Source organism: Lepisma saccharinum, chromosome 26, assembly GCF_977018435.1.
Source record: "Lepisma saccharinum chromosome 26, izLepSacc3.1, whole genome shotgun sequence".
NCBI lineage: Eukaryota > Metazoa > Arthropoda > Insecta > Zygentoma > Lepismatidae > Lepisma > Lepisma saccharinum.
The window spans coordinates 7,180,681-7,431,100 of record NC_139254.1 but is presented as its reverse complement, the minus strand read 5'-3'; the positions used below and the strand labels follow the sequence as shown (position 1 = coordinate 7,431,100).

Sequence of the window (250,420 nt, the reverse complement as noted above, 5' to 3'; positions counted from 1 at the left end):
ACTCTTGGAATAATTTAATCATTTCTCTAAACCTAGTATATTATGTTTAAAAGTTATAAATGTAATATGTGACACAATATTTGCAAACAGAATTGTTATATACACTATATTTTTATTTTTATTTTTATTCCCTTGTACAAAAGAGTACAAAACTAGCTATCTATTTTCATTAGATTGTTCTTTCTGTAGAAGCTTTTTTGTTAACAATTTGTTTCGAAAGTTACGAAGATCTTTCTTACATACTTTACAATAATTTGCGATGTGAAAAGTAATTAATAGTTGACAAAATTGGTTTCTTAAATATAGTTGTGCTTTTTTGAGTTTATAAATTTGATACAAATTTTAATTTGAACAACTTATGTCCTTAAAATTACGTTGAATATGTTCAAATAAAATAAATATCTAGTAGAATTCTTGAAATTTCTTGGATAATCGATTTTTTTTAATATTATATTCATTGATACCACATATTTAGCTACATATCCTTTTGAAAATACATATGATACATATTTTATCAATTGTTGTTACATATTTATGTACATATTTTGTACTTTGATATTACATAATTATCCGGGTCTAGTAATAAGATGTGTTTTACAGCGTATATTGATACACGTGTAGGTTTAATTGTATATTCTGCAAATATGCTGTATAAAGAAACAAACTGCTGGAGTACTAAGTGAGATTTGAGTACTATCCACTCTATTTAGAATATTAGCTGCAACCCCGTACCCAAGGGGTCATGCCCCTCTAACATTGAAATATTTATATGCGATCCTAGAAATACATTCGAAAATAACATTGACAATTTTTCAGGTTTTTCTCTTGCGCAAATGAATGCGTTGTTTGTGGAGATAGGCAAGTTTCAGAAGTCTGAAGTCTTCAATATTTGGTAGTTTAAACTACCAGACGTCCCGATACACGATGTAAATTCATTACAAGAGTCATTGCCAATACGTAGGCCTAAATCATTTAATTTACGAATATATTATTTTCTAAATATAGAATTATCATGGCTGTTCAGTGATTAGTACTAAAGGTAATTTGAAAACATGGTAATTTGCGGAATACAGCACTATTCGAATACTTCCGAGAATTGAGTGTAAACAAAAAGCATCCAGCTGTGCTCTGTGTGACAACCTTGACCTGTAAGCGATTGTGTGGCTGATTGTATGTCTGGTAGGGAAAGGTGGGGGAGTTTATCGGTGAATTGAATTTTTCGAACTCTGGAATGGTATGTCCAGCTGCAATTCTACCATAGCGTCGCTGTCGTATCTAATACTCCAGCATTTCGAATCTGCCCCCACTAAAATAATAAAAATAATTATGGGTATAGGCCTAGTTAGGTTGCAAAAATTCACACACCAACGCACTTGTTTCGAAAAAAAACTCGAACTTTTGAGTGAACCAAGCTGATTGGTTCGCGTATAACGTATAATACGTATATCTGTGGTTCGATGTTTGTGGGGTCCTCCTTGCCTGATGTCGTGTGAATTGGGGACAGCGTTGCCAACCTCCTGATAAGAAGAATTGCTGATTCAACTCTTACATTATGCTAAATGCAACTTATTGTGTAGATTTAAGTTCAAGCTATTTTGGAGCTGTGGAACTTGGGTTATTCATTATTTACTACAGTTAAGCAACATTGAGAATTTCCGCGATCAAATCAATTGCAATGGTTCAACCAATAAAGTGGGTTCAGTATTGTGTTCTTGAGGAAATGTGTTATTTCCTAATCGGGGAGGATAAAGAAAAGATTAAAAACAAGAGGATGGACCGGGATGTGATTGTAAAAGCTTGTCCTTTAGTCGGCATACTTCCTTTTGTTTGAAACGAGTCCGCTAGAGAAGTACAAATAAGAGTTTGTGTTTGAAGTCCACTTTATGCACAGTAAGGCTAATCGGGACTGGGCCTACAGTTTAAAGTGGGATTCGATTTGATTGATTGATTTGGTGTTTTAAGTCCACTTTATGCACAGGATGGCTAATCGGGACTGGACCTACAGTTTAAAGTGGGATCCGAACCACTATGAGCCTCCACCGGGTATCGAACCCGGGACCCCTTGATTATAAGGCGACGACGCTACCACTGCGCCATCGGGGAGGCCCCAAAAAAGTGGGATTCGAACCACTATGTGCCTCCACCGGGAATCGAACCCAGGACCCATTAATTACAAGGCGGTGACGTTACCACTGCGCTATCCGGGAGACCCAGAAGTACAAAAGTAGGTGGAATGGTACGTTCTGGCTGGGTCTTTTGACCTACTTTCTCACCTTAATGGATTTCTCTCGTAAGGCATGAGCAGTGTTGCCAACTCCTCACTCGAAAAATCACCAAGGTTTTTGTTTTTTGGTATAACCTAACCTACAATGAGATAAAAATGGACAGAAAAAGCTCTGGCATCACTTTTTTAAGCTATTTTTTATGCTAAACTCGTTTTTTGACCTACATTTGAAATGACTTACGACATTTTACTATAAGGCTGTCTCCCCTTATGATGTTTTCCTGTAAGGCGTATGTTCTAGCAACGCCCATTGACCTACTTTTTATTTTACGATGTTTTATGCACTAAACTAACCTACAATGAGAGAAAAATGGAGAGAAGAAGCTCTGGCATCACTTTTTAAGCTATTTTTTTATGCTAACTTGTTTTTTGACCTACATTTGAAATGACTTACGACATTTTCCTATAAGGCTGCCTTTTTTTATTGTAAGCCCCCCCCCCGCTCAGTGTAATCTACTACAACCTGCTAATAGACTTCTGCTCTCAGCGTAATCTGTTTTACGGGCTAAACTAACCTACAATAAGAGAAAATTAGACAGAAGAAAAGCTCTGGCATCAGTTTTTAAACTATTTTTTACCTTCTCCAAATCTTGCTCTTATGCTACCTCGCTTTTTGACCTACATTTGAAATGACTTACAACATTTTCCTATAAGGCTGACTCTTTTTATTGTAAGGCCCTCCTCAGTGTAATCTACTACAACCTGCTAATAGGCTTCTACTCTCAGCGTAATCCGTTTTACACACTAAACTAACCTACAATAAGAGAAAATTAGGCAGAAGAAAAGCTCTGGCATTAGTTTTTAAGCTATTTTTTTTTTATCTTCTGCAAATTTTGCCTACCTCGCTTTTTGACCTACATTTGAAATGACTTACGACATTTTCCTATAAGGCTGCTGTCTTCTTTTACTGTAAGGCCCCCTCAGTATAATCTACCACGACCTTACTCTCAGCATAATCTACCACGATGTTTTTTTGTTTTTAAAACTCTCAGGTGTGATCTTCTACAATGTGTGTGTGTGTGTGATAATCAAAAATTTATTTTTGTTAAGGAAATCCCTGGCCCCCAAAAAAGAAAATATCCCGCCAGGGGTGCGTGGTGCCCAACACACTTCTAATGGCCACGGCTAACAAAGCCATGCCTCTGTAGAGTTTCATGGGTTCTTTTTTTTAAACTCCCCCATGACTCCCTACAGAGAACCTCCGTGTGTAATGTGTGTGTTTTATGATTGAAAAGAAGAAAAATTTTGGTTAAGAATGGAATGTGTAAGAAGTAAAAAAGTTTCCGTAGGGTGCAGCATCTGAAAGAAAAAAAAATATCCTCAAAATAGTGTACATAATATGATAGAAAAAATATATAAAAAAAGTGTGAATGCAAAAATTAGTGTGAATGATTGTTTTTTTTTTAAAAAAAAATAATAGAAAAATATAAAAAAAGTGTGAATGCAAAAATTAGTGTGAATGATTGTTTTTTTTTAAAAAAAAAAAGTGGTGCAAGAAATAATACGTACTTTTTTGATGCAGAAGTCTAATGGTGTGAGCAGATTTCTTCCTCGTCATGGCATCCCCATTCTCGGGTGTGGATGTTGCAGTCTAGCAGCCTCAATTTGGTGTCGTGGGGATCAAGCGCCACTTTGTTTATCGTGGATGTATGCAACTGATCGATGGTGCTCGTGATCCGATGTTCGGTCACGCGTTTGATTTTTTTGTCGAACAAGCACGACTTGTAATCTTCTACAGTTAGTTTGTTTGTGCTCGAACGCCCCACCCCCTTTGCCTTTTTTATTTCGGTCTCATCCTGAATTTTGATGGCGTACATTTTCGCTCGAAGGCCAGCAAACTCTGTGATGATGCGGCCGTTGACTTCATCCTTCATCTTCCCGATCGTCATTTTCTGGCTGTCGTCGAAGAGAGGGTGATCTTTCGGATAATTGGAGAAATCGAAATGCTGGCTCATGCTTTTGAGATCTTCGTATAGATCATCGGTGCGGATGTTGTACACGAAGCTGTCCGTGTCGGTGTATGCCACCTCGATCGCCTCTCCATAGCGTGGTTTCATGACGTCGTAGTGAAACTTGTACATGGCCAGCTTCGACAACTCGAGGATTGCGACTCCTACGGCGATTGGTTTGTCGAATGTTATGTTCCTGAGAACACGTTCGATCAATACCAACGTGTCGCTCAGTATCGTGAAGTTCTTGTACGTGGGCTGAGCGACGAGCTTGTTTATTTTCTTGGGGTCGGAGACCAAGTTGATATTTCTTTTTTTCCTGACATCTTCCATGCTCTTGCCGTAGATGCTGTTGTTCATCAATTTGTATAAGTCTTTGTCTGCGGAAGAAGAAGCTGATGCTCGACGTTGAGTGTTGCCGTCGATATAGGGTGCTAGCCACCTGGTCTGTTTAAACTTCAATCCCGAGTGCACGTGCTTCAAAACCAATCCATGCTGGAGGTAGAATTGTAGGAGACGATAATGCACCACGTAATTCTTTTTGCTCTTGAAGGTGAGCATCAGCTTCTTCTCCGGAGCCGATTCCATCACAGGTGCCATCGCAAATCCATGGTGTTCTCGATGAAGCGATGCAGGATATTCCAAATCTACTTTCAGGAAACATCCATTTTCATGATCTTCGCTCCATTTCAAACATACTTGAAGTTCCTGCTCACTCATCCATTTGTATTCTCCGATGGGCAGAGACTCGGACATGGCATAACCATACAGGTTGTTCATGTCCCAGTATGCCAAGAAGTTTGTCGGTTTCCCTGCATCGAAATCGGCAACATATGGATTGTTGGCCTTGACGTATCGAAGGGGGCACTGGACGATTCCACCACGTTTTGCCTCTTCGACAAACAAAAGTTGATTGACGTCCTTGATGAGTTCTATCTTCACCTTCGTGGATTTTAACATCGCCTGCCAAGAATAACCCGGTGTGGTGTAGCTGAAAGCGGGGTCCAAACCATATGCTGCCATTCCTCTCGAGCGATGGAGATGAAAACGATCGCTCAATAGCGTAACATCCAGTTTCAAATACAGATCGTGATAGTCGGCCATGGTTTGACAAGAGAATGTAGACCAGACAAGCTGAGCATGATGGTAGTCTTCTTCGGTGCAACAGGTGTCGCTAAGACGACTGTAGAATGCTTCTCTCGGCGGTAACGACGTTTCTGAGAATTTGGAAGCATCCGTCATGTATTCGTAGGGGTAAACCCCCTTGCGTCTCAACAGTGCTAAATGTTGGTTGCCAAAACATTTCCTGGTGGCGACCAAATCATCGTCGGTGAGTTGAGACACAAGTGTCGCCAAACTCGAAGACAGAAAGTTGTAGGAGTCCAAGAAGCGAATTTCTACGTGATTGCCATTTCCAATGTCCACCATCTTGCTGAATGAAATGAATTTCTCGTTGGTGCGAGCTATGACGCTAATGGGTTGAGCGTCGCATCCCATCTCCTTTATGAAGATTTTGGCGTCGTAGCCCTCCAAATTGTGAATGAATACAGGAATAAAATTCGGTTTTTTGATTTGTATATTACAGTTGTTACACAGGGGGGCCACATATTTCCCCGTGTGATGATTGTGGTGGCGAACTTTGACATTTTCGAGGGTGAAGTTACATTCGCACGCATCACACTGAGAGGCAAGGTCGTATGCTTCCTTCTCTTCCTGGGTAAGAGGCTCCATTGGTTTGTCTTTTCTTAGTAGAGGAGCGAATTGTATGGCCATCTGTTTCAAGGTTTGAACGAATTTTTGTGGAACATCATTACCACGATATAAAAAAACATTGCCTGTGTTGTTGACCATCAATCCAAAAGCACAGGCTTCGTGATGTAGAATTTCGGTGGTACTCGATACGCTGGGATTCGGTTCGCAGATGGCGAGTGGAAGTTGGAAACTTTCAAAGTCGGCGCATATCACCACGGGATGCCAAAGTAGCGCCTTGTAGTTGGAAAATTTCATGTCATGAGAAGGCATTTCGATAGCTGCAGCCGGATGTTTACTACACATTTCATGATGATCTTGGAGTTCTTCATCAGCATTCTTTTTTCCTCGACCGTAGAATATACTCAGACATCTGTTGCATACTTGAATTTTATGGTGATGTGTGGTAATTTGACTTCTTGTTAATTTTGAAAGATCCTGAATTAGACAATAATGATAATTATCATCATCTTCGATCAGGAGTAATCTGATGACACGATTACTTTTAATGTTGCTATGTCTGAGAACGTAGATGGTGTTGTTTTTGTCTAATCCGAAGATGTGTACTGCTATACTTTCGTTTTTATCTGTCTTGTACTGTGCCTCAAATTTACTAATATCTCTCAGATTTACAGGGTAATTAATGCCAGCCATAGGTTTTTCAAATTCTGAGAGATATTCTGCCTTGTTGTAGTGGTATAAACAATGTTTGTCATTATTGGCTGGGTGATGATCGGCAATGATGCACCACAAAAAGCATCTGTTATCCTCATTTTGAATGTTGATGATGGCTTTCTTACTGGCTATTTCCGTGGGCAATTTGATGTAGCTGGATGCTCCCATCGGGTTGTATCGTGCCACCTTTAAAGTTAAAGTGTGACGCGAACCGCAAAGTGTCCAACCCGATCCACGTTGTTCGAAAGTCTCGTGCTTGTTCAACAAAGCGTCAAACATCTGGTTGCAAATGGCATCCAGCTCATCGACGTCGGCGGCGTGGAGGCTTTTTACACCAGTGTAATGATGGAAAGTTTCTCGCTCTTTTTTTACGTTTTCGTAAATGACGGAAACGATGAGGTGGATTTTCAACGAGCATTGCAACAAAGCTTCGGTGATAGACGAAATTAACTTGCTTTTGACCGAATGAAAAAAGTTGTTTAGATCAGATGTTTCTTCAGATTGGAAAGTCTCCTTGGTTAAAATATTTCTAATATTTTCGCCGGCACTCTTCTGCTTTTTTCGTGGCGCTTGATCGTCATCATCGAGCCCTCTCTTACTTGATCCTTCCCCATGCTCATTTTTCCGATGTCTACTCAAGTTTGAAATGGATATATATTTCCCACACTCGTCACATGCACGTTTCGCTTCCTTCTTCTCCATTTTTTTTTTTGCTAAGAAAAAAAAAGATGAAGTTACTAAATTGCACACATTTTTTTGTGGTGTTATTTATATTAGACCCCCAAGCATAAATGATCTACCATAGATGAAGTTACTATTTGTGGTGTTATTTATATTAGACCCCCAAGCATAAATAATCTACCATGGATGAAGTTACTATTTGTGGTGTTATTTATATTAGACCCCAAAACCATAAACGATCTACCATAGATGAAGTTGCTATTTGTGGTGTTGTTTATATTAGATACCTTCTCAATTTTTTCTTAAATAACCGGCATGAATCTTTTTGGTTTCCGAAAGCAAACAAACATGGAGACTGTACACCGCACGACGACAGATCTACCTTCCATGTTAACTAAACTCAATGGTCTACTAATCGTTCACCTCAATAGTATCTGGACGAAACTGAATGACGATGTGGGAAAGATGTTTTACATCTTCAACAACAATTTACATTTTTACGAAATTCCGATCGGTGGGAAACTTCAAATCACCGTGAATCCGGAAAACGTAGGCGAAATCAAAATATCTACCGGCAAAAATATTTTTCGAATCAAGCACGACAAGATGCTTTCTAACATTACGTACGATGTTTCCGCAGGAGATTATCTTTACGTTCAACTCCTGGGAGATTACGACAAACTCGTTCCTCTCTTCGTAGAATTACGAATCGTCTATCCTATTATAAATAACCGTTAACCAAAATGCCTAATGATATTTTCGGCAACACCAAGCGTGTAGACCACGCAGAAGAGATTCTCATGTTGGACGTCCGAATTAAAAAGTTGAGGAGCGATTTGATCGCTTTGCAGGAGACCTTAAACAAAAGTTTAGAGTCCGAGATCGCTACGCTCCAAACGCAATGTCTCGACCCTATTCTGAAAATCGATTCCGAACTGAAAACGCTCATAAAAAATTATGTCGACGTACCTTCTTACACAGCGTTCAAAATATACAGTTGAGCGTGGATTCGCTTCAAAATGATTTGGCCAAATTACAGCAATTTCAATCGAAAAATGAAGATTTGGAAAAATTGAAACACGAAATCGAAGAACGAACTTCCGCAATCGAAAAAAATTTCTCTGAACTTCAAACTGTCGTGAAGGATATTGATGTAGAACGCTTGCACGTCGTTGTTTCCAAATTACAAGAAGAATTCACCGGCACGTTGGAAGAAATTAAATCCAAATTACAGACTTTGGAAGATACAATGACGAACCTACCATCGTCAGACGAACTGCAGGTCATCGGCAAAAGTGTTGCGAACATAAAAATTCAATTGGAGGCTTATCAAGATTTCGAACACATTCAAACCACCATCGCTACGCTTCAGGCGTCTCTGGAGTTGATCAACGAAGAAATTAAAAATATTCACGCTGAAGCGAACGCGTTAACGAGCATTCAAGACACGTTAAGCACGGTTCAGCAGAAGATCGAATATTTAGAAAATTTGAGCGTCGAATCCAATCTTGCTCATTTTCATCACGTGCTGGACAACATACAGGGTGACTTGGAATCGTTACAGACGAGCGTACCTTCGAGCGAAGATTTGGAAAAATTGAAAACGGCGGTGACGGCACTATCCGAATCGAGCGACATCAAAAGTTCGTTAAGCGATCTCGAGAGTAGGGTGGCCAATCTCCCCACCTCCAAAGAATTACACGTTTTGAAAAGGAGCATATCACGTATGCTGAAACGACTAGAAACGGAAACGGCGAACGTGGAACAGATTCGAGACGAACTTGCTTCGCTGGTGTCGACGCTGCCCACTTCGCAGAGCGTCGCCGACCTTCACACGCAGTTTACAGAGATGCGAAGCATCGTGAACGATCTTACCGAGAAAAGTTCCAAATTGAATCAAGTCGAGAACCTTCAGAGTATCGTCGTCAACATCAGAGATCAAGTTGGAGTGCTGGAATCCACGCAGGAATCGACGCTGGCCTCTTTCGGTGCCAAGTTACAAGAACTTAACGAAAACTACAAGCAGTTGAACGTGGAAGTGAAAATCAAACCTTCATTTTCTACAGTAACGGATACTATAGTCGAGCATTTGTTGCCCGTACAAAATACACTGGGACAGCTTCACAGCAACCTCGTTAGCGTCGATACTAAATTCGCTAAACTGCATTCTCTGCAAGCCATCGAAATCAACAGCGTACCCAATCAACAGAGAATCTCCACGTTCGTCGAAGGTAGCAAACTGTACATGTTGCATCCTTATCATCCGTACTACAAGTTTCTCCTCGATGGTACAATTCAGATAAACGAATTTTCGTACTGGTCTCACGGCAGAAAAGCTAGCGTTCCCACCATGACCTTAATATCGAATCGTGGTGTCCAGAAAGCAGGAAATATTCCTCTGGCACGTTGGAACGAAACGCGCAACGTATATGAAATACACGAAGACGAAGATCTTACCGTTTTTGACGTGAGTGCCGGCGATAAGTTGATCGTTCAAAACACAGGTGAGGTGCCACCCTCTTTGAATCCCATCACGCTGGTGCTTCTCTTCAAACGTAATCTCTAAAAAATGTCTAGGCAAGCCATCGTCCAAGAATTGCATAAACCTGCACGCCGCAACTACGAACGTTTGGCGGTGGTGACTAAGGGAATCGACGACCTCTGGCAAAGTGACCTCGTGGAGATGAGCAGCGGCAATCTAAAAAACGTACATAAATTGAACAAGGGCAACAAGTACCTCCTCACAGTCATAGACACGTTTTCGAAATTCGCATGGGCTCTACCTTTGAAGGCGAAAACGGGGATGTGCGTCACGGAAGCATTCAAGACAATTTTTCGCGAAAGCGGCGGCAGACGACCGCGGTTTTTGCAAACAGACAACGGTAAAGAATTTTACAATGCGGTATTCCAAAAGTTTATTCAAAAACATGACATTCGACATTATTCGACTTTCAGTCACATCAAAGCCAGCATCGTGGAAAGATTTAATCGAACCTTGAAAACACACATGTGGAAACGATTCACGCTTCGGGGAAATTACAAATGGGTCGACATACTGCCGGAACTCGTCGACACCTATAATGATACGGTACACAGAACGATAGGCATGAAGCCAGCTGACGTTACGAAATCTGACGAGCAGCGTTTAATTTCTACAGTTTACTGTCCAAAGTACACTCCCACGACTAGCAAGAAATCAAAATTCAAAATTGGAGACCAGGTGAGGATCAGCAAATTGAAGCGAACGTTCGACAGGGGATTCACACGAAACTGGAGCACGGAACTTTTTACGGTGGCTCGAGTTCTACCAGGCAACCGTCACACGTATATAATAAAAGATAGTAGCGGCGAGATTTTGAAAGGAAGATTTTACGAAGAGGAACTCTCTAAAACTAAATATCCCGACACGTACCTCATCGAGAAAGTTTTGCGTAGGAAAGGTGACAAACTTTTGGTGAAATGGCTGGGAATTCCGGAAAAGAGTTGGATCGACGCGAACGAAGTGATCTTGTGAGTACGTGGAACGTGGTGAAGCGTCTACCGGATTCGGAAAATCAAACGAAGAAAAGGAACGGTGAGTTGCTTCCCGACAGCATCCGCTGTCTAATCGTAGGTCCTTCTGAGTGTGGGAAAACGACACTACTCGTGGACAATTTTCTCCTCGCACCGAATTGGTTAGATTGGAAGAACAGGCACCTGTACGTGTTCTCGAAAAGTTTGGAGCAATCCAAATACCAGCAACTGATGAAACTGTACGATGGTTTGGACATTGCAACGTTCGCATCTGAAATAAAACCGCTCGACGATTGCCGTGAAAATTCAGTCGTTGTGTTCGACGACGTCATCCTGGAAAATCAAAATGAAATTCGCAACTTTTTCACGCAAGGTCGTCACAAAGGAATAGATTGCTTCTTCCTAGCTCAAACATTTTCCAAAATTCCAAAACAGTTAGTACGCGACAACGCTAATTTCATATGTTTGTTTCGTCAAGATCACACCAACCTCAAGCACGCGTACGATGACTACGTAGGCGGAGACATGAACTACAATCAATTCTCGGAATGCTGCTCCCACTGTTGGAACAGTGACGATTTCGGATTTGCGACGATCGACATGACGAGGAAACCCAACGATGGAAAATACAGAAACAAAATCAACGACTTTCTAAACGTTGCAACGTTGTGAGAAACGACGTGTATAAATAACGCTATGACGAAACGAAAAATCGAAGACGAAAATCTCAAGCTTCGCGATTACCTCGCGAAACGCTTCAAAGGTTGGAAATCCGAGAATCGCGGATTCTACGAAGAGAAGAAACGTCAAGATCAACCTGTGATTGATGCCATCAGCGATCTAGGTAAAGAAATTAAAGGCGTCACGGAACAAAATAAAAATTTGATCAACGAACTCGTACCACTTGCAGCTAAAAGTTACACCGTACCCACGCCCATTTCGAGCATTCCTTCGACGCCGTTCGAACTAAGAGACGTACCGCCAGGACGTCGAGCCATAAGCAGCACGTCGTCGTCTTTGGATAAGATCGAGTTGGGGCCTTTGGCACGAGACTACCTAAGTACGGGGAAATTCGACAAGGATGAAGTGTTCGGATTGTATCCAAGTATGGAAACCAATGAAGGCGGCGGTGTGGTATGGAAGATTGGGAAATCGAAAGTCACCTTCGAAGGCAACGACATTAAAGTCAATTTAGGCGATAAGAATAGCTGGAACAGGTATCCGGGTACGGTGGGACTGTGGGAACTCGTTGCCAAAAAGCAGCCGAAAGATTACACTGACGAAGATTACCAGAGTTACAAGGAAATTCTGATCATGACGGATGCCTTGTACCAGAACAACGACGCTACGCAGAATAGGGTGAAATCGAGCAGCGGCGAAAAATACAGAAATCTCATCAAGCCGATATGGAACCAGGTCAAAACAGGCAGCGGCGTCAAACTCTACAACACCCTGCCCAAAGAGTTTGTGTGGGTGGACGACGTGCGCAAGCTCATAGACAGGTTGTTGGTTATTGCAGGAGAGGAGAATGCAGGCAATCGTAATTTCTACAACGAGAAGGTTGGCATCGTGGACATGATCAGCACAAAACTTTCCAACTTCATCGTGAACGACGACAAGGGCATAGGTTACCTCATTAAAATTATCAACACGCTGCCTCCGAGATTCTGGAACGTTGCCGAAGGAAAAGGACTCGTGAACGACATCATCAACAAGTTACCTTTCGAGATGCATTTACCCGGCTACCAGTACTGCGGACCGGGTACCAAACTCGAGAAAAGATTGGAGAGAGGAGACAAGGGTGTAAATCCGTTGGACGCCGCATGCAAAGATCACGACATCGCCTACAACACCACTCGCACCGATCTGGATGCACGTCACGAAGCAGACAGAAAGTTAGAGCACGCAGCTTTCGAAAGATTCGTTAGCAGAGACGCTTCGCTGGGAGAAAGAGTTGCAGCACTGGGCACCACCATAGCCATGAACACAAAACAAAAACTTGGGTGGGGTATATAAATAACATACAGTAAAAAAAAAACATCATGTCTGGTATAACCAACTTGCCACACGAACTGCTGTGTAAAATATTCAAACATGCAGTAAACGGAGATTGTGAGGATATAAGAAAACTTTTGATCATAGCGAGATCAACGCCGGAATTTCGCATCCCTTGTGAAATGGCTGTCAAGGATTATCTTCGGGAAATTAGCGGCATGAGATGCGACGATCTCGACACTCTTTTTTCAGCCGCAGGGGAAAAATTAAACAATAGGTTAGATGAACTGCATGAGGCGAGGCAGGGGAGAAGACGATTCACAGATGATTGGCATAAGTCGAAACAAGAGACGGAAGATATCATCACGCACATCATCGCATTTTCCGAAGCACAAACTTTCTTCCTCTAACACACACAAAAAAATCTTCGATACAAAAATCTCGTGAAAAAAAAATATATATAAAATAACACACATCGTGAAAAAAAAATAATCTTCAGTGTATATATAAATAACACACATTGTGAAAAAAATTAAATTTCTCTAACACACACACTGAAAATTTCTCTTCAATATGACGACTGAAAAAATGAGTGACCTCCAAGCATTAAAACAAATGCTAAATTTGTCAGTAGAGTATGTAAAAATTCGGGAATTGGAAGTGGACAAACCTTACACGATAACTTCCGGCTCAATTGTTTCTACCCAGTATGGTCCCAAGGCGCGTCTGTTGCTCAACGCACAATACAGTCTATTTTTACCAGATCGATACGCTGACATGTTATCCGACGAGAAGCTAGCTATTTTAATCGAGAACAAAACTCAAATCGTGTACAAGGGTACAAAGGAACTTCTTGGTAAGAAAACAAAGCACGTAATAGAATTTGTGTAACAACTCTGCGCGAAGTATATCCTTGAAAAAAATTACACGGACCAAAAAAATCTCAGAATATTTATATATAAATAACATACCGAAAAAATTACACAAAACAAAAAAATCTCAGAACATATATATAAATAACATACCGTGAAGATAACATATAGAGCATCAACATGAAGCCCAAGGGTGTCGTGTACCAGATACCTTACTCCAATCTGAAAAATCTAGGTGCCCTCGATGGGTTACTCACCAAGAAACAACGCGAGAAGAAACGTTCTTGCTTGACGAAAGGACACGGAATGAAATTACTTCTCAGCACACCTCAATTGAGACGCTTGCAGCGTTCGCGGAAACAGCAAAAAATCGGAGGTTTCATATTCAGCATCCCAGCCATCCTGGCGGCATTGGGGGCCGTTGGAAGTTTGGCCGGCGGAAGCGCCGCCATCGCGAAAACCGTCATCGACTCGAAGAAGAACAAGGCGGAACTGGAAGAACAAAAACGTCACAACCTGGCTATGGAGAAGAAGGGGAAAGGTATAACCAAAAAGCAAAAAAGCAACCTCGATGCTTTGAAGAAATATAAAAAAAAGAAGAAGCCCTGTCCAACTTCGATATTGAATCTCTGATCGAACTGTTGGGAATAAGAAACTTCAGGGGTGTTTTCATGTCCGATTCTCTACCCTCTGCTGTGAAGAAAAAGGAGTATGGCGTGGTCAACCTTGACAGTTACAAAAATCCTGGTACACATTGGGTATGCTACCTCAAAATTGACGATAACAATGCATTTGTTTTCGATTCGTTCGGTGGCACACCACCTGCCAGGTTGGTGAAGTATCTCAGTGTTGCCAACCTCTACTACAATGACAAACGCATCCAGGGTTTCACCGATGTTAACTGCGGCCACCTATGCCTTTCTGTTCTCGCATACATGTCTAAAATAAATAACCCGTCGGTGGAACATTTTCAGAAAGCATTGTGGAATCTTAAACACGATGGGCGTGTTCCATCTCACGAGCGAATCTTCGATCCTGAAACTCACGCTGCACGACGACATCGTCTATCCTAAATCCGTAGCTCTGCGTGCATTCTACAGCATGTACCTCATACCTAACGTCACGCAGCACAACAACAAAATTAGCGTCGGAAGCGAACACATCGTCGTCACGCCAGGTCAATACAATCTTTCCACTTTGCAAGCTCAATTACCCAAAGGCACGTACCTTTCTCAAAATTCAGTCACGCACAGAGTGGAAATCCTATCCGCGACGGAGACCGTGGACCTGGGCACCATGGGAGAACTTTTAGGTTTCGAGAACGACACCAAACTCGAAGCTGGCATCAAGCACACGGCAACCAACATTCCTAAATTTCTGGCCATAGAGACTCTGAACGTTCACTGTAACGTAGCGGAAGGAATGATCACTAAATCTTCGGACGGGGGGTTGCTGGGAAGTCACAAGCAGACGGGGATCATAGCCACGTTCAAACCCAATTCCGAATTCATGGAACCGATCATCTACACGCCCTCTTCGCCGATCTATTTTCCAGTATGCCGCAACCGCATAGACGACATAGAGTTGGTAGTGACGAACGAGAAAGACGAGGTGGTGGATTTCGCAGGTGCCACTACGACGGCCATCGTGGAGATCAACGTATAGTAAATAACACGCATAGTGAAAATGGAACAAATCGAAAGTTACGAATTGCAATCTTTCCCTCCGAACCGTCGCACGTTCGCCAATCTCAACGAAGCAAACAGGGAGATCGAATACGACGTGGACGTAGGCGACGGGTTCGTTCATCCTCACAGAGCAGACCTCTATCTTCAATTCGACGTGGTGAAGAAAGAAAGCGGAGACGCATTTCCACCTAATGCAAATTTGAAACTCGTGGACAACTTCGTGCCTCACCTGTTCTCGCAGGTGGAGGTGCGGAAACACAACACCGTCATCGACAGAATAGATTATCCAGGCATCACGTCGACGGCAGTGGGAACATTGAAATTATCCAAAACAGACGCGGCATACTATCAAGCGGGAGGATTCGAAGCGGGAACAAAAATATCGACGAGAAGTCACACGGTGCTCTTTCCCATGCGTCTGCTGCCGGGATTCTTCTCCGACTACAAAGAGATCATGTGGAAGGGAGGATTGCGCGTCACGTTTCGAAGAGCGGCCAACGACAACGACGCACTGATGCGATACACCAACTTGAACGCCGACGGCACGCCGATAGCCAACACATTACCCGAAGCAGCTAAGTGCGTCATACGGAGCATGGAATTGAGAATGCCGATCGTGGAATACGAGACGAACTACGCCCTCAAGTACAAAGCGGAGATCTTGAAGAGTCCGCAGGTGCCGATTCACTTTCACGGTTACCAGTGCGTACAGAAGTTGGCGTCGGGAAGTCACATGGAATTCGACGTGACGACTCAGTTCAACAACATACAGTTCGACATGCCAGATTTCGTCGTAGTGCTCTTTCAAACCGGTCGCGATAACAACCAGGAAAAAGATTCCAGTAAGTTCGACGACTGCAAGATCAAGAACGTTTATCTCAAGAATGGTAGGAACGAAGTGTTCCCGCGCGAGAATTACAACCTCGACATGACCAAAGACGATTACCTCAAACTTTACGAAGCTTACACGGCTTACAAGCGCGTGACCGAGGGAAACGTGGACATGTACTACACGCCCAGCGAATTCAAAATCCGCAGGCCGATGTTCGTCATCAACACGACGAAGAGGAGGCAGGTGGTGGTCAACGATCGCACCAACATCAAGATCGTCTGCGAGTTCCACGAAGCCTTGCCCGATGACACCGTGTGCAGCGTCATCCTGATTGCAGAGAAGTCTTTCGCCTACGACGTGAAGAACGAGAGGGTCACAGAGCAGTTTTAACAGGTTTAACATCTTTTTCTTGCACAATCAGTTACAATAAAAATTTTGTGCTAGCACAATAATAATACGAATTTCTCTAGTTCAGATCAGTTACAATGTCAATTTCACTAATTACACAGGGCCGCATGGGTTCTGTTGTTTTTATAATTTTGGGTGTTTTACATGCATTTGAACTTGCTGATGCTGAAACTGGCATTAGTTTTCTCACATCACGCAAGAATTTTTTACAATTCACGATTTTTATATGTGGGTTGTGGTATGCACGTTTCAGTGCAATTGAAGTGATTGTCGCTAGATGTCACTGGTACGTTTCAAAATTATTCAACAAGTAATAAAGACGAACAAGCTTTAAATACAGAGAAGTTTTGTTTTATTTAAATTAATTAATATGTTTCTTGCCTAAATTCTGAAATAATACTATGTAAAACATTGATATATCATTTGAAATTAATTTTATATGTAACTCTCAAAAGTCCTCATTTGCATGGTGTGGCCATGGCATCTCGTGGTTGTCTGAATAGCCCAGATATGTTTTGCTACATCTGCGGTGAATTTGTTCCCCAGGTACAGAGACAGGAAATTATAGATTTTGTGAGAAGAGCATATTACTCATACTTTAAAATGAAACTAGGAGATCAAGATAAATCGTGAGCCCCACACAAGGTATGTAGATCATGTGTGGAATCTTTGCGAAATTGTAGCAAGGAAAAGCGGCCATCTATGCCGTTTGCAATACCCAGGGTGTAGAGGCAGCCTCAGGATCACAGCAATGATCGTTACTTCTGTTCCTGTGAAATTATAGGTCGAAATATTAGAAACAAGAAGAGGATAGTGTATCCCAATATTACCTCTGCAATGAGACCTGTGTTGCACGGTCCAGACTTGCCTGTACCGACACCTCCATCAAGTTTTGAGTGTGTAAGTGATCCTGGTTCACTAAGTGATTCAGTGGAAGGAAGTGAAATGGAAGATGACATTTATGACCCCCCTCACGGATCTCGTGACCCTATACCGTTCACTCAAAGCGAACTCAATGATTTAGTTAGAGACCTAAATTTATCTAAAGAATCAGCTGAGCTTCTTGGTTCCAGACTTAACGAAAATAACTTGCTGGCTCGTGGAACAACATTTTCCTGGTACAGACACCGAGAAAAAGTTTGTGCCTTATTTCTCGAAAAAAATATTCTCTCGTGTTTTGTTGTGATGTGTCTGGTTTGCTGACTAAATTTTCCTTGTCTTTGAACTGATTGGAGGCTATTTAATGACCCGAATAAAGCAAGTTTAAAATTTTGTTCTGTTACATAATGGAATATGTAAGATTGCTCATTCTGTGTCACTAAAAGAAACCTACAGCAATATGCAACTTGTTCTTAATACAATTAAATATGAGGACCATAGTTGGTTGGTGTGTGGTGACCTTAAAGTTTTGAGCATTTTACTTGGACTACAATGTGGATATACGAAAATGCCATGTTACATCTGTGAGTGGGATAGTAGGGCACGATATTACCACTGGGAAAGAAAAGAATGGCCAATACGGAAAACGTTGAACCCGGGTTCAAAGAACATCGTACAACAACATTTAGTCAGTCCTGAGAAAGTTGTACTTCCTCCTCTTCATATCAAATTAAAGCTGATTAAACAATTTGTGAAGGCACTTAACAAGGAAGGACAATGTTTCCAGTTCATATGCAACAAATTTCCATCCCTGTCGTACGGCAAAGTGAAAGAAGGTGTTTTTGTTGGACCAGACATTAGGAAATTAATGAATGATAAAGACTTCGAGGAAACAATGACTGTAGACGAAAGAGATGCTTGGATAGCATTTAAAAGTGTAGTGTTGAACTTCTTGGGGAACCACTCAAGTCCTGATTACAGAGAAGTTGTTGAGAATATGTTACTTAAATTTCAAGAGCTGGGTTGCACCATGGATCTCAAATTACATTTTTTGCATTCACACCTTGATAACTTTCCACAAAATCTCGGTGAATTAAGTGAGGATCAAGGCGAACGGTTCCATCAGGACATGAGGGATATGGAGAAAAGGTATCAAGGACATTGGAGTGTTAGCATGATGGCTGACTACTGTTGGGCATTGTACAGAGAAACGCCAGAAGAAAATCACAAGAAAGTTAGGAAAGCTTACAGAAGAAAGCGTGCTAAACACAACTGAAAAATAAGTATTGTGTAATGATTTTCTTGTGTGTATATTATATACTGCTATATGTCGTTTTCTATATTATATGGGTCTTTTGTGTCTGTCTATATTCATTTTAAAATAAACATGTTGATGCATTTAGTGTGATAAGCTACTTATTCTGATTGAAGAAAAGAAAAATTATAATAAAACAGTATGCAATATTGGGCAAAGCCCAAATTTTGAAATTTGATTTGTAAGAAAACCTTGCGTGATAGAGAAAAACTAATTTCATATTCGTGATCAGCATGGCACAAGTAATAAAGTTGACCTATTAAACAAAAAACAACATTAAATTGAATTTAATTTGCGGCCCTGTGTTATCAGTTACAATATCTTTTTTTCATCAGTTTTTTGCACTATAGCACGAGACAATCAGAATTTGCACAAAATTTTGTTGTTTTTACATGAGAAAATTAACAATAAAAATTTTTTTTTTTTATCGTTTCAGATGCTGTCGAACATCAAGCACAAACACACACTAGAAAAAAAAAGCATGCAACTTTAGTTTTTATAACACACATTCTCCATCTTCATCAAGAAAATATTATAATAAACATATCTCACAATAAAACTCTATATCCAAAAATATTACAACATCAAATAACACTAGAGTCGTTAGTACACGTTGCATGCATTACGGAGGTCCTCTGTAGAGTTTCATGGAAGTTTGAGAGAAAAAAAAACACATGAAAACTTTACAGAGGTGTGGTTATCCATAACCACAGCCGTTAGAACCTTTTTGGGTTGAGCACCACGCACCCTGGCGAGGTTAGAGGCTAGGAATTCTAAAAAAATAAAAAAAATTATTTGTTTGTTTGCTTGAGTCACAATACAGAAATAAAAAAGAGGCGCCAGCACGCGCGTGCGTGTGGCACATCGTTCCCGAGAGAGGTTTACAAAGGTATACAAACATTAGTGTCCCCCGGGACTTGGAAGATTACGATAAAGTGCATTCGTACTTCAGAAATGAGAAAAAGCATTATTTACTCATCACGCTGTGTCAGCGCAACAAATAAATACGCGAAACGTAATCTGCCGATAGGCGCGCGCGCGTGTGTGTGGCACATCGTTCCCGAGAGAGGTTTACAAAAGTCACGATATACATTGGTGTCCCCGGGACTTGGAAATAAAATATCATATGGTAGAATATTCTTGGGGTGAGTTGGCAACACTGAACCGCAATTGATGGCAGAGAACCGGGTTGATTACACTAGTCAGTGTTGCCAACTTCCATTTGTAGGTTAGCTTCGTCTGTAAAATATCACATGGTGGAATATTCTTGGGGTGAGTTGGCAACACTGATCGCCAATTGATGGCGCTCAACTGAGCTGATTACACTAATCAGTGTTGCTAACTCTTATTCGTAGGTTAGCTTCGCCTGTCAAATATCACATGGTGAAATATTCTTGAGGTGAGTTGGCAACACTAAACCGCAATTGACGTTGCTAGTGTTGCTAACTCCCATTCGTAGGTTAGCTTCGCTTGTAAAATATCACATGGTGAAATATTCTTGGGGTGAGTTGGCAACACTGATCGTCAATTGATGTTGGTGAACCCGGCTACCTCCACTAGTCAGTGTTGCCAACTCCCATTCGTAGGTTAGCTTCGCCTGTCAAATATCACATGGTGAAATATTCTTGAGGTGATTTGGCAGCACTGATCGCCAATTGATGTTGCCAGTATTGCCAACTCCCATTCGTAGGTTAGCTTCGCCTGTAAAATATCACATGGTGAAATATTCTTGAGGTGAGTTGGCAACACTGAACCGCAATTGATGTTGCCAGTGTTGCCAACTCCCATTTGTAGGTTAGCTTCGCTTGTAAAATATCACATGGTGAAATATTCTTGGGGTGAGTTGGCAACACTGCGAGAAAGCCTCAAGCGTTGCCAGCTCTTTGCTTGAGGTTAGGTTATACCCAAAAACAAAAACCTTGGTGATTTTTTCGAGTGAGGAGCTGGCAACACTGCGAAAATAAAAAGTAGGTCAAAGTACCCTTCCAGAACGCAGCATTCCACCTACTACTAAAGTTAGCTTCGCCTGTAAAATATCACATGGTGAAATATTCTTGAGGTGATTTGGTAACACTGATCGCCAATTGATGTTGCCAGTGTTGCCAACTCCCATTTGTAGGTTAGCTTCGCCTGTAAAATATCACATGGTGAAATATTCTTGGGGTGAGCTGGCAACACTGCGAGAAAATGAGGCTCATGCCTTACGAGAGAAATCCATTAAGGCGAGCCTCACCGAGCCTCATTTTCGGTTTCAGAACCCGGGACACTGCACTACTTACAAATAAGATAGAAAATATATTTCCTCAAAGTAATTTCTGCCGGCCCCCGTGGCGGAGTGGGTAGCACATCGCGTTACGACGCCAGGGGTCCCGGGTTCGAATCCTGGTCTGGGCGTGAATGTTTGTGTGTGGCCATTCATCAATTTCTTCATATCATCACTCATCCCCATCTTCGGAAATTAACCAAAATTGGCATAAAAAGTGAATTAAATGAAGCAAATCAATCAATCAAAGTATCTTCCTATGAATTAAGGACGCGCGTTTCGAACACTTTGCCAAACACAGGATGATAGATGCAAGCGAAGTTTAAATTATGTTACGTTTAGAACCATAATGCTAGGGTTGTTATCACTGAATGAGGAAACTCTCTATGCTTCCTGGGTGGTCATTTAACCAAGGAACCCCCTCCCTTCTACTACCCCTTGCCCATCCGCTGTAGGTGGAAGGAAGAGCTTTGGCTGGCAACTGGAGCAAGCGAGTGATAGCGAAGAGTAGCGAAACCTAAAGTCCGCTCGGCGAAAGAGTGGACTTGAGGAGACCCAGACTTTCCGCCTCCAGTAACAGCAGCGTTGCTACCGCTCGCTACACGTATATTTTTGTCCAGTCGTACACGACATCTCTTCCTGTCATCACGCCCTCTTCGCTCGCATTTCAGGGAATCGGAGACCCATTCGCTTGCTACTCTCGGGAGCCATTAGGCTTCGATTTTTTTTTTGGGGGGGGGGTTACCACCTGTTTCGAAAACGACTCTAAACCAAATATTTGGCAACGCAGAATACCACGACAATTTCACCTCACCACGGCAACTGGACAAAGCCGATTGGTCCAGCAGTTCACGTGACCCTCCCTGGCTTTCGACAGATATCACATATATACAGATGCTTCAAAATCAACGTCTGGAAAAACAGGAGCAGCATTTTACTGCGATAATTCTGCAGAATTCAATTTTTTTTCCTTTTCCATCGTATCTGTCCATTTACACTGCAGAAGTCGCGATACGACAGGCATTGCTTTATGTACAAGAGAAGAATTTGAATTCAGTTCTAATTGCAACCGATTCAGCCTCTGTGTAAAATTCTTTACACTTTGCATCATCATGTCATACGGTATGGTACATTGTTAACATAAGAATACTCACACTGAAATTAACGAGATTTGGATATGATATCAACATTATTTGGACACTTGGACATTCTTTAATAGAAGGGAACAATATAGCAGATACTTTGGCAAAATATGCAGCGAATCAAATAATCCAACGGCCGCTTTCAATAAAGATTCCGTCCGTAGTTTTGGAATCACACACTAGAAAAATACTATTTACTGACTGGCAAAACTTGTGGACAAATACGGGCACTCAATGCGGTAAGGCCTACTATTCTATACAAGAAAGAATTCCAAAGGAATGTTGGTTTAAACAGATTCAACTCTCCCGGAGTTCCCTCACAACTATAATGCGCTGCAGGTTAAATCACACTATCCGCAGCTCACCTTTACAAGAAGGATTTAGTGACTTCACCAGTTTGCAATGAATATACTGCAACTCCGAACCACACTATATTTCAATGCAAACTTTATGAAACTTACAGAGAACCATTTTTGCAGGAATTGTACAGGAGTGGACATCAAGCACCACTGACACTGCCTTGTTTACTGACTTCACCTTCATCCTCGGTAATCTATATTCTTACAAAATATCTTAATAAGTCGAATATAATTCTGTAAAAGTGTAATGAAATTTGGTAACTGTTTATTATGAAAGGAATAGTTGTGAGTAAATATTATGTTCATACATGTATATAATACCAATCTATAAATTGTTAACTGGTGCATGGATTTTGTCCACAACCAATAAATATTTTATATATATATATATATAAAGTCCATTCTTTGGCCGGAACCACTTTAGTCAAATGTACGCACATCGCGCTCATAATTTTATAACGCGCATCAAACTCATAAAATAGTAGAAAACTGTAAGAAGTTCCTCACTTCCTACATGAAGGAATCGCTCCTGCCACCACGAATTTTAATATTTTTCCACTCCTCTTCATAGTCACGATTAAGTTACGAGTGAACTCGGTCGTCGAGCTTTTCATTTCGCCATCAAAGTTTGCGGATTCGAATCTCGGCCTGGGCATGGGTATGCCTTAAAAGGTCCCTTCGTCAATTTAATTTAATCATCACTCATCCTCATCGTCGTAATTGGCCAAAGGTGGCAGAAAAGCGACGGCAAATAACAAATACTTACGACTTACCATTAAGGCAAGAAGTAGAAAGCAACGTAAACAGACTAGAAAGTAGAATTTGTATAACGTCGTTACAATAGCCCCTTTCGAATCCTCCTTTGGTCACCCCTGCACACACAAACACACACTTACGCATATACATGTAGCTGTAAACACTTACCTCGTAAAGATGTCGCCACTACTTCAAATCAGCACGTCGAATGTTTCTTCCACAGCGTGAAGTTCAAAACACAATCTTTCGGTCAAAACACACTGGACTTATTTCACTTTTCAAACCTTCTTATAGATCACGAATGTGTTCACATAGTTTATCGAGAAAAATGTCTAAATTACACTTGTACTTACCTGTGTTATAACCACATTTCTCAACACTAAATAACACAGCACATAGAAGAAACAACTTGCAGACACGACACCCTTGCGAACGCTATCAAACAGTGAGTGCTTCGTATTATTTAGTAGAGGGCAGGGTCGTCGCATTCAGACGTTACTGGCCGGGTCTCCCTTATCGCACAACGCGATACCAACCCTTCGTTCTGACGTCATGTAAGGAATACCTACATTGTTAGGTTACGTTTCTTACGTTTGATTCCAGAGTAAACAGAAGATATCCATGCGTTAGCTGGGCTCTACTTATCGGACACCCAAGGACGTATATAGAAGGGGTCCAGTCAGAACCCCCCCCCCCCTTTCCAAGAGTTACCAAGTACTAAAATTTAAAATTGGAAATATACTTCTGTAGTATTTCTTGTATACATCTATCCGTCGAACTTATTGGAAGCCAAGGATTAGTGGTGGCGATTAGGGGAAACGAGGGGGGCGGTTGCCCCCACTTTTCGACACTTTTACCTCAGCACTATGTTAAACATTATCTATCAACAAAGGGAAATATACTGTATTTGCCACCCCCCGGTATTGGCACCTTCCCCCCCCCCCCACGGTTTTGGAACCCAATCGCTGTCACTGCCAAGGACTATATATTGGGATAACATAACAATGAAGGACATATTTTATATATATCTATTCTTATACCGTATTTTTACCTATTCATGTAATGATAACAGTAAAATATTAATTAATTTACATATTTTAATTATGTTATTATAATTTATCATAATATAATTATTATAATTTAAACATGAGACTAGTTTCGGACACCCTCCCCCGAAATACATTTCTAGATACGTGACTGCGAACACCGTATTGAATACCGTCAGCTACTGACGTCACTATAAAAAATATATTTTTGATCAAGCAACGATAAACAGCGGTACATTATGCTAAGAGAACTAGTAGGCCTAACAAGCAAGGCAGTCCGCGCTGACGTCAGTAGACGACGGTGTTCAATGCGATGTACGATAGGTGAGACTTCCATTAGCTGAGCCTGAACTTTATATGAGAGAAAAGGCGAGCGTAATCAGAATGCACATACAGTGGGATCCTTGAGTGTTACCGTGCAAATTGACCATGCCTATTTTCATTATTTTTTCTCTTACATCCTATGTGTTTTTAAGCGATGGATATTTATGTATGCTGGTGCAGAAGTTGTCAACAGTTTGTTTAGAGCTTTCTTTTAATTCTTGAAGCTCTTATTGGGTCAAATAAAGTAGACGAACATGGTGATGGATAATTTGCACGGTAATACTTATAGACCGCACTGTACAATTCACTTGCGAGAAATTACTGAATGACACTTAGTGGTTTCTTACTGAAATATGGGAAGATGTGGTTGCACCGTATCTGTTAAGTGTGGATAATGTTTGAATTGTATTATACCATAATTGATTCAACATTCAATTGTTTGAAAAGTTCTTTATATGTGAAATGTAATGTCAGACAACTTGAAATAGGAGTGTAAGTTTGCTACGGTGAATTCTCGTTGTTCATAGAAAAACCTATGTACGCACCTGTCTACATACATGATAGTAGAGTTAGATTATTTCCGTAACATCTTTGGCTGTTATGCATTTGAAGCTTCGGAACGAGTCGCAACTCTCGAAGCAGCCAATTAAGCAAGCGAGCCGCTGACGACATCTCAACCCAGAACCTATCGCTAAGCCCCATGCTCAGGCTCTACACGCCCACTAGGCTCGCTAGACAGACTTGCGCAGTCCGCTGGAGATGTTGCGAAAGTAATTCGACTTTACCTAGTGACATTTTTGATATTTTGATTTTCTGTTGTATGCCAGCTGCACTTTTCAATATTTTATATTTTTTCTTTAGGTTATTTTACGTCATATTTCTGCCTCTCTGGTAAATCGCGGGGATGAGGATGAATGAAGTTTGTGTTTGGCTATCCTACGTCGCTCTTCTGTCAGTTTGGTTAATCGCGACAGTGACGGTGAATGGTGATTTCAACTGCGGAACAGGAAAATATGAACCTCCCTCGGATTACAATATTTTATATTTTTACGTTATTATTTTATACTTAAATAATTAAATATGTATTTACATATACATTTTTATTACATATAAATCCGACCCCTGATTATAACAAACAAATTGCTCAACATACAAAGAAATGAGAGCTGGAACAAATTTCGAAATGCAACGAAATGAAAGAAGACAATACTATAAGCAAGTTTCACAGTCAAAAACGCATTTAGAGGGTTGGTCCAGACTCCTTCCCCCGAAAGATTTACCAAGTCGAAAATTTCAGAAGCGAAATACTTATTTACTGTTGTATAATATGAAGCTTATCTCTTTCCGCAGATTTGTATGTGACTAAGGATTCGATTCTGATTACACTGCCTTGCGTTGACAGCACCTTGAATATTTATGCGAAGAATGGGTTCCATGAGTATTATACAAATTGTCCATTACCATGTAGGTGCACTTTATTTGACCCAATAAGAGCTTCAAGAATTAAAAGAAAACTCAAAACAAGCTGTTGACAACTTCTGCACCAGTATACATAAAAATCCATCGCTTAAAAACACTTAGGAAGTGAGAGAAAAATTAATTAAAATAGTCATGGACAATTTGCCGAGCAATACACATGGATTCCACTGCTGCTATTAATACGCATAAAAATAATGATCAGGAACTCAACTTTCATCAACCTTTTGGCATTCAATAAATACTCCAGCTAATAAAAACACTTTAATATCTTTGGTAGGTGAGATATTTTTATATAAATTCTAGTGATCATAACTGGGCATAAGCTATATAAAGATTGCGTGTTGTTTTATTTCTATAACCTTTTTATCTGTTCATATAATAATAACAATAATTATTATTATTTGACATTTTAGTCCTATTAACCTATTAATCACAAATGTTATTGTTATTATTACACGAGACACACTTTGTTAGGACCCCTCCCGAAATATATTTACAGATATGTGCCTGTCCACAGTGCTCTTCTGTAATTTCGAAGGTACTGATTGATAGATTGGGTTTATTTATTTCGATTTCTGCCACTTTTGGCTAATCCCGAAGATAAATAAAAATATAGGTAGGCAGTAACATCTCCCATTTACGTATCAAAGACAATGTCAGGCATATGTCCACCCTTACTGAGTCTGCATGCATTTATACGCTCCAGAAAATTATTGATAACCCTCTCGCAGATGTCTGTCCCGATGCCTCCAATCACCCGTATGATTTCCGCCTTCAGTTCCCAAGAGGGTTCGTGGTTTGTTGGCGTACACCTGTGATTTCACAAACCCCCTTAAGAAGAAATCACAGGGTGTAAGATCACACTCCACCTGCCAAAACCCACACCACACAGTCGTTCTCAGAGGATGGATGGATTTCACGCTCCTGGATTATTCGAGGATTTTCGGAAGGAAACCACAACAAAGGAGTCAAAACAATTGAGGCTACATTAATCGGCATGGCAACAGATGCCAACATTGGTAAAGACAGGTCTACCAACCTCGAAACAAAACAATAGCACTCGATTCAGATTTGGCGTCCTATACAGAACACCCTTAGGCACAAACTCGTCGAAAACAATCGAAAATTGCAAACGTGATATAAGAAATTAACTGTAATAAAAATTAGATACAAACTTGTGTGGATTACAACATACAGGCAATTTCTGAAACTGCGCATGGAAAACTACCAGCACTCTTGCACCTAATTATAATTAGCACTCACAACACACACCAATCAATCATTATTATTTTGGGTGTTCAACTTTGAATAAGATTTGCCCATGAAGTAAAAGAACCAAATATTATACAATTATTATTGATTTACCTTGCCCATGTTCACAAACTGCTAATTTCTGGTAGTAGAGTGTTAATTTATAAATATTACCTTCAAAACGTAATGCAAAGTTAACTACAGGGTGGATCAAAAAGTCACTTAACACCCTCGGTACAAGGCCACTGCAGCGCGCAACATGGAAATGGTGATGAACAATCCTTATCAGGCCAAGGGGGAACCACATTGACGCAACCCGCGTGGTCGGCGGCCATCTTGATGTCCGCCATCTTGAATTCAACTTCAGAATTTTAAATGGGAAGGGGATGATATGATCTATCAAATCAGGTTAAATTTCACGAGAAATGCAATGGTGAAGGTGTTTTCGACGTATCTTTAATCAGTAAAAAGTTATAACTGAATTTTTGTACCAATTTGTTCCTTTTCGAGGTGTTAGAAAAATGCCTTAGAATTTGTTTAGCGCATCGGTAATGCATCGAGATCAAAGTGATGTCTAGGGAGAGAAGTTCGCATGCCATTGGACACGATTTTAATCGGATACATCCACGAAGAGCTGCGCATTATGAATGGTTGTCGCGAACAATTTACAGTGTGATGCTTCCATTGAATTAAAAATCCTTCACAGTGACAAGGCTAATGTTTATGTTCATTAGGAAGTTCATAAACAGAATATGCGACCCTTGTCATCTGATAACTAACTTTGGACAGAAACTGCTTCACAACGTTCCCATAGTGTTCTGGTGTTCCTCCCTATTGAAAAAAACTCTGTAAAAGTACCTTCTTCCATAAACAAGGATTAAAAAGCCTGTTTATTTAACAAATCCAAGTAGCCCTAAGCATTTAAGGTTCCGTTGATGGAAAATTGACTAACCAATCGTGTTCCACACAGCACACTACACCATTAACGTACCAGCACTAACCATTGAGCTTTGTTCTGTCGAAAATGGGTTATCAGATAAAAAGCATCGAATATTCTATTTATGAACTTACTTATGAACATAAACATTAGCCTTGTCACTGTGAAGGGCTTTTCATTTAATGGAAGCGTCACACTGTAATTGTTCGCGACAACCATTCATAATGCACAGCTCTTCATGGCTGTATCCGATTAAAATATTGTGCAATGGCATGCGAGCTTCTCGCCCTAGACGTCACTTTGATCTCGATGCATTACCGATGCGCTAAACAAATTCTAAGGCATTTTTCTAACACCTCGAAAAGGAGCAAATTGGTACAACAATTCAGTCATAACCTTTTACTGGTTAAAGATACATCGAAAAAACCTTCACCATTGCATTTCTCGTGAAATTGTAGTCTGATTTGATATATCATATCAGCCCCTTCCCATTTAAAATTCTGAAGTTGAATTCAAGATGGCGGACATCAAGATGGCCGCCGACCATGCGGGTGGCGTCAATGTGGTTCCCCCTTGGCCTGGCAACAATTGTTCATCACCATTTCCATGTTGCGCGCTGCAGCGGCCTTGTACCGAGGGTGTTAAGTGACTTTTTGAGCCACCCTGTATGTACCAAGTAAATTCTCCACTATCTACAGATTCATATTTTCAAGCAGTGGGTTGGTCTACTATCGATCTTGAAACAAAAGTTCCTGGGTTCGAATTCCGGACTGGCCATTCTTTGGGAATGCCCTTTCATCAATTTCATCTAATCATCCTCATCGTCGCGATTTCCAAAATGTGGCATAATAGCGACTACAAGGAACAAAAGTATAAAATACATATTTTCAATCATCAGCAGAAAAAAGGTATATGCAAGGTGGGACCATTTAACATCTTTCAGCGTCTTGGAAATGAATGACGTAAGTTGGTGTAGTTCTTTGCAAAATTTCACAAAACGACAGTTGCTGAGTGCATTTAAGGCTTTTCAAGGAAAATTCACCGTCTTGTAAAGCATATATGTGTGTGTAGAAATAATAATAAAATTACAGTACTATTCTTCTTCAGAAAATAAATATCCAAGACGTGACGTCACAAACCGTAATCGTTGCATATTCTTAACGGGCCCATCTGTATGAATCTCAACTTTCAAGATGAAGATCTGGTATCTGACCGAATCAAAGATGTTACATCCTGCAATACATGTCTCTTTCTAATTTAGGTCTTAAATTTGATGCTCTTTTGTTTAGGCTTGTAATGATTAGATGACGTCATAATTCTTTCGTTTCAGATTTATGAAACAGGTTCATTAGACTTCTTTATAGTTCAAACAAGAATTTGCTCAACGTGCCACAATAACTTGACAAAGATTTTTTTGCTTTAAATATTTATAATTATTTCCATAACTTTACAGTGACCAAAATATAACACAATACATTTTTAAACTTTCGCTCGTTGAATCATTTGTATCGTATTTACATTACAATATAACCAATAATATAATCCACCACATGCACATCAATTCTCTCACACAATTTACAAAGAGGCACATTTCTTCTTCGTGACAGTCGACGTAAACCTTTACGGAAAAGCACATAGCAAATGTCAGCAATTTCATATCAATTCTTGTTTCCACGCAGATAATAGAGTCGATATGAAATTGCATACCACAAAATGTTTTTATACATCGCAGTGAATGTGGTTGCTCTTACAGCAATCTCATTCCTTGCTATCGTAAAGTCTTGAAACAAAGAGGTTTTTGTAGTCCTCTATGTTGTTTTTCCAGTAAAGGTTATAAAAAATGCATATTGGTAGGAAAGAGAGACACAAATTAAGAAGAATGTAGTGATGAAGATGTTTATATTTAGGTGTGCTTTCTTCTGTTCACGATCACACCATCTTCTTCTTCAGAGTGTGAAAAGGAATCATCTGTTGGCACAATTTGATTGTCTAGTTGAAGCTGTGCGCCAGCTTGGCTTAAATTAGAGTAATGTTTCTCGTGGCCGCCACTGGCGGCGCTGTAGTCTCTCTTGTCATGGTTCTGGCAGCCAGAGTCTGGCATTTCAACACACTCTTTACTCGCAGAGTCAAACATTGTAAATTCGACGCACATGAACTTGAAATCTAGTATTTGGTCCTTATGGAAGCCTGGGGAGCAGTAATGGAAGATTCTGCAGTCTGTGATGTCCTCGTGGAACGTGTACAATTCTTTTCCGGTGCATACGAAGTGCCCCTTTCGCTGGTCTGCTGGAGTGAGTGTCACTGCGGGGAAGTACCGTGGAGATGAAGTTGTGGATACGGTTGGCTCTGTTTCGGATGGGGAGTAGTCTGTGGTTGTCGATAGAGTTGTGACTTCTGAGGTTGCTGCTTGTGTTGTGGTGCTGTGGGTCGTTGTGGGAGTTGTCCTAGGTTCAAGGGTACTTGTCAGGAACCTATACTTCAAGGAGGACCGAGTTGTAGATCTGGTTCTATACGTAGGAGGAAGAAGAGGCCTAGAGGTGGGTCTCAACCGACGAGTAGGAGCTGTTGTGGTCGATAACTTCCTCTTCGGAGGAAGTCTTGGCTTAGGAGTCTTTATCCTGTGCCTGTACGGCTTCTCTGTCGTGCTCGTGTACTCAAGGACCGGAGTCGTTTCTTCAGTGGTGAATGTGGAAGTTTCAGGTTTCAGGTCTTCCGGTGCTGCTGACGTAACTTCCGTCGTCGGTTCTGGAGTATTCTCAACAGTGGAAGTCGTGACTACTGTAGAACCTGTTTCGCTCAAGCCAACCGAGTAAGGAGTACTGATCTCTTTATCTTCGAGCCTATCACTAGATGTCGTCGTGGTCGATGTAACTTTCCTGGGACGAACGACCTCACCGGGAATGTTACTATCCTCCTCATAGTCATCGTAGTAATAGAACTGACCATCTGCCAAAGGTGGCGACGTTGTAGATTCCACAGCTTCAGTAGTGGACACTTCGTCGATTCTTCGTTGCGGTAAAACGCTTGTCGTTTCTGCAAATACAGCATTAGCCTGATCGTTTTGAAGCTCTTGATAGTCATACTCTTCGTCGCCTTTCTTTGTCGTGGACGGAACTTCTGTTGTTACTGCCTGCTGCGCTTTCTTGGTGCTAACTTCCTGCTCATCATCATAGTACTCATAGTAATCATCATAGTACTCGACCTCGGACTGCACTGGAGAGAACTTCTTCTCTTGGGCTTGCTGCTGCCTATAGAAGTTACTCAGGAACATCTCTAGAATCTGTCTGTTTAGCAGGGATGAGTTTGGTACTGTTGGGGTTACTGGTTCACGTCTAGGAACTGTGGGTTTGTTGACGACATACTCGTCATCGTAGTAATAATCCTCGTTCGACGGTCTGGTCTTTCTAAGCTGGTCTGTGGCCGTCTTGAATCCTTGTGGGAACGCCACTTGGGGATTCTGGCCTCTTCTGAAGTCCCGATACTGGAGATCTGTCCTGCTCCTGTCGTCCCTCTTCCTCCTCCTGAGCTCGCTAGATGATCCCTTAGGGAAGACCTTCCCCCAGGCGAAACCCCACCTTCGGAGCGCGCTAAAAGGCTGAGTGACGTTTAGGAAGCGTCTCTTCTGAAAGCCGCTCTGGTTATGAGTCTCCGTGTCAATCCCTGCTAGTTTATACTTCTTGGCCTTCTTCGTCCAGTATGCGAGTCTAGCCAACGCTCGCCTCTCGGCTCTAGGGTCTGGAGCGATGTCCTGGGGCAGGCTGGGTAGCGGTACAACGCTCAAGTTGGCTGGGGCTATGATCTGGGTGATGTTGGCTTGCACCACGCACCCAAGACCCCTCACGCACCTGCCTTGCTTGGGGTCCATTACCTTTCCTTTGCCGCACTGAAGATCGAAGCGGATGATATCTCCGTCGGCATTGTAAACGCACATGTGATACCGTCTGCAGTTCGATGCCGCGTCAGGGATCGGCACGACGAGCGGTTGGCCTTCGCAGGCTGGTTCGGTCCTCCCACTGGCCCTCCTCTTGTTCCTGTTCTTGGTGCGGGACGTTTTGAGGAACGAGAACTCCTCCTCCGTGAAGATGGAGCAGTCGACCTTTTCCCAGGAATCGCACACGCCAAGATTCTGATTGAATATCGACCCTTTCTCGCAGACAAAGGTCGATTCCTCAACAACCCCGTACTCGTTCGTCTGACACTGATGAAACGCTTGACACTCCGTCTCCACGTCAGCGTACAGCCCGTCTTTCCTTCCGTCACACGTAAAAGTCGTCTCAGGAAGATCCTCTAAAGCATAATCCGGGGGAGACCTGTCAGCAGCTCTCTTCCTCCTCCCCTTCTTAGTCTTCCCGAACGCGAACTCATCCTCTGACAACAACTGACAATCGACCTTCTTCCAATCATCACAGCTACCATAGTGCTGATTGAACACGGTCCCGTGAGGACAAACGAAAGCAGAATCTTCAAAATTACCATGACTCGTCTTTTTGCACAGATGAAACACCTGACACTCAGCTTCAACATCAGCGTACAGACCATCCTGAGGTTTGCCGTCGCACGTGAAAGAGGTTTCCGGAAGATCAGCGAGGGTATAATTGGGGGGAGAATCTGTAACGTCACGCTTCTTCCTACCAGACTTCCTCGTCTTCTGGAACGTGTGCTCGGGCATCGAGAACAGCTCGCAATCCACCTTCTCCCACGAGTCGCAGACTCCGTGATGCTGGTTGAAGACCGACCCGTATGGACAGACGAAGGTGTCGTCCTCGAGCACCCCATGCTCGTTCCACTGGCACAGATGGAACGCCTGACAGTCTGTCTCCACATCCGCATAGAGGCCGCTCTCTACATTGTCCTCGCAGTTGAACGCCGTGTCAGGCAGGTTATCCAATGAGTAGTTGGGAGCCGAGCTACCTTGGCGCCTCTGTCTTTGCAATATGGATCCACCTCCAAAGTATACGGAGAGGTCATCAGCAGCTGGTTGAAGATCATCACGGTTGATACCTGAGGAAAAGCAAGGAAGCGTCAGAATTCTGCACACTAACAACACGTTTCATACCTGAACTGTCTTAAACAATACAATTCCAAACAAAAATTCTGAAGTTTCTATCATAGTCATACTTAGGTTAAGGAAAAAAAGATGAATGGACAACAAATCAAGAAATTCCTGGATTAAAGATATGAAGATCAAAGGACCTAAACCAATACATATCATATTATTCTGGATATTTCAAAAATATACTTAAATTAAAAAAAAAAAAATAACACAAGAATTGATTGACTGACTGATTCATTTGTGTTATTTTTCTGCCACTTTTGGCTAATCGCGAAGATGAGGATTATACTGGCTGTCTAGACGCCAGAATCTTGTTAGTCTGCAAAATGCAGTCCAGAGTTTTCTATGTGGATAGAAGATGATTACAAGAAGCACTATATACTCGTATACTAAATTTATGTGAAAAACTAAAACTATCATCTATAATGCACACAAACATATCTGTATAACCAATCAAAACAGATTTTACAGCAGTAGGCGACAACATTCATTGTCCTAAACCATTGTTAAGATATGTTGAAATCCGTCATCTACCGACAAATAGATATAAACGGTAATCTTCCAAAAAAAACAACGTTAAATTCGTTTGCTTCTTCAATAATAAAAAAATACATTAAATTTGTGGGTCGATGGGAAATACAGTAACTACCCCTTAGCAACTGTAGGGGCATGTATTTAAATTTTTCGGTCCCGTGGCATAGTGGTTAGAGCACATCGCGCTACGACGCCAGGGGTCCCTGGTTCGAATCCCGGCCTGGGCATGGATGTATAGGTCCATTCATCAATTTCATCATGTCATCACTCATCCCCATCTTCGCAAATTAACCAAAAGTGGCAGAAAAGGAAGTAAAACAAATAAATCAATCAATGTGTTTAAATTTGTGTGAACTTCTCTACACTTCGACAAGAAAATTTAAAATTTGTTTAAAATAGGCAAGATATAAATTGTGTTGACCATTTTCTACTATTGTTGCATGCAACATGACGTCGTACAATCGATTCATTGTTAACACTTTGCACTTTTTTGAGAGTGTTAAATATGTTATACCTGGACAATACATTCAAAAGAGAAATGTGACATGGAAGTTTTGATAATGAAGAAATGGTAAGATATTGTCGTTATCTGTATAAAAGACCTAATGTATCACAATATAAAAAATAACGTAACGTAACGTATGAGGATTGTAGTTAAGGGCAAGTTATCATAGGTGGAGCTAGTTTACGAAAAAACTCGTTACACAAATTTAACTTATGTGTGATAATTTTGAGTTTAGTAAATTCAGAAAGGAGGTAAATTTATTTTATTTCGCTCAAGACTTGGGAAGTAATATAATGTAATTAACATGTTATTTGGTAATGCGTTAAATTTCAGGAACTTGCGTTAGTTAAGAGTTACTTCACATTTATTTAAGTTCGGTGTTAACAAATTTTCGTCAGTTATTGTAACATAGTTGAATGTGTTGTGAAACAAAAATTGAGAACTGTGTGGTGTCTTAAACTCTTGCATGTAAAGTTACTTTGGGAAAACATGGAACTACACATAGAACAATGGGATACTTATAAAAACTGTTAAATGTCGTTATTACAAGACAAAGTAAATGCAACGGTAACATGTTATTTTTTTAGTAACGTACCTAATCTGACAACAACGGAATTGACTTCTTCATTACTAGGCAATAGCCAATCAGGAAGGCCTATTAATCAATTTTACATAACTACTACCTACTTACATTTGCATATTGTACTAAGAATATACTTCAAAAAGAAAATAACAGAGTCCACAAGGAATCTCTACTCCGAAACTAAACCTTAAAAGAAAGATATTTACAAGTCAATACTACTTGCATACTCAATCCTACCGACGCAGTGAAGCAGTTCGTTGATGCAATTCTTGCTCTACTAAGACCATGCCTTTTGCCATGCGCATTACTGGTAAAAAGCATATTGCATTGTTTATGTACAACAGTGTGTTCTAGAATTACAGCAATACGGAGAAAAAAAATCGCCACGACTGAAAGGAAACCATCAATTTGAACACGTCACAGAAACACTACGGAATACAATAATAAAAATGAAGCGATGTCGGAATGCTTGCTGAAAGAGAAAGTAATGCAGCTGTACAGGGTGGCTCAACAGTTCCGCATCAATGGATAAGTCTCGGCGGGTGTGACAATGTCTGGGTGACAACTTTCGGCAGCACTGGATAGGTCGCAGCGAATTGGTGAAATGGACTCCTCGGTTACCGGACTTAAATCCACTGAATTCTTCGGTATGTGGCTATCTCAAATCTACAGTGTACACTTTGATTTGGTTGATTTGGTGTTTTAAGTCCACTTTATGCACAGTAAGGGTAATCGGGACTGGACCTACAGTTTAAAGTGGGACCCGAACCACTTGTGCCTCTACCGGGTATCGAACCCGGGACCCCTTGATTACAAGGCGACGACACTACTACTGCGCCATCGAGAGGCCAAGTGTACACTTTGAAGATAGGGAACAAACATCATTTGCGTGTTCATACCCACAGTCGTTTTGACATTGGTGGAGATTACACTTAAAATATATTACAATCCTAATAATAAAAAAGTAAAGTGCTTCCCTGTGCTTTGCACCACGCCATGAAGGCTTATAGGGGGTGTAGGGTTAGGGCCCCACACTTTCTTGATCTCGGTCGAGCTGGGGGTGATGTGATCGGCAGCACGCCCCTGGCCGCCTTTAACCCCAAGAGTTTTCTCCGGGTACATACTTTATACGACGCTCGGTGGGCGCCGGAGCCGCTTGAACAGGTTGAAAAAGTCCCATTTCTCCCCCGCCGGGCATCAAAGACGCCCTGACGACTGAGCTACCGCGGCTGGTACAATAATAATAGTATTGTAATTTACCCAATGGTGCAGAACTTTTGAGTCACCCTGTGAAATCAAATGAAAGAATACATAGTATCAAAGTCCAATGCAGAGCTACTAGTAAGAAAATATAATTCTATAGACTTTGCATTCTTCTAAGGTAACTTTCATATTAAAAAAATACATGAAAGTTGTGCAATATTTTAATTTTTCCAATACTGAGTTAATGATTTGAGTATTATTATATTTCGTTTTAACTCGCATTAAGGAAACACTTTTAGTTTAGTATTTCACAAGTCTTAGAATTATAAGTCTATACAGCTTCATGCTGCATTTTACTGTATCGACAGAAATATGGATAATAAACCTTTTCGAGCAAGGCCTCATCTCCAGGAAGCTATCAACTCGCGGCAAGCCACGGCACCTAGCGACCTGTTGAGTGAGATGAGTCAAGGCAAAATGGATAATAAATATTCTCCTGCTCCCATAAAAATAGGCAATAATTAGGCTGGAGAGTTCAATGAACTAACCGATAACTTGATATGATCCACATTTTTATGTGACGTCACCAGTAGAAGATATGTCACTAATGTATTTATTTTTGTAAAATAAAGCGTAATTTCTTTGTTATTATATGTAATAATGCACCTTGTTTGTAATGTATATCTTTTGTTTAATGTTTATTGTATTTTATGCTCTGTTATGAGTAGTTTAATGTTATCTTCATGTTTGCGAGAGTGCACTATACGAATTTGTATTTCTAAAGATGTATAGATGTCACTTTTGTTGATAGTATCCTTTTGTAGATAGTGAGTGATTCATCTGTACTTTAATCTGTGTTCTCGAAATAATATAAAAGCGAGGATAAAGCGTAAGAAATATCACACTTTTTCGCCACGAATCGACGAAGCTTTTAAAATTTAAAAAAAAAACTCCTCGGTGTTGTGCATACATCCTGGTATGGTAGTTCGGGGCGCAAGCTAGGCCTATGTGAACATAGGTACGCCGATAGCCATGCATTGATGATATGCACAATACTGCAACCATTCTACGTTAAATAATAAAGTTAGCCTAAGGATTAATTTGGAAATAAAAGGCTAAAGAGCAAATATTGGCTCAGTTATCATTGAATATCTCTTGGTGTGGTAGTTCGGGGCGCAAGCTAGGTCTATGCGATCATAGTCTTGCCGATAGCCACGCATTGAGTTTATGCGTTTTAGTTGAGTCAATTCATCGACAAAGCGAAATCCTCGCCTTCGTCTCAAGTATATTTGCATTATAATTGCAATAAATAAATAATAAAACCTTTCAGTTTATACATACTGCAGTAATGTGGTTTTATTTCTCTGTGCTGTGAATATTGTCTGTGCCTAACACTATCCCTGTACCTGAGAGGAGTCTGTGTACTTCACCGAGTCTCATCGTTCACCGCTGAGTATTATTAAGTTAATATTAATAGTATAATAATACGACACGTCCGATTACAAGAACGAATCAAACTGATATTGAGTTTAGACAGAAATATGGAAGTGAGGAAAACACAAAATAAAATTCATCAACAATAAGAAAATAAGTGCGTTCCTTAATCTTAAAATGAAGGCATCGAAAATGTGTATCTATTCTCCTACAAATCTAAGTAAAGGAAAAGGTTTTTAATAGTCACCACAAAAAAGTCAAGAATAGAACAGTAGTCTGTGCTTTTGAAATAGTCCAAAGCAAAAGCATAAGTGCTGACATCTATGTACAATTTTGTGCAAGAGAAGTTCAGAACGAGCTAAGATACAAGATATGACTACTTGTCTGCCTATTGCTTTGTCACTTACGCTTCCTTTAAATAATTCTTGCATCCTGATCAAAACATCCTCTCCGACACACCGTCTTCACTGTAACTTGAAATCTGAAAGAGGTATTTCGTGTCCAAAGTTAGTCCACAAAAATATGTCGTCAGTTGGTCATATGTCTACTTTGTTTCAGTTATAAAATACTTATATTATTAGAACTATCGACATACATCAGGATAACTGTATACATGAGAAATTACACTATTGAATGCAACAGAGAAATAATTTACTGTTAGCTCCATTTGCGGCGGTTAGGGGAGGAAAGGGCAGTTACCCCCACTTTTCTTCACTGCACTATGGCATCTTAATGCCAAGGCTTGTCTACCTTGTCTAGTAATGTTTCCCTCACCCCTACACTATGTAATTTCCACATTTATAATTTCAACCCCCCCCCCCCCACACGGAAAGAGAATCCTGTGTTTGCTAGTTGCTACCAAAACATTGAATATTAATATTGAACTCAATGGTAAAACCAGAGTATAGCAGCATCGAATGACAATGCGAGTATATTCAATCCACATTCTAATATATTCAGTTAAGAGTTAAAGAAGTTGTGAAAGAACAAATGTTTTTTTCTTAAACTGTTCCCTTAAACATCACTCCTTTCATATTAATATGCAATTTTATGTAGGGAAACAATTTTAGATTGTACTTTAGTTTTACACAAGCTAATTTTGTCTACCTTAGTTATTCTGCTTCATTTTATGCCAAATGTATGTTCTTAACGTTAATCTCACCCAAACATTATCCTAATATTACGTGGGAATCTAAATTAATTCTTATTTGGTTATAGCTGGTCTTAAACTAGCAACAACAAGATAGAATACTGGTAGAGCGGCTTAAATCTGAAATTAATAGTCTTTCGTTGAGCTTAAAAAAATTAAGTAGTCTTCCTAACTATATCATTATAGTAAACGCAGAAACAGCACCACCTACCGACTTTTGGAGACAACTAAGGAGGAAACGCTTCAGTTGTTTGAACAGGCAACTCTGGTTCGTTCCATGTCTCCCACCACGAAATAATTAGGCAAGACTTGACATTCAAATGGTTTGCACCGCTTCCTCAACTCTAGAGTATTCTATCTCACTAACATGATAACATTTGCGTACATAAAGTAGAATCTTGAGACTTTCACATTGTTTTGGCGATATTATGTTGAAATAGCTAGAGGTATTATTTAGCTAAAATTACGTATTAGAGTGGACCTAAGTTAGTTTCACACCACAGTAGCACCCACAAGAAGATCTTTGTGTGTGTGTGAACAAGTCTTACCTTCAACAGCTTTCCTCTTTGTCCTGTGTAGCCTCTGAGATTCGAATCCGGTATCGTAATAAGGCTCAGCTGAAATTTAAAATAGATAAGGTCATTGCCACAATGTTTCTGAGTAGAAATCGTACTGTAATCAAGTTCAAACAAATAAAATAGGAAAAGTAAATAAGTACTTGGTACATTACTCAGAATTAGGGTCGTTAAAGTTCCAGAGTTCCAAGAACACATAAATTCTAATGGGTTCTATTGGGTTCCACAACAGGACCTGAACAATTTTCCTCGCATAATTTAAATTCGGTCCAAGTTGCGTATTGTTTAATTGTTAAAGACGATTTTATTATTATTATTATTATTATTATTATTATACCAGAAAAAAGGGTTCTTGGACCGAATTGAAATACGTTAAAGATAAAAAGGTTCATTACGGTCCAGAGCCCATTTACGCTTGATGATTTTCTCTCCTGGATCTGAATTGAATTTCTTTAAAATTCCTGGACCTTTAAAAACCCTACTCAGAATGCTTTATTATTCGTCTACCTTCTGAGATTATGTACACAATGGTTAGTTCTTACTTTCAACCTTGCCCCTGACGTTCAAGGGTTCGAATCCCGGCCTGGGCATGGGGTGTTCTTTCCGAGTGTCCCTTCATCAATTTCATATAATCATCACTCATTTTCATCGTCGCGATTAGCCAAAATTGCAGAAAAGCGACGCCGAATAGCAAGAAATACAGAACTAGTTAAACATTTGCAATTAGCCATTATGTTAATTGTCCTCCTCCGTGGCCGTGGGGAGAGTGAGTACCGTAACCAGGTCGCGGATATCTCCTATGAAGGCTGGGGGATCGAGGTGCTCACCACACGTCACCCCAGGTAGGATTGTGGAAGGGAGACTGGCAGTCGGGAGATAGGTCTATGCCCTTCAAGGGCTGTCGAGGCACGGGTTATTATTATTATTATATTATTTTAATTATATTCATTACACTGAAATTCGAAGGAAGAGAATAGGCTATATATTATGTATATAGATACATTGTTCAAGTGAGCAAAACATCTAAGTACAAAATACAATTTCCTGCTACATCATAGTTTGAACTTAGAAACTCTTAATAGGCAGCGAAACTCATGCACAGTAACACGTATTTTCACCATTAACATTACGATCCAAAGCTCAAATGCAAGAATTCTAGACAGTAGCGGCGATTAGGCGGGGGGAGGGGGGCTGTTGCCCCCCTCTCCCCACCAGTTTTTGCCACTTTTACTCAGCACTATCTATCAAGGTTCTTGCCCTCAGAGTTTTGGAACCCAATCGCCGCAACTTATTCCAGAAATACAAAATGAATTTTGTTTACATAATACATTTGTGCTTTTGACTGTACCTGTAACAAGTGTAATAATAAAAAATCGAGTAGGGGCGTTCCTCAATTTTTAAAATAACATGTAATACTGTAACTTTATCCTATCTTGTGAGTGAATAATGCAAAATTGTCTTTTGTATAAAAATTCAAGTATTACACATAATTAATTTAGAAATAGAAGGTATTTACATATTATTAGATCATTATAACTTTTTGATTTACTTGTGTTTTCTATTGTGTCCCATCCGTGGCACCGAAAAAATTTGAATTTATCCTATAAATGTTAAACCCCGCAATTCTACTTGAATATTCAAATATCAATTACTTAAACCTTCTCTCTTTGTCTAAAGTAATTTATTTTTCATAATTTGATAATTAATACAAATTAAAATAAACTTAATAAATGAAGAGGCAGTGTTTCGCCTGTCCCATCCATAATACAAAATTGTTCACTAATAGCTACAAATCTGAGAGTGTTTTAAGGGTAGTTATTATTACGTACCCAATGGGACAAACTCATGTAAAAGGTTTGCTGAGGTGGAATATAGATGGCAGCATAAGGTGTGTGAGATTAAAGATTAAGACGAGATACGCGAATGGCAGTGTAAATAAGCGCAAAGTAATTTGGAAACATGAACAACAATAGATTCCATTATAAGAGGATAAAGAAATATATAAAAGCAATAAATTAATGTAAATACTTAATAAATTAAATTGGTGCTCATATGTAAATCTACTGGAAAACTAAAGAAGTGAAAATACTGATACAAATCTATTTATCTTTTCAAATTACTTTACCCTTTCGTATACTGCTATTCGCGTATCTCGTCTTAACCTTCAATCTCGCACACCTTCTGCTGCCATCTATATTTCACTTCGGCAAACCGTTTACATGAGTTGGTCCCATTGGGTACGTAACATTATGTTTCACTTTTCATTGCACAGAAACTGTACATATAACGTTGCTTAACTATCAGTAGGAGAGTTACTTTAATATAAAAAAATTAGTCCGCGTGTCACACCCACGACAATGGAATGCTCGATTAGTATTGTTAGTGGTTATCAAGAATAGGAAACCCTAACTGCCCGATCTAACCCTCTTTTGGAATACTTCACATGGGGATTCAATGACCTAATGGAGTTAGGAAATGATATCAGGGCACAGCACACCTCATCAGTCTACAATGGAGTATGTTTTGACATGGGTGAAGAACATATGGAGTTACAAGACATTGAACTTACATAGGGTTATATTAGATGCATTTACATTCATGATGGACATGAGTGTCAAATTACACAAGATATTACTTTTTATTTACAAATACGGCCATACTTCATTGAAATAGACGATGACTTTTGGAGCATCCTGTATAAGTAGAGTGGGGGGGCGGAGGGGCAAGTGCCAAAACTGCGGGGAAGGGCATAGACAGTATATTACCCTTTGTAGATAAGGTTTAGCATAGTGCGGGGGCAATCGCCTAATCGCCGCCTCTGGTTTCATGTTAATACAAATATGTAAGCCTAAAGTTAATACAAAGTTTTCACAATCGACTGCGAAACAAAATTCCACTTAACATGAAATTAAACACTTATTACAGTAAGTTATAATAATTGCTACAGGGAACATGAAAGTATATGAATACTTTGTATATAAGCTGAAATTACAAAACGTGCAAATACATTACTCTGATGAGTTAATGAATTACCAAATTACGAATGCACTTGTTGCAGTAATTACAAATCCGTTTAGATTCCTAATTACTAAATTATTTATACACAAATTACTCCCCTCTCTCCGTAAAATAATAATATAATGTTTACCTGGTGGAGGTGTGAATGTGTTCAGGTGATAGTAAGATGGCGCCCTCGAGCAGTCAACTAAATCGGCAGCTTGACATGTCCTACTCTTCTGGTTAAATTTCGTCTGATTTCCACAGAGGAATTTGTTGTCTATTATTCTGAAATGTAAGCGGGTATTATATTATTATAAGAAGCATACGGAATACAGTAAAGTTGGATACCTACATTGAAAACTTACAGTAAAAATTATTAGATACGTACTATATTAAAACCTTCGAAAAACTTAATTATTTTACAGTGAGTTATTGTTCTTTCCAACAAACACAATTTTTATTCACAATTTATTAATACTTTTCTTTTCCTTTGAAATATTAACCAATTTCTTATTACATTATTTTCTTATTTTTTCTGTGCTAATGCTGGCAAAATTTGGAAAATTATATATTTTTAGTGAAAGGTAATTGAGGCCTGAAGTGGTTTTAACGTTTTTTAACCCTGCTCTGCTTGTAGGAAAAAGCAAGTCTGATACCTTAAAATATGGTCAAATATAGCACTGACTTCTATAAACATTGACAACTCCGTCAGATATCTTAAAACATAGTAAAATATAGCACTGACTTCCATAAACATTGGTAACCCCATCCAATACCTTAAAATATGCTAAATTTTAACATTGACTTCTACAAACAATGTTCACCCCCTTCCTTTCCGTAATCAGACATCCTGATTATAATTTTTACTTAAAATCTTATCAAAGCAGTTTCCTGTTTAGAACATAGTCAAAGGACACCCCTTTTCTAAACTTTATTGACTGAACGCGCCATAGAAAAATGTGCTTACTTGTAGATGAGCAATTTTGGAATAGAGAGAACAAGCTTGTTTGGAAGAACCAAAAAATAAGTTTCTGGTAACATTTGTTTAACGTTAAAATCAGCACCTTCTAAAATCAATTAAAGTGTGCAGAACATACATTCAATTAAAATTGAAAGTTAGTTCAGAGTTTACACAGGGTAAAAGAAGGGATGTTCGCCATGCTGAGAATTTCGCCGTACTTGTGGTTTTTGTAATCGTAGATATAAACTATAGGTTGGAAACACTAACTGATGCCTATAAAAAACAAGTAACATGTGTCTTGTTTCCACTGCCATCTGCATTGTGGTGAGCGAACTAGCAAGCAAGCAGAACAGTATGGAATGCGCAGTTTCGTCTACACAGAAGACAAAGAAAGGTGCCGAATTTCAATACTACGTTGGAAATTGTCATTTCGTGGCAGGAAAGAATTATATTGGCATGTATAGTTTTTACACCCCTATCACGTGAATAACTCCACCTTTGGGCCTTGCGTTAGTTAAATTAAGAATTTCTCTTGTCTGTTTGGAGATGGTGTAAGTGTTGTGTGTATTGGTTGTACAGTCACGGACACTTCTGGCTTGTAACAACCCTATTGACTTTCAATGGGATCTCTACAACCCAGAAGCGTCCGAGACTGTACAACAAGTGTAACTACACGTGTTCTCTTTCTAAAATGGCGTCGTCATACCGTTAAAACAACTGCAAACTTATGTGGCTGTTAAAGGGCCTGAATTAATAAGATCTCACATTATCGAACATAATGCTTGAGATGATGCTTATGTACAGTCACAGGCAATAAGAATGGGGGTACCTAGAGCCTGAAATACTGCGTTACCTGCAGTGCATTATAGTTTTGTCTAGCTCCACAGCTATTAGTAACTAATCAATAGCAAGTTCTGCTATGCAATATACATAACGCATTGAAAGGATTTTAGGATGTAGGTGTTCCATTGAGAGCAACGGTATTGTTACAAGCCAGAATTGTTCGTGACTGTACGAGAAATATACAAAAAGTTTGATGCCAATTAGTTGAAAGATAATGTGGTTAGGCTTCTGGACATCTCCCTCGGCACGTCTGTACTGGACCGTGTCTCGCTTTAGACTGAGTGATGTGCTTGTGCTGCCATCTGCCACAGTTCAGTGTTGCCACTCCTTGGAGCAGGGTTGCCATACATCATTATTTGTAACTAAAGTGACAAGATGTTGTGCAACATTTGCTGGTGTAAACGGAAGTATTGTACCTACATTCTGGCACCTGATCTGTTTTTACTGCTACCGGGTCGCGAGTACCTGAAAGAGTTAAGGGTTAGTTGTTGAAGTAAGAGCAAATACCTTCCGTGTCTTCCTTGCGAACATATGTGGAACAGCTTGCAGTCTGTCTCCGTGTCGGCGTACAACCCACCAGCAACCCTCCCTTCGCAAGAGAAGTTGGTTTCCGGTAGAGGCGGCAACGTCGCAGGCGGTTCTGATGGCACTTCAACTGAGCTCCTCTGCGCTTCGGTGGTCGTAACCACGCTCTGTTGCACCCTCTGCCTGCCACGCGATCTTCCTCTACCCAGCTGCCTCTTCAGTCGCGGCAAAAACGGCTTCCCATTGGTCACCGTCACCCTAGGCTCGTTGGGTTGGCCGTAGGGGATTCTGGGTACGTCGTGGAAGAAGGGATCGATCGGATAGTCACCTGAGAAGTTGTCAAGGTACTCGTCATCCGGGTAGATCGGCGTTTGGGTAGTGGTAGTGCTGGAGCTACTCGTGGTAGACGAGCTGGTGGTGCTTGACAGTGGTCTACTGAACGATGTACGAGGTTGGTGGTTAAAGTAAGGGTGCTGGGAGAGACCCAGCTTGCCGACTAAACCGTGGAACCTTGTGACGGGATGGTTGTTGCCATACAGCTGATGGTTCTGGTAGTTTCCAAGGTTGCTATGGATACGGAGGTTGCCATGGTGAGTGACAGTGCTGCCAGGTTGTGTTCCGTACTTCTGCTGCTGTTGCTGCTGGTGGTTATTGTACGCGTTGTGGATGGACAGGAGCGTAACCGTTGGGGGGCTGGAGGGGTAGCGGATCTGGGGGCGGGGGGAGTAGGTAGGTTTTGGTGGGGGCGGGGGCGGAGGGGGTGGAGGGGGCGTTGTTGTCGTTGTGGTAGTGGTTGTTGTGGTGGTTGTTGTCGTTGGTGGATATTCCTCTACCTCCTCTTGTAAACTGAAACAAGAAACACATAAAACCTTTAGTTGAGGCCATTATGCACAAGGAACGAATCATGTTTTGACACTTCACTGAGTTTCAATTACAGTTAAGTAGTGAAAAGAGTATGTTTATTGTACATTACTACAAAAAGAAACTTAGAATTACCCTCCCACACTCTATGAAAGAACGGCAATAACTCAAAATAAACGCCAGTGTATGGTCCACTTTAGGATTCTTTCTTTGCTTAGCTACTCATGAAAGGGTACATCGGAGCAACCCAACTGGTGAAGGCTCGACTGTACCTTTCATCGACGTTCTTATTGTTTCAAGATCTTTCCGCGGCGCCCAAATTAGTGTGGTTGGATTGCATACCTTATGTGTCTTAAGTTAAGCAATAAACACATATTGCAAATTCAGAAATATTTTGAAAGTAAAATAGTACTGGTACCAGTTTCATAGATCGAAGACACATTAAAATCGCATATTTTGTGTTTCGCATGGTTCGTACTTACCAATTGTGTATTGCGGAACATAGTTCGAGGTGCCATTATGCTTTTTACACGAAAACAAACGCAATTTTTCACATTCTGAGTGCCTTTTTTTAAATTCCGTTCTTCGCTTCCGGAACACACAATATAGCGGGCACATCGTGACTCACGTAGTGGGTATGCAGTGTTTCAACCTTCTTCACCGAAAAATACCTACTATCGTGTTCGTCACCGGTGGAAATTATACATTATGCACGGGTAGCTGACGTATAGCCCGGGTAGCTGACGGATAGCCCCACGAACCATACACACGGATAGCCTCACAAACCATTCACGGATAGCCCCAGAAACCATTTCCGATAAGGTTACGTTAGGCAAGCATTGTAAAAAAAGGGGGGTTGAAACACTGACAGGAGCTTACGTCATCAAACGTACGCAGCATCCGGTTGTCGTAGGGCAAGCAAATGAAAGCAATGGGAATTGTGCGTCGGTCAGATATTTCTCTTGAAAAATACATGATTTCCAGGTCAAATATACTCCACGATGAAAGAAAATACATCGACGAACGTTGTAAACCTTGGAGAAACTAATTTCCGTAAGTAGTTTCTTGTGTAAAATTGAAGAAATGTGTCTCCGATGTATGAAACTGTTACCAAAAGTACTAAATAGCACATATTTGGAACAATCATGTCATTGATTGAATTTGATGCGATGGTTTCATTCTAAAAGCTTGTGCAGACTGACAAGTGACTGTCATTTCAGTGAAAATATTGGAACATTTCGCGCATCCCTCAGCCACCTACCTTTCTCATATTATTCTTAGTTTAGCCCAGTAAGCAGTTAACGCCATCTGTTGTCTACTTTTGTTTCTCCCGAAGTGAAAGTGCTCCATCTACCATGGTAAGCTAGGCAATTTAAATTCGGTCCAAGTTGCGTATTGTTTCATTGAGAAAATGTTCCTGGACCTTATTTAAATTGATTCGGAAAGAATGGTTCATGGACCGAATTTAAATTGATCTGCTAGAAAGGTTCCTGGACTGTATTTAAATAATTTATAGATAAAAAGGTTCCTTACGGTCCAGAACCCATTTACGCTTACTGATTTCCTCTCCTGGACTGGAACTGAATTTATTTAAAATTCCTGGACCTTTAACAACCCTGTCCAAGACCGCTTGATTGCCATGGCAACAGTCGTTGTCACTGTACTATCTGGAAGTCGTAAACTCCCTGTCTTTATGGTTCGATGTAATAAAAAGAAACAACTATATTTTATTTTTAAATTTGGGAATTATGTAGTCAACTGTGCTTGGTGCAACCCAAATCTTTGATGTCACTTTTACGAGCCTTCTCCATACTTGTGAATTAATTCACCTTGTAATCAAGATGTGTCGGGGTTCCTGTCATGCCAGGGACACAAAGTAGAGCATATTCCAGTTTAAGCAGTGGCTCCAATCACTATTAGCCTATGTGTAGATAAAGTTGACTTCGTAACTTTAACATGTTTCAGAATAATAATGCACTATCTTTCCACCTAAGTCAACTACAACGTACGAGTATCATTGGCTGAAATACAACAATAGGTGTAAAATTATTGAATTTAGTGATTTTTAGAATCAAGCAGACTGCAACACTGACGTAGCCTACCTTTAACCCTGAGAATCAATGATTTAAAAGTTTAAAAGGAACAAGAGGTATAAAATTAACATGATATTAGTGATTTTTCGAATCAAGCAGATTGCAACACTGACGTAGCCTGCCTGTAATCCTGAGTAGCACGGATTGAAAACCAACAATAGATGTAAAATTATTGATTTTAGTGATTTTCCGAATCAAGCAGATTGCAACACTGACGTAGCCTGCCCGTAATCCTGAGTAGCACGGATTGAAAACCAACAATAGGTGTAAAACTATTGAATTTAGTGATTTTTCGAATCAAGCAGATTGCAACACTGACGTAGCCTACCTTTAACCCTGAGAATAAATGATTTAAAAGTTTAAAAGGAACAAGAGGTATAAAATTAACATGATATTAGTGATTTTTCGAATCAAGCAGATTGCAACACTGACATAGCCTGCCTGTAATCCTGAGTAGCACTGATTGGAAAGCAAGAAGAAGTGTAAAATTATTGATTTTATAGTGATTTTTCGAATCAAGCAGATTGCAACACTGACATAGCCTGCCTGTAATCCTGAGTAGCACGGATTGAAAACCAACAATAGGTGTAAAATTATTGATTTTAGTGATTTTCCGAATCAAGCAGATTGCAACACTGACGTAGCCTATAACCCTTCAAATAATATAATATTCAACATTTATATATTTTTCCAAAATATTTGTAAAAATTATACACCTTAAGTGCACCATATTTAATCCATTAGATGAAGAAAAGAAAGTGTTCAAGGGTATTATTGAATGGGTGGGGGGAGATAAATATCCAACTCTTACATATTAGGCCTTATTTGACATGTGGGTTCTGGGGGGGGGGGGTCTCAATTAAACGTTGGGGGGGATAGTATCCAATTATAGGTCTTAGATTATGGAGGGTATTTTAGTTAGAGGGGATTGAGTATTATATTGAGGGGGGTATCAATTCTTGTGTATTACTATTGGCTTGGCAATATCCACCTTCAATATCAACAGTAAGTCTAAAATTGGCATGGACATTTTTGTGGTAGGATTGAGTATTACATTTAAAGGGGGAGATAGGAAGCTCTTGATAAAGTGTTAAATCTTAGATTGTCAAGGGATTTCTGTAGTGAAGAGAGAGTTTGAACATTAAATTTTGGAGACTGTATTTCGTATTTAGCGATATGGTATTCACACGTTTTCGACCCCGAACGTGCCAAAACAGAAGCTGGAAAAGACTAAATATCTCGAGATCCTAAGAAAGTATTGACACCTCCTTAAATTAATATTCTTGAAAGCCTGCAAAGAAATGGATGCAAAAATGCTCTTGCTCGCTTCGCTGTTGCGTGTCTGGCGCTTTGCCGAAGTGAATGTGAAGTTTTATACTATAGCTGCATTACAAGACATAAGCGATATTCTCGATGTTAATTAATAACATCACTTCTTAAGACATAATGCTTTGGTTAGTATACTGCTTAATTTAAAGCAGGTGCATCATTTGGAACAAAAATATATAGAGTCCGCATTTCTAACTTCGTGTCTCAGGAAAATTTTACTTTAACAAGTTACATTTGAACTGAAGATGAAATCCACTTAATTATTGTTATGAGTTACTAAAATATATTTACCCCAAGAAAACGTGGGCGGGGAAGAGGGGATGAGTTCCTTGAAAGTGAAACCGTATTATGTTATTGCCCTGAGCTTAAGAATTTCGCTAGGGTTCTGTAATGTCTCGCGATAGAGAATCGGTCATACGGCTGGAGCATGTTATTTGATTTGCCAAGGTTGAATTTTAAGTTGAGGAGTTAAATACTCAAATTGTGAGTTTTATAAATCCACTCACATACACTATTAATATGCATATTTACATAATCTAATTTACTACATTTAACCAATCAATGTGCTAGCTTTAAGTTGTTTTTTTTTCGAACGATTTTAGGGGCGGTCTTGAGTGATGGGCACCCCTGTTTAGGGAGGAGGGGCAGATCAAGTGTGTTCAGTAAAGCTGAGAGAAAAGTTACTTTCGGTAGACACTCTGCCGTAATTAAATACTCTGTGGAGATTACGATGTGGTTTGAGAGCACGAATGATATGATTTTTGGGTGGGGGTAGACACATGATATGATTTGGGGGGATTGCGCCATTGACCTTGGGGGGATGGGCACCCCTGAGCAACAATAGGTGTACAATTATTGATTTCGGTGATTTTTCGAATCAAGCGGATTGCAACACTTACGTAGCCTACCTGTATTAACATGATATTAGTGATTTTTCGAACTAAGCAGATTGCAACACTACCTACCTGTAACCCTGAGCACCGTAGAGTTCCAGATTCAGGTCGTAAAACCTCTCCGTCTTGCTACAGTCCACCTCGTCAACCCTTTCGCAGACCCTCGTCTCCTGGTCGAACACTGTCCCGTTCAGGCAGAGGAACTTGATGTCTGTTATTTCACCTGTAAAAATTGGAAAGATAAGTGTTTCCAACTCCGGACACAAAAATCAAATTTCGGATAAATTTGAAACTACAATTGCTCATGCATAAACTTTTAAAATACACACACACACACACACACAATTTATATATAAGTATAGGATGGTTAGAAAATTAGATTTGTAATGGAGGTTTAGCAAATTCTGCAAGTACGAACTAAATACAAACTAAAACGGAACAGTTTTTGTATTTGTGTTGTATTTTATTTATTATTTTTACGTCGCCTTTCTGGATAATAGCGACGATGATTAATTAGGATTCAATGAAAAGGACGAAAGGGAAAAATCAGAAAAGATTTTGTGCACATGCCGGGACTGGCGTACGAAGGGGGGGGAAGCTGTTGTGGGCTACAGCCCCTATCAAAAATGTTGAGAAAATGAAAATTTTGAAATGAAAGTAGTAAAAGAACTCGGGAAAACCAAACCCCTTAAAATGACCACGACATTTGTCTTTGAACAACTTTTAAAACGAAATATTTTATATTATATCCCCCCCCCCCCTTGAACACAGTCTTGTTGAGACGATATAAATGTCTGTCCTGGGCTTGGAAACCTCGACTCATCGTATATTTAAACTTCCAACATTTCAAACAGTTCAGTTTATCGCCGCTAGATGGCAGAGGTTGAGTCTTCACAGCAGTGACGCCACGCGGAAAGTTTGGGAAGCTCGTTCTCCCTACATGTAACTAAGTCATTTGTAGAAGGTAAAGTGCAAAAGGAAAAGTTGGCGCATTTTGCAATTTTTGTGATCATAACATCATAATTGTTATATTTTACTTACGTCCCGTAAGTAATTTCTTTAAGACAACAATACATTCAAAGATGGCTGCTAGAATCTGAGAATTTTCCTCTTTCAAAGCATTTTCTAATACTTTCAAGTCGACTTTTATTCACAGTAAGGCTAATCGGGACTGGACCTACAGTTTAAAGTGGGATCCGAACTACTATGTGCCTCAACCGGGTATCGAACCCGGAACCACTTGATTATAGGGCAACAACGTTACCGCTTCGCCATTGGGAAGGCCATTTTCCATGAAGATAGTTAATACACAATATTATGCACTAATAGTTACTATTTGTTTTTCAAAAATGGCTACCAAAAGAGAGGAACAGATTTTGGGAGGTCCTTACACCCCTACTAACCCCTTTAGCGATGATTAACTTTTATAGTTTAATCAATATTATTAAAAGGTAACATCATCTAACTTCTTATTTAAAATATTTAACAAATCTAATATATTAAACATTAAAATTAATTGCGTAACTATTGATGTCAGTTATAAGAATAAAGTCATGCAAACAAACACACCTGGTCACTGGTTCGATACCCGGTGCAGGCACATAATAGTTCCGCTCCCACTTTAAGCTGTAGGTCCAGTCCCGATTAGCTTTTCTGTGCATAAAAGTGGATTTCAACAAGCAAACTCGCAGATATGACAAATGAGAAAGGACCTACTTGTCAACAGTCACGTGGATTTGTTTACATTAAGTTCGTTCTTGCAGTGGATGGAGCGAATAGCTTTGTCTCTATCTTCTCTCTGCGACTCTGTTGATTTATGCTCTTGCCGTCACTACTCTCTCTTTCTCTCTCTCTCTCTCTCTCTCTCTCTCTCTCTCTCTCTCTCTCATACTTTCTTTCTCTCTCTATCTTTCTCACTCTCTCATTCTCTCTCCCCCTTTGTCACTCTCTCTCTACCATTCTCTCTCTCTCTTTTACATTCTCTCTTTCACTCTCTATACTTCCCAATCTCTCATTCTCTCTCCCACTTTCTCTCCCACTTTTTAATTCTCTATTTTTAATTCTCTCTTTCTTTCTCTATCCTTCACATTCTCTCATTCTCTCTTTCTCTCTCTATCTTTCACATTCTCTCTCGCTCATTCTCTCTCTATATATCATTCACATTCTCTCATTCTCTCTCGCTCATTCTCTCTTTCTCTCTCTATCCTTCACATTCTCTCTTTCTCTCTCTATCCTTCACATTCTCTCTTTCTCTCTCTATCATTCACATTCTCTCTTTCTCTATCCTTCACATTCTCTCATTCTCTCTCGCTCATTCGCTCTTTCTCTCTCTCTCTCTATCCTTTCCATTCTCTCATTCTCCCCCCTTTCTCTTCTGGTTTTGCCCTGCTTTTCTGTCACCTTTGGCTAAATCTCACAACCAGGACGAGATGATTAAAACAATAAAGGAATACTCACAAAGCAATACTCGTGAGACAGGACTCGAACCCAGAACGTGAATAGACCGTTCAATGCTGTCGGTCGAAGCGAGCACACACACACACCATAGGCGCCGATTCCTTCAGATATTTGGGGAGGCCCAAATCTAAGCAAAGCGTGAAGACCGATTTCTTTCCGTTTTCTGCGGGGAGGGGGGTTGAGGGGGTGAGAAAGTATTAAAAAGAAAGAATGCGAACTAAAGACCTAACTAATCTACACACTTGAGTTAACCTTTCATTCTTTGTAATTACAATTACTAGCTCTTTAACAATAATATACTTATCAAGGTACAGGTTGTTTCAATAAAAAGATAACTGAATGTATCAAAAACACACATTTTTCAGTTACCATTTTATTGAAACACCTTCTACATCGAACTTTATGAGCTGGACAAAGAACATCTCTACATTGTGATTACATAATTATGAAACATAATATTTTATCTGCAACTTTTGATTGAGGATTTTATTTTTATATAGTGTTTATATACTGTACTTTCCCCCACAATCCTTTATGGGAGTTTAATATCTTCGCACACGCTCACACATATACACCCAAAAATATTTTTTAGCGTTGGTTATGCATTGTATGAGTGACACTAGCCATCTTACTGCAGTATGAAGTAGCACACATATGTTTACAGGCATAACGTATCAGTAATAAATTTACTAATCCTGATTAAACGAAACAGTAGCATTTTCCAAAATATTTTCAACTTGTACTCGACTTTTTCGAAAGGAAACAACATTCAATGAAATATTTCATTGTCCCCTTAGTATTAATATTATCCAGTTTCTCATGTACTGGACACAGTGACACAAAGTTAAGACGCTCTTGGATCATCGGACTTTGTAAAAAGTGCAAAGAACAAACTACTTTCAGCCTCACAAGAAAAATATAGCGTAAAAACAAGCACACTAGTATTTCTGCTTTTCTTAAATAATACTAGCAGTGAGTATTTGGTACAGTAGAATAGGCAAGACAAGAAACTCCTCGCTGCCTCACGCCCAAGCCATACGTAGGGGAGGGACGTACGGAAACAGGGTTGGCAGTGCATACGGGCCAAACTGTCTACGCAGAACGAGAACACAAGAAAAGTAAACAACAAATTGAAGTTCATCAAAAAAATAGGTTTTTTACAGTAAGAAAAATACACAAAAAGTGAGCTGCTAAGATAGTGAATTAAGGTAGAGCATACTTGCACTCAGTGGCGGCGATTGGATCCCAAAACCGGGGGGGGGGGGGGCAAGGTGCTAAAACTAGGGGGACAAAGACAGTATTTTTCCCTTTGTAGATAAGATTTAGCATAGTGCGGGGCCAAAAGTGGCGAAAACTGGGGGGTACAGCCTGTGGGGTTCAAGTCCAGGGGGCAGTACAAAACTGAAAGGCTGAATAGGTAGAAGCGACAAGAACTATCGATTATTGAAATTCCTTAAATTTGTAATAATAGCAAAATAAATCAACATGTCAAGTCCTCTTACTTGCTTTTCCATGCAAAAAGGTAGAATGAACGCTTTCTGGCGTTTAAATAACTTCCTTTTTCAGTACTGCATTTTAACCCATACAAGTCTAAACTCAAGTCAAATTTTTACTCAGATAAAAGTTAGAGATTGGTTAGTTCAATTGAACTTTCCAGCCTAACTATTGCCTATTTTTTGGGGAGCAGGAAAAGGTTTATAGTATCCTTGCCTTGACTCATCTCACTCAACAGGTCGGTAGGTGCAGGAGCCTGCCCCGAGTTGATACCTTCCTGGAGATGAGGGCTGCTCAAAAGGTTTATTGTATATTTTTACTCAGGTGTGTCTATATACAGAGCATTCCCTGACATTCGCTACAAGACTCCGCGGCAAGCGGCCCGGCATCAGCGCTTTCCTTTCCCGGCGAACGGGGTCCGCGACAGTCGGTAGAGTCGGCTATTAAAATTACAGTTTTCATATTGTGTATTAACCTTGACTACAGAAGGTGTTGAAAATAATGTCCCTCTGCTGCAACACATTCCTGGCATCTCCGAAGGAAATTGGCATTTACATGTGCAAGTTCGTCTACTGTAATTCAACCGTTTGCCGCCGAGTCTCGTAGCGAATGTCAGAGTATGCTCTGTATTAAAGTTTAAAACTGTTATTAATACAGAGCATGTAATTAATGGAAGTAACTATGATGATAATGTCGACAGGGCCAAAAACAAAAACCTAGGGGCGTAAAATTTTATGAATCCCCTCCTGAATAGTTGCCCTAACTGTGCCCCATTGGTACTGATCGGAACATGGAATATCTATAGCATATGGCTTACAGACTTTTTCGGAACTAAATGAGGATAATATCATAATAAATTAAAAACATGTTATCTTTCGTTATTCATTTTAGCGTCCTAGTTCCATAATAGTTCAATTTATAAATGTTCCACCAAATTGTTATCTTTTTGGTATTTTCACTTTAGTTCTCTGATAGGGACAGAATTCTGCCACTTGAATGCCGTTTGTAGGCGCGAAACCTGCTCCTTGTAGTTCTATATCCCCATCACAGGCACGTACTGTATACAGGACTATATTTCGGGATGGATCCGAGCCAAGTGTTTTATATGTGATAATAATGACAAAATTAAAGTTCACAATTAATAGGTTGATGAGATATAATAAACCAATTAAGTTTTATGTAAGTGTTTGTAAACTACTTACATTTTTTGATTTCTTCTTGAAATAGTCAAAGAGTATTGAGTGTTACATATTTTCTTTCTCCGTTCTCCTCTCTCAACTCTGAGCTCAGCAACATCCACCCACCTCCACCACAATTCACTGCCATATACTGAACAAAGGCGATCAATTCATTTTCTCATTCCTTTCTTTTGTGTCTTTCGAAAGCAAGCGATAGCCAAAACCTTCCAAATTTTGGCGCCTCAGAAGTTCATAAGTGAAGTAATCGATACATCGACAGACGCCGTCAATGGAAGTTAAAAAATTAGCTTAGAATTTTCGCCACCCATGCGCCACCACGAGTATAAAGCCAGCGCAGCGAGGCCGGGAGCTCAGTTGGCTCCCTGATGTCAACTGCCGAACATCCAGGGTAAACCGGCCTCCCAGCCAGAAGCCTAGCAGCCATCCCACAAGAAAGAAGAGTCTTTTGTCTCTTTCGAATGCAACTGATAGCCAAAACATATCAAGTTTTGGCGCCTCACAAGTTCATAAGGTGAGGTAACCGATACAATAACAGACGCCGACAAATAGAAGTCAAAAGTAGCTTACATTCGTGTGGAAAACAGAGGCCCCTACTATTTTTCGATGGACTGACTCTTTCAAGAACACGAGGACTACACCATGCTTCTTCCTCTATTCTCGCATAATCATAATCTACCATGCGTTTTCCTTCATTAACTGCGTATTTGGAAAAATAAATACTGAGAAAGAGAAAAACGCCCATTTCAGAACAGAATCCTGAGTAATTTCCACAGAGCCCTCAAGTAATTAATTTATGAAAATTCCATCACGTAAATAATATTTTGTTACAAAATGAAATCGTGTTGAAAGTTATACATTGGGCTCCTTATAGGGGTGCTCAACGGAGAACTGGGGGGGGGGGGGGCTGGCCCACCTGTTGCGGCGCCCTTGACACACACACACTATATATCTTGTCACAGTGGCATCCATATTACAAGGAATACGAACCTCAGCTAATAAACATCAGGATGAAATGATCACATCGGAAAATCTTTTCACAAAAGAGACCTCACAAACTTATATGATACGCGGTATAATTTTCTTTTAATTCCGCGGCGCCCTTTCGCCATGTTGTTTACATAGATTACATCATCTACGTGTATAAAATAGTCTACATGTAGAATGTAGACTATCGTTGTTTACGCGTAGACGCACATCACTGCCCTGTACCCCTCCCGCTAAATCCGCCAGTGCTAATGATCGACCATTTGAAACTCTGGCATGAGGGCAGTGGCGCTAGTGTCCATATTTTCCGAGATTTCAGAAAGCTTGGCGCTACTCTATATCAATATTATGAAGTGAAAGAAATGCCTTACCTTTCTGGCCGATGGTGCAGACGTGGAACATTTGGCATCCCGTTTCCACGTCTGCGTAGTACCCTCCTATCACCTTCCCATCGCACGAGAAATTCGTGTCTGGCAAATTGTCAAAGTCCAGATACTGCAAGAGAAAGTTCAACACGTTATTCATCTATTTGTTTCATTTACTTATTTAACAAATAATTGCAAATAAGTTCTGTCAGTTTACACTGGAATGCACTTAAAATCAGGGAAAATAACAAAGTTATATGAAGAAAAGGAACTTGCAACAACCTTCTAGAAGTTAGAAGTCCAGCGCAGATAATTCTGCCGTGCAATGCGCGACAGAACTAAAGAAGCAGTGTTGCTAATGGAGCAGATAGAAAAATCGCTGCGGTCCGCCGATGCACAGCTGTTACGTACAACAATAAAATTAGAGAATTCAGGTCTATCTAACGTTGAGTTTTAAACGTCATGCATTATACCAGGACTAGGATTAATATGTACTAACAAGTGGCTTTGTATGTAGCTACATACATATGGACTAAAAATTCGCAAAATATGAACTAACACATAAGTACAATTACCAAAAATTCTGCAAAGAAGACTTCTTCATACGATTCCTTATTTGAGTGATTTCAAACAAAATAAAAAAAATATATACGTATATATTATTTTTCATTGCATTAATGCACTGGTGGCGTTCTAACTTTTCACTCCCAAAACCCGTATACACTGGTATGGAACTGCAACGGCAGATAATAACATGCCAACGTGTTAAACCGCTACAATTGCACCATAACACTCCTCCTCAAACAGTATTATTATTTCCTCTCTGAGATCTGCGACAGTCGGTTGCCTTTGTTGTACATTTACAAAGGATGCCGGCTTCGACAACAATAACAAGTACATATACTGCCACTAGATGATAAGCTGCGCGGCTTTTTCTTTTGTTATGAACCAGGGCCGGCGCTAGTCATTTTGCCTCCCTGGGAGGTGGCAGTAGATGCCGCTCTATTTCGACCCCCCCCCTCCCCCGGTCATTACGCAGCAACGGAAAATTGAAAATCAATATATTCCTAACTAAAACATCAAATATAAAATAAATAATGAGACTTCTTATGCTATTTCAATACTATTCAGCGCAAAAGAATATCTCGCTCGATCACAGTTTTCAATAGGCTTATTTTTTCTTCTCTTCAAATTTTGCCGCTCGGTTCGCCATCCCCTTCCGCCGGCCCTGCTATGAACTTGGTCACCCATCAAAGCATGGCAATTTTAACACAGAAAACAATATGTATCGCATTAAGCAGCAAAAATGACAGCCTCCTCTATGCAATTTCTACAAGAACACCTGCCGGAGCCAGAGTTGAATTGCTTAGAATTTCCCGAGCTTGGCTATGCAAGGTTTTTGATTTCAACTTCGACAGAACTGGAGGCATTATGGAATTTAACGTTCATTAGCAAGCACACACTTTTACATACACACACACAATACACGCACACAACGTCAAACCGGTCAAATACTTAGTATAAAATAAAAATATGGTGCTTCCAATCCAACAAAACTCACCGCCACTTTACCTGCTTTCCCCTTCCGTGACAGAAATAGTGCTTCATTATTACAGTTGGCAACACTAGTTACTAGCTAGCCAATGAACATGCACTGCATAAAAGAAGCAACGACTACGCCGTGCTATATTGCCACATTGCCGTCCCTGCTGACCGGTGGGAACCGCGAGCTGGAGCGCTGTTCAATTGTTTTCAATGAAGTTTGCGCGAGTGTGTCCAGGAATGGAATGACAATATGGCAACAATAGCGAAGGTTTTCGAGCAGGGTAGAACACGTGATGCTAAGAGAGAGGGAGACGAAACGAAAATTCGTTTCTACGCAACGGCAAATTTACGTGTGTGGCACTCTACACTTAATTTTAAAAAATGTGTAAGTGGATTTAGTTTAACAAACTGTCACAAGATGGCAGCTCAAACAGAAATTCTTTTAAATTACTTGAAATTGATTGAAGTATGAGTAAAATTACACTAGAGCTACATTTCAATATTGTATCGTAATACAATAAAATAGGAAGAGGCTAATTAATACATCTAAGTGATTCAGACACTACGTTATGTTTGCGTATATTGTATGACCCATATATTTTTGTGTATTTTCATATAACATTCTCTTCATGTCCCAAGAGGAATGTACGAAGTATAGTAATAAAAATGAATTCTGTATTGGCTCGAATATACACGAATATAAGCCGAGAAAAGAAAATACCGGTAACCATCTACCGGCAGATTCAGGGAAATATAATTAGGTAGGTACATCTTTTATTTTATCATAAATACAGTACATACAAAATACAGTATCATTATTGAAAAATTAAGGTTACAATTGTGTGCTATACCTACTTCAAAGGTAGCTTTCTGTTAACTACCGGCACAGTACTTATTAGGCAACCAAATTTGCCTAATCACCGCCATCACTATTGTCACTACTGACATCACTTCCGGTACTCATTCCATCACTTCCGGTATTTATTCCATCACTCTCACTGCTTTCCTCCCACAATACGTCGTGATTTGACGAAATGTCATAATTTCTTTAAGGTCGCGAATATAAGGCGCATCCTAATTTTTCACAATTGAAATTTGAATAAAATGTGCGGCTTATATTCGGGCCAATACGGTAATTCGAATGGTCTAAACATTGTGAAAAACATAATTGAGGAGTTGCAAAAGCAAAGATGGCCGATATTGTAAGGATCTGCACCAGCAATGATCCCAGTTATGCACTTTAAATACCTAAAATGTGCATGAAAATATGCACTAAAACGGTGCACAATATGCAAATAATTATGAACTTAAGGAACACACCTTGCCTTCTTTCAAATTCTTTCCTTCAGTTACTCTAAAAGCACTACATATAAACATATATTTGTTCTCATACTAATCCAATGCTCCGTAGACATAATGTAGATGAATGGCCAAGAAATTAGTGTTGGTCGTTTTAAATCTTAATTCGAATTGTCTTAATCGTTCCAAATTCCAACAGTGAACTATAAGAAGTCAGCGAACTTTTAGAAAGCAAGCAATTACACGAGAATGATTATTAAAAGTTACGATAAATGAACACACAATCTTATTTCTGGTGAAATTCTAACCCATTTTGATGTCACATGGCCACATTTCCATTTTAGAAAATAACGTAGACTCCAAGATGGCCGCCGTCTTGATATCATGGTGTAGACGGTTTTCCCCCTCTCCTGCATCATGTTTAGGAGCATTTTATTAGTTTTTGTCGGCCTGGCTTTTCTTAGGGGTGGTTCCACACTTTTGGTACACCCTGTATATTCATAATGGTGGGGGGGAAACACCAAACGTGTGGTAAAAAAACTAAATAATTTCTAGTTAAAAAACATGTATAAAGTATAGCAGCAATTCCAGTTGCTCTGAAAGTAGCATCTGTCTCTGTGTTCTTAATAAGATTTCTTATTAGAAGAAATAAATATTTTCTATCCTAAATATTGGGAGCATCTGCTTCTATTGTAGAAATAAATGATCTTAGAATTTTGTTTTCTGACGACTACTTCTTAACTTGTATAAATCTAATTAAAGCGAGTAATTATTTTTGGTTGTTCTTACAGTTCCCATTCCTTTTTCTATTACATTTTTTTATCTTTTTTCACATTTCCATCAGCATCTGCCAATTTTCTGTTCGAAATTTATTCTAATTTTCTTCGATTTGTCCCTTCAACAACATGTAGAAATTTTACTTCATGGTATTTTTTTCCACTACGAAGTGGATGTAAACAAAAGCACGTGTTCTAGAGAAAGCCAGTGCAGCCCTATTGGTGGATTCTGGCAGTAGTCCCTCCGCAGACCTTTTGCACCCTGATAGATAGTCCATTCAATGCCGTCTTGAAACTAGAGTAATAGAGCATTGTATGCTGTTCAAAGCATTTACTAGCCTTATCCTTGCTTATGAATTCATAATCATTCTTTACTAAAGCACCTACGGTGACATTCACTCATTCAAATTAACGAAATTCCCGCTACTTGTCCGTCACTCTGTGTTGTGCAGTGTTGCAAATTCGCAATATTAAATCAAGTCTATAATCTTGAAGCACCGGACTAGACAGAATCAGCAAACATGATTACTTTCAACTTCATGCGTTTTATCTAGAATGGTAAAACCAACACACTGCAAAAGATTGTAGCGAAACCTTTGAGAAAGCCAAAGTGCTTGGTGCAAATACAACCAGTGATGCTTAAAATCGTACGGAATGTTACTTTAGCATTTATTAAATGATCCACCTACGCTTCCTTTCCTTTACTTCCCACATAAAACATGCTCAGATTTCAGGAACCTGAATTCCCCCAGCTTGTCAAAGAAAAATGCCAGATGCATACACTGGCAACTGCTTCCAAGAAGGAATTTGTAGAGGCGGGGACACAAGCTTTTGGCGTTACAGATGGGCAAACTGTGCCATTCAGTGTTGCTACCCGACCTTTATAGAAACATCGTTACAATTCGGTAATATTCCAAAGATGTTATCGTATCTAATTGCTATATAGCCAACTTCGCAACTACAAAGTTTTATTAATGTTCCAACACGGGTGTACGTAATAAGCACTTCACATTTCTTGTATCTAATTCATAAGGGAAAAAATAACATAGTTGGAGACACTACTTCTCGTGGTCAAGAATCTTCCGAAACCCTGTTACCCTCAAGCACACGGCTATTTATAGCTTTCCTCCCCTCGACCCTGCAAAACCTGCCCTCCTCTCCGTTGCCGTGTGGTGGTTCTCGAGATTTTGCGTAGTGTTTATAGGTTGTAAATATCATTGAATGTTGATGTGGCTTCAACTGCAAGTGTTACAAAACATCTACATATGAAACTTTGAACAAGTGGCGATACCAAAATTGCGGTGGATCCTGAGTATTGTGTTGAATCGTTAACTTCTGAACAGGTGTCCTAAAAACAAGCATTTATGCGGCCCGCAAGGAAATTCAGCCGAACAAAAACGCGGATGGCACATTTTAGCCGATTTTGGACTTGCTGCCGTTAGCAGGAAAGTGGATGTTCTTTTTCTTCATGGATATGAGTTTGTCTACGCCGGTTAAATTATTGCATGTTTCATTTGGTTTATTTTACTTCGCATTTCTTTCACACTTGGTTAATCGCGAGGATGAGTGATGATATGGTGACATTGATGAAATGACACTCACAAAGAACATCAATGCCCAGGCCAAGATTCAAACTCGGGACTCCTGGCGTCGTAGCGCACAGTGATAACCACTCCGCTACAACGGCCAGCTGTGTGGATTCTTCTTACATGGTATATTACCATTGACGAGAACTGACATCGTTGGTAAGTGTTTACCTCTATTTTATTATATTTTCTTCATCTCTCGTATTTACAACAGTGTTCATTTTAAAAACTAATATTTGCACATTTTTAAAAGTCACTCTAGTTTCGAAACGTTGTGGAAAATACTGACACTGAAGCTAACACGTGCGCTGGGAGGGAGGGGCAAGTGCTGGCGAATAGAAAGTGGGCACCGCGCGCATTAATACAAATTTCGGTAACTTATTGGCCACACCTACTTCGTTTTAAAGCTGGAAACAGAATAGTCAAGAGCTCGAAACACGGTACCCGACGTCTGGAGTCAGTGTCAGGAGTCAGTGCCAGGAGTCAGTCGGAGATCCATACTCCGGGTGTTGCATTCGAACAAGTGGCACCCCTACAAAAACCAAATGCAGCAGGACCCACTGAGTGGCCAGCCAGTTCCCCAGACCTTACGAATTTTATCTTTGGGGCCATCTTAAAGCCATGGTTTATCAAGACAACATCCGACATCTTCCAGCAAGAGTGTGACTCTGTGTATCCTGTAGTCTTGTTACATATTCACGAGGACTGGAGGAAAAGTCTTGCATTTTGTGTGGCATAGAATGAGCAACGCATAGAGCACATCTTATTGGACGCCAAATGTGAACTTCAACTGTCGAGATATCCTCACCAAATAAAGTTAAGGGAAAAATAACTGCATATTCTTGTTTCTAAGAACACGCACGTCTGAAATGATGTGCCACATGACCCCCTTCCTATTTGAAAATCTGGAGGTAATTCCAAAATGGCGGCTTTCAAGATGGCCGCCATGGTGCATTCTGGCCTCATCTGGTGTGCCCCACCCCAGTTACCCATACGAAGTTTCATCGTCCTCCGTGAAGCCGTTTTCAAATTAGAAACTAATTACTGAAGATGCTTTTTTTAAGTTACGAATCGCCATGAGATTAAAAGAAAAACATGGCTCTGAGACAATATTATTTTATTTCTAGATTTTGATGTAACTCTTAGAAATATATAGAGTTTACTCTCTGGTATTTGTACAATTTTGTATCTAAAGTCGCTTTTCTGCCACTTTTGGTTAATCGCGACGCTGAGGATGGGTGATGCTTTGACGAAAGGACACCCAGGCCGGTATTCGAACCCGGGTATATGTTGGTGTAAGAACCCTTTGTCTTGTTTTTATTTATGTAACGTCGCGTCTTAATCCCCACAAAGAAATGAATATCGCGTTCGACACTGTAAACCATGATATTCTCTTGCAAAAATTAGCATTTTGTAACTTCTCCTCTTCCCTCGTAGATTTAATGTGCTCGTATCTCAAAAACAGAAAACAATACGTAAATTATCAAGGTTGCTGCTCCCATGAATTTGTAGCTGGCTCAGGCGTACCTCAAGGTTCTAATCTTGGTCCCTTGTTGTATTTAATATTAATTAATGACCTACCAAAACAGCTTAGAAATTCCGAGAAACTCTTATTCGCTGACGATTTAAAATTCTATAGGAGCATCCACAATGAAGACGATTCCATTAAATTACAAGAGGATATCGAAAATCTCAACGCATGGTGTAAAGCAAATAAAGTTAATCTAAACCATAAGAAATGCAGGACCGTAACATTTACCCGATTGAAATCCCCAATACACTATAACTACGAAATAGCACACACACAAATAGACAGGGCAAACTCAATAACAGATCTTGGTGTAGTGTTCGATGATAAATTATCGTTTCAGTCACATATCACAAAGACTGTTAATGACGCGCATAGAAAACTGGGGTTCATTATGAGAACTGCAAAAGAATTCAATGAAAAAAAAGCGTTGTTATCATTATTTAACCTATATGTTAGGCCCAAATTAGAATACGCATCTATAGTGTGGAGTCCACAAACCAGTAAACAAATAGATCTTATTGAAAAAGTTCAAAATAAGTTCACTCGCTATATAGTTTTTAGGATAGATGGTGCATATCCAAAGATGACACCTTATAACGAATTGCTAATTAAATTACACATTACCTCCCTTGCAAACAGAAGAACCATACATCAGCTCCTTTTTCTTTTCAAACTTCTTAACGACAAATTGGATTCTTCCTCTCTGCTTTCAAAAATAGCTTTCTATGTCCCCCATCCAAAGTTGCGATCAAGAAAGCAACTCTTTGCAATTTCCCGCACCCGTACAAAATCCGCAGAAATGGCTCCCCTGCGAAGAATGTGTAGCTTGTATAATGAATGGTTAGAGAAGGGCATACACTTGGACATATATGCTAAATTTTCTGAGTATAAACGCTATTTAATGGACAACATTCTTGCTTAATTTTTTAATTTTTATTATTTTTTTTATTATTATTATTATTATTTTTACCTTCTTTATGTGTATATATAAACCCATACATATATGAATGTAATTGTGTAAGGTTTGATTCATTTTTTATCCACGGTAATGTTTAAGGACGATATATATAACCCCTATATGTATTTTTTCTTTTTTTTATATCTGAAATGTGTATAAATATTATTTTGATGTGTATAAATCCTATGTAAGACATTTACTGTGCACTGTAAAAGGGCAGATGCCTGTTGTGCGCAGGATAATAATAAATAAATAAATAAATAAATAAAAATAAATAAATCGATTATTCTCAGCATTTCCAACCGACTGAGCGAGTCCAGTTAGCGAGCCTAGCAACACTGTAGAGCGTCAGCAAGACGGTTACCGATAGGTGGCTGGGTTGAGATGACGTCAGCGGCTCATTTGTTGATTGGTAGCTTGGAGAGTTATGACTCGTTCTCAAGTTGCAATGCAGAACAGCCAGCCAAAGATGCTGCGAAAATGCTCTCATTTAAGGGAAGAAGATACAGTTACGCACCAATTGTGCATTTATTTCAATATCGCCCGAATGGGCACTGCTACTAAAGAAAACCCCTGGGTGTATCCAAGAGTATGAATTTCTCCCCATATTGCAAGTGGAAGCGTTTTTTATATTGATCATTCAGCTTGACACGATGTTTGAAAAGTATGATGAATAAGAATTTTCGGAATTCCATGTATGCCTTCTGGGGACTAAACATCAACATCAAGTTACGGCTAATCAAATTAAAGTTTCGACTTTTCTGCTGGTGAAATGCATCTTCAAACTGCCCTCTTCCCGTTGACATATTTTTGTATTCCATCCGAAGTTTTATATTCCCAAGAGAACGAATCAAATCATACTCCCATATGATCAATGCTTTTCTCCTTGCCTCTTGGCAGTGTTGCCAAACCTGATGCGCGTAAAATAACTAAATTTCACCTAAAATGGAGTTAAAACTGACTTTCAAGGAGCTAGATTTACGTAGGCTGGATAAAGTGCCTTCTAGGGTAATGTTAGTTGTGAAAAGGGGCACTGCTATTATCGTTAACTCTAAATTGATGACAATTTCTTCTTAGTCTTCAACATCTAGATCCGGCGGCATCGCCCATCTCAATAATCCACCGATGGTCGTATAAAATAGAAAATAAAGAATTCCCTGTTAACAATAATATGTCAATTTCACGTTAAACATTGCATTATGAAGAAGTAGCTGGGGAGATAAGAGGAAGTGAGGCGACGCAGCCAATATAACAAGTGCAAAATGTATAATTATGACAAACGTTGGTGTATGTGGACCGGAACCAGTGATGGCATCATAGTGGGGCACGGGGGTGGACGTCCCAGTTCACAGCTGAACGAGTGCACGAAAGAGCCAGATCTGGCTTCAAGAGAGCTAAGTTGGCAACACTGCCACGGACGGAAGAGCTTGGGAAGAGTCCCCTGGAGACTGTATAGCATGCTCTTAAAACACAATACTGCGATCAATTACGTATTTAGGAGATCCTTGGAGTCAGGGCCACCAACTTTTGTCATAATTATACCAATTACCAAAATTAAATAATGAAAATATACTTGTTTAGCATTTGTTGTGCAATCGTGAAGGTTATTCTTGCCGAACTTACTGGAAGGCAAGGATTCTATTGGGATCATACAGCTTTCAACACTGGCGTACGCATGGGGGGACCTGATGGGGCTACAACCCCTTCCGAAATTTTGAGAAAATCAAAATTTTCAAATGAAACCAGTAAATATCTCGGGAAAACCATAGTGGTATATGAAAACTTTCTTAAGATGACCCCCATTTAGCATTTTTGTTTTTGATTAATTATTAAAACTAAGACTAAAAATGGTAATTACAATTGTGTGTCCCGTCCCCTCCTAAAACAGCTATTTAATATCCACCTTTTGAATTCCAGCCTTCCTCCGAATAGAAATCCTGTACGCCAGTAGCTTTCAATGACACTACAACAAAGATACACCCTACTTAACTAAAAGAATATGCATAAAATTTTGAGCAAGAACTTCACGTTTCGTCAACTGGATCTAGCACCCTTTTTGTTATTCAGTAAATATTCTATTCCTTATCTTTTGATATTGATTTCTTTTTTTTTATACAAATGTTTTCGACCCTAACTACATGTACGCAACACGAGCTGTTATATCTCTATTCTTCTACAGTCCTTTACCTATCATGTAATTATAACAGTACAATAGTAATTAATTTGTACATTATGAATAGCCCTATAAAATAAAGGGTAAATTTCTCGTATCGGACAAACGGCCGAAATTTACTAGTTCATTTAATTTGAATATTCGTACTTACGTATTCTGCATTGAGAAACATTGCTGAAGGTGGCATTTCGCTTATTTCACGGAAATAAGCTTTATTTCCGACATATCGAGTAAGTTTTCTTCGTTTCTTTTTGCCTTCGGTAACACGCGATATGGCGGTCATAGTTTCACTACCGTACTCGGCAGGCAGTGTTTCCATTCCACTGCACACAAAAATACCTATGTAGCCCCACAAACCATTGACGCATAGCCCCACGAACCATTCATACATAACCGCACGAACCATTTCCGGTAAGGTTAGGTTAGGTAGGGTCACGTATAGGTTACAATAGTTAAAAATTGGTTTCTAAAAGAAATATGCGTAGCCCCCACACACCATTCTCGCATAGCCCCATGAACCATTGACACATAGCCCCACGAACCATTGACACATAGCCCAACAAACCATTTGCGAAAACGTACCTTCTTCAGTTACAGAAACACGTGTTTGGCAACACTGACCGGGATTACATCATCACACACAGGCTACATCTACCTGGAAGTAAATGGATGCAAGAGCTTTCGTGCCACATTTATATCGAAAAATAGATGATTTACCGGCAAAATTCAATGAACGATGCGAGAAAACACTTCCCCGAACTTCCACAAGTATAAAGAAACTGCATTCGGTAAGTAATTTCTCCTGTAAATTTCAAGAAATCTGTTTGTCCGATACGAGAAATTTAATTAATTTGTACATTATGAATAGCCCTATAAAATAAAGTATTAATTGAAACATTTTATATTAATTTCTGAGACACTTCGTTCGGCCCGCCCCCACCAGAAATATATTCTTTGATACGTGCCTGGCTGTGATGAATAGTTGCGTATATTTAATGTTCTTGTGTGTTCTGATTCCTTGGCTTCTTACTCTGTTTTTCTTCATCATCAATTAATCAGGGAAGGTATATAAAGGTAGGATTTTTAGTTAACTCATGCCAAAATTACAGTGGGTACTGAAAGCGGCATGTATACAAACATACATTTGCACACACATATGTGTAGATATGTGTGTTTTTACACGCAGCCGCTTTAGTAACCACTCCAGCCACCGAGATTCAGCCCTCTCCCCCTCATAACCAACTTTACTATTTATTGTCAATTTGCATTCCATATAACGAAGCAAGCAATCCCACCCAATATAGTAGTGTTAGAGTCTGTCAACAGATGTCAGTCTGAATAGCTGGAATCGCAAATTGTGTAAATTCTATTTTTAGGAAGGCTTGGAAGGAAATACAACTACTCGATTTTTTTTTTTAAAAGCTGTGACAAAAATTCTTCTTGAGGAACATCGTACAGATTTATATTTTGCAAAAAAGGTTTCCTAATTTTAATTCACAAAGGTGATTTATTTCGATTACAGTATTTCAAGCATATCCAACATGGAATAATATTCCGAACACATATTGCGAGATCTTGGCCTGTTTCCTCTTCGGGAGAAGTTTTGTAACCATTATCAACAGCCACCAGTCGTCTTCACGCCCTATTCTGGCCGGCGTTCCGCAAGGTGCAGTGCTTTCCCTTCTTCTGTTTGCACTCTATGCAGCTGACATCCCAACACCTGAAACAGGCATACTGGCCACGTATGCCGATGATACGGCAGTATTTGTCTGGGACAAACGTCTCGAAAACTGCGAAGACAAACTGAAGAAGTGCACCACCCGTTTTGAGAAATGGGCCACAAAATGGAAGATCAGGATAAATCCGGAGAAGAGCTTTGTTACGGTCTTCGGGTTGGGCCCAGTACCAGAAGGAGCTCGAGTCACCCTCTTCAGACGCCGAGTGCCTCATCGTGACCAAGTTAAATATCTGGGCGTCCTCCTGGACCGACGACTGAAGTTTGGACCTCACACAGCGCGCACGCATGCGTCTTGGCTACCTATCTCCACCGCTACGTGCGCAAACCCTTCCTTTTGCCACACGCCTCCATGTGTTCACATCGATAGTTCACCCTATTCTACTCTATGCCAGTCCGGTATGGAGCCAAATGGCACAAACCCATCACAAAAAGATCCAGATTGTGCAGAATAGAGCGCCACGCATGATTGGGTCCTTCTCCATGGACACCCGTATCTCCCAGATTCACGATGATCTCCAATACCCAATGATTGAGGAGACGTTCCAAATCACCAAACAACGCATATGGGCAAAGGTTCAAGCCCACCCAAACCAACTGATAAACACCATCGGGAAGTGTCGTATGTGTGAGCGCTTATTATGTAAATAGTCTGTATGGTTTATAAGACCTTTGAAATTGTGGATATGTGGATAAAAACAGATTATGTTTTGTCTTTTATAAATGGAGTTCATTATAGTTTGTTGAATGGAATTTTGTGATCAATTAAATAATGTTGAATTATGCGTGCATATCATTTATAATCTATTCGACACCTTGAGTGCGATCTGCGTGTGTTCCAAATACACAAAAGGAAGCTCCGTCCCCGACGACGTAAGGCACCTCTACCACGACCATGACAAAGTGAATCACACTTAGATCCTAGGGAAACTAAGTAATCTACTCATATGGTTTTAACAAATGTATTATATGTGCACCTGCGCTTATATTCAAATTTCATGAAACTATCATGACAATCCTTGTATATCTTCTATGTATTGTTTGTAGTTAGTTGTAGGTATATGTTGTACCGTTGGGTACATACCCATGACAGTAGCAGGGAACAAACTATACTAATGTAATTGTAATTATCAATGTTCCTGTACACATTTACTATGTAAACAACCCACATCCCAGTTCAATAAACAATATGCTGGACATGAAAAGTCCTGACTTCGAAAAAAAAAGGAATATTCATATTTAATTGGGTTCGACATCTTTCTCATTTGGATTGATTTAGTTTATTTTACTTTGCTTTTTATGCCACTTTTGGCTAATTTGCGAAGATGGGGATGAGTGATGATATGATGAAATTGACGAATAGACACTCACAAACATCCATGTCCAGGCCAGGATTCGAACCCTGAACCCCTGGCGTTGTAGCGCGATGTGCTAACCACTCCGCCGGCCAGGTTCGACGTTCTTGTTTGCCTTTAAATTGATTTACAGAAGGTGGAAGAAACGACCCCTTGACAATGCATCTATAACATTATTAAAGTAAGTTTTCAACCAGAAACATAATATCTTTTCAGTTCGTCTTGACCTAACTGGTGTTAACACAACAACACCAAGAGTCTTAGAAAATATTTGGACTTAAAAAGGATGAGGAGACAGGTGAGTGTAGAAGGTTACATAATTTAGAACTACATAATTTGTATTCATGTCCAGATATTATTAGAATGATTTAATCAAAAAGACTTATACGAGCAGGCCATGTGACACGAATGGGAGAGGACGCAAGGATTCTTGTGGGGAAACCTGGTGGTAAGAGACCTGTAGGAAGGCCAAGACGAAGATGGAGGGATAACGTTGAGATGGACCTAATGGAATTCGGTAAGGATGGAAAAGATTGGATTGATCTTGCCCAGGATAGGGACAGATGGAAGACTTGTGTTTCTGCAACCATAAACTTTCGGGTTTAAGAATGCTAGAGAGTTAGTTATTCTAATCAAATGTTCTATAGACTCAACGTACGTCCAGACACATCTCTGTGGACACCCCTGGTTGAATTTAAGTCAACTATCTAGCACAACAAGTTAGACATTATTGCAAGTTGTGCTAAATGTTCAACGGATTTTGAAACATTCAAGCTCTTTTACAACTCAATTTGGTTCATTGTATACTGAGATTGGAAACACGCTTTAGTATATTCTGGCAAATATCGCATAAAAGTGTGCAATGCATGGTCTACGTGTATTGAAGTATAAACAAGCACAAACGTGTTAAATATCCGAGAACGTAAAGCGAGTTCCAGGAAAGTTGTTGCAAGTGAACACAAAAAAGAAGTACATAAAATCGTGTCAGTGCAATTAAACAACTCAACTTCGCTCGTCCTGTGGTAGATGAATCAGAAAGAAAGAGCCGTTATATAACTTAATCTCCAGTCCACAACTTTCTTCGCTCTCCGTGAAGCAAGGACAAGGCACGACTGCAGAGCCACCTGGTGGAAGGTTCGAATGTAGCTCAGTTTGCAACATATTGTGTTAGTCTTTGAACACTTTTTTTCCCCAGCCAATTGAATGAATGGAAACTTTCGATTTACAACTTTCACAACTGCAAAAGGATTCGAATGTAACATAGAGATGGAGCACTTAAAAATCACAGTAGTTTAAGTTAATCTACAAAGTGTATGGACATTGTCAACTGTAGCAAGAAAGTTTTTGTGCAACAAAATCACACAATCACGTTTCAATTAATACAAAATAGCGAAATAATACTATTCTGATATAATACTACGTTTCTTTTAAGTATTTCACAACAATTTTGGATTTGAAAAGCGAGAAATGCCACGTAAATTTAATACTTCCGGTTCTTAATTTATTGTCAAGAAATTTGTAAACTTGCATGTAGTGTTATATATAGGGTGTTCCAAAAAATGTATACACACTTTCAAGATGGGAAGTAAGAGAGATGAAGGAAAGAATAAGATAAATTAAGAATGGCGATTAAGGAAGAAAATTAGAATCAAGAAGAATTTAGTGAACGAAACAAGAAAAACAAAGTGGTGAGGAATGACTTAATGAAGAGAAGAATAAATAGGACATTTTTTCTTATTCTAGAAAGGAGGAGCAGCGGACCAGCTCTTGTCCACAAGTGACCATAGCAGGTGTCTATGACCTTCAACAAGAAACCGAACAGGTTGCTGTAAAATTAAGCTTGAAACTTTTGAACTTGCTAATAAATTGACAACAAAAAGATGTTTCCAAACGTGCCACTCTAGTGAATACAAGTGCGGCTTCTTATTAAATATTGAGAAAGCATTTTTTTCTTATTTAAGCCTGTCTTATATAAAAAAGCTTAATTGTGCGGGCTTCGACGAAAGTTTGCTCAACGTTTACATGGATATTGCTAACAATAGTGGTTCTGTAGTTTTTAGACTAATTTAACTACATTATTTTTACCTTTTTAGTATTCAGTTCTCATTTTGTCATCTTTTCCTGCCTCTGACGTTCTTTCATTTAGCAATTATGGGCCAAAGTGGGGTTATGAACCCCACCAACGCCCCCTTGGTCACGCCACTTGATATTATGGAGCTCAATAACAACAAACATGTTTCGTGGTGACTGTCGGAGAAGTAAACAAAAGACTGTCCACTTAAGTTAGCCGTAAAATATGGTATGCCTTTTATTTTAGAATTATCTGAATTTCGGGGCGGAAGAAAAAGCGTTAACTTGACACGACACAACGGAATGGAAACACACTCGACTAATGAACAATTTATTCGATTACAATGCCAACGATTTTTCTTATTAAGTTTCGTAGAGGGAAATTTGTGTGCTTCAGAGTCAGTCTCCCCCAAAACTCAAAACTTATACAAATTTACCGATGGTTAAAACAAAGTTTCCGTGATGACTACGGTACGAAACCAACTGCTGTTGGGGGTGAGGAGGGTTTTTCGGCAACAGTACTCGAAAATATGCTTTTGTAGAGCATCAGCCAAGAATGCAAACCATCTTGTTTTTCGCGTTAGCCATAATGTAGAAATTAAGTATATATACAGGGTGTTTCCGTGACATTGATTGAAATTTGTAGGGTGGATGGAGACTGACCCAATTACCATGGGCGTCGCCATAAATTTTTGCAGGGGGGTCGGGGGGTTGAATTGTAGAAAAATAATAAGTATTATTACCACGGTTATAAATGTTGTTATACAATAATAAAGATTAGAATATAACAAAAATAAATTTTATTCAAAATAATAATAATTATTATTATTTATATGGGGAGACTCGATCCAGCCACAACTATTTTCCATTATTTCTTTTGCATTTTATAGCAGTTAGTATCTGTGATATTAACTTTTGCATGTCTCGTTCAAGAAATGGCTTTAAATGTTAGTTGTTTTTTTTTCATAAAGTTTGTTGTGTGACCTCTCACCTACAACTGTAATTCTTAGAATTTTGAAAACTGTGAAACCATTTGTTCTTTGGATGAAATGGTACAATATAACCTTGTTCTTATATTTTCACTCAATGTTTTTGATCCAATACATTTTTACTTTGATTATTCTGTTCGAATACTAACTAAATTAACTCTATTTCTGTTTTTAGCAATAAGAGTAACAAACGTTCGGCTTTCTTGTATCTTTAAGTGAACGATGTCAATTTCCAGCGGGGGGCCACCGACCCGTTCGACCCCCCCTTCCCGACGCCCATGGCAAGTACCAATATGTGATAACGAACCCCGGTCCACCATTAAAAAAGTTATGAGCCAAAACAATTTGGGGCTTTATATGACAGTGGAGAAATGCAACTATTCAAAATGGCGGCCTTCGCGTCGCAAGAAGCTTCGTCGTATCCGCTCTGGAGTCTGGATTCTTGGCAACAGGTCCTCCTCACTCAAACGGTTGACGATCGGGTGCTGAGCCGAGGGACTGGTAAGAATCCTTGCTGCCTGTGATATCTTCTGAATGACTCCGGGGATGTTAGAGCAGTTGCGACGCTATGGTGCCTGCATCGACGCTGGAGGCCGCCATTTTGAACAAATACTGTAACGTTTTCGTCGTATAGTGCTATCATACTCTGTAGAAATGCCCGTATTAAATCCAGAAGCCGAGATTCCTTATCACATATTGGTACTTGGGTCAGTCTTCATCCACCCTACAAGTTTGAACCAAGTTCACGGAAACACCCTGTACATGAAAATATAAAAATTGTAAATACCTCTTCCAACTACAATTTCCACAACTCTCTTAGTTAAAAACAAAAAAACCCAGATATTTCTAATGGATTCATTCATAAGAACAAAACAAGTTACGTAATGAGACAATTCATAAAAGAAACACGTAAAATAAAGTATAAGAATTGAAGAAACTTACCCCCGGTACAGCCGCAACAGATGGATTCCACCAAACATGGTGTAGATTTAATAGGATAATCACGGCTAGAAAGAAAATAAAAGATAGACGGTTACATGACGAACTTGAAATATGCTGAGGCAAGGTGAAATATAAAGGTGGGTCCATCAGGGCTATTCAACAATCACGGCTAAATGACATCACGTGGCTGTCATTGACTTTCTAAAGAATTAATTTTTATGCAATCAATTATGTATATACGTGATCTTGCGTTGAATTACACTTTAGAATTGTCGTTTTGTGAAAATTTGTGATAGACTTCAACAACCTACGTCACACGTAAATTGCAAAACGTAGAAAGTTATTGATGGACTCAGCTGAATCTATTTCATCTTGACACATCCTACTCGTAAGCACACAATACAATGTAATTATAAACTGTAAAATATCACCATATGCGATCATCTATACATATCTAAGTTAAAACTCATTTTTGTCAAGTGACGAATTGGTTTGAAGATGATGGAAGGTACTAACTGTTTAAATAACAATTGAAAAACAAACTGAACGGGTAAAATCACTTATGAAAGTTTATGGAAATGGACGCTCACTAGGTATGCATGCAGAACAAGCTCCCACGTGAAAGAAGCAATTCAGTTGCTATTGCACTACAGGGATCATTTGCAGAGTTAAAAAAATGCAGCAAATATGATGTAGTAATTCAGTAGAAATGTTGGTGACACCTATCGACCTTATGTTGAACTAAGTAGGAAAATATTGCTTTTTATAATTTACAATTGTAATGATCTAAAGATACAATTGCTTGTAAAAAAAATAGATGTGGCCATGCGATGACGTATCGCCACTTAATTAAAATATGCATTTTGAAATATCTAAATTGTGGTTGTGGTAGTTCAAAGGGTGATACTTAGCACATTACTTTGATATTCTCTGTTTATGAACTGAAAATCGAGATTTTATACAAAGCATTACGAAGGAATAATGAGCTTTGCCAATAAACTTTGTTGCATTATTAAAAACAACAGATTCATTATAATTAAAATAAATTACAGTAAAACCTCGTTAATCCGGACTAATGGGGGGGAGATAAGTTGACCAGTTAAAGAACAGTAGAAAGTGCATTAAAACCTCGTTTATAGCAACAAAATATGTTTATTATGGTGTATTTAAACGGTATAGGCCTAAGTAGACTATACAGTATAGTAAAATATAAGGCAGTACAACAATGCAGTGCTTCTAGCCACATTTAAAACCTTGCACTCTGCTGCTTTTTTTTTTTTTTTTTTTTTTTTTTTTTTTTTTTTTTTTTGGGCCTTCTGCCTGTTCGGATTAACGAGGTTTTACTGTATGTACATGATGAAAGCATATATACATTATCTATAAACGTTTATGAAGTCTAAGCGCTCAATTCTAGAAGTAAAGTGTACATGTTTAGGTATTGAAATTGTATGCTGAGCATAAACAGCTCAATGTACAGTTGTAGAAGTCCAACAAATACGTATATAATGAGCGATAATGACTCAACTCAAAGACGTGACTAATAATTTTCTACTTAACGCAAACTCTTCTCTATATCAGTGTCTTTTCGACTTTCTCAACACACCAGGCAATAATATATAAACAAACAAACAAAAATTGTTTCTTCAAGATGACAAATATCTTAATAGTGCTTGTTTTTAATGGGTCGTGATATCTACGTGCCTGGTGCCGTAAAGGGTGTGGATATTCTTAATGTACGTCATGGAGAAGCAGATGTGGTCAACATCATGCTCCACCCTACGGGAGAGGATAAGTGAGCCGCAGAGCCGGTTGTGTAGGGACATTAAGGGAGAAGTTCCTCTTTGAGATTGAATCCGGGTCTCCCCAGTGGCGGTCAGACGTCATACTGACTGAACTATCACCTATAAAACTATAAAGTCCCTACAACATTAGCAATATGTATTTGAATGCATGGTCACTTGGTTTGAACTTATTAATATGAGCATGTGTGCAGAGAAGGTACCAGGACATATCTGATGATGTAATGCTGATATCGTCTAGGTTCAGGACCGGAACCTTTTTTCTCCCACAATATAAATTCGGTCCAAGTTGCGTATTGTTTCATTGAAAAAGGTTCCAGGACCGAATTTAAATTCATCCTGGGAAAAAAAGGTTCCTGGACCGAATTTAAATTCATCCTGGGAAAAAAGGTTCCTGGACCGAATTTAAATTCATCCTGGGAAAAAAAGGTTCCTGGACCGAATTTAAATTCATCCTGGGAAAAAAGGTTCCTGGACCGAATTTAAATTCATTCTGGGAAAAAAGGTTCCTGGACCGAATTTAAATTCATCCGTAAAAAGTTCCTGGACCGAATTTAAATTCATCCTGGGAAAAAAAGGTTCCTGGACCGAATTTAAATTCATCCTGGGAAAAAAGGTTCCTGGACCGAATTTAAATTCATCCTGGGAAAAAAAGGTTCCTGGACCGAATTTAAATTCATCCTGGGAAAAAAAGGTTCCTGGACCGAATTTAAATTCATCCTGGGAAAAAAAGGTTCCTGGACCGAATTTAAATTCATCCGTAAAAAGTTCCTGGACCGAATTTAAATTCATCCTGGGAAAAAATGTTCCTGGACCGAATTTAAATTCATCCGTAAAAAGTTCCTGGACCGAATTTAAATTCATCCTGGGAAAAAAAGGTTCCTGGACCGTATTTAAATTCATCCGGGGAAAAAAAGGTTCCTGGACCGAATTTAAATTCATCCGGGGGAAAAAGGTTCCTGGACCGAATTTAAATTCATCCGGGGAAAAAGGTTCCTGGACCGAATTTAAATTCATCCGGGGAAAAAAAGGTTCCTGGACCGTATTTAAATTCATCCGGGAAAAAAAGGTTCCTGGACCGTATTTAAATTCATCCGGGGAAAAAAGGTTCCTGGACCGTATTTAAATTCATCCGGGGAAAAAAGGTTCCTGGACCGTATTTAAATTCATCCGGGGAAAAAAGGTTCCTGGACCGTATTTAAATTCATCCGGGGAAAAAAGTTCCTGGACCGTATTTAAATTCATCCGGGGAAAAAAGGTTCCTGGACCGTATTTAAATTCATCCGGGGAAAAAAGGTTCCTGGACCGTATTTAAATTCATCCGGGGAAAAAAGGTTCCTGGACCGAATTTAAATTCATCCGGGGAAAAAAGGTTCCTGGACCGTATTTAAATTCATCCGGGGAAAAAGTTCCTGGACCGTATTTAAATTCATCCGGGGAAAAAAGGTTCCTGGACCGTATTTAAATTCATCCGGGGAAAAAAGGTTCCTGGACCGTATTTAAATTCATCCGGGGAAAAAAAGGTTCCTGGACCGTATTTAAATTCATCCGGGGAAAAAAGGTTCCTGGACCGTATTTAAATTCATCCGGGGAAAAAAGGTTCCTGGACCGTATTTAAATTCATCCGGGGAAAAAAGGTTCCTGGACCGTATTTAAATTGATCCGGAAAAAGGTTCCTGGACCGTATTTAAATTCATCCGGGAATAAAAGGTTCCTGGACCGTATTTAAATTGATCCGGAAAAAGGTTCCTGGACCGTATTTAAATTCATCCGGGGAAAAAAGGTTCCTGGACCGTATTTAAATTGATCCGGAAAAAGGTTCCTGGACCGTATTTAAATTCATCCGGGGAAAAAAGGTTCCTGGACCGTATTTAAATTGATCCGGAAAAAGGTTCCTGGACCGTATTTAAATTCATCCGGGAATAAAAGGTTCCTGGACCGTATTTAAATTGATCCGGAAAAAGGTTCCTGGACCGTATTTAAATTCATCCGGGGAAAAAAGGTTCCTGGACCGTATTTAAATTGATCCGGAAAAAGGTTCCTGGACCGTATTTAAATTCATCCGGGGAAAAAAGGTTCCTGGACCGTATTTAAATTGATCTGGTAAAAAGGTTCCTGAACCGAATTTAAATTCATCCGGGGAAAAAAAGGTTCCTGGACCGTATTTAAATTCATCCGGGAAAAAAAAGGTTCCTGGACCGTATTTAAATTCATCCGGGGAAAAAAGGTTCCTGGACCGTATTTAAATTCATCCGGGGAAAAAAGGTTCCTGGACCGAATTTAAATTCATCCGGGGAAAAAAAAAGGTTCCTGAACCGAATTGAAGTACTTTACGGTCCAGAACCCTTTTACGCTTGCTGATTTTCTCTCCTGGACCGGAATCAAATTTATTTAAAATTCCTTGACTTTTAACAACCCTGGATATCGTGTTGTGATCTGTGACCTACTGTTGATGACGTCACGCGCAGGCATTGCACCCCAAGTACTGGATTACGACCAAACGTCCTGTCGACTGGACCACCTTACAGTTAGCAAAATATATAACTCGATTAGTGACGTATGGAGAAACGATGTTAAAAGTAGAGGGGCGGGGAGCTCTAGCCCACCTTTCTACCCACTCGATTGCAGTTGAGTACGAAACAGACGGATGAATACAGGGAGAGAAAGAGTGGACGCAGAAGGCGATAGATGATAGAGAAAGAAATAAAGATCAAAAGGAAGAATGAAAGAGAGACAGAAGCAAAAATGAAGATAGAGAGAAGGAAAATAAATATAGAGAAATAGAGGGAAAAGGAAATAAGGAACTAGAGAATGGAAGAAAGAAGAAGAGGAAACAGGAAGATGAAGAGAAAGTTAAGAAAAAAGGAAGGGGTGAGTAGAACATGAGAGAAGAAAGATAGAAAGAAAGACAATATTAGTAGGGATAGAGACAAACAAAGGAAGAAGAAGATAGAGGAAGGTAAAGAAATAAAGGGAAGAGATTAGAACAAGAAAAGATAAAAAAGAACGATAGAGCAACAGAGGGAGAAAGGAAGAATAGGAAAGAAAAAAGCGACAAAGAGAAACAGAACAGAGAGAGAACAAATAGAATCTTAATAGAGCAAAGACAAGTAGGAAGAAGAAGGATCAGGAAGATGATAGAGAAATAAATGAACAAGGAGTGAATAGAAGAATGAGAAAGACAATCGTAGTAGAGAAAGAGAGAACGATAAACAAATAGAGGAGGGAAGAAGATAGAGCAGTAAAGGGAGAAAAATATATATAGAAGAAAAATAGAAAAGGATTGATTGATTAATTTGGTGTTGTAAGTCCACTAAATGCACAGAAAAGCTAATCAGGACTGGACCTACAGTTTATAGTGGAATCCGAACCATTACGTGCCACAAATAGAAAAGAAAGATAGAATCTTAATTTGTATAGTTACAACTAGGGAAACAAAAGAAGAAAAATACAAAGAAATAATTCAGAGAAAAGGAAAGAGAAGGAAAAAAGAACATAAACTTTTAATAAAGTAGAGAGAATGATAGATAAATAGAAAGAATAAAGAGTAAGAAAAGTTGTAGAGAAATATAGGAAGGAGGAGAGAATAGAAGGATGTATAGAGATGTGAAAGAAAAGAAAGAGATTCGTAGTAGACATACATTGATAAACAGAGAGATAAAAGAGATGATAGAGAAATGAATGGAGAAAGAGACAGGAATGGAAGATATAATGTTAGATGAGATAGAACGATATAGAAGAAACAGTAGAAAAAGCAGTGTCTTAGGAGGTAGAGTCGACGTGAACACAGAACTTTGGCGACAAGCCTCGTATAAAAGAACAAACGTTGGATGGATGCTAACAACAACATACCGTCCATTCTATCCTGTGATCTTCAGAACAGCTCTGCACCTCCTTTAGCCTGTAAGATGGCGCTTGCTAACATCTGGACTCTTTCCAGAGACTTGCAGATCGGCGACACCCGTTTATACGACCGCGGTGAAAGTGGACACTCCTGGAGACCTTCCAGCACTCCAACACGCACTATTGACCAGTCGACACTGCGTAAGATATCTTCAGAGCTCGGTACACGCACGAAACACACACATGCCCATTGGACAAGGTATCTGGGTTCGTCTTGGAAATCCATGAATCACCTTGGCTCGCGATTGGCTGTTTGAGAATTGAATTTTTTATTCGATGTGGAAATTACGTAAAAAGAAATAGGAGCATATGCGTAATGCCTTTGCGAAAGGCCATGCTGACATTGTTCTGCGAATTCTCCGATTCGACTGGTCATTGTGCCATTGGGCAAAGCTTTCTGTCATCAAGTCGGAGACAGGGCCTCATCCAGTGGCGTAGCGTGGACCATATTTGTGACGTCACATTGAGTCAGAAGCAGGCCCGTCACGTGGTTTCTCTCTATGTGATAGCCAGTGATGTGCCGTAGACTATAAGTTTATGTCTACACGTAATCCACGCGTAGATTACATTGGGTTGTAGTTTACATAGACTACGTAGACAATCTATAGTGCATTAGAATTAATTTTCAAGGGTTTCATGAAAGGAAAGTGACATTTTCAACTATATTGGTTCCTAACGAAATAAAAAGAATCCTATTTACAACAAATTTCTCTTCTCTTCTATTATCAACTATGGAAGAAGATAAATAGTATGCAAAAAACAACAACAGATGGCAGTCGTGAGGCAAGAGTGGTCATTTTCCCATAAAACGCTAGAATATTTATTATATTAGGTCTCTTCCTAGGTGAGAAATTGTTCGAATTTGGAAGAAAGAGTATGAAAATTTCTTCTCACACATCAGCAACTGATACGCAGTATAATTTTATTTTAATTCCACGGCTTCCTTTGCTAAGTTATCACCTTTCGCCATGTTGTTTACATAGATTACGTCATCTAAGTGTATAAGATAGTCTACGCGTAGACGCACATCACTGGTGATAGCATTGGATTTTCCATAGTAACTGGTACCTATTAAAATTGTATCTTTCAGGAAATATGTAGTTTTTCAATTGTTCTTATCAACGGTCCATCAGATGAAGACATCGCGAGATTGAATACAAATCTAAAAGCTCAGAGCTTAATCATTCTTTCAGTTCCTTATACGGCAGTTTACAGTCACACACAATGGTATGCATCTGTACAGAAAAGAACAATTGCAGCTATTGTATCTGGCCAGAGTGACAAGTGCGTGGCTTACATGTGCCACACCACCCCATCTGTTGGCGATATAATGAAATTGATGAAGGGGGGGACTCTCAAAGAATACCTTTGCCCAAGCCGGGATTCGAACCCGGGACCTCTGGCGCCGTGGTGTGCTGTGTCAACAACTCTACCACGAAGGTTGACTGGGAAGATGGGTAGAGGCTGCGGGACTGAGACATTCATCACATCAGTTCTAGTATGTTCATGGTACGACGTTATGCACAGGGGATAGTTTTACCCTTATCTTTTTTAATTTTCTTTCAATCTCCTTCAAGCAGAGACAAATAGAGACTGGGCCAGTAGTGTGAGTGGGATATGATCCACAAGATTTGCCGCCAAGCAACCCCTAGCCCCAGGATTGTTGCGGTTTGCCCCCTCCCCCCATGAGGAAACAAAGAAAATCTCATTAAAATGTAATATAGCTTATATTCAGTGATGTGCGTCTACGCGTAAACAACGATAGTCTACATTCTACACATAGACAATTTTATACACGTAGATGACGAAATCTATGTAAACAACATGGCGAAAGTATGATTACTTAGCAAAGGGCGCTGTGGAAGTAAAAGAAAATTATACTGAGTATCAGTCGCTGATGTGTGAAGCGAACTTTTCATACTCTTTCTTTCAAATTTGAACAATTTCTCACCTAGGGAAAAACCTAACATAGGAAATATTCTTGTGTTTTATGAGAAAAAGACTAATTTTACCTCACGACTGCCATCTGTTGTTTCTTTTGCATACTATGTATATCTTCTTTCATAGGTGATGAAAGAAGAGAAGAGAAATTTGTCGTAAATAGCATTCTTTTCAGTTCGTTAGGAACCAATATAGTTGAATATGTCACTTTCTTCTCATGAATCCCTTGAAATTTTAATGCGCTTTAGATTGTCTACGTAGTCTATGTAAACTACAACCCAATGTAATCTACGCGTATATTACGTGTAAACAACGCATGTAGACGTAAACTTATAGTCTACGGCACATCACTGTTTATATTTAAAGATTCTTAGTTTGCATTATTGATTTTTAAAAAGTTTAGCATATTTAAGAATATTTGTCGTCAGCGTGTCTGGAGCATCTTTAAAGAAACATATCATTACAATCACTTTGGCAAGCAGAAAATTCCAGCAGTGTGCTACCAGAATACACCTCTGCCAAGTGTGAATTTCTTCAATGCACATTCTGACTTTGTTGTCTTTTAAAAAAAACTTTGAATAACGTCCTCTTTGCACGGCACTCATGGCTTCAGCCGCCCCTATCCTGGGCCTGCCACCTAGAATCGATTCCGTGAACTTCTCCTCAGTATGTTGTTGCTGCATGAGAGAAAGTAAAATAGGACAGAGAAAAGGGAAAAATGAAGAGTGACAGAAAGAGAGATGAAATTAGGAAAGAATGAATAGAAAGGTACCGGGACAAGACAGAGGGTAGAAATGAAACAAGTAGGGAAAGAGAGAGAAATAAAAACATTAGGTGAAAGAAATGGACAGCGAGAGAGACCAAAGATACAAAGCAAATCATAGTGAGGGGAGAAGAGCGAATTCAAGAGAATGATGGGCAGAAAGCGACAACTAGAAAGATATAGAAAGAGAACAAGATTCGAGAAATAGAGAGACAAGGAAGCAACAGGAGAGAGAAATAAGAAAGCAAATCAATGGGACATGAAGATAAATAGATTAAATCTAGTCAGAGAAATGAAGGGGAAAAGAATGATTTGCGTTTCGTGTCCAATATCGTCCCGACAGATGTCGTGGTACAGTCAACGGCAATATAAATGGGACACCCTAGATCCTGAAATTCTCGCTTCCCTTCAGGAGAAATAAAGGGGCAAAGAAGGCGATAGAAGCAGCTAAAGAAAGAGATTGAGAAGTAAATATGAAAAGGAAGAATAACGAGAGAGAAACAGAAAGAACAAGAGATGAAATAATGAAGAAAGTAAGAAGTAAAAAAGGATAGAAGTAGAGGGAAAGAAGGAAGACCTAAATATGAAAATGAAGATTGAGTTAAGAAACCAAAGTGTAGGGAGAGAGAGAATGAAAGGGAGGGGAGAGTAGAAGACGAAAGAGAAGAAAAGAAAGATCAAACTTCAGCTTGTATAGGCAGAACGCTAGAGTAAGAAAAGAAGAAAAGGGGAAACAAAATAAGAAAGTGCAGATGGAGAAAGAGATAAATAGAAGAACAAGCAGAGGGAAAGAGGGAAGAAAGATATAAATAGAAGAACAAGCAGACGGAAAGAGGGAAGGAAGATATAAATAGAAGAACAAGCAGAGGGAAAGAGGGAAGGAATATATAAATAGAAGAACAAGCAGAGGGAAAGAGGGAAGAAAGAGATAAATAGAAGAACAAGCAGATAGAAAGATGGAAGAAAGAGATAAATAGAACAAGCAGAGGGAAAGAGGGAAGAAAGATATAAATAGAAGAACAAGCAGAGGGAAAGAGGGAAGAAAGATATAAATAGAACAAGCAGAGGGAAAGAGGGAAGAAAGAGATAAATAGAAGAACAAGCAGAAGGAAAGAGGGAAGGAAGTGATAAATAGAAGAACAAGCAGACGGAAAGAGGGAAGGAAGAGATAAATAGAAGAACAAGCAGAGGGAAAGAGGGAAGGAAGTGATAAATAGAAGAACAAGCAGATGGAAAGAGGGAAGGAAGATATAAATAGAAGAACAAGCAGATGGAAAGAGGGAAGAAAGAGATAAAGATACACAGAGCGAAAAGGAAAGAAGGAAGTAGAGAAAGGAAGGAGAAACAGGAAAGAAAAAATTACGATCATTACAACCCAAAATGGTCGGTGGCTGTACAGTACAGAGAGGTAGGAAAATCAACGTAAAAGTTACAACAGTAGATATAGATGAGTTTACAGAAAATAAAGGGGATGAATTTATTACTATGTAGTTCAAGGCTAAAAAGAGACGTTGCCTTAGCTGGGAATCGAACCCAGAGCCTCTATTCTCGTAGAGGCGTACCACAGAAGAGAAACAAGAGACCGGAAGTGGTATCGGCGAAGAAAAAAGAAAGACGTACAAAAAACTAGGCGTTGTTCGCAGTAGGAAGCCCGCGACTTTCACCAATAGGCAGGAAGTTTATTCAGATCTTTGCGTTTTTGTCCAATTAGGTTTTTGCAGAGAGATAATTTGCTTCCTTCAAGGTTTGCCATCATCCTGTGATTCCGTTCGATCACCTTGGTACCGTTCCGTCTTTAGTATTCACCGTGGATGATCCACTAAGGAGGGACGGCTTGTTTTTGAGGTGTACCGCCCAAGTTTGGCGTCTTGTTGGCCTTGACAGGGGCCAAGAGCCCCCCTCTTCAAGAGGTATCCTTACTCTAAGGCCATGAGTGACACTTTTGGGTCGACGGAGGCCCTCTGAGGAACCAGTGGTTCTTGAGATGGAAAAGTATGTGGGTAGACATGTTATTTTGTTTATATTCCGTGTTCTCTTGCTGGAAAACAAGGCTGGAAAATTGCCGCTTACAGAGGATTCGAACCCGAGACCAACATGCTGACGACTCTATCAGTCAGCTGACAGACTACATCAGCGTGGTTAATTTTCAAATACTTAAAAATATCGTTAGAAATATAAGAAAAATAGGATGGAAGAAATTTGGATAGGGAGATAGACAGAATAAATATAGAAATAAAGGATGGAAAATATGTAGCGATAAAGAAAGGAAGGATTTTGAAAAATAAATAGAGAAAAAAAATTCTTATATTTGGGTAGAGGTCCTATTAGATCTATTGATATCTGTTACGTGTCCATAGGAGCGATGAAAGGAAAATGTTTGACTTAGACAATAACAGATGGCAGCACGAGTGACAAAGTATAAAACTAATTCTAGCAAAATAGAAAGGTGGAAAGAATGATTAAAACAAAGATGAGAATTTAGATAATTACAATGTGTGATTGAATAAAGTGGAATATGCAACAATGAATTTTAAGAAAAGAGGAAAATGTGAAAGATAGTTGACAAGTACACTTACGATATGTATAAACAATCAAAGAAGGTTGAGAACCGATTTCAACAATAAAAATAAAAAAGGAAATATAAGAAGGAAGGAAGGAAGAAAGAATAGGAAATGTAATATACAAATAGAGAAAGCGCTGCGACGCCAAGGGTCCCGGGTTCGAATCCCGGTCGGGCTTGGTTGTTTGTGAATGTCCATTCATCAATTTCATCATTTCATCACTCATCCCCATCTTCGCAAATTAGCCAAGAGGCACAAAACGCGAAGTAAAATAAACTAAATCAAATCAAATCAAATCAAATAGAGAAAGGAAGATATATATTAAAAGAGCGAAGGCTACAAAGAAAAATGTAGAAAAAGAGAAAGAAAATTGAAGATATCTAGAAATGCCTTTAAATAAAGGTAAGAAAAGAAATATGATTTTTTATTATTTTTTATTGTATGTACTTCTACATAGGATTAACTTATAAATTGTTTTATGCAATTAATATTAATATTTTCCCCTCTTGTTAAGGCTCTCAAAACCCAAATATGTCAAGCAGATTATTATAATTCACATTAATTTGCCGTGGAGACATATTTTCCAATATTGAAATAAATATGGAAAAAGGAAGGAAGGAAGATATATAGGGAAAAAGGAAAGCTACTCACTCATACTCACTCTGTAGCATTCTTAAACCCGAAGGTTTATTGCTGCAGCAACGCAAGCCTTCCATCTGTCCCTAACCCTGGGCAATGCCAATCCACTCTTTTCCATCTACAGATTTCCTTCAGGTCTATCTCAACGTTATCTCTCCATCTTCGTCTTGGCTTTCCTGCTGGTCTCTTACCATCAGGTTTCCCAACAAGAATCCTGTAAACTCTTGTTTCCTCTTGCACGGAAGTCTTATTAATTTCATTATGAGATGAATACAAATTATGCAGTTCAAAATTATGCAACCTTCTCCACTCACCTGTCTCCTCATCCCTTTTAGGTCCAAATATTTCTCTAAGGATTCTATTTTCAAATACTCTTAATTTATGTTCCTCTTTCAATGTTAATGGATCACGTTTCGCTTACATATAATACTGTAGGCAAAATTACTGTTTTGTATATAAAAAGTAAAGATAAAAATAATAAAAAATGGTAGAAAAGAAAAAACTCACAGGCAAGAAGAAAATCGTTAAAAAGGTGAGAGATTGTCAGAAAAGCAATGCTTAAACGAGTAAAAGATATAAAACCCAGGAAGTAAGAGATTACAGAGAGAGAACCGTCAACTATCTCCCTACAGATCTCTTCCCCGGCATGCAAATGTAGACTTCCGGTTACCTTGAGACGAAAACGGTTCCTGAAAATTGCCGACGCATGCCTCACCCGACCTGGCGTGTAAAAGAGGACAACCTTCTCTCGCCAATCGACCCTGAACCAAAATCGATCGTAAAAATCGAAGCTGCACATCGTACGAGAGAGAGTAATCGACATGCACGACAGAGCTGCATCGTGCAAGGTGTATATCTCCCAGGTATGTCGATGATCGTGCATGTGCAGTTAGAACAACCTTGGACAAACCCAATATAATTGCATCCACACATACACACACACACACACACGCATATTAAATATGTGTATGTGTATATATTCACACATGTAAATATATGCACTACACACAAATTTTATATATATATATATATATATATATATATATATATATATATATATTATACAGGCTGATCCATAAGTTATGGTCCAAATTTTGAAGGTAAAAAGTACACACTAGTAGAAGTTTCCGTAAACAGGGGTCCGCAAATGAACCGTTTGCGAGACAATTGGGAATGCATTTCTAGGATTCGAACTGACGTTGAAGCAAGATAGTGCATCGCCTCATTTTGATGTAACTATGCGACGGCATGTAACTCGAAGATATGGCCAACAATGAATCGTTGTCTGGTTGGGGATTTGGAGTACAAGGTGATGACGTAACGAAGTATAAAGCTATCCTTGCAGTCTGGCCGAAATGGCGGAGTTTTGAAGGAGTAAGCTCTTCTTGGTAGTATGTAGAATCACTCATAACCTGTAATACGTTTAGGCTGTTGTAGAATCATCTTCCAGGGATAGGAAAGAGACTGTTACAACCGCCAGCCCTTATGTCTACCACTCTTGCAAGTTATCAGATGGGAAGTCAGTGTGAGACAATGAAGTGACTATCAAGTGTTACTATTCCACCGTGTTTACTAATTTAGCTCTTTCCTGCAAAGCTGTACATAAGTATGGAAGTATTGAGAACTAAATGGTAAACATATTTTCAAAGAAATGATTAAGGATTAACCGAAGTTTTCATTGATTAAGATTTCTTGTAAATATTCCTAATAAGTAACAATCAAAATGCCGGTGGATTTTATATTCTGATAACTTATCTGCATCAAATTTTGCCGCAACAGTTGTAAGAATAAACAAATTTAACAAAATTTCTGGTTTTGAAGAATTAACATTAACCAGAGCCATCTGCCGAATGATATTAAACTACTCTGTTGTCATGCAGTGGCAGTGTTTTAATGAAACCCATTACCCAATTTTCTATTACCTAATTAATGTACGAGCACGACAATGAATATTTTCTCTCTGCACATATTATTTAGTGTAAAACAGCAACGATGCGTTTCTAACTTGCTGCACTTTTTGGCAATATATGTAATACAGGTGCATCCAAGTGTCAGATTGTTGAAAGGATATGGTATTTAAGTAAGTAGACGAATTGCGGTGTTCAAGAAGATTCAACAATTGCCTGCTTGCTGCTTTGAACGTTCGTTTGATTGGTTAGCACGTACCACGTGCTCATACACACACTACACTACACTGCTCCAGGACGTAGTACATACGGTGCAGACACCAAATCAAAAGACGACGATTCGTTGTTGCACTTTGTAACCAACTAGGCACGTGAGTTAAAAGAGAGTAAAAAAGTGGGACGAACTAGACGGGGCTATTGTAATCAGTTCAATCGATTGGCCTGTCATCTGGTGGAGAATTCGAAATTAGAAACTCTTTTATACGACCAAGAGCGTCGATTTTTGTATCCATCATAACTAGAGCCCGGAAGTTTGGCAAAATGCCTCTTTTTATCTACTGCATATATTGATAAAATTTTTCCGGATGTATGTTTCTTATTTTGTTTCGAATGTTTTAGAAGCCTTTTCATTTTGCCTATTTTGCCTATTTGGGACCCCACTGCCTATTTTTAATTATAATGCCTTTTTTTGCATTTTTCAATGAAATTTGACCGTTTTTTTAAAAAAAGAATGTGTATACAAATTATTTTTCTCCCAAAAAACGTTGTTGGCATTTATTTTTCTTCCGTTTATTATGTGAATAATTTTCGCCTTATTTAAGTAATATTGAACTCGTGCATGTTTCAACATTGCTGAAGGAGAAAAGTGTGTGAAAAATGTATTTCATGCTCAGTTAGGATATTGCCTTTCGGTTAACATTTCCTTGTGCATGATTGACTGCTGAAGTGGACAGGTTGATTTCGAACACAAAGAAGATATTTCTCCCTCTCGAACCCGAAAATTTAAGGAAGTTGCATCTGAGCTTAGTTTACCTCCGCAACCAGTCTTGACCAGATGGGGAACTTGGATATCAGCAGCTATATGTTATGCTAACAACCTTGAAAAAAATCAGTGAGGTGATCGATGCTCTTCCAGAAAATGAAGCGGCTTCAATTCGTGAAGTGAAAAAACTCCTGTGCTATTCAAGTTTATTTTTGCACATTATAGTGCATTGCCAGAGACAATTACAATTATAGCATCCATGAAAATCTTCGAGGAATCTATGCAGCAGATGATGGAAGTGCCAGGAGAAAAGGAGTCAGCTGTTGCGGAAAAGTGCAGACGGGTAGTAATTGCAAATGAGGACTAGAAACAATTGAAAACAATTTGTGGTATTCTAAAAGGTGAAAATGCTGTTACCAAAATGAGTCCAGCTACATTAGCTTGTTTTATGTATGCTCCAATAACTTCTGTCGAAGTAGAAAGATCATTTTCTATTATGAATAACATTCTCTCTCTGACAGACGACTATCAATGAATGTTGAGAACTTAAAAAAACACCATGTAGTTATGTGCAATCAAGACGGAGAAAATTGAAATGCTCTTCCCAATGTAGATTTTAACATGTTGCCAGAAATTATAGATAAAAGTAAGCGACTTCCAAATGTGCCTTTTTTCGGTTTATTTTGCCTTTTTTTCATTTTTAGTGCCTATTTTCCACATTATAAATGCCTTTCTGCCTGCCTATTTTAACGAAAATAAATGCCTGAACTTCCGGGCTCTAATCATAACCCACGGAAATGCAATCTTGAAAATGTGATTTCCATATTTATAACTTGCATAAGGAATGAGAGTAATGTGTGTAGTCGCTCAGTGTGACAAACTCGGAGAAGTTTTTCCCCTAAAATGCTCTTCTTAGAATCAACTCTGTTCTTCAGAATATTTACTGGGACTTGCAGAGACCGTGTTGATTGTTTCGTTTCCTTGATTCAGCCTGTTCTTGAATTTTTTGTTGCAATTTAGTTATTGTTGTTTTCTAGCTTGTTAGTTTAATCCCGACGATGGTCATTTGTAATGCTTAGGAGAACATCCTTTTGGCCAGGATTCGAACCGAGGACCACATGTAAACAGAATGACTATACCTTTTCGAGCGGCGTAGACTTTCAATCAAGGGATCCCGGTTTCAATTCCCGGTTTGTGCTTCGTTTCTTTGCATAATGTAGCCTCACATTTTATCATTAACTAACAAGCTGAAGCTTGCAACAATGTTATCTGACTTTACGATAAAAGTGAAAGACCTGGCAACCTTGACCCGGTTTTGATGAAACATTTTCACTCTTAGCTGTAATATTTGAAATCTACTCAATCGCTCACTGAAGCGAGGACTACTAATTGCCTGATCAACTTGCAAATATAGACAAGCCCGAGTGAAAGGCCAGTGCACTATTCTCTCCGTACGGAACTTAGGAAATGGAATGTTCTAGAGCATAGTACAGAACCTTCAGTTAATATCGAAACAATGTCAGACTTCCTTGAATGTGATATTTACCGTCTCACGTCAAATACTTCTCAACCTTTTTTTCATATCTTAGAGGAAAGAGAAACAGTGCGCAGAAATAGAAGATCTCTACAGAAGCTTTCGAGATTTGGGTCCCCTTATGCGCAGGAAGGCTAATCGGGACTAGACCTACAGTTTAAAGTGGGATCTGAACCACTATGTGCATCCACAGGATATCGAACCAGGGACCCTTTGATTACAAGGCGAGCATGTTACCACTACGCCAACGGGGAAGCCTCAATCAATAAAAGCAGGAAATCTGTAAGTAATACCTGTACGAGGAAAGTCATGGTTTGTCGAAATTCAAGTCAAGACGCGACGATGAGGATGAAATTAATGAAGGAACATTCACAAGGAACACGTCGGGCTCGAATCCCGATGAAGACATGGACGTTTGCTTCTGTCTCTCCTGAATGAAAAGTGGAGAATTGAGTTTAACTGATATGAGATTGGCGTGTGGGGAAAACTGTCGCTTAAAAGATTTTCCTTATAAAAAGTAATTTAAAAAGTTGGTGCAGCAATGGCACGGTATGCTAGACACTAATTCGAGTCCTGGTCAAGACTGCTGAAAGTTCGATAAGAACATCCGTGTTTTACGCAGGATTCGAACCCACTACCACCATGGAGGTCGGAATTAATTTTAGAGCTCCCACCCAGGACTGCTCACTGTTTGCTGATGTAGTGTTTATTTAAAATATCTTTAGATTCAAGGGCTTACATTTCTAAAAGTTAAAACATTGGAGAAAATACAGGTAGTCTAATCAATTATGACCGATTTACTAATCTGGTTATCTACGATAGCTATAAATTGGAATGTGGTCAGTGATGTGCGTCTATGCGTAAACAACGATAGTCTGCATTCTACACGTAGACTATTTTATACTCGTAAATGACGTAATCTATGTAAACAACATGGTGAAAGGTGATATCTTAGCAAAGGGATCTGTGGAATTTAAAGAAAATTATACTACGTATCAGTTGCTGATGTGTGAGGAAAACTTTCCATACTCTTTCTTCCAAATTTGAACAATTTCTCACCTAGGGAAAAACCTAATATAGGAAATATTCTAGTGTTTTATGGGGAAAAGACCACTTTTGCCCCACGACTGCCATCTGTTGTTGTTTTTTTGCATACTATTTATCTTCTTCCATAGTTGATGATAGAAGATTGATTGATTGGTTTGGAGTTTTAAGTTCACTTTATGCACAGTAAGGCTAATCGGGACTGGACCTACAGTTTAAAGTGGGATCCGAACTACGATGTGCCTCCACCGGGTATCGAACCCGGGACCCCTTGATTACAAGGCGGTGACGCTACCACTGAGCCATCGGGGAGGCACTTGATGATAGAAGAGAAGAGAATTTTGTTGTAAATAGGATTATTTACAATTCGTTAGGAACCAATATAGTTGGAAATGTCACTTTCCTTTCATGAAAGCCTTGAAAATTAATTTTAATGCACTTTATAATGTCTACGTAGTCTCTGTAAACCACAACCCAATGTAATCTACGCGTAGATTACGTGTAGACAACGCATGTAGACGTAAACTTATAGTGTACGGCACATCACTGGATGTGGTAGCTCAAAGTGACATTTCTACAGGTGGATCCGTCTAGAATATTCCATGACGTCATGTGGTAGATCTTGACTTTCCAGTTTTATGCTTGCTTTATTGATTCTTGTTGTTTAGCGCCGCTTTTTGCTACTTTTGGCTAATCGCGACGATGATAATGAGTGATGATATGATGAAGATGATGAGGGGACACTCCTAAAGAACACCAAAGCACAGGATTCGAACTCGGTACCCCTGACGTCGTGGCGCGTCGTGCCAACCACTCCGCCACGGAGCTCGGCTCCAGTTTTATGCAATGAAAGTAACACAAGTCTGTCAACTTATATTAAAATATACTTGGAAAGCTTTAAGAAAAAAAAGAGGGCCGCAGAATTCGTTTTATGCAATTTTGTGAGCGACTCCACCAACCTACGTCACACAAAAATTCCCGAACATAAATAAGGTGTACGGTGGGCCGACCTGCATGTACCCATCTTGGATACAAGTCTCAATCAAAATAGTTCAAGTACCAAGTTCCCAGGCAAATTGTTACCCAGACCGGAAGGAAACAAAAAACCCGTGTCCGGATATGTATTGTCTCAGATGGCAAAGATAGCAACGTGGAAGCTGGAAAAGGTTTTCATCTCACGGGGGATTTTCCCCAAAGATAGCATCTTAACGTTTAGCGGACGAGGAAGATGTGGCAGGAACATGTCCGCCATTTGCAATCGGGCGTGAGAAAAATCCCCATAGCGCTGTATGAAAAATGCACGCGCCAAGATAACGAATTGACACCGGAAACGCAGTTTTTTACTCTTGAAAGTATGTTAATGGGAACAGCCAAAGAAGTGCTTGCAGGAACTGACACTAATTTAACTGCAGTAAGTTGCCTTAATGTTCATTTCAGCATCTGCCATTTTACCACACAATTTGCTGCAGTGTTTATGCTTTCTTCTGGGAAACTAATCTTTCTAACACGATAAAGTGGCCATGATTTTCATAACGAATATAATCTATAGTTTATTACTTGCTGATTATATTACTGGCATTTCCATTTATATTTAATTTACGACAATAAAATAGAAAGATGAACATTAAAATATGTAAAACTGCCTCTGCACTAAATGGACACTAATAGATGGAAATTGACTCTAGCAGAAGGGTAAATGGACACTAATATATGGAAATTGGCTCTAGAAGAAGGGTAAGTGAACACTAATAGATGGAAATGGACTCTAGAAGAAGGGTAAGTGAACACTAATAGATGGAAATGGACTCTAGGAGAAGGGTAAATGGACACTAATACATGGAAATGGACTCTAGAAGAAGAGTACGTGAACACTAATAGATGAAATTGACTGTAGAAGAAGGGTAAATGGACACTAATAGATGGAAATGGACTCTAGAAGAAGGGTAAGTGAACACTAATAGATGGAAATGGACTCTAGAAGAAAGGTAAATGGATACGAATAGATGAAATTGGACTTTAAAAGAAGAGTAAGTCGACACAAATAGATTGAAATGGACTCTAGAAAAAGGGTAAATGGACGCTAATAGATGGAAATGGACTCAAGAAGAAAAGTAAGTGAACACTAATAGATGTAAATTGAGTCTAGAACTATAGAAGAAGGGTAAATGGACACTAATAGATGGATGGGTTCCAAAGGAAGGTAAATAGACTCTACTCTTAGTCCCTAGTGGCTGTATTAATTATTTCAATTTTAGTTCAAATTCCTTTACTTTGGTGGCAAGCAATATGGTAAATATGCGCTGCATGCACTAAAATGTGTGCAGGGGATGTAAAACATGGAAAGAAGGCGATAGAAAGATTGACACTGAGAAGAAAAATGGAATAAGTGCCGAAAAGTAGAAAGATGATCACTATGAAAGAGAAAAAGGGCTGGAAATGCGAGTAACAGAGTTCTGAAAGAAGAAAACTTGCTCCGAAAGATGTAAACTGTGCAGCAAAATAGGAGAAGCGAGAACTAAAATAAAAATTATCCTTAAAATAGACAATTGAGCTCTAAAAGAGGAAATTAGACTTAAAAGATTAAAATGAGCTCTAAAAGAGGAAATTAACCTTAAAATAGGAAAATGAGCTCCAAAAGAGGAAATTAGACTTAAAAGATTAAAATGAGCTCTAAAAGAGGATATTAACCCTAAAATAGGAAAATGAGCTCTAAAAGAGGAAATTAGACTTAAAAGATTAAAATGAGCTCTAAAAGAGGAAATTAACCCTAAAATAGGAAAATGAGCTCTAAAAGAGGAAATTAGACTTAAAAGATTAAAATGAGCTCTAAAAGAGGAAATTAACCTTAAAATAGGAAAATGAGCTCCAAAAGTGGAAATTAACCTTAAAATAGGAAAATGAGCTCTAAAAGAGGAAATTAGACTTAAAAGATTAAAATGAGCTCTAAAAGAGGAAATTAACCCTAAAATAGGAAAATGAGCTCTAAAAGAGGAAATTAGACTTAAAAGATTAAAATGAGCTCTAAAAGAGGAAATTAACCTTAAAATAGGAAAATGAGCTCCAAAAGTGGAAATTAACCTTAAAATAGGAAAATGAGCTCTAAAAGAGGAAATTAAAATTAAAATAGGAAAATGAGCTCTAAAAGTGGAAATTAGCTTAAAATAGGAAAATGAGCTCTAAAAGAGGAAATTAACATTAAAATAGGAAAATGAGCTCTAAAAGTGGAAATTAGCCTTAAAATAGGAAAATGAGCTCTAAAAGAGGAAATTAACATTAAAATAGGAAAATGAGCTCTAAAAGTGGAAATTAGCCTTAAAATAGGAAAATGAGCTCTAAAGGTAGAAATTATCCTTACAATATGCAATTCATCTCTAAAAGAGGAGAAATGAGACTTAAATAGGTAATTGAGCTCTACAGGAAGGAAATTGGCCTTAAAATAGGCATTTGAGCTCTACACGACAGGAAATTAGCTGTAAAATAGGCATTTGAGCTCTAAAGGAGTATAAATGAGCACTAAATTAGGGAATTGAGCTCTAGAAGATGGAAAAGGAGAGATGGAAGCACGAAAATAAGAAAATTAGCTCTAAAAGAGAGAAAATGAGCTTTAAAAGAGATAAACTAGTCTAAAAGATGGTAAAAGAGATCTATGAGAAAATGTAACCCAAATGAAGACAAGAGTAATCCAAGAAGCGAAAAATAGACAGTACTGAAAGTACTGACAATTAGAAATAAACAGAACAAGGACAAATCTATTAATAAGGCAAAGAAAATTGGAAATAACATTCATTCTTTCGAAAAAGAAAACAGTGTTTCCAACTACACTGAGAAAAAAACAGTAAGATCAAGCGCACTGGAAAATGTATTTGAAGGCACCAAAACATTCATCACACGTACACCCGTCCAAATTCCTACACATTCCGCCACAGAAAGTGAAGCTCATATTAGTGACGTCACTGATGCCGTAAAGGCATCACCAACCAGGCTGGAAGGAAAATGAAGCGAATCCTCATTGGGCACGCTGGCTTCCGGCGGTCGTGGCTTGCTATTGAAAGGTTACTGGGTCAAACCCCGTCTACGGTCATTCGGCTCGGGGTTTCAAGGATAACTGCCGCACGATGATTCGGTGTCCTAAGACCATCACCATGTCGGCATCCAGCTTCAAGAGGAATGTGGTCCAGAGGTGGGGGAAGGGGAGAGGTTAGGTCACGGTTCGGAACAGTGGCGTACGCTGGAGTTGCTATTGGGGGCCAATATTTGTGGTTATTATTCAACTTTCGGTAATTGAAGACTAAAATTGGTAAACGCTGTAAGTGCCACAATAATTCAAACACTGTTTTCCACGTTAAGCTATGAAATGTGCCGTGCTTTACAATGTGGTAAACGTGAAATGTAGCTAAGTAGTTCAAAGGGCGTGTAAAGAGGTCACTAGTGTGACGTTCTTACGGGCTGATGTGCTGAACATTGCGATTTCCCAACACTTTCGCTTTTGGCACTTACAACGTTTACCACTTTTAGTCCTCAATTAGCGACAGTATTTTACACAGGGTTGTTAAAGGTCCAAGAACTCATAAATTCTAATGGGTTCTGTTGGGTTCCGCTTTAGACCGGGACCTTTTTCTTGCACAATTTAAATTCGTCCAAGTTACGTTTTGTTTAATTAAAAAAAGGTTCCTGGACAGTATTTAAATTGATCCTGAGAAAAGGTCCCTGGACCGAATTGAAATACTTTACAGATAAATAGATGTTTTACGGTCCAGAACCCATTTACGCTTGCCGATTTTCTCTCCTGGACCGAAATTGAATTTACTTGAAGTTTCCAGATGTTTAAAAACTCTGATATTACACAACCCTCCCCCAGCCACACACACACAGGGAACGTTCTTGGGAACACATGTATCTCGGGAGCACTTTTGTTCACACTTTAGTAACAAATTTATTCTGCGAACATTATTCCGAACAGTTTTGGAGAACATATTCACCTTAAAGGGACAATTTTCCATCGTTTCTAAAAACATATATATATATATATATATATATATCTATTGTTTTGCACACGTTTGCAACACGTGCTTTGTGAGATTATATTGCACACTCTTGTAGTGCTTTTGGAACAAATTTACGTTGAAAACATTTGCTATCTCTATTTGGTTCAAGGTGCATGAATCATAATCTTAAACCTCAGCTAGAATATCTACAGGGTAGGCTTCTTTGTAGACAACGAAACCAGACAGGATGCCTTCCAATGGAGACGTTTAAACGAATATATTATATAAACAAGGATACATGGAAATAGAATATTTACATGATGAGCTACTTTTCTCTATAATTCTCATCTACAGTCAAGTTTTTATCTCAATGTGTTTTTTTTTATTTCTTTTCTTCAATTTGTATATTATTCTATCTTGATTTCATTCTCAATAGCTAGATCTGGATCTGGACTTCCTTCTATTTCAGCTTTTGAATTAATTTATGAATTAATATATTTTTTATCCTACTTTTTCCCTTAAACTTTGGGAAATATACTAATCTCCTCCTCTGCGGCTGCGATTGGAAAGCGCCAACACTAACTGGATACAACAGAGTGTATACTTCGTGCCAAACGACTGACACGCGCATCCAAGTAGGTGCCACGGCTGAAACGCGCAACTAAAAGTGCTGTGGAGCGTCGACTGGAACGCGCCGCCACTGGTGTAAACAAAGTTTCCACAATGGGGATGGTAAATCAATCAGACAGATTCAATATCTGTTCAAAGACACAAACTTGTATCAATGCTTTGACATCTTTAATTTTCGTATTAACTTACATATGATCACTGGTTTGATTTATCGAATAAATATATTAATTTATTTCTTTTATATTTATTCTTTATCTTCTTATAGTAGATTCTATTGTTTTTCATCTTTCCAATTTGCTTTGTTCTTATTTATAAAGTTATTCACATATATTATGCCAATTCTTAATCTTGCACGCCTGGTGCTGCCATCTCTATTCCTCTTTGGCAAAATATTTACATTACTTGGTCCTATTGGGTACGTAATACATTCACTGGCGTACGCGGGAGGGGGGGGGCAGCCGATGAAGCAATAATATCCTCGGAAAATTTGAGAAAAGCGAAACTTTCAAAATAAGGCAGTAAAAACTCGGGAAAAACCAAATGTGGTTAATGAAACCCCCTCCCTTTAAGATGACCCATGATCAGCTGCGGCGCCAGGGTTATTCATCTAGGGGTGCTGAGGGGGTGCGGAAAAAAAATTAGGGGGTCGATTCTGAAAATAAGGAAAATATGAAACACGCATGCAACCTTTCAAAACTGGAGGAGCTAGGTGCCAAAATGGGTGAGGGGGTACGTTATCCCTTGGTAGATAAAGTTTAGCATAGTGTGCTAAAATAGCAAAATGCGGGAGCAACACCTCTAATCACCGCCTCTGATTAACATAAATTACTGACTGAAATAAAAATAGCTATATGTGTAAAAAATATAATTTTAGATTGACATTCATTTTCCAGGGATGCTGCCCCTCCCCTTGCTCCCTCTCTGGACGTCCATGATGATATGTATTAAGTCTTTACTCCAAGAAAGTGGTCATACAGTGTAAACATTCAGATACACGTTGCAGTCTTATTGAACTATGTAGTGAAATACAAAATTAGATCATCCTGCCCTTGTAACACGGGGATACTATACGCTGGTTTGCAACATATGGATACCTGGCTAAACATAGTCAAAACCGCATTAAGGAGATAACGGGTTGATACTCTGGCTGGGGGATGCCCTCCCCTTTTACTCAGAGCGACACGCTAACCGCCAGACCACGGACGCCGCTTCGGCTTGACGTGGAGAAATTTTTTCCAAGTCCGAAATGCCAACAGTATCGGTGCAAATGTCAAAAGGCGAGAAATTATGTAAAGGACCGCTTTCGGCACATGTAATACATCTCACAAGAAAGACAGACTGATGCCTTTGTTTCACCGCCTTGGCATTTTAAAGACCCACAGGATTGCCAGAGTGACAACAGCATTTTTCTTTCTTCTCAAACCCTCGGGCCACGATTTAGTACATACAAAAACATAGCCAGTGAATGAAAGCACTAATACACGCTTGAATGCAATCATGCTGTATATAAGGGGGAAGGTTTAACGTGTCCATAACGTGTTGATTTTGCAAACATTTTGCATTAATTACACAATCGAATCAACAATTCATCATTTCATATTACTGGAAGAATTTCGAAAGAAAAATATTTCTGGTTTATTTATTACGGATTCTTACATGCAATTACAATATTCTTCATAACCTAAACATGTTTCAGGATTTGTTATGGTAAAAATAAAGTGTAATTGCCTCGCAAAATTTAATTGTATGTATTGGGTCGTGGCGTTTGTGTTTGGTATGGCAACACTGTGGTGTTAGTAGTTTATTTATCATGTTCATTCCTTTTGTTTACCAGCTATATATAAATAGATACCACCTCTAGGTATACCCCTTGTTTACCAGCTATCTATATATAGATACCTCGACAAGGTCGTAGTTTTTACGTATTTTTCGCTGTAATTGCGATTTTCTTCTTTTATATTATTGTTAACACATATACTGCACTGTAAAGACTCTTTCCCTATCACGTGCCAGTTCCGACGACACAATGAAAAATGCAAGGAAGAACTGTTTCCCGAGAGCAACGATAGATGGCAGCGCGATTATTTCCATGTGTATTTTGACAATGTCCTGTACTTTGTTGTCCAGGGGCGGAGGGGAGAAGGGGCATTTTTCTTCAGAAATTTTGGAATTTTCCGGTTGCTCCCCTCCCCCCGCATCCATATATACACTCAATGTACATAAATTGTATGTAGTAGGAATGTATGGTTCATTCCGCGTATAACGACATATCTATTCGTCTGTCTAGGGCAATTAGCCTTCGATCTACAGGCATCTAAATGAAACTCTACATTTTGCTTAAAATTGGCCCTGTAGCAAGGAGCTTACCTGGCAAAATGCGCTTGGTAAACAAAAGGTTAATTGGAGCGGCATTGTTGTGCTTGTGAATACGCATTGGATTGTACAGATTTGAAGAAAGACAGTGTTATTTATGGGCTAACGAACAATAAGTGTTCAGTGGAAAAAATACATTTCTGAAATATTCTTCCGTCTGAGTTTAAATAGGGGCAAAGGTTCGAAAGGTTTGTCCCTTGTACGGGGAGAATGCCAACGGGGAAAGCAGAGCAAGAAAATGGTTTGGTCATTACAAAGAGGGCCTTTTTTTACTTAAGCGTTTCTCCACGTTCAGTTGACTTGAGTTGAGTTGGTGCGTTACGTCTACTTCATGCACAGTAAGGCTAATCGGGACTGGACCTACAGTTTAAAGTGGGATCCGAACCACAATGTGCCTCCACCGGATATCGAACCCGGGACTCCTTCATTACAAGGCGACTCTCCACGTTCAAGAAGACCATCGGGCTTTAATGAAGACAGTTTCAACGCTTTAATCCACGTGAGAACTAGCAAATGTGATGAACTGTGGAGCCTCCCCGATGGCGCAGTGGTAGCGTCGTCGCCTTGTAATCAAAGGGTCACGGGTTCGATTCTCGGCGGAGGCACATAGTGGTTCGGATCCCACTTTAAACTGTAGCTCCAGTCCAGATTAGCCATACTGTGCATAAAGTGGACTTAAAAAACCAACTCGATCAATCAATCAATCAATGATGAACTGTGGCCATTCAACCATCGTGCGACATTTGCATTCCATGGGCAAGGTTCAGGATACCGCGCGCTTTAAATGAAAACAACCAAATTAGCGAGTAGGCCAGGAAGACAGCATCAAGTGCTGCGACAAAATAATGCACACCCACACTCCGCTAACATGACAAAAACTGCTATCCATTAGCTTCGTTGGGTAGTTATTCCACATCCTCCTTACTTTCCCGATCTAGCGCCCTTGGATTGCTATCTTTTCAGCTCTCAATCCATCAACTTTCAAGGAAGCCGATTTGGTGACGGAAATGGTCTTCAAACTTGGCTTGACGACGCTTTTAACCCCGAATCAGTTGATTTCTTCAGACGTTGATTTGATAAACTGCCCCAGCGTTGGTAGACAGTCATAGACAATGAAGGAACGTATATTTCTGTTAAATTTATGCCTTTTGTTAATCTCAAATTACTATCAAATAAAAATACTTTTGACACGGTGTTCAAAAAGCTACGAACTTACGAACAACTCAATAGTTTCAGAAAGTAAAAATTCAGACATTTTGATAATTCCTTTTTGAATTATGTTATTTTAATGTGGAATTAGTGCTTTACATTTTGAGATCGGGAAACTTTTTACAAGAGCTACAGACGGTTTCAAAAAAAAAAAAAAAAAAATCGCTTGAAAACAGTAAGCTGTATTCACACCTCTTTCTTATGAAAATATGTTCTTTGTTACTAATAGTGAAAATTTTCAGCATTTTGTGTCCTTGGAAATAGTGATTTTTATGGGCAAAGTGAAAAAAAAGTGTCATTTTAGTGGCATATAATTTTGGTTGGCAACACTAGCAGGATAAAACTGAACTGTTCCGCAGATGGCAACACCTAAAACCTAGATTTATATATTTTAGGTTGGGAGCAATACTGTGCATTCAGTTCTTGGGTACGTCATTCATATATGAATATTGCAAGTGGTTATATTCAGGTCCGGATTTTGGGATTGGCTTGGGGGCTACGCTGCTCTAAATAAGCTACAAAATTACAAATAATAAATTACATTAAATATAAGTACCAATCTGAAAGAACTATAGTTTGACATAAATTGTACGAGGGGCGTTCAAGAAATAACGAGACTGGTTCAAATTAAAGAAAACAAGTGGGGATAGTACAATGTGTAATTGATTGTGTAGTAGTAGAGCAACAATTGTTTACACGTGTCATTAACATAATATAGAATTCAGTTTTTTTATCAGAGGTCGTCAACTAAACACATGTGCGTGTTACCAAACATGAATTTAAAACAGGAGCAAAGGTAGGCCATCTTCCAAAGAAGACCGCAACGGATGTGCACGAAGTGATGAAAGACACTTAAGGGGGCAGTGCTCCATCGCCTGCATGGATTTTTGAGTGTCACAATTAATATTGTGAGGAGCAGGACAGTATGGAAAACGGTACGTCAAGAGATTTGAGCCTATGCTGAGAGAAGGCTGACAAAAATGACACGCAACAAATTGTGGATGTAATGCAGCTTTCCGTGGGTTTGATTGATGACATTGTCAGAAACAGGTTGAGGTGGATATTTGCTGCAAAGTGATACCTTATTTTTGAAGTGATCCCTGATGACAGGACGACATAATGCGTTGTCAGTGGAAAGGCCGTCTGTATCGCGAACCAGGTTTCTTATAGTGGGACCACAAGCATAACCTGCACAGAACCGCGTGTCGTGTGCATCATGCTCGCTTATGTAGGGGCAGAATGGAGCCCAATTGTGTGACGTTACAGCAGACGACGCGCTGGGACTGAGTCTAAACAAATAAACACGTGCTTTTCTTCCTATCCAATTCAATGCTATTTTCCTTCGGAAGGAGTAGCTTTAATTATTGTGACAGCAGTTACGAAACAAAATTGTGATGTGCATCATACATTAATGTAAAGATGAGATTTCGGAGAATACGTCTATATATAACATATTACCTTACAGTTGAGAATGTAAAGAATAAATGGAGTAGGAAATCAAGTAAAGCGAATGTCCAAAAGAAATGTCAGCCAATGGGCGTCGTCGGTTCAATCGTCTGAGGCTGCTGCTTTCCCATCATCCATAGCGGCAGCGTGGCCGACTTGAGATCGGGTGAGCTTCGGCTCGGCTTCGGCTGTGCTCGGAACTGGAAAGTTATGAAAATGGATGATTTTCTTACTCCGGTTATTCTCTACCGTATTCTCTGTAACGTATGTGTGATATATAGTCGTATTCTCCGAAATCTCATCTTTACATTGATGTACGATACGCATCATAATTTTGTTTCATAACTGCTGTCACAATAATTAAAGCTACCCCTTCCGAAGGAAAATAGCATTGAATTGGATAGGAAGAAAACACGTTCTCTCGTTGTATAGACTCAGTTCCAGCTCGTCGTCTGCTTGTGACGTCACCACTAATGGACTCCATGGAGTAGGCTTCCCCGTGGTCCGAGCTGAACGGGAAGATGCCAGAAGACTTCTGGGCCTAGGGCCTAAGGTTCTTTTGTTTGCGGTCGCTGTATAGATATGCTTTCCCCTGCGATTTTTGCCCATTCCCTGTGGTAAAAAAGGATCTTCGTGGACCCATATTTACTTCTGAGATAGTTATTATTCTAAACAAGCTCTCACAATAGGGGTTCAAAGCAGTATTTCAACAAATGGATAGATAGATGACACAAATCTATTCATATGCAAGGAGAGTGCTTTCAAGTAACCTGTTATTAACCTTATTCGTGTTTCGTGTGATTAATTGCATGGTTATTTTTTAATAGTCCTCGTATATATGGAGGAGCGGGGCCATGCTACGGCTGGTTATTTTAGTATATATATAGTATGGTGCAAAACTATGCTTCAAAGTTATGCATATTTAACGTATTGAGTAAAAATCGCATGGAGATACGGCATCACATTTTTATAAATGTACATTATGGTTCAATCTAGATTTAAACAAATATCAGTTATTTATATAAGAGAGCTGAAAGTAAAGAATTGTATAATATTTTTCACCTGTTCTACGTTCAACTATATCTTTGAATTGTCATCACCATGTTAAGCTACAAGTATAACCCTGATTATATTCTTATCACTTAATAACTTCCCTTTAATTCGTTAACACCAGAACTAGTATCTTGTGCTGACATCTATGAATGTAAATGATAACCTTATGATCCCAAAGATGGTATAATGAGTAAATTATTATCAATTTTCGTCTGTCCTCTTTTCTATTTAGATTGATAGCAGCGACAAAAACGGATGAAACTTGATCTACCAATGATGGGTGTCTTGAATTTTACCCAGTCAATATTCTGTGCCTGCGTTATCATACACTGAGAAGTTCAAAACGTTAACTTTAAAATGAATAGTAGTGTTTTGTTGCAAAATGGCTTCAGAGTGGCTTTTATATTTCCTGATACCATGAAAATCTCGAATTCTACACTATTTATCGTCAAATGTTTATTTTAGCGATTCTGGAATAAAAGAATGTCATTTCCAAGAAATTCCAGCACTTTGAGTGCACTAAACATCTGAGATTACTTTTAAACAGGATCATTTGGTATTTCCCTAAAGTTCGGGATCCCTAAAAGTCGGAAATTTATTTCTCAAAGGCGGCCTCGGTGAGGGGAGTGGTTAACAGCATGTCGTCCTGGCCTGGGTGTTCTTTGTTAAGTTCTGCTTCATCATATCATCACTCATCCTCAGCTTCGGGATTAGTCAATAGCGGTGCCGACTTTTCGGGATCCAGCTCACCTCTAGATAGTACGAGCACATCAAGAATTTCCCATCTCACCGCTGAAGCATGGCGATTAACTTAATAAAAACAGACCATTGTGTGAAAAATACGTACATGTGACCATAGCGTTCGGATTTGCCTTGTGTCGCCTCTGTGACGAAGAACGTTGCATACTCATGATCCAATCGTCATTCATACTCATCTCTGCGACTGATGTATCTATTGTGGACTGGCAACAGTGCTCACATTAAGCGGGAGTGAGTATTCTGTGTCGTGAGCATGGCGGTCTCGAGTTGTAGAAGCTAAATATTAATGTACATCCTTGTATATCGCCAGTAGCGGTAAAAAAAATCGTTGTTGTTCACACATTCGTCGCTGTATCTGTTTAAGAATCTTGAGGAATGAAACAGTTTCCCTGATGGCGCAGCGACTTTGGTTCAAGCCCGTAGCCAGGAATTCTTTGTAGGGGGGGGGGGGGGGGGGGGCGAAGTCAATCCTAGAGGGGACAAATTTTTAATATATTGTGTCGCATTGGCAGATATAGCAGGGTACATAGAGGCACTTGCCCCCTCCCCCAAAAGAGAAAAGTAGGGAGCGGAAGTTGATGACCTAAAAAATATAGGTATATGACCTATAGAATGTCCTAAAAAATGAAAAAAGTGACGTAGAAATGCAAATAATGACCATTAAATTTGTTAGTTTAGAGTTAAAAATTTAAGTAAAAAGGAAATTAAACAAAATGCAATCTCCTTATCTGATCTTAAATTTGAGTTTGCCCCAGACGGACACCTGGTGCTTTCACTTGACACAACAAACACTGTCACCAGTTCAGCATTTCTTTTGCTCGTAAATTGCAATCCTGCGAGATATATATTTCACCTTGGTGAATAGACTCAAGAATATTACCAAAACGAAAGAAGTGACAAAATATGACAAAACAATACACCGAATATTGCGAAAAATGACGGAAAAATGCCGAAAATCGGAGGAAATGACCTAAAACCTGAAAATTGGCAAAAAAAAAAATGCACTTTAAAATTACCTGTTTTGGGTTCTAGACGAAGTGTAATATTGTGTAGGCTATATTTAATGGGCATCGTGTCCGAGATGTCAGAAAAAAGATGACATTTCATCAACTTCCGCTCCCTAGAGATAAGTAACAGAAGAAAGATAATATCTTGAAACTCCAACGAACAAAAAAACTTCGAGCAACATCAAATAGCAATATTTCGATAATGACCTTTCTAGATTGCCAAAGAATATAAAGTTTAACATAAATAGGCTAAAAGGGACTGTATCTACTTGATATTTACAGGTGGATAATGTTAATAGGCGATTAATATGTACCAACAGCTTTGGGCTTCTCTGCAGAACTGATTAAGGGAGCCCTTTATAAATCATGCGTCATAATGATTCCCTCTACTTTCCAGCATGCAAGATTTTTACGCACAAAGGAATCTAACGAGAATCCAACACCGCCATTGTGTTATGCAAGAAAAATCGAATAAATTAAATAATAAAGATTACATATTATCTACACTTTGATGAATTATGTAAAAAATTGTAATACATTTTTTTTTGTACTTGCTAAAACTTTAAAACATGGGTCCCTTAGTCCACCACGGTTTCTATTTCCTTCAAAGGTGAGACTCTTGCATCACTACAGACAATGTTCGCCTACTGGTTACTTTAAACATTTTACAAAATATTGTGTGAATTATAGTTGAAATGCATGTGTTTCACATCTGACAAACAAATAGGAATCCCTTGATTGATCAAAGACTTCTTGGATTACAGTGCCATCATTAATATTTCATATTAAGTTTCATATAAATAAATTGTTTTAATAGGGCGCAAATAATTTTACGGGGCGCCATGGCATTCTCTTTAACGTTTTTTTTTTTTTTCATATATATCGTTTGGCTCCCAGGGCCGATTCCCGCCGCCCCATAGCTACGAACTTGCGAGCGGAGTGATCAAGAAAATTTTACGAAATGTATTTTTATTTGTATAAAATTTGAAATCGAAGGGGGGAGGCAATTGCCCCCCTGTGCCCCTTGCAAGTGCCCTTGGCCGTCTGAAAGAAAAATGCAAGGAACACGTGAAAACCATCATGAGTATCCGATTGTCCTGCTATTCTTAGATTCTCCTAGTCTTGTTTTTTTTTACTTCAATGTTTGCTTCCCAGTGATGTGCTTCTACGCGTAAACAACGATAGTCTACATTCTACACGTAGACTATTTTATACAGGTAGATTAGGTAATCTATGTAAACAACATGGCGAAAGGTGATAACTTAACAAAGGGCGCCGTAGAATGAAAAGAAAATTATACTGCGTATCAGTTGCTGATATGTGAAGAGAACTTTTCGTACTCTTTCTTCCAAATTCGAACAACTTCTCACCTAGGAAGAAACCTAATATAGGAAATATTATAGTGTTTAATGGGGAAAAAGACCACTCTTGCCTCACGACTGCCATCTGTTGTTCTTTTTTGCACACTGTTTATCTTCTTCCATAGTTAATGATAGAAGACAAGAGAAATTTTGTTGTAAATAGGATTATTTTCATTTAACCAATATAGTTGAAAATGTAAGTTTCCTTTCATGAAAGCCTTGAAAATTAATTCTAATGCACTTTAGATTGTCTACGTAGTCTATGTAAACTGCAAACCAATGTAATCTACGCGTAGATTACGTGTAGACAACGCACGTAGACGTTAACTTATAGTCTACGGCACATCATTGTTGCTTCCCCTAGAATGAACTTCCGTTCAAGTTCGGGGGGGGGGGACAATGCCCCCCGTGGTTGCGGCACTGTTTATGAGTGTCTCTTCATCGATTTCACGTCATCACTCATTGTTGCGATTAGCTAGAAGTGGCAGAAAAACAACGCAAAGTAACAAAAATCAAATATCCACTCCCTCTCTCTACCACATGAATCACTATTACCAAAAAGTAGACTTGGGAAACAAAAATTAAGCAGTTCCAAGTTCATAGCAACACATCCAGGAAAAAAACATCCAAACACATTAGACACCTTTAATACAAGACCACACAAAATGTCACAACTGTTCTAGATACTGAAAATTGCGAGATCATTTCACGAAGTCTAAATCTGGACGGGAATTTTCCCTCCCAATCATGATACGACATTATACAGAATCCCATACACCCTAATAAATCACAAAATCAATAAATGTCTTTGTTATGTTGCTAGATGATATAATTGTAAAGATTAATGAGACTTCTAGGTAGGAATGTGTTCTGTATTTTTCACAGGAGGGGCAAAGCAGGTTCTCAAGGGGGCAGTTGCACCCCCTGCCCCCTCTAGCTACGGGCCTGCTTTGGTTCCATCCCAGGTGCGGCACATAAGACATTGCATAGAATCCAGCATACTGTTGGCCCCGATCTGCTTATCTGAACGTAAAGCAGGCCTCCACGGTGACCTTGTAATCAAGAACCCCGGGTTTGTACCCTGTGGAGATACATAGTGGTTCGTATCCCAGTTTAAACTGTAGGTCCAACCCCTATCAGCCTATCTGTGCACAATGTGCACTTGAACTCAATAACAACGAACATAAGGTAGACATAAAAAAACAGACATTTGCAAAAATAAGTAGAAATGGTTCACAAAATATGGACATATCAAATACAAACTACGACGCAACAATCATCAAGTAACATCACACGCAAGGGAGCAGACAGACCGGAGTACTTATTTCTGTTACTTTTTAACCAGGATGGCAACACTAGTGACGGCGCCAGCCTGAAATAAGTGGGGGGCTACATATTTCGGAGTAAAATTCTCGGGAGGGGGGGGGGGCTAACTAATACCGACTAAAATGTACTTACTTCATACTTTTAGGGTATAATTTTACCGCTTGCATATATTACAATCAGAACTCAAGATAAATCAATGAGATGTTGCATTTTATTCCATCATATACAAAAGTACCTTTAGGCACGAATCTTTTATGTCAAATAAAATGCAATAATTATATTGTTTCTTTTCGTAAGCCATTATTGAGTGAAATAATATCAGAGTCTTACTATTCATGTGACGAGTATAAAATACACCATAGAAACTACACTCATTACATTATCAACTCACTGGATATTCGTATAAATACTACACGTAACGTAACACTATTTCTATGTAAACAGTGTGACTAACTTGTTGATAAAATGAGAACATGAGGAACACCAAGAAACTACGATACGTCTGGTTTTATGAGCACCACAACCTTTTATAAATCCAAAGATTTTGAAAGCTCTTTAAGGACAGAATAGTTAGAGCACTCAACCTCTCGTCACCAATTAGATTTCGAAGGTTTGTCGCAAGCAACCGTTGATGGAGATATGAACATTTCAATAACACAAAGCTTATAAGGTTCGTAAAAGGAAATTTTGAATGTTTCAATCATTGCAAGCAGCAGCTCAAGCTCTTTATTTTGGCTTCCATTCTGACTCATAGTGTGCCATGATCCTAAACTGACCAAATCACAACAGTATGGAGCGTATAAACATTGTAGCTTTTCGTGCTTCAGAAAAGTGGCACTAACTTCATAAAGTAGGCATCAAATAAGCGAAAATACACTTGAATAGAAACTGTATTAATGATACCATTTCCTCTTCCATGATGAAATATCTTACTTTTCTTGTTCAACGACTGGAATTCAGAACTTAGGGCTAAACATGGGGAGGATGTGAGAAATATCGTCCACTTAGGACGTGCCACTCTCAATATTTTCACTACAAATCCACCTCCACTACGAGACAATTATATTGACATAAAATCAATGAATATATGTAGTTGCAACTCTTGCAATGGGCATTTTGGTTAGACAAGTGACTGCTGAAGATTATAATTTTATTTCAGAATATATTATGCTCTGAATATTGATCAGAATTGGATCAATAGTTTTATGAGATGTGCTTCAAAGATTGATTCTTCTGCACGGAATCAAATTTGGCCACTTTGACGGTACTGCAGAAATTAATTTCTAACATCACCAATAATAATTAATTAGCATGTAGGCCTAGGCCTTCGATGAATGAAATTGCCCAAGCGTGCTGATTTTTGCATCGTATGCAAAAATGTTTACTTGATTGGATTTGTATTAAGATCCACTATATGCACAGAATATAATTGGGACGAGACCTACAGCTTATAGTGGAATCCCAGCCACTTAATGATATGTGCCTCCACCGGGGATCGAACCCGGGACCCCTTAATTTCAAGACAGTAGAATTGCTGCTAGATAACCAGGGCGGGGAGGTCCAAATTTAATATTTCCAATTCTTAACATTTAAGAATTAGTTACTTTCTGTAGGTCTACTCTTTGAATTCTTAACGTCCTATTTCTCCCTCTTGAATATTTGCAACGATGAGGATACATATAACGATGAAAACATTGAGAGAACATCCATAACACTCATACCATTGTCGGTACTCGAATGAGGAACTAGCAAACAGAAAATAACATTGACGGCTCTTTAGATCTTGAACGTTGTCCTACTTAAAAAAATCATTTTAACATCTGTTAGATTTATTCAGGAATAGAACAATACGATTTATGGAGCCTAATAATGTGCACGTTTAGCTGCATATGCCAACAATTAAAGAACAACCTCACATCCACTGAATACGTCGTCCACCTACGGGGCAGGTAACAGATTTCGTAGCAAGTTTGGCTGGCACTCATGATTGGCCCATTACGTAGTATCACATGGTAGCCACTGCTATCCAGGCATATCTGCATATACCCCCCTCCCCTTGATTTTAGAACACATCGTATTAAAACTAACTTTGCGATCTAACTGAATTAGAAAATGTACTTGAACATTGTACTTGCCTCAATGGAATTTTAATAATGGAAAATGTGAACTTAAACCTTTTCGGTCAAAATGCCTCTACCGTACTACAAAAAATCTTGGGGGCTACAGGGGGGCTGAGGCCGGTTTTGGGGGCTTCAGCCCCCCCCCTATCCCCCTGTTGCGCCGTCCTGGGCAACGCTGATAGCAGCGAAAGTGTGCGACCATTTTGCGACTCACAGACATGCCACTCCCCTCTCACGCACACAAAAAAGAACTCTACACATAAAATTACTAAACTAAAAAGAGCAGCTACTCTTTTTCTCATACTTAAAACGAGGGAGCGTGCGTCATAATGACGGTAACGTGGGAAAACTTGTTTTACAGAGTGCAACACTGGTTTCTTCTTCTTCTTCAATTTTGTTTTCCTTGTCAGCTTCCCTTTCGTTACGGGCAGACGCTGTTAAAAAAAGGCGAAGACAATGGCTTACGCACAATAACAAAACGAGCTCTCACCAAACAAAAGAAGATCGTATGAGATTCGCTAAGTCTTATTAGGCCTCAATGAGGTATTTTCTCACGGACAACCGCTGATATCTTTTAATGATGACGTGCATGATACAAAAGAAATAATATTACGAGGGTAATTAAAAAATATTCGTAATATGGTAATTATTTCTAACGTATGTTGGCAACACTGCTATCTTCCATCAAAATGTTGCTTATATTTTCATAACAATCATATTTTCATTTCTCGCGCTAAGAAAAAATTAATTCCCAAGCAGTTATAATCCTCTTTTCGGTTTACGCGGTCAGGTTTTGGCGATCTTGCGATTTCGTGTTTGTGACTTCATGCTTCGTAGGCCTGGGCGTAGAGTTTTACAATGGACGCTTCCATTATCACTCAACGTGGTAGCAATGCTGGGTAGCAAAAGGACGCTGGAGGCACTTGCTACCGGGAAATTGTCACTTCAGTCGATATAGGACTATCGCACTTCGTCTGTCGACATATCCCTCTCAGTGACGACGTCAGGAAAAAGTGACTGGGGGGAGGGGCGGAAGGGGGGCGACAAGATATTGTTGGGGGAATAATAATTATTATTATATTCATGTACTGTGTTTTGTGTTTGTACTTTATTCAGAGTGGACGTTTACTGCCTAAATTTACTTCTTGATTACGAGTTTATATCCATATGATTCGCTTTAATAAAGGTATTAATTCTTTTTTTTTTATTCGTGGGAACTGCCGCATGTTGCATTGTTTCTAGTGGCCTATTTCATACTGGAAGACATTTATAATTTTATAATTCATTGTCTTTCCTGAGCACACGCTGCATCGGAAACTGAAATTGTTACAGAGAATACAACTAGAGTGTGAACCTTGTGAAAATGTCAATTTATACTCTCCTAGGATTTCGAAGAAATGCATTAAGTGGAGTACTTTCGTTCCATCTTCGTAACGCTGAAGAGTTTTGGGCAAAATCGGCGATTCACCTTTCAGGGAAAAAATCACAGGAATAAAAATCTGAAAAGGTTACAGTTTTCTTATAATTCAAGAAATATTCTGACCCTGGTGCACCTATCACTCTATCACTCCAACGTATGTTTGTGCTACACAATTACATGCACCTATGGAGTTCTTGGGAAGAAGTTATTCGATTTTGATAAGTAAGAAAGAGCGAATCTGCATCTAATGATTGAAAACGGCAAATCCTAAAAAAGGTTCTTTTACTTTCCCCGCGATACAAATATCTGTCCTGTTCCTTTCTCGCAATGTCTTTATTTTTCATTTCACATCAGTGCTAATTCCTTCGCCTCTTCTTGGCTTATTTTGCTGAGAACAAGTGTGGGCATTACGCAGATTAATTTGATTTGAATCGAATTTTGAGTGTAATTTCCATTTTATGTTTCAAATTCAATACATTTCCGAATAATATCCCCTCATTTTGAAATTAACTTAAAGAATATCGAAGAAATTCCCTTTGTTAAGGTTTGCCTCTGACTCATCATCTCTAAAATGAAGTCCCTGAATAGTAAGAAACCGCTATGAATCCACGACAACTGATATGTAGAAATTATCGTCATTTTCCTTTCATGAAAGCCTTGAAAATTAATTTTAATGCACTTTATATTGTCTCTGTAAACTACAACCCAATGTAATCTACGCGTAGATTACGTGTAGACAACACATGTAGACGTAAACTTATAGTGTACGGCACATCACTGGCTCTCAACCTCAAGTCCCCTTCCTATCTCCTCTCGTGCTTCCAATTTCTTCACGAGTTTCACGATCGCGACACCAGATGGCGCAGCTCCTCATCTCTCTCTCTATCTTCGTACACAAATCAAACTTCGTTTCCAACTCTTTCTCCTTATCCGCTGTAAGGCTGTGGAATAAGTTGCCAGAAAACACCAGAACAGTAAGCTCCGTTGCTTCCTTCAAAATACGTGTTCGCCACTTTCTTCAGAGTATCCGTTAGATCTTCGCTGTCAAGCAGACTGAAAGGTAGACGCAAGCGAAATACTTCGTTGCCATATTTGAATTTAATTTAAAAATTTTCATTTCATATTTCGAATTTTGTATACATTATATATTTTTTATTTTGTGTGATATATTCAATGCGTTAAGACTTGTATGTTCGAATATAATGTGTGTGTGTGTGTGGGGGGGGGGGGGTTTGTTGTACTGCCTTAACCGCCATTTAAAACAAGGCGTTAATAATAAATAAACCTAAAGTGTAAATCACCAACCCTGAGACCTTCTGTAAACAAAACCACGTGCATGCAGAAAGTATTGCAAACTCATAGAAGTAAAATAATCCACACGAAAATCCAGCGTTGTTACAGGATTCATTACGTAAGGTAAAACAACGGCCAATTTGTAGTATGGGATACGCTGCCGCTTCACCTTTATGGTTAGCTTTTTGCACCCGTAATCATTTCCCATAAATTTGGCTTCATTCTTGCATGCGAATTGAATATATTTTACTTAATTTTTTTTAGACAAAATTATATAGTTTGATATAGATAGGAGTGTATTTGAAATTTGTTTGTAGATTTTATGTACATTGTATCTTATGTAAATAAAATATATAATGGGCATAAACAGCCATATGCAATGCTGTAAGTCCAATAAATATATTGATGATGATGATCAAAACAAGACAAAGAAAGTTCGTAAATTTATTGCGGTTGGAAACTTTGACAAGCATCCTAATAACGATTTTTGTTCCGCCAAATATAGTGCACTTCGTAGAATAACTTGGGGACATGGCAAGGCAAGATAAGTGTGAACATTTTGTAGGAATATGCATTGCAACTTTCAATGAGCTTAGACATTTGTGTACATAATGATATTTCATAACATTGGTTATTTTCTAAAAATAATCATGTGAACAGCAAGGAAGTAGTGCCACTTTCAACATGGCGAGTTCTATGCGTGATACAGTGATACATCAAATCGGTGAGACGGTTTGTTTACAGAAGGTCTCAGGGTTGGTGATTTACACTTTAGCTGCAATGTTAGATGGTTCTGGATGCACCTATACTAGTGTGAGTAGGGAAAACGCTACATAACCAAGGCTTACACCTCTTTGAATTGACATTCATGATATAGATGGGTTTTGATTTTCATTAGTATTTAAAACAGCCTTTCATTTCTCTTTCGGAACGTCTGCAAGAAAAAATGAAAGGCATTTGTTAAAGAATTGAGGTCAGTAGGGCACTACAATTGACGGTAAAGATTTCCTACCAGAAATTGAAGGACCGGAAATGACGTAGATGAATAGCAATATGCCACATCGATACTGCTTTATTTTGCAGAGGATATGTGGTACCTTTCTCAATGGTAATTGTTGCAGATTTGGCTTTGTTGCCCTATCTCAAACCACATCTTTGAGGGGAAAGTGACTACGGAGTGTATTATACTGGTTAAGCATCTTTCACTCAACTTGAGGCGGAGTTCGGAGGGGCCAGGGTGGGCCTGGCCCCTCAATTTTTTTTAAAAAAAAGACAAAAAAATAACACATGATTAAGTTCAGTTACTACATTTTTGTTATGAAGCCATACCGCAAATCTTGAAATTTGGCATGATGGCAGGTGCGAGGTCTTAGACGATTCGATTGATATGTACAGATTGAGGAAAGGAAAACGTTGAGTCAACAGTTACTGCTGGGGCATCAAAAGAACTTTTCAATTTAATTTTTCTAAAATTTCTGAAGCTTACTATTGTACCGTAACTTTTTAAAAGTATCAATGAAATGTAAAATGCGATAATTGTACTGTTTTGCTTCTCTTAAAACTGACAACCAATATACTAATTAATATTTGTTTACTTAAGCGAGGACATTTAACATTTTCAAATCTAAAAGGCCTAGAACTCAGTGTTTTTAAGTTGATGTTTTTTTTTAATTTCCGGGGGAAGACCTTCGGACCCCTTATAAACTAGGGGATATTTAATAACCCTCAGGTACATCATATGCTTCTCCCAGAGTCTGGCACCCCCAATGCAAAAGCTCAAACTCCGCCCATGACTTGAATGTCATTGCTGTGTGGTTTAGGAATATGGTGATTTATTGCTCAAGCATGATAATTTTGGAGTCCTTTGTAAATCAGTGTCCTTCACATTTGTCAGCTCACTGGCCACAAGGCTAGAATATTTATCCAGGGAACAGATTTATGTGCAGTAAAAATATGCTAAATATGCAAATACATAATTAGTTATTTTCCCCAAAATATGGACTTAAAATTGTAAAAAAGAATGCCTTTCTAATAATACCAGACACTACACGCAGGCTCGGCATTGTTAGAGGGAGATTATTTCCATAACATCTTTGGCTGTTATGCATTTGAAGCTTCGAAACGAGTCACAACTCTCGTAGCAGCCAATCAACGAAGCGAGCCACTGACGTCATCTCAACCCAAAACCTATCGCTAAGCCCCATGCTCAGGTTCTACACACCCACTAGGCTCGCTAGACAGACTCGCGTGGTCCGCTGGAGATGTTCCGAAAGTAATTCGACTTTAACTATTACCGCGACTGTCTTGAAGAGAAACCAGAAGCGAATCTCTTATGTGTGCCACAAAAATGGTTGCTTCTGGCGCTGCTGTCGGGCGGGAAACTATAGAAACGAGTTGTTCGCCTTGGAACTCTCTTCCAACGTTTGTAACAACCCTTATTCTCTATTGATGACAACAATTGTAAATAAACAAGAATTTCAAGTGTTTTACGACAGCAAAGGAGTTCGGAGATACAAAATTCTTCTTAAAAAAATATTGTTCGGGTGACAGAAAACTTGTAATTAACGCAATTGCAGGGAATACAAAAGGTCGTAAATTTTCATTTGTTTAACTTCGCTTCGGACTTTGTAAGTTATTAGCAAGATATTCACCCAACACTTTCGGTCACACAGGGACATGTAGTTATTGGCGAATATGGAGCATATGTTGAGAAATGTCCTGAAATATGGAAACAATATGTAAAAATTACTAAAATTTGTAAAATATGAACCCAAACCTAATATATGTACAAATATGGAAAATGAAAACTGAATTTTTCGAGGCCACCTTACCATGATGCGAAAAGATAATACAAAAAATAACAGATTTCAGCTTAATATATAAATATGTATTTATCTGTTCCCTTGTTGGAAGTAGAAGATTGTTTTTTCAACATCGCCGCTGTGTTCTGGTTTTCGAGACAGGAGCCCGCAGCTTCTTTTCGAGTGAAATCGAACCCGGGACCGCACGCACCAAAGGCAAGAACGCCGCTAACCATATGACTACGCAGGAGCCCCAGTGGTAGATACGGTTACTAAACATAAAGTAAACGTTACTGGTATCAAGTACCTTTTTCTAATTCCAATCATTGTACTGCATCTTCATTGAACCTAGTGGGTGCCCAGTGGCGAAGTGGTGCTGCGGCAAAAAGGGTCCCGGTTTTGGGTGCTCTTTGAGTGTCTCTTCATCAATTTCATCATCACCCATCTTCACGATTAGCCAAGAGTGGCAGACAAGCGGAATTGAATGAACCAGATCCCAACCAAACTAGGTGGGTGGCTGCACAAGAAGGTTCATCTACCTCCCACAAGAGGTCATTTATCCGCAACTGATCATCCGTGGCAGTTGTTCGTTAAGTGGATCACGCTGTACATGCAAGTTTACAACAGGTCCGTGGGTGTGGACACTGGCAAAATGCACCAGAGAGGGGAGAAGCTACCCAACACTACAAATAAGGAGAGGACAGGCGTTTATCTCGTTGCAAAGGTGCAGCCGGTGCAACACTCGCCTCATTGCTCAAGGTGGAATCCGAGCTGGATGGTGGAATAACAGCGAGAGAGATTAAGCGCGATGCGGCAGAACCGCGAGACGTAACAAACGATTAAGCGCGAGAGGAACAACAACGAAATGAAACAAGCGCGAACGGAATAAACGTAAATTAGAGCGAAACGGATTAAGCGCGAAATAATTTAGAGCGAAACTCAGTAAGCGCGAAATAAATTAGAGCGAGACGGATTAAGCGCGAAAGAAATTAGAGCGAAACGGATTAAGCGCCAAATTAATTAGAGCGAAACGGATTAAGCGCGAAAGAAATTAGAGCGAAACGGATTAAGCGCCAAATTAATTAGAGCGAAACGGATTAAGCGCGAAATAAATTAGAGCGAAACGGAGTAAGCGCGAAAAGAAATTAGAGCGAAACGGAGTAAGCGCGAAAAAAAATAGAGCGAAACGGATTAAGCGCGATAGAAATTAGAGGGAAACGGATCAAGCGCGAAATAAATTAGAGCGAAACGGAGTAAGCGCGAAATAAATTAGAGCGAAACGGATTAAGCGCGAAATAAATTAGAGCGAAATGGAGTAAGCGCGAAATAAATTAGAGCGAAACGGAGTAAGCGCGAAAGGAATTAAAGCGAAACGGAGTAAGCGCGATATAAATTAAAGCGAAATGGAGAAAGCGCGAAATAAATTAGAGCGAAACGGAGTAAGCGCGAAACAAATTAGAGCGAGACGGAGTAAACGCGATAGAAATTAGAGCGAAACGGATTAAGCGGGAAATAAATTAGAGCAAAAGGGAGTAAGCGCGAAATAAATTAGAGCGAAACGGAGTAAGCACGAAATAAATTAGAGCGAGACGGAGTAAACGTGAAATAAATTAGAGCGAAACAGATTAAGCGCGATATAAATTAGAGCGAAACGGATTAAGCGGGAAATAAATTAGAGCAAAAGGGAGTAAGCGCGAAATAAATTAGAGCGAAACTGACTAAGCGCGAAAGGAATTAGAGCGAAACGGAGTAAGCGCGAAATAAATTAGAGCGAAACGGAGTAAGCGCGAAATTATTTAGAGCGAGACGGAGTAAACGCGAAATAAATTATAGCAAAACGGATTAAGCGCGAAATAAATTAGAGCGAAATGGAATAAGCGCGAGCGGAACAAGAGCGAAGGAATGGAAGAGCAAAAAGGTTAAGCGCGAAACAGATAGATCGCGAACGGAATAACCGCGAGGGAATGAGCGCGAAATTTCATTTTGTTGCTTAATCCCTTTCGCGGTTGCACAGGCAACCCTCCGAGCTGCGCCGAATGCAAAATAACCCATAAGAGTTCCACCTTTTCAGGACCTGACCATTTCCCCTTGGAAGACCTTGCTGTAGGACGATGGCCTCTTTCCATCCTGAAGAAAAGAGTTCAACATCCAGTCTTTCGATTAAGATTCCAGATACGTGATCAGGCAAAACGGGTTGGTATTTCCCCTCCCCCTGCTTCCTTCACTTCATCCCATGCAAGTGTCGTGCTATCAATGCGGTGGATAATATCGGATGCTGTGGGAATCGTAATGCGCGGGTTAGGAGCCTCCATTTGCATGATATGGGCGTCATTTGTATTCAAGATGGCGCTTCTTCCTTCGGGTGGCGATTCTTCGTCGGAGGACAATTTGAGTCATGTTCCTGGGGCCATGGATCTTCAATAGAAGTTCGTTGGTCTCTTGAGACTATTTCGACAAATAATTTAAGATGAAAAGTAGACTTTTGCTTAAGGATGTTTGGTTAGTGGTGTTTAGAACCGAGAAAAGGGAATTGCTTAACTGATGTTTAGAACGTAGTTGCTTAAAGATGTTCGGCGATGAGGGCACGGTAAAGTCAGAGTTGCTTAACTGATGTTCAGAATTCAATTGCTTAATAATGTTCGGTGACGAGGATAGGGCAAAAGTCAGAGTTACTTAACTGATGTTTAGAATTCAATTGTTTAATAACGTTCGGTGACGAGGATAGGGCAAAAGTCAGAGTTACTTAACTGATGTTTAGAATTCAATTGCTTAATAATGTTCGGTGACGAGGATAGGGCAAAAGTCAGAGTTACTTAACTGATGTTTAGAATTAAATTGCTTAATAACGTTCGGCGTCGAGGACAGGGTAAAAGTCAGAGTTGCTTAACTGATGTTCAGAATTCAATTGCTTAATAATGTTCGGTGACGAGGACAGGGCAAAAGTCAGAGTTACTTAACTGATGTTTAGAATTAAATTGCTTAATAACGTTCGGCGTCGAGGACAGGGTAAAAGTCAGAGTTGCTTAACTGATGTTTAGAATTCAATTGCTTAATAATGTTCGGTGACGAGGATAGGGCAAAAGTCAGAGTTACTTAACTGATGTTTAGAATTAAATTGCTTAATAACGTTCGGCGTCGAGGACAGGGTAAAAGTCAAAGTTGCTTAACTGATGTTCAGAATTCAATTGCTTAATAATGTTCGGTGACGAGGATAGGGCAAAAGTCAGAGTTACTTAACTGATGTTTAGAATTAAATTGCTTAATAACGTTCGGCGTCGAGGACAGGGTAAAAGTCAGAGTTGCTTAACTGATGTTTAGAATTCAATTGCTTAATAATGTTCGGCGACGAGGATAGGGTAAAAGTCCGAGTTGCTTAACTGATGTTTACAATTCAATTGTTTAATAATGTTCGGCGACGAGGATAGAGTAAAAGTCAGAGTTGCTTAACTGATGTTTAGAATTCAATTGTTTAATAATGTTCGGCGACGAGGATAGGGTAAAAGTCAGAGTTGCTTAACTGATGTTCAGAATTCAATTGCTTAATAATGTTCGGTGACGAGGATAGGGCAAAAGTCAGAGTTACTTAACTGATGTTTAGAATTAAATTGCTTAATAACGTTCGGCGTCGAGGACAGGGTAAAAGTCAGAGTTGCTTAACTGATGTTTAGAATTCAATTGCTTAATAATGTTCGGCGACGAGGATAGGGTAAAAGTCCGAGTTGCTTAACTGATGTTTACAATTCAATTGTTTAATAATGTTCGGCGACGAGGATAGAGTAAAAGTCAGAGTTGCTTAACTGATGTTTAGAATTCAATTGTTTAATAATGTTCGGCGACGAGGATAGGGTAAAAGTCAGAGTTGCTTAACTGATGTTTAGAATTCAATTGTTTAATAATGTTCGGCGACGAGGATAGGGTAAAAGTCCGAGTTGCTTAACTGATGTTTAGAATTCAATTGGTTAATAATGTTCGGCGACGAGGACAGGGTAAAAGTCAGAGTTGCTTAACTGATGTTTAGAATTCAATTGTTTAATAATGTTCGGCGACGAGGATAGGGTAAAATGTCAGAGTTACTTAACTGATGTTTAGAATTCAATTGCTTAATAATGTTCGGCGACGAGGACAGGATAAAAGTCAGAGTTGCTTAACTGTTTAGCATGGCCGTATTTAGAGGTGGGGTTAGGGTTGAAACCCCTCCCGAAACTTCTGGCATGTTGGATTAATAGCAATTCAGAAACCAAAATTTGTAACACATTTTCAAAAAATTATTCGCGTTTCACAGAACTGCAACAGGGAGTCAGACAATCCTGAAATGATCATGCTAGAATTTTTGTAAACATTTTGAATTCTGAAATTTGAGCGAAACAGGTCTTGGAATCTCAGCCCAACCGCGACCCCTTCATTTTCACTTCTGCTGTCCTGTTCCTGGATCAGACTGAAAATTCCCCTTGTGATTGTCCCAAAATTCCCGCCCCAACTTTTAAATTCCCCCTTTATAAGAGTTCAAACCTGGGGTATCCAGCTTCATAGCGCGTTACATTCACTACTCTTCACCCAGCCGTCCGGTATAGTACATACATTTAACCTATATGCGGTCCTATAAAACACATACCTGCATAGCGCATAGTGGTTGTATAATATAATGATGTTTGGTAAGTATGGGAACAATTATGAGCGTCGTAAAGTGGAATCGAACTGGTCCATGGAACCCTCCCCCCGAATTGACATCGTTTATTGCAAGTTACAAAATAGCATAACGTTTGTTAGTTTTATTGACTAAAGAAAAACGGCGTTAGATCGAAAAATTGAGATTACGATACAGGCACCAGGTTATGCTTTACCATTTAATCCAAAGAATAACTGGATCCTCAGTGGCGGCGATTGGGTTCCAAAACCGAGGGGGGGGGGAGGAGCAAAGTGACAAAAGTGGTGGGACAGTATATTTTCGTTTGTATATAAGATTAAGCACAGTGCAGGAACAAAAGTGGCGAAAAGTGCGGGGGGGGGGGGAGGCTCGCCTCCCCTAATCAATGCCACTGTGACCACAGTTTTCAAAATTCCAAAAATTAAGTTTTATGTGAATAGTCAAACAACGTAAACTTTATGACTAAAATTGCTCTCTTAATTGAAAAGCTATTTCTTGAGGTATCTAATATTTAATAGCAAAATATAATAACTGTGCATTTCAGTACACACTGCATGAAACGTGAAAAAAACAAAAAAAAGAACCAGTTGTACTGCATATTCACACTTCTGATGCATAGAGTAGAAGCGTCTCAAGAATATAAGGACAGCAATAATAATAATAATACTAATGCGTTTGGAATCAATTAGTTCATTACTATGAAATTTTTATTATTATTATTTAATAATAATTATTGTTATTATTTTTAATCTTCAAATTTCTCGCGACGCCCATGGAAACAATTGAGTGAACCCCCCCCCCCCCCCAATGTTTCCTGCCTACGCCCATGCTGTTTAGGAACGGACAAGTTAATGTGAAACTACAGCTGTTGCATTGCCAGCTAGACGCCAAGCGTTTCCTTACTGGACGAAACCGACAGCAAGAGAAGAGTTGTGTGGCCGTACCACGCCATGTGTGACACACGTCCCTCAGGCACGCCTGGCAAATGCGAGGAAGTGGAGAATGCTGCACACCTCTCGCCCATTCAGGTGCAGAAGGAGGTCACGGCGATTACTGGAACGGCTGGAGTGGAGGAAGGAAGTTCTGCCTTGCTGGAATTTGCAGCTGGAAAGCTTCGGTCGCGCTGTCGGAACTGACTTCTTGCCCACCGCAATCTCCTGTATGGCTCGCTTTAGACGAATGCATTTTTGTTAACGTTTATGTCATGATCAAAATGCTACCGTAAGAATCTTACGGCATTTCTCAAAACTAGAATCGGTCCTATTTCCGTAGCATAACCAATCAGAAGCGACATCTAGGTCACGAGTGCAGTTGTAATGGCGGCCGCGTAAACAAATGTATCACTTCGCATTTTTAAAACCCGATAACTATTCAACCGAGACGAATAACGTTTCCTGTAAAAATGTTTTAGGTACACAGCAATGGCGCTGCTTAAATACATGCTTTGTAACGTATACAGAAATGTCTGAAAGGATATTTTAGTTGTTTCAATTGTGAACACCGTGCACTCAGCATAGATGGCGTAACTCGACCTGCCTTTCATGCTGCATATGTTATACATTGCAATCGCAAAAGCTAATCGAAAAGTTATATAAGATTTTTGAAACATTAACATATTACATACTATGCAAGCAAAAATGTTAAAGGAAATGTTTCCGCCTAACAGTACTTTTTACTGCAAACAGTACTTTACACGAAAGCCTTTCTTACCAGTTAGCTTAACTTTGAGTGAGTGAGTGTAGACGAGGATGGATGAAAGAACAATCACAAACTTATGTGGGAGCACAATACAGGTCGCTCGGAGGATTTATACTGGCCGTGAATATAGACGCCAGAGCATCGCTAGTCTGCAAAATGCAGTCCAGGGTGTACTACGCGGAAGGGAAGTTGACACTTGGGTGTCACTCACCCCTTACACCCCAGCTAGACTTTTAGTTTGAATTTGTTTTTAAGTCTACTTCATGTGCAGAAGGGCTATTCGGGACTGGCCCTACAGTTTAAAGAGGATTCCGAACCACCATGTGCCTCCATCGAACATTCTGGTTAGCATTTTCGATGCAAAGCGTGTATATAATATGCCGATATACAGCACGAAAGGCATACCGAGTTACACGGTAAAGACGAAGAGATGTATTATAATTTATAAGAGGAAATGGTTATATAATTAATGAAACTGTACGCATACGTATACAGTATGAGCTATAAAGTATGTATTTAAGCAGCGCCATTGATTTGAACCTAAAACTGTTTCCGTAACAAACGTGTATCTCTCTGTTCAATAGTTATCGTCTTTCGAAAATGTGAAGTGTCACGTTGTTTACATCGCACTCGGCCGCCATCACATCTCCACTTATGACGTATTGCTCCATTCTGATTGGGTAGGCTAAGAAAACGTATTGCTTGATTCTGATTGGGTAGGCTAAGAAAACGTATTGCTCCATTCTGATTGGGTAGGCTAAGAAAACGTATTGCTCCATTCTGATTGGGTAGGCTAAGAAAACGTATTGCTCCATTCTGATTGGGTAGGCTAAGAATACTACGACCGATTCTATCTGTGAAATATGACATGGAATATGTTTAGGGTCACCGTACGTCCCTTTTTGACCGGTACAGTCTCGTTTCAGAGGCATGTCCCAGTCGTTCCGTCGATATTTTTTTTTAAAAAAAAACACTACTTGTCTAGTTTTATAAAAGTCTAGGAGTTAGCTTGAAAATAGGCCTACTCTACACTTGAAAAAAAATGAAATTTTAAAAAATGTTGAAGGAATTTTTAAAATACCGACAGCTAGACTTCATAACAATTAAAAATTGTCGTCGAGAACGTTCCAGCAGGTAGCAGTTTACTGTCACGTAACGGGTTCCGTTATTTGTAGAGCAGTGAAGAAGCATGGGCAAGAAGCGTATATGTAATTTCAATACGGACCTGCAACAAGAATTTAAATTCCTGCATCTCGACACAAACTAAAAACAAATTATGTGTGAGATATTTGGGGTAAGTTTTGTGAACGGTTGTTGAAAAATAAAGCTATTCATTTGGTACTTCTGACATTCCCCAACTTCAACATAGGACTAATACCAAATGTTAGAAGAAGCTACCAGAAACACAGTGTCATACCAAGATCAGTGGCAGCGATTAGGTGGGGGGGGGGGGGGGGGTTGCCCTACTTTCGTCTAAAGAGGGTCTCAGATAGAACCGCCACAAGATGGCAGTAATTGTGAATGCACAGACGTTTCCTTTATAAGCACAATTCTTTTCAACAGACGGATCACTTTAGGTGCCATAGAGGAATAAAAATACGAAGGAAAAATATTTGTATTTCTTCTCTCAAGTTATTTCTTCTGTGCTTTATCGTGTTCAGGATCACTCCCGTAGCTCTTCTTAATACTTTTCCAGATTTCTGACACACATTGCAGGTTTGTTCTCATAGTTGAACTCAATTTTGTATATCAGCTGTCATTTTTGAGGAGAACAATTTACAGATTCTCATTCATGTTAAAACTATGGTACTATTATAGTATGGGGGTGACACCTATAAATCATATATTTCGCACTTTTTTACATTGCTAACATACTATTTTGGAATGCGCAACATTTCCTAAGGTGAAATAATGCATTTCTAACTAAGATAATGTATGTTTCTTAAATTTACGAGTACTTACTCTTACTTGTTATTTCGATTCTGTAACACATTATGGCGGGCGATAGCGTACTGGTTCAGGGCGCGTCGTGCTAGTGTTTTGTCGATTTATGCAGTGTTGCAACCTCGTTCACCGGAAAATACCTACTTTCGTGGCCGGATTTGAAATTATGCTAATACCTCGCAAACCATTGACGTTAGCCCCAATAACCATTCACGTTAACCCCAAAAACCATTTTCCGTTAGGTTAGGTTAGGCAAGCATAGTTTAAAAAAAATTAAAAATACTCGACACGTCATGTTCTAGTGAAAACACGGCGAGTTTGAAACACTGACTACGGGGTTTACGTCATCAAACACACGGAACATTGTGCTCTCGTGCAGAAAGCAAATGGCGGCAGAGATTTCGCAGAAAACAACATGTATTCGCATTAAAATGGATCAAAACTACATTCACGAACTTCCACAACGCTACAGAAAATGATTTCCGTTAGTACTTTCTCCTGTAAACTTGAAGAAATCCGTCACCCCTATACTATAATGTTACCAAAACTATTGTTACAGAAATAACTAAAATTTCGGATGAATATTTACTGAAGGTTCGGGGTGACGTGGTAAAGCATTATGCAGACCAACGAGGCTCTGGCGACTGGACATAGAGTGAGCATAATTTCCTGTAGGACTGTGATGCTCCGTGTTTTGTCCTTACATGTGCCGAGTGCCCCTTTGGAGCCTCAGCTTTTCAACCTAGCTTTTCAACCTAGTGATTTGGCACGTGTTTACTTTTGTTACGGTAAGTGAGTCCCTAATAAGTGAGGAGTGCAAAATAGACTAAGTGCTGACGCAACCACAATTTCTAACATCATTCTCAAAAATTCTCATATCTAGTGGTACAAAAAGGGACATAAATGAGATGGTTTAAATGCATTGTGTGCTACTTTCGTGACGAGTGTGCGAATTCTAAAGACTCCACACATTTTTTTAAGTGCGTCCTAACTTAATTGAGAAACTTCTTACAATTATGTTTTGGTTTACTAACTTCTTGTTGCTATTATTGAAATTCTGTATCATTGTGGAAGTTTATAATTAGATTTTTAATTGCTTTCCATCCAACAAAAAAATCAACTTAAAACGAAACTTATTTTGTGAAATTCCGACTAATGACTTAAGGGTCTCTTCGAGATTAACGACATACATTTCAAGTATAACTCAGTTACTCTTTAAAGTGAGTAACAGTAAATGAGTTACTTTTTTTACTATGAGAAACTGTAATTGAGTTACTTCTTAAAATGAGTAACTGTAACTGAGTTACTTCTTAAAATGAGTAACTGTAACTGAGTTACTTCTTAAAATGAGTAACTGTAACTGAGTTATTCTTAAAATGAGTAACTGTAACTGAGTTACTTCTTAAAATGAGTAACTGTAACTGAGTAACTTCTTAAAATGAGTAACTGTAACTGAGTAACTTCTTAAAATGAGTAACTGTAACTGACTTATTTCTCAAAATGAATAATTGTAACTAAGTGACTTTTTTAATATGAGGAACTCCAACTCAGTTACTTCTTAAAATGAGTTACTTCTCAAACTGAGTAACTATAACAGTCACTTCTTAAAATGAGTAACTGTAACTGAGTTACTTCTTAAAATGAGTAACTCCAACTGAGTTACTTCTTAAAATGAGTAACTGTAACTGAGTTACTTCTTAAAATGAGTAACTGTAACTGAGTTACTTCTTAAAATGAGTAGCTGTAACTGAGTAACTTCTTAAAATGAGTAGCAGTAACTGAGTTACTTCTTAAAATGAGTAACAGTAACTGAGTTACTTCTTAAAGTTAGTAACTGTAACTGAGTTACTTCTTAAAATGAGTATCTGTAAATGAGTTACTTCTTAAAATGAGTAACTGTAACTGAGTTACTTCTGAAAATGAGTAACTGTAACTGAGTTACTTCTTAAAATGAGTAACAGTAACTGAGTTACTTCTTAAAGTTAGTAACTGTAACTGAGTTACTTCTTAAAATGAGTAACTGTAAATGAGTTACTTCTTAAAATGAGTAACTGTAACTGAGTAACTTCTTAAAATGAGTAACTGTAACTGAGTTACTTCTTAAAATGAGTAACTGGAACTGAGTAACTTCTTAAAATGAGTAACTGTAACTGACTTATTTCTCAAAATGAATAATTGTAACTGAGTGACTTTTTTAATATGAGGAACTCCAACTCAGTTACTTCTTAAAATGAGTTACTTCTCAAACTGAGTAACTATAACAGTCACTTTTTATTATGAGGAACCCCAACTGAGTTACTTCTTAAAATGAGTAACTCCAACTGAGTTACTTCTTAAAATGAGTAACTGTAACTGAGTTAATTCTTAAAATGAGTAACTGTAACTGAGTTACTTCTTAAAATGAGTAGCTGTAACTGAGTAACTTCTTAAAATGAGTAGCAGTAACTGAGTTACTTCTTAAAATGAGTAACAGTAACTGAGTTACTTCTTAAAGTTAGTAACTGTAACTGAGTTACTTCTTAAAATGAGTAACTGTAAATGAGTTACTTCTTAAAATGAGTAACTGTAACTGAGTTACTTCTTAAAATGAGTAGCTGTAACTGAGTAACTTCTTAAAATGAGTAACTGTAAATGAGTTACTTCGTAAAATGAGTAACTGTAACTGAGTTACTTCTTAAAATGAGTAACTGTAACTGAGTTACTTCTTAAAATGAGAAACAGTAACTGAGTTACTTCTTAAAGTTAGTAACTGTAACTGAGTTACTTCTTAAAATGAGTAACTGTAAATGAGTTACTTCTTAAAATGAGTAACTGTAACTGAGTAACTTCTTAAAATGAGTAACTGTAACTGAGTTACTTCTTAAAATGAGTAACTGGAACTGAGTAACTTCTTAAAATGAGTAACTGTAACTGACTTATTTCTCAAAATGAATAATTGTAACTGAGTGACTTTTTTAATATGAGGAACTCCAACTCAGTTACTTCTTAAAATGAGTTACTTCTCAAACTGAGTAACTATAACAGTCACTTTTTATTATGAGGAACCCCAACTGAGTTACTTCTTAAAATGAGTAACTCCAACTGAGTTACTTCTTAAAATGAGTAACTGTAACTGAGTTACTTCTTAAAATGAGTAACTGTAACTGAGTTACTTCTTAAAATGAGTAGCTGTAACTGAGTAACTTCTTAAAATGAGTAGCAGTAACTGAGTTACTTCTTAAAATGAGTAACAGTAACTGAGTTACTTCTTAAAGTTAGTAACTGTAACTGAGTTACTTCTTAAAATGAGTAACTGTAAATGAGTTACTTCTTAAAATGAGTAACTGTAACTGAGTTACTTCTTAAAATGAGTAACTGTAACTGAGTTACTTCTTAAAATGAGTAACAGTAACTCAGTTACTTCTTAAAGTTAGTAACTGTAACTGAGTTACTTCTTAAAATGAGTAACTGTAAATGAGTTACTTCTTAAAATGAGTAACTGTAACTGAGTAACTTCTTAAAATGAGTAACTGTAACTGAGTTACTTCTTAAAATGAGTAACTGTAACTGACTTATTTCTCAAAATGAATAATTGTAACTGAGTGACTTTTTTAATATGAGGAACTCCAACTCAGTTACTTCTTAAAATGAGTTACTTCTCAAACTGAGTAACTGTAACAGAGTTACTTCTTAAACTGACTAACTATAACAGTCACTTTTTATTATGAGGAACCCAACTGAGTTACTTCTTAAAATGAGTAACTCCAACTGAGTTACTTCTTAAAATGAGTAACTGTAACTGAGTTAATTCTTAAAATGAGTAACTGTAACTGAGTTTCTTCTTAAAATGAGTAACTGTAACTGAGTTACTTCTTAAAATGAGTAGCTGTAACTGAGTAACTTCTTAAAATGAGTAGCAGTAACTGAGTTACTTCTTAAAATGAGTAACAGTAACTGAGTTACTTCTTAAAGTTAGTAACTGTAACTGAGTTACTTCTTAAAATGAGTAACTGTAAATGAGTTACTTCTTAAAATGAGTAACTGTAAATGAGTTACTTCTTAAAATGAGTAACTGTAACTGAGTTACTTCTTAAAATGAGTAACTGTAACTGAGTTACTTCTTAAAATGAGTAGCAGTAACTGAGTTACTTCTTAAAATGAGTAACTGTAACTGAGTTACTTCTTAAAATGAGTAACTGTAACTGAGTAACTTCTTAAAATGAGTAACAGTAACTGAGTTACTTCTTAAAATGAGTAGCAGTAACTGAGTTACTTCTTAAAATGAGTAACTATAACAGTCACTTTTTACTATGAGGAACTCCAACTGAGTTACTTCTTAAAATGAGTAACTGTAACTGAGTTACTTCTTAAAATGAGTAACTAACTGAGTTACTTCTTAAAATGAGTAACTATAACAGTCACTTTTTACTATGAGGAACTCCAACTGAGTTACTTCTTAAAATGAGTAACTGTAACTGAGTTACTTCTTAAAATGAGTAGCTGTAACTGAGTAACTTCTTAAAATGAGTAGCAGTAACTGAGTTACTTCTTAAAATGAGTAACAGTAACTGAGTTACTTCTTAAAATGAGTAACTATAACAGTCACTTTTTACTATGAGGAACTCCAACTGAGTTACTTCTTAAAATGAGTAACTGTAACTGAGTTACTTCTTAAAATGAGTAACTGTAACTGAGTTACTTCTTAAAATGAGTAACTATAACAGTCACTTTTTACTATGAGGAACTCCAACTGAGTTACTTCTTAAAATGAGTAACTGTAACTGAGTTACTTCTTAAAATGAGTAGCTGTAACTGAGTAACTTCTTAAAATGAGTAGCAGTAACTGAGTTACTTCTTAAAGTTAGTAACTGTAACTGAGTTACTTCTTAAAATGAGTAACTATAACAGTCACTTTTACTATGAGGAACTCCAACTGAGTTACTTCTTAAAATGAGTAACTGTAACTGAGTTAACTGTAACTCTAAGTTACTTTTTGAAATGTGTAGCTGTAGCTCAGTTGCTTTTTCAACTAAGTAACACTAAGTCGTTACTTTTAAAAGTAACTTTCCAAACACCGGAAATAATTTACGATGCGTGACATTGACTCCCATAACCAGTGGCGACAATTAGGAAGGACGTTGGGGGGCAGTTGCCCCCACCTTTTTGCCACATTTGCTCCCGTACTATGCTAAACGTTAAGTACCAAGGGAAAGTAAACTGTCTCTGCCTCCCCCTCCAGTTTTGGAACCATATCGCCGCCCCTGCACATGACCAAAAATACAAAAGATCTTCCCTGGTTTTGGAATTAGCGCCTGCCGATGCACGGGTGGAGCGACGGTCGACCAAACCGAAAGAAAGCAGGAGAATGTCCTTCGGAAGCTCCATGCGTGGAAATACTGGGTCAATAACACGCCCACGCCCTCTTGGGAGCACATTTTCTCCTGCGTATGGAATCTGGCTGCGTGGTTACTGCGTGTCGCCTCGGGCGGGACTCCGACGGGCTTTACTGGCTGTCCCGTGCACGCAAGCAAGGGAGTCGGGCTTCATTTACCCACTTTCTTGTTAGAGGAACAGTGGCGTTCCCAGAGTTTTGTTAAAGGGAATTATCCCCTCCTAATGTTAGCCTTCTTCCAAGAGAACACCTGGTAAAATTATGACAAGAATTATTTATTTTTTAATAGTAATTTGCGAATGCAATTGTGAATAAGGAATTGCAGAGAAATAAAAACATATCCCTATTTTCTTTTGGGGGTTTCTGACCCCGGTAACCCTCTTTCAACCCTGACCCCATCTTTCTACACTGATCCCCATGGGCGTAACTTGGGAGCTAATTTTGAGGGGGCAGAATTAAACTTGGGCATGTTGTGATTTGGACAGTTTAGAGTAATGACACACTATGAGGCAGAATGGAAGCCAAAATAAAGAGCTTCAGCAGCTGCTTGCAATGATTGAAACATTCACAATTTCCTTTTACGAACTTTGTAAGTTTTGTGTTATTGAAATGTTCATATCCCCATCAACGGTTCCTTGCGACAAACCTTGGAAATCTAATTGGTGACGAGAGGTTGAGTGCTCTAACTATTCTGTCCTTAAAGAGCTTTCAAAATCTTTGGATTTATAAAAGGTTGTGGTGCTCATAACAACAGACGCATCTTATCGTAGTTTCTTGCTGTGGCTCATTATCTCATCTTAGCAACAACTTAGTCACACTGTTTTCATAGAAATAGTGTTACGTGTAGTATTTATACATATATCCAGCGAGTTGATAATGTAGTGAGTGTAGTTTCTATGGTGTATTCTGTACTCTTCACATGAAAAATAAGACTGATATTTTTCCACTCAATAATGGCTTAGGAAAGAAACAATATAATTATTGCATTTTATTTGACATAAAAGATTCGTGCCTAAAGGTACTTTTGTATATGATGGAACAAAATGCCACATCTCATTGATTTATCTTGAGTTCTGATTGTAAAATACGCAAGCGGTAAAAGTATACCCTAAAAGTATGAAGTAAGTACACTTTAGTCGGTATTAGTTAGCCCTCCCCCCCGAGAATTTGACTCCGAAATATGCAGCCCCCACACTTATTTCAAGCTGGCGCCGTCACTGGCTCTGATCTTGACGAAAACGAGAAAAGCAGATCATGCGAGCAAAGCAAGCAAGAAAATTTTAGAAAATGTATTTTTATTTTCATAAAATTTGAAATCGAAGGGGGTAATTGCTCCTCTGTGCCCTCCCTGCAGGTGCCCATGGCCGTCAATGTTTGTCCCCCCTTGATACCCTAGAATTAACTTCCATCGAAGGTTGGGGGAGGGGGGCAATGATCCCCCTGGCCCCCCTATGGTTGCGTGATTGTCCTATGTTTACTTTAGATACTTTAGGCTCACCACTGCCATTGTTAGCAGTGATGTGCGTCTACGCGTAAACAACGATAGTCTACATTCTACACGTAGACTATTTTATACACGTAGATGATGTAATCTATGTAAAGAACATGGCGAAAGGTGATAACTTATCAAAGGGCGCCGTGGAATTAAAAGAAAATTATACTGCTTATCAGTTGCTGATGTGTGAGGAGAACTTTCCATACTCTTTCTTCCAAATTCGAACAATTTCTCACCTAGGAAGAAACCTAATATAGGAAATATTCTAGTGTTTTATGGGGAAAAGACCACTCTTGCCTCACGACTGCCATCTGTTGTTTCTTTTGCATACTATTTATCTTCTTCCATAGTTGATAATAGAAGAGAAGAGACATTTGTTTGTTCTTAATAGGATTCTTTTCAGTTTGTTAGGAACCAATATAGTTGAAAATGTCACTTTCCTTTCATGAAAGCCTTGAAAATTAATTTTAATGCACTTTATATTGTCTACGTAGTCTATGTAAACTACAACCCAATGTAATCTACGCGTAGATTACGTGTAGACAACGCATGTAGACGTAAACTTATAGTCTACGGCACATCACTGATTGTTAGTCAACCTGCACAGTTTGTCTGCTCTACTAACCTTGTATTAATGCCAATACCACGCCCCCCTCCATCCAAACCGATTCAAAAGGCATAAGAGGCGGTGTTTCATTTCAACCCTATAGCCGCGATCACCTACAGGTAGGTAGAAAAACTATACATAACAACCAAAATTAAAAATCAATAACAAGTCAATCAAACGACACGATCTCCCCCATTTTTGTATGAAGATATATAGAATTGGTATAAAATTTTGTCCCCCACAAAAATTCCCATGACGCAGGCGCGTCATGAAACCCCCCTGTGGCACCCCTGGGTAAAATGCTAATAATGTGTGGTTAAAAGCCGTCGCTGATTGCATTTTGTAAACACCCAGTGCTTTACTCCTTGCGTGTTCCGAGGTTTGCTCTTTGTCTACAAAACAGAACATTTCCGAGAGGTGGCGTTGTAATCAAACAGGATGGATACAATCAGTACACAGTCCAATCGTACTGTGGGAGTCACGTCAGTTGTGCTGGTACATTTTACCAACTAGGACGACGTTTAAAACAATGAAGTCAGTGGCGGCTTGTAACCATACATTCGCAATTATCTCGAAAACGGCTAGTTTGCGAACCCATGTTTACTGAGACTTTTTTGCTTCTATTATCGTGTACTTTCAACTGTGTCAGTTTGCGCTATTACTTATGATACACCCTGCATATTAGGTTTTGGCTCATATTTTACATATTTTAGTTATTTTTACATATTTCAGAACATTTCTCAACACATACTCCATATTCGCGCAATAACTACATGTTCCCATGTGACCGAAAGAGTTGGCTGAATTTCTTGCAAATAACTGACAAATTTGAAATACACTTCCTTTACTTCTTGCGATATTGAACGCAGTTTTAGTCAATATCAATCCATCTTAAGAGACAATAGAAGGAAATTCACGTTCGAACACTTGCAACAATATATTTTTTTCATTGTTTTGGAAAAAGAAAATGAACACACATTTTGTGTTGTTTTACAATTAACGTCAATGTACACATACTGTATTTTATAGCTCGTGTAGTGCCTTATGTTATTAAAAAGGCAAATTTTTCAATTTTAACTCCATATTTTGGTGAAAATAGCTAAATGTGTATTTACATATTTAGCACACTTTTAGTTCACATAAATCCGTTCCCTGATCATAATATAACAACTGTGATTTGGCTTTACCACATGTACTACACGCAAGATCCCTGTGCAGGCAACCAACAGGTATTAATATTAAGCCATGTGTAATTGCTTTTTATTGAATTTGTTCTTACAACGAACACAGAGCTTCGGAGAGCAATGTTCTAACAATTCCGGCACGGAGGCTGCAGCCAGGGTTGTTAAAAATGCAAGAATTATAAATAAATTCCATTCCGGTCCAGAGAAGAGAAAATCAGCAAGCGTAAACTGGGTTCTGAACCGTAAAGAACCTTCTTATCTGTAAAGTATTTCAATTCTGTCCAGGAACCTTTTTTTTTCGGATCAATTTAAACACGGTCCAGGAACCATCTTTCCTGGTGGAATTAAATACGGTCCAGGAACCGTTTTTACAATGAAACAATATGCAACTTGGACCGGATTTAAATTGTGCGAGAAAAAGGTCCAAGGCCTTTAACAACCCTGCTGGAGCAACCAGATGCGTTATTGAAAAATAAAACATAAATGCATTTCGTTCAATTGTGACAATTTGAACTTACCTCAAGCAAAAGTGGCTTTCCACAGTCCAGTCCAAAGAACTTGTAAATAAGCCTTACCGAAACGTGTTTATTACACAAAAAAAAGAACGGAGGATAGCTCAAATTACAGCTAGCCTACTTTCTTTTTTTATTGACTATAGATGTCAGGCGTTTTGAAAGAGAAAATAGGATTTGATGTTGTCGCCTTTCACGGGAATGATGCAATTGAGTTTACTTTTCCTCTGAAGTTAATTACAGCTTAATTATTGACAAATACTGTAATCTTTGTAGTTCATGGCACCCTAGGTCAGTCTAGACAAGGACATTTGCCTTAGGCCTCTTAATAGTGGTTCGCTCATCCTTGTACATATATTGTTGGCAGCTTTGTAGATAAGGCACCATGATCACCCGGTCCAACTCTTTTTAACCTAACCTAACCAACCCTGTCCCCATTTTACTCTATTCCAGCATACCCTAACCTAGCTTACCCTTCATTCCCTTAAAGTGCCGGCTTTCCTGCGGAGTGGTTAGCACAGAGCGCTACGACGCCAGGAGTCCCGGTTCTGAGCACGACCTGTGTATGGGTTTTCTTTGGAAGTGTCCATTCTTCAAAGTCATCACATCATTACTAGAGCTTAGCCAATGCCGATACTCTTACCGTTTCCTACCGATACTTATTGCAATAATTAAAATTTGTTCAAAATATTGATCAATATAAGTGTTTAAATATTCATCTCCAATTATATGCAACAAATTACCAAGAAATTTAGTTTAGAATATTCAAGAATTGCTCAGAATATTAAAATAGATAATGACAATAGTGTTTTTCGTTCAAAATTTGTGCAAAATTAAAAGAAGTTTGAATTTTGCATAATTTCCAGGATAATTAGGCTCGGCGAAAATGTCACGTGGCATCTTTGCGAGTAGCCAAAAGTAGCCATAAAAGTAAAAAGAACCAATATTGGATTGGATTGGATTGATTTGTTGTTTTAAGTCCACTTTATGCACAGTAAGGCTAATCGGGACTGGACCTACAGTTTAAAGTGGGATCCGAACCACTATGTGCCTCCACCGGGAATCGAACCCGGGACCCCTTGAAAAAGAACCAATATATAACTTAAGTATTTGTTAGTTAACATACACACGACAAGAAAAATCTAAATATTTCTATTTTTGCAGGTCTTTTCAGTTCATGTGAACAATATATCCCGGTTTATATGATCCACAGCTTCAAGGAAACAACAGCGAGAATGAAATGTTTGCTCTTAATGAGTTGCTCCTGTTCAGTTTTACGTTTGCAATCTGTTTCAAGGTTCTTCCTTTCGCATTTAATTAGGTGTTCTAGATTGATTTGAAGCTTGATCCTGGTTGTAGTTGATTCTATCGCGCTTATTTAGTTGTTTTAGATTATTTGGAACTTAATTTCTGGCTGTGGTTCCTTCGCACTTGTATAGGGGATTGGAGATTAATCCAGGTTGCGGGTGTTGTCTTATACATTTGAGTTAAAACTTAACACTGACTGTGGTTGTTCCTTTAGAATATTTATTCGGTGTAGTACGTGCTAAACCACATCCGCATTTTTCTTGTATTCAGTTCGCGCTTAAAATCCTGTGTTGTCTTTCGCGATTATCCCATCGCAACCAACCTTAGGTCGCCGGAAACGTTGTCCTAAAAGGAATTGAAGGCAGAAACATCTTAAATATTTATGGTACTTTAAAAGATCCTTTCAATCCGGCAACAATTCATATTATTCCTTTACCCTTGAGTGCCACAGGGAGTTCTGTTGAGTCTCGAGACTGTGTCAACTGGATGTTGAAATAGTAAACATCTTTCAACCAAGAGAGTAGACAGGTGCGCAGAACTTTAGCCAATTTTGTCAGCTGTTATTAAGACAGCTGTACTGGAAAAACAATTACAACTACATTTCCAGAGTAATTGGCAGGTGTTGCAATCGACAGGAAACAAAACGAAGTTAATATTATATCTATTGGTTTTGAAAGTACGTTGTTCACTTTTTCTTGTGAAAGTACAGTAAAAGTTTGTAATAATTTTCACATCTGCATTCCTCAGAAAGAAAGGGAGAGAGGAATTATGAAAGCAAGACAAAGAACTCTTAAGAGAAGACAGATTTAAGAAGAGAAAGGGAAAATGAAGTGATGGATGAAAACAGAGAAGACTAAGCGAAGAGAAAGAAAAGGCGGATTTGAAAGAGAGAAATACGGAATAAAAAATAATGATAGCGAGAAAGATGCATAAACAGAAAGGGAAGCAGGGATATGAAATCAAAATGGAAGAAAGAAGAGACAACAATTACTTTGCTGCACACAATTTTTACCTTGTGTTAGCATTGATTGAGAGTGGTAAAGGCACATTCGCAAAGTCACTTGAACGTGGAACCCTCGATACTGAGATCATGAGTAGAACACTCAACGCCCCCAGCCACCTATGTGGCACAAAATCCTTGAGATCACTAAAACGCAGATCAACACACTAAACGCTAAAACGCAGATCAACACACTAAACGCTAAACACTAAAACGCAGATAAACACACTAAACGCTAAAACGCAGATCAACACACTAAACGCTAAAAGGCAGATCAACACACTAAACGCTAAACGCTAAAACGCTGCTATGTTCTGCCATAGGAGAGAGAGAAAAAGATATATAAAGAGATGGACAGGAGAGAAATAGAAAAAGGTGAGAGAGAAATGAACGAAGACGAATGAGTTTCTAAGGAGGGCAAGACAAAGAAAGGTAGAATTAAAAGGGAAGTGGAGGAAAGATTTAAAAAAGGACAATCGGAAGAGAAGGAGAGGAAGGCATGAAGAGTAAAAGTTGTTGGAGAAAAGGGAACGTACAGAGATACGACAAAAGATTTAGAGACAGGCAATCGGAAAATGGGGAGAAATATAGAGTGGTCACAAAGTGGGGGTACCCCCCCCCCCTATTTTTGATACTACGATGGTCATTGTTGAATGATTGATATGGACACATGCTTGATAGTTTCAAAAGTCCGGAACATTGGTATGGAGACAGTCTTTTGTAGAACAGCCTAATTCTGTGCCATGTTCCGACACACTTCGCGTTGCAAGTGTGTCATTTACCTGAATAAGACCCTTTCTCGGACAGTGGATTGGAAGCGGATATGAAGATTACCCAGCTCCCTTAGACTGGCCTCCAAGAAGTCCCGACCTCACCTCTGGGGGTTCATACATGACAAGAGTCATACATATCGTGCAACGCATGAGTTACGAGCAGCTGTGGAAGATGCCTTCACTCCGCATTATCTCCGTAAAACATCAGACAGAATATTGCGCAGAATTCGGCTGTGCTACGAAAATGACTGTCTCCATACCGATGTTCCGGACTCTGCATATCAAGCATTCAACCATAACCATCGTAGTGTAGAAAATAAAGGGGGCTGACCACTCTGTAGAACAGGAGGGAGACAGAGAGATAGAGAAATTTGAATAGAAATAGATGGAAGAGAGATGGAATTAAAGCGTGGGAAAAGAAGATGATGTTGTTATACACACACACACACACACACACACACACAAAGAGAGTATACAGTGTCTCAACCTTAAAAGTCAGTATGGAAGAAAATGGAGTACTTCCCTCTCTCACTAATACATGAGTTTTGCCAATAGCTCTGTCCTTCTCTACCACCGCTGCGTTGCCAGATGTTACAAAATTTACAACATGTAAAAGTCAAAAATTTCAAACAGTGAAATCATTATCCTGTAGAGATTTTCATGCTCTATTTAATGACGGCATTATATAACCTGTCATAAATTCATGTGATCTGAAATTTCCATAATTATGGAATTTTGCAAAACGCTTAATTTTTGCTAGTAAATACTTCAAAAGCCATAAATATCAAACCGCTTGAACAACTTCGCCATTTTTTTTCCTATGGGATCTATGGTGTTTGTAGATATGATATTCTTCGAATGAGTGAATTAATTTGCTTACAAAGAGTTATATATATACATTCGATATTTTGTATAAATCATAAGGCCGTAACACGAAAAAGTTGGTTAGCGAGAAACTTTTCGGTTTGTCGCGATACACGTGCAGACCAAGCGAGAAAAGTGTTGACCATTGTTTGAAGTTATTTTTAGAATGCATTGTTACTCCACAGCACCGTTATTTATTGCAGACTCGTAGTTTGTTTACGCGGACTGTCTCGCGTATCAAATTCATTGCGCGCATTCAAGATTACAATTCAGTTGCAGGCAAGGAATATAGAGATTAGGTAAAGCCATCCGAAGATTGCCGATCTTACACGAACGCGTGACGTCGCCGGAGAAGCAGTGCGCTCGGCTGAAGCAGACGGCCCCTAGCATTTATATGGGAGATTCAGAGAGCGAAAGTATATTATTACTTTTAGGAGGGGGAAAATAATAATTGTCATCCTCCAAGATGGTATTGAGGCATCCTTTTAATGATTAGTAACATAATTGAAAACGCGCTACTTTTAAAAGGGGGCAAAGTACATGTGAAAAAATGTATTTTGAAAATGAATATTCCTGAAACTTTCTGACCGATGCGCTACAAAGAAATTTGCGTGTTCTCCTTTAGAATTTCGTCATTTTACAAATCGTAATATAATTTTAACAAAAACGTGGCATGCTAAAGAAGAATTAAAGAGTTTTAAAAAATAATTGATTAATATACTTAGTTTATTTTACTTCGCTTATCTGTTACATATGGCTAATCGCAAAGATGAGGATGCGTGATGATATGATGAAATTGAAGAAAGGAAAGTAGACCCATGCCCGGGCGGGGATTCGAACCTGGGAGCCCTTGGCATCGTAATGCGTTGTGCTAACCACTTCGCCACGGAGGTCAGCATTACAAGGAAATAAACAGAAATTGGCATCTATGTTTTAATATGCGAGAAACATTTGCGAGGAGGTTATTGAAGTAACAAATAATTATTACAAGACGTTGTGATGAAAATTTTTAATATATCTGAAATATCGAGAGTTGACCTTGCAGTTTCAAAATGTACTTGTAGGGTTACGCAAAACCTTTACTCAAAATTGCTAGTGTAAATTTATAAGCTATTAAAATTTAAAACTTATTTCTGTTCTAAAAAAGAAACTGCCAAGTCAAATTAATATTTCGTAGAAATACATATATTTGTCTTTCATGAGGCCAAGAGAGTTTTTGGAGGGGACGGTGGCTTGGGAAGGTTATAGCCCCGGATCTCGATCTGCAAAGGGGCTTCCAGTGGGAAAACATACCTATGAAATAGTCCAGAAGAAGGGGCGAAATATATATATATTTTTAAATGGTTCAAGAATACAAAGATATAAGTGGATATTTGACAAGCTTAGTCTAAAACTTACAACTGAAGTCGTACGTGTGTGTGTGTGGGGGGGGGGGGGTGGCTACGTGAGGTAACACAGTGGAATATGATTCCCAATAGTAAAATTAAAATAAATATGTGGGAACAATAGAAATCAAAATATGTTGTAGCTAGTGACAGCGCAATAGTAAAGATGGAGGGGTAATATCATATTTTCCCGGGGCAATCATTTTTATTATTCCGTCGTTTTACTGGGGGCAGATAAGAGAGAGAGAGAAATTGTCGAACGAGAATTGGGGGGCGTTCCTGTCCCCCCCCCCCCCGTAGTGTGGTCACTGCCTATGGCTATGCTGGAGAAGAATGCACCAATTAATACGCTATTAAGTAAAATAGATACTTTTAAAACTTTTAATCAAATTATTTGTGAACTATGATTTAAATTTAGAGAGAGCACATACCTGTTTAATTTAATTTGGATGAGTTAACTTCTGAAGCCTGCCATTTCCGAGCCTTCTTCCGGTGTAACTACACTGCCCTTTGAGCCATAGCTGCTGCGTTCAGGTGGCGGAACGAGCAGAATACTAATTAAAACAAATATGTGACAAATATATATAAAAAAACAACGTGTTGAAGCTATTGACGGCGCCAAAGAAAAGACAGAAGAAGAAGAACGGAGAGTTCAGTGATATTTTACGGGAAGCAGCAGGCACGTATCCAGGAATTCCTTTCGGGGCGGCGGCTGAATACCATTTTTTAAAGGGGTATCACAATTGTATGTTTAAGGCCAGTGGTGGCAATTGGGTTCCAAAATGTGGTGGGGGGGGGGGTGGACAAGGAGACAAGCATTAAGAGGCCATAGTGTGATAGTGTGGAGGCAAAAGAATGGGGAGAAACTATCTCCTAAATCGTCGCCACTGTTCAAGGCTGTCTTTGTTTGTTTGTTTGATTTGTTTTATTTTACTTCGCGTTTTGTGCCTCTTGGCTAAGTTGCGAAGATGGGGATGAGGGATGAAATTATGAAATTGATGAATGGACATTTACAAACAACCATGCCCGAGCGGGATTCGAACCCGGGACCCCCAGCGTCGCAGCGCGATGTGCTAACCACTCGGCCACGGGGTGCGGCGTTTAAGGCTGTCATTTTAATAAGAACGTGAAATCGGGACATTTTCTACCACTCAACTCCTCTGTTTCCATGCATTAATATTGTGTGCCGGAACCATCTCAGTATGTATGTATGTTTGTCCATTTCTTCTCATCAGGCATCAAAACATCTATGTACCAGAAGTGTTTTTACGAAGTTATTACACATGCACGGAATGCACAATCCACTCGACAACGCAAGATTGAAACTGTGTGCTGGCAACTGGAATCAGACAGTTCACAAATATTTCTCTCTCATTCGAGCCTGAACGCCACTAATGTGTCTTGTCCTCCCATGTTTGCAGCTCTTATAAAAGCCGAAACCCACCAAATTGTTCATATTCATGCCTAAGCACTCGCAAGTGTCCAAAATTGCCTGTTGACTGTGTGTCGAACCCAGTAGCCTTAAACAAAAGTATTTTTTTATGCCATGGAATTCTCGGACTGCATACACAATATTTGGTCCTGGTACAACCAAATCATCACTCAAAACTTTGATTTTCAGTTGATCTGTGCAGCTTATTTCTTTTTTAATAAATCGCTCCAATGTCCAGTTCGATACTGCCGAAATATTCACTTTAGAGAGAGAGACCTTCGATCTCTTCGTCTTTCGACCCGAACTACTCGCAGCACTACTCGAAGTTCCGCTGTCGTCAATGTCTTTAGCTTTGGGACCGAACTGGAACTAGTGGTAGACTTCGTTACTTTACGGTATTTAGTCCATTTCATTTTCGAATCACTAGATCTTATAAAGCAACCAATGGACACTGACTGATCACTAATCGACTGTATGAATTGTCACACTTACCTCTGAAGTCTCCACGTATTCTGTTCTACAGATCAACCGGGAAATTGAAGCCGCGTATTAATATCATCATTATATTCTAGAACGTTCCGCAGATATCACCATTCGTAAATATTGCCAGTAGTTCGACTCCTCTTTTTCAAGAACGTTCCCTCTCGCGCTTTCCAGAGATTAAAAAATTACGATGAATCCGAATCGCCCTACCTGCGGCGCTACCTTTGTTGTGCAGCTTCCAAATGCTGACAAGTCTCTTCTACATAGTGTTCAAGTTCGCTACGACAACACCGAAAGCGTAAGAAAAGTTTACGTGCAATATTATCAACAACAGGGTTATAGAACATTCTCCGTCTTGCCTTGATAAGTATTTCTCTCCTAAAATTATCGTCACATTATTCAAGAAGACAAAAACCTAATTTAATCTAGTGTAAAATGAAAACTTTCCTCGTGGGGGGAGTCCACGAGTTACGTTCCCCACCTTGGATACGCACTATTAACAATAACAGGGTTATAGAACATTCTCCGTCTTGCCTTGATAAGTATTTCTCTCCTTAAATTATCGTCACATTATTCAAGAAGTCAAAAACCTAATTTTATCAGTGTAAACTGAAAAATTTCCTTGGGGAGCGGGGGGGAGGGGCCTCGAACCACCTGCTCCCTACCTTGGATACGCGCTATTAACAATAACAGGCTTATAGAACATTCTCCGTCTTGCCTAGATAATTATCTCTCTCAAATTATCACCATATTATTCAAGAAGCCAAAAACCTAATTTAATCTAGCGTAAACTGAAAATTTTCTGAAGGGGGGCTTGAGCCCCCTGATTCCCACCTTGGATACGAGCTGTTACCAATAACAGGGTTATAAAATATTCTCCGTCTTGCCTCGATAATTATTTCTCTCCTTAAATTAACGTCACATTATTTTATTTGACACCCCAAGAAACAAAAAATCTCATTTTATCTATTGTAAACCGAAAACTTTCGGGGGGGCTTGAGCCCACTAAGCCCCCCCCTTGGATACGTGCCTGGGAAGCAGTCACGTTTATTACACCCTTACATTTACATACAATATTATAAAGTTTTGCTTTTAGATCTCGCACAATGCCTTTTTCACAAAAATGGGCAATCTCGCATTTTTTATATCAATCAAGCTGTGATATTTTAGATTTATTCCGTTAGTTTTCTGATAATAGTTTTCACAGCTTTCCATAGCATTTAGGCATGATTTCAGTTGATAAGAACAAAATTATATTATTTCAAAACATAGAGAAAAGAGAAATCCAACGCGCTTAAGTTAAAACTCCCTTACATTGGAAGCCTGGAGAGAACAAAACAGGGGTTCCTTCGTAACACGATTTCTTGAAAACCATTTTGCACATTTGAATCAACTTTGTGATAAATTGATTAGAAAGGATGAATCTTAACAGTAAAAGTTGTAGCTTTTCCCTTGCTACTATATTTTAGAAGATATTCGTTGTCAAATTTCTCAATATTTGCATAAGGAACCAGCCTTTTCCGTGCCGAGTGCTTCGATGGTGACGTCATGCATCCACGGACAACTGCGCATACGATCTGCGCCGCCGAACGAGCACCCCCTGAGTTGCAGGCAGGTGCCCCGTTTCGTAGGAAGTGCAGTGTGCTGTGTGATAATTGTGCATTGCATGTAAGTTACATACTTTGTTTCATAATGGATAGAGAAGCTGGAAAAAGACACAGTATTGGTAAACTTCGAGGTAAAGAACGCATAATAGTTACACATATAATGGAAATGTAAAATTGTTCTAAATAGTTACGTCGAAATATAAACTTTTACATGCAAATCTTGAGGTGACTATCGTTTTTCCCAAAATGCATCAAATACATAGATCTTGAAGATTTCCTGTAAATTTGTCGCAATCATTAGCGATTAAGAGCGACTCGATGCGCCTCAGTTTGTTGATCTGGCAACGCCGCGCTCCATCTAACCCATACTGACTTTTAAGGTTGAGACGCACTATAGAGAAAAATAGGCTGTTATGCAGAGAGAGAGAGAGAGATTCAGATAAAGAATCGGAAAATAGAAGAAAATAGAGAGATGGACAGGAAAGCAGGAAGAGAAGAGGTTGTTAGAGAAAAGAGAACGAAGAGAGAGAGATAAGATACACAAAGGGAAAGAGACTTTGGCAAACAAGAGACGGAAAGATGAAAAGAGAGAAGAAACTACTCAAGGATGTGAAGACGAGAATTGAAGAGTACGGTTCCTGCCTTCACGGTGATACGACGCCAGAGAATGACCAATTAGTTCTGCTAATGCCGTGCTTATTACAATTACAAGCTGGTTCCTTGTTTTATCGTTCAGAGCGAAGTGCATCTACTACATTCCGATTTGCTCCGCAAGAGTGCACTGCTGTTGCGCTTCCTTGTCGATAACAATGTTATCGAAACTGAAATCGAATCACGTTAACACTTCCTGGCTTCATCAGGAACGATATTCAATTTGGTAAGCACTGTAGCCTATATCCAGGGTTGTTAAAGGTTCAGGAGAGTATTTTAATTGAATTTTGGTTTCCCGAATAATCTGTTTCGCGGTTGTTCCTTTCGCGTTTATTCCATTTCGCGCTTATTCAGTTCGCGGTTATTCCACAGGCCCCTTTCCTACCGGGACATTAATTCCAAACTCTTTAAGTGCTGTTTAAACTCGCCATGCTTCGCTTCTCGCCTTCCTATGAGGTAATATTCGTCCTCTTTAAACAACGACACGCTTCATCAAGATGAAACGACTAATAAACGACCAAGCAAAATCCACCAACGCGAAAGATCAGCTCATTGTGCAAGTGATTAAGTGGTGGGCGGAGCCTGTAGAGCAAGTCTGGACATGTTGGCACAATGTGGGAGCACGTGAGATGCTATCGGATGCCGGGCCCACCCACAAACTCCGTTTGGGGACCTTTTCGGATGAAAGGCTTTTCCAAATCAGCGCGGGAGTTGATCATCCGTAATACTAGGTCTTGGTAGATGCCATAGTGCGCTTAGTTAAATGCAACGGCTGAAAATTACAGTAATTTCACTGCTCCACTGGACAGGAATCGGTATGGTAATGTCTACGGTGGGTTGAAAACTTAACCGGATACGATTTTACTTGGCAACACTTACATTTCGTCATAGGAGTGAAGTAGCATCGAAAAGGGGACAAAGTTTCAAGTTAAAGGTATAGAGGTATAGAGAGCAAAGTATTATATTTTTTTATTATTTAGCAAATGTAACAGTTATTATTAAACTAGTTCTGGACACAATTTTTATTGGATTAAAAACTTTTCAATTCTTCCTGTCTAAAAACGGACATTAAAGCAAAATTAACTTTCTGCGCAACGCAAAATTTCAAGAATACAGCCAAAACTTTCTTTTAAAATGTAAAAAAACGTTAACTAGTGCCATCTAGCGAAACGTTTGAAACTACTCTCTTATTTCATTGGATTCGTATGAATACCACATTTAACTTCATTGCTTTTCTTTCTTTAATCATGTTATTCAGCGTAAAAATTCAGTTCTGTAAATGATCTTTATGATTCACTTAATAGACTGACCTGCCATCTCGTGGAGCATTCTAAATGAGAGAATTTTGTACGGCAAATGGCCTTGAGTTTCATCCCATTTGCTAGACAGATATGAACCCGGTATTATACGCAGAATGTGCTTTCCTAAGTAGTGAAGCAGCAAGCATAGTGTAAATGCTCAATAATGACACTAAACGTTCCATATACTACACATTACATAACCTCACATACCTATATTATTATATAACGCATTTAATATATTATTATGTAGCAAAAATTGGTCTGTTCAGCGTCATTTTACATACACGGAAAGTGTCTGTTTAGAGTATGCTTTGCATCAGCTTCCTTGTAGAACATCACCGCTTCTTTATAGTTTCCCTGTTATATATATGCTCATGTAATGGTGTGTAATATAACACGAATATTATTACGTGAACTGTTTCGGTTGTGATGAACGTAATGTTTCGCGCCTGATGCATTACTAGATACAAGTATCGTACTTGGAGTTAGAGAAATTACTATTTCATTGATACTTCATTTTATTAACTCCATCAAAAATTTTAATATTGAATAATAAAATGTGTCTTCCCCTCTCCCAGGTACACGTTTCTATTAATAGCTGGGTGAACCCCAGAGCCGCCTTGTACAGCCTCTACATGGTTTGAAAATTTTCCTGAGATCACTTACCCCAGGAATCGAACCCCGTGCCGACCTCCGTGGAGGAGTGGTTAGCACAGCGCGCTACGACGCTAGGATACTGAGTTCGAATCCCGGCCTGGGCATGAGTATTTTTGGTGAGTGTCCCTTCATCAATTTCATCATATCATCACTCAACCTCATCGTAGTGATTAGCCAAAAGTTGCAGAAAAGCTACGTAAAATAAATTAATTGAATCAATCAATCGAATCCAGCCCCCCCCCTTAAAGCAAGCACACAGCCTACCGACTGAACCACCACATCTTTCCATGCACACACACACACTCACAGACACAAGAAGATTATATAGTATATAAACACACGCTCAAGCACACACATTATATACATTCCTTTGCTTTCTATTTCGTATCAAGGAAGCTTTAATTCATTCTTTCTTCCCTCCCTCCCCATCTATCTATCTCTCTCTCTCTCTGTGTGTGTGTGTGTGTGTGTGTGTGTGTGTCCAGAATTTCACGACACTCGTGTTGCTGTCCTCCTAATGACGTCATTTCGTCATCCAATACCCTCTCGCTAGCATGTATTGACCCACCTGTACGTAGTCACCTCGCCAGCACGCTCGATTTTCTCCCAGGTCAAACGCTGGTAGGTCTTATCTAATGCGTGAAGAGCGTCAGCGCACGGCAAAGGAAAGTGTACCCAGAATGCATTTCGTTTATTTACGTGAGAGCTTCGGTTACGTATCGTAGATCAATTAAACCCTGCCCTGCCCAAAGATCGTCCTACTTATATTCTGTAGCAGGGAAAGTGAGAATGGTGAAGGTTTTGTGGATCGTAGGAGAAAGGAATGGACAGTCCACAGTTGGAGAAACACAACTTTTGCCTCTGGAACTGACGTTAGAGGTAGAAGCGCGTAGTGCCGCCAGCGAGATGTAACAAGAATTAACATGGATGAAACACTCGAGGCTAGCGGCCGTAGAAAAAGTCTGAACTTTCAAATATCCGACAGGTGGCAGCTCCGTCGACCAAACAAATCGCAATACTTCCTTAATACCTAGACCTTGTTGGTTTTCATTGGAAATTTATTCGATTTATGAACATAAAATCAACACAATTATAAAAAGACTACATTTTTTAATAAAATTACTATCGTGTCTTAATATAGGTTACATACCATCACAAACAGAGGGGGCAAGTTCTGAGTCAGTATATACTTTCCTCAAACTTCAGTCAACGATCAACTCACCTAAAAGACAAAAGAAAGAGTAATTTAAAATTTTATTCTACATATAATGGGTACATAATATTTACAATCACACACAAATAGAAAGTAAATATTTACCTATATGTAAATAACCTATATACGTTTCGTTGTATTCATAGCATTTGAAAAGCCGACCGCCAAGATTTGCCAGTTCTTTAGTCATGGTTCTAGCTTAATGGGAGGAGATACAGTAACGCACCAATTGTGCATTTATTTCAATATCGCCCGAGTGGGCACTTCTACTAAAAAAAACCTGGGCGTATGAAGAGTATGAATTTTTCTCCATATTGCAAGTGGAAGCGTTTTTTAATGTTGATTATTAAGCTGGACACGATATTTGAAAAATATGAAGAATAAGAATTTTCGGATTCCATGTATTCCTTAACATCAAGTTTCGGCTAATCAAATAGAAGTTTCGACTTTTCTGCTTGGCAATTACATCTTCAAACTGCCCTCTTCCCGTTGATATAATTTTCTATTCAATCGGAAGTTTGTTATTCCAAAGAGAACAAATCAAATAATACTCCCATATACCCAATGCATTTCTGCTTGCCTCCTGGCAGTGTTGCCAAAGCTGGTGCGCATAAAAGAGCTAAATTTCACCTTAAATGGAGTTAAAACTGGCTTTCAAGGAGCTAGATTTACGAAGTGCTTCCTAGAGTAATGTTAGTTGTCAAAGGGGTGCGGCGCTGCTATTACCGTTAACTTTAAATTGAATACAATTTATTCTTAGTTATCACCATCTAGATCCTGCGGCATCACCCATCTCATAGTCGTACGAAATCCAAAATAAAGGATTCCCTGATAACAATATTATGCCAATTTCACGTCAACACGAGGCAATATAAAAAAAGTAAGAGGGGATGGAGCGACGCAGCCAATATAACAATATCACGTCACGTACAAAATGTATAATCATGGCAAAAGGTGGTCTGTGTGGGCCGGAACCAGTGATGGTATCATAGTGAGGCACGGGGGCGGGCGCCGCAGTTTACAGCCAAACGAGTGCACGAAAGAGCCAGATCTGGCTCCAAGAGAGCTAAGTTGGCAACACTGACTCGGAGGAGGAGGGCGTAGAGTGAAATAGTTTTCTATCACACAGATGACTACTTTGCTAAATAACTTTTACATGTGCAAAATCATAAAATTTACTCATTATTTTGCTCCTATGGTTTTAGAACTTTAACAAAAGCACCATTAACTTGTAAATTTTAATACACCTGAACATTTCGGGGAGGGGCAATGCCCATCTTGCTCCCGCCAAGGTATGCCTATGTATTCAGTTATACTTTTACAACATTAAATTAAATTAATTTATTAGTGGTCCTTATCAAAATAATTTTCCCCAGTGGATGCCCCTTTGTAGATGTAGACATCCCCTGCACAATACTCATTGGTGGAGGCATGCATAAGAGTTTTTGACGGAAACAAGTAATGTGAAATAACACCCTGTAATGTCCATTTTCGTTTTTCTGAAAGGTGCGAGGTGCATTTTCGGAAGTTTGTGAAATTCACAGAAAATTTATTAATTCTGCTCAGCGGAGACGATTAGAAGGGACAGTCCACCCCCCACAACTTTTTGCAATTTTTGTCCACGCACTATGCTAAACCTTATGTATAAAGGGAAAATAAACTGCCCTTGCCCCCCCCCCCCCAAGTTTTGGCACCTTGTACCCGCAGTTTTCGAACCCAATCACCTGAACTGATTCTGCTGTAAATATTTGATAAGCAAGAATGTACCTTCTCTACACAGAATTAAATTTAATACTCTGATAACTACATAAATTGTGGTAAGACTTGAAGCTTTCCTGACGACGAACATGAATCGATTCTCTCGGGCTATCGACCAGGTGTATTGTCCACAACTAACCTGGTCGATAGGCCGAGAGAATCGATTCATAAATTGTGATGTTCCAAAGAAAATTTTTATTTTGTGTACTAAGTGTATTTCTTAAGTGAAATGTATGGTTTACATTCACCATTTTAACACCAAAATGACATTTTATATACCGCTTTTGATCCCGAAATGTGCCCAGTTCTTGTACTGAAATCTTGATCTTTTATTCACACAAATTAATGGCTCTACTTCGAGTCTCTTGTTTTTCCTAGCACTCAGAGTTGCCAACCCAGCCTTCGATCAAGAAGACTTTCAACGCAGAAGATGAAATTAAACGTTTCCATGCGTATCGCATTCCGTTTCCTCTCCCACGAGCAGATATGGAGCGTGAAGGATTCACAACGCACTCACTCGAAAATTAATCATCCTCCAAAACAACCCGGAGAAGAGCTTTCGCGCATTCCTCGTCTCGCCCCCTGGGGCAAATTTCCTCACATTAATTGGAAGCTTGGATTTCACCCATCTGGGTACACGTGGATTAAACCAAGAGCCCTCCAATCGTGATGGCCAAATTGCTAGCTCGCATGTTACTAATGGGAGGTTACATATGCGCCTAATGGAATCCTTAACGTGCACGTCTTCCAGTCTAGGCAACAGGAGAATCAATTAATATCCTTTGAGGTGGCCAGATGAGGTAACGGCAGGGCAGTTATGGCGCTGGGAATAATCTATTATCCCGTTGATTGAACACTGACGCCAGAGCGTCTGTTTATATTTTTGGCCGGTAGATGGCAATGCTTCTTTAGCGACAAATTCAAATCAACACCATAAGTACTTTTTCAAATATTGACATCTAAAGAATAAAATAAATTGGGAGACTTCTCAATGTAATACTGAGAATGAAATGTACTAGGTATAATCAGGATAAAAGTGAAATCTCCTGTCCAAGGGCCGTTTTCCATTTTAGGTTTTATAGATCGATAAGTAACGTGCACAAAAAATTTACTTGCTTTTTTTTTATTCGTAATCCTGTACTTCTGCTTTGATATGTAAAAAAGATGACACGCAATGAGACATTGTCTTGTCCCGGTATTAACACTCTATATTTCTCCAACAAATGGCCACTGGCAAGGCTGCCACAGTATGACGTTATTGTCGTTCTTTAATGTCTTGTATTAATAGTTCTGTCAAATTAGAGTCTTAACCTAGGCATTGAAATATTGAAACGAAACTTTCTGGGATCTGTTGTACTGCTTTTCTTGTATTTGTCACAAAAATAGTCTAAAATTCTCAAACTTCGCTTAATTCTCTGTCTATCTCCGACATACTATTCGTATCTTTCCCTCTCTTTATTCTACTTCTTGAAATTCCTTGTTTTGTCTTTCCTTTTCGTTTTCTTCTTTCTAGAGATAAATTACCTACGTTGCATTTCTTCCTCTCTCCTTTCCCTTTTCTCGTTTATTTATTTTGCCTTTATCTTTCTTAAATTCTGTTCTTCCTGTTTCAATCTTTCTTTCTTTCCCAAGATGTTTGCTTGCTTTTCTTCTTCCTTCCTCTCTCCCTCTTATCTTTCTCCAGATCTTTATCCTTTCTCCTTTTTATCTTTCTATATATTTTTTTGTCTATTTCTTTCTAGCTTTTGTTTCTTTCTTCCTTTCTGGAAGTTCTATTCCAATTCTCAATCTTTTTGTTCATCCCTCCGAGTTTCTATTCTTTTCATTCCTTCGTTCTATCATAATCTCTCTCTCTCTCTCTCTCTCTCTCTCTTTCTCTCTCTCTGAAAACATTCATGTTTCACGGTAACCCGTTGATATTAATTTAATGCCCACCAATAATGCATCCTAACTTATTTCTTTCAAAAAAATCTGATATTTACTGATTTCAACGAGCACTCCATCACGGTAACAATATAATAATAACAACAACAACACGACAAGACGGGTCTATATAAGTTGGTGCCACTGTCTCTGTCCTGTTGCTGAGAGTTAGATGAAATAGGTCAAGAGTAGTGGCGGCGGTTAGGAAGGAGTGGAGGGGAAGTTGCCCCCACTTTTTGCCACTTTTTAGCCTAGTCTATGTCAAGTGCCATTTCCGACGACACAATGAAAAATGAAAGAAAGAAATGTTTCCCGAGAGCGACGATAGATGGCAGCACGTTACACAAAGAAGAGCAGAGTTCATTGTAGAAACTAGGAGCGGAGAAAAGTGATTATATATATTATAGTAAATGCAAAATACATAAAGGAAGAGTATAAAAATTACAGAAGGAGTGAATAAAATGTTGTAAATAGCCAATTAAGATAATTACAAAAATGCTCATGTATGAAACAATTAGGAAAGTTAATAATTGAGCAAATGACTTCAGAAATGTATCCTTTTTGATCCTAGTGATCAAAATTTGATTTAATATCTCTGACGAGCGGTGATTTATAAAATCATTAAAGTTCATTATTTACTTTCTTATTTGAAGCTCCACTGTGAGTCCTACAACAACTGTAATGTTGATTTTGAACCCAGTGAGGACATTTTCTACGGGTACCTATGCTGAAGAAAGTTTAACAAGTGGCGTACCGGCGGGAGGGGGGATGTTGTAGAAGTGATAATCTCTTATGATTGCATCCAAACTCCCCCACTTATGAAATCTTTGGGCACAGCACTTTCTCGAAGCGTACTCGATGAAAGACAAGATGACTCAGCCACGCTAAGGGACTTGAACACCTTGTTCTCTACCAAAGCACACGTTCCGCAAACAGAACAAAATAATGTAATTAAAAAAGTCTACAAACACAACAAAACAAGTCTCTTCTGTTCCTCTGTTTGACTTGCCCTTCTGTTAATAGAGCATTTACGTCAATGGCCCTTCAGTCCTGATTCATTATGCAATTGTTACGCAACAATGGCACGAAAGATGTGGACCGGATTGATCCTTGTGAATCCGAGAAGTGCCAGATTTGGCCACCAGGGTGTGTCCCGGCGCTGAGTGTAGTGTTGAATAGGTCAAGCTTCATAAAACCATTAGAGTGTACTATTTGTTTAGGTTTCTTTTCATCTGAAGCCCATACTGTGTGAGTCATAGAACTGCGGTCTAACACGGGGTATTCCCCGAGTGATGTTGGAAAGAAGTGTTACTTATTATTGGCAACATTACATGTTCTTTTAGCTAAAGAACATTATTTAAATGAAACGCAAGAAAATTTTCACAGGAAAACTCGCAGCATTCCTCGTTTCTTTGTTTAAAAACCAAATTCAAGTTTCTACTCACAAAAAGAAGCATATTTTACTTCATACGAAGAAAAATATTTATATGCGTACTTTGATTGTAATTTCAAAGATTTTTTTTATATATAAATGTATATTTGGTTGTAGCTTTTCAAAGGAATAACAGCGTCTTACAATTCAATTTAACCACACCAACAAAAATTCAAAGCCAAAACCTAAAAACAAAACACAGTCCTTATTTACCATGGCAACAGGTCTTCCAAGATATATACATACAGGTCAGTCACTGTTGTGTGACATCATCAGAAACAGGTCTTAATATTAAAATAAACACAGACATTAAGTTACAGAGATTAAAAATAACAATAGATATTTGTTCAACTGGAATGAACAATAAATATTTGTACAACGAGAAAGGAAAAACAACAGCAATAAATATTTTTACAATTGGAACGGACGTATCACATATGGTATAGAGACGCGTTGGTTCAGTCGGTTGAGCGGGAGACCCGAGTTCGATTAAGGGCGGACGATTTCATGTTGGAATTTTACAAGCAACATCCTTGCATAGAGCGGCTCTGGGTTTCACTCAACCTCTATTAAATGAGCACCTGGGGAGGAAGAGAGGCTACCGCAGCGTGGTACTGATTGCATCACATCCACAAATAATGACTGAGGTCGTGAATGTGCGGAGCACATCAAATTCATCATTACTCATCCACATTGTAGCGATTATCCTAAATTCTCGTCCGCACCAGCCTTTGTATTTTTATCTAGCGTCGCTTTTATGCCACTTAATCGCGACTGTGGGGACCAGTGGATGAAATTTGATAAAGAGGCAAAGTATTGGATGGTTTGTCAACTTCTGTATTATACGATTTGTATTTACGTGGTGTGAAAGTTTATATTATTGTGATGTAATATATAATAATATTATTGGAATACATAAAGTACACCATTGTTGTGAGTTAGTGTATAAAAACTAGATTTATATGTACAGGGTGTACCAAAAGTCCCGTTACCCCCCACTTTGAATTGTAGACAAACCTGCAAAATGTTATATTAACAGCATGCGTATTAAATCAGACCAATGACCACCATTTACTCCAATGGATCTGTGTGTACACCGCCATTTTCATGGCACAGTATTATTCGCCTCCAGGTGCGATGTGAAATCCTCCGTAACATAAGATGTCAGATCTGGATTTCAGGTGGCCATTTTAAGAGAATACATCAATGATGTGTTCAGAGACAAATGGATTGCACGAGGATCGCCAAATTTACCAGCACCTCTAAAATGGCCACCCCAAAGTCCAGATCTGACATCTTGTGATAATGCGCTATGGGGGCACATCAAACAGACAGTCGCCCATAATCGTTATCAGACAACTGGGGAACTTCAAGAAGCTGTTCGCAGTGCGTTTGCTTCCCTCACGCCAGCCATGTTACGGAGGATTTCACATTGCACCTGGAGGCGAATAATACTGTGCCATGAAAATGGCGGTGTGCACACAGATCCTCTGGAGTAAATGGTGGTCATTGGTCTGATTTAATGGTATACCATCTCTCATCATACGCATGCTGTTAAAATAACATTTTGCAGGTTTCTACAATTCAAAGGAGGGGGGGGGGGTAATGGGACTTTTGGTACACCCTGTAGATTCGTTTTCTATGGGCAAAGATTAAAAATATCAATCCTAGTGTGGCGAAATGACGTATTCGCAATGTAGTTTTATATTGTAATATTAATATTCTCTTGCATCTGTTTTTAACACTAATAATAAGCATTTATATCCTCAAGAGAGCATATTTCTTTGAAAATATATGGATTTGCTGCTTAACTTGAATTTAAATGCCCAATTCTTCTCTCACCTTGCACAAAATGAGCATATTATTCTTTATACAGCAACTCTAACGTGATTCACACTTTCTTTTCGGAATGCCTGACGAAAATAAACTTGCCTGCGTTACGTAATCTTGCTGCCCATCCTTGCCTCTTACGTTTGATGGTCGTTTCCTTACACACAATACCGTTACCCCGAGTAAAGCCTTGAAACACAGATACAATCAGGCAGTCGCATTCGACAGAACAACCGTTATCACTGGACGAGCAACTCGAGTCCTCTGTGACGTAACAGTGTTGGCAGACCGTGAAACCAGAATATCCCTGTTTGCATGCAAAATAGTTCATTTGACTGTTGGTAATCAAAACAAGCATTCACTAATGCTGACATAAAATTAGGAATTGAACAGTTTTATTTAGGATTGTTGTGTAAAAAATTATAAACGCATATTTAATGCAATTAAAGACTCCTAATTTGAGTTCGAATTTGCTTGTAACTTGGAATTTTAGTAACATATAAATATCTTTAGTGGCGCAGGACCGGGGGGTAGAGGAGTTCATTATCCCCCATTTTTCTTTGCTAGGGTGTAGATTGATTGATTGATTGATTGATTGATTTTACATAACTTTTTGTGCCACTTTTGGCTAATTTGCGAAGATGGGGATGAGTGATGATATTGATGAATGGACACTCACAAATATCCATGCCCAGGCCAGGATTCGAACCCGGGACTCCTGACGTCGTAGCGAGGTGCTAACCACTTCACCATTGGGGCCGGCTAAAAATATATATTTCGCACATAATTTAGTTTTGTCACAGTAATTTATGTTAATTATTATAAGGGCGTTCAAAGAACATGATAATTTTAGACTGAAATAGTGCTTTTTGAGGAGGCGTCACTATTTTGGAGGAAAATATGCCACCTTTGCCCCCCGTGAGCAAAAATACCGTCTTCGCCCCTCCCTGGAAAAAATCCTGCGGACGTCCATGTTTGTACCCTCAAATTTGATAGGCCCATTTCTTGATGTTAACACACCGCTAGCATGTTTGCTGTTGTAAATATACACAGTGAGATCAGTATGAGATAAAATTCTCAACAAAATCACAACAGTATTTTAAAACAGATGGAATATTTGAAAATAGAAATCTTGATATCAAGTCCAAATTGTTGTGATTAGCCAAATGTGTCACTAAGGTTAGGAACGAAATCTTTTAATACTATAGGTACTTGCTAACAGTGGCTTTCCTACCAGTATCTGTAATCAGAAACGAACTTTCTTGATGAATATTTCGACAACAAAATGTACATTTTCTCCATTTTTAACAAACTCCTATAGCTAGATGGCAACAAATATAAGATACAGTGTATTTATGTCGGGGTTGGCAACTCTGTTCAGAAGGCCAAGCGAACGTCATGCCTTATTTGTACGTGAAGATGGATAAAGTGAAATATTGTTCTTCCAAGGCGGGTGAGTAAAGGTTGTGCTAAATCATGGATTGACATTTCGTTCCAACTTCCAGTCACGAATCGAATCTGGCTCTTGACTTTTTCTTTTAAGCGTGACTTCCTTATAGCTGAGTTTCGACATTTAAACAAGTAATTAACGAATCTGCAAGTGCTTTAAATTATGAATCGACAAAGATGGAAATGGGGGTCGTGACCTAAAAATGGAAGAAGTCCCAAGATAATGTTCAAGCAGTGGCAACACTGCCACTCAGCATCCACGGTTATTATTGCTGCATGAAATGAACATTCCAACAATGACATAGCTCAATAATGCTTTTGCAGTGAGTCGGCATGGTGATTTATTTCTTTTTCAGGAAATGCCGTATAAAGACAGTCCAATTATGATTTATTATTTAAATGCTCCCCATACATTATAAACTGTGTAAAAACTTTACAAAATTTAAGGAGCAGGGGAAAGATAATTCATTTAACCTGGGTTAAAGCACATTGTCAAAATTTAGGAAATGATATGGCAGATTTGTATGCAAAACAAGCTAGGGTAATTCAACCTGTACTGGAGCTGAAAACCTGGTACACAGACCTTCTACCGAGGGTGAAGAAAAAGTTGAAGGAAAACTGGACGGAATGGTGCAAAGGTGAATTTCAAAATGCAGGCAGCTTTTATCAGAGGATAGCTAATTTCAATAGAATGAGGCCTTGGTTTACAAAAGTTCAAGGTTCACGGAATGTGATAGTATTACTAAATCGTATTAGGTCAGGACATACAACTACTAAAAGGCATTTACAAAAGATCCGGATTCTACAAAACCCAAACTGTTCATGTGGCAACTAGGAAGATATACATCATATCATATTTGAGTGTAATAGATACACACAAGAAAGAGAGACATTCTATAAAACTCTTATAAACTGTGAAATTCCTTTTCCTCAGTGTTTGGAATCTTTGATTTGTGAACCTAATCTTACAGTTAGATATATATATTGTTATCTTTTTTAAGAAAATGTGACTTAACTATTTAGTAGATAAAAACTATTGATAGTGTCTTTTAATAATAATGTACTAAAAATGTAAGTTTATGTACAGTACATATATAGATATGGGAAAAACTGCTTAGCGGTAATCCCAAGTAAAATGTAAATAAATAAAAAAAGACTGTACTGCAGCAATTCCATTGAAAAGCTTTTCTATTGTAATAATTACAACCAAACACACAGGATTCGAAAAACACTATGACACCAAATTACTTTCGGTCTCATATCTGTGAAACGAAGAATCGTAGGATCTTAATTTTTTGCACATTAATTGATTTATAAGCATAATCATGGCTAGTTTCATGGCCGTATATACAAAGAAATAATGTATGAGGTTCAGGGATAATAAAATGTTAATACTTATGAATAGTTAATAATAATAGTAATAACTATTGATTGATATTAATTATTATCATCAAAAAACAGTTTACAATTAACATATTTCCTTTTAAACAATCCCATTGAATGTGTGTGTGTATCAATGTCCACCCATTAGAACAACATAATTATTCTTTATTTATGATTGTATTAATGCATTCTCAACTTTTGAAGTAAATCTGTTAAAATATTCAATTTTAGAAACTACATACAAATAAAATAATATATGACCTTCCATTATTATAAATGGACCATAAATATTTTTTGGGAAATTCTTCCAAGTAATGAAAGGATTGTGTAATTAATGCAAAATGTTTACTAAACCAATGAAAGAGGGGGTTGGACCTGTTAAAACCCTCACCTCACATACGGCCATGACTGTTGCGGTCGTGGCAAAATTTTGAGAGAAAGAAGTATTGAAAAACAAAATGCCTCAATAAAAGTTGTAGAAACAAGCTTTGCCAACCCCTTGTATAGTGTTATGGCAGTGTTTTGTGTAATGAAACTAAAATATTGTCCAATCTTTTGTTCTTATTTACTGGATACGTTATTTCTCTGCCTCTTAGGTTAATCGCGACGTTGAGGGTGAATGATGATGAGATGGATTTGATGAGAGGGCAGTCAGTCACAAAGGGAAGCTGTCGTCGGGACTCGAACTCGGAACCTTCCTCAATGCCCTTGGTTACACTAGCGCCAAAACATCTGAAACCTCGGAAAATATGTGAACTACAGGCTTCCCCGTGACGTCAACTAGCGACAGTAGCGCCACAGCTACCAGGACAGGTTTTCAAATACTCTGGTGGTTTATCTAACACGTGGCGGGAATACTGCAGATATTGAAAGGAGAATCATTGGAATAAAGACAAGGAAGTAACAAAGAGGGAGAAGACGAAACACGTGACCCGGGGAATTTTTCAATTGTTGACGTTTGACCTTTTCGGGAAGACTCGAAAGAAGATGAATGTTTTCGGATATTGTTGGTTGGAGTTTGTTGTTCGTGCGATCCTACCGCCTTTTTCATTAGTGAGACGCGCTTCCATGAACAGTACCTTCTTATAACAAGGCCCGCGCAGACACGTCTTGTCTACGTGGAACGTCATAATTGGTAGGTCACGTGTGGCAACACGATATCGTCATCACAGTCGCATGTAATCACAATAATGCAATTCCTGCAATTTATCCACGCACTGGGAATACCACGTTCAACCTCTCAGTGTCCCGTCTTATTAGTCACAAATTTCGATTGTGATGCTGATATCGTGTTGCGATCCATGACCTACCAATGATGACGTTCCATAAAAGAAAACATAATCACTGCACAGGCCTTGTACACTTCGCAACATGTTATTTGACCGCCCTGAAAAATTTCAAAGTCCGGAATTCGTAAATTTGGCAGCATAGCGCTTCAGAGCCAACTAAGAGTAGCCAACTTTGCAACATTTCTTCTTCCTGAATGAAAACGCTCGTGAATTTTTTTTTAATTCTTTCACATTCCATAAAGTAAAGATACCCTAAAGCACTAATAAAATACATGAGTAGACAAAAAAATGTTAAGTAGAAATACGAATGTTGAAAATATTTCAAGATTCCTCGCTCTGAATTTGAAAAGAGGTAAATTTATGTGCATTTTGAAACACTGAACAAGTTCTCATCCACTTGGAAAGAATTGCCGTCACATTTGAATGCAAGGAGGCAAATTCATGATGATTTTATACGAAATTTTTATGAAAGATACCTTGCACAACACCAAACGATTCTGCAAAGTGTGTCTTTTCCTTGGTTATTGGCGAAAAATGGTTCGAAACTCCGGCACAAGGTTTCTTCAACTGAGATCAACGTGCTTTACTGAGGTTTTCGTTAGAAATCTCCTGGAGTAGTTGGTTAGATGACAACACTTTTCATTTTTTACTGTTTTCGTTAAGATCGAAACATCGTAGGTTCAAATCCCACCCCTTCCTGATTATGTTTTCTTTTTTATTTACCGAATACGAAGTGTTGTAATAACGTAATATAAGATTATATGATATTACTGTAAATATTTATGCGATGCATACTCAGTGGCGGCGATTGAGTTCCAAAACTGATGGGGCAAGGTGTCAAAACTGGGGGTTTCCCTTGGGAGATAAGGTTTAGCATAGTGGGAGGGCAACTGTTCCTCTACCCCCCCCCCCCCCGTCTAATCGTTGCCACTGTGTATGCCTCAAGTAATATTTCTACTAATGTTCTTAAACTTTCAGTGATTGGCAGGATGTAGGAAAAACTTATCCTTTCATTCAGCTGTCATAAGTTATGTTAACACATACGCGTATTTAAGAACTTATATGTCATTAATATCTGTTCTTAAACAGGATGTTGTAATCAAGGGGTCCCGGGCTCAACACCCGGTGGAGGCACGTTGCTTCGGATTCTAGTTTAAAATATAGATCCAGTACCGAATAGTCTGTCTGTGCAGCAAGTAGACTTAAAACAACAATAGAGAAACATATACAAATCAGCGGCGTATACTCTGGGTCATCTAGGTAATAGCAGATGACCCGGCTGTATTTCTTTTTTTTTTTAAAAAAAAAAAAATGTATATATATACACATTTCTTCCCAATTTTCTTCCAAACCAATTTCGATGCATACATTTCCTTGCTTCCAGCGCGCGAATACTTCCAATCGTTTGCCGCCGAATGTCCGGGAACCTTTCTCCAGGTCTACAGGGAATCTCACCCTGACGTTATTCCTCCCGCTTCCCTTGCAACCCTTGGCGAGGAGGGAGGAGAAAGGAAAGAGGGGGAGGAAACATTGCTTTTCAGGCGCGGTGATTCCGTGCCCAGGGTAAGCTCCTTCTTGTGAGAGTCCACCGGTCGCACTCTCAACCTTCAGAGCCTCTCCATTCCCTCCGCTGAATAGGGAAAACATACCCGGTAGAGTGCGAAGAACAGGAAAACTGAATAACATGGGCAAACCAATTCTACGCTAATTTTCACTTTACATTTGCTTCTGTCTTGCTGATTTCTGTTACTTGAACATAAATTTATCAAAAGGGAAAAACTTAAATATTGAAGATGAAGCAAACTGAATTAAAATTCAAAGCTTAAGAAATTAAAGCACCTATTTGCTGACTCCCCCCAATCCTTGTATTTACAAAAATAGTGATTGTTTCTCCTCTCTAATCTTCAAAAGCAGCGAGAATACTTCTTTCACGGAACTGAATATTTTTTAAAGGGAAAGATATGAAAAATAAATTATATATATTAGTTAATTTAAGTTGCTATATTCCGCCTGTTTAGATTAATAGTGATGAAGATGAACGAATTAAACATAAACGAAAAAAACACATCAGGCACGTAACCAGGTGGAGGACTCGGGGGGGCTGAAACCCCCCTTCCCCGAAATCCTACAAATATCTAATTTAAAAAGTGTATAGTGATAATTAATTTTACTTCATTAGCAGGATTAAACACTTTGCATAATACGTTGTAATAATCTGAGATTCATCTTCAGGACTTCTAACCCCACTGTTTCAACTTTATGTGGCGGCTGCTAATAAGGGATGATCCGCATCCCGAAATAAAATTCTGGCTCTGACCTGCAATGATTCGAACTTTTAAAAACCTGTCATTTCGAGCTCGGAAAGGGATTTTTTTTTATCATTCATAGGGAATTTCTTTCTGAGCCAGGAGCACAACAACAGAAGTTTGGCGCGTGAAACTGAATGCGTGTAGTCGTTGGCTTCGTGTTTATTATTTATTAAGGTGTTAGTGTTTGTCGTGATAGTGCTGTGTTAAAGGGTAATGGATGTGATACAAGATTTGCTGGTGAAACCTTTTGGAACAAGATCTTTTCAGGAGAAGTTGCAAATTGTTAATACAGGTAGGCCAGTGTCATCGCTTGAACTTATTTCTACACACAAAGACAAAAATCGGGAATATGTGAGGCATATTCGCAAGCAAATTATGACAAAACACCATGGTTGACAGGAAGTATAAGTGTTAATAAGCTTTGCATTTTTGTTGGCCGTGCTTACTTTTCGGGGCTGAAAAGAATGTATGGACGCGTGGCTGATACTGTAATCTTTGCAACACTTGTGTCAAACATGAAAAATCCAAAAGTCACATAACTTCCTTTGTTAAGCTGCAATCTTTCGCAAAGACACGTATTGACGTGAACTGGACAAACAGCGTGCTTTGGATGTGGTACGGCACAAGTGATCGGGTCCTGGAGTAAGTTGAATTTTGCACTTAAATTAATATTGCGGGTTTTTATTTCACTAGTGCACGTCTTTCATTTTATATTTCACAGGCTGTTTTTTATAGCTTTATAATACTGTCTTGTTTTATTATTTGAAATTCTACACGTATAGTAAACTGCAATAACGAGAATTAATTGATTGTGATCGTAGCAATAAGACAAATATTCCGACACAATATTCCTAAATCCAATATGGAGCTTGACATAAATTGCACGGAAACTTTTGGAGTTTGAGGATGAAAAGGTCGGAGATTACCCACTCGTTAGAACCAGCATACACCACTGATACAAATAGAATGTTCTTTGCTTGGAAGTTACGAGTGAGTAGCGTAACCCGGTCATAAAAATCTTCTATAACGGCTGAGGGCTCGACGTGCTGACCCCACGTCACCTCATACCAGTTGAAGAACTCACACCTCTAGGTAGAATTGTGGGAAGGAGACTGGCAGTCGGGAGATAGGCCAAGGCCCTATATGCTCGTCAATACTCGTCAGAAATTCAATCAAATTCATTCAGCTGTGCGTCATAAGTTGTGTTAACACACATTATGAGTCAATAATAATAAGTTAAGAAATTGACAAGACGTTTCTGTACTGAAGGTAACTAGAGGTTGTTTTCTTGTAACGTCGTTACTGTATCCAGCTCGGCATTGTGATTAAAATTACTCTATCTGCATGTTCACTTTCCTCTTACATAAGTTTTCCTTTCGCGAAAACATCGTTCCATAGTTTCCAGTTTCTCAATATATTTTTCTATGAAGTGTTGAATATAATTCTAGCCTGCTTTCCACAAGCTACACAACTTCTTCCTCTCTCTCTCTCTCTCTCTCTCTCTCTCTCTCTCTCTCTCTCAGAGGTGCAATGTAACATAATTTAAGAAGGCCATTGTTGCACAAACGATAAACGAACATGTGTTAAATTCGGTAAGATCAGCAGGTAAGGGAAGCTCGATTTTAGCTGCAAATCAGTGCCTTCGTTACAGGAAAATCCCCAACAAAGCAAGGAAATAACTAATGAATGGTTATGCTTTACGATCTTTAGGGTTAAAAAGAGGTGATCTAAATCTTTAAAAGAAAACCGTTTTCCAGATAGAATAGGTGTATGCATGAATAGAAAACAAAAATTAAGATATTGTATTAGCTGTGGAGTTCATTCTGTTGTAGCTTTGTGGCACATCCGGTAAAGGCACCCATTTCCAGTTCCACTTGTGTCTTTGATTAGGGTTCGAGCCTCACTTCATCTGGATATTTTTATTTATATTGAGGCCTGTAAGACAATAATATATGAAAGGTTCCAAATTATTTCTTACACGAGTGTATTTTTTTTTAATTTGTTAGTCCTGAAAAGGACTGTTTGGGAAAATTGAACATTTATTTAATATCTTGTCCAGTAGCCACCTGCATCTATGACATGTCTCAGGCGTCGAGGAACGGATTGCACAAGATGTCGAATATACCTGTGCGAAGTGCACACTTCATTCCAGGCATTGTTGACGTGGTCAAATAGTTCATCACTTCTGCGAGGTGGTGGATCGGGCCAGCTTTCTTTCAAACATCGAACGACCTCGGCCCACATATTTTCAATTGGGTTGATGTCGCATCCCATGGGTGGCCAGTCAATTAGATGTATGTCGTTTCGTTCAGAAAACCAACGCTGAACGATGGCTGAATCATGGATGGAGGAGTGGTCTTGCTGGAAGTCAATATTTCCCTCGGGATACAAAGCTCGCACGCCAGGAACCATAACATGCTCCAAAATGTGCACATACTGTATCCCGTTGAGACGTCCTTCTATGCGGTGTAGGTCACCTCCGCCACCGAGAGATATCCAACCCCAGACAGGCACGCTCACGCGTCCACGCCGACGTGAGTTAGCAAAAAAATGGGGATCAAATCGTTGTCCTTGACGCCGGTAGACCAGAACCGGACCATCATTTGCAGTAGAAAATACTTTCTCGTCTGAGAAGATTACTCTATCCCAAATCCTATCAATATTTTCTTCAGCAAATGCTAGCCTATCAGTTCTGTGTGCATCCGTCAAGACCTCCTTCTTTGCTGCCCTTCGTGCCCGTAAACCAGAAGCAGCCAGCCTCCGCCGAACTGTCTGTGGGCAACCAGGAAAATCGGCCCTTGCCTTGAGTTGAGTGGCTGACTGGAATGGATTGGCTTCACACTCCGCTATCAGCCGATCGTCTTGCACTGGTGTCGAAACACGGCCCCAGCTCTCGCGTCTTTTCCGTGATGCCTCACCAGTTTCTTCGTATCGAGCCCACCACCTCCTTGCTGTCCGTGCTGGAACGCCATACTGCTCGCCAGCTAAACCAGGTGACAATCCAGCTCCCTCGATCAAACCGATCACTCTTTCTCTTGTGGATTTGTTGTAGTGCTCCATTCTTCGCGAGGTTGAAGAAAGAAATGTTGCATGCCTCTGTTTAGAGCGTAGTTCAAAGGAAATAAGGTCTTCTATTGGTATAGTTAATCACGTGATGCTGCAGTTGGTTCAAAGACGACTTCCAATTACATTCAGCCATGAAAAGTTTCGTACGAATTCATACCAGAAAAGGATGTCAAGAATAATAAAATAAATTTAACCATTATTTACAATTACATTACTTTCATTTAACAAATAAATAAAGAATAATTATGACAAATGTGCTACAACGAGTGCTCTTTACATCCATGTGTAAAAGTATTTGGTATTACTAAACACGCACACACGTTCGGAACATCTGTAGCGTAGTTGTAACGTTTCAGACAAGCATACATCTTCTTACGTTCATCTTTTCTCTTTGAGGTATTGGTTCAAACCCGGCTCAGCTTTCACGTTTTTTTTTATGTAATACTTAGTAAAGTTTTTGTCACAATTTTTTCGTCCACAAAAAAAAACAATAAAAACAATAATTAAACGATCTTCTCCCCAAAACAATAATTGCAACATCATATTTATTCACATAATAAATCTATTCCACTCATAAAATTGATTCCTTCGGGTCTTAATGCAACATCACCGAAACATTCAAGTTTCAATGTTCATGTTGGAAATTGAACAATAAACAGTTTTGGGGACACATTGCTTTATATAAAACCTCATGTTATTATGCGTAAGGAATACTCTTGAAACTCTAGAGTTGTAATCATGCGATTTGTTTTTCATAGAGTAATCTGTTATATTCAAGGTTAATTATTTCAAATTTTTTGTATTCAGTAAATATCGTACTTCTGTGTTCACTTCAACAGAAAAGAAATTGAGCGGCTAGGATTTGAACCTGTGATCTTTCATTTTAGATAAAAAAAATACACGTCTTACCAACTGTTCTACAAGGAAATAGACAAAAAGTTTCCTAACATGGTTGCGGCAACAACCACCTGCCAGTGCTCCAAACATTTCTTTGCCACAGATTGTGGATAAGTTCCTCTCTACACAAATGCCCGGTATTTTGCAGTGTATTTTAGCTCAAATTTTGCCTAAACTCATGCGAACTTTGATGAAGAGGATTTACCGGGATATCAACGAGGTTATTTCTGGATAGGCTTCCGAGGTTTCGAGAGCTCTTTTATCTTCAGGGATTGAAGGGATGACGGATAACGTGCTTGTTACTGGCAAGCGTGGTCGTAACTGCGATTCCTCATGCTGCCGAATTTTATTTTCGGAAGGAGTATGGCATCGGACGTAAAATATATATATATACTGTTCTTGGATGATCTCTCTGTGTATATCAGGAGGTGGCAGTAATGATGAAGCGTTTAGAATTTTCGGAAACCATTTCAATTATATTACTGAATCACGTGCCACGTGGAATGGCAGAATCAAGTAACGTATAAGCAAGTCTGAGGGTGGCTGTTTTGAATATTGCGAATTTGGTGGAAAGTTCGTTAGATATACTTTCTGTTGAAATAACAGTATTATTTTGTTGAAATTAGACAAGTATTTTGGATATAAAGCAGTGCCGAATTAATGATCATTCTCAAGTTTTGCATTTATTAGATGTCACGTAATATATAAATAGTTATTAGTAGATTTTTATCGCATCGGCCTCGGTCGCAAAAGGTATTTACTTACGTTTATTGGGGATTTATTATTAGATTTAGATGCATTGGAAGATCGAAGTGAGGGGAACAAGAACAGTCATTACTAAATAAACGACATCACATAACCAATCTTAGCGAATTGAATACATTAAACTCTCCCGTTCGTTACAAAAATTCAATACATCAATGTAGTGGATTATTTCCTATTATAATTGTGTGTGTTTGTGTGTTAGTATTTTGAAATAATTAATATTTTAGTTGTGGAGTGAAGAGCGTACACAATACTTATCTTAAATTCCATTACTTGATTGATGATTTGGTTTAATTTACTTCGCCTTTGTGACGTTTTTGGTTCATCGCGAAGATGAGAATGGGTGATGGGATGATGAAATTGATGAAGGAACACTTACAAAGAACACCCATGCCTGACCAGGATTCGAACCCAGGATTAAATACCATTACCTACAGCATCCTGAATGCATATATATTATATGTAAATTAGTCATAATGTGTGTTAACTCAGCTTATGACGAATAGCTAAAATACAAAAAGTTTTAACCTTAAATCCTGGCAAGCAACTGAATAAGCATTAACCTTCTTAGGGAGAAAATGTGCAGAAGAGACATCCCTTGAAGTGTGCATCGGATATTTTACAGTGTTGAAATATCAATTGTCTCACACACACACAAAAAAAAAGAAAAAAAAAAAATAGAGGGTGGGATTTGAACCCGCGACCTTTCAAGTATGTTGAAAAATATGGATACCAGCGTCTAACCAACTGCTCTACGTTAACTTAATGACAACATTCCCTTACAAACACGTAGATGTTTATGATAAAATCGATCTTCCTGTGTTCCAGCATGTTTTCTCCACAAGTCGTGAAATAAATGATTTCTTTTAGATCTGTTCGATATTGTGCAGGGCATTGTAAATAAAATGTCGCATAAACTCCTCAGAAATTTGCCTCTTTCTACTCAAACTTGATGGCGATTTACTCCAGGTGGAGAAAACCCCTGTTCAGTGTTTCAAACCTATGTGATATCAAGTCGAGCACGCAGAATTGTTACAATTTCGCACGATTCTCATTCTTATTCTTATTTCAATTTACTATTTCAGTTTCAGTGTGTATTATATTAGCGATTGATAGTTTATAAGTTCATGGAATGTGCGAAATTGGAATCCTTTCACCGCAGCGTTTTTCGTCTAGTTGAATGACGAACTCAAAGTTGGCTACTCTCAGCTGGCGCTGAAGTGCAATGTTGCTAAGTTTACGATTTTCGGACTTAGAATTCTTTCGGGGCGGTCAAATAAGAAGTTGAGAAGTGTACACAAGAAGGCTTTGGCCAAAAATGTTCGGATGGATTCAAAGGGTCTGAGATATTGCATGATAATCAATAAATAGTTAAATTTTTGTTTTATATTGCCTAATGCGATGAGTAGAATGTCTTATGAGTAAGCGAAAGCTATGGAAATCTGGAAATTATTTATTTTATTTCCAGCGTAACAATTTTCAGACAGTTTACTTTTTAATAAACGGTTTCAATATAGAAATATATAATTTTACGTATTAGAGTGTATCAGTTTCACTATATATATCCATATTTTATATCATAATTCTAATGTGTTTAAGCTCCAGTGGTTTTTAAATAAAATGTTGTAGTGAATTTTATTTTGCACAAAACTTAAATTTTTAACATCATCAATCAACAAATAAAACAAAGGCACTACTTTTGATTGGTATTGGAATAATTGAATTCGTGAGAGAGAATGTCATGGCGTCCAGTGAAATTATTTGCGCCCTATTAAATCAATATTGTTTCAAATTGCAAAAATTGGATCTAAAAATTTTCTTGCTCGCATTATAGTTGTTTTCTGTAAGGTAATGTATTTAAAAAATATATGTCCTAGCTATATATGTATTGGATACTCTTTCAATACGTGCACGATTAATGTTAGCATGTTGCATATATATTTTCTTATTTTATGTCGCTCCATGTTGCATATGTGTAAGACATAAAAGTTATAAATGTTATATGTACAGAAATGATTATCTACGGAATGTATAATTCATTTTCTGCCATTCAAAAATACAGTTTGTGTGCTTGTTTCCCATTATTAGCTAATGTGAAATTGACAGTGTTGAAAAAATAATTCAAATAGTTTGTTCCAAACAAATGCTTTAGCACCGACTCTGCATAATTTATGAAAATAATAACGTTTTTGATACTACTACTACCATTAGAAATAATAATAATAATAATAATGTTGTTGTTGGTACATTTATACTGATACCCCCCCCCCAGACAAAAAATCGTGGTTGCGCCTCTGTAACCTTCATAAATAAATTAAACCTTTCGTACAAAGCGACACAACAAACTGCACATACCGCTTGTCGTTCAGACTTGGCCGTCTTCTCAATAGATGAAAGTCACTGACGTCATCGAAATGGGATGGAATGGGAATGCCATGATTGCGAGCCTCGTAGATAAACAAACGCGACCTGACGTTGAAACTAGAGTTCAACGCAATTGTTCATTGTGCAACGATCAGTTTCTATAATAGAAGTTGCCACTTGTCATATTCTCTGAAAATAGATATAGTCCTACGAGGGATCAAGAATTGTTGTCAAGATGTTTTTATATATTTTGTGCGTTTATCTTTTTATAAATAAACCGAACCAGATAATTTGAATCATGATAACGCGATCCAAATTTATAAATTTTCAAAATGGAATTTTTTCCCCGCGGCGGTAGAACGTATCAATCCATATAATTATTCTATATTTTTATTTTAACTTTCTCTAAGCTTCAGTTCACCTAAGTTCATTCACTTGTTTACACCAGATGTCCAGTCCTCTCAGGCATTTGAATTATGCACAGTCGAGCGTTAAACACTTCCTGATATATTGGGGCTGCATGGTTTACATCAGGTAAACAAGAAGCAGCTTACATGAGTAGGAAGGTAAAAACTGACTCATCAGCGTATAGGAAGTCTGCAGAGAGAGGTGTAGAGAAGGACGGACAGACTGGGAAGGGACTCACTTTTGGTTTTGGTTATAGACAGGCAACAGGACTTTGGAAAGGAGAGAAGGAGCAGTCAGACTGACTTAGGTGAACTACCGACGAAGCCTAGAGAGAGCTTAGTTCATTTTACTCTACGTTTCCTAAAAATCATCATCGTTCTTCTAAGTATAGACAGGTAACTAACTATCCTAACCATAACATGCATGATTCAGTTCAAAGGTTCACAGAATCGAACGAGTGACTATTTGCCATTGCTAGTAATATATTTAGGCATTGTATTTCAGTTGTACCTTTCGCAGCCAAGCATTCAAATTCTCATGAGCACTAGGGCTCTCATCATTAACGAGGATGAATGATGATTAGTTACATCTTCCATTAATCTATTGGGAGTGGTTGGTTCGATCCCATCATTCTGTAGAATGATACGATATGTAGAACAGAGTGTGAATAAAGGTGATGTCCGCGAATGCACGAGAACATCCAGCAGACAGATACCATGTGTTGTTGAATTCCAAGATCTTGATATAACAATATTCTTAACTTTTTTTGAAATAATTATTAAACCTTAGCAAGTGGAATGGACGAGATGACTGTATATACCTGGCATTTCAAACTTTGCCAAATATTGATATATATTTTTTCATTTCACCAGCGTTGAGTTCATACTAATCAACACAAGACAACTTCACATTTTTCTACCGTATCTCTTTCTGTCGATCGTGCTAAGAGTTTGTACACTCCTGTTCAAATAAAGTGGCATATACTTGAATTGACTTAAGCCCCTATCACACGAAACTGGATTTCTAGTAGGAATGCCCTAGTTGGTGCTGAACTAACTTTCTAAATAGCAATCATGGCCGCCTAGCTGACTGCTTAACTGGTTTGGAGGAATAGGACATGTTCCAATTGCTACTTGCTTGCCTCGACTGGATTCTGTGGAACAGCCAATCAGAGCAAAGTTTCGCCATGTGAAGATAATCTGTGAGTTTGCAAAGGAGCGTTTTTGTCTGTGGTTTCCGAGTGTTACTCTAGCAATGTATAACGTATACATGAAAGGCGCTTTGAGTTACACTATCTACGCTGGGTGCACGGTGTTTACATTTGAAACAACTAAAATGTTATTCCATACGTGTACAGTAAACGTTATAAAGTATGTATTTTAGTAGCGCCATTGCTTTTGTACCTAATAACGTTTTATACGAAACGTTATTCCTCTCGGTTGAATAGTTATCGGCTTTTAAAAATGTGAAGTGATACATTGTTTACATCTCGCGCGGCCGCCATTACAACTTCCCTCGTATGGGAACAAAAGTCTATCGACAAGCACGCTGATAAGTATCGTGTGAGGCGAAAACTAGCCAATTGGTAGCCAGTCCAGCGCCAACAAGAGCATACCTACTGGAAATCCAGTTCCGTGTGATGCAGACTTTACCTAAAAAAATGTGCCATTTTATGTGAACAGGAGTGTACGTATGAAGCAGGGTGTATCTGGCATCTTTAAAAACGCTACATTTCTTTCTTGAAGAGACAAGCTCACAAATTGATTGATTGATTGATTTAGTTTATTTTACTTCGCATTTTGTGCCTCTTGGCTAATTTGCGAAGATGGGGATGAGTGATGAAATGATGAAATTGATGAATGGACATTCACAAACAACCAAGCCCGACCGGGATTCGAACCCGGGACCCTTGGCGTCGCAGCGCGATGTGCTAACCGCTCGGCCACAGGGTCGGGCACAAGCTCACAAATAAATCCAATTGTACTGTTTCTGCGGTCTCTTATTTGATGGGGGAACGCAATCTCCTTCAAAAATCCCGATGACAAAGGACAAAGGTCTTGGACATCCGGCAATCAAAGAGAGAAGGATGTGCCACTACAGCGGTAGCCAAGAGCATGAACCGAAGGCCAGCGCCTCCAAGCGGAAACGGCTAAACCATTCTTTTTTTTCCTCTTTACGTGGAAAGTGGGACACATTCGGGCTTGAAGATGAAAACAAAAAAAAAAGCTTCCATTTGTCGCTATTAGCGACGTGATCGGCCGTTGGAACGTAAGATACGGGCCTTTGGCAAAGGAAACAATACTTGATTGTCTACCGCGTGAATTCAGGAAGCGATTGTCACGCCTCTAGCGGCCGGTTCCACTTGACGGATATTTGACTTGTTCTTGCCCCTTTAAACCCGATCGCTGTTAAAAGGTCGGAAAACAATGACGGGACGTTATGCCTAGGTTAGAGAACAATGGCGGCGTAGAAGATGCAGAGCTGGCCCTAAGTGGGGGTAGGGGTAGAGTAGGGGCATATGCCCCCTGCGAATTACAGTAAAAGTAAAATATTAAATGCCGTTAGATTTGAAAGATGAGATATTTATATCAATTGACGCTTCTAAAAATAGTAAATTACTGAAATAATTCTATTAAGGTGATATATCCGTTTAAAGGCTTCATTTTTCATCATCCACTCATATATTTTGCCATATTTTCGTATATTAATTGGAGCAACGGTGGTCTAATCGGTATGGCGTCTGTCTGACATACGGTAGACCTGGGTTCGATTCCTGGGTTTGGTGATCGAAGGTCAGAATTTTCCGGCCTTGGCCTTGCATAAAGTGGCTCTGGGGTCACCCAGCCACAAACCTCCTAAAATGGCCGAAATCGAGAATGTGTGGGGCCCTACCTACACATCTATTCTATATTTGACATCAATGTGCACGCGAACTTTGCCTTACCTTTTAATAAGATAAATTTAATTTTAATCTTTTTTTAGAAAAACTTGGCTCAGAGGTTCTCTGTCCACAACCCTCCGTGAGAACGCCCATACTCCGTGCAAATTGCCAATCTATTATTTTCTCAATTATTTTAAAGTTAATGAAAATAATGTGTATGTTATAGAATAATAATAATTGTCTTAACCAGTGGCGTATTGTATGATTTTATTTCAGGAGGGAACTGAAAACATGTTTTCTTAGCTACACTAGGTTACGTTTTCCAAACACACAAAATCCATGTTTTATTGATGTGTTTTTTATAGATGTACAGAAAAAGAAAACTGCACAAAAATACATTATCAGGTTCGGTGACAGAGTGCGCTATGTGGTCAATATATAGAATATTTGAGAGATCAGGAACGTGATATGTTACTTGCATTGAACTTGGATCGACCATAGTAAATCGATACTTTACAGACACACTGCACTTTGAATGAGACACAAGTTTAACGGTATTATTGATATGCGTTCTCCTACATTTCAGGGTTGCAAGGTGTATGTAATTTATTGCATATGTTCGAGAATAACCAACTTTCTCCTTTGTCATTAAAAGTGCCTTAGTGTAATAGCCTGAGGTGAAACACGTCTGTTAGTGACAAGTGACAGCAACAGTGTTGCCAGTGTCCCTCGTAATATTGTGAAAACATCGATTTTTGGAACAGCCCATTTATTCCCTTGTGCAATGTTTTTGAAACTTCGTGAAAGTTCTTTTTCTGTCAAATTCAAAAGATGGCCATCCAAATTGTTCGTTGGTATTGTGAAATGTTGCAATCATTTACCTCAGTGAGTTCTGTGCATCAATACACACGATTTGCAAAAAAAAAATCCCGCCTTTGGCAACACTTTGCTTATTTGTTATTAAAACATGCATGTTCTTACATATGTTTGTCTCTCTAAATTTTCTCAATATACAGGGCATTCTCTTGGCAGAAAGCGTTTCTTCTCATTCCGTTTCGCTATTCCGTTATACGGTCGTAAACACCGGTTTGCGTGACTTTTCGGACACACTGTAGTATCGAAATACGGTTGCCATAAGAAAGTGGAGATGTGTTTTTATAATGCTTATGGTACAGTCTCGTGGAATATATTCAAGGACACGATACTTACATGCCAAAAAACACCACTCCCTCTCCAAAATCTCACCATATCCTTGAATATTCTCACCTTGGAGCATGCACCGCTGCACAAAAGAACGCCTAACTCGTTACTCGCGAATTACATGCAAAAATATTTGCAATCATTACGCTCGCCGAAAAATAAATTTCATGCTGGGTGCTTTTTATGCGACGACCTTTCATTAAAAAGAGGCAAGAAGGTTTCATGTCCTCAAGAAACATGGGCGTAGGCTTTTCTCAGCTACCTTAAATACTGGATGGTTATGAATAGGGGTGTATATGATTAGCGGGGTCTTAACTTTCCTCAGAATCAAAATAGGTTATTTTTCAATTGGGGTTTCGTGACTACACTGGCGGTTCTATTAAGGAGCTTATTACAGAGAAGTGGGTTGAAGTTCCCCTCCCCCAAGGAATGCCATCATGTCGCCTTATGCTTTTCCAACACTAAACAACGGCAAAGAAATGTACAAAAGATTAAATTACTATTATTTTTATGCTGTTTACGGTTCGGACTAATCATAATCTTTATCCGTTGATGCAATAATTCATGGGTATGGATATTGTCAGATAAATGAAAGCATAAAATAAGCTATAGTATGATATATATTACATATAAAACAAAAAAGATTATTACACAATGCACATTATGTGATGCATGAATTTACATTAATTGTACATTACTTGTACAATATTAAAAACAATGCTAAACACGTGTACCTAATATGCATGATTTTTGTATGTATAAAAGATACATTATTTCTTAAATGCATGTGGTCAAAAGCACTAGGGTCTATGAGGTTAGTAAATGTCTTTGTGTATATTTAACAGTTGTAGCCAATCTATTTGATGTCATACAGAGCTCTGTCTGTGAAGTACTGCTTGATTAACTATAATTTATTCTTTAAAGGATTGATATTTTTCAGCCAAGAGGGTAGGTAGTTTGTTCTAAAATTTTGGACGTGCAGTCTGGATGTGGACATTTCTTCTTTGCCTTGTATTATGTCCATGAATTTGTTTATTTCTAACTAGTGTTAAGCATATATATAACAGACTCACGAGCATACAGTGAGTATGTTATATGAGCGAGGAACTATTGTGAAAGAATTACAGATACGAGAAATTATTCATATCAAATTTACTCATGCGATAATAAAATAGCAATTGTTCCTATAAGAACCCGAATTGCTCATAAAAGCCTTAAGTAATGTTTGTAACAAAATGACCGCAGTAGTTTTGGCTTATTGATTGAATTAGGTTATTTCACGTCGCTTTTCTGTCACTTTCGGCTAATCGCGACGATGAGAATGAGTGACCATATGATGAAATTGAAGAAGGATCCTCACAACGAACAACCATGGCCAGACCGATATTCGAACTCGGAACCCTGGCGCGCTGTGCTAACCACTTAGCCACGGAGAACATAAACATAACACAATGGCGGCAGAACTTTGCATAAAATCTCAGGCTATTTATAGAAACATTGACTGATACTCATACAGTATCGATTAATCTGTGCCTTTAATATTGTAAATCGAAATAACCATGTCTAGAAATATAAACTGTATAAAATATTATTTGGTTGTTATTTTAATATTTCAAACACGCAGAACAGGATACTGCAGGCATATTTTACAGTCATATTGGATTCGTTACCCACATCCCTACAGGTACGATGATTGATTGATTGATTGATTTTATTTTACATTGCTCTTGTGCCACTTTTGGCTAATTTGCGAAGATGGGGATTCGTGATGATATGATGAAATTGATGAATGGACATTCACAAACATCCATGCCCAGGCCAGGATCCGAACCCGGGACCACTGTACTGGTACGATGAGAACAAACATTTACAAGGGCGGGAAATTTGACAGATCTTGCGAATTGAAATAACTTTATTCTCTACTACAAAATAATCTTACGGGACCTTCCTTTATCAAGAATTAATATTCAAGTCTATATTGTTATTTGGCGTCGCTTTTCTGCTAACCGCGTCGATGAGGATGAGTGATGATTAAGATATTGATGAAATGATATTCACAGAAAACACCCTCTACCCAGGCCTTGATTCGAACCCGAGAACTTTGATGGCGAGTCGATCACTTAACAAGTTTGACTCGTAGGTCCAGTCCTGATTAGCCTATATGTGCATGAATTTGTCTTAAAACTCAAACTCCAAACTCGAATCTAATCAGGATAAAACTCGGGATAATATTTACATAATACACGAGGCACCACAGAGCTTCTTGGCGCCAGAGCCTACTTAGCCTGCAACAATACAGTTTCCTTTGTGTAATTGTAACTGCATTACCTATAATTTGGTTACAATAATTAGTAACGATAAAATCAATTGAGGTTTACTACAGATATGGTTTCATCTTGCCGCCATATTGAAGATAAGTGTTGAGAAAAACCGGTTTCTATTTATGGAACAGTCCAGTCGCCAACTCAAAGGCCTTCTTGCTCACAGCCTGACACGCCCGTGCTACAGTGGTGACTCAGCGACAACTATTGAATCTTTGGTTCTACGTGATAATAATACACGGTGTGAATATCACGAAGTTCACCTTGAACTACTGTTCTCTCGCTAGTGTTCCTACTTTCTCACACTGGCTACTTCTTCTTGTTAAGCCAATAATAATCTCTGATTTCCTACAAGTCAAGGATATCTAACGGGAAAGGAGCTGATCCAAGACGAGTAAATAACAGGTGAGTCAACGATGAATTTTGAACGAGCGAGAAATGACGTCACGGTGGCAAAGCCAGAAGCCAAATAACATACAGAAATCTAGACCACTAGAAGGCGCTGCGCGGTCGGGAATAAGTTGAACCACGATGAAACATGGCCAAACAATCCATTTCTACATGCAAATTCAGCATAATTTTAACGTTTTTAAGAGAATGAAGATTCCTTTGTCTTTTTTTTGTTATTTTGAGTCCTTTTCTACGACTCTACGTTAATCGCAATAAAGAGGATTTATAATCATATCAAATCAATAAAAAAATAAAATGAAATTTTGGACTGGATGTTTTCATTGCTGTCTTTTAAAAATGAACTGTGTTTCTTAAAAATATATTTAACGTTTTGTCCACGGAAGACTTTTTATTGAAAGAATTGGAACACAGAAGAACATTAAAAAATGAAATTACTACTATTTTTACTTTAAAACGTTAATGCGTAACACAATACTAATTATAAACAGAAAGCCTGTATTATGCTATAAATATTTTTCGTATTTTGTATTTTTTATTTAGCGTTGCTTTTCAGCCAGTTTCGGCTAATCGCGACGATGAGGATGAGTTATATGAAGGTACACTCACAAAGAACATGCATGCCCAGTAAGGACTCAGACCCAGGAATTTTCGGTGGCGAGATGGAAAGTCAACCACGCAACACGTTCAACCACCGAGCCGGCTAAAGATATTTTAAAAATTTAAATCAGAACATACGAGCACTTTGCTTTTACAGTTCAGTATCATTTTGAAAAAGGTCCGCAACCTTGAATTTCTAATTATTTCTCGCGCCTAATTTTTAAAAAAGAAAAAGTCTTGAATGGTCTTCGGAATGAGTTTTCACACTTTCAAACTTTTATATCGTGTCGCAAGCCTTCCAGTAATATTGCAAAATTAACGAATAGGTTGTTTTATATACCTACCTTGGGTGTGGACTACAACTTGCTACAGGACAATTTGCAAATCAAAAATTGAGGAAACGGGCAATTTTCCACTGGACAATTTGCAACTACGGAAGTAGACCATTAACCATTGCCCAACCTGTTTGCCGAAGACAATACTTGGTGGATTATATCTAGTTGTTTAATTTCAAATTAGGGCCCGCTTACGCTGGAACAATGCAATTAGATATCCGAACAAAGGCATATGACAATTTTCGAAACGAATCATGGTGTGGACCATCTAGTAGCACGCCTATTGGTCAAACGTTGTGCAACGGAATACAACGTTTAGATAAATTCACATTATCTGTCAGAATTGTGAAATCTAACAAGATGAAAGCCACAATCAGTTACTAAATATTCGAGAGCCCACAAGAATAAGGGACCATCACGTTGAAATTAGAATTGTAGATTTGAATAGAATTGGCATATCTCTTCGTAGTCAATTCAGAAGACACACTGAACGGGAATGTAAAAAACAGCTTTTAGTGATATATTTTATAATAATCCAATAGCGCCACAGCTCAATATTGAGCCCTGGCTTACCTACCGACTTCTGGCCTCCCTCCCATGCGAGCCACCAGGGGGGCGTGGAGATCTGCAGCCAGACTAGGGGGACGGGCCGACCCGTTGCAGGACCTCGCGACCGGATTACGCTCACTCACTCGGAGCTCCCCAATTTGGGTTGCCACCGGCCCTATACACAGGCCGAAAATTCCCGGAGTCTGAACCCCGGATCGAACCCATGCCGTCCTGCCACCGCCGGTGCCTTAGACGGCACGGTCACGGAGGAGGACTATTATTTGTTATTTTGAGTTGGTGTTTTAAGTGCACTTTATGCACAGTAAGGTTAATCGGGGCTGGACATACAGTTTCAAACAGTATACGAACCACTATGTGCCTCCACTGGGTATCGAACCCGGGACCTCTTGATTACAAGGCGAAGACGCTACTACGGCGCCACTGGGGAGGCCTTTGTGATTTATATTATTTTTAAGGCTTGAGTACGTAAGTATTGTCCACGAACGCTAAAAATAGAAGAAAACGAGAAACCAGATGAAATCTCCCACATAATAACACAATGCTTTTGGAAGAAATATAAGATCGGATGGAGACTAATTGACAGAGAAATATTTAGTAGTGGGATCCATGAGTATTACCGTGCAAATTGTCCATCACCATGTTCGTACATCTTATTTGATCCAATAAGAGCTTCAAGAATTAAAAGAAAACTCAAAACAAGCTGTTGACAACTTCTGAACCAGCATACATAAAAATCCATTGATTAAAAACACACAGGATGTAAGAGAAAAATTAATGAAAATAGTCATGGACAATTTGCAGGGTAATACTCATGGATCCCACTGTTAAGGTTTATGCGAATTGAACGTCGTAATAGCAAATAGAAGAATATGAAAACTGTTTAATGTGTTAGTTTAAATAAAGCTTGTACAATTCAAAACTTAAAGTATATTTAATTGAAACTGTATACAGGACATGCAATAAAACACTATAGTTGCCACGAAAGGTTGGTGTTAAAAAGACTGATTACAATCGCATATAATGTGCATTCTCAACGAGGTAGAATGTAGTTAGAGGCGCTCAAAACCTGAAATCGGCCGTGTTTTGTTGAGGCAAGAATCTAGCGTAATCTGTTCACGTTTGCAAGTCAACTTACAAATGTTTGAACAGTGATGCCAGTTCCTTCCCAGCGTTGAACCATAAAACAGATTAACTAGATTATACATTCCATTTGCTTCGGCCAGAAGTTAACTCACTATTTAAATCTCATCGCTTACCCACCTGCCGCGAAGAAATAGTTAGGCAAGACTTTGTTTCCACTCAATTCAGCCAGGTCAGAGTATTTTATCTCATAGCATCGCCATAAAATAATTAGTCATGACCTCACAATGGATGCGCTTCGGCAAGGAGACTGCTTAAGTCCTCTAGAATCTTTTATCTCGTTGGTGTCAGAAACATAAGTTCGATTTCATTGCTTCCACAGCAGGTTTTTGTTTACGTTGTACGAAATTTCTAGATGAACACGATGTTCATGTACATTATTCCATGCAGCACACACACTGAGGAATCTGTTCAAAACCAGTGTGAGGTGTTAGCCAATATGCAAGTTTGTGAAGTTGCGGTAGGGAAAGTGGTTAAACGTACATATTGCTTCAGCGAGTTTGAAGGTTGTCAAGAAAAACAGGAAGTTGCATAAACATTCACAACAGCTACTAATAAACACAGCTTTCAATATAGAACAACATTTTATACGAACTCCATGGCGTAACAATTCTTTGAGGGGCAACACATGCTTTCCGATGGATCACCCAGCGCATCGAAGTCTTTCACTGCTTTAAAAGGGAGTGGGGGGCGTTATCTCTTCATGAACTTTCTTTTCTAGAATTCTGAGATAAAGGTGAGACCATAATACTAGCCAAACGCCCATTGGTCATGCCAAATGTAGATATACGTTACTTTGAATCGATTCTACCCTACACTTTTGTGAAATGTGACTACTCGAACCCAGATATACCTGATTACCAGGCTAGAGGGTAACTAATTTTGCTCATTTGACTTATTTTGCTGACCTACTTTCTTTTCAGGCAGCTCTCATGAAACCAGCATGTAAGCCACAGTCCTAACAAGAATCGAACTCGAGACAGCTTCAAAGAGATTAGTTTCTTCTTGCTGAATTAGGTTATTTTCAGTCGATTTTATGTCACTTTTAACTAAGAGCGGCGATGAGGAGGAGTGATGATTTGATGAAATTGATGAAGAAACAATCTCAAAGAACACGCATTTCCAGGTCGGGATTCGAACTCGGAACTCCTGACGACGGAGGTGGCTACTGGTTTGTATATTTTGCCTACTTGAAGTATATTTTCTGACTTTCTAGGTTAATCGCGCCAATGATGACGGAACAAAAGTAAAGATGCGTTAATTCATAACCAGGATTCGAACCTGTAACCCCTAGCTTAAGAACACGACAAGCTAACCACCCCGCTTAGAAAGGCTACCGATTGTGTTCGTGCTGGCTGTTTCTGATATAAGTTAAGTGTGCTGTTCTAGTGAACGAAGGAGAGAAATTGGTGTGACGTGACGAGATTGCAAATCTGAAGTACAGTAAGAGCTCGTTAATCCGGATCCCGATAAGCCGGACTTCGCTTAAGCCGGACAGGCAAAAGGAAAAAAAAAAGAAAAAAGTAGTATGCAAGGTTTTAAATGTGGCTAGAAGTCAACAAGAGAACTTCCCAAAGAAAAGGCAGTCAACCACTGATGAAATGCTGTTTCCCGCACACTTTGTACTGTGCTGCATAGTGTATTTAGGCCTAAGGTGTATTTAAATACACCTTAATAAACGTGTTTTGTTGCTATAAAAGGAGTTTTAATGTACTTTCTACTGTTTTTTTAGATTATTTCAGTTCGGACTTTCGTTAAACCGGTCAACTTATCCCCCCCCATTATCCCGGATTAACGAGGTTTTACTGTACTCTCATTATTCTTTTATGACCCTCAAAGTTTTGTACAGGGCACAAGAGTTGTTACTTTTGAATTAATGTGGAAACCATAATGCACAATACACCCATACCATACATATATCTTATCTTTCTGAATTATAAGAGGACACGCCCCCTTGTTGCCCTGCTAACAGCGCCCGTAATATAGGGAAGGAGTGCACAGGATAGAAATTATTAGGTCATTCTCAATTTTCAAGAGAAAGTAAGAACACATGAGTACAATACATGATCTCGTTACCTTGTTTTGGTTATCAAGTTCAGTTTTTATTTACAAAAAACAATGGTTATATAAGACGCTGGTCGGATCACCTACAAAGGAGCTCGTTAATAGAAAAATATAATGGAAAATTTAGGTTGGACGGAGATACATGTTGTCATAACTTAAGAAAACTTAGCTTACAAGCTCTAGTTCCTGAAGTACTTTCTAATATTGCATTGGTAAGGGTATGTAGCTTTAAGACATGTAAACTTTCGTGTAATTTAAACGTTACCTACAATCTTGATAGGATAGTGTGTTAGGTCAATAAATGTATGCCGACTTAGGGTTAGGTACAGTGGGATCCATGAGTATTATCATGCAAATTGTCCATGACTATATTCATTAATTTTTCTCTTCCATCCTATGTGTTTTTAAGCGATGGATTTTATGTATGCTGGTGCAGAAGTTGTCAACAGCTTATTTTGAGTTTTCTTTTAATTCTTGAAGCTCTTATTGGGTCAAGTAAAGTGGACGAACATGGTGATGGACAATTTGCACGGTAATACTCATGGATCCCACTCTACATTATGACTAGAACCTTTGTGAGCTATCATATTTGATTAATATCTCGCTACACTATGTTGAAATACATATAGGTGGGCCCGTTGATAATTTTCGTGTGTATTTGGGAGTTTTCGTGGGACATAGTATTAAGGTCATAAAACGGCTATTCTAGAGCTACCTGTTCCAATTATGGTTTTCAATTCATAAATGCAACCAAATTTAAGGAATATGTTGTAAATAAATTTCATAAGACTTAAAATTATACTCAAGAACTCAATGGCTTCTGTGATATAATATTTATATTTTCTGCCTTGTGATAGCGTAGTGGTAACTTCGTCGCTTTGTAATCAAGGGTTCGATAACCGGTGGAGGCACATAATGGTTCGGATCGCACTCTAAACGGTAGATCCAGTCCCGATTAGTCTATCTGTGCAAAAAGAGGATTTAATCTTCAAGAAAGGTTCTTGTCAAAAACAAAGAAAAATTAATTAATGGAAAAAATGTGGTTGAATAAAAGAACATTCTAAATAAGATTTGCGTATCCCTATTTATTTCACTTAGAAATAAACATTTAAAAATAGATTGTAGTAAATTTGGTATTCAGAACATTTTATTTCACAAGCTTCTGAATGGTTATATACTCTTTTAGATGTACATTTTTTCAAACTGAAATTAAAATATCAACTTGATAACAATCTCATACATCGTGAAATTTTGCATAACTCTTGTAAACCTGTATCCTCTGCCCGTATTTTTGTCCTTGAACGAAGCATTTATTATAACAACAGGTATAGAACATGATTAAACTTACGCTTTTGGTGTGAAACTCTTGACCTATTTAGTGAAACGGCTCAATTAAGGCCAATTCGAAAGATGACTGTCGATGCAATGTAACGATTATGTAACCAGGAACTCTGAGAAAGGAACGCACCGACAGAAGTGCAAGGGGAAGCAAAACACGCACTTTCGTAAAAATGTAGAAACAAGCGTGCAAGATCTCGCTCAGATGTGATTCGTTATTCATGCGTGGAATTCAGTCGTGCCAAGTCCTTTCACTACCTGGCAAACTGCAGAATGTAGAAGAAACGAAAAAGATAACACGAGCGATATCCGTACAACAACTTTGCGCGAATCATCAGTGTTGCCAGGCTGTAAGATTGTTTTATCACCTTACACAGTTTGGTTTTTCGTGTCTGGTGAGGGGAGTGATGGTTCTACATTGAAACGTGGTCAGTGAAACACAGGAAACATTTGTGGTTTGTTTTACAGTCACAGTAACATCGCAATATAATGCTACACGTGAAGTGTTGGGTTATGGACTAAAGTTTCCCAGATATGCCTACCGTCCATCTAAAAGAACACTTTCCTTGTATGGATTTAATTCCCTCTGGAGGTGCCCTAGACCCTGCGTGGGGCTAGTTTTGTGAATTATGCTGCACCTTATGGTTTTCAGCAGTGGCGTATGCTGAGTCTTAAGACCTGGGCTATCTCACTATGACACCTGGTCCTAGGCTATGGAGGAAGGGAGAAGACTAGACTCATTCTTGACGTCTTCAAGGAAGCCACGTTGCCATCCCAACGGTAGTCAGGTTGCAAACTTATAAGAATTCAGGTTGCCAACTCCTAAGAATTCAGGTTGCCAACTCTTGATAATTCGGGTTGCCAACTCTTGACAATTCGGGTTGCAAACTCTTGACAATTCGGGTTGCAAACTCTTGACAATTCGGGTTGCCAACTCTTGACAATTCGGGTTGCCAACTCTTGATAATTCGGGTTGCCAACTCTTGATAATTCGGGTTGCCAACTCTTGATAATTCGGGTTGCCAACTCTTGATAATTCGGGTTGCCAACTCTTGATAATTCGGGTTGCCAACTCTTGATAATTCGGGTTGCCAACTCTTAAGAATTCGGGTTGCCAACTCTTAAGAATTCGGGTTGCCAACTCTTAAGAATTCGGGTTGCCAACTCTTAAGAATTCAGGTTGAAACTTCAGAATCGCCATTATCTTCTTTTTCAAATCAGCTTAATTCACACAGTTTCTAAGATATTTATCTTCAGTATTTTACTTTCTAGGCTTCAGGCTTCGCATATAGCCTAGCTGGCCTGGAATATACGCCCCTGGTTTTCAGAACATAACATCACAGTCCATCACAGTAGCGGCTATTGCTGTGTTGTTTATCTTCTACCTTTTACAAGTGTTTTAATTACTTTATGAAAGTTATTTGTCTGCTAGGTTCACATGTATTTGTGTAAAATCAAATAACAAGTAACATTTTAACACACACAGGGGCAATAATAACAAAGTTAGGTCTCCTTTCAGAAGGACCCTAGACACTTGAGTGTTCCTTGTGATCACCTCAACGCATTTCTACACGCTGGTTTATTTGGTGCTCTGCTATCCCTCCTTTAGGAGGAAGAAGCCTCGCGCTACGAGGCCAGGGGTCCCTGGTTCGAATTCCGTCTTGGACATGGAAGTTTGCGACTGTCCTGTCATCAATTTCATCATATCTTCACTCATCCCCATCTTCGCAAATTAGCTAAAAGTGGCACAAAAAGCAAAGTAAAATAAAACAAATCAAACAATCAATCAAAAACAAAGTACTTGGTCTGGGCCAATCAGTGGAGCTCATGTACACAATTGTTTTTCAGCCTATTGGGTCTTGTCCTTATCATATCTTCTTTGATAACTTTACAATTCCTCTTCTTAGCGAACTGAGCCCGCGTGGTATTAGAGCTGCTTGTACGATTAGAGAAAACAGAATGGCCAAATGCGTTTTCAAAAGCAAGGAAAGCATGAAGAAAGAGAAACGTGTTTTTTCGAAACACTTGTAACAAATAATAACACTTTTGTTGTCACTAGATGGAGTGATAATAACATTGCGACCAACGCAGATGGCACAGATACACTGCACAATGCCACGTGCTTCTCTCGGGCAGAGAGGAAAAAGATTTCGGTAAATCAGCCACATTCAATTCATGTCTACAACCAGGTGTTGATCGTTGTGACCAGAACATTAGTTTGTACCGCATAATACGGGGGGAAAGTGGCATTTTCCCCTCCTTGCACAATTGATAGATGTTGCTGAAAAAAGTGCTGGCAGCTCCAAAAATACAGAGGTGGAAACTTAGATCAACTGCTTTTGTCGACGAGTTGCTATGGCATTAATTGAGAGCAGCCAAAGACAAACAAAAACAGAAGCAGACCAAGATCCAAGACATGACGTAGATGAAACCTAATGGTATCCCAATGAATGCAAAGATGCAGGTTCTGTCATAAAAAGATATCAACAAAGTGTCAAAAATGTGATGCAGCATTAGATGCAAATTGCTTTGCAAGCTACCATACAAAGCATTAGTACATTTGCTCTATTGTTTGTTCAATGTTATCTAATATTTTTTTCATTATAGAAAAATGTACCTTACTTTCTTAAACTTGTACAATGTATTCCCAAATGCCTACTGTCTTTCTAAAAGGACACCATCTCTAGAGCATTGTTGAAACTAGACACTTCAAAATAAACACCATCTGATTTTCCTCGTATTAAATCAGAAAAAAAAATGAAGAAATTTTTTTTCAGGCATATCTGGGTTTTAATATTCTGTTCTGGCAAAATACAAAAAGCATCCTGAAGAAGTTATAACAGTTTAGGCAGTGGCGGCGATTGGGTTCCAAAACCGGGGGCAGGGTGCCAAAACTGAGGTGGGGGGGGGGCAAAGGCAGTATATTTCCCTTTGTAGATAAGGTTTAGCATAGTGCGGGGTCAAAAGTGGCGAAAGGTTGGGGGTAGTACTTTAAACTTCCTGAAGTGAAGTTATTTCAAAGAACTGAATTACAAATTGCAAAGAGTGGAAAATATGCATGGGAAATTTCAGTATTATGGCAATAAAAATCGATATATATTACCAAGTGGGTGTTGATTGGTAAACATAGCCTTGTTTACGTTTTCTACGAAACGGAAACTGAAAACATTCGGTGTTGTTTAAGCTGTTTGCGTTGCTCACGAGACAAGACAGACCAAAGTCTCGTTTCGCTTCGTCTCGTGAGATACTATATAGCGCACAACAGTGGCGCCAACTATTTTATTTTAGAAATAAAGTACCACACTTAAAAAAAATCTTTCATCATTATACATTTATATAATTCTCAGAACTTAATTATTGACTGAGTGTAGTCAAAATACTTCATAATGATTTGTTACACCTCAAATATGGTAGTTTTCAGTGTCCTATAATATTTATACCACCCGAGATCATATAGTTTTAAGGAACGTAAGCGAGGAAAAGGCTTATAACCAGGAAGAGAATCGTATCTCTAAAAACTCTAAAAATATGAATGAAAAAATAAACTAAAATGCAAAATTGGCCCTAAAATGGATTATCGTCGACATATTTCTCATCATTTCTCTGATTGGACAATACTATCAAAAGGCAGTTATCTTTTAAATGGATAATTATGACTAAAATAGTTAAAAATGGCACAATAATATTCATGAGCACCTCTCAGAAGTGGTCTGACAGGGCCAAGGAGAAATAAAACTCATTTTACGGCAGCCCACTTACGACATATATTATTGCATAATATAAAACAACTCTCCAAGTTTAACCCACATAATGTTTCTCAAAAGTTGGCACTAATGGTACACCTTATTTCCCGTGCAGAGTACAAATCTCTCAACAGATGGCACCTCCGTTCCAGAACCACGTAAACACCTCTTCAGCCAATGAGAAGGTTGGCAGAGAAGCGCGGACCGCGCTGAAGACAAAGCGGCGGGATATTTTCCCGCCCAAAAAAATGTTTATTGTGGGAACAAACTGCTTCGGTTACTTTCAATGAACCATCTCCACTTCGAACTTGGAAACGTTCTGACCCAGAAAGAAGTTTTAACTGCTACGCATGGCCAGGCACTCTTTCCAGAAGAGTACTTTCACCGTTGAGGTACTCATCGTCCCTTCCCTCGATTCAGATCTTTACTGGTGCGAACAAGTATTGTTGCCCAATACCACGGCTATAACATTCATCGTTAAATTATATTAGATTAAGACGAATCGTCTTCTGTTACTCTAGGGCGTGAGGAAGGATCCCACGACTATGCGTGAATGTAAATTCAGGCACATCACAAAGAAAGCATTGAGGTATAATATATTGCCTTGTCAGTGTGATACCGCTAACGTTTATAGAGCATAAAGAAGGAACTTAAATTCGAGGATGGTAAATCCTAAAAGACAAGCGGGTCACGATTGAGATGGTGTGGTCAACAACAGCACCTTGTTCGTGACTGGGTTGTCAGTTCGTGTATACATTGTTAGAGGATTTACCGTATATTTTGCACAATTCTACCGTTAAAAAGTTAACGGTCTGCTGTTAATTTACAAAACCGGACGTAACAGTTTTTATTTAAATTTAAATATTTTATCGTTGATCGATTGAATCGCGGCGTTGAGGATGAGATGATGAATTTGATGAAGGGGCATTCGCAAAGAACACTCATGCCCAAGTCGGGATTCGAACCAAGGATCCATGGCTTCGTAGCGCTCTGTGCTAAGCACTCTGCCACAGAGGTCGGCGTGAATATTGTATAAGGCAGAAAGATTGAGTGAAATAATTTCGGAAGGTAAGAACGCTCGTATTCAGAGAAGGGCTTTATGGACACCTTGTATTTCGAAAAATGATCAATTTAGTCGTTATTTTTTAGAAATTAATACCAAAACGTTACTGCCTGGGAAAAACAATTGTTGGAGTTCACAACAAAGGCAAGAAACAATGTTGCAATTGCGTTTTCTTCATTGTTGAAGCAGCCGTTACTATGGTACATAACTGCGACCACTCTTAGGGAAGACGACGCAAAAATGCGTGAATGAAAACAATTGACGGGAGAAAAATTACACTGAACTGAAAATCTGCAGGCAGAGCAACCATCTTGAGTGCAAGCGGGACAAGATGGAGTCCCTACTGAGGAGAGAGAAGATCGTCGAACGTGCCATGAGTGTGATCCAGAAGCAGCAACCCAACAAAGTCATCCCCTTCACCATGACCGCCTTGGATGTCGCTTTGGAACTGGGCGAAACTCTGGACGATCTCTTAGTTCAATGTGTACAAGAAGTCTTCGAGAAGCTGCTGCTGTCGGGAGTACTAAGGATGCATTATGGACGTTACTTCCTGACTCAAGGCTTCAGGTCTAAACTCGCCTTGCAGTCAGCGATTGAGCAAAGTTACGGAGGCTTCTTCCCGGCGTCGCCAATGGGGGAAGGCACAGAGCCAGACGATATGGAAAGGTACGTCTTGAAGTACACAAGGGGTTGCATCCCCGACGAAGCTGCCGTGTACAGAGAAATTACCTGGAACGTCTCTCGCTGGATTCCAGCTGGGACACTGAACGGGGTGGAACTCATGCAAGAGCTCGACGAGAGTCTGAACAGGCTCATAGAGGGCGCTACTCTGAGCGTGGAGGGTTTAACGAGGAGAAAGCACGCAAGATGTACTTCATTGCGTTGAGTAACATGTAACTGACATGTTTTGCACCTACCGTTAATAACTAAACTGATCATCCCTTTGAGCTCCTCTAGAACAAATCTTAACTCTACAATTCCGGCCTTCACTGCAAACAAACAATTGTAGAAGAAGCAATAAAATGGTTTTTGAAATTAAACATTTTATTTATTAATATGAAACAATTGACAATCAAAAGTTTAAAACTGTCTTGCGCTCCCTCTCAGGCAGGGTAGGCAAATTTTGTGAAACAGACAGTTTTATTTGTTTCAAACATGTTATAACTGTTTGAAATAGTGTTTTAAACAAGAACAAAAAAACATGTTTTAAAGAAATAAAACGTTTAAAACATAATGCCAGAAAGACATTTTCTAAGAATAATGATTAATAAGGACTCTGTTTGTCATAACTGTGTTTATGGTTATAAACACTTCTCTATCTTCTTAAAATATCTATTTACGTTACTCTTAAATCTCGCATGTACGCTGTTCGAGAAGGTTCAACTAATCCACAGTTGCCAGCATTGCAAATTTCATGTCGTTATCGCTTCTTGTACAAACTTTCAGTAGCGTGACTTTTTAGACACCCTGTAGTTTATAAAACAGAGAAATGGACACCATAAGAGAAAGTGCACTTAAGAAGGGAGGAAATAAATATTAGAAGAAGGGATGCATTAAATTTGGAACCGAATAAGGGAGAATTAGTAGTGAAAAGAAGGGTATGGGAAAATACTTGAAAAAAAGAGTGGAAATGCCCACTTAAAGAGATGAAAAGGATACCACGAGATGGCGCTGAGTCTTGCGTTGTTAAAAGCATAGGATTGACGGCTGCTTAATAAAACTAGATCTATCAGAAATATAAAAAGTAATTTGCTTAAAAATCCGTACATACTTCATATATTTATCTTTTCTCTTATGTACACAGGGAGATGTCAATTTGATTTCAAAGCCTACTTCCTTCATACTGAATTCCGACGGACACAGAATAAAATCTGCACGAAAACCATGTTTGATTCCGGTCCAAGCTCCGGGATATGAAAGTGAGATATCATGGACACGACTCACTTGCACTAGAGAGAAATTTAACGTTATTACGTTGCAAATGTACGCCGAGTGCGCGTTTGCATGTTCAAACGAGAAAGTGGATCAAAGGATTTCGCTACGCGCGCCCAGACTGAAAGCTGAAAAGTTTAGTGTGCAACCTTGGATGAATGGACCATGTAAATGTACAAATCACCCTCATTGCCAGAAAAACATAACGCGTTAAATGAGAGACCGACATTTTTATTAAGAATTTGTCTGTGTAAATACTAGCAAGAATATGGTAAGATTTTGAAGGTGTAAAATATTCATATTTTTTTTGGTCGGCTCATAGTCAGATATTTCCAACCATATTTTTTTTAGAGATTACTATGTAGAAGTTATGAGCCGCGGTAGGTCAGTCGTTAGGGCGGCGTCTGACTATCATGCGAGAGACCCTGGTTCGATCCCGGCGGGGGAGAACCGGAATTTTTTTAAAAACCTGTTCAAGCGGCTCCGGTGCCCACCCAGCGTCGTATAAAGTGGGTACCTGGAGGAAACTCAGGGCGGCCAGGGGCGTCGTGTTGATAACATCACTCCATCTTTGGCCGAGATCAAGAAAGTGTGGGGCTCTAACTCCACATTCCCTATACGCCTTCGTAGCGTGGTGCAAAGCACAGGGGAGCACTTTTTTTTTTATGTAGAAGTGAAATATTAAGGAAAAGAAAAGGCTCAGTCAACAGTTTACTGAGCAGTTATAAGAGCTCAGTCAACAGTTGACTGAGCAGTTAAAAGAGCTCAGTCAACTGTTGACTGAGCTATCTTAATAATTTGATGTTCAAAAATCAATAGTAGTGTACTAGCGACAAGTTTGAAGTTCATTAAAATCAACATTATGCACAGATAGGCTAATCGGGACCGCATCGAACCCGGGATACCTTAATTACAAGGCGACGACGTTACCACTACGCTACCAGGTGTGGGAGGCCCTTTTCACCTCAGGAAAAAGCGGAAGGAACAATACCCAACGAACCTTTTGCCTTGGTTACAACTCGAACCCACGGATATGTTTCCGTAAGAGATTAGTCCATCATTGTTAGCGTTGACAAACATCTTCTAGCCTCTTAACAGGCTCTTTAAGTAATGAGGACATATCGAGGAAGCTTTCGCTTCATATGTATTGTGCAACGTAACGATTGCAGTTGACCAATATTGTACACGCTCCAGTTGTATGTGGGAAATCATGTTACAATTTTTTCAACGATAAAGATCAAGGGGAAGATATGATGCTGAGTAAAGGCGCATCATTGCTCACTCAGGTTCTCCGCGTGTTTTTACCTGTAGGCTAGTTGTAACGATGGAAAAGATGGCATAGGAGGGGGGGGGGAAGAGCAAAATGTTTCTGGTAGAGCAGGAATGATTTACAGTGGCGTGTCCGGGTTTTTCGAAATGGAGGGTATGATCGCAAATGTGGGGTATGTCTTTCTTTAGTAGTCAGGCCTATATTTGACCATCCTTTCCAGCATGTTACGTTATTTTTTGTTACGAATAAAGGTTCAAAGGTAGCAGATTTAAATCCCCCACCAACCCCTCTTGGGCACGCCACTGGCTACGAGATAACAGGGTGTGTCTCGTTATTGCTTTCGCGCCAAGTTTCGGTACACGCATTGCGTGTACGATGTTTCAATTTATAATTACGTTGTCTTTTCTGCCTCTTTAGATGAAATTAATAACGAGACACACTCCTTGATTCGAACCTGGAACTTTCAGTGGATACATTATGATTGGAATCTGTGCTTAGGCTGGATATCCGCTGACCCCGAAGCAAAACTCTAAGGAAGAAAAATACGTATGTAATCAAGGGCATTCTTGTGTGTGTTTCCTTTGCACATTATTGAAGAATTACAAAAATGTATACTTTTCCAGAGGAAATGACTCTCTACAGATATCGTTTGTTTATTTGTTTCAGTGGAATAAAAATTCTATGCTCACTGAAGTAACAAAATTCTCAACAACAATCTTGCTCGAAATATCCAGTTTTTCCCAGAACGCGAAATTAATCTACATCTTCCCAGATTTGCACATCCAGGTAGGCCAATTGCTTCACAAGATACGTTGATTGGAAGATTATGGAAATTCCTTTGGACTGTTTTACTTAGTACACAATGTATACACTAACCATAATAGTCTTTTAGACATAAAAATTACATTTTTTGGAAATTATTATACATTAACTTCACAAATCTCCAAGGATTAATGATAGTAATAGAAACAAGAATACGCAATTCTTCACGGTCGTAACAATATACACGGAAGATGGTGCTAATTCAGCTTTCGTACATTTATTTTTTTATTCCAACATATTTGATAGGCTTCCTGTTATTGTCTGTGAATACAATTGTCTTAAATTTTCTCACTTTCACACATTAGATCATTATGACTCACGTACTTTTGGCATATTGTCCTCAATAATTGCAATTCTTTTTTTATTTGATGTCAAATTTTATTTTGTCCTCTAGCAAAGACTATACACCGGATTCAACTACAAATGTAGTTAATTAAGCTACATAGTCTTAAACAATTACTGTCTTGTTAAAAAAAATCGTCTTCCTTAATGAAAAATCCGGTTATCTATGTGTGAAAGACAAGCGATTGACGTTTTGAAAAATTGACCCAGTTTTTTATCATCAGAAGTTACCAGTAGTACCAGATCCTGTACAAGAGAGTTCCGTTGTCGTTGTCGATATCACAATGACTGACGACTTGTGGAAATGTAGATTCCGCAAGTAAGGTTCAGTTTAAAAGGCAAAAAAAGTCTAATGACAGTAAATGACAATTCAGATCACTCCACTGGTGGAATAACTGGTCTATGCGAACAGTTTCGTAAGGCGTGAAAAAAGGAACAAAATGGCTGCCGTGAAAGAACGAGAGTTACTTTCTTTGTAAGACTTTCCCGGATTTATTTCGCTCGTCCTGTAGATGTCACTAGTTTCGTTATCAACGAATTGTCAGGGTATTACGGTTGCATATATTTGCACATTGAGAAATTTGCTGTGGAAATGGGTTTTTGGAAATTAGTTTTTGCTTCAAGTACAGTTTATGCACAGATAGGATAATTGGGACTGGACATACAGTCTAAAGTGGGATCTGAACCACTATGTGCCTCCACCGGATATGGAAAGTGGGAAAATCAATTGAACTTTAACTTCCGATGGAAATTATTCCTAAAGCTAATAGAATCAGTTCTCTGATGGAATGTTTTTCTTTTTAAATTTAAGTAGAACCTTCCTCTCTCCGATGTAACTTTCATCTAACACACCCTGCATTTTGTAGACTAACGAATCTCTGGCGTCTGAACTCACAGCCAGTGTAATCTTCTGTTTGTCTCTTCATTCATTTCATTCATCCTCATCTTCAAGATTAGCCAAGAGTGGCAGAAAAGCGAAATACAATAAATGAAATCAAATCTCCAATGGAAATTATTCGTCAAGTAAATAAAAACATTTTATCTGATGGAAATTAATCCAAAAGTAAATATGACTTTTTCCTCTGATGGAAATTATTCCTAAAGTAAATATGACTTTTCTGTGATGGAAATTATTCCAAAACTAAGTAGAAACTTTCTCTATTTGATGGAAATTATTCCTAAAGTAAATATGACTTTTCTCTCTTATCGAAATTATTTCAAAGTAAATAAAACCTTCTTCTATTTGATGGAAATTATTCCTAAAGTGAATAGAACCTTTTTCTCGGATGGAAATTATTCCAAAAGTAAAGAGGATCTTCCTCTATCTGATGGAAATTTCATAAGTGCAGACCTCACGTACACACAAAGCAAACCTCTGTAGTAACTTCACCAATAATTTTTTTCGCTTGCTTAGGACTGAATCGTGCTCACAGAACGACACCGGTCATTAAATATCAAAGATCAAATTTCCTCAACTCCAAACCATCCACCGGTCGGGACCTTTGACATTACCTTCGACTCTGGCATTTGGCCAAATGTTGCTTTTCGAGCTCTCGCAATGTGTAGACGGTGCAAGTAAGATTAGGATAATTGCCGACTGTGCACTGGACAACTTCTCATCTTCAGTTGGTTCCAGCTCCAGCACATACATCTTCCTACGCAATCTGTTTTTCCAGTGTTGCCACAATCTGAGGGCAAATGTCCCATTCTCACCAAATTTTCCCCTTCATCTGAAGAAATCGTATAATAATAATAATAATAATAATAATAAAGTACTGTTAGTACTGCTGCTGCTACTACTACTACTACTAATTACTATCAGCCTGAAGTTGAACGTCATCATTATTTGTAAAAATACTCTTAAAAAATTAATATCATCTGCATATAGTAAACATGTGATAGATTTAAAACATAAACTAACATCATTGATGATGTTATATTATATATATATATATATATATATATATATATATATATAAAATAAAGTACTGTTACTGCGTCTGCTGCTACTACTAGTACTACTACTACCACTATTATTAGTAGTATTTTTGTTAGCCCATATTCGTACATATAAAAAAAAACGAACAAATAAATCACATACAAGCTCATAGCCAATCTCGTCGCACCGGGACAGATGTTCCAGGTTCGATTCCTGGTCAGACATGTATAAGTCTTATCAGTGATACGTTCATCATTCAGTAGTTGACAGATGCTGTAGAGAAATGACGTAAAATATAGAAAATATAAATAAATATAGCATTATACTCCAGAGAATAGAAATAGGAAGAAACAGCAAAGACGGATCCGAAATTCAAATCTAATGTAATCTGTATTAATACTGAGATTGATATCTTGAAATGTCCCTTAAATTTTGGTACTCATTGTAAAATTTTCCCTTTTTTTCCCCTCTTGGCTTAAAATTCGGTCCGAATTCCGGGTCGCCAACAACAAATTCTATTTCACACTTTTTTACCTTTCGCGGATGTTCCGTTCCCGCTTAATCATATCGCTCCAATTTATTTCGCGCTTAATCCGTTTCGCTGTAATTCCATTGGCGCATTTTCAATTTCGCGCTTAAATCTCTCGCGTTTATTCCATCTCGTTTAATCCGTTCGCGCTTAATCCGTTTCGCTTATAAACCATTCGCGCATAATCAGCTTCTCGTTTAAACCTTTCACGCTTAATCAGTTTCTCGTTTAAATCTTTCGCGCTTAATCAGTTTCTCCTTTAAGCCTTTCGCGCTTAATCAGTTTCTCGTTTAAACCTTTCGCGCATAATCAGTTTCTCGTTTAAACCTTTCGCGCTTAATCAGTTTCTCGCTTGTTTAAATCTTTCGCGCTTAATCAGTTTCTCCTTTAAGCGTTTCGCGCTTAATCAGTTTCTCCTTTAAGCGTTTCGCGCTTAATCAATTTCTCGTTTAAACCTTTCGCGCTTAATCAGTTTCTTGTTTAAACCGTTCGCGCATTATCAGTTTCTCGTTTAAACCGTTCGCGCATTATCAGTTTCTCGTTTAAACCGTTCGCGCATTATCAGTTTCTCGTTTAAACCTTTCGCGCATTATCAGTTTCTAGTTTAAACCTTTCGCGCTCAATCAGTTTCTCGTTTAAACTTTTCGCGCTCAATCAGTTTCTCGTTTAAACCTTTCGCGGTCAATCAGTTTCTCGTTTAAACCTTTCGCGCTCAATCAGTTTCTCGTTTAATCCTGTGTTACGTCTCGCGGTTGTGCCCTTTCCCGCTTAATAACTTTCGCGGTTATCCCACCATCCCCGAATTCTCCTGCAAATAGGGAAAAATCCACTCATGTGGCAACACTGCTCCTGTCACGCTCCATCCAGAGGAAAAGAGGCCGCGCCGGTGTCTACCAGAAGGAGTAGGACATTCCTTCTCAGTTTGTGAACTGGAGGACCTTGGCATAACGGAGCACTGCGCATATCAATCAACCAGAAGTCCTTGTCTTTGGGTAACGGAACTGCATATGGCTTCACGTCATGTGAGACTTTGCTCTATGACGTCATGCTCATTTAGAGTCCAAGTCTAAATTCCGGGTGACGCCTTCGGTGCTATTGAACATGCAAATCTTCCGCAAACTTGGTTACAATGGGTCCTCTGGTTAACTTAACCCATCAGCGTATGCCTTCCACTTTCGTTTTGTTTATCATTTACTAGCTGATTGGCCGGCGTTGCCCGGGCATTTATTTATCCCAATCTTCTATTAGACAGGAAAATAACGAATTCTAACTATAGTGTAAAATGTAACTAATTTTAAATGTGATCGTGAATGTCACCAATTAGCTTAGCGACTCCGAAAACTATGGATTCCATTCGCAACACAGCCTGAATGTTAGACAACCCGAGAAACACTATCGTTGTGCGGATTGCATAGAGTCACGGATGTCTGTTTGTACGGAATTTAATATCGGTGGTTCTCGATTATTTTTACATGTCACGCCCTTCCAACTCCACCCCTAGGGGTGCCAGGGGTGTCTTCCCCAACAGTATTTATTTCCAGGTTGCAAGTGATATGTGTACCAAGTTTGGTTGAAATCGCTCCAGGCATTCGTGAGTTATGTCGGAACAAACAAATACACACACACACACACACACACACACACATCCATTTTTATATATATAGAAGATAGATTAGCTTTCGCCATTACTTCAGTGTCACTTCGGTGTGAAATCAACCTAAATAATGTTATTTTTTTTCGAAACAATTGATGGCGTTAAACGCGACAACTGAGATATGTTATATTTCAGCTTTTAACACCCACAGAACAAAGGAAAATACGTAGAATTGGGGGATTCCATTGTTACGAGTGCTGTCCCCCGTGGCGGAGTGGTTAGCACATCGCGCTACGATGCCAGGGTCCCGGGGTCGAATCCCGGCCTGGGCATGGATGTTTGTGAGTAGTGTCCATTCATCAATTTCATCACATCACATTTTAGTTCTCTATAATTCCTTTTTCGCGATTAATCCGTTTCGCGGTTGTTCCTTTCGCACCTATTCCTTCGCGTTTAATCCTGTACGTTTCGCGGTTGTGCTCTATCGCGCCTAATCCCTTTCGCGGTTTTTCCACCGCCCCGGTCAATGCATGCAATATGACCATAGGTCCCATTGCATCTAATATGGTTAGTGCATGCAATATGCCTATTAAACATAATATCCCGATGCATGAAATATGGACAATTTGGCAATGTGTGTATTGGAACCGATAATTCTTACAAACCTGTCGTAGGAGATTGATACCAGATTAACCATCCTCCCAACTAAAAACCTGAGATGCCGATGCTTCTAGCTACAGACTATTTGAACATATCTGAAAAGAGGGGTTGGAAGGGGGAGCGGGCACCGATTGAAAACTTTCCAAAATTCCTTCTCCTCTCTCTCCTGTCCACAGTTTTTACTTTCGTGATTTCTTGCGAAATCTTTTGGCCGCTTCTCGATGCAATTTTTGCCAATCCGCTCGATTGGTTCCAGATGCTCCCGACGCTTTCCCGCGAGAATATTGGAAAGTGGCGACAGCGGACATAAAAGGTGAAATTGTTTTTCTTCGGTCACGTGTCACGTACGCGGTGCATGCCTGGAATTAGCCTCGTTCCTTGCTGCAAGAGAGTTGTGTGTTCCACGGTTCACTGTTCTCGAAGAATCCGTGTTTTTCAGACTGTTTCGAATGCAATGCACACCAAATGATGGTAGTATGTTTAATGAATCTAAATATGCTCAATGCATGCAATATGACCTTTGCACTTACGCCCCCATGAATTTAATATGATCTGTGCATAAGATATGCCTATTGAGCATGCATGAAATGTGGATAATGTGACATGTCTCAATGCATCTAATATGGTCAGTGCATGCGATATGCTTATTGAGCATATATCTCGATGCATGACATGTGGACAATGTGACATATCTCAATGCATCTAATATGGTCAGTGCATGCAATATGACTATTTCGCAAATGCCTCAAGGCATTCATTCCAGTCAATGCATGAGATAAGGCCATTGTACTTATGTCTCAATGCATCCTATATGGTGCAATCACTTCGCCTCCAAGTTAGAAATGGGCTCTCTGTTTTGTACCATGATTTTTATGGTACAAATATTTTTTCCCTAACTCTTGTTCATTTTGTACATTCAAAATATAGATTTTTAAATGATGAAGTAAAAAGCCATGGGACTTTATGTATGTAGGGCCTTTTATTTAGTTCTCAGGGGGCATAGGCGCCGAATCCATGGGGCTTGGGAGGCTCGAGCCCCCCAAATAATTTTGCTTTAGAGGATCTAATGTATTATTTTGCTTCTCTTGTAAAGTTTACTCTGAATTGTGCCACATGAACTTAACTTTAAATACACATTTGAAATGTTCTAGACCATCAATTTGGGGGGCTATGACCAGAGACAGCAAAACACATGACTTATTACTATATACTAAGTATGTAATTATGAGTATTGTTACCATTTCTACTAAAAAGAGTTTCAAAAGACGATGTGCATGAACTAGGAGAGTGGATGGGACGTTCGGGCTACAAATGGCTCTCACATGACATTCAGAACGAGATCATTGATATATTAGGGAGATCTGTTTTGCGCTCCGTGGTAGCAGATATTAAAAGTCTATTATGCTATTATGGTTGACGAAACTTGTGACATATCCATCCGTGAACAATTGACATTTTGCATTCGAACTGTGAATGAAAATTTTAATATTTTTGAGGAATTCATGGGCTTTTACGAGATTCCGAACACTGAGGCAAAAACTTTAAAATGGGAGGGAGGGAGTCATTCATTAATTTATTTCAGTGATCAGAGCCTCCCAATAATTTTGACAAGTCGGCGCCCCTGCCAGGGGGTTGTACATAATTCCAATGTATGTGCCATACAGACAAGACAATTGTATTTGTGCCAAATTTATGCTGAATGGAAAATGCTGCATATAAATCCATCACTCAACATGTGGTCAATGCATGTCATGTGAACAATACATAAAATATGACCATAGTGCATGTATCCAACCAGAAGCGTAACTAACATGGACTGCGCCCCCCCCCCCCCCCGCAACTTTCAACTGTGTGGCCCTACTTTTTTCTTTAATAAAGCTTTCCTTTCTAAAGTCTTAATTCACGCCTACATTTATATTAGAGATATACAAATATGAAAATACATTCATGAAATTTGAATAAATGTAAAAACTGGTGCGAAAGGTTTAGACAACAAACTGTAAAAAATATACTGTTACTACAAAAATTACGATATTTTTAGATATTTTTAAATGTCCATTACCAGTTCTCTGCGTTTCTTGATGGAAGCAAATTCTTGTTCTAGTTTCGTCAAGTCCAGTTTTCGAGCCCTATTGCTTCCGATGCTTAACAGCGCCAGTTCACTCACTCTCACTCTTGCCATTGTGCTTCTTAAGTAATTTCTGATCAATTTTAGCTTGGAAAACGACCTCTCAGCTGATGAAGACGTCACAGGCAGGGTCAAACACAGCATGTAAACAGTGCATACGTCAGGAATGCTGCTACCCAGAATATTGTTTTATATCAAGACGAATTCTGCCACTTTGCTGATGATCGACATCTTTTGATTTCAGTTGATACTAAGTCCCGAAAACAAACTATTTCTCTAACTACAGTGCAAGGTACATTTTCTTCATATTTATCCCAGAAATTAGTAGCGGATTTCACTGTTCGTTGGTTTTCCGTTAGGGCGGTGGGGCTTGAAAAAGTGAAGCTTTGTTTGTTTCATACTCTGAAATCTATTGTTTACTTGATTGACTACAATAGCTAAAACACGGTAAAAAAGCGAAATGTTCTTGCCTGTCGACTACTCTTGTGCGACGTAATCAATGACTTGAACTATTCATGTAATGAAGGTTTTCTTCTAATCTGGTTTTTCACAAACTTTTCTAGTGATTAACATTTTCTGTTTGCAGTTGAAAAAATTAAATATGTTTGGTTGAAAATATATTTTAAAGGAAAACTTTTTTTTAACTATCGGTCTTGCTTATCTTAACATTCTTACTGCACAGCGGGGGTTGCGGGTGTGTTATTTACGCCCCTGTATCCAATGCATGCAATATGAATAATGAATATGTGTACAAAATATCCATAGCATGGCTAATACATGAAATATGGACAAGGGATGGATAATGAATGAAATATGCCAAATGCTCTCAATACAGGAAGTTACGATGCAAGGAATGCGGGAAATATTTTCTGGAGGAAAAGGTTACATTTAATATACAAAATGTGCAAATTTGGCCTATTTATGTTTTTTAAAATTTTTGTTTTCTTTCTTTATTTTGATATAATTTATTTCACTTCCCTTTTCTGTCACTTTTGGCGAATCTGGAAGATGAGGATGAATGATGATGAGATGAAGGGATGAAGGGACAATCACAAACACACAGGCCCTACGAGGATTATACTGGTCGTGAGTCCAGACTGCAGATCCTCGCTTGCAGTCCAGGCTGTACTACGTAGAAGTGCAAGCCCCCGTGGCGGAGTGGTTAGCACATCGCGCTACGACGCCAGGGGTCCAGGGTTCGAATCCTGGCCTGGGCATGGGTATTTGTGATTGTCCATTCATCAATTTCAACATATCATCACTCCTCTCCATCTTCACAAATTAGCCCAAAGTGGCACAAGAAGCGAAGTAAAATAAATCAAATCCAGTCAAAAGAATCAAAACTACGTGAGGTTGACAGTTGGATGTCTACGCAAAGGGTCACACCTTACACCCCCATGTGTCTTTATTGTTTGCGGCGGAGGGGGAGAAGGGGCTGAATCCCTCAGCGGAGAAAAACTTTCAACGTCCTTGGTTACGCGAATCGTCCTGTATTAGACAGTCACCATAAGCAGGGCGTCTACGCGTAAACAACGATAGTCTACCTTCTACACGTAGACTATTTTATACACGTAGATTACGTAATTTATGTATACAACATGGCGAAAGGTGATAACTTAGCAAAGGGCGCCGTGGAAGTAAAACAAAATTATACTGCGTATCAGTTGCTGATGTGTAAGGAGAACTTTTCATACTCTTTCTTCCAAATTCGGACAATTTCTCATCTAAGAAGAAACCTAATATAAGAAATATTCTAGTGTTTTATGGGAAAAGACCACTCTTGCCTCACGACTGCCATCTGTTGTTGTTTTTGCATACTATTTATCTTCTTCCATAGTTGATAATAGAAGAGAAGAGAAATTTGTTGTAAATAGGATTCTTTTCATTTCGTTAGGAACCAATATAGTTGAAAATGTCACTTTCCTTTCTTGAAACCCTTGAAAATTAATTTTAATACACTTTAAATTGTCTACGTGGTCTATGTAAACTACAACCCAATGTAATCTACGCGTAGATTACGTGTAGACAACTCATGTAGACGTAAACTTATAGTCTACGGCACATCACTGCTTACACCCCTATGTGTCTTTATTGTTTGCGGCGGAGGGGGAGAAGGGGCTGCATCCCTCAGCGGAGAAAAACTTGAAACGTCCTTGGTTACGCGAATCGTCCTGTATTAGACAGTCACCATAAGGAAGCAAGACGGTGTTTACTGCAAATTAGATTGTTCACGTGTGTAACTGCAGAAACCTAGAAACCGTCATATGCTGACGACACGCCCACAATCTCCCGCAGGGTTCCTTCCGCTATATTATGTGGACTCCAAGTGAGAAATTGCCTCAGTGCTTACGTAACATGCCGTGTCTAATGAGGACTAGTGTCACGCGTGTAATAAGTGCCTGGGAGGAAATGGATCACTTGGCGACTGTTTTTTGTTTTATCTTAACTTTACCGGTGTACGTAACAATGGTTGTGGGCAAGGACGCCAGCAGAGGAGGCCAAGGGGCACTTGCCCTTTTGAGATATCAGGAAAAAGTTAATGCAATTTGAATGGTGTAGAGTGAGGACATGGATGAGGGGTGCCTTGGAAGCAGTGATGTGCCGTAGACTATAAGTTTACGTCTACATGAGTTGTCTACACGTAATCTACGCGTAGATTACATTGGGTTGTAGTTTACATAGACTACGTACACAATCTAAAGTGCATTAAAATTAATTTTTAGGGGTTTCATGAAAGGAAAGTGACATTTTCAACTATATTGGTTCCTAACGAAATGAAAAGAATCCTATTTACAACAAAATTTCTCTTATCTTCTATTATCAACTATTGAAGAAGTTAAATAGTATGCAAAAAACAACAACAGATGGCAGTCGTGAGGCAAAAGTGATCTTTTCCCCATAAAACACTAGAATATTTCCTGTTACGTTTCTTCCCGGATGAGAAAAAGTTCGAATTTGGAAGAAAGAGTATGAAAAATTCTTCTTACACATCGGTAACTGATAGGCAGTATAATTTTCTTTTAATTCCACGGAGCCCTTTGCTGAGTTATCACCTTTCGCCATGTTGTTTACATAGATTACGTAATCTACGTGTATAAAATAGTCTACGTGTAGAATGTAGACTGCTTGGAAGACAGCATATGAAGTGATCTCTAATATCTGTGGGTCGTGAAAAAGTCCCAAAATACACAAAAAAAGGCTAATCGGGATTGGACACACAGTTTAAAGTGGGATGCGAACCACTATGTCTCTCCACCGGGTATCGAACCAGGGACTCCTTGTCACAAGGCGATGCTAACACTACGCCATCGATGAAGACCAATACTTGATTCGAATCTTAACTTGTGATCAACGCCCACGAATTTTTAGTTCAGTTTCACTTGTATGATTTGTCATAATAATAATATCAGAAGGCAAAATACGTGTTTCCGTGGCTGAAGGGTAAGGAATGAAAACTTACTGTCCACCAAGGCTAAAAGTAGAAATTGGAGAAGGGTGGGGGATGCTATTTGAGAATTCTCTTAAGTGCGTGATAGCAACCCTTCTGCTCTAGCAATAGAAGCAATGTTATCACAGTTACTTTACAACATTTAAATTGTTAACACCTAATTGTTAATGAATGGCCATTAATAGTAACAATATGAAGACTTCTGTACCAGAAAAATAAATAAAACTCATGTAGGTCTTCACCGTACATGCCGGCACATAAGATGCGCCCTCTTTCTGTGCACATTCTTTAGAAAAAAGCTTTATCACTGAATATTATAATTAACTATCTGATTGCCCGGCGTTGTCCGGGTATTTATTTATCCCAATCTTCTATTAAAGTTTTCCGGGGGAGAAACATGGCGATCTTAAATCAAGTTTCTCTCTTACACACACTCTCTCCCTCTCTCTCTTTTTCTCTCTCTCCCTCTCCCTTACTCTCTCTCCCTCTCCCTCTCTCTCCCTCTCTCTCTCTCTTTCTCCCTCTCTCTCTATCTCTCTCTCACACACACACTCTCCCTCTCTCTCTCTCTCTCTCTCACACACACACACTCTCCCTCTCTCTCTCTCTATCTCTCTCTCACACACACTCTCTCTCTCCCTCTCCCTCCCTCTCTCTCTCTATCTCTCTCTCACACACACTCTCTCTCTCCCTCTCCCTCCCTCTCTTTCACTCTCTCACTCACACACACTCTCTCTTTCTCTCTCCCTCTCCCTCCCTCTCTCTCTCTCTCTCACTCTCCCTTTCTCACACTTCCTCTCTCTCTCTCTCACGCTCTCTCTCTCTCTCTCTCAAATGTCATCTTGAATGTCACCAATTAGCTTAGAGACTCCGAAAACTATAGATTCGACATTAATGTAAGTCATTTTTCACCCCTTCTCACTCCCATGCCGATAGATGATGAACTTGGAGTTGAACTGCATTGGGAGTGTCACTATTCATCTTACCGACCCCACAAACTATTGATTCCACACTAATATCGGTCGTTTTCGATTATTTTTACATGTCACCCCTTCCCAACCCCACCCCACCGCCTAGGGGTGCTAGAGGTACATTACCCCCACAATATTTCTTTGCAGTTTGTAAGTGATATGTGTACCAAGATTGGTTGAAATTGCTCCAGGCGTTCGAGACTTATGCCGGAACAAACATACTTCCATTTTTATATATATAGATTTACAGTATTTCAAATATAAAGTATTGTGTAGGTCTATTTTTAACTTATAACTTACTTAATCTAACTAGGAAAGAATACATTTTAATTATCTTTGTCAAAACCCAGACATTCATTTCTAGAGCAAAATGCAGAATCACTTGAACCCTCTTCTACACGAGAATCTGAGTCCGCATACAACAAATATTGTCGTCTATACCATCCAGTGCATTACTAATGCCACACTTTCTTAATGAATGGCCTAACCACTGTCTTACATTTCACAGCATTCCATGAAGCTTTGACTCATTCAGAAACTTCCTTGAAGGTAATCAAAGACTGAGTTTTGGTGCGTAAGGCCTATTTTTAAAGGGAAAAAAGTGCGTCTTATACGCCTAAAAATACTGTAGTATACAACAATTAATGATCATTGATTGGGTGTAATTACTTTGTAATAAAATTTCCACCAGAAAGTAACTGTTAAAGTAAAATAAAAAATACATTTTGGTGTGGGAGGGGGCAAGTGTCCCTTTGCCCCAGCCAAGTTGCGCCTATGATATCACTAGATACAGTACGTTCACGAGCGCAGGAACATATTGAACATATCGTCGACCTCATCGATTTAAAGTTTAGCACATATTTTAAAACTATTACTACACTATCATTTCTGAAACTAATATTTCGGAAGTGTGTTTACTGAAGATTAAAGTTTATTTTCAAGCAATATTCTCAAAAATTATATTATATCTAGTGGTATAGAAATTATGATCGTTAAAATCATCAGCATATATTCGAAATGTTGAATTTTCCAAAGGACAATTTTCAACACAATAGATGGCGCTAGGAGTACAATTCCGATCTCACCCAACTTTTGTTTCACACTTCGCATCCCCTACATTTCTCTTAATTGAAATATAATAATAAAAATTATTGCAATAATATCAGCATATCAACAAAGAAATATTAGCGGATTTTCTATTAGCTGTGTGTAACAAAACTGCCGTTCTCCAAAAATATTCAATAATAATTTATTTTAATAAGATAATTTGTCATAAATTTCTCAGTTTGCGTTCTATCTCATATATGTTCCTCCTTTTTAGTTATATTTATTATGAGTAGGGAAGGGATTCTATGGTGCAAAATTATGGTCGGGAAAGGGAAAAAATATGTTCTGAAAATGTTTTAAAAAAGATGGTGATAAAATGCCTTTCTTTTTCTGCGCCTTCTGTATATAATGCTCGCGGACCTCATAGAGAACTGTGGTTGCGCGCGGACCGCTGAGAGAACTGTGGTTCTGCCGAATAGGTTTTGTTGAAGTTCGTGTTTTCTTTCGTGGGTTTTTCTTCATTATCTTGGGAACTATTGGAGCTGCAATGATTATATTATACCATTTCATACCTCTCGTTCTGCTCTACAAGATGAGACTGTAGGATTTTATGTAGCTGCTTAAGAAGTGTGAAAATCGTTTATTTTTCTGTTCAATTTCTTAACAAAACATGAAAGAAAAGGAAGGAAAAAGATGCTGACGGAAGCATCAAAGAGGGAGTAAAAAGGGTATAACTGTGGTAATCTCACAAAAATGTGCAACAACGTGTACTCATTTTACTTGATTTCATTTCGTAAAATACATATCTCAAGCGATCGGTATGAAAACAGCTATATTTTATGAAAGGTGCTGCACATTAAAATCCCTTCCCTATTAATGATACTCCAACAGAACCACCAATTTCCGTGCGCTTACAATAAAAGCATTCATTCACTCACCTAGGACTTGTGTCTGCAACCGCATAGTGGCATTGGTTGGTAGTTAGAAGGCGGTGGGTTTGCTGACGACCGGATGCGCTCCAAAACTCTCGTTGCCTGGTCCTGGAAGCAAAAAAACAAGAAAATAATTCAGCATTAAAATCTTATGAAGGTCAGTTGGTCAGTGTGTTGAGGTGGCTAATGAACGAAAGCCAACGCAGGACCTTTCTAAAGGTGTCAAAGGTCAAACCTGCTCATCCTTTGACCTTAAGATCTACTGCCTCCTTCAGGAAGTGCAAGGTGTTATGATGATGGAATTTATCCAATGCTTTCCTTCAATTAATTGCATTATATTTTCAAAAATATGCACTTTTCATTTGACTACAAATAAATGCACATTTTTGTTGCTATCAGTGTCAGCGTCGTATAAAGTGTGGTACCTGCAGGAAACTCTGGGGGGGGGGGGTAAAGGCGACCAGGGGCGTGGTGCTGATCACTTCACCCTCGGCCGTGATCAAGAAAGTATGTGGCCTAACTCCACACCCCCTATACGCCTTCATGGCGTGGTGCAAAGCACAGGGGAACACTTTACTTTTGTTTAACTTATCGGTTATTGGAAGTAACGAGATACTTACAATACATTCACCAAGTAATAGTTACTATTTCGAGTTAGTAAGTCCTGATTAGTTATATATATTTCTTCAATAGTTTTTAATTATAGTGGATCTTATATGTAGGGGAGTTATGTAATGTAACTCAGTTACATCTTGAAATGAGCAACTGTAATTGTAACTCACTAACTTTTTTGAAATTAGTAACTGTGACAATTCTGTAACTTTTTGGTATTAATAAATAACGTAATTTAGATACACTTACTCAAAACTCGTACACAAAAAGAGCTATTGAACTAACAACTCCGAAAACTTGACCAAATTTATATTCCCAAGTACAAGCTTAATGTCCAGGGTAACCTACCTACAAGTTTCTTAGGCCCGTACCCAGAGGAGGGACCATGGGGGCCATGCCCCCTCCCTTGAGCCATGAAATTTTTAAACGTGAACCTGTAAAAAGCTACGAAAATAACATCCTTGCATAAATATATGTGTTTGTTGTGTAGAGAGGCAGTCCGCGACATTGGGTAATTTTAGTTTGATAACCCCTGATGCAAGGATACCAAAGTGGCGGCGATTGGAGGGCATGGGGGCAGTTACCCCCCGCCCCGTTATTTCCACTTTTGCTCTTGCACTATGGCCTCTTAATGCTAAGCCTGGTCTACCCAGATCCGGTGGGGGTACGTAGTGATTCGGATCCCACTTTAAACTGTAGGTCCAGTCCCAATTAGTCTATCTGTGCATAAAGGTGGTCCTAAAACAAAAACTCAAACGTGTCTACTAAGAGAAAGTAAATTGTCTTTGCTCCCCCCCCCAGTTTTGGCACCCAATCACCGCTACTACCAGGTGAAAATCTCTCCCTCTTTTTGGGGGGGAGGCTATTGTAGCGGGCTATAGGTTACATCACATTTAGAATTCTATATTGTAATAATAATTTCTAATGCGTATAATTTAATTTATAGATATATTATTTTCAAAACATAGACTTATCATGTCTGTTCAATGGTTCTGGTATAACAAAATTAAGGAAATTTGGAAACATATATAATTTGCGAAACTCAGTACTATTCGAATCTGGCCAGTATCGGCGATTGGGTGCCAAAACTGGGCGATTGGGTGCCCCCAGACACCCCCCCCCCCCCAAAGAGCCGCTACTATATAAACACGGATCTGGTCCCTTCCTGAAAAATATCCTGGGTACGGGCCTGCTTGTGAACATATTAATACATGTAAAATATCAGCACTTTGTCATGGAAACTTAAGCGGGAAACAGCTGATGTAGTCGCAGCTCGGCGGAATTGATCAGTTGCAGAATCGTGTCCTTCTTTAATCCACAAGTTTTTAGGAAATGACAATTATTTCATCCCAATTATAGTATTTTTTATTATATTCTCAAAGTATGAGAAATTGGTTGCATTTAGAGAAAGAGTGCTGATAACTTCTTATACGTTAAGAAAATATTGTGTGTCCATGTTGATTAGTGTAAAAGATATGTTCCATGAATTAGTGATGAATAAAATGCAATATGGCCAATGAATATGTCATATTGAGCTAAATTCTGATATTCATTTTACTGTAGAATGAATATAAAGTAACCACTATAAATTGAAATTGGGATCCCTTCACAATAAGGCTGTGAAAGTATAAAAACTATGAAAACGTTCAAAATTTTTATTTTTCAGCGTGAAGCGTATTAAAATACGACATCGACTAGTAATCTTAGGAGAGAAAGTTGCGTTTTAATAATTTCACAAGAGACAAGAAGTTATATGACACCCTAGCGCCATCCCACGACTTAAAAGGAAGTTTAGAAAAATGACTCCCACACTTTCGACGTGGCCTTAGGCCACGTCTCGTGCGCTCGCCCACGTGCTTCGCTTATTTCAAAAGTTTAGAACGTAACGTCATGCGTGTACGGGCTCTAATATGGTATTATTGTCTATTTTGTTAATAATAAACTGGGTAAGTAAAGACCGTTTCAAGATAGTTAGTTAAATGTTTTATGTAAACGAATTCAATAGCGACACCTAATTGGAAAAGCAATATTTGCGTCTTTTGTAATTATCACATTTCTAAACGTAATTGAAAAATAATTGAATGGCTTATTGCAGAAAGGGACCTGAGTCACATTTTTGAGGTATCGGAGTTAATTTTTTCATCTCCACTGTGTCTAGCAGCATACTGCAGGGGGGTGCATTGAGGGTTGCAAAGTTAACTATTCATTATATTGAATATTTGAGCCAAGAACGGCACATTTCTTTCTTACACTATTAATATTATACGATTTTTCATTGTTTTTCTCAGAATTGTGCAAAAGTGACTCAGGTCCCTTTCTGCAATAAGCCATTCAATTGTTTTCCGTCATTCCCTTCAAACACCTACCTTGCCTCTGTAATAAATTCAGACACTCGTATTTTGAAATACGAAAAGTCTAGTACAGTGGGATCCATTAGTATTACACTGCAAATTGTCCATGACTATTTTCATTAATTTTTTTCGTACATCCTGTGTGTTTTTAAGCGATGGATATCTATGTATGCTGGTGCAGAAGTTATCAACAGCTTATTTTGAGTTTTCTTTGAATTCTTGAAGCTCTTAGTGGGTCAAATAAAGTGCACGAACATGGTGATTGGACAATTTGCACGGTAATACTCATGGATCCCACTGTACAACTCAATTGCCGTATTTTTCGGGGTGGAAATAAACTTTTTTCTTTTAGTTCCCTAGCAATGTCCGTTCCATGGACAACAACAAGCACCGCAAACTCTCTAAAGAATTGTTTCTTATTATACCTTTAAACATTTAGTTAAAACAAGCACGATGTACATATTTTCGCATTGAGTATATCAATATCTAATTCACTAATTGTATCTGGACTGAATCTACTTCTGATGTAGATGTCAGTCTTGTTTGAGGCACCTTTTCAAAACCAGGAGTTGATTCATCTGTGTGCTGTTGATCTGTGGGAAATGTAGCTAGACAATTAAGAATTGAAGGAAACAATGTGAGCAAAAAAGAAAGCCATGGAAACGGTTGCTAAGGACGTGAAAAAGGGCATTTTCACCCTTAAAAAAGGACCAATTGAGCATTTTCTTAATTTTCTAGGCTTTTTGGGACAATTTTATGGGGGGTCGTAATCGGGCATTTTTTGCCTCCGAGGCTTCCTTCATGGAGAACATTTATGTCAGTGAGTGGTGGGATTGGGACTATATATATATTGGACTCGCGCACTTTCGACGTGGCCTGTGGCCACGTCTCGTGCGCTCGCCGACGTGGATCGCTTATTTGGAAAGTTTTGAACGTAAATTTATGTGTGTATGCGCTGTAATATGTACAAATAATCAAAATATTATTGGTTTCTTTCTTAATAATAAGCTGGGTAAGTAATAACAGTTTCAGGATAGTTAGTTAGATGTTTTATGTAAACGAATTCAATAGCGACACTAAATTGGAAAAGTAACATTTTACTTCTGTAGTCAGTTTTACATTTTTAAACATAATTGAAATAAAGAAATGTTTTCCTTCATTCTTCGCAAATTTCTATCTCTCCTCTGCAATGAATTCTGATGCTCACATTTTAAAATTCGAAAACTCTAATACTGTGCACAAAGTGGACTTAAAACACCAAATCAATCAATCAATCAATCAATCGAAAACTCTAGCATAATTCCCTTACAGTAGCATTCGGGGTGAAAATAAACTTTCTTTAAGTTCCCTAGCAACGTCCGTTTCCATGGTGAACAACAAGCACGGCAAGCTCTAAGGAATTGCATGTCATTATACCCCCTAAACATTTAGTTGAAACAAGCACGATGCAGATATTTACGCATTGAGTATAACAATATATACGTAATTGTATCTGGGCTGAAACTTCTTATTATGTAGATGTCACCCTTGTTTCAGGCACCTTTTCAAAACCAGGAGTTGATTCATCTGTGTGTTACTTATCTGTGAGAAATATAATGTAGCTGGACAATTAAGAATTGAAGGAAACAATGTGTGCAAAAGAAATGCCCGTGGCAACGGTTGCTAAGGACGTGAGAAAAGGGCATTTTCACCCTTAAGGAAGGGCCGATTGAGAGATTTTTGAATTTTCTCGGCCTTTTGGGACGATTTCATGGGGGGGTCGTAATCGGGCGTTTTTCGCCTCCGGGGCTTCCTTCATGGAGAACATTTATGTCAGTGAGTCAGTGAGTGAGTGGTGGGATTGGGGCTATATATATATATTGGATGGATGGACATACTCTTCCATTTTCTCTCAGGGGATAAAAACATCCCTGGCATATTTAAAAATAATTTTCTTTTGACAGGGATACAATTCTCGTGTGTGTGTGGGGGGGGGAATCCCCGGCATCCCACCTAACTGGTAGCACTGCGCCACGGAAGTCCTCTCTCTCTCTCTCTGTTTTTGTATACATGCTCCTCTCTCCTCCTCTAAGCCCCGCGACAAGTTAAGTTTGCAGCAGGTTTTATGTATTAATACACGCAAGAACGGCGCTCAGGGTATCCTGTGCAAGTCTTGCCTCAACCGCAGAGCTGTTCATATCACAGACAGTGAGAAAATCGACAATATTGTAGAGGAAGTAAATTCTGCGCGCACGTTTGGGTCTATATATGAGAAACGTTGCTGCAAACTTAAGCTGTTCCGGGGGTTAGTTCGTTTTATTTTTCCTTCTTCTTTCACCTTTTTGCATCTCTATTTTCTACCCTCTCTTTTTTTCCTTCTTTCTTTATTTCTCTGTATACTATCGCTTTATTCCAATCGTTTTCTCTTTCCTCCTCTAGTATCAATTTTCTTTCTCTCCCTTCCTCTACATCCCTATCTTATTTCCCTCTTTCTTTTGTTTACTCCCACTCTCTATCCGTCTTTCATTTTCTTCTATCCTCGATTTCTTTCTTTATCTCGTTCGTCTTCCATCTTCTTCTTCCTCATTTTCTTCATCTATTTCTTCTTCTTCTGTTTCCCTATAGATCCGTGAAGACAGCCCCACACAAAACGGCACAAATTATAAAACATATTATAAAAATTAGTGCCGAATTAGTGCTATCAAAATATGCAATCCAAAAAATTAGTGCTACTTTAATATACCAGAAAAATGAAAAAGATTCTGGGTGAGGCTAACTTCACGGTGGCCCCACCTACAGCATGTGCTAAGATTTAGTGCTAAATTAGTGCTGATCGACCCGCATGAATGAACAATTAGTGCTATTAATACAAGCAAGTTATTAGAGATTTATTGATTCCTTTGATCTGTGCCGCCTGTGAAGCTAGCAGCACCCACAACACCCAAAATGTTTAAATCCCACGCCAAGATTTAGTGCTAAATTAGTGCTGATCAACCCGCATGAAAGGAAATTTTTTTGGATTGCATATTTTGATAGCACTAATTTTTAGAATATGTCTTATAATTTGTGCCGTTATGGGTGGGGCTGTCTTCACGGATTTTTTCGCTCTTTTTTCTTTGCTTTTTAGTTTCTATCTCTTTCCTCTCTTAATTTTTTCCCACTCTTTCTATCTGTTTATGCGTGTTTTACTTATCGCTGTATTTAAAATGATACTGAAAGTTTGTATTTTGGCGTGCAAAGACTATTTCATGTTAAGCTACCCTTGCCCCTCCGCAGGAAACGCCACTCTGGCTGTTTTCAAGGCTCAGTTTCGAATCTAAAGAGAGCGACAGGCAGGGCAGAAGTGAACGGGATCTTTTAAGAGTGCATGACGTCATACGTCTTCCTGTGCATACATATTGCTTTCTTAAAGCTACGCGGCCAACCGCTGTCATATATTTCAAATTTTATCATCGGCTTTCGTTTCGGCCTAGTGTCGTCACTGAAATCGTCCGACATTACGTAAAACAGATCAAAACAACAAAAATAGCGGGACTTGAGTGAGAGTGGTCAACTGAAGATGGCTCTAGTGTCGTTACTACACTTGGTCGTTTTTTAACTTCCTTTTATGTCGTGCGATGGCGCCAGTGTGTCAGATAACTTCTAGTCTCTTGTGAAATTATTGAAATGTAACCTTCTCTACTCAGGTTACTAACCAATATTGTATTTTAATACGCTTCAGGCTGAAAGATAAAAATTATGAACGTTTTCGTAGTTTTTATACTTTCACAGTCTTATTGTGGAGGGATCCCAATTTCAATATATAGAGGTTACTTTATATTAATTATACAGTAAAATGAATATCATTAATGATAGGCCCTTTTTAGGACCAAAATTCTGACGGCCCTTTTAAGGACCACAACACTCAGTTCGTAACTGAACTGCCATCACAGATCGAACCTCGAGCGACAGTTGCAGAGGTAACAGAAACCAATTCATCGCACTACGCCATTACCACAACTATAAAACAGATGGGAGTCAAGGAAACGATGCTTCTACAGAAAAACTTCAAGAAATTTCAACTGTCAACTGAATATCAGAATTTAGCACAATATCACACTTCGTGAGAAGAAATTCGCCATATTGCATTTTATGCATCACTAATTCATGGAACATATATTTTACACTAATCAACATGGACACACTATATTTTCTTAACATATAAAAAGTTATCAGCACTCTTTCTCTAAATGCAACCAATTTCTCATACTTTGAGAATAAAATTAAAAATACTATAATTGGGATGAAATAATTTTCATTTCCTAAAAACTTTTTAGACTGAAAAACAAGCAAAAATGTTCAAGGTTATTGATTGATTGATATACTATTTTTCGTGGGGTGGTTTCGGCACGTGTCTACATTATACAACCTTTTAAGTATGTATACGAGGAAATATACCCTTATCAAAAACCTGTAACTTAAAAATTTAAAAAAAGGGTGTAAAGAGCCCCTTGAAAAAGGTTGTAAAGATTTTGAAATTTCCTAACATTTCCAGGTTTTCCAGTCCAAAAATGAAATTTTTCCAGGACATGTTTAACTTCATGATTTTTGCTTTTGAACCTTGTATTTTTCAATTAAATATATAATCTGTTCATTATTATGAATATTCAGTTTCACAACTTTTTTTTTTTAGCATATTTCATTTTATGCACACAAGAACATGTGAAAATTGGAAGAGTAAAATGCAAAATTTCAATCGGTATCAAATGTTTGGGTGCTACAATCGCGTGCATCTAGCCTTCAGGCTAAGGTAACAGAGGCACCAAAACAGATCTCCAGAATATAAAAACAGAAAAAGTTCATAAACTACATGTTTATAGTGTCGTAGAAAATTCTGCTTTTTTGCTTACATTCTAAGTACACAGCATCTGGAGAAATTTTTGTTGCGTACAGGAATTCTATAGAAAATGCCTATAAAATAATAGACGATAACCTTATCTTCACCAACCTTTCCGATAATTATGATTATATTGACAATGTACATTAGTTATCAATCAGATATTTGGACTGCAAGTTTTCCTTTGATATTCTTTCTAATATCTAGTATTATAAAAGTGAAAATATATTACAGAAATTCGAAAGAAACCATAATCTTGTACAAGACTGAGAATCATAAGAACGAAAGAAACAAGTTTCTAAACTGAATTTTTTTTTGGGAGTTGAATCACAAGAACCAAATCCAGAAGTGGAAGTGAACTGATTGTTCATTTTGCAACTTTTTCTCTTGCAGACTCTAAAATGCACGTAAATTCCAGACAATCTGCAAAATTCTCTGACATTTACCTGATTTTCCCCTGACAGGTCAAATTCCCTGACATTTCCCTGTTTTCCCAGACGCGTAGCAACCCTGTATAGGACACATACCACACATTAGAAAGGCAAAGCTAAGAACTTTTCTCAGAAACAGTGTAAAAGGTTCGCCCTTCTCAGAAACCTACAAACATTTGCTAAAACGCTGTCATCATCTTCAAAGATGGATGATCAATCGTTGGGAAGGTTAAAACTCTCTGCGAGGAAAGTAAAATTGGTACATTCATGGACGTCCCTGAAAAATGAAAGTCAACCAAAAGTTATAATTTTTCACATATAATTTCATTCCAGCCACAATCATATGTGTTAACTATTGCATGAGTATGATAAATTCCAATTTAAGCAATGTTTTTTTGAGGGAACAACACTATTATTGGGGAAAATGTGCCTTCTTTGCCCCCCCTGAAAAAAAAATACCTTCCTTGCCCCTCTCTGGAAAAAATCCTGCGGACGTCCATGGGTACATTCGAGAAGAATGTGCCGAATACTTAAAACAGCCTTACATACACGACACATACACATCTAGCCTTTGCAGCAAATGACGATGTGTGAGTCTGTTGTTTCCAATTCTAAGCACCTTTATAAGCTTTATAAAGGGGGGAAGCCAGGGAATTTCTCCCCCTTCTACTTTCTTCATCCACGGCTCTACATTTATATTTTCATTCCCAACCAGGGAAAGAAAATCCCCCCCTTTATGAATGAGTGTTCTATTATTATTCGGGATGGCATGACAGTCATAGCACATTCAATCAGGGTTGTTATAAAGGTCCAGGAATTTTAAATAAATTCAATTCCGGTCCAGGAGAGAAATTCGACAACCGTAAATGGGTTCTGAAGCGTAAAGAACCTTTTTATTTGTAAAGTATTTTAATTCGGTCCAGGAACGTTTTTTCCAGCTAAATTTAAATACGGTCCAGGAACCCTCTTTTCCCGAATGAATTTCAATACGGTCCAGAAACCTTTTTTCCGCCTTAATTTAAATACGGTCCTGGAACTTTTTAATGATACAATACGCAACTCTTGTACCGAACTTAAATTTTGCGATAAAAAAGGTTCCGGTCCTGCAGCGGAACCCAATTGAACCCATTAGAATTTATGGGTTCATGGACCTTTTAACATCCTTGCTTTCAATCTTTTATGGATGATCTTTACTTTATGTTCAGTCAAAACCGCAAAAATCAAAACGATCTGTTCGAGGATGGTGAAGCAGTGGCAACAACTATGACAGAAATTAACAAAATGTTTGACATTTGTTGCGTGGCTACTTATCAACCTGTGTCGGCAGTAATAAAGAAATATCCGGCCCTTTTACATTTCACTTCGAGTCATGAGCTCAGTGCAGCTATCAGTTGAAAAGAAAGAGAAAATGCTAAAGAAGGTACCAACTTATACCCTGTCCCAGCTAACTGTGGAGCAAGGCCGCAAGTTTTGAAAAGTAACTCCGTTATAGCTAGTCACTCTTCTAGAAACGTTAACTGCATTGTAGTCACTCATTTTGAAAAGTAACTCCGTTACAATCATTCGTTTTAAAAGGTAACTCCGTTACAGTTACATGTATACAAAGTAACTCCACAGTTACTTATTTTGAAAATTAACTAAGTTCCAGTTACTCATTTTTAAAAGTAACTCAGTTTCAATTAATCACTTTGAAAAGTAACTCAGCTTCAGTTATTCATTTTTAAAAGGTACTAAGCTTCAGTTATTCATCTTGAATAGTAACACAGCTTCAGTTATTCATCTTAAAAAGTAACTAAGCTTCAGTTATTCATTTTTAAGAGATACCAAGCTTCAGTTATTCATTTTTGAAAAGTAACTCAGCTTCAGTTATTCTTTTTTAAAAGTAACTCAGCTTCAGTTATTCATCTTGAAAAGTAACTCAGCTTCAGCTATTCATTTTGAAAAGATACTAAGCTTCAGTTATTCATTTTAAAAAGTAACTCAGCTTCAGTTATTCATCTTGAAAAGTAACTCAGCTTCAGTTATTCATTTTGAAAATATACTAAGCTTCAGATATTCATTTTTAAAAGTAACTCAGCTTCAGTTATTCATTTTTAAAAGTAACTCAGCTTCAGTTATTCATTTTTAAAAGTAACTCAGCTTCAGTTATTCATCTTGAAAAGTAACTCAGCTTCAGTTATTCATTTTGAAAAGATACTAAGCTTCAGTTATTCATTTTAAAAAGTAACTCAGCTTCAGTTATTCATCTTGAAAAGTAACTCAGCTTCAGTTATTCATCTTGAAAAGTAACTCAGCTTCAGTTATTCATCTTGAAAAGTAACTCAGCTTCAGTTATTCATTTTTAAGAGATACCAAGCTTCAGTTATTCATTTTTGAAAAGTAACTCAGCTTCAGTTATTCTTTTTTAAAAGTAACTCAGCTTCAGTTATTCATCTTGAAAAGTAACTCAGCTTCAGCTATTCATTTTGAAAAGATACTAAGCTTCAGTTATTCATTTTAAAAAGTAACTCAGCTTCAGTTATTCATCTTGAAAAGTAACTCAGCTTCAGTTATTCATTTTGAAAATATACTAAGCTTCAGATATTCATTTTTAAAAGTAACTCAGCTTCAGTTATTCATTTTTAAAAGTAACTCAGCTTCAGTTATTCATTTTTAAAAGTAACTCAGCTTCAGTTATTCATTTTTAAAAGTAACTCAGCTTCAGTTATTCATCTTGAAAAGTAACTCAGCTTCAGTTATTCATTTTGAAAAGATACTAAGCTTCAGTTATTCATTTTAAAAAGTAACTCAGCTTCAGTTATTCATCTTGAAAAGTAACTCAGCTTCAGTTATTCATCTTGAAAAGTAACTCAGCTTCAGTTATTCATCTTGAAAAGTAACTCAGCTTCAGTTATTCATCTTGAAAAGTAACTCAGCTTCAGAGCAAGGCCGCGCACAGCGTCAGAGAAGCGAAGGAAACCTATTGGCTAGAGCGAAGCAGTAGACGCTGCTGGGAAGGCTGGTAACTTCAGTCGCTTTCTTCCATGCAATTCTGTTCCTCTCACGTGTTCATTGGTGGAGCCGTCTCGCGTCACTACTTGCGCAGAGACTTGCTTTCGTCTGCCTGCTCCACAGGTAGCTGGGACGGAGTATAGTTATTTGTAGGAGAACTTTGTCTTTCCCATGGGCATGTTGTAAAGTTGTATTACATTTCCTCAAACAGTTTTCATTGCTTCTACGTAATGCCAAGTCGAAAGATGTACAACAAAACAGCCGCGGAAAAAAAACTTTCCTCCTCCCCCAAAGGAGTCCTTTTTCGGACTCTACCTACAGGGACGATTTTCCTGTGACATTTTTTTTCTGATATTAGGCTGTAGAAAAGACACCGTGCTGCAACAAATAATTTATACATTGAAATCAGGGTACCGGTTTCATAGATCGGAGACACATTAAAATCGGATATTTTGTGTTTCGCGTGGTTCGTACTTACCAATTGTGTATTGCGGAACATAGTTCAAGGTACCATTATGCTTTTTACACGAAACAAACGCAATTTTTCACATTCTGAGTGCTTTTTTTATTCCTTTCTTCGCTTCCGGAACACACAATATGGCGGGCACATCTTGACTCACGTTGTGGGTATGCAGTGTTTCAACCTTCTTCACCGAAAAATACCTACTTTCGTGTTCGTCACCGGTGGAAATTATACATTATGCACGGGTAGCTGACGGATAGCCCCACGAACCATTTCCGATAAGGTTAGGTTAGGTTTGGTTACGTTAGGCAACCACAGTAAAAAAAGGGGGGTTGGAAACACTGACAGGGGCTTACGTCATCAAACGAACGCAGCATCCGGTTGTCGTAGGGCAAGCAAATGAAAGCAATGGCAATTGTGCGTCGGTGAGATATTTCTCTTGAAAAATACATGATTTCCCGGTCAAATATATTCCGCGATGAAAGAAAATACCTCGACGAACGTTGTAAACCTTCGAGAAACTAATTTCCGTAAGTAGTTTCTTGCGCAAAATTGAAGAAATGTGTCTCCGATGTATGAAACTGTTACCGAAATCAGTAGCGGCTATTGGGTGCTAAAACGGGGGCGCAAGGACAGTTTAATTTTTCTCTGTAAAGAAGGCTTAGCATTAAGAGGCCATAATGCGGGGGCAAAAAGTGTGTGGGGGGAGCAACTACCCCACCACGCCCCCTAATCGCTGCCACTGATCAGTAGTTCTGAAGTTTCCCCTGCATTTTCTTCAATTCGAACAGTGAATAATGACAGATATGTAAGAATCCGAAAAGCTATTTTAGACCGTGGGCAAAACTAAGCCGTGCCCAAATTAAAGTGACACTTCATTACAAACAACGGAACGCTATGAAATCGTTGCAAATTTTACAATGTAGCTAAGTAATGTAAACCATGTTGTTGCCAATTATTCCGTTTTGTTTAAGTTTTAGTTGGTGTTTTAAGTCCACTTTAAGCACAGTTGCGTGCCTGAAGAAGGGTAGGATCTCATATTAACCCTAGCTTACCCGACGGGGGAGCTGTCAGGCCAACCTCCTATTATTTTTTCGATTTTTCAACTCTTAATATTTAAAAAAAATGAAAATAAATTAATTTGTTTCCTACAGTTTTCCCAATATTTATGTTACTCTTCTTCAAAAATCCTAAAGGTAACTTAAATAGAGGCAAAATTCGTGTGGTGGGCCTATTAGCCTATCAGCCCCCCCCCCCCCGCACTGGTGATGTTTGTTCGGACATGATATTTTTTTATTTGATTTATTTTACTTCGCTTCTTGTGCCACTTTTGGCTAATTTGCGAAGATGGGGATGAGTGATGATATGATGAAATTGATGAATAGACATCACAAACGTCCATGCCCAAGCCAGAATTCGAACCCGGGACCCCTGGCGTTGCAGGTTCCGACATGACATTCATGTCTAAAATAGTGTGCAATTGGTTGATAATGTTCTTTTTTGTAATTATTATACTGACTATGTAAGTGGACGTATATAAATTCCCCCCACCAAAAGCATTTATGCGACATTAATATGTTTTTTCCAAGTTTAGTGAGAGTGTGACACTTGTGCAATATTTTTTTTAAATGTTGTAATTTTCGTAAATATTATGATTAATGTACAACTACACCTATATAAACAATGAAGGGAGAGTGAATCAATAACAAAATGATCTTCTTTGAATTTTAGTGATAAAAAAGGTGGGCCTGTGCCCCCCGCCCCTGAGGCAAGTACGTTTCTCGTACGGCAAGGTATGGTTAAGTCATATCAGCAATATTGCATGTTTGGATATTGAGAGTGGGTCATCAAGCATCCCCATTTCTTCCCTGGCACTGATTTCGTGACCTACCAACGATGACGTATGTAAACAAAGATTCTCTGCGCAGGCCTTTATTATAAGGAGGCACTGGCCACACGTTACATTCGTTGCCGCAGAAAACGTCGGGAAACTCTCTGAGGATGGTAAAAAAGGAAAACGACCGCTAAAGCTTTCTCCTGGCTGTGGGAATGCCAGCGATTTCCATTGAAGGTCACTATGGCATGTTCTCACTTTCCACGCCAGCCGCCGTCGCCATAATGGCGCTGTAAGCAGAGCGGAACGATATGTGGAGAGGGGGTACCATCAGTCCCCGGGATCTGAGGCACCGAATGTTTTATGTTCCGGCCGTGCCCTGCCAAGTCACGTACCATGTTGTCGCAGGTCGTCGAACCCACAACTGTCCGCATTTAAACCCTCCAAGTTAGGATTGGAGCAGGGGCGGTTCTAAAAAATGGTTAACGTATAATTGATTTGGTGTTTTAAGTCCACTTTATGCACAGTAAGGCTAATCAGGACTGGACCTACAGTTTAAAGTGGAATCCGAACCACGATCGAGCCCGGGACACCTTGATTACAAGGTGACGACGCTACCACTGCGCCTTCGGATAGAGACTATACCAGTCTTCAGTGGCTAACTCCGTTACTCATTTTGAAAGATAACTCCGTTAAAGTTACTTTTATTTAAAAGAACTCAGCTTCTTTTAGTCATTTTGAAAAGTAACTCCATTACAGTCACTCGTTTTGAAAAGTAACTCCGTTATAGCTAGTCACTCGTCTTGAAACGTTAACTGCATTGTAGTCACTCATTTTGAAAAGTAACTCCGTTACAATCATTCGTTTTAAAAGGTAACTCCGTTACAGTTACTTGTATTGAAAGAAACTCCACAGTTACTTATTTTGAAAATTAACTAAGTTCCAGTTACTCATTTTTTAAAGTAACTCAGTTTCAATTAGTCACTTTGAAAAGTAACTCAGCTTCAGTTATTCATTTTGAAAAGATACTAAGATTCAGGTATTCATTTTGAAAAGTAACTCAGCTTCAGATATTCATCTTGAAATGTAACTCAGCTTCAGTTATTCATCTTGAAAAGTAACTCAGCTTCAGTTATTCATTTTGAAAAGATACTAAGCTTCAGTTATTCATTTTGAAAAGTAACTCAGCTTCAGTTATGCACCTTGAAAAGTAACTCAGTTTCAGATATTCATTTTGAAAAAAACACTAAGCTTCAGTTATTAATTTTGAAAAGTAACTAAGCTTCAGTTATTAATTTTTAAAAGTAACTCAGCTTCAGTTATTCATCTTGAAAGTAACTCAGCTTCAGTTATTAATTTGAAAAGATACTAAGCTTCAGTTATTCATTTTGAAAAGTAACTCAGCTTCAGTTATTCATCTTGAAAAGTAACTCGGCTTCAGTTATTCAATTTGAAACGATACTAAGCTTCAGTTATTCATTTTGAAAAGTAACTCAGCTTCAGTTATTCATCTTGAAAAGTAACTCAGCTTCAGTTATTCATCTTGAAAAGTAACTCAGCTTCAGTTATTCATCTTGAAAAAACTCATTTAGAGTTACTTACTTTGAAAGGTAACTAAAGTAATTTTAGTTCCTGTCAACTCTTTGGAATGGGGAGGGGGGTTCTATCTAAATTTAGCTTATTAATTTTAATGAAAAGTTCAAAAACTTTCAAATTATAACTTTAATTTATAATGACAACTCGTCAAGGTAAAATAAATTTCGTAAATTTAACGTATAATAGGAAGGAAATATATGAATTATATACAATATATTATGTAGTGGGATCCATGAGTATTACCGTGCAAATTGTCCACGACTATTTTCATTAATTTTTCTCTTACATCCTGTGTGTTCTTAAGCGATGGATTTTTATGTATGCTGGTGCAGAAGTTGTCAACAGCTTGTTTTGAGTTTTCTTTTAATTCTTGAAGCTCTTATTGGGTCAAATAAAGTGCACGAACATGGTGATGGACAATTTGCACGGTAATATTCATGGATCCCACTGTACAATATAATATGAATTATATATATATATATTGTATATCTATAGTACAACATTTGTCTATCTCCCATTAACATGCAATATTTGATTGGCGACATGCACGCATAAAAGCGTTATCTCAAGCCTAATTTGAAGGTGAATTTGCCTTCAAACTCCATAAAATCGTTTGTACACCCTCCTGGAACAAAATCTAGGTTTCAAGCCTAAATCGGTATTTCTTTTTTGTACTTGTTGCTTTGAAAGAGGGAATTTTAAGGATGTTTTGAGACACGACAGGGTAATTACCCTCTGGGCAAGGAACATCACTTTGTAATCCTTCTCCAACTTAGAATAGCTCATTGCAGGGCGGGATAGGAAGCTACGGTCACTGGGCCTTGGGTTACGCGTCAAGGAACTCTCGAAGAAGACGTTACGTGTGAATGTGTGGGAATGGAACTCGCGAAGGTTGGGAGAAGAGAAATGCGTGGAATTTTTAATGCACGCAGGGCTGGATACGCATGGGCGTGTCGGAGAAAAGTGGATGAACGCATTATGACTGCACGAAAGGATTGCCTAGAATGGAATTAGGGAAAGGCTCTTCAGATCTCATAAATCGTTTCGCATGATGAGGATGGATTTGATCAGGTGGATGGCTTTGGGCCATTTCCCAATACGGAGAGACTGCTTACTTATTGCACCTTGTTTATTTTCTGCTATTGTTTTATTTGTTTACTGTCTTTGTTTGTTATCAATGACTTCATAGTTATTGAACTTTGAATATGCGCAACAGAATAACTATTATCTTTAAAATGCCGCAAGTTACTCTTAAATCAGACTATTGGTTAGTGAAATTTATAACCTTTCAATTTATTTGAATAAGCATATTTTAGATTTATATTTTATAAATCAGTTTGGTGATAAAAATATCCATATTCAACAATAACTACGCTCAATAATCATAATTTAAATCTTAGTGAAAAGCCGTTGACGCAGTTTTCTATGGTTTTAGGGCATCTGTACCAGAAGCTGGGCCTATTTCCGGTTTCTAGAAGCTTCTAGATATATCCAGGATCTAACGAGATAAATCTATTGTAGGGATAGTATCTAAATGCAAGTGGTTGTTACACAAAATAGGATTGTAATATTGGAAAATAATATTTTTAAAAGATCGTTGTACTGAGATGGATATATTAATAGTGATACAAAGGCTTCAGTAAACCATGGATATAAAGTTCATTCATTCATACTATATTGGTTTTAACAGTATACCAGCTCTACACCAAGTGTCCTAAACATAAGTCATGCATGCAACAGTTTTCATATACATCATATATCTACATCTATATCATGCAAAATCTAAAATTTATAATAAATACAATTGTTATATCTGGTGACTATATCAAGTTATACATTTTGAATATTTATAATTTTCATATGTCTATATTAATATCATGGAAAAATCTAAATATAATAAATACAATTGTTACACCTGGTGCCGATATTAAAGAGGATAAAGAAGTTGGGAGAGGTTTTCTTTTTTTTATTAAATGGATATAAAGTAAGATATACGTTTTTCATTTAAACATCACGTCCTGAGAAGTTTCAGTGTATATTTTAAGGAGAGTCCCATAACTCTACCTTGCATGGTGATTGGCCAGGTTAGCGTGACGTGATAATTTTTACCAGGGAACGTCACAAGCTGATCGGAAAGTTTCCTGAAACAATTTGGAAGGCAAGGGGAAATACAGCGTTTGAACAGTTTCTGACACATGTGCGTCGCCAGGAATTATTGTAAAGGAGGGGGTGGGGGCGTTAGCCCTTCCAAAAAGATATTATACAATTAATAAAATAAACAAATAAAACCTGATTCTTGCATTCTACATTCAATTTCTTCGATCAAATGCCGTTTTTACTTTGCTTATTCTGTTCGCATACTAACTAAATAACTTTATTTCTTATTAACAATAAAAATAACAAGCTTCGTGATTTTTTTAAACTCGAAATAAACCATTCTAATTTCCCATGTTTCTGAACATTATTCTCCCAAACTTGTTGCCGGACCCTGTGGCCGAGTGGTTAGCACATCGCGCTGCGACGCCAAGGGTCCCGGGTTCGAATCCCGCTTGGGCTTGGTGGTTTGTCAATGTCCATTCATCAATTTCATCCTTTCATCACTCATCCCCATCTTCGCAATTTAGCCAAGAGGCACAAAACGCGAAGTAAAATAAACTCAATCAATCTCCCAAACTTGTTGTCTCACAGGTGCTGGCTACACTGCACTTTAAGCAACATGTCTGGACTTATTCCAGATTTCCTTGGTGTTCTTCTGGACCCCTCCAGGTAAACGTGCTTTAACTAGCGGATATGCCTCATCTGTTTTTTGTTGCCTTTTGTACACTATGTAGCCCTCATTTCGAGATCACGCTCCACGACCCAACAATTAACGAAATCGTCTCCTTAATATTCAACAATGTTACGTAAGCAATTATTATATAACAATGGTATTGGGAAACGATTTTGATTACAATTTTAAGAAGGCGCCACTTCCGACCTCTCGGTTGCGTCTATGTTAACTATGACAAATTGTGGTTCGCAATTTTTAAGCTAACATTACGAGACGATTCCAACTCTTTTCTACTGAAGTTGTTTTTGGATTAATTGAGGGTTAGCCGGCATCCGTGGAGGAGTGGTTAGCGTATCACTCACGCCACGACGTCAAGGGGTCCCGGGTTGGAACCTGGGCATGGATGTTCTACGTGAGTGTCCCTTCATCAACTTCATCATATCATCCCCATCTTCGCGATTATCCAAAAGCGAAGTAAAATAAAGGGTCATCCAGAAAGTAAGTTTCCTTGGCCAATTAATTGATTGAGTTGGCGTTTTAAGTCCACTTTATGCACAGTAAGGCTAATTGGGACTGGACCCACAGTTTAAATTGGGATCCGAATCACTATGTGCCTCCGCCGGGTATCAAACCCGGGACCCCTTGATTACAAGGCGACGACGCTACCACTGCGCCATCGGGGAGGCCCAACTATTACCCATTATTTCTTTTGCATTTGACGCAGTTGGTATCTGAAATGCATTTTCATATTAATTTTTGCACGTTCAAGAAAAGGCTTTAAATGTTAGGGGGGATTTATTTTCATAAAGTTTGTTGTGTGACCTTTCACCTACAACTGTAATTATTAGAATTTTGAAACCTGTGGAACGATTTGTTCTTTGGATGAAATGGTAGAATATAACCTTGATCCTGTATTTTTCACTCGAAGTTTTATGCATTTTTATTTTGATTATTCTGTTCGAACACTAACTAAATTAACTTTATTTTTGTTCTTAACAATGAGAGTAACGAAGTTTAGTTCTTGTTGCATATTTAAATGAACGGTATCAATTTCCAGATGGGGTCCACCGACCCATTCGACCCCCCCTCACGACGCCCTTGCCAAGAAGCGTACATGTAGTTTCAATGCGGGACTGCACGAAAAATTCAAATTTCTGTGTCTCGACACAAATTCAAAAGAAAATTGCTAATGAATTGGTGAATGCTATATTTTCTAGTTTAACTAATAATGATAATAGTTTTATGATTGCGGATTTTTCAGGAGGAGGAAAACCGACTTCCTTGAGACGTCCTGTTTTTGGATAAAAATATTATGGTCACCCTATGTGAGATGATCTCACTATGTTCTCTATTTCTCCGTCTCCTCTTTCTTTTGTTCTTCGTCAGCTTGGGAGAGACCCGTTTGTTGTTGCCAAATTAGGTTATTTTAAGTCGCTTTTCTGTCACTTTTTGCTAATCGCGGCGATGATGATATGATGAAATTGATGAAAGGAGACTTTCAAGGAACAGAGCGGGATTCGAATGCGGGACCCCTGTCGTCATAGCGCGCTGTGCTAAACACTCCGTCACGGAGGTGTGATATGTGGCTTAAGAATGTGACACATAAACCACTCCTCTTGGGAGGCAATTTTCGTCTCTATCTCTTCTCTTTCTTTTCCTCTAAGTCTCTTAATTCACTTTCTCTCCTTTTCCCTGTCTGTTTCCATGTCTTTACATCTCACTGAGATGTAAAATAAACATAAAAAGAGGAATAAAGTGTGCAAAGAGATTAAGAGCAAAAGAATCAGGAGAGGGAGAAAGAGAGAAAAGAGAGAAATGGAAAATAAACAGAAAAAGAGTGAAAGAGAATAAGAGAGAAGAGAAACAGAGAGAAAAGAGAGAAATGGAAAATAAAGAGAAAAACAGTGAAAGAGAATAAGAGATAAGAGACAGAGAAATGAGAGAAATGGAAAATAAAGAGAAAAAATGTGAAAGAATAAGAGAGAAGCGAAAGAGAGAGAAAAGGGAGAAATGGAAAATAAAGAGAAAAAGAATGATAGAAAATGAGAAAGGAAAGAGACAGAGAAGAAAAGGAGTGAAATAGAATAAGAGATAGGAGAGAGAGAGAAATAAGAGAGAAATGGAAAATATAGAGAAAAAGAGTCAAAGAGAATAAGAGATAAGAGACAGAGATATAAGAGAGATATGGAAAATAAAGAGAAAAAGAATGAAAGTGAATAAGAGATAGGAGACAGAGAGAAATGAGAGAGAAATGGAAAATAAACAGAAAAACAGGGAAAGAGAATTTGTGAGAATAGACAGAGAAAAGAGAGAAATGGAAAATAAGGAGACGAATCATAGAGAATAAGAGAGAGAAGAGAGGAGAGACAGTGAGAGAGAAAAGGAGTAAAAGGGAATAAGAGATAAGAGACAGAGATAGTATGTAGAAATGGAAAAAGGGGAAAGAATGATAGAGAATAAGAGAGAGAAGAGAGAAGAGACAGAGAGAAAAGGAGTGAAAGAGAACGAGAGAAGAGACAGAGAGAGAAATAAGAGAGAAATGGAAAATAAAGAGAAAAAGAGTGAAAGAGAATAAGAAAAGAAAAGATAGAAATGGAAAATAAACAGAGAAAAGAGATAGAGAGTGAACAAAAAGACTGAGCGGAAAAGAAAGAAGAGAGAGAGAATTGATACAGACACAAAGAGAGAGAGTGAAAGAAAAAATGAGAAGAATGAAGACGGAGAGAGAACAGGATATAAGGAAACACAGAATATAATCAAGGGACATCAAATTTGCTTTGATTAATTTGCAGTTATCTTTCAAACCTCTAAAATACTACCTCTTTGCAGATAAATATTATATTCAAAACAAGAAATATTTTTTTATTAAACGAAACGGTTTCCAATGCTTATCTTTGGAGAAAGTAAGCGTGCTCTGAAGAAGTAGCCTATTTACGCATTCTAGTTTTATAAGGTAAACGCATAATCGCTCCATGCCTCATGAGACAGGAAAATGACCGAAAGTTACAACCGTGTAGTGAAACCCACCGTTATGTGAGATCCTTGGACGTTAATGCATACTGGAGCGTGTATCATTATGCGACCCATATGAACACACACGCGGAATGAGACGCACATGCGTGATTGGTTGATGTAGGTAATCAAATGTGCTCACGACATGTGGTACGTTCTCACGGGAGGAGCGAGCAAGGTTGAACCGAAAACTATTATGTAAATTGTTTACAATTGAAGGACCTGCTCGATAGCGTAGTGGTAATGTCATCGCCTTGTAATGAAGGGGTTCCCGTTTCAATATCCGGTGGATGGACATAGTGGTTCGGATTCCACTTTAAACTGTAGGTCCAGTCCCGATTACTCTCTCTCTCTCTCTCTCTCTCTCTCTCTCTCTCTCTCTCTCTCTCTCTCTCTCTCTCTCTCTCTCTCTCTCTCTCTCTCTCTCTCTCTCTCTCTGTCTGTTTCAATGTTTCTACTTCCCTATTTCTTTGTTGATTTTTCTCTGCTTCTCTTTCGTTCTTCCTATTTTCTCCATTTACCTATTTCTTTCTTTGGCCCTTTCTTGTATCTCCTGTTTCTCTAATTTCCTCTCGCTTCTTCTCTTTCTTGTACCTCTAGCTTTCAATAAATTTCTTTCTTCTTCTCTTTCTCCATCTATTTCATTCTTCTTCTGTTTCTTTCTCTCCTCCTTTATTTCTCCATCTCTTTCTTTCTTCTTCTGTTTCTCTATTTCCTATCTCTTATTTTCTTTCCCTACTATATCTTTATTTCTTTCTTCATCGGTTTCTTTCTCTCCTCTTTTATCTCTCCATCTCTTTCTTTCTGGCTTCTGTTCCCTTTTGTCTTTCTTCTTCTGTTTATGTCTTTCTTCCCTCTTTTCCTTCTCCATCCTTCTTCAGTTTCTGTATCTTTCTACGTCTCTTTGATTCTTCTTCTTCTGTTTCTCTATTTCTTTCTCTCTTCTTTTCTTTCTCTTTCTCCATCTTCTTCTCTCTTCTTCTGGATTTTAGGTTTTTCTTTTTCTGTTTCTCAATTTCTTTCTTTCCTCTTCTCTATCTCCACATCTCCTTCATTTTTCGTTTGCTTTCAACTTTTTCTATCACTTTTGCCCATTCTTTCTCGCTATAACCTTATATTTATCCTCCTTGCACCATTACAATTGTCTTGAAACTTCCTCATTTTCTAATGCATTCCGCTCCAGGATCGGAACCCTTTTTTCTCGCACAATATTAATTCGGTGTAAGTTGCGTATTGTTTCAATGAAAAATAAACCTGGACTGAATTTAAATTGAACCGAAAGAATTGTTCCTGGACCGAATTTAAATTCAGTCTGGAAAAAAGGTTCCTGGACCGTATTTAAATTCAGTCTGGAAAAAAGGTTCCTGGACCGTATTTAAATTCAGTCTTAAAAAAGGTTCCTGGACCGTATTTAAATTCAGTCTTAAAAAAGGTTCCTGGACCGTATTTAAATTCAGTCTTAAAAAAGGTTCCTGGACCGTATTTAAATTCAGTCTTAAAAAAGGTTCCTGGACCGTATTTAAATTCAGTCTTAAAAAAGGTTCCTGGACCGTATTTAAATTCAGTCTTAAAAAAGGTTCCTGGACCGTATTTAAATTCAGTCTTAAAAAAGGTTCCTGGACCGTATTTAAATTCAGTCTTAAAAAAGGTTCCTGGACCGTATTTAAATTCAGTCTTAAAAAAGGTTCCTGGACCGTAGTTAAATTCAGTCTTAAAAAAGGTTCCTGGACCGTATTTAAATTCAGTCTTAAAAAAGGTTCCTGGACCGTATTTAAATTCAGTCTTAAAAAAGGTTCCTGGACCGTATTTAAATTCAGTCTTAAAAAAGGTTCCTGGACCGTATTTAAATTCAGTCTTAAAAAAGGTTCCTGGACCGTAGTTAAATTCAGTCTTAAAAAAGGTTCCTGGACCGTAGTTAAATTGATGGAGAAGAAAGGTCCCTGGACCGAATTGATATACTTTAAGAGATAAAAAGGTTCTTCACGGTCCAGAACCTATTTACGCTTGCTGATTTACTCTCCTGGACCGGAATGGATTTTATTTCAAATTCCTGGACCTTTAACAACCATGGTTTTAAGTCAACTTTATGCACAGTAAGGCTAATCGGGACTGGACCTACAGTTTAAAGTAGGACCCGAATGTGCACCCACCGGGTATCGAACCCGACACCGCTTGACTACAAGGCGGTGACGCTACCACTGCGCCGTCGGGGAGGCACTGAAAATTCCTCATTTAAACCTAACAATAACAGAATGAGAGTCGTCCATTCGCCACTGGCCACTGCTAACACCCACGACAACGAAGTCTTCCGACACGAAAACGTCCAATACGCAGGACAGGAGAATGGCAGTATCACGTGTTCGTCGTAACCAAGTGATTTTAAACTCAATGAAGTTGCGCAAGAGATCCCGTACAAGAAATAACATGGTCAGAAGCACGAGGGGGGAGTTATGTAACGTTCCTTCAGATGTCGACCTCAAAAATATCCACGTGAGCGTCCGTCCAGGTGCTGGCTAGAAGGCAGATACTCGCCGGCAGCGTTAGGAGCTGGCAATATTGTGCCAGCCGTGACGTAACGATGGAGAATCAACATGTCCACGAGCGCGGAGGTTGTGCAAAACAATTTCGTCTAGTTAAACCTAACATTTCAGGCGTTGGTCTGGCAACGTGTAATTAAGGATTGTACTCTTGAATGATAAATTAGGTTAATACGAAACTTAAGGCGGAGATTCAGTAAGAGTTTGTGTTACAAGGAAGAGGAAGGTATGGTTGGGATCAGTTGTTAAAAGTTCAATGACTGCAAGTAATAGTGTTTTTTAAGCTAAAATTGAAGCATTTAATTTGTAGTTTTTTCAAGGGGGCCCCGAAAGTGAGTTGTTGCAGGGGGATTTTTGTTGCGGATTTTTATGACATATCATATTTTCCCAGGCGCTGGTTTTCTGTTTGTTAAGTTAGTTTAAGCTCGTTTCTTGGTGTTTTGAAATCAATAACACTGCTTTTATTGGTCATATAAATGCATATTTCTACTATATTTTCGGTTTAGGACATAATATGGCCCAAAAGTGTGGAGTAAAAGCATATTTTCATGTTCAACACATAGTATTTCCGCTGTTTGAAAATAATTTCCTGGCTTGTTTCGCAAACTTATCTTAACGGCTGATTTTTTTTAGTTTGTTTCGACCTTGGTTGGAAAACGACCAACGGTGTATTTTTCCTGGACTAGCTTTAGAAAGTAAACAGTGAAATTGTTTTCCAATCGCTCTTTCTTTGTCCGCAATCGGCTTAAAGATTGTTAGGCTATTGTTGATTCCTTACCGTTAGCTGTTCTGCCCCTCCCACCCCCTCATCTATACACGGCAACCAGACAGCATTGGAAGTGTAGGTTATTTTCAGTGAGGGAGCGTATCAGTGCCAAGGCAGGGAAGAAAGGAATCATGTTGTTAACAGTTTGAAGCTTCCAGTTCGCAGTGCATCCAGAGACCATCTTTGCTCCAGAACATAGGCGCCGACACCATCGGGCTTGGGGGGGGGGGGGGGGGGCGGGGGCTCGAGCCCCCAAATGTTAACGATGTGGGGGCAGAACCCCCAAATAATTGCGCTTAAGAGGATTTAATGTATTATTTTGCTTCTCTTGTAAAGTTTACTCTGAATTGTGCCATATGAACTTAACTTTAAAAACAGATTTGAAATATAGACCATCAACTTTGGGGGGCTTAGACCGCTAAACCATCAACTTTGGGGGGGGGGGGCTATGACCAGATACAGCAAAATACATGACTTATTACTATATAGTAAGTATATAATTGTGAGTATTGTTAACATTTTTACTAAAAGAGTTTCAAAATAAGATGTGCATGAACTAGGAGAGTCGATGGGACGTTCGGGCTACAAATGGCTCTCACGTGACATTCAGAACGAGATCGTTGATATATTAGGGAGATCTGCTTTGCGCTCCATGAAAAGTCGGGGATATTTTGCTATTATGGTTGGCAAAACTTGGGACATATCCATTCGTGAACAATTGACATTCTGATTCGAACTGTAAATGAAAATTTTAATATTTTTAAGAAATTCATGGGCTTTTACGAGAGGCCAAAACTTACAAAAGGGAGGGAGGGAGTCATTGATCAATTTATTTCAGTGATCAGAGCCCCCCCCCCAATAATTTTGACAAGTCGGCGCCCCTGCTCCAGAAAGCAGGGGAACGAACTTTGCAAATAACACGCACGTTGTTATAATTTCAAGATGCCGAAAGTGAAGTGGCCAGAGAGTGTGAAATTATCGCGAGCGCAGAGTGAAGCAGCTGACAAAGTAAATGCAAAATTGAAAAGTGTGCTTCAACGAAACCCTGGATATTCAACCCTTTGTGAAATTTCTGACGTTGTTTGCGGAAAAGATGTGCAAGTGGGCGAAAATTTAGAACTTTCCCAAATGATCTAACATTTTTCAGATATGGAAAGAAGTTTCTCCAGGTATAAGACTGTGCTTGCGGACAACAGAAGGGCATTCAAATTTGATAATTTGAAAGTGCATATTGTAATTCAGTGCAACCGTAGTGATGGAGATGACGTGATGTAACTTTTTTTTAATGCATTTTCTGCACTGTACTTTTCAAACATTTTTATGAGAGCCAGAAGATGTTTTTGTACGTTTCATTTTCTTGTGATTCTTTATTTTAGAAAAGCATACTTCTTCTCAATAATTACCCCAAATATTATTCGTCCGTGTATGAATGAAAATGTATGTAATATAGTTTGTTTTTGGAAATTGTGCTTCATATATTTTTTAAACGTCAGTCATTTTAAATTTTACATATATCCTATTCGTTATATTTTCAGTTTTTAAGGTCATATTTTACTAATTTTAAGGACATAAATGCATATTACAGAAGTTTTTAGGTCATATAAAAATCCGAACACTAGTAACGAAAGTTGATTACGTAGACGATAATAAAAAAATCTTTAGAACACTGCAAATATTACAATTCTGACAAGTGTAACAAAATACATGTGGTTGCTTTGTAACCAAAGGGTCTCGATATCAAGTGGAAGCATATAGCGTTTCGTATCGAACTTTAAACTGTAGTTCCAGTCCCAATTGACCTATATGTGCATAAAGTGGAAATAAAACACCAAGTCAACAACAACAACCAGGGCCAGGTTAAGGTCGAGGGTATGATAGCCAAACGCTTTTCAAATGTTTGAAAAAAGTAGACCCTATTTTCGTGGCCAACCCTCACACATATTAGCGCTTTATTAGCGTAACGAAAATAAGAGAACTTTCCCAATCTCATCTTCGATATCGAAGATAACAGCGAGATATGGAATGCTTCACGTCGTTTGTTGCATAACTGGAGCGAAAATCTCGGACGCGCAAAAGTCGTTGATAATTCGATTTCCTCCTCCGTCGCCGGGGCGAAAAATGGCGGATCAGGAGCGTAACAATTACATGAAGGCAAGAGAGAGAACAAAATTGGAACAGTCATTTCTCGCTTTATACAGCGGAAACAGATTCGTGCACAAGTGTTCCATGACCGCGGCGCAATTTCGTTTTGTATCCTGCGTGTTCGCGTCAAGTGAGAACATTCCTGCAATGCAACTGTGGTTTCTAGAAGTTTCGAGTACATTTAAAGAGCTTTTTTTAAAGTTCCACCACCAGGGGGAAATGTGAAACGTACTGTGGAATGCGTAAATATTGCCAGGTAAATTGTCCACCACAATTTTCATTCATTCTTCACCTACGTCATACATTTTATTTGACAATTTGAACCTCACCGCATTGCTTAATAAAGTGGATGAACATTGTCGTGGACAATTTGCCTGATATAAAATGCAGTCCTACAACGTTTCAACGTGGCAGTAAGATATTGTCAGCAGGCATTTTCTCTCCGTCAAGGGTTTGGCACTCCTTTTAAAATAAAGCGTTCATCCCGTTTATTCAACCGTCTCTATTTTGGTTTTCTCGGCACATTCTGTGTTGAACCTTCCTCTCTAAATTTGTTTACTATGTACGAGATTGAACTGAGGAGTGTGATTTATTGACTGTTGTCCAATTTTTCTTAACGAATAACCTCTAAGGGCCAGATTTATAACAACATCCTTCACATCGGAACTAAGTTCCTTCACCTTGCCCATTTCGAACATGCTGATAGATAGATGATAGGCCTACAACAATACCTACGTCAGCATTCTTCTTGACGGGGAGCGCGCTTGGATGTTCAAACTTGTTACGTAGTTGCAAACTGCACGAAATCGCCCGAATAGCGGTGGCGCTGTATGCGAGGAAGATTGAATAACAATGTTGCATGAAAGAGCGTGTTTTTCTCTTTTCACACAAATTATATGCTCTGTTTATACACTTTGAACATACATTTTTATTGACATTTGTTGGTGAAACCTTCATTAACATTAATTTCCAAGTATATATGAAAATGATTATATTTACTAGTAGATATGACATTTTTTCCTCGCAAATTCTGTGTACGAATAACAATGTTAGCCTACATACTGTATCCATGTATTTTATCAGAATAGATTTGAAAAGAAGTTCAAACCCTAAGAAAGTGATTGAGAACTAATTATTCAAAATTCTCTGCGAAACGTATAAAGAACTTATAAACATTATGAAGTATACACTTTCTTCATGGAAATTAATGCAAACATCCAACATCACGCCATCTTTTATCTCCTATGAACTACAGTCACTTTCATAGTTGCCAGATAAAATTCGAGTTCAACTATGATGTTATGACGTGTAACAAAAACAACTCATTTTACAACCTGTTTTAACCTTTATTAGCACTCATTTTCCCCTCTTTTTTATTGCAAACGGTAAGATTTGAAAGTAATTCAGTTTCTTAAAAGGGTAATTTATGGTGCTCTTTAAGTCACACTAATCACACACCGTGGAAAAGATGGAATCTGCAGGTGAAAGTAATTTACAATATGACTTGGAACTTTTTCCTTGGAGTGATCTAAGATATGAGATGGACATTAAAACTTTCTTCGTTGTAATACAAGTTCCTTAGAAACCTGGAAGTCACGATTTGAAGTAAAAGTACCATGTTTATTAGATATTAATAAGGTAAAGTTAAAATATCGTACTTTTAAAGTAAATTTTAGAGGTATGCACCAAGATATACGTATATGTATTTAATATAAAAAACGATCATAGATGGCACCACACTGAATTAACACACATTTTTATAGTTTTGCAAGATATACTATACATGTTTAAAGAAAGTAAATAAAAAGAGTTATGTATTAACGAATTTCATAACATTCCTTGTCTATTATTATCATTTCCTTACGTGAGTGACTAAGTTATGTATATTGCATAAATATTGTTTAGAAATTTCGCTGTTCGTTACGAATTTATACATTGCTGAATTTCTTGTAATCGTATTGTGTTTATTGTAACTGCGAAAGTTGAGTGAAAATTGACGTACATGTCATTATTTTCTTCGAAATCTGCAGAAGTACAGTTCTATCATCTCTGGTAACTGAGAAGTTTCAAAGTATGTTACAAGCAAATGTGTGGTCTTCAATTTCAAAACATATTCCTTTTCCTACTTTGCTGTTTCTTTATCTTCAGATTTTAACTTCTAGTCAATGTTGCCACTACCAGAAGCACGATCTTCCTTTTGAAGGTAAGAAATTTCCCTGTATCTCATAACAATTGAAATCGTAATAACAAATTTTCAGCTATTATTATAAGTAGAGACTTTCACAGAAATATTGGGATAGACTGAATTAGTGAAAATGTGGGAAGAATGACTGATAATAAAATTGCGGAAGATATACAAAATATGAAGTTTCATAAACACGCAGCCAAGAGTTGTGTGCAAGATGACAAGTTATTAATTGTTCCCAAGACATTAATCACGATTAATTTTAAGAGTGAGGAATAAATTACGCTACCAAAAGAAATGAAAAATATATTATTGTATTCGAATATGAATTTAATAATGAAAGCTGAGTGTCTTCAAACATATCTGGAATTTTGAAATTTTCAATGATTTTTTTCTTTTCTTATAATCCAAAATTTTGCTTGAATTTTCCCACGACGAGGGACATTTCCTTTCGTGTGGTAAGGCGCTTCACACACAGAGCACGAATTATTGATGTGTGATTTTCATTGGTTGAAATGAGTTTGTGGATGTAAAATGGCGGACCTGTTAGATAAAGATTACAGAATTTTGGGGAACTATATTTTGAATATTTGTCCCGCATATGGTAATTGAAAACTAGTGAAATTGTGAAAATAGTACATTTTAAGTAAACATATGTACTCTAAATGGAAAAATATGATCCTCAAATATGTTATGCAAAATTCATGTATATCATTCCTATCTTGTGTCATTTTTGCTTTGCTAAATAGAAAAGGAAAAACATGCAATTACATAGCAATGATGGTTCAATTTATTGTGGGCATTTCCAAACCGTAAAAGATCGAATTTGTTAGCTCACTTAAAACGAGAAGGCTTTCCAGGATATCAAAAGATGGCGCTGAAGATAGTAACGCCTTTTAAATCGTCACACTTGTGGAAAGAAATGATTTAATCTCTCACTTTTCTTAGAAACAAATAGGCCTATATAAAATCAGTTTAGTTAAATGTAGAAGCAGAATTCAGAATGAAAGTTTCAGCTATTAAGACCAATATGACGAGACTTCTAAGCATAGGTGTAGCTAGAACTTTATATTTGGGTGTGCACAAAGAAAAAATGAGGTGGTGTACCTATTTCGTAGAAGATTTTGAACACAATCACTTGGCTCTTTAACTGCATTGATGTTTGTACAGGAATATAAATTCACTAAATGTCAGTGTTGAAAATTTCTGAATATATGTAGTAGAAAAAAAATCAAATTGCATAGAAATTACACACACACAAAATGTTCATAAATGTTACAAACAAATACATCAAAATGCACGTCATCTATAACAAGAGACGTCTGTCAAAAGGTACAATGTTCTTAAACTCATCAGTAACTTCATTTACATCAATAGACTAAGCTTTTTCCTGTTCCACAAATAGCAAGAGCAGGGCTTCCAATCTATCCTGCTTCTGAGTTTTGATTTGATTTGATTTAGTTTATTTTACTTCGCGTTTTGTGCCTCTTGGCTAATTTGCGAAGATGGGGATGAGTGATGAAATGATGAAATTGATGAATGGACATTCACAAACAACCAAGCCCGACCGGGATTCGAACCCTGCTTCTGAGTTGCTCTTAATTTAGTTTTAACTTGGGAAAGCTTGGAGAAAGCTCTCTCTCACACGTGCAGCTTGTGACAGGTATAGAAGAAAGGCGCTGTAGTACAGAGTAGAATGCAGTAAATATCTTCTTTCTCCAATGACATCGAAAATCTATAGACACCAGTTTCATCAGCGATAATGCACACGTTTGTGCCAAGTAATGACATTTTCAACTTCTTACAAACTTCCGATTATTTTCTCTCTTATTGAAATATCTGTCTTTAATTCTCTTTGATAAATCAGCCCATTAGGGTGTGCTAAGCACACCCGGCACACCCCGTAGCTACGCCTATGCTTCTAAGTGAAACGTAACAAGGCATCCTCGTCAAAGGAATATTAGGCCACTATCCGTTCTTTACAGAGATCGGTAAGTTCGTATGAACTTTCCAGCCTGATCATTACCGGTGCGTAGTTAAAGATCGGTTAGTTCATTGAACTCTCCAGCCTAATTATTGCCTATTTTTGTGGGAGCAGGAAAAGGTTTATTATCCATTTTGCCTTGACTCATCTCACTCAACAGGTCGCTAGGTGCCGTGGCTTGCCGCGAATTGATAGCTTCCTGGAGATGAGGCCTTTCTTGAAAAGGTTTATTATCCATCCGTTCTTTACTACGTGGTGCGTGGTTGTATACACATTGAGGATAAACTTGAGTTTTTAGAGGGCTCGTAGCGTCGAAACGAAACGTCAAACAGAAAAAAACGCTGTGAAAGTTTGTGCAATGGCATTGTATATATTCCGAGACGAGTGTTTAAAAATCGAGCCGAGCCCGAGAACCATGGGCGTCCCCAGAATCTTTTGTAAAGGGGGGGGGGGGGGGCGGGGTCCATGCCTTTGATAAAACCTGACTAGTAGATTTAATAACAATAATTATTATTAGCACGATTGTACTGTTATTTTACAATAATAACTATTACCATCAAATTGTATTCCAAATTATCTATTATTATTATTATTATTATTATAATACTCGATCCACAAGATGAGTGAATATCTAGTTCTACTCTTTTCCATTACTATTATTACTACTATTATCTTACATTTCATACAGTTAGTGTCCTGAATTTTATAGTTATTGTGTTTTCTTTTTAATTTTTACACACATCGTTCAAGAAATTTTACTCATAAAGTTTATGTTGTGTGGACTGTTACTTAAAATTTTTGGTATTTTGTAATTGTGAAACCATTCCATGGATTAAATAGTAGAATATGAAAATATAACGTGATTTCAGTATTTTACACTAAATTTTATCGATTGCACGATGTCAATTTCCAGGGTGGTTGACGAACCCGTCCCCCCCCCCCCCCCCCACGTCGTGACGCTCATGTTGGCAACGAGAGGACTGAGTAAGAATTGAAACAAAAGAACAAGAACAATTTCAGTCCTTAAGGGAATGAACCAGGAAAAAAAGAACGCTTTGTAATATTTTTGCAGCCGACTCTACGTGGACGTGACTGATAGAGGTAACCGTTAATCCTTTGCATTCTGCCGAGGTGTGAAATTAATCCACTTACGCGTACCGTTACTCAATGATGCGTAGCCGAAAGGTAATAGCATGGTATTTGCCTCCCCCCTTCCACCTCGCCCGTGGCCCCACGAAGTCCCTGCTGACCTACTGTCGGCGTGATATGCAAGCTGAGAATGTCACCGGTGTGACAATTACAATTTTCTTTCATGATGACGTAATCATACTAAAAAAAATACCCATTCAATGATGCCAATGCTATAGTAAGGATATCCGACAACTGGAATTGAATCGCTTTGAAATTCGATTCGATATCGAGATCGACACTACCGTTTAAAAATCGGTACGAAGATGAGATCGATATATTCGAGATTTGGGTAAATATGATTTGTATGACTTTTTTTGTGACGTACCAAAGTTGGATATTTGGTTGGGTATCAAGCGCCGTTTCCATACCGCCGCTGGCTAATCGTGACGATGAAGATGATTAGATTAAATCGATGGACCGACAAGACACACAGACACAAGCCAAGTCCAGGGTTCGAACCTATAACCTTCTAGTGAGGAGATTGTTAGTTGACAACTGGACGCTTTGAACCACCAATAAGGGCACCAAGGGGTTCATATTTTGTGTTTACATGTATTTTGTTTATTGTGCACTAAATCTTATTTTATTATAATTAGTATTATTTAAACATTTCTGTCTTATTGTATATGGGATAGAAATGTGTTTTGCTTAATATGCACTAAGTTTTCTTACCTTGTTTCAATTAGTACTTTTTGATAAAGTTACTATTATTATTAACTATTTACTTGCTTACACTGGATTGCATTTCAATCCATAATTTCTCGTATTACTATTCCTATTATTATTCAAGGGCGGGACTTTCATCTCCTAAATTACACTGAACTAACTACACTTCTTAATTTTTGGCTGTTCATTTAGTATTTAAACGCTAATCAAAGCGATTGAACCGGTTCATTTTTATGATAAACTAGCTGATTCCCCGGCGTTGCCCGGTTATTTATTTATCTATTAGACAGGAAAATAATGAATTCTAACTATAGTGTAAAATGTAACTAAGTTTATTTACAGGTATTTAAAAGTATAAGTACAGTATTCAAATTATAAAGTAAAATCTTTTACAAATTCACTATAATATTAATTTAACTCAAAACCTGATTATACTAAACAACATTTTTAGTTTCACCTCCAGGAGCAAGAATAAATTCTTTGGTGAACCCACCCCTTGAGTAAGCAACATAAAATTGTCCGTGGGAGAAACATAGCGGTCTTAAATCCACTCCGGTTGTCATCGAGAAAGCTCTCTCTCTCTCTCTCTCTCTCTCTCTCTCTCTCTCTCTCTCTCTCTCTCTCTCTCTCTCTCTCCTCCCTCTTTCTCTCTATCTCTCTCTCAAATGTCATGGTGAATGTCATCGATTAGCTAAGCGTCTCCGAAAACTATGGATTCCACACTAATATCGGTCGATTTCGATTATTTTTACATGTCACCCCCTTCACACCCCCAACCCTTAGGGGTGGCAGGGGTGTCTTATCCCCACAGTATTACTTTCCAGATTGTAAGTCATATGTGTACCAAGTTTGGTTGAAATTGCTCCAGGCGTTCCAGAGTTATGCCTGAACACACATACATCCATTTTTATATACGAGATGATATATAAGTAGATTAATGAATGACCATTGTGCACTGTTCAAGTGCATTGGCGATTCCACAACGTAAAAAATGTACATTATCTCATTAATAAATTAATGAAGGTGTTAATCGTAGATTGAGCTTGCCTTGTCTTCTCAGAGAAAAAAGATATTGAAAGAATTGATCTTACAAAATTAACTTTCACTAAAACTAAACCCTCTCCTTTACGAGAAAGACTATTTCTCCTGAAAGGATTTAGTTGCATAAAAGGTGTTAACCCTGCAGTAAGCGATAAGTCTAAAATATTGATTACAACAGTATTAAGAATCATTTTTTTGTGTACTTGTAAATAGTTGAAATCTTATAAATGCAACAACTAAAATGTATTCAAAAGATAATATATAAAATTGTACTTCTAGAGCCATCTATACCTACTTTTTTAAGTTTCTTCTTTTCATTTTTGGCAAAAAAATTATTGTTTTTCTTTATTGCTAGGCATCATAGGCGCCGACTCCATGGGGCTTGAGGGGGCTAGAGTCCCCCCAATGTTAACGATGTGGGGCCAGAGCCCCCCCAAATAATTTTGCTTAAGAGGATCTAATGTATTATTTTGCTTCTCTTGTAAAGTTTACTCTGAATTGTGCCACATGAACTTAACTTTAAATACACAATTGAAATGTTATAGATAGAGGCATGCATATTTCGTTTTTGACGAAAACACAAAATGTGAAATAACACATTCTAATGTTAATTTTTCATGTTTCTGAAAGGTGTGAGGTGCATTTTCCTACCCTGTTTTGTCACGAAATGATGCGAAATGAACTGCAAAATGCGAAATAGACTCTTAAACACAAAATTTACCGTTTATTTACAGACGCGACACTTTCTGAAGTCAGAATTATCCTGCGAGTTATGCAATTCATGTAAAAATGATTAATTCTGCTGTAAATATTTGAGAAACAAAAATGGACCCCTTTTTACAGGAATTAACTTAATATTCTGGTAATGATTTAATGTGCTATTAGAAGGGATATGTTTATATTGTGTAATAAGTGCAGTTTTAAAATCAAATTTGGGATTATATTCCCATTTTTAAAACCAAAATGTCATTTTATGTGCCGCTTTTTCACCGCTGTAACAGCGAAATTTCATTTTATTTACCGCTTTTGAACCCGAAATTGACTCTGTTTTTGTACCAAAAGTTTTCTTTTATATTTACCAAAAATATGTGCCTCTAGTTATAGACCATCAACTTTGGGGGGCTGAGACCGCTAAACCATCAACTTTGGGGGGCTATGACCAGAGACAGCAAAACACATGACTTATTACTATATACTAAGTATATAATTATGAGTATTGTTAACATTTTTACTAAAAAGAGTTTCAAAAGAAGATGTGCATGAACTAGGAGAGTGGATGGGACGTTCGGGCTACAAATGGCTCTCACATGACATTCAGAACGAGATCATTGATATATTAGGGAGATTTGTTTTGCGCTCCGTGGTAGCAGATATTAAAAGTCGAGAATATTTTGCTATTATGGCTGACAAAACTTGTGACATATCCATTCGTGAACAATTGACATTTTTCATTCGAACTGTGAATGAAAATTTTGATATTTTTGAGGAATTCATGGGCTTTTACGAGATTCCGAACACTGAGGCCAAAACTTAAAAAAGGGAGGGAGTGAGTCATTCATTAATTTATTTCAGTGATCAGAGCCCCCCCAATAAGGGGCGTCCTGTTTCTAACGTGTTATATTATATCACATATTCTGTGATTATATGTTCGTTGACATGTATTAGTAAGTCTTGTAACAAGAAATATATACGTGTGACCAGGTAGCAGCGATTGTGTGCCAAAGGAGGGGGGGGGGGAGGAGGGGCAAGGAAGGACAGTTTACTTTCTCTTGGTATAGATCCACCAAACTTTCTGAAACCTCGGAAAATATGCAAACTACACACACAGAAAACTAAATGCATCATACCGATTGATGCACCAGAATGCATCGATTGATGCACTTAGGTGTGTTTTGTAGGTTCTTCACAGAATCAGGTACACACCATTTGATGCATTTTGGTGCATTTTTGTAAGCCGTGAAAGAAACACCAAAGTGCATCATTTGATTCAAGAGAGGATTTCTATCAGTCGAGATGCACTTTAATGCATCAGTTGATGCACCTTCCTGCATCCAATGCTGGTCATGTTCCACATTTGATTTCGCGCCATTGTCAATTGGAGCTACGTAGACACCCCGGATTTGCTGTATTATTGCTGTTCTTTATGGACACCCTGTGTGTGTGTGTGTGTGTGTGTGTGTATATATATATATATATATACAGGGTGTCCCAGAAATAGGTGGCATAACTTCAGGAGCGTGTTCCTTACATGTAAACAATGAAAAAAGTTTATATGAACATAGGTGTGGGCTATATATATGTATATATATGTATGTATATATATATATATATATATATATATATATATATATATATATATATATATAGCTGAAATATGAGGGTGGGTGGTATATCCCACTACCCCCTCCCTCGAATGGAGTTTTCGCCACTGAATGCGATTGTTCAGTTTTGTCCAATAATAGCTCGTATCTTCTTGGACTAACATTTAAAAACAATTGAACGTCAACGTAGTGAATAGGAGTAGCTTGTCGTCGGTCCAGAAAGCCAGGAAACAGTGGCGATGGGACTCGATGCGCTGACCACGCGTCAACCAATGAGAAGCCGCCTAGCAAGCCCATTCCTTCAAAGGGCTGTTGCGCTTCGAAACACTGTTTCGAAAGGTGAAAGCTTGTCAAAATGATCCTGATTCAGGTTCGCGTTGTTGTTGTTGTTGACTGTTCTGGCCCTGCAAAGCATTGTGTACGACATGTTCCCCGAACATACTCCCACGGTTATTTTGACGCCATGCTTACGATTCGTCGCAGGTTCTAGCCAGAGTTGTTCAAGCTCCAGGACCCATAAATTCTAATGGGTTCTATCAGTGGGGGATTTAAAAAATTTAGGCCCCCTCCTAGGTTATGCCGGCTATCATTATTATATTAGTTTTGTATTAATGGTACTCATAGGCGCCGACTCCATAGGGCTTGGGGGGGGCTCGAGCCCCCCCAATGTTAACGATGTGGGGGCAGAACCCCCCAAATAATTTTGCTTAAGAGGATCTAATATATTATTTTGCTTCTCTTGTAAAGTTTACTCTGAATTGTGCCACATGAACTTAACTTTAAATACACATTTCAAATATTCTAGACCATCAACTTTGGGGGGGGGGGGGGCTATGACCAGAGACAGCAAAACACATGACTTATTACTATATACCAAGTATATAATTATGAGTATTGTTAACATTTTTACTAAAAAGAGTTTCAAAAGACGATGTGCATGAACTAGGGTAGTGGATGGGACGTTCGGGCTACAAATGGTTTCTCACATGACATTCAGAACGAGATCATTGATATATAAGGGAGATCTGTTTTGCGCTCCGTGGTAGCAGATATTAAAAGTCGAAAATATTTTGCTATTATGGTTGACAAAACTTGTGACATATCCATTCGTGAACAATTGACATTTTGCATTCGAACTGTGAATGAAAATTTTGATATTTTTGAGGAATGCATGGGCTTTTACGAGATTCCGAATACTGAGGCCAAAACTTAAAAAAGGGAGGGAGGGAGTCATTCATAAATTTAGTTCAGTGATCAGAGCCCCCCAATAATTTTGACAAGTCGGCGCCCCTGATGGTACTTCACATCCACTAATTGCATAACATAACCCACAACCCGTGGCTCTACACAGAGAAAAATGTTTGTTTGGATTAACCAAAAAAATGGTAGTGGTGAACAAATCGTTTGTTTAAATAGGCATCAACCAAACAATTGTTCACCAGTACCAAAATATTTGGTCAAGTTCTATTTGTTTGTCGTAAACAATTTTTTGGTTACCAAAACCAAATATTATTTTGGTAAATCTAAAAAAATGTAGCCCATTTGTTTAGGAAAACCAAATAACTTAGTCAAAATGACCAAATTATTTGTTAAATAATTTATTCATAATTAATTATGTTATAATCTGTCTAATTTTAGCTAGGGTGGATAGTTTTAAGAAACTAACTGATCTCAAAATACACATTCAGGATGTAAATTTAAAACCTTGCAGCGTTTGTTTTTCTGCGCCGGACTTAGCTTCTACTTATATGTTCAGAATCAAAAATGTTGCTCATGGGAGATTCACTTTTATTTACTACAGTACATTTTCTTCTTTAATTTGTAGCTTTAATGTTCACATATCTTTTGAAGAGTGTTAAAGCACAATTTTTCACTATGATTATAATCAAACATACTATTATTTGTTGTCCAAAAACTTATGTTTCTTCTACACATTTTGACAGAACCATCTAGCGGCCGGTGTAGGAAACTCAGTATAAAGTAAGTATATTCTGAGCTTTTTTTTCAGAATATTAGGTTTCACAGCAACATAACAACTCGCTTCGAGTAATTATCTATCTACATGAGTTTCAATTTTCGACAAAGGATTTTCATACTACACTCGACGAAACTGGACAATCGTTATTTCAAATTCGAAAGCACGCTCACGCACATATAGTAAATTTAACCAAACGTTTTGTTTCTCTTTACTTACATATGTATCATTTTGTTTACGAGTACCATATTTCGTCTGACCAAATTTTTTGGTATTCTTAAACAAAATTATTTAGTAATTACAAGCAACATTTCGTTATCGGAAACAAAAAGCATAACCAAACAGCTCAACCAAACTTTTTTGGTAATTCCAAACAAACCAGTTTTTTTTCTGTGTACAGCCCTGGAAGGTCCTTGGCCTATCTCCCGACTGCCAGTCTCCCTTCCACAATCCTACCTAGAGGTGTGGAGATCTTCAACCGATAATGGGGTGACGTGGGGTCAGCACGTCGAACCCTCAGCCGTTATAGGATATTTCCAAAAACGGGTTACGCTACTCACTCCTAGCTCCCCAATTGCCTCACGATGGTGGGTTGCCACCGGTCCTACACACAGGCCGAGAACCCAGGCGGACTCGAACCCATGCCGTTCCGCAGTCGGAGCCCAAACCACAGCACCAGACCGCAGGGCCGCGGAGAAGGACCCACAAACTGAATGCTCTGTATTAATAACATCTTTTTTTTTTTTTTTTTTGGTAAGGCAGAAACATTGCATAAGTAGATAGGAACGTGTTTTACACGTAAGTGAATAAATTGGGAGGCCTTTGTTAGGGCATTTTTGCATTTTTTGACCCTTTTTGGAGTAAACGTAATTTTTTAAACTTTTTAAACCGTTTAAGTCATTTTTCGGCTTTTTATAAGTCATATTATGCATTTTTCTACATTTTGGTGAAAGAAGGGGCATTTTACATGCAAATGTGACCCTTTGAAGGAGAGAGGTTCCCGACTCTCGTCTCGTTGCCTTCAGCGCAGTTCAGAACGACTGTGTTTGAAGAAACAAAGAAATTCTGTACAATATGTTTGATACAAGCTGTTGTGTAACAATTCAGCTCCAACAATGTGATTTCCCCCTCTATCAGTAAATACCTGTACATTGTTGTCAGTCGGATTATTGTTAAAAGAGAAGGGGTACAAAGTTTTGTGCTCTGTATCGGACATTTTGTCAGGGAAGCAATTTGCACTCCACGGAATTGAAAGTGACTTAACAGCAAGAGATATTGTTCATTTCAAGTACGCTCCTCTTGTGTCGGCGGAAGTCGAGAGAAGTTTTTCCGTGTACAAGGCTCTCTTGTCCGACAACCGACAATCATTCACTTCTGAAAATTGCATATGATTTTCGTTGTGTACTGCAACTCAGTACTTAAAGTGTAACAGATGACAAAAAGTTATCTTTCGTACTTGTACTACCATACGCAATGAACATGTGATAGATAGTGCAACGTTAATTTGTAATTTGAATTTCTCTTGGTAGTGTCTAAATTTGTTTCACAAATCTTTCAGAATTTCTAGGTCATCTTTCTAAGTTTATAGGACTTTTTCTTTCATGTATTAGGTCATAAATGCATTTTTTAAAGGTCATCTTTTGGCAATTTTAAGGTCATCAAAGACCTAGCTCTAATAAAACTTATGGTAACACTTTACTATAGGGGTGACGGATTTCTTACGCAAATCATTTTCTGTAGCGTTGTGGAAGTTCATGAATGTAGTTTTGATACATTTCAATGCGAATGCGTGTTGTTTTCTGCGAAAATCTTTTTCCGACACGCTGTTTCTGCTGCCGCCATTTGCTTTCTGCACGAGAGCACAATGTTCCGTGTGTTAGATGACGTAAACCCCGTAGTCAGTGTTTCAAACTCGCCGTGTTTTCACTATAACACGACGTGTCGAGTATTTTTTTTTTTTTTTTTTAACTATGCTTGCCTAACCTAACCTAACCTTACGGAAATGGTTTGTGGGGCTAACGTCAATGGTTTGCGAGGCATTAGCATAATTTCAAATCCGGGCACGAAAGTAGGTATTTTCCGGTGAACAAGGTTGCAACACTGCATAAATCGACAAAACACTCTCACAACGCGCGATGAACCAGCACGCTATCGCCATAATGTGTGTTACAGAATCGAAAAAACGAGTAACAGTAAGTACTCGTAAATGTAAGAAATAGACATTATTTTCATTAGAAATTCATTATTTCACCTAAAGAAATGTTCCGCATTCGAGAATAGTACGTTAGCAATGTAAAAAAGTGCGAAATAAATTATTTATAGGTGTCACCCTTATAATAAATTAGTACCAAACTTATTCATTAATCTTTCATGAAAAAAAGGAAACAAAAGAACATGACATGTTATATTTTGCTATTATCTCATTATTAAGGATTTTTAATGATCGTGGTCTTTGAAACTTCTGCCCCTTCAGCGTCTCATTTTTGTGCCCCCTACCCCTGGACTATAGCTATAGCCTAGGAGAGCCTAGTGGCAAATCCCCCATCCCCGGGTACTATTGGATTCCGTAACAGGACCGGAACCTTCTCTCTCGCACATTTTAAATTAGGTCCAAGTTGCGTATTGTTTCATTTCAGTACCGAACTTGAACCGTATTTTCATTGTTCCGAAAAAAAAGGTCCAGGGACCGAATTGAAATACGATAAGTATATTCTTGACGGTCCAGAACCCCTTGAAGCTTGCTGATTCCGGACCGGAATTGAATTTGTTTACGATTCACAGACCTTTAACAGCCCTGGTTGTAGCGTTGAATCAGGAATATGGTGGGAGATTGCCAGGTCCACTTTACGCACAGATAGGCTAATCGGGACTGGACCTACAGCTTAACGTACGATACGAACCACTGTGTGCTTCCACCGTTGATCGAATTTGGGAGGAGGAACGAGATAAGGATGAAGAAACTGTTTGATTTGGTTTTTCTGCACGTATGGCTAATCGCGAAGAAAGAAAGTAAGGAAGATAGAGAAAGGATAAACGTAGAAGGAGAACGAAGAGTAAGATTAAAACAGAGAAAGAAGGAAAGAGATAATGAAGAAGAAAGAAAAAGGGAGATAGAAGTGGAGAGAGGTGGAAAGGAGGGGAGAAAGGCAAAAAAGAGAAGAGAAGCATAAGGAGAAAGAAGAAGAGAGAATTAAAATGAACGAGTAGGATAGAATGAGAGAGAAGGAAAAGAGAACAAAAGCCAGAAGACTGTTTATGCTCCACTTTATGCTCAAATAGACCAATCGGGACTGGACGAACGGTTTCAAGTTAGATCCAAACCCTTTCATTACAAGGGGACAGCATTATGACTAGGGAGTGGAAGTTGATGAAATGTCATCTTTTTTCTGACATCTCGGACACGATGACCATTAAATATACACAATATTACACTTCGTCTAGAACCCAAAAAAAGGTAATTTTTGCTAATTTTCAGGTTTTAGCTCATTTTCCCGATTTTCGGCATTTTCCCGTCATCTTTCGTAATATTTTGTCACTTATTTCATTTTGGTAATATTCTTGAGTCTTTTCATCAAGGTGAACATAGGCCTATGCAGGATTGCAATTTACGAGCAAAATAAATGCTGAACTGCTGACAGTGTTGTGTCGGGGGAAACCACCAGATCAGATAAGGAGAGGCTGGAATTACCTCGCCAGACGGTGAAACCCGTGGGGAAATTTTTCTGGACAAAGATGTGGGTTTGGTTTGAGTTGGTGTTTTAAGTCCACTTTATGCACAGTAAGGCTAATCGGGACTGGACCTACAGTTTAAAGTGGGATCCGAACCACTTGAGCCTCCACCGGGTATCGAACCCGGAACCCCTTGATTACAAGGCAATTACTCTACCACTGCGCCATCGGGGAGGCCCCACAAAGATGTCGGAAATTAATGAATTTTACACCAATTCATTCAGTGTGTACGTCTTTCTTAAATTGTTTTAAAATTATTCGGTTGTTTTCATTGGAAATCTTTGTTGCATATTTTGTTTCCTTTTCATTTCAATTTTTAACCTGAAACTAACAAATTTAATGGTCATTTTTTCCATTTTTTAGGACATTCTATAGGTCATATACCTATATTTTTTAGGTCATCAACTTCCTCTACCTAGTTATCACGGAAACATCGCCTACCCTCAAGAGCAGCCATTTCGTATCAAAAGCGTTTGGAATACAACGAAAGAAGAACATCATGTACGTCCATCGTCCAGTGTTCGAATTGATGAGGGGCGGGTTAAGGTACCGTGCGTCCATTTCGATCTTTAGCCGAGAGATCGGGAGAAGCGTGGCGGGCGGCGCTGACGGAGATGCCGACATTTGCGGCCTGTAATGCCCGCTTATTTTTATGGACATATGCAGACATTTATATAAATATTGCAAAACGAGCACTAACCTGTGTTATAAGAGTGCGGTTTTAATTTTAGTAGCTTAGTGGCTGTATGTGCCGATGATTTTGACACGCCCATCTCCTGTAAAACACGGCGTAGAGGTTTGTTTGGAGAACGTTCTAACGCTGCACCAATATGATCGAGTTTTGCTTCGGTTAGAATCCGTCGTTTTTGCTTAGGTGTTTTAAAATTTAACGATACAGTTTCTCGTAATTTAAGGACAAGATGTCTAACCGTATCTCTATGTGGAGTTGAAACGCCTGGGAATTTCTGTACAAATTGCCTACACATGTCTCGACACGAGTCTGTTTTCACGTAAGTGTCATACATAAGAATTCTTTGTTCTAACGTGAACCTTGCGGCTGGCATTCCAATCCTCTCACTGACACAACACACATACACACTGCAATAACACAAACAAGTAACGGCAAGTAACCAAGAATAACACTCTTGCGCACAGTACGAAATTAACACGCTCTTGGTTTACATCTGCTCGCCACTATATTCACAGCTCTGTCTTCATCTAGTCGCGAAGGAACAAAAAAGTCGAGCTCGGAGATTTCGGATTGCAAGGAAGCTCACGAAAACCATTGACTTTTAACGGTTTCGTCTGCAGCGTAATCTTGATACAGTGTTGCACATTCGAAACCTCCAAACGATTCCCATCGCCACAAAACTCTTTCAAGGATATAAACTTAAGCAGGACGTTACTGGTCAAAATTATGATTAAAATGTTTTATTATCTGCGGCTCTTAACATAGTTTATAAAGCGTTTTTTTTTTGTGTATATAAGGGCAGAACTTGGATGAATTACAGATGATTAATTATAACACAGGTTAGTGCTCGTTTTGCAATATTTATATAAATGTCTGCATATGTCTATAAAAATAAGCGGGTATTGCAGGCCGCAAATGTCGGCATCTCCGTCAGCGCCGCCCGCCACGCTTCTCCCGATCTCTCGGCTGAAGATCGAAATGGACGCAATGTACTTGCACCCTTCTGCATTTCTAAACCATGGGTAAAAAATTCTCATCTTACACTATTAATTTATCATTTGTTTGCCAATAATTTTATTATTGCAACGAAGAGCACCCACAAGATTTTCTCTCAGGGGTGGCAGAGTCACAGAAATTTATTATCATTATTATTATTGTTGATATTATTACTGCTATTATTGTTTTTATGGCAACACTGAAACTGTCAAGTTATTAAAAAGTTGTATTTTTAAAAATAAACTTGACCTGTGGCATTATTAAATATGCCTTAAAATTGTTTGTATTGTAATGACACAATTTGACTTCAATTTTAATCAAGTTATATCATTTTATAAATTTGCAACGCATATCATAGCGAATGAATTTTCTTTGTTTTCGTAGATCTGCACAAAGGTAAAAGTGCATAATTTAAGTAATGTGTCATGATACTTTTGTTAGTTACTAGAAGGTCTAAATCAAGTTATTTTTTATTTACTTTACGTGAGAGTTATTAGATTTTGCTTTTCATATTCTTATTTCTAGATTTGGTTTTAAGTTTGGAGTATAATGTCTTGGAATTCTGCGTAGAAGAATGTTTGTGCAAGTCTCTTGCCCCATCTGTAGGCAAGAATAAGAAAAGCTTAACGGCGATATAAATATTGCGATTAAGAGTGGAAAAGAAAGCAGTTTTATGCTATATTATTAGTAGTATGATAGATCAATCTATCTATAATTATAGATTTCTCTATGGTAGTATCTTTTCGAAGATGTTTGAGGAGGTTTTAAATACCTAGATAACGCCCTGTCAAAACGTTCTTGAAGAAAGCTGTTGTCTATTGTGGTAGCACGTGGTATGAAGGAATTTAGGTGTTTAGGAAGTCTGGCACTACGCACCCTAGATCTGTGTCATAGCAAACGCGGTTAGCATCACTCTCCGGCTGCCTTTACACCCCCTCCCCCGGAAATTTCTGTAATGAGAGGCTGGGTGAACCCCAGTACCACTTATGCAGGGAGATCGTGTAAGACAGTACTGTCTGACATGACTCACCCAGAAAATTGAGCCAGTGCCTATTGCACGTTAGACACAGAAAGAAAATGCTAAATAAACAAATAATGCTGCCTCCATGTGGACAACACCCGGCCTTCTTGTTGCAGAGGTTAACTTAGAGGTCCTTGGTTCGAAATCTTGATAGAAAAATCAATGTTCCATTGCATTTACCGTTTCATCAACTGTCATACCACTTCATCATCCATCATAGACATTCACGATTAGCCTATAATGTTAAATAGAGCGACGTAAAATAACAAAGTGAAAAAAATATTACATAACACAAATGAAATTAGTTCAAAATCTGCGTGTAGAGGGCAGGCAAGTACTTTTCTAACATATATGCTTCTCAAGACACGTGTATATGCATTTAGTACAACAAAAGTAAATAAAAAAGATCGAATATTTACCTTAATTTGACGCCTCTAGCTACCACTAGCAAGGTAGTACACGCCACACGCTTAACATAGCTGTTTATTATGTACTACAAGTGTATGTCACAGAAAACACTGGATATTTTTGCGAGATCACGATTGACCGAAACACAAGATATCACACTTAATCAACTCGTTTGCACTTTATCCACACTATTGTTTACTGGAAATACCGTAAGAGGGCACTGCGATCAATTACAAGTGAGGTTTGACCGAAACGAAGTTTAGTGTCGATAATTGTTCTTCTTCCCTTCACATTGACTGGTGACTTATGAAAGATCCATTGATTGGTTGAACTTATTTCACTAAATCACGCACGGAAAGCACACGACAAACCCTTTGGAGAGAGTGGTCGACCTTCCGTCAGCACTGGAGGCTACCAACTGACTGAATGACTGACTGACTTGGAGGCACCGTTCTCCAGCGAACTGGTTCACACCCGACGAGACTGACGTTGCCAACTCGCTGGAACTTTCACCATGCGTTGACGTGAGGCAGTGTAGCCAATAGTGATGGTAAAGGTGTGATTTTGATTTCACGGTAACGAGTTCGTTGTGATTTTTGTGTGATAGGTAGCAGAATCACAGTGATGATTTAGGTGATTTAGGTGTTATCAGCCCCTTAGTTTGCTTCCCCCCCTTGCCCTTCGCACTACCAAGTACCGAAATTTTATGCGCTTCCATCGACATTTTCTTGTTATGTCATGATTTGTGATAAACCATGATTTTGAAATTTTGAAATGAAATAAAAAATTCATTAAAAATTATAATAAGTTATATAATTTAAAGACTCGTAGAGAGTTTTGCATATTTCAGTTATGTCCTGATGTGTGAGGAACATCTTTAAAAACATATCATTGCCACTACTTCCGGAAACCAAACTATACCAAACTATATACATGCCATAAAAGAAGAAAAAAAGGATAAGAATAATAATTCAAATAAACAATACGGTGTGCTTGAATTGTTACAAACTGTGTATTACACATTATTCTTAAGTAAAATTTACAAAATGTTTACAAAATCAGAACGATATCTCGGAAAGATAATAATTATGCTTTCAATTAAGCGAAATCGTCATTTATCCTATCAAAATTGACCATTTTTGTATTTTCTTAAAATGGCGCCCTCTGCGCATGACGCCCTAGGCTTCAGCACCCACCCCCTCCTAGCCTACGCCTCGCTACGGACCTGACAAATAACAAGCAGTTCAATCTCTGTTTTTCCTGTATATGCTAAATCTAAACTAACTACATTTTATTGTAGATATGAATTGTTAATATTTGGACCATTAAACTTTGCATAAGACTGGCTTTGAAAGTGTTCCCACTTTTGTTAAGAGGTGTGAATAAATCAGAAATTTTTGTTCCTTAGTCTGAAATATAGCTAATCTATATAATAACAATAGGAATATTATTACAGAAATACTTGAGGGGTTATAAACATTTATTGCACGTAAAATATTGAATTTACGTTAATGAAACCATACCAGAACGATCGAGGAACAGTTTGTCCGTGTATGTTTTGTTAAGCTGAGAGTTCATATTCCTGCCGCTAGGCGACACTCAAGTCACCCACAACACTCAGTGTTCTGTGCAATGTTTTGGTCCCCGTTTGGGAAGGCTAACAAAAGTTTCCAATTAGTATTTCTTTTCAATTTTATGGCCGCCCCCCGTGGCGGAGTGGTTAGCACATCGCGCTACTACGCTAGGGGTCCCGGGTTCGAATCCTGGCCTGAGCATGGATGTTTGTGAGTGTTCCATATTCGCAAATTAGCCAAAAGTGGCACAAAAAGTGAGGTGCGACATTCATTATATTTAATTTTAAAATTGGGTGTGTTAAACATCAATCTTTAATTTAACCTATGAAAAAGCAATGTTTTAATCATGTCCAAAAAATATCATCTATCATAATTCTCTTTCGTCTACTTTTCATTGAATTTTGACGCAGTAGTGAATTTACATATGAAATAATATTTTCACTTCGTGAATTCATTCTAAAACGAATATTGCGAAATAAGTATTTTCGATTGAAATATTTGAACATTATTTTTATGTTGTACTTCGCTTGGAATATTATTTCAGTAAGTTTGTATGACAGTTGTAGCGTCGTCGCCTTGTAATCAAGGGGTCCCGGGTTCGATACCCGATGGAGGCACATGGTGGTTCGATCCCACTTTAAACTGTAGATCTACTCCCGAATAGCCTTACTGTGCATAAAGTGGTCTTAAGACACCAACTCAATCAATCAGTAAGTTTGGATACTTTAAGTATGTAAAAAAATCCATGAGATCAGAAAAAAATAGATTTGTTTCGTAATTGGAAGCACCAGAGTCCTAGAAACTCGTAACAAAAGCGCACACAAACAATAATTTTTATCTGCTGGGGACCCCTGAAGCTTGAGACATTGGGCAAGTGCCCGAGTTGCCCCTCCCGCGCCATAATGATAATATTAATACCATTATTATTAATAATAGCAGTTGTAATGTAAGCATTGTGAACGAAGCGAGCAAGAACATTTTACGAAATGTATTTTCATTTACATAAAATTTGAAATCAAGGGGGCAATTGCCCCTCTGTGCCCCCCTGCAGGTGCCCTTGGCCGTCAATGTTTGCTCCTTCCCCTGTGATAGCGCCACTGTCCTCCCTAGGACCTGCTCTGGTTTCAAGATATCCACACCGTCATGTTGGTCAACGTGTCGCTTCAACACAAGTTTTTTTTTTTTCAAGGTACATAATTAATCATGGCAAGATTAGTTTCAGAAGACAATAAAGGAGAAAATAATTTGAAAAATAAGATTATTTATAATTAACTTTGAATTTCGGCAGTTAATTTACAATTATAATTAATTAACCCTACTTCCCACGACGATAAATATGCCAAAAATCTCTTAGATAACATTTCACTATATTTTTATTACTTTTATAAAATAACATAAAGCAACTTCTTTGTAGTTTTACTGTTAGATTTTGAAACTTACCTTAACTATTGAAGAAGATTTTATTGAGGAATATAATATTTAATAATGTAATAAAATGACTTATTACCTATAGAGATATTTACTCAAGTTTGTCAACTAGTATCTAACACAAGCACAGCATAGTTTCAAAACAGAGCTGCCATCTTTTGTTACTATAAACAACTAAGACACTTTGTTAAGCCACGAGCAGTTAAATAATGATAGATGGTAGAACTACAAAGAAAAGTTTCTATAAGCTATTATGGGACTAAATCAAAGAAAATGACAATAAATTTGCATGAAAAGCTTGTAAATATTAAGAGGATTATGAAAAAATTATTATAAAATAAAAGAAGAAGGAGGATAATTTATATAAGCAATAAAGAATAACCACTCGGTTTAATTAGATTGAGGCCAGTTGATTTAATATACCTAGATAAACAACGTGTTCTAACGATTTCATTGACTCAAAAATCTGATGATGTCCTTAGAAATAACAAGTGTACAATATTATTGTATATTGTTTTCGACAAATGTAAGTGAATTATTGATATGATTTGGGGGAGAGATAGAAAAATTCATTTTTTAATACTATTTTTTTACGGTTTTACAGGTGTTATGCTTCATTTTTCTTTAAAGGTAATTTGAATCATTAGGTAGTGAATAACGTGACTAGTAATCCAGATGTAGTCAACAGCCACGCCAGGCGAATGCTGGGACGTTCCTTAACTATAGTTACGTACACTTTCTCAAATTCTACTCTACAGTTTATCTGCACTCGCATTTTTCCCTCTTGCATTATGGTGACCATGAAATTGATAAACACACTCAAAACGAAAACTCCCAACCTCCGTGACACAACTACGACGTCGGGGGTACTCGGTTCGAATCCATCTTCGGAATTAGCCAAAAGTGGCGGAAAAATGAAGTAAAATAAACCAAATCAAACAATCACAAACGAAAACTCATGTCGAAGCCGGAAATCGAACTCAGAACTGCGAGACCGTGCGTCGAAAACTCAGCCACCGAGGTGGCATCATCATTTGCCGTTCAACTTTTCCGCCACAAATACATGACGTTAATCAAATCAGCCAATCAAAATCCTCTACGAAGTCATTGTGTTGTCTATACGTGTGGATCTTGGAATCGTGTAACACGCACACTGCATTAAGGTTTGGTAACTTTTCTCTTACAGCGGTTGCCAACCCTGACGAATACGAAACAGCTGTTTTTCCGAGCGAAAGGCGAGCTGGGAGGGAACAGGCTCCAAGGTTTTTAGCAAGAATGTTACACCTCAACTTCCCCGACGTGTTCCATCACCCAGCGTCCGAAATTAGGTCACCCGGTGGAAAACGAAAGCTTCGGGGGGAAAAGGCAACAGCCGACTGGCCAATGGAGACTTTCTCCCTCGGAAGGGGCCAGCGGTGGACTTCGCAGGATATTTGGCTACCTGTTCACCGAGGAAGTAAGTAGGAGAATCTTTGGATTCATTCAGAGGGAGCGATGCGGAAGTTGCACCGGCCTTTTCGCCACCGCGGCAGTGCGTCACCTACGGGTGGGCGTGGGGGGCTCTAGCTCAATTTATTGCAATTTCCAGTACAGCAGAAGCCATTTTAAACCGGAAAGACACAACAGTAATAATAATAATAAATTGTCTTTATTCAGCGGGCGAGGTTCAGCCAAGGGCTGCTCTGCCACCTAACCCTTGTCAATATGATAATACATATGACATGATTATAAACTTATGGAGCAGTAAGCTAAACGTAAAAATAATAATAATAAAAATTAAAAAATGAAGAAATAAAAAAAAATACATAGGAATTAGTTGCATATAAAAAAAGTGTAACTAGAAATACAAAAGACAATAGTAATAATAATACAATAATACAATTCCTGAATTCCTTATAGTGAGTGACTTGATACCTTCAGTATGTGCCCCGACTCTGCCATTGTTCCATTAACAGCAGATCTTTTATTTTACCTTTGAAATATAATGGGTTGTTTACACTAGCGATATTTGCAGGCAATGCATTCCATGCTTTGGGAGCCGAAAAGGAGAAAGATGATTTGTAGGCCGTGGTAGAGTGATTGGGTAAATGGAAGTTGTTCCGCTTACGGGTAACATACTGATGGATTTCCGTACGGGAATGCATCTTCTCAAACAGGTACTGCGGTTTACCTTCTGTCAGTATGCGGCGTATGAAACAGAGATAGTGCAACTTCCTTCTGTTTGCCATGGTAAGTACCCTAGTGTTAAAAAGAACACACCAAACAAGATAAAATACAATAAACAAAATCTAAACATAAGCAAGCCAAGACAGTACGA

At 38.6% G+C, this 250,420-nt stretch overlaps 1 protein-coding gene across 1 annotated transcript; it reads right to left on the bottom strand.

Moving 5' to 3' along the window:
* Positions 1–29,830: 29,830 nt before the first annotated feature.
* LOC145979449 (uncharacterized) lies at positions 29,831–245,514 on the bottom strand. The gene is made up of 9 exons (XM_083112352.1): positions 245,113–245,514; positions 200,540–200,641; positions 73,398–73,462; positions 56,445–56,568; positions 50,012–50,162; positions 44,746–45,609; positions 42,583–42,719; positions 39,408–39,476; positions 29,831–33,398 (listed from the first exon to the last, which is right to left on the bottom strand). Exons 2-9 carry the CDS (start codon positions 200,562–200,564, stop codon positions 30,301–30,303), a joined length of 4,533 nt encoding a protein of 1,510 aa, XP_082968478.1. The 5' UTR covers positions 200,565–200,641; positions 245,113–245,514; the 3' UTR covers positions 29,831–30,300.
* Positions 245,515–250,420: the final 4,906 nt, after the last annotated feature.

What these genes read in the sequence shown, in the direction of transcription:
- LOC145979449 (XM_083112352.1), bottom strand. Translation starts at nt 200,564, where the DNA reads ATGCGGTTGCAGACACAAGTCCTAG. An exon ending in TACGGTGCTCAGGGTTACAG is followed by an intron (nt 45,610 to 50,011) that starts GTAGGTAGTGTT and finishes TTCTTGTTTCAG; the next exon opens with TTTACAAGAGGAGGTAGAGG. An exon ending in AAAGAGGAAAGCTGTTGAAG is followed by an intron (nt 33,399 to 39,407) that starts GTAAGACTTGTT and finishes GCTTTTCCTCAG; the next exon opens with GTATCAACCGTGATGATCTT.